The sequence below is a fragment of the Ursus arctos genome, unplaced genomic scaffold (assembly GCF_023065955.2).
Source record: "Ursus arctos isolate Adak ecotype North America unplaced genomic scaffold, UrsArc2.0 scaffold_6, whole genome shotgun sequence".
Taxonomy (NCBI): domain Eukaryota; kingdom Metazoa; phylum Chordata; class Mammalia; order Carnivora; family Ursidae; genus Ursus; species Ursus arctos.
This window is the reverse complement of record NW_026623078.1, coordinates 19,131,320-19,419,677: the sequence shown is the minus strand read 5'-3', so window position 1 is coordinate 19,419,677 and position 288,358 is coordinate 19,131,320. Positions and strand designations below refer to the sequence as shown.

Below are 288,358 nucleotides of genomic sequence, written 5' to 3'. Positions count from 1 at the left end.
TCTCCAGTAGAAACGAATGTGAACCCCACGTGTAATTTCACATTTATTCCTAGTCACATTTTAAAAAGAAAGAGCTGAAGGGTGCCTGGCCGGCTCAGTCAGTAGAGCATGTGACTCTTGATCTCAGGGTCGCGAGTTCGAGCCCCACACTGGGAGTAGAGTTTACGTAAATAAATAAATAAATAAATAAATAAATAAATAAATAAATAAGTTGAAATTCATTGATTAGTATCAATAATATATTTTATTTAACCCAATATATCTAAAATATTATTTCACCATAAAATCAATACAGGATTATTGAGATATTTTATATTCTTTATTCTCACTAATGCTTTGAGATCCAGTGTGTATTTTGCGTTTACAGCCCACTTCAATTTGCTCACTAAAATTCCTCAGAAGTACTTGATTTTTACCTGAATTTAGTTTTCATTAAATCTATAGCTGAGAAGGTTATTCACGTATCAAAGGTGTTCCAAACATATTTAAACTTTTTCCAAAAGCCATTGGTTACTAAATTCAGATGTAAAATTAAATAATATTAAAAATTAACTCCTTAGTTACACTAGTCACATTTCAAGTACTCAGTAGCCACATGGCGAGTGTATTGGAGTATTCCACGTATTGGCGAGTGTATTGGACAGCTGAGATCCAGAGAGATCAAAAAGTTATTTGGAAAGGGAAAAGTAATCATTGTCACTATATAGCTCAGCTTCGAATAACATACTCTGAATATTCATTTAATCAAAATTATAATATGAACCCCATTGGGAAGATGGAGACGGGAAACATTCATTGTGTCAAGGGAGGAAGAAGAAAGCAAGCTAATTCTTAAAACGTCTGAAACTGAAAAATTAAAAAGTAGCAATATAATCCTATTAAATAGAAACAGAAATAAGTAGAAAAGGCATCTATCAACATCACTCCAAGTGAATGGGTAAGGAGAACAGAGGGAAAATGGGCTTGGGACTTCTGTTTCTCTGAAACACCACAGTCTTTTTTGACTCTTTAAACTCATAGATGTATGATTTTGATTTTTGAAAAGATCTTGACAGATGATCAATGGACAGTCTGTCTACAAGTGTGTGGGTTAAGAATTTTCTATGCAATATTCTCGTTCTCTCACTCTCTCCTTCTGTCTATAAAATAAATAAATATTTTTTTAAAAAAACAGGGGGGCGGGGGGCGCCTGGATGGCTCAGTCCGTTGAGCATCCAACTCTTGATTTTGTCTCAGGTCGTGATCTCGGGGTCCTGGGATCGAGCCCCATGTTGGGCTCCACACTCAGTGAGGAGTCTGCTTCTTTCCCTGCCCCTTTCCTTCTGCTCCTCCCCCTGCTCACACATGCTCATTCTTTCTCTGAGATAAATAAATAAATCTTGGCGGGGGGAGTATTTTCCATGTAATATTTCCAATGTAGGATTGTCACTTTAAAACAAGACCCCTTCTCATCGTCCTCTGTGAGGAGGCAAAACTGGGAGGCAGCCCCACGTGTCAGAGGGAAAAGAAAGCTGACAGAGAACGCAGGGCAGCCCATGCATCCCGTGGCCAAAGCCCACATCCCACTCTCAAGGGCCCGGGTCCTGCGCCGGCTCAAGAGAGGCTTCGAGGAAGTCATACAAAATGGCCTCCTGAAGATCCCAAGGGGACAGAAGAGCCAGGGGAAGGGAAACACAATTCTCAAAAGGTGAATGCCACACAAGCGACAGGGTAAGTGGGCAGCACATGCCACCTTCTCCACACCTCAGACCTTCCCCTTTCTGTGGGGTCCACCTACCCCACTTGTGTTCCCATTGGCACTTCCTCGAAGCCAAGGCCTACCATCCTTCATGGCCCAGTGCAGAGCTTCTGCCTCCTTTCAATTTTCCCTGACGACTCCTGTCCTCGCTATCTCTTTTTTTTTAAACACACGTGGTAGTTCTCACACAGTTTGGGCCTTAATTATAAGCTGTGGAATTGCACACTATAATTTCATGCATAATTTCCAAGCTGCATGGTAAGAACAATGACAATACCGTATGCTTCTGCATGCCCCATCATACCGAGCATGGGATTAAACCCATAGTATAGGTTTGAAGAGTATTTGATGATTGATTGTTGACAGTGACATTGAAATGTGTTTATGCATTTCTGTAGTACCTCTTGTTTCAGAAGCTATGCTATTTTATAGGTAGGTAGATCATGGAGAGAGAGAATTTTTTATTTATTTTTTGTTTTATTTTATTTATTTATTTATTTATTTATTTATTTATTTATTTATTGGAGAGGGAATTTTTTAGACATAGGAACTCAAGTATAGAGCTGAGTTTATTTCCCCTTCAGTTCATGGCACAACATTGTTACTAGTCAATACAAAACCTCTTCCTTCTTTAATTTTATTGGGATTTTTCTCCTTTATCCTTGATCCCTTCATCTCTCCCCACCCAATAGATAGCCATCTAATGTATTAGGAACTTGCCCTTGGACATATACATATCTTATATATAGAATGTTTGCATCTGTGTGCTTTTCTTTACTTTGTCATTCAGCATTCTTTCTAAAACCCTATTTCCATTGCTTTGACTGCTGCGTAGTATTCCACCATCAGCTTCTGTCCTATTTCATCTCTCTGCTCCCCAAATGACGAACGCCTACACCACCTCCAACTCCCTGGGACCCACAATAATGCCGTGAGGAACATCCCTACACATCTGTTTCCGTATGGGCGTGTGCAAGAGTTTCTCTCGCATATACTGGGATAGCTGTGTTACAGAACCTAAAAATATAAAATTTGGCTAAGTATTTTGGAATTGCTCTCCACAATGGCTCCACCCATCTCACTTCTACCAGCTGTGGATGAGAATTCGCTGTTGCGTAATTTGAAAACAGCTGTCAAACAACAGCTGCGACAGAAATAGCTTTGGGAGCATAGTTGAGGACCTCAGCAGGTATGATTCTCATCACTTCCATGAAAAGGAGAAGACACACACACACACACACACACACACACACAAAGTGGCTGTTGCTTGCAGGTTCATTTACCTGGTGCACTTCCCTTTAAAGTGGGGGGACAGGACTAAGCTCTGGTGAAGGAGTGCCGCTTCCCTAATCTCCCCATTCCGTGCTTTGACTCTTGGCTGTAGTACTTCAGAAACCACTTCTTTCAGACAGCTCTTTTGATTCCTATCTCGAAAGCTTCTCTACTTGGGAAAAGAAAGAAAGAGGAGGGAGGAATAAGAAGGCATTAGTTAAGAATACCAAACCCACAGATTCTGAAATGGTAAACACACACGATTAACTAGAAGTGATAAGGCTCTGACGTTGACATTTATTCCCTATCACCAGGGGGACTGATGAACCCCTTTGCCAGTTGGGACTGAGTGAAACATCTCTGTCTTTTCCTGCCTGCATCCTCACGTTTCATCACCCAGGGCTGCATGGTCCCAGGGCATAAGCTCTCTTGTTTACCCTCTTCCTGCCCTGCATTGGGGGCCACCTAACCGTGGCTCTCTGAGGACTCCTCTGCCGTCATCTATCCTCCCCAAGTGTGTCCTGTGCCCTCCCCGCGCCCACGTTTGAGCCGGAAGATCAGACAATGTCAGGTCCCCTTTCCCCCCTTGGCCTCAGTTGCCAAACCTAGAGCGCTGGGCGTGGGGACAAGGGAAGACCAAGTCCCCAAGAAAGGGCAGACAGTCTTGTCCCGCCCAGAAGCCTGAACCCCTCCATGTGCCCCTCCACTTCCTCTGCCGGATTCCCACCACCTGGGGCCCACCTCTAACTTGACGGACTCCTGTTGGTCACATCTGGCTTCAGAGAAAGAAACAAGGAGTTAGAAGGCCTAAACTAACAGGCAGCACTTGGCACACACAATAGAAGCAGCTGCTGTTTATAGCCCTTTTTTAGGGTGGCCTCAAGCTGGACCTCACACTTCCCCTCCCTGGCTTTCCCCTGCGGGGCATTGTTTTACACAGAGCATCTGGAACCTCACAATCTCGCAGCTTGGGGGGAGAAAAAAAAATCCACGAATCCCATGAATCTGTGAAACCCTAAAGAACTCTCTTCCTGGGGAAACTTCTCAGACTCGCTCCTGGCTTACCTCTCAGGTAAGGCAGGTCCCTACCATTCCTGACTCTCACCTCTCTATCCATTACGTGTCCATACAAAGACCAGCCGGTCAGCTATCCAGTAAAAAAGCTATCCACCCCCCAGCCCCCGGCAAGTCTTTTTTTCTAAATAACAGCCTCGGAGGCCTGAAACACTTCCCATTTCTTAACTGCGAAAAAGCCAGCATGGATTCAGGTGGTCAGTTCGAGACCAGCATCGCGTTGCTCAAGAGGCCGGGAGCAAGGCCCTGCCCAGAGCCTTCCTGCTTGGTACTGTTATCCGTGTGCCTACCTCCTCTGACCCCAGGGCTTCTCTTCGCTGGCCCTGTCCCCATAGAAACCAGCGCCGAGCTGGCAGGCGCCGAGAAGGCTCTGCACGCACCATCTGACTGCGTCCGCGCCCCTCCAATACCCACGCCTGACTTCAGCCGCCTGAGCCGGCTCCGCTGGGCAAGGTGGCGCCTAATTACCTCCCTTTTGTTTTTTCCCTCCCCTTGTCCTCTCCCCTCCCCACCCCTCCGAGGACAGCCTTTCCAAGAAACAACACACAGCGCACACCTGGCACAGTGCGATAGGGAGGCTCACCATGGATACCGGGCTACCATTCCCACTCCGGCAGCGGCTCCTGGGAATAAGTAACTATCTCTAGAATGCTACAAACTCCAGATGTGCACCGACTAGTGCCTTGAGACCCGGCTTCCCTGTCTCATTATGCCTCGTTTTTTTCACAAGTTTCATATATGCATATCGAGCCTTCAGAAGGGGAAAAAATGGGAAATGGTAATCTTCCTTTTAATATGCTACCACATGCCAGCCCCGAACAGCTGTGCACACACAACACGATGGACTGGACATGAAATATAGCCCAGGACCATTTTTTAAGCATTCATTCCCAGGGCTTACAAAACACATTTACTTGGAGGGAGGTCACACAGTCTTCCTTCTGCATAAAAAGGTGGCTTTGAAATAGGTACGGCCATCTGGAAGCAGCGTCCTCTGCCATTGATATGTAAAAAGCACCTATTACACCATCTTGCTCGAACTCTACAGCGGGAAGCAAAGCCGCACAGAGGCCCATCATTGTTTAAACAGACAGCCTCCGCTTCTCCACAGCGCTTACCTTGCTCTGAAAAACCATTTGCCAGCCGTCGAGGGGACCCTGGACAGGCTGGGGAGGTGATTTGCTCATGGGGGCGTTCATCTGTGTGCAAGGGGAGTGTCCTGGAGTCCGGATTTGGGGGGAAATGATTCGAACACTCTCTGCCGCGGCTCCAGCCTTGCTAATAAGAAAGAATATGTCAAGTGCATGACTGGGAGTAAATAGCAAACACCCCATCGAAATAATGACCTCTGCTCTTTGGCTCATTATAACCAAGCATTTGCTTCCCTCCCTGGAAGACTTAGATCCCACCTTTAATAACTGGTTTTGTCAGGCATTTAAAGGAAAAGAGCAACGGGTCCTATTTCACTAATTGATCTCCATGTCGTCAGGGGGATGCTTCTGTATGTTTATTAACATTTGCTCCTTAAAATGAGTACACCCCCCCACCCCCAGCAAGACCTTCACTGTGCAGACGTTATCCAAATAAATTCTTGACCTCTCAAGCGATTGAACTTGTGTGTTGTTTCTTCCATTTGTATTTCCTGGGCTTGGTTTTCATCTCTGTTTATTTTTTTTTTAATATATACACGATATGGATAATATAAATCAGCTGCCTTAAAATTTAAAATGCCATCCCAAAGCTAAACGCTCTCCCTCCCAAAAAATCCCTGAAAGAACACAGCGCTCTGGAGTAGCTCAAAGGGTTAAGCTGTTAAATGCACAAATAGCAGCAGAGCTCCCGTTACTGAGAGGAGAGAGAGCCCACTGGAAGGAGGAGATCACTCTAGGTCAGCCTGTCCTTTACATTGTGAAGAGCTAGAAAGGGGCTAATAAACGCAGCCGCCTATGGCAAAGGTAATTTATTTTATATTCCTAGTCATCACATGCAATATTTTTTGGAGGGGGAGAGCAAATATAATTCGAAGAAAGTGATAAACAATAAAACACACACACACACAACGTCTAGTGAGACTTCCACCCCCAAGTTAAGAGAACACGTGCCTTTCTCTGCTTTTGTGGTACATTTCTCATCCTGTTTGTGTGTCAACATCTTCAAAATGCGTAAGCGGCTGGGGTGGGGGATGGTGGCTCTGCCTAAGCCTGGGGTCAGGGGTCCTTCCTGGCGAGGACAGGAATCCCCTGAGACAAGCAATTTCCAGGTGTGGGCGCCCACATGGCCGCACGGCCCCTCCCAGCGCCACTCCCGGGAAGATGCATCCACTTGACTTAAGAATCAGCTCCGGGCCGGGAGAAATTACCAAGTGGACAGCTCTCTGGCTGACTCCCTGAGCCAGCTCAGAGGGCAGCTTCTCTGGGGGGCTCCCTTTCTGCTCCCGTCTCGCACTTGCCACATTTTACGTGGATGAGGTCATTGGACTGCAGATGAGGTAACCGTGCAGCCTGCCCGGGAGCTGGGAGAGGTTACCATGTGACCGTGCATGTAAACACAGTGAGGTTCCCCAGAGGGCCAGCCGACAGCTGGGCTCTGCTGCTGGCTGCAGAGGGGTGGGAGCCTGGGAGCTTGGCTGGGCTCTTAAAGGAGCCAAATCGCTGCCTGAGCTGGGGCCACGGCCACCTTGGACGCTGGCCTCAGGACAGAGCCACATCCTCCAGGGAGGAGGGCTGGCTGGTCCCGTGACAGGTTTGGGTGTGGGGCATAGATAAATAAATAACACTGCCCTGGAAAGAGGAGCTTCCCAAGGCAGAGAGACACTGCAGACAGGGCTGTGTGGTGGTTCAGCTCTAAAGCCCGCTGCCCCCGGCTGGTAAAGGTGGTTCCACCATGTGAACATTCAGCCACATTTTCTAATAGTCTGTAAGTTAGAAATGTGGCCAAAAAAACAAGCATTTTTTAAAAAACCAATACAGAGGGGCGCCTGGGTGGCTCAGTTGGTGGAGTCTGCCTTCGGCTCAGGTCATGATCCCAGGATCCTGGGATCAAGCCCCATGTTGGGCTCCCCGCTCCGTGGGGAGCCTGCTTCTCCCTCTACCTCTGCCCCTCCCCCACCATGCACACATGAGCGATTTCTCTCTCTCTCTCTGTCAAATAAATAAATAAAATCTTTAAAAAAATCTATAGAAATACATTTTTTGAAGTTCTTCTGCACTATAGAATGACAGAGTACATTTCGAGATGTGGAGCTGTCTTGCTCAGGTGTTACACGGCCCCATGATTCTCAGGGGCAGAAAGTTCTTTCCAGGGTCAAGTCGGATGAACTGAATTCTGCATCTATCCCATGCGTTCCTCAGGTACTCCTTTTTTACTGGGCCCTATTATATACCAAGCTCTACTGTGTACTATATATATATACATTTACTATGTACTATACTGAACACGGAATTTTTAGGAAACAGGAGGTTGGTCTCCCACTCGCAGCACTCACACACCAGACAATTACTGTTACTACCTACTAGCAATCATCTATGAATGACTACAAGAAAGGAGATGCATGTGTGAAGGGGAAATGTGGGAGCCATGAAAACAGAGGGCATCTCAAGGATGACCTCCCTGAGAGCCTCATTAAGCTGGAACCAAAAGCATGAGAGTTGCCACAAAAGTGACAGCAGTAACAAAGATGCACTTTTGGGCATGTCACAAGTCTTGTAACAATCTATGAGGTAAGTTCGCTGCGTTCCCCATTTTACCGATGCTCACACAACTTAAGACAAGTGAAGTAACCTGCCCAAGGAAGTGGCAGAATCAGGATTTGAACCAACGGGTGGGACCCTGAGACCTGCATTCTATAGTCACTCTGCCCCAGACACAGCCAAGGGGACACCAAACCAAGCAGATGCTCATAGTCAAGTGTGAGCCCATAACCTTCCAGCAACACAGGCAGCTGAACTCACAGGAAGAATGGGAAGACCCCAGTAGAAGAGAGCCAGGTGATGGGGAGAACATTCTGGAAAGAGAAAGCAGCATATGTGTAGGTTCACGAGTGTGCATGCTCACGTGTGCATGTGCACACGCATACATGAGAGAGAGAGAAAAAGAGAGGGACTTCGTCAGCCTCACTAAAGAAGTTGAACTTTTTCCTAAGGGCCACGGGAAGTCGTGGACGGACTTCAGGCAGATGAGTGAGATGATTGGGTTTGTTCGTGTGAAATGTGGCTCTGGCGGCAGTGTGGAAAACGGATTGGAAAGCGGTGAAGGGTGTGTTGGAATAAGCCAAGTGAGAAGCAGTGGCCAGGACGGCAGAGCAACGGTGGGCGCGCTACCAATGTAGGGACTTGCACTCTGCATGGGAGGCACCAACCGCAGAGCTCGGTCACGGATTGGACGACGGCTGGCGTGTGGGTGGAAGAGGGAGGAAGATGTTTTCTGCCGGAGCTGCAGGATGTGGAAGATCAGGTTTAGATATGCTCGTTAGGCACTCAGGCACGCAGGTCTCAAGCTCGGGAACCAGATCTGCTCTGAAGATAAAGTTTTAGGAGTCACCAAGATACACAAAGCAACTGGACCTTGGTCATTGCTCAGCGTGACCAGGGTGTTACTAATACCCCATTTCTTTAACGTGGCTTTTTGATCCTTTTAGAAAAGGCACATTCTCCCCCACTGGAATATATGCTACGTGAGAACAGGGACATTTTTTTGTCTTGTTCTGCAATTGTTCCCCAGTACATGGCATATAGAATATACTAAATATTCCATAAATGCTGTGGAATAAAAGAACTGAAGGATAACTCTTCCTAAAATAGGTTATGAGGGGCACCTGCGTGGCTCAGTCGGTGAAGCATCTGCCTTTGGCTCGGGTAACAATCCCAGGGTCTTGGGATTGAGCCCCACGTATGGCTCACTGCTCAGCGGGGAGTCTGCTTCTCCCTCTGCCTCTGCTCCACACACGCCCCCCCCCCACCGCTCCTTTTCTCTCTCTCACTCACTCTCTCAAATAAATAAATAAAATCAAAAACTAAATTTAAAATAAATAAATACATACATACATACATACATAAAATTTCAGGTCCAAGAGAGCAGGGCTTTTTCTGTCTCATCCACTGGGAAACCTCCGCCGTAGAGCAGTGACGGGCATGTAGATGAAGCTCCATGAACATGGCTGAAAGAACTTCCGGAAAATCCACCTCCACATATAACACCCAAATTTCTTCTACTCTAGCCTCCGAGAGGACAGAAGAGAGGTCAGAATCTTAGTATAACTCTTCTAGAATCTTGCTGAGGCTGTAAGCTCTCAGAGGGAAGAGGAGCTATCAATCAGTGCAACAAGGAGCTAGAGGACGAGGGCAGATGCTTCAGGAAAAATAGATGACTGTCACTTGTCAACTTACTGGCTTTTGTTCAGGTGAGAGTGCATGTAAGCTGAAGGGGAGACATAAATTGTTGGGTTTTCTATCAGAAATACAAAGGCTAGGTATTGTGAAAATTCTTCCATTGCAAAACATTGGTGTGTTGGATAAACTGCAATATTAAATGAATTGATTAACTCTCAAGATAATAAGGAAAATATATACATTTAACATAAGTAAGATAAAACAAAATGAGCATGAACAAAAAGTAAGAAATTCAGGAGCTGGGGCTGCTCAGGAAACAAATGCCAATACCAGGATTCTAAAGCAGAGGTTGGCAACCCATAGTATGCAGGTGAACCACCTGTTTTTGTAAGTAGTTTTACTGGCAAATGGCCACGCCTATTTATGTATGTATCCAGCAGAGTTCAGTAGTTGCAACAGAGGCCATATGGCTCATAAGCCTAAAATATTTACTATCTGAACCTTTTAGAAAACCTCGAATGGGGGCGCCTGGGTGGCTCAGTTGGTTAAGTGTCTGCCTTCTGCTCAGGTCATGATCTTGGGGTCCTGGGATCGAGCCCCGTATCAGGCTCTCTGCTCAGCAGGGAGCCTGCTTCTCCCTCTCCCTCTGCCTGCTGCTCCCCCTACTTGTGATCTCTCTCTGTCTGTCAAATAAATAAATAAAATCTTGAAAAGAAAAGAAAAGGAAAGAAAGAAAAGGGAAAGAAAAGAAAAGAAAACCTTCAATGGTTGTGCAGGCAAATGGGATTTTTGGGCCTGCACAAAGTAGAGAGATAACCTGAGTCTCACATAAAGTTTGAGCCTTCTTTTTTTTTTTAATGATTTTTTATTATATTATGTTAGTCACCATACAGTACATCCCCGGTTTCCGATGTAAGGCTCGATGATTCATTAGTTGCGTATAACACCCAGTGCACCATGCAATACGTGCCCTCCTTACTACCCATTCCCCCACCCCCCTCCCCTCTGAGGCCCTCAGTTTGTTTCTCATAGTCCATAGTTTCTCATGTTTCATTCCCCCTTCTGATTACCCCCCCTTTATTTATCCCTTTCTTCCCCTACCGATCATCCTAGTTCTTATGTTCCATAGATGAGAGAAATCATATGATAGTTGTCTTTCTCTGCTTGACTTATTTCACTTAGCATTATCTCCTCCAGTGCCGTCCATGTTGTAGCAAATGTTGAGAACTCGTTCTTTCTGATAGCTGAGTAATATTAGATTGTATATATGGACCACAACTTCTTAATCCAGTCATCTGTTGAAGGGCATCTCGGCTCCTTCCATGATTTAGCTATTGTGGACATTGCTGCTATGAACATTGGGGTGCATATGGCCCTTCTCTTCACTACGTCTGTATCTTTGGGGTAAATACCCAGTAGTGTAATTGCTGGATCATAGGGTAGCTCAGTTTTTAACTTTTTAAGGGACCTCCACACTGTTTTCCAGAGTGGCTGTACCAACTTGCATTCCCACCAACAATGTAGGAGGGATCCCCTTTCTCCACATCCTCTCCAACAATTGTTGTTTCTGGCCTTGTCAATTTTTGCCATTCTAACTGGTGTAAGGTGGTATCTCAGTGTGGTTTTGATTTGAATTTCCTTGATGGCTAATGATTTTGAACATTTTTTCATGTGTCTGTTAGCCATTTGTATGTCTTCATTGGAAAAGTGTCTGTTCATATCTTCTGCCCATTTTTTTATTTGTTTATTTGTTTCTCGTGTATTGAGTTTGAGAAGTTCTTGTAGATCTTGGATACCAGTCCTTTATCTGTAGTGTCATTTGCAAATATATTCGCCCATTCCGTGGGCTGCCTCTTAGTTTTTCTGACTGTTTCCTTGGCTGTGCAGAAACTTTTAATCTTGATGAAGTCCCATAAATTCATTTTATCTTTTGTTTCTCTTGCCTTTGGGGATGTATCATGAAAAAGTTTGCTTAAGTTTGAGCCTTCTTGAAAGGAGCTTACGTTCTGGGAAAAGGATGGACTAGAAAAACATACTTGCTGGCAAAATAAGTCAGAGGGAAATCTGTTCCTGCCACAGCTCCAGGAAGAAAATATTATCAATAATAGTACTAATAATACAAATTAAAAATTATAATAATGATCTCCCCGGGAATTTGTAGCTACGAGCCTCCTGTCACATGAATCGCAGGTTCAATATCTCATTACCCACCTAATCTTGAAAACCCCAAACTAAGAAAACAAATTAAAGTGGTCCCAGTTTGGTAAACCTGTGTGCCTGGCAGATGAAAATGCAAATCCCCTCCAGAACAAGCCTTCTTAACTCGGTCATGTGAGGATCCCCACAGTTTAAGTTCTATGAAATACAAGTTTTTAAAAAGAGGAAAAAATTTATCATACCACAAAGTAACCAACCCCTGTAAGTGAAAGTCAGCAAAAACAACGAGCATGATTTAAACCCCCAAAACTTCAAATACTGGAGTATCAGATACAGAACATAAAATAACTATACATGAAATGTTGAAAGACATAAAGGATAGAAAAGGAACAAGGAAAAGGGGGGCCAGCAAAAGTGACCCCAAGAAAAGATTTGACAAAGAACCAAAGAGAACTTAATGAAATCCAGATAAAAATATATTTCACTAAAGCCAAATGTATTAAAATGTGTGTGTATGTGTCTACTAGTGGATAGGCGAACTGGCCAAATAAACATGGGCGAAGATAGAATTAGTAAACTGAAGCCAGATCAAAAGAAAATACTTGGAATGTGGTACAAAAAGATAAGAAAAAAGAGAAAGAGAAAGGGAGGAAAGAATAAGAATTGCTAACATACAACCAGAGTTACACAAGACAGAAGAGAATGAATGAAAGAGAGAGACCTTGTTTGAAGAGATAAGAGCTAAGAAAATGCCAGATCTGATGAAAGACAGGAGTCCTGAGAGATGGGAACTATAATATATCTCAAGCAGAGGACATTTTTGTTAAATGAGCACATATGCTAGACACATTGTGTGAAAATGCAAAACACCAAAGCGGAAGAGAAAATCTTGAAAGGAGCAAGAGAGGACAGCTCACCTACCACAGAATGACTGTGGTCTGACAGTGGACTTGTAATAGAAACAAGGAAACCAAAAGACAGTGGAGCCATGCTTTCAAAAGATGGAAAGAAAGGACTGTCAATTTAGAATTGTATTCTCAGAAATACTAACTTTCAAGAATGATAAGGAAACAAAAACATTTTGGCCAAACAAAAGCTGAGACAGTCTATGATTAACAGACTCTTATCAAGGGAACATCTAAAGGACAAACATGTTAGGGGCACCTGGGTGGCTCAGTCAGTTAAGTGTCTGACTCTTGATCTCAGCTCAGTCATGATCTCAGGGTCCTGGGATCGAGCCCCGGTGCTGGGCTCCACACTCAGCAGGGAGTCTGCTTCTCTCTCTCTATCTCTTATTCTCCCTCTGTCCCTCCTCCCCACTCACTCTATCTCTCAAAAAATAAATATTTTTTAAAAAATAAATAAATAAAGGATGAACGTCTAGAGGAATAAAATGATCTTACCAGGATGGCCTGGAATAGAGTAAGAAATGCTGAGTTCAATTGCTCCGGAAGATAGAGAGGATTTTGAGGCAAGAGAAGGAAGGGAGACAAGACAGCTGGCCAAAAAAAGAAACAATTTGTGGGAGTCGAAATTGTGTCTCATAGGATGTTGTATTGTGTTTTTGCAGTGTGGAATATATGATGAATTCCTCCTTTTGATTTTCTACAATATCTTCCCTAAACTACATATTTCTGTTAAGTAGAGCTGACTTCATGTCTCACGATAGGATGAAGAGCCTGCTATATGCTCAACGTGTGTGCAAGGCAGGAACAGGGTTACCCATGAAGTGTTGGTAGGGGGGAAGGCACTCTAGATGTGGTCCCCACCTCTAGTGACCTCGACCTCAGTATTTGCTGGAAGAATCTAGTGGTATTATTTCCACAGTGCACTAGCGTAGCTTTTTTTTTTTCCATACCACTCATCATAAGCACAAGGGATTGCTTACCGGGTTGCACTGGGAAGTGAAGACCGAGCCCTTCTTATCTCAAATGTTAGGGCAGCACTCCCATTTTCATGGCACTCAGGCCTCAGTGTTGTAAATGACAGGTTCCAAGCACAACCTTAAGGGAAAAGGGCAATCAGAAAAGGCACCTTTCCTGAGTACTCACATGACCAGGCACTGTACACCACTCTTTTCCCATGTTTTGTCATCGAGCCCTCAAATATAAAGCATACTCAGCCTACGAGATATGTGCGGCCATTACATGGTGGGCTGGGGGGCATGGAAAAGGGTGCAGCCACAGGAGAGAGGCCCTAGGAATTTGGAAATAACTTTGCACCTAATAATTACATTATAAAATCAACACATATTGGATGAGACCAATGATCTAAGAGCTTTTCTAAACTGTGGCAACCAGACCATTGCCTAAATCAGGGGTCAGCAAACTATACCCTACAGGCCAAATCCAGCTCCCTTACCGGATTGATTTCTACATATTTTTAATTTGGGGGGAATACAGAAAGAAAAATATTTTGTAACAAGTGAAGATTGTTTAAGACTCGCATTTCAGAATCCATACAATGTTCTTCGAATACAGCCATGCCATTCATTTACATGGAGTCTCTGGCTGCCTTCGTCCCACAATGGCAGAGTTGAGGCATTGCAACAGAGACAGCAGGCTGGGGACATGTAGGAAAGAGGATGGGACTGTTATTTCAGAGGAAATCGTGCCCACATAGCAAAGAAGGTTCCCCGACACCCACCTGTGATGTGGATGCCCCAAGGCCCCAACTTCCCTTGCTGCTTCTACCTAAAATATTTCCTATCAGATTCTTTACAGAAAGTGTTTGTCAACCTCTGTCCTACCTAACAGTACTAACATATTTAAAGGGGGAAAAAATGTAATAGTCAGGTCAGTGGATGTTTAAGAGAGAAAAAATCAAGAAAATTAAAGCCAGATGTACCCCTGCAAGTACTAACTGAGGAGGTTAGCTCGATGAAGACCCAGGGTCAGCCCATCCTGGTAGGACCTGTTGCAAAATGGATGCATTGTGCTAAAATAGTGTATCGATACTTGTCCTGGCATCAATGATGGAGCACTTGTATACGCCAAACATTGTGCTTAGCACTCTACATACATTATTTAATTTAATACTCAAAACAAGTCTATGAGTGAGGTGGGTACTCTCTCCATTTTAAAGATTCTATTTATTTACTTGAGAGAGAGAGAGAGAGAGCATGAGCAGGGGGAGGGGCAGAGGGAGAAGCAGACTCCTAGCTGAGCAGGGGGCCCAACTCAGGGCTCAATCCCAGATCATGACCTGAGCAAAAGGCAGACGCTTAGTCGATGGAGACACCCAGGTCCCCCCATCTCCATTTTAGAGGTGAGAAAATATGAGGTTCAGAAGGGTTAAAGTGACTTTTCCAAGTCTCTACAGTCAGTAGAAAATCTCGAGTCTCGGACCCTCTGCCCCCAAAGCTCCCAGCTACTATCCTATATAGTCATTAAGATTCTGTTATACCCAACAAAAAAATGTCAATTTGGTGAGCACTGCAACACCTAGCCCAAAGCCTAGCACATCTTAGGTGACCAGAAATCATTTGTTGAGTATGTGAAAGCTCCTATGCTCCCCCAGCAAGGGTTTTATTAGAGTTTGGCTTCTCATGTAGTTGCTTACAGGGAAAGCATGGATCAAAGGGAGAATTCAAGCCTTATGCCTCTTTCCAGCTCACGGTACCCCAATGTCAAGTAAAATAAAAATGGAATTTAATTGACGCGTGAGTCATTTATGAAGCTGGTTAGTGTAAGTCAACCCCTGATCCACTCTAGAATGATAAAAAAAAATCAAGATTTTTCACCCACACAGCTGTGGGGACCAAGCCCTGTCCACACATCAGCACCAGTTAAGACAGTCAGTCTCCTTGTGTGCCACCAGGAGCCCTCGACAGGGGGCCTAAGAAGCAAAATACCTGAGTGCCAAAGCCATCTCCCTAACAGGAGCAAAGCTGGGATGCAAAACCAGATCTTTCTGACTCTAGATCCAACCGTATTTCCTTCTGCCACGCCTTCTCTTTTGTATAACAAGATGTTTACCATCTTTCACTTTCTTTAACTACTCAAGAAATCTATATTCATTCTAGGAACAAAATCAACATAATAAATTAGAAAAAAGAAAAAAGTTACACATAATCCCTCTCCCAGAGACTATCTATTAATATTCTAGGTTACAGGGACGCTTGGGTGGCTCAGATGCCACCCAAGTGTCTGCCTTCAGCTCAGGTCACGATCCCAGGGTTCTGGGATCGAGCCCTGCCTCATGCTCCCTGCTCAGCAGGGAGTCTGCTTCTGCCTCTCCCTCAGCTGATGCTCTATCTCCCTCCCTCTCAAATAAATAAATAAATAAAATCTTAAAAAAATATATTCTAGGCTATATTTTTCCAGATTTTTTTCTTATGCATGCATGTTTAACCCAAAAATGCAATCGTACTGTCTTACAATCTGCTTTGGCCTCCATTAGAGTATGAATATTTTATGACAATCTAGACGTACATATAATCATTTTTAATGTTGCCATCTCTTATTGTATTGATATGCCCAATTTAGTTCATCAAAATCTCAGTGTCGGACACTGAGCTTGTCTTAGTTTTTAACCTATCATCTAATGTGTCTACCTTATACTCAGTAAGCAATTCCCCCAACTCCAACCCTCATCCTCACTTGACCTCTGCCTCCAGTGTTGGTATGAAATCCTATAGCGTCCGCATACTAGCAGTGATAATCGCAACGCCTCCATTTCTGAGCTCAGAATCAATTCAAAGTAGACACAGTTGTTCAAAACAGCAACTTTATTACTAGTAAGTCAAAACAGGATACCACAGTTTAGTTAAGGCCACAGATGGGTCTTCCTAACGGAAGATCAAGTCTAGACCTGAAGACAACCCAAAGCGCCGCCTCATAACCTCTGCCTTACAAGCACACAGCCAGCAGCAGGCCTGGTCTCTCGGGAGAGGGCAGAACAACACGGTATCTGCAGGCCGGCAGATCTTCAAGAGACGAGAAGAGCTGAGAGAGATACCTGTTAGAAGGCCATAACCGCAAAGCTACGCATTTGCTTTGGCCAAGGCCGTGGGTTCAGTGTGGCCGCCCCTGGCCCTGCTGTCTCACCCCTGGCCAATCTGCAGAAGGCACTTGGTTTTGCCTCGACGTGAGTCGTTCTTAGTAATTCTAAGAGCTGATGAACTCTGCAGGGGCCTGCTTCTCTCCTGTGGACTGATGCACAGAGGTCCTTGCCTCTGTCCCTTCTAGGTATATCGCCAAAGGTCCTCACCACCTCCAGAGCTCCGCAGCGCCTGCAGCTCATGGCCGTCTGCTCTCTCCAAGGGACCACAAATGTGCTCACCCTGAATGTGTACTTTGGCTGCCGTGTCTTCCTGAGACAGCGAGGCCAGCGGGTCCAAATCCTAGCTTGTGGCTTTGGACAAGGCACCTGGCTCCTCTGAACCATGCTGTCGTCATCTGCAAAAGGAGGCCAACGAGCCCCTTTCAGACACTGTCGAAGTTAGCACAGCAGGCAGGCCCACCCCTGCGGCCTCCCTGACCCCCCCACCACGCTCACACTGGCCTGCACCACTGCTTCTTTTCCACACTGCTCTCTGCCCTGGCCTGTTACCCCTGCCTCTTTTCCACATCCCCCTCCCTCCAGGCTTCTGGCCTTTTAAGTTCAGCTTCCCCTGGAAGTTTCCAACACCTGGCTTGCTCAGATGCCACTCCCCTGTGCTGTGGGCTTACCTCTCTCTCATACCCTTATCCCCACACCAGCCTGCCTCGCCTCTCCCTACGGTCCTCAAGCTGGAAGCTTGAGTACTCCCCCTTTCCGCGCTCAGTGCCTAGCATGCTGACCGGCCTCTACTGAACAGTACAGGGAATGGGCGAGGAGAATGGGTTCCAATTGCAGCATCCCTGAGTTCTGGAACTCTATGAGCTTCAACTCTGTTAGTGTCTATAACTCTCCAAATGCAAAATCTTACCTCTTGGACCGAAAGCTGCCCTTGGAGGGTACCGGGACACACACCATGGCAACTCAGCAGGAAGCTTTGCATGTGCGCGGCCCCTGCTAGGATCTGCAGCTCTGTGCCCAGGATTACCAGGAATCTGGAGTGGGAGCGACTGCCCTGGAGCCCCGGGTCATGCGTGTGCACAATTGGTAGCCTCTCCAACACAAACAACCCCGGAACCCGGAAAGACAATACCAGTTTTTCCAAAGAGAGAGGCATTCCGAGCAGTTGCCATTTCCCGGATGACTGAGTATTCTTTACCCTGGAAACACGAACGGTCTGAACAGAAGTGCTTCAAAAACAGCTCTCCCCCTTGTTTCACGTCCAGGGGGTCAGTGTTACCTCTGACCAGTTTGTGATAGTGATATTGGAAACAGGGAGGCTTCTGTTTGATACCTCAGTACCACCCCCTCCAAGGAGGATGCAAATTCCAGCCTAAAAACCCGCAAGGGGAGTACCCAGAAGGCCAAGTACATGCGCTGGTTTTCTGGGAGAACTGTAGGTATAATTACTACCTCTGATCAGTCTTGTTGTGCAAATGATTCTGCCTATAATACAAGGACTTTAAAAAAAAAAAAAAACACTTGAATATCGGGCGAAGGAGGAAAACCCTGTGGCCTTTTATAAGGGAAAGTGTGTCCCTAAGGAAATAATGAAGGCCCCAGTGGCTCACATCTTACAAAAGAGACTGTACAAAGCTCTCCCAAAACTACTGCGGGGAATAATTCTATGTTAGCTGGGGAATTGGCTAGGTGATCTAATAGGTCTTTGCCCTCACTCTAATTTCTATGATTCATGTGTGACTTATTTAATTGTTACCATCTATTGCAGATATATAAAAGAATGCTTTTATTCTAAAAAAAATCTAAATTCAAATCACCTTTAATATCACACTAAGTTCTCACTCCCGTCACCCTTCAGAACATTGACATATTAACTTTTTGACCTACCCTGAACCATCCCGCTACCTCCCAGGATACGAAAAGTACATCTGCTGTGCCTCGGGGTGTAGCATGGAGCCCCCACCCCACAGGCGCATTGAAAACAGGTTCGGGAGAAGTAAGGGTTAAGTGAAGTCCCCCAGGAATTCCAATCTGTTGCAGGCTGCTAATTCAGAAGCTGCCTGGGGCCTAGGTGTAACCACAGCTAGGAAAACAATGCCTAACTGCCTTGTCCTCTACAGCATTTAGCATTTATCATGGTCAGAAAACCACCTGTTACTTGGGAGAGATTCAAAAGAATTCTGAGCCATCATTAAAGCAATAATGAATACAAGCATATTGTGAATCGCTACCCAAACCCCAGGCAGATGTGTTCTTTAACTGTGGGCTTGATCTGTGCCATTAATTCGGAATTAAAAATAACAGACAACAGAACATATCCCAAACCTAGACCCTGCCTGCCCCTCAGTTTTGTTTTCTTTCAAGTCCTTGACAGTTCTGGTGAGTAGCCCAGAGCAAGTGGAGCTGACCATTCTTGCAAACTCGAACGGGGTCGGGCAGCTGGCAGCCAATCAGAATCAAAGAAACCACTGGATCGCTATGACTGCCCGTCAATGAGACTGAAGGAGATGGGCAAGTGGGGGGGGGGGCATCTCCCACACTGCTGAGGGCTCTCTTACTGGGGGGAGGGGGCTTTTAACCCCACCCAAGGCCACAGCAGATCTTGTACTCCAGAAGAAAATATACCTGACTGCCCAGATCCCACCAGGACATGCATCAGGAATTTCAGTGGGGAACATCTGAAAACACATTTCTCCAGCTGTCAGCAGAATTGCAATTAAACACAGAAACTCACATGGAGGGGTCAGTGGCAGGGAGGGGTCAGTATTGACTTGCAAGTTCTCTTTGGCAGCTATTGGTTTGTTTTTAAGACTTTGATTCCATCTCTTTAAGCTCCTGTGAAATCTTCCGAGAGAAATGTGCTCCAGAAAGGGTGACGGGAAGGGCAGTGGGGGTGGGAAGCAAAGAAGAGAGGGGCAAAGCAATTTTGTGGTACGCGGGTGTTCATAACTTTGTATTAAAGATTACCCTTAGAAGAATTCAAAATTCGGTTGACAGATCTATGCAAATGTATGAAAAGTGGAAAAAGACAAGCTGGCGTTCGTTTCAAAAGTTGAAAGCATCGCTTCGATTTGCAATGATCTTCAATCCACCTCTTTCACTGCAAAGAAACAGTGCAAAGAAAGGAGCCCCAAATGTCATGAAATAAAGCCTGCCAATGTTCTGTTGGCATATATTTTAATTCTTGAACAATTACCCTGCCATATACATTTATTCTTGAATTTTATATATTGACACACTAAACTTTGGAGCTGAAAGAGAAAATGACACTTGTAAATACCCCAAAATGGAAAACTGACTTACTTTAAAATATAGTCTACACCCGCATGCCTGTGTGCGCACGCGCTACACTAAATCCGTAAAAAGTGCAAGGTATTACTGGTTTATTGCAGTTGGCTTCATGTTACTCTCCAGCACTTTGAATATACATGTTCATGCCCTGAAAACGTTTTGAGTAAGTGTTTTCTGGGATAGACTGTCATCTATATTTAGGACATGATCTCTAAAAGAGCTACAATAAGTTGCATTAATGTGAATTTGTAGTTGAGCGTGGCCTTTATGTGGCTGCAATCATATTATTGCCCCTCAATGGCTCCCCTTTGCCTTTCAAATTAATTACATACTATCATTCAAAACTGCGCAAATATGGCCCCAAACTCCTTTTCTGGATTCATCCTCCTACAAACTTCATACCAGCCACAGACCGGACTCCTGGATGCTTTACACAGCCTGCTTCTCTTTTGTTTTAGCTCTATGCCTTTGCTCACCCAATTTCCTCCTCTTAAAATGTCCTTCCTACCTGATCCCAGTTGAAACCTCATCCCAAAGACCACGTCGTGGATGCCACAGTATATCTTTGTCATCGCTGTATCCCCAGCATCCCTCACGATGACTGCCAAAGGGTAGAGATTCAACATGCCTTGAATGCATGGATTTTCACATCCTTTTCAAAATTTAGTCCTTTAATTAAGCCTTTTCCAATCCCTTTTCCTACTGGGCCCCAGAATGCGGTCTTAGAATTCTTTTGTGCGACTTCCTTTATTCTATCCGTATCACAGTTACCAGGCATACCTTGTTTTATTACATTTCGCTTTACTGTGCTTCGTAAATATTGCGTTTTTTCACACACTGAAGGTTTGTGGCAGCCCTGGGTCCAGCATGTCTACCAGCATCATCTTTCCAACAGCATTTGCTCACTTCCTGTCTCTGTGTCATGTTTTGTTAATTCTTACAATATTTCAAATTTTTCCATTATTATGATATGATGCCGATCTGTGATCAGTGATTGCAACTCGCTGAAAGCTCAGATGATGGTTAGCGTTTTTAGCAATATTTTTACATTATGTACACTGTTTTTTTAGACATAATGGTATTACCTAATAACAAACCTAACAGACTGCAGTATAGCGTAAACATAACTTTTATAAGTACTGGGAAACCAAAATATTTATTTAACTTGCTTTATTGTGACACTTGTTGCCACATTTGCTTTATTGCAGTAGTCTGGAACCAGCCCAAGGTACCTCCAAGGTATGCCTGTACTTTTCTACTCCTCCTCTCCCTGGCCCCTCTCTCTAGCATCCCCACCCCACCCCCCCGCCCCTGCCAGGGTAGTCTCCTTGTCTTGCTGACTATATGCTAAAGCTATTAATCCACATCCCTTAATGTACCTTACACTCGATATTTAATAACAACAACACTATCAAACATTCGCCCAGTGCAGAAAATTCTACAAAGCACTTTCACGTGCATTATCTCCTTGTCCCTACAATAAGCATATAAAATGGAAAGGGCCACCATTTGATAGATAATAACAGGTAACACTTACTGAGAGCTTCCTTCAGACCAAACCTGTTAAATACATGAGGTTGTTTAACCCTCACGACCCCTTGAGGACAGCCCTGGTTTTGTGCTCCTTTCCAGAGGAAGAACCTGGAGTCCGGATGGACCTTGTGAACAACCAAGAGCACAGGCTGCAAAGCGGCCGGAGCCGGTGTGGGAGCCCAGCAGGGTCCAGTTCGGGCTTCCGCGCATTCTCTCACTGCCCCCAGCCCAAGCTTAGAGACGCTGTCTGGAGCTCGCAGAGCTTATAGAAGACAGAGCCAGGGGCAGCAGTCCGTTCTTTCCACGATACTGCCTCTTCTGTCATTTCTAGAAAGGCCATTGAAAAAATAACTGAATTCAGTTTGCAAGCTGAATCTCGATGGGTAGGACCACGGCGAAGAGCACTGACTCTGCACACAACTCCCCGGGGGCGGAGTCCAGCCCCACCCCCTACCAGTGGCGTGGTGCGGAGCCAGCCAGCTGACTTCTCTGAGCCTCCCGTCCCCATCTGTGCAATGGGGGCAGCAAGGGTATCCACCCCGTGAGGCCGTTGTGAAGACGAAATGCTAATACACGTCAACATATAAAGAGCATGAGGGAAGGCACCTCCTTTAGGCACACTTGGTACCCTGCCCATTCCATGGGGTTCACAGGCCAATGAGTGGTCCAAAAAGTCTTCGTTTGGGCTTCCAGCATCTCTGTGTGCTAGGGCCACCCCTAAAAATTCAAGAGAATGATTCTGCTCCAGGCAAAAGAGGCCCTCATATCTTAGCGGCGGTATCAGGACTTGGTGGGCCTCCTCCCATCTGCCCAGGCTCACGTGAGGACGGAGGAAGTGACCAGGGCCACGGGTGCAGCACCCTGCAGTGGAAACCCAGGCCTGCGCTGCCTCCTCCCTCCCACATTCACTCCCGGCCCATTAGCAATATCCCAACGCCCATACAGATGCTCCTTCTGCCGTTACTTCACACATGGCCCTCCAGATGGGACTGACATTCTACACTACCCCGTTTTCCATTTGTGTGCACTTAACCCAACTAAAAAGCCACCAATGGTGTCCCTCTGCACAGACTCCCAAGCCCTCTTATCTGTCCATCTCTCAACTCCCAGCTCTCTGCTCTCTCTTTGTCTCCTATTTCTCTGTCTCTTCCTCTCTCTGAGTCTCCCTCTTTCTCACTTTCCCTGAGTATTTTTTCTTTCTCTTTTTCTCTCTCTCTTTCTGCCACTCTCTCCCTCTCTCTCTCTCGCTCTCTCTCTCTCTCACACACACACACACACACGCATGCACACATACACATTCTCTCTCTCCACCCCACACCCATCCAACATGACATGCTAACTGGGCTCCCAAGTGAGTTTGCCTCATCGCTACAGGCAGGGGTGAATGGAGATGGGCTCCACACCTGTCAGTGAAGCTCAATCACTTGTTGTGTGAAAACAGAGCCGGTGCCCAGGAACAGACCGACCTGGCCGGATTGGGTCCTGCCTCAGCTGTCCTCCGAAGTGGGCTCCGGGAGCAAATGCTCCTTCTGTTCTCAGTGGACAAGGGCGTCTCCCGGAATGTCCCAGGAGCAGGTGTGGGCCCCTCCACAGGGTGGACGGAGGGGCCTGTTCCCAGCGCGTTTCTGGAATTATATGCACTGCAGTTGGTCAGCTATTTTTACAAAATTCCAATTACGCAGCAAAAGGACAAACATCACATAAAAAGGAAATAGGTGATGTCCCAGCACTCGTGTCACTGGAGTACATCAGTAGCAAGGAGATGTCTTGAGACCGGACTGGCCATAATAGGAAAGAAATATTACCCGAAACAAAGGTGCCTCTATTAATATACGACTTTCGATTTAAAATGTTCTGCCAACTGGAACAGAGCCCATCAAGAGTGAAAGCTAGATGTTGCCATGAGGGAAGGGTGGGAATATTTTTAAGGATGGGCTGCGATCCAAGTCTCCATCTATCATGTTACTCACTTGACAATTATTTCAAGACTTCCGGGGTGGAAAGCATGGTGGCTAGCCGCAGAGGACATCCCCAGCCACACAGAGCTTACAGTTTATTGGAGAATGAGGACATTCTCCATTCTGTGTGCTGAGCGCGGGGAACACGGCAGCCAGGGTGCTGAGCATGGAAAGTGAGGGGACGGGGCAGACTAACAAGTCAAGCAGTCAGGAAAGGCCTCCCAAAGGAAATGACGTGGAAGCTATTGACTGAGGCATAGGACTAGACTAGCAAGGGATGAGTGTTCCAGGCAAAAGGGACAGAAAGTACCCAGGCCAGAAGGGGGAGAAGTTAGAGAGGGGAGGGAAGCCGGATGGCAAAGGGTCTGATGGGCCCCACTAAGGAATCGGGGCCTCATCCTGAGGTCAATGGAAAGTTATTAGGGGTTTTCAGTGGGGTACGATGTAACCAGAATTGCACTTTAGAAATATCACTGGCTGCCATAGAGAGATGAGAGCAGGAGGCTAGGGGCGCCTGGGTGGCGCAGTCGTTAAGCGTCTGCCTTCGGCTCAGGGCGTGATCCTGGCGCTCTGGGATCGAGCCCCACATCAGGCTCCTCTGCTGGGAGCCTGCTTCTTCCTCTCCCACTCCCCATGCTTGTGTTCCCTCTCTCGCTGGCTGTCTCTGTCAAATAAATTAAATCTTTAAAAAAAGAAAGAAAGAAAGAAAGAAAGAAAGAAAGAAAGAAAGAAAGAAAGAAAGCAAGCAAGCAGGAGGCTAGTGTAGTTAAAATGGTAGAGAGAATGAAGGGATCAAGTAGGGTTTAGGAGGCAAATCCATAGGGCTTGGTGACTGGTGACTGGTTAAGAGGAGTAATCAAGGATGACTTGTTGAGCTCTGGTTTGGGGGTGTTGCCTCGCCTACTGCAGCAAAGACGGAAGAAGAGCCGGGTGGTCAGGAGGTGATGTGTCCCTCTTGGGGCATGTGGATGATGCTATGGACACTCCGACTCTAGACCCAACCTCCTGGTGCTCCTGCTTTTGTATAACCCCTTCCCTTGGGGAAGAGTTCCCCTTTTCTTGTGGACAGGACCCACGATTTCCTTCTAACCAAGAGAATATGGCAAAGGGGATAGATGTCACTCCTGTGGTTACATTATGTCCTACAAAACTCTCTCTTAGCCAATTGGACTAGAAACTCTCCTGGAGGTTTGATGGAGTGAGCAGCCATGTTGGGAAGGCCCACATGATGACGTACAGCCAGCAGCCTCTAGAATCCGAGGATGGCCTCCAGCCAACAGCCTGTAAAAAGACGGGACCTCAGTCATGTAGTCGCATGGAAGTTAATTTTGCCAACAACCCGAGTGAGCCTGGAAGTGGATTCTTCCCCCAGTCTAGCTGCCAGATGAGAACACAGCCTAACTGACACTTTGGTCTCAGTCTGGTGAGACCCTGAGCAGAGGACCCAGCTAAGCCAAAGCTGGACTCCTGGCCCATGAAAACCATGAGATAATAAATGTATATTAGTTTAAGACATGAAGCATATAGTACATAATTTGTTATGCCTCAATAGAAAAATAATACAGTATTTAATTAGAGATAGCAAACAAGCAATTGGCCATATGAGTCTGGACCACAGGACGGAGCTCAAGCCTGGATATACACATTTGGTAATTATTAACATACAGATAGTAGCCAAAGCTAAGGGGACTGTGTAGTGACAAGGAGACTGCCGAGGACAGAAACCTGAGAACCCACCAACATTTAGTTGATAAGTAGATGAGAAAGAGTCTCAAGGGATTCTGAAAAAGAGAGCCCAGCGAGGCAGGAGGAAAAACAAGAATACAGTTGTATTAATAACAGCCAACATTTATTAAGAACTTTCCAGATTCCGGGTACTATTTCAAGTGGATGACAAGTATTAGCCCCTCTTTGAGGTATTATCATGTTAGTATTCTTATATTACAAATGAGGCAACTGAGGCACAGAGAGAACAAGTAGCTTGCCCAAGGTCACACAGTCACACACCTAGTAAATGGAAGAGCAAGGATTCTAACTCAGGTGTTTGCCTCCAGAGTCTGGGTCCTCACCCATTTATGCCAAATTGACTCTGCTCTGAGGAACAGAAACCCAATGCAAACCAACATAACCATAAGTGGGGATTTATTAGTTCACCATAACCAAAACTATGAGGGGTAGAACACAGGACATATTTCAGGCACACTTGGGGACATTGAAGCAATGCCATCAATCTCTCTCCTCTCTCTCTCTCCCCCCCCAACCCCCGCTCAGCCTCCCTTATGTTGGCTTTATTCTCACACACACTCTGTTGACACGATGGCAAAGAGAACTGCCAACAGCTCCAGCCTGACGTTATCTCCATGGGACAGTTCCTCCCCCATCACTTGCCAAACCAAACCAATTACAGGACACAGGTGGATGAGTTTCCCCTCCTTTACCCCCAATATAGAAGCGACTGAGAGATGGGGGCAAGAGCCAGACAAACAGGGCTCACATGTCAGATTAAGGTGGGGGGTGGGGGGGAAGAGGGTGCCAGAGTGAAGACATGGTTTATGTGTATGACTACCCCATATTGCACCTAAGAATGAAAGTTACCCCCCGTCAGAGCCGGCACTGGACAACTGGCAGCAACCCAGCAGAGCACAGCTTGGGACACACAGCCTGCCCAGCTAAGCTGGCCATGTGGCAGCATAATGCACTTTCTCTGCAGGCAGAAGGAGAAAAGGGAGCTGAGTCACACAGGCCTTCTCCCAAACTCACCCATCAGATGAGTCACCTCCCTACCCACCTTCCCCTCCTCCACCGTCCCCCACAGAATAATGAAAAAGAAAAAAAAAAAAATCCCAGGCACACACCTATTAGAATGGCTAAAATTTTAAAAACCTGACAAGACCAAGTGCTGATGAGGAGGACATAGGGCCACTAGAAGTTTCATCTCTGGCCGACGGGAATGCAAAATAATAAAGCCACATTAGAAGACAGTTTCTTATGAAGTTAAATGTAGTTTTACCGTATGGCCCAGAACCCACCCCTAAGTATGGATCCATGAGAAATGAAAACACATGTCCGTACAAAGGTCTGTACATGAATGGTTACATGGTTCATAGTTGCCCCAAACTGGAAACCATCCAGATGTCCCATCAACCAGTAAATGATTGAACAAAATCTAGTAGCCACATGAAAGATACTACTTGGCAATAAAAAAGAACAGACCACTGATACAGCAATGTGGGTGAATCTCAAAAGCACTGTGTTATGTGAAAGAAGTTATCTCAAAGGGCTACATACTGTATGGTTCCACTTACACAATACTCTGGAAATGGCCAATCTACAGAAACAAAAACAAGATCAGTAGTTGCCAGGTGTTGGAATGAAGGGAGAGATTAAATACCAAGGGGGATAAGGGAACATTTGGGGTGACAGAAGTATTTCATATCATCTCAGTGATAGTGATTACAGAACTGTATACGGTTGTTAAATTTCTTAGAACTGTGCGTGTAACAAGAGTGAACATTGCTGTTTGTAAATTAAACTTCCATAAACTTAAAACAAAACAAATGACAAAAACCAGGGGTGTTATGCTCATCCTCAAACTTTAACATGTGTCAGAATCCCCTGGAGAACTGGTCAAACACAGATTGCGGGGGGTGGGGGAACACTGAGAACCTGCATTTCTTTTTTTTTTTTTTTTAAGATTTAATTTATTTATGTGAGAAAGAGAGAGCGCATGCACAGAAGCACGAGTGGGGGAGGGGGACAGAGGGAGAAGCAGACTCCCCACTGAGCAGGGCTCGATCCCAGGATCCTGAGATCATGATCTGAGCTGAAGGCAGATGCTTAACCGACTGAGCCACCCAGGGGCCCCTGAGAACCTGCATTTCTAACATGTTTTTTCTAACAAGAGATGCTGATACCTCTGGTCCAGGGAGTACATTTCAGGAACTGGTGAAAATCCGTCCACGTGGAAATGAGGGGCAGAACACTCGTATTTCTTCCCAGCTGGGTAGCCAAGCCAGCCCAGAGCTACCAGCAAGCTGTTGAGGGAAACTAGCTTTGCCACGGACAGCCCCACAAGCAGGGTAGGGGAGTTTCCAAAAGGACACGAGTCGTTCTTTTTCCAAAGGAGGAGGAACAGAAAGTAAGCAGCCCCAAACAACAGCTCTTGTGGAGGTGGGTCAGAACAGCCAGAAGGGGTACGTCTGTACGGAAGGAGTGGGGAGGACCATCACACAGCTCAAGAAGACACGTACTAAGGTGTGTTCGCTGGATCGAGCGGCACGGAGGCCACCGTGACATCGGAAAGCCCACACTCAAGGGGCTGCCCATTGCAGGGGAGAGATGCGGCAAGGGGGACGATAAATGTCGGCACTTCCGTCACATGTTCAGTAAGCATGGAGCACATATGTACGTATGTGACGAGGTGTGGTGGACGGCATCCCATTTCTTTGTCAACATGGGAGATACTTCAGGGAGGAAAGGAGTCAGCAAATGACAAGAGGTTGAAAATATAGGAGAGAGAGTATGGTCATCAAGGAAAGTCCTTAAGAAGGCAGGTAGGCATGGGACCCTGAGCACAGATGGAACCAGAAGCTGAGCAGCACAGGGCAGATAGGCACAAGGAAGGAAGACGGGGTGCACATGTAGGGGGGGTTGTAAGTTTAGTGGAGGGAGATTGAGTGTGTCCCCATCTGATGGCTTCCATTTGCTCTGAGGAGGAGATACCTGTCAATCAAGGGAGTCCTAACGCGTTGGGTTGAGAGCTCAGTGTCCAAAGTCAGAGTTCAAACTTGCTGTGTAATACTGGATGAATTACAAGCTTAACTAATGTCTATAAAATAAGAGCGGTAACAGGACCTTTCTCACCGTAAACGTGATGAGAATTGTGCCTGGGACATAGCGAAGGCTCAGTGTTTGCTTACGGCGAGTGCCCAGTTTGAGGAGTGAAAGAGAGTATCACAAGTAGACACTACTAACCATAGAACTGCTAACAGGTCGCAGCTATTAATGTTTAAGTCCAAAAAAAGTAGCAGCCCTGTCAATCCAGCCAGGCCCGGGTCCAAGCAATCTGCAGATAACTGTCAGAGATCCTCTTCAAACTCTCAACAAGATCCTCCCTGCTTGTGAAGCTCTGGGAGCCCAAGTGTCCTCTGGAGAGGGATTCAGAAGTCTCAGGTTCCTCTACCAGCTGTGGGAACATGGGCATCTTGAAGCAAGGCCACTATTAAGGTCACCTCTGAAGTTCCATCAAGACGTAACAAGTTGGTGTTTTCAAAGGCTCAGAAGTGAGTCACTCGCCTACAGTTGGCACCTTCAAATGGATCCATTGTGTAAGACGCCCGGAAGGGTAGAGGTAGCTGGACTTGGTTACCCTGGGGAGACCAAAGGTGCGTCTATTCCCCACTCAAACCACCAACCACCAGCCCAAGGCCATGCAGGAGTCAAGGGCACTGTTCCATTTCACATGATAAGTGAAAAGAACTTTTTTTTTTCCTCCAAAGCATTTCTTCCGCCATTCTGTATGCCAGAGTTGAGCTTGCATTTCCAACGAATTTTTTCTCCTTGAATTCACTGAACATGAGTTGGTAAGAGAGCTGTCCCAGGTGTGGATCCCAACTGAATCACAGGAGAAACAAAACTGCTCCAGTTCCTTCCTTCCTTTTCCAAAAAGGTTTTCCAAGCTTCCGTTTCTCTCCCTTATTGCCTTTTACTTGGGAACTCACCAAAAGGCAGTTACCATATTCCATCCATTCTAGGATGCGTACCTTCCTCGCATGTTAACATCTGGGAAACAGGGATGCATGTCACAGTCCCTGGCACGTTCGTTTTGTGCAATGGTTAACCTGCCCGACAGTCAGTCTCTGTTTCGATGAAGTACGGAGGTTGTCCTTTGGGGAGTGCCTCAGTGCTGGGACTTCACTCACGTGTTTTCCGGAAGTCTAACCACAGCCCTGTACCTTTGGTGTGGTGCTCCATACCAGACTATGGCAGAATACGAGGATTAGCCAGATCTAGTGACTCGCTCGAGGCCACGTGGTTAGTAGATAGCAGAGTAGGATGACGCAAAGTCTCACTGCTTCCTGAAATATTTTGGTAGGATCGGAATCATTAACCAACTATATCCATGAACATTCCAGAGGAGATGAACAAGGCTCACAGGAGGGTTTCAGCTTGAACTGTATCATAATATATGGACATATAAAGAGAGCCATGTACAGAGAAATTTAGGACCAGCTATGGGAAGAAGCTACCAGACTATGGTTGTCTTCTCTGGGCCTCAGGGTTTTGTAAATATGGTCACAGCAACAACATCCCGCTTTTTGAGGATCTGCCTGTAATTGGATCTAGGCCAAGAATTCTACCACATTGTCTTATTTATTTCTCACAAGAGCCCCCAAAAGTAGATAATGTCTCCATTAGAAGCTATTGCTTGGACTGTTTAAGTTACTCACCCAAGATTACAGATCTAGCAACAATCAGAACTGGAATGCACCTCTGCCTGGTTGGCTCCAGGAAGCGCTTACCCCTGTGCGATTCAGTCCCATCCATCAAAGGAAGTGGGTGGACCAGCTGGCCTCTGAAGTTCTGTTCCTAAGAGGCAATGGTTCTGCTTTCATACATAAGTACACAGTGGCACTCGGCGAGCATGCTCGATGATGACACGTTCAAAAGTGATCTGGGTTGGTGGTTCCTCAAAAAGTTAAACATAGAATGACCATATGATCCAGCAATTCTACCCCTAAGGATATCCCCAAAGAACTGAAAGCAGGAACTCGAACAAACATTGGTACACCGATGTTCATAGCAGCATCATTCACAACAGCCAAAAAGACAGAAACAAATCAAAAGTCCATCAACAGAGGAATGGATAAGCAAAATGTGGTACGTACATAAAATGGAATATCATTCCTCCTTGAAAAGGATTGAGATCCCGATCTACACTACAAGGTAGAGGAATCTTGAAGACATTCTACTAAGTGAAATAAGGCAGCTACAAAGGGACAAATACTAGAAGATTCCACCTTTAGGAGGCACCTAGAGTAGTCAAATTCATCAGTACGGAAAGTGGAACAGTGATGACCAGGGGCTGGAGGGAGGAGAGAATGGGAACTTGCTATCTAACAGGGACAGACCTTCCATTCGGGATGATGGAAAAATTCTGGCGGTGCTGGTTGCACAGCACTGTCAATGCATCTAATACCCCTGAACTGTACACTTTAAATGGTTAAAATGGCAAGTTTTCTGTTCTGTATACTTTATCACAACTTTTAAAGCCCCTAGGAAAATATTTGGAACTAGTGAATCATGCTACCCCAAATCAAGAGCAGGAAGCCGTTGGAGACCCACCCTGGGATGCAAGCGAGGAATCATGTTCCCGGAGTACGTCACGTGGGGCCAGGTGTGAAAGGGGGGAGCTGTGGTTCTGGGAAGAGGAAAGATGGGAACGGCAGTGGATGGGAGTTCTGCTGAACAATCCTGGGCACAGACCCAGAGTATCTCAGAGCAGATGGCAAGCTTGGTCATGACAGCAAGGAGTGGGCCAAGGGATTCCATGTCACTGAGAAATAGCCCATCTAGCTCAGGACTCTGGGGAATTCCTTGAAAAACAAAACACGCTAGCCCCTTCACATATCAAACAATACTGTATCCTTCCTCACACCTGTCAATAAACATCCAAACATCCTTGCTTCCTCATTTTCACGGCAATGGGGAAACAGTTGACTTAGGAAGTCACTGCTTGGCCTTCAGGAGCCGCTCAAGTATCCGAAATGTTTGCTCACATCAGATGCCGAATATCTGGATTATAGAGTGTTTTGCTGCTAGTGATAAATGTGTGCTGACGTGCAGTTCCTGCCTTTTGGGAAGGGCTTCCCATGTGGCTCCGGGGAGCTCTGTCCCCCCCGCAGTGAGGTTGAGGCACCAGCTCACGGCCTTACTGGGAGCCGCGCCTGCCTCCTGTTGAGGCCAGCAGCACCCCGATGGGATGCTTTCATACTGTTTTTACAGAGAAAGGAATAAAGTACTCTGTTCAGAAGAATCAGGAAGGCTTCTAGTACTCAACCCGTCTCCACTCTTGTTTGTGTGGGTGTTGTGGGTGGAGATGAGAAGGGAGGTGAGGCCGTGCATGTCTCATCTGGGTATCGTGGGGGCTGTGGAAGAGTCTGCACTGGTTTCAAGATTTATCAGAAAAACAAACAAAGGAAAGTATTCTCTGAAAATGTAGCAAAAGTCCCAACTCAGGATCAGAGGATGATCACATTAATGCCTCCAGTCTACTTCCGTCAGCCCGTGTAAATCTAAGAACCAACACAACTACTTCCGTGCGGTCAACGTTGTCTCTGCCCAGGGCGGCACAGTGGGGTCTGGGGGCGGTCGGGGGGGGGGGGGGCAAGCCGTGGGGGAGGCCCCGCACTTCATCTTCCATGTCTCAGCTCCCTTTCTCCCAAGCGAAGAGACTAGAATAGGCCGCTTCTAAGGGCAAGTTATGCGCGATGTCTCTATTCATTTTGCATTTATAATTTTTAATGATAAAGGCAATATAACAGCAATAAAATTCATGAAATAGAAACAAATCTAATCATCTCCAATCCCACTATCCTAACATAAGCGGCTTGGTTTGATACTTCAGTGTTTTAAATCTTGCAGGGTAACTGGTTCTGAAAGGCACACAAATGTTTCAGCTGTTTTTTCAGACCAAAAAAAAAAATCATATTAATTCATTTGATTATTTTTTTCGGAGTTAAACCCTTATACTTACTAAACTCCAAAACCCTGTTGGACGCTACGATGACTCTTTGGTGAGTGTTATGGCTGAACTGTGCCCCCACCAAATTCATACGCTGATTTAACTCCCAATACCCAGAAAGTGACTGTATTTGAGATAGGGTTTTTTAAAGAGGTAATTAAGTTACAATGAGGTCATTAGGTAGGGATCTAATATGACTGGTATCTTCATAAGAAGAGGGGATTAGGACACAGACACACGCAGGGGAAAGACCAGCTGCAAGTCGAGGAGAGAGGTCTCAGAAGAACCCTAGCCTCAGAATGCTGGCCTCCACAACTGTGAGAAAGTAAATTTCTGCTCTTTGAGTCCCCATTCTGTGGTCCTTTACTAAGGCAGCCCTAAGAAAGTAATACAATGAGACACGATTCTCTTTCTTGGTAAACTGTACTGGTCACACTAAAGGGCCACTGAGGACAAGGCCCTCCATATCTTAATACCCAGGAGAACACCTACACACCTACACACACACACATACACACACACACACACACACACACACTGTTTTAATGGCCACAAGTTTATTAAATTGTAACATGAGTGTGTTTTGCAACAATTTCTTTTTTTTGATCCTGTAACAGAGCAGGGTTTTGCAAAGTAACCACATCCTCTCCCTCAGCTGCTTCTCCCTTCCTGCCAGCCTGCTACCCTCACATAGTGGCTTTGAGAGTGAGCCCAGGAGCACGGGTTGGGTGGAATATCTCCCTCCAACCTGGCCCGCCTCTTGAATTCTTTCTGAGAAGTTCTGGTTAACAGTCTATCCACTTTCTAAAAAGGAGACGAGAAACATGCCCTTGCACACTGCACGTGCCCGGGGTTTCTGCAGAGTGCTTGTGAGCACGAGGCAATGTCTGGGGACCAGACCTTTGATGGCTCATTTCTACAGCTCGAACCTGATCAACCCTCCCGGGACTTGCCAGCAGCAGTGAAAGCAGCCCCATTCACCCTGGAAAGGGGAGGTTGGCTTTCCAACAGTACTATCGTTTGCTTTTGGATTTAAAGCACCAGCTTCCCCTGTCCAGACCCAGCCGTGCACAGGGAGTGGCAGCTACACAGAGACGCGTTTATGTTGTGACCCATCCAGCTTTAAACAACAACAACAAAGAGAACAGGGAGTCGGGTGCTCCTCAGGCGAGCAGGGCGCTGCGCCCCTCAGTTTTGAGTCAGCATAACCAGGAACCATCAAGGGGTGAAAAGGAAAATAATCCACCCGTCCACATTCCCTACAAGGCTCTAAAGAGAGTGGTGACTACAAGGGCCGTGGCGTCTCTAGACCAAACTGCAGCCCAGCCCCCAGGACGACCTCACAGGGGTAGGAAGTACGAAGAAGGATTCAACACAAAGGCATCCTGAGAACCACCTACTACGTGCAGAACAGGGTGGGGCCCAGCCGTCCCTGAGGATCTCTGGTCTCTCCAACAGCCAGGAACACAGCACCTGAGACAACTGGCACCAGGCACAGCGACGTCAGTGAGTGCCACTGACTGCTGTGGTTACAACCTCCTTTCAGCTCTCCCCTCAGCCAGGCCATTTTCTCATGGGGAACTCTCCCACGACCACTGTCCCCTCCCCTCATTAAACATCAGCCTGTGTCTGATTACTTCCTCTGCGTCATCACTGAGGGCCCGAAAATCTAAGGGAGAGCGTGCGGCCTGCATATCCCTGCCCCTGGGTGCTTCCTCCACGCTCCCCGGGACATCAGTTTTTGCAGGGACTGGCATTTCGGGAGGGGCTAGCCCAGCTTGCCAGGGGCGCACCCCCGGGCCAGGGCTGAGCTAAGGTGACAGGTGACAGGGACAACAGCGGCCAAAGCCATCAGAAGGGCCCCACCTCACTTGTTCACAGTAGATTTTAACGACAGCAAATTTCAAAGACGTGGACAAGACCAAGGCCAGAGGCTGTGTCTCTGTGGGCACGCCTGCCACAGACATCATCCCATTGACTGCTCAGGAATTTGTGAAATATTCAGACCCCTATTGTGCAGATGAAGCACTTTTGGTTTGGTTTGGTTCAGTTTGGTTTGGTTTGGTTTTGCCCTTTTAGAAGAAGGCAACCTGAAATCCCAGGGTGGAATCCAGCAACACAAGCTATCAAAAGGCAGAACCAGTGCTGGGACTCAAATCTTCTCGATCCCAAATGCTGCCCCAGCACCCTGTGGCCTCCCTTCCTGGTACTAGTGGGAAAACTGCTTACATCAGCTGGCGACATGGGAGCTGGATGGCCAAACAAAATTAGGTGCAGTAAGGACCCAAAGGGGAGCAAACACATGCTGTTTGCATTTTCTTTCAGGAAGGCTAGAAAAGCAAAGGCAAGTTGAAGGACCCAGGAGAAAATAGAAAAGTGACAGCTGATTCCAGGCTGACAAAAGAAGAAAAACATAGGAAGATGAGCCACAATGAAAATAGGAACAGAGCTCTGGGGTGGGGGAGCCTACTCCATCCCCAGGGCTTTCTTTAGCAGCAGATGGAGAAAGGAAAAATTCGTACAGCCTCCTGGAGAGTCAGGAAAAGAGAAAAAAGAAAGAACATATAAGAGAGTGAACTTTTGAACACCTAAGACAGCTCTGAGGGGGGTGGTGGGGATGGGACTTCAGGGGATATAGGAGGAGAAAGTGGGGGGGGATCCTAAAACTGGGGGAGGGAAGCTTCTCCCGGAGGGGCCTACAGGAGGGTTGAGCAGCCTAGATAGAGCCTTCACAGCGAAGACAAGCACCATCCCACCGCTGAGGCACATAGCTCAGTCCTAGGGTAAGATGCCTCCTTAGGAAAACACTTGGTAAGTGATGGTCGTGGGACTTCATGACAAGACAGGATAATGACCTGGAAGCTGAGAGCTGGGCTCCCCAAGCCAGGCCAACCTGCTGGAAAAGCCAGCAACGTTAAGGGAACCTGACAAGTTTTGCTTGGGGATGAACTCCTGAGGGGTTCTCTTAAAACCAAGAGAGGTTCTGAAGTTGGCCCTGGCATGACTAGAAGGGAGACTGAACTTCTTGGAAGCATATAAAGGCTTTTCCAGTATCTCTCACGGCGTTCAGCCCTCTTGGCTTAAGTAACTACTGAATTAAAAATCATCCATACGGGTGAATTGACATGATGTCTAGGGTTTGCCTTCAAAGCTTCCAGCAAACCAAAAAGCTGGGGGAAGGGACAGAAGAAACAGGAGGAGGAACATGTCCCAGGGATTGAAGCTGGGCGGGGGACGTAAGGGAATTTATACCAGCGGACCTCACAGCGCCCTTTCCGACCGGCAGCACCACCTGGGGCCTCTCACACGTTGCCAGTTCTCAGGCTGGAGCAGGAGACTTCAGATGTACCGAATAAAGACTCTGGGGCTCAGGCGCAGCAACCTGTCCTCTACCAGACCCTCCAGAGGACGCTGCTCTGTGATTCGGATGCTCGCTCAAATTTGAGACTCCCTGCGTTAAACCGTTTTCTCCCCTTCAGTGTTTGTGCCATTTCCATAATAAGGGGTTTTTTTAAATCCCTGTGGGCATTTTTGTTGTTGAGTTGTTTATTTCTTACATCACTTGTCTTCAATTGCTATTTAACCATTGTTTTGATCTTTTCCTGGAGCCAGAAAGAAAAGCCAGGAAGCAGATGCGACGGCGACTCTCTCCCCCTCTCTCCCGCCGCAGCTCGTGAGCGTAAACGTTCCTCAAATGACGCCCGAGCGGCGTGCACCCCACTCACACCCGAACAACGGGGTCCGCGCGGCGGCCCGCGAGCAGCCCCCGCGCCAGGCGCAGCGCGCACTTCGGGAAGGCCTTCCCGGCGTCTCCAAACAGCGCGCTCCGCGCCAGGCGGCTCCCGAGGGTCCCAGCCCCGACGGCACGGCCACCCGACGGTCCTGCAGGGTCACTGCAGCTCTCAAGCATGGGTTCCCTTGACCTTTTCCGTCCTCCCTTTTAGAGGATCTTTAGAAAGCCGCCCGGGAAGGGAGTGAGGCCAGCCCGAGGCCGGGTCACAGGGAGGCGCGGTCCGGCAGCGTCGCCTCCCCCTCGGAGTCCCGGCTCGTGGGTGCGAGGGCGAGGCTCGGGAAGCCCGGGCGGCCGCGGGAGGCTAAGGGTTAAGAAGCCAGGGGCCCCTCCCCCTTCCCCCGCCCCTCCCCGCTTGTGCTGTAAAACAATCCCTTTGTTTCCTCTTTAAGACGTTAGCCTCAGGGGCCATTATAGGAAAGAAAGGTAGCCCGGCTCTTTTATCTGCAAGAATCCATTAAGCGCGGCCTCCGTGCAGCGGGCGCTCGTTTATGGGCTGCCTCGCGAGGGCACCCTGGGGGACCCCTCCCAAGCGCGGACCCAGACGCACCTGTACCCCATCTCACTACCCGCCCCTAGGGAACTGGAACTGGGGGAGGGGGGAGGAGGAATGGAGAGTAAAGAGCCCCCACCCAAACAAGGGTTGAAGGACGTCGTGGAGCTCCGCCGTTTTGGGGGTGTCTCCAAAGTACCCAGTTTCTCATCTTCCTGCACCCGCGGCAGAGAGAAATAAACTTTCGACGGCTCTGCGGGAAATGACCCTCGCCTCTCCCTCCACCGCTGTCCACGCGGGGCCGCGCACGTTTCCCGGGCGGTCTCGGGGCGGCCCGGGGAACCGGACGCGGGAGGCGACGCGCGCAGCTGCGCCTCTGGGGCGCGGGAAGGAGCGCACGTGGGTCTGTCCGCAAGTCTGTGGACCCCGGGGGGGGGGCGCGTGGACGCGTCTGCCTGCGGCGCAGGGTCTCAGACGGCAGCTGGTCCCCGCCGCGCGCGCTGGGCTATGGCCCTGCGGGACCGCGCGAGTTTTTCCGCTGGGGACTGGAAGAGGACCCTTTACCTTTCTTAGGAAGCTGTGACGCAAAATGCCAGCCGGAAAGCACCGGAGAAGGCGCTAGAGGTTTCATGTGGCTCATCAGAAAGTAATCTAGCACCGATTAATTATTTATATCCTCCCCCGGAGAAGCAGTTGCCCCAAATGCCCACTTTGCCTGTGCGCTCGCTCGGTTACCCGGTCTCCAATCAAAACAGGGGAAGAAACGCCGACAGGCCCAAGGCACCAGCGACCAGAGAGAGCTGCTTTGAATTCTGGTCTTGGGGGGCAGAGGCAGAGGGAGGAAAGGCAAGGAGAGCCAGGCAGGGCCCTGGGAGGGTCCAGTGTGATACTTTCCTGGAGCTTAGGGGGAGGGATATTCCGTTTTTGAAACAGCCAACAATTCGGTTTGTTCAGAGGAGCACAGGTGGCGGGAATGCCACAAAACAAAACTCTTTAAATTCTCTGTTGTATCCAGGCCAAAGACAGAATATCAAGTCTGCGGGTCTCCTGCTTGAAATCTCTGTGGAATGACCTTCTTTGGATCTTCTCCTGCTCTTTCCCCATGAATATAAATATTTTCTCCACTTACCATATGTTACCCACGCACTTCCACAGACCCCACCGCCACTGCCCTGCTGGGCTGCTTGCAAAAGCAAAGTCTGCCCTCCTCTCAACCGGGAGGGCAGGGGGAGGAGGGAGCAGTGTTGTTTAAGGGACAATGTCACTTTCCTCTTCGTCAAGATTCTTTGTCAATTGCTGGGGAAATAATTGACCTCAAGCTACTTCAGTCACAACCAATAGAAAAATGGAATGGTGATGTGTCCAGCTGTTAAGGGAAGGCAGGCACGCAGGCTGGGAAACAAAGGTGGCAGGGAATAGAGCTGACATGAAAAATATGTAAAGCTTCATGTTGGAATTCTTGGGAAACAGAGGCATTTCACTTAAATATAGAGCAAACAAACAAAAACTAGTATTCTGTTCATTTGCCACACCTTCAAATTTACGGTCCTTAATTTATGCCTCTGGATGGCTTAAAAGGAAAATCCAGCACAGAAGCCCTTTAATGCAGCTGAATCTTTTCGGTTCTCTGACCCTTTCCTTAACTTACACAATGGTGCTTTTTCCCCCCACATCCTCCACTCAATCAGCAGCCAGAATGACTCAGTTCTGTCTGATTCAGGGGCCCAGGGAAGGATTTGAGAGTTCAGTGAGTATTGTTTGGGGGTTTTTGTTTGTAAGCAGTGGGAGAAAGTGCAGGAGGGAAAGGCGGCACCAGAAGGAGCGAGAAGGGCCACGGGAGGGAAAGCCAAGAAGAAACTCAGCAACTGCAGATCTTGGGTTCCATGGGAGAAATGATGGTTTAAGAGTAGTTTGTTAAAACATATCTCATTTCAGACCACAGGATGTCCCAGTTTTGAAGCTGATCCCGTTCCAGGTTGGACCAATCGGGAAAAAAATCAATGAGGACATTTGATGCCACCAGTGTGGTAACGAGCAGGAACAATATCAAAGAGCAGCTCAACTAGGCCTCAAACATGAGCTCCTGAATGTTGCGGTCTTACCAAGAGAACTTAGAACAAAATCCAGATGCTACAAAAGCAGCCTGAAAGCTTCAGTGGTGCACATCTTCTCCTCTAATGTCAGACTAAACTGGCACGGTGGGTGTGTGTTGACACACAAGCCACCATAGAGAAAAACTGAGGTCCCTGCCTTAGCATTGAAACACAAAGCATGAAGCTTAATGTCAATACGGCACAAACCTATCACCAGGACAGAAGAGTCATCAGAGCCCACAAACGTATTTCTCAACAGCTTATGTCTTCTCCAAGGACATGCAAGGAATGGTGGGTACATGAGCAAGTCATCTTGAAAAGAAGGAACAGGAGCGCGCAGAAAGTGCATCATGGTGGATATAAGGCTGATAACGCTCAATGCAGACCTTCAGAGACAAACTATTCAGTGTCGCGGTAGAAATGCCCCCCATGGCGTGATGCATTTTCTCAATCAGAAATTTTGAAATGTGTGTGCTTGCTCTAAGACAACCTCGGGTGAATGGGTTAATGGAGATTTTCCAAATCTCTCCAACCTCTCACAAGTGCTTTCCAGAATCTTCTCTGAGGTCCATTCAAAGCTTAGCACGCTTGCTAGCTACACTTCACTTCTCTCCGATCTGCTAACCCCAACCAGCGTGGTGGTATTAATTTGAAGAGAGCCTGCTGATGGAATTCTCCAGTTGCCATCATTGTTTGAAGCTGCTGACCCCTATTTCATTTGAAGTGAAGAGATTTTTTTTCACGCAGCAGACTTGAAAAGAACTGGATCTGGACTAGTGTTGTTCTAGACGGATCTAGAACTTTCATTCTAGGATCCAACAATTGCCGAACACAGATATTCTAATTGTGCCTATTAAGCATCCATCCCCCATGCAATTTCACCTAATGGTTCAAAGATGGAGCCTTTGAGTTGGCTGTCTACTAATGGTAATGGATTTGCATTGAACTCTTCATGTTCTCCCCGGTCTCCCTGGTGACTCCTGCCGTTCATCTGCAAGGTGGGAAACGAAGATTGGGGTGAAGTCTGTGGCTATAGTAGTTAGTAAGGCTAATTGGCTCAAGAGAGAATGAAACCTGTGGCTTGGCCTCATTAGCCGTGCATTAAATCTAACATACCAAAGTACAGTTGAATGGACATAACTCTTGCCCGGAATATATTTGTAATTTGGTAGAATTAAATAAGGTTCTAAGTGAACACTTCCCCATCTGCAAGATGTTCAGGACAAAATAGAGGAAATTAGGGGAAGATGCCAATCGATATTCTAGATTCATGAAAATTAAATGCTTTTAAAGTATATTGTTTTCACTCTGCAAATAATTTATGTTTAAACATCTTAAAACACTGCATTTTATTGTGTGTAAATTATGATCCTATTTATGTAAAAACAAAAGGCCAAGGAAGAAGCTGATAAGACATAAATCATAGTTTATGTGTTTTTATTTAGATAACATGATTATGAGCAAGTGATTTTTCCTCATCTCAGTTTTCCTAAAATGTTATAGAGTGGCTACAACTACTGCTTAATGGAATGAAGATATATGATCATTCTAGAAACATTGGTTAACAGTCATGCACAGAAGTCACTATAAAAGAGTGACATAAGTGCAATTCCTGTTTTCTAGGCAAATAGCGACTTACACAAGAACTACAGAGACGTAAAAGGAGGAAAGAAACAGTCAACTGAGGGGGAGCATTTCACAGGGTTTTCTCATGCAGTTCTCTCTCCTCGGGAAGTAGTCACCGACTCTACAGAGTAGGGGACCGAAGCTTGGAGAGGACAGTACATGCAAACTGCCCAAGATCTTCCTGGTAAAGGAAACATTCAGACAGTTTTGTGTGTCCACGCCCTTTCCTCCTGCTACACAGAACAAACAGAAGCAGATTTAATAGGTTAGACAGGTCAATAAATGATGTATCAATATTGTGTCTGATCAGAAGTGTTGTACTCAATGGTATAACCATCCTGACCACCCCCTCACCCAGAATCACCCCCCATATACATACACACACATGCACACACATACACACACATACATGCGCTCGTACCCACACAAAGGCATACACATAAGCGTGCACACATACGTGCACATATGTATACACGTACACGCATGTACACTCACACAGCCACACACATACACACATATACAGACACACACACATTACTGTCACTACTTGGACCAAGGATGATCACCTGACACAAAGCTGCTATACCATTAACTTCTAAGCGCCGATCAGATCCTCTCTTCTCAAGAATTTGAATAAAGTGATGTACATATTGTGGTGAAGTCCCTAGTAAGCTTTTCAATGCAACCGTGAAGTTTTTTGGCAGGTGAGAGCAGGAGTCCGCTCCATAGAGGGCAGATATGGAGGCTGGAGGTCCCATGGACGAGCAGGGAAGATGGTCTCCACAGAGGGGAATGCAACAGAGGGGAGGGTTCAAGTGGCAAGTGGCCACATTGCCCTGTGTAGGCCAGAAGGGCTATTCCCATCCTCAGAGTTTCCCTGCGGGCAACACACCCCATAAAGTTCTCTGTGCCCTAACAATTCCACATTTTAAGGTAGCTCAAGGGAATTTCTTTCCTTACAACCAAAAGATCTCAAGTTACAGCAGAAATAAACACACACCTTATCTGAACGATTTTCTGCTTTTCTCAAGTCTCTCCTGGCTTTCCCAACGACGACCAGTGTCCGCAAACTCACACCTACTTGCAAGTCTCTCAGGAAACTCAAACGTTAAATGCACAAAAGCAAAACCATCCACTTCCCTTCCACACTTGCCCAAGTATTCCCAAATTCGGCACGGTGACTAATGCCCTCCCAGCGGTTCAAGTCAGAAATCTGGGGGCTCTCCCTGACCTTCTCCTCTCTAGCGCCTCCTGCATCCAACCTATTGCAGTATGCTCTCAGACACTGCACAAATCCGCCTGTTTCTCTGGCCCGCCGCTGCCCTGTCCTGGTGCCGGCAGCACCGCCTTCTTCTTGTCTGGGGTGAGCAGCAGCCTCCTAACCAGACCCCTGAGTCTGGCTCCTCTCCCACTCCATTCCAATGCTAAGTCTGATCCTTACACACACACACACACACACACACACACACACACACACACACCAGCATCGAAACCCCTCCCAGGGCTTTTGGTTTCCCTTAGCCTTTTACGGTAAAATCAAAACTCACGCACACGGTCTACAATGCCCTGTGCATTGTACCCTCCTGGGCCCTATCCCTCAGCATCCTGGCCATGCTCTGCCCAAGCTGAAACTTTCCGTTCCTCAGAAATGTCACGCTTCTCTGCCCAAAGGACTTTTGGGTACCCTCTTCTCCTCCACGTGGAACTCTTCCTCTCCCCACTGACTCCTACTCTCCTCTTGTGTCTTAGCTTAGATTCCATGGCCACCATAAAGCCTCCTCTGATTCTCTAAGCTTAATGTGAAGCATCCCTAAGATGTGGTCCTGTGACCTTCTGTACCCGACTACCCGTAGCACATACTGACCTTCAAGGTCATTGCCTATTCGTATTATCTGCCTCCCCTGCTTGACCATGAACTCCGGGCAGGCATATCCCCAGAGCGGAGCCCACAGTACATGCTTGGGAAGCCATGGAGGAAGGAATATGTGAGTGCATCAAAGCAGTGCTCACGCTCGTGACAGCACGTGGACATTTTAGTGAACCGGCTCTTCTACTCATTTTGTCACAGCTTGAACTGTTTTAGAATCTGGTACAAGTCCCTGAAACAGGAGTTGGGAAACAGGGCCAGGGAACAACACTGTAGTAATATTTACTGTTACTGTTATTAGCACACCTGACATTTCCCCTCCCTTTCTACACGAGGCCAGTAGCTTATACTCCAATGAATCTGACTACACTTTGACTGGCCACGCCCTCACGGTGAGTCCTTACCCAGGACTCTCTTGGATCTTCATGCAAATCAATCTCAGAGGCCTTTCCAGAAGTCCCTCCTCCTAATATCAAACGTAAGGTGGACATAAGCCAAAAAAAATCCCCACTACATATGTGCAGGGCATCTCATTCAGCTGGGGAAACTGGATTCTGGTATACTGAGGCCAAGATAAGACACCGGGCCCTTCTCTCTCCACAGGCTGCCTGTGGGGCCCAAGCAGCCCATTACAGGACACATCACAGGGGAGAACTTGGAGCTTGGGGGGGCAGGTCGAGTAGCGACTAGAACACCACAGCGCGAAGTGCTCAGGAACTAGATGTATGTATGATGGTCTTGGAAAGAAAATAGTTACAAGAGGGACACTTTGTGAATGAAGATGCTTTGGACCCAGAGTGTCAGAAGATGGAGGCAGAAGCTGGAAGGAAGGGAATTCAGGAGAGGATGGAACCAACATGGCTCCGAGAATGGAGTATTACATTTGCAAGCTGGGACAGGGTTTCTGATTTCCAAGGAAGATGGTAATTTGGTTTTCGGACAGATTGGGTTTGTGATGGAATCTAAGAGGAAGTGAAAGTCATAAGATGTCAGCTGCAGAAAGGGATGACAATTTGGAGGTGTCCTATGTGGAGACAATGGTTACAGAATGGATGAGGGAGATTCTACAACGTGAGCCAAATACAGGGCCAACAGGAGCTCCCCTGTTCAATCAAGAAGATCTGGGGAGACGGGGAGAAGAACCTCAAGGAGACAGAGAAAGCCAAAATGTGAGGCCAGCCGGAACCTAGTGTGAGGTTACAAGGAAGGAGACAATAAGGAGTCGGTTTGCAGTATTCAATGCTGATTGTATTATCTGAGCCCTTATAGTGGGCGAGGCATGTTTCAAGGAACTCTTCATTAGTGATCCCATTTAATTCTTGTAGCAACTCTATGAGATAGGGGCTTATTTTACAAATGAGCTAGCAGAGGCCATATGGCCAGTAAGAGGCAGAGCTAGGAGTCTAACCCGTTGTCTTGGAACCCACAGCTGGCTGGAGCTTGGGAGATGAAGAGAAAAATGGAGTGGGGTTTTCTGTGGGTCTAGGTAGCTTGACAAGACAAAACCAAAGTCTGTTCTGGATGAGAACAGTTGGAGGTTGAAAAAGATCGAAGCCTAACTACTCCTCTGACTCAGTGAGTCAAGAACATGGAGTCAGATTGGTGAGGGAAGGAGCCCAGGCCGTGAGACTCAAGTGCCTGCTTCTCTTCAGTGGCTACTTCTGCCTGGGCAAGTGCAAAGGAGGCTCCTCCAGAGCCTTCTCCCCAGCCTGACTGGAATCCCAGCCCCAGGGTGGCCATTCGGGGTGCTTTCCCAGGGCCCAAGAGCCAGTGAGGGCTGGCTGTGCAGAGATGGAGACCAGCTCATCCACTTCCCAGAGGCCCTGTGGCAAAAGTCCCTGCCAGCCCAGAAGGAGGTAGAGGCCCTGAGAGGAGTGGGATGTAGGGCAGACCAATCAAAATCCAGACACCACAGTCAGGGGTGGGGGTGGGGGCTGGGGAAACACCAGCAAAGAGGAGGTGGGGAACCAAAGGACCAAATCTCTCAGCACTTGCCTCGGATGCTGGGACAGACCAGAGGAACCTAACAAGGGATGTCCTAGGCCTCCTTAAACTTGAAACAGATCTGGGGGGCTGGATATCAGGACCATCGGAGAAAGGAAGGCCACTCCAGGTCTTAGGGGACTGCTTCTGGTGGGCACAAACCTCCCCTGAGGGGAAATGTTGGTCTTCCTAGACACGTCTTGGGATCTCTCACCTCAGAACTATGTCACCCAAGCCTGTCCTCACTAGTTGGCCAACTCGACAGGACATACACCACTACACCTTCCCCTCCCCGACCTTGGAAACCAGTTTGTGCTCCACAATAGCTGTGTCTTCTAATTTCAGTCAATATTGCTGACTTTTAAGTCAAGGCAATGAAGCCTTGCAGATAAAAGGGACAGCATGGGACCACTCAGCTGTTTCGCTGGTTTGCATGTGGAAGTCAGTCAGGGCAGGTGCTGGCTGCAGCCAGGCTGTGAGGACAGCACCCCCTGGAGTTGTGCAGATTGCCAACTGGGGCAAGCACGGAAGAATCTGCAGGTGAAGGAACCCCAGGCCTCCTCTCCACCACATTTCTCTGCAGCCCTGCGACACCCGGGCCTTCACTCTATCTCCACGGCTTAAGCAACCCAACCCAGTCTCAGGCTTTCCCGAGTCTCTCTGCCTGCGCTATTTCTCCCAAGTGGCATCATGGCTGTCTTCTGTTTGTTCCTAGATCTTGACTCACGTGTCAACTCCTCAGAGAGGCTCTCTCTTTGACCTGTTTTATTATTTTTAAAGTGCTTACCCTTATTCAAAAGTTATTAACTCTACTCCCTCTACCACCACTCCAACACAAGCTCCAGGAGAGATGGCCTTGGAGTGTCCTGTGTCCTCCGCACCTAGGCAAGGACCTGGCTTTTACTGAGGCTTCTCAGTAAATGTGTGTCAAATGGAACCCATTTGAGGAGTGCCTGGATGGTGCAGTCAGCATCTGATGCTTGGTTTGGACTCAGGACATGATCTCAGAGTCATGGGATGGAGCCCCATGTTGGGCTCTGCGCTTAGCTGGGAGACTGCTTGAGACTCTGTCTCCCTCTGCCCCTCCCCACCACTCTCTCTCTCTCTCTTTCTCGAATAAATAAATCTTGAAAAAAAAATGGAGGTGACCAAATATTTAAAATGATGTGATTATAAGCAATTAAAATTTAGTTACAAATAATTATTTCTGCACATCCCCCAAAATGATTGTCCATTTTCTCCCTAATGGTGCCTCTTTCCTTTCATCCTGCCAGATACGACACTGGGAATGTCGGGAATATGCGTCAACCCCCAATGGTTTCAGGGAACCTATGACTTTAAAAAAAGACGGTCATCACTGAAGACTGTATAAAACACGCTGTAAAAGGAAAATCTCCAAAGGAGATAAAGGGCATCAGGAGTAGGGCGTCTCCTTTTTATGAACAGTTCCTAGGTGGTGCCCGGCCAGCTGCTCCACCCCAGTAAAATAGGCCAGCAGGGAAACCTGCCTGTGGCCTGGCTTAACCCTTCCTTGGTCCTCACCTCAATAAGATGCTGGGAAAGATCAGAAGAATTCAAGCACTACTTGCTGACTGGAAGAAAACAGCAAAAGGGGGGAAAAAAGACTGATTCCAATGTCACTCCCCACCCCCAAGCTTTCTTCTCCCAAAGAGCCTTCTGTTCGCAGAAATTAAAGGACTCTGATAGCAGATCACAAAATCAGGACAGAAAAGCTTCACTATGCAGCTAGAGACCGTATTGTCGGGAACCAGACGTTGGCTACTTTTTTTGCTTATGAACTTTTGGAGACCATTCGAATAAAAGACTGTTTGTTCCTGGACAAACACTCACCAGCAAAGAAGCCTTTAAGAGGAGGGGGAATTTTTGTTTTGCATTTTCTCTTTATAAAAAAGACCGAGAGAGAGACTTACTCTACTTGTTTTTCAGATAAAAGAAGCGAATTTGTTTACTCTTTGCTGGGGACTCATGTTTACAAGTTCCTATGCCATTGTGGTAAAAAGAAATGCTATTTTTAAAAAATAAAAAGCCACACAAGCCTTCCTATGTAGGGTTCTTCTTCCCCTTCCTGCCTCCCCACTTTCATTTTACAGACGGCTGTGAGTATACAAGCCAAGTCAAAGCTCAAGAGGTAATTCTCTTTTCTCTCTTTCCCAGACTCCTTTCAGAAAAAAGGCCATACCTGAACTTGAAAAGCAATCTCTCGGCAAAGTTCAGTGAAATCCTAGCCTCAAAAGTCACACCCCAGATTTCTCCTTTTCGGAAAACCAAACTCCTGGCAGATGCGAACACATAGCCTAGGGTTTCAATGCCCCCTTCCTTGCAGTATTCATTTTGCTTGTATCCATGGAACGTTTCTGAAATCAAGCTAGCAAGTTGTTGAATAATGTCCTTTTAAAAGAGGGTGTGCCATAACTGGGTCACTAACTGTGTGACTAATCACGGTTGCCTGTAACCACAGAGACTGTGGCTTCAACCTGACTTGATCATTTGTAAACCACAAAATGACCCAGCCATCTGCAAGGGGCTGCTGGCTCTGGAGCTTGCGGATCTTCCCAGGCCTGTTCCCTCCCCAGCCCAGGTGGAATGGGAGCCGCCCCGACTTGGCTTGGAGCCTCTGGGCATTTGCAGCAATCAGATCGGATCTGACCAGCTCCAACCTTTGCTCATTCAAGGCTTTACCGGCTCCAGCCTCAGCCGGCAATTGCAACAGTTGCTCTCTGCTCTGAATTCCATTTAGCAATTCTGAGTGCAGAAGAGAAAAAGAAGGGGCCTAGAAGAAATTTGTTTTCAAGAAAAAAACAAAAACAGAAAAGGAGAAGGGAACAAAGAAAACTTCCTCCAGCTTAATCTGGGGTTCTTGATTGTGTCTATCACATGCTCATGCCTTGCACTAAAACTTAATCAAATCCATAAATCTTTCCCCAAGCGGTATAGCAATGTAAGGAATATGGGGACAGGAGCTCTTTGCCAAGCGTCCCTCAACCTGTCCTAAGGAGCACTAAGGTGGCAGTGCTGGCCCCAGGCAGGGATCAATGGCCTCAGGCCAACAAAGGAGGAGCATTAACCCCTTCCCTTCCTGTCACCCAATTTTTGCAGGTCTGCTGTGCTAAAAAAATACCACTTAGGAGGAAGAAGTTTATAAATGAGGGAAACGATTGGTCTTAGTAGCAGGGGAAGATCTGTTCTCATTACCTGTCACCACAAAGCCCCCACCCCAACTGTCTGGAAATAAGGTTATTTTTTCCTAATAGTCAGGGCAAAGTTAGCGGAAGGTACACAGGGGACTAAGCAACGTCTCAGCCCCGCCCCCTTACCTGTGTTCCTTTCGGCCCTCCCTTCCCCCAGCCCGCCCCAGCAATCCCTCAAGTAGAAACCCACCTTTTTTTTTTTTTTTAATCACATTAATTCAATAGGGCAGGTGTTACTGTCTTGGGTTGAAGAAGACGAGGTTTTCTCCAAAAGGACGGGCGGGAGCAACAAATGGGAGGGAAACGGGCAACGCTTGTGAAATCCCAAACCGGACTGGTAAGAACAACATAATAAATTATGGATCCCTCGAGCCGCCTCTGGCCTGTCACGGCGTGATCTGTCTCCATGGACTTGCCCGGCGCGGGCGACACTGCGGTCCGCGAGCGCGGGTCGCCGGGGTCTGGGTCGCCCCCGCCCGGCCGGGTCCCAGCGCTTCCCCCTCCCCCCCCAACCGGGGGCGGCCTGACCTGGGGCCCGGGGGACAGCTCGGAGCTCCGCGCTGCGGGACGCGCCAGCTGCGGGGACGGGGCCCCCCGGCCGGCCGAGCACAGGCTCACCATTGTTCCCGGCCCCCCCCCCGCGGCAGCGCCCAGCGCCGGGCTCCGCAGTCCGAGCGGGGCCGAGGCAGGGGACACCAGGGGCGCGTGCGGACCGTGCGGGGTGCGCCTTCCCCGGCGACGTGGCGGGCCCCCCCCCGAGCAGCGTGCGACATCTGCGCGAGAGCGCGGGGGCGGGAGGGGAGTTGTCCTACTCAGGACGCCCATCTGGACCGGCTTTCCTCCCGTGCCAGATGCGAGGAGGGAGAAGTCAAGGTTAAATGCCGCGCAGGGGCTGCGGCCCCCGCGCCGCGCCCTGCGCCCAGCTCGGCCCGCAGGCCACTGCAGCCCCACCTTGCCCTTTGTCTTTTCTCAGGAGCAGATGTGCTGTGACCCCAGGTATCAGTCGTGCTGTCGAGATTAAAGGAGCCTCCGCCCAGTTTAGAAACTGCAACTCCTGTCCCCCCACCCTCAGCAACCCCACCTATTGTTTTGTTTTGTTTTGTTTTTTGGCAGCGAGCCAACCACTCATAGTAAGGTGGGCAAACCCCTCGGTTCACATTTAAATATGTTTGTGTGCTAAATTGGCCTGCTGTTCGCCCTTTTAGCTACTGTAACCGGCACCACAGAAACAATGAATTCCCAGATTAAAGTCACCGAAAACCGACTCATCTTGCAGATGTTGTCTGCTGAAGGCTGCCTATTGACAAATGTGTAAGGGTCTGTGTGTCTGTGTGTGTGTGCGCGCGCACGCGCACGTAAAGCCAAAGCCAACAGCCTCACATTTGTTCTTCGGTAATTTGTCTTCAGTATGCACCCCCCCCCCCCTTATTTAATGATGAAAGGTCAATTATGAGACTCAAAACCAAGCCACCTTCTCTGGCAAGCCGGCGCTCCCAGAAATGAATGGGATGGCTGGGGTTTCTCATGGGCGGAGACAAGGGAACTCCAAATCAAACCGAACTGTGTGTGAGTCAGGCCCTGGAGAAACTGTGGGCAGAGGAAATGTGAGTGGTGGTTTCCTGGATTTCTTCTGCAGGAAGAAACCACCAGTGGGAGGGAGGGCAGTGAAGGGAAGGGGCCAGGGAGGTGGAGGAGGGGACACAGGGCCAGGAGGAAGGGAGAAGGCCCTCCTCTGACCAAGGAGGAAGGGCAAGGGTGGATCTGCAGGAGGCTGGGCCTGCCTCTGTGTGGTCGGTGCGGGCCCCAGCCGGGCCTGGCAAGCGCCCTGAGTGTGCACTGGGCGGTCAGCTGCCCCTAAGGAAGCAGCTGGCACCTGTGGGCAAAAATGCAGCGCGCATTAGAGCATCATTATTTAGCATTAGAGCATCACGAAGATAATTACTGCCAGTTAGGAAAGCAGAGGACAGAGGGAATTGAAACCCCAGACCCCCCAGCTTATCAAACTGCCAGTGTTTAGGAGGGCCTCCTCTCACAGCGCTGTGCGGCTGGGAAGTCTGGGAAGACCGCTGGAGCCAGAGCCGCAGGCTTCTTTTCCGGGTCTCATCCTGGCTCCAGGGTCAAATTAGGGTCAGAGATAAAATGTCACAGGTCATCACACTAACATTTTCTGATATCCAAAGCAATTCTACCTGGAATCCAGAGCTCATCCTTTTTATTTGGAATTAAATGGGTCCCATAAAGGAGAGCAGGGATTTGGGTCTTCAAATAATAATGATAATAATAAGCTCAACAGTTAACAAAGGTTGAGCTCTTTTATGTGTCAGACACCATGGAAACACTTTAATGACTTCTCTCCCTTAATCTTCACAGCCTTAAAAGGAGGTCATGATTATTACAGCCATTTGACAGATGAGTAAACTGAGACTCGGAGAGGTCCAGGAGAGGGCACAAAGTTACTCAGCATTTTATGGCTCTCCCCTACTGCCTGTAGCTGCTAAAAGACTGACAGAGAGCAAGAAAAATGGAATACATGCAACTCTGGTTACTTGTGACCAATAGAGACCCTTTCGCAAAGCTTGAGATTTAGTATATAAATGCTAGTTTCCCAAACACACATATTGCTCTCTGCCTAGAAGTAAATCTCACAGAAGTAAATGTTATAGTTTCCGGAAAACAAGATATTTTTTTTTAAGTGCCTTCTTTTATAGATGGGTAATTTAACTAATGAAAAATGTTTCATAAATGTGCTCATTAAAAAGTTTGCACTCAACACACGCCACTAACTATATGGACAATAATAAAGTAAACAGTTGAGGAATCAAAACTGGCTTTACGATTGAGTCCCAGCTAGACCAATAAACTCACCTCCCAACTGCTGACCTAATTTTTTTTTTTTTTACATTGTAGTGACTGAAATCAATGTGGACATTTAATTTCAGGTATACATGTTGAAAATATATCATCAGATGATGATGCCAAACTGAAGCATTATTGTTAATAATATTGACAATAATAATAGCAATCACTAACATGAACTAGGCTATTATTATGTGTCAAATGTTGCAGCAGATGCTAAATGTTCATTAGCTTACAAAGAAAGCCCTGGCTTCCATTTCTTCTTCCCCAGTCTCCTCTTCACACTGTAGCCAGAGAGCTCTTTTTAAAATGTAAACAAGGTTAGGGGCGCCTGGGTGGCTCAGTCAGTAGAGCATGCAACTTCAGATCTCAGGATTGTGAGTTCAGGCCCCACGTTGGGCGTAGACCCTACTTAAAATAAATAATAAATGTAAACAAGGTCAAGTCCTGCCCTTGGTTAAAGTCTTCTAATGGCTTCCCAAAGTGCTCAGGAAAACTCCAATGGCTTTCTTTTGGCCAACAAGTCAACACCTGGACCTGCCTATTGCCTATTTACTCCAGTAGCCCACATCACTGTCTTCCAGCCATGAGTCAGGCCCTTCCAGTAAAGATCAAAGACATTCTCACCTCAGGCCTTTGCACATGTTTCTACCTCTGCCTGGAATATCCAGCCTTTGCCCGGCTAATATTTCTTCATTCTTCAGTTTCAATGTCTTCACATCATGGAGACCTTCCTTCAAACCAATCAAATCACCCTAGCACTCTCTTTTCCTGCAAAGCACTTTAAAGCATGTAAAATTACTTATTTTTCTGTTTGCTTATTTATTTCCCTCCCTGAGCCATAAGAGCCAGTATTTGTTAAATTAATAAGTAGAGAAGCGCTCAGAGAGGTAGATGCTGTTATTATCCTCACTTTATAAATGAAGAAACTGAGGTGCCAGGGTGTTAACTTCCCAAAAGTCATACAGCTGGATCGAGAATGGAGCAATAACTATTTCAGATCGCTAGCATTGACTGAATCCAAGACATACTGACAAACACATGATCATAAAGGAATGTTAAAATCAAATAGAATTCCATAAAAAAATGAACTTATCTTGGGGTTCCTGAGTGGTGCAGTCGGTTGAGTGACCGACTCTTGGTTTTGGCTCAGGTTGTAATCTCAGGGTTGTGGGACTGGGCTCCGCAGTCAGTGGGGAGACCCCTTGAGACTCTCTCTCCCTCTCCCTCTGCCCCACTTTGCTCATACTTTCTCTCTCTCTCAAATCAATCAATCAATCTTATTTTAGCAAATGAACTTATCTTGTGAACAATCTAAATTTTTAGAAGGGTAATGTTTCCAAATATACCAGAGATTAATATATCATCTTGCACATTTATTCTAGCCACGTGGGTTAAACATGAAAGTATTCTGTGACTTCAGAATACTATTTCTGATTTTTTTTTGAAGGTTTCAAAGTATTTGAGCATTTTAAACTATGTTTCTTCAAAGAGTACAAATGCTGATGGGCATTCCATCTAGGCATTTCTACTCTTACCTAAGGAAACCAGCAGAATGTGGTTTTATTGCACAATTGTAGGAGCCAAATGTAGCCACAAACCCAGTGACCTATTCTTCTAGTACTTCTAAACCTTGGAATAACTCATAAGCAGCTCTCCCCCAAGGGAAGGGTGAGATTCAAATAAGTGAAGAGGCCCCGTTTTCAACCTTAAATTGCTGGAGTCCCTTCCAAATCAAGGATTCACTGTTTCCAGACAGTAGGCAGACAGCTTTTTTGTAACAAGAAAAACGTCATTGGTCTTATCTTTGGGTTGCTTTCACAGCTTAGATAAACCCGATGTCCTACGGAGGAAATGCGGCAGGGCTTCCAGTAAAAGCTGCATGCTGCAGATGGAGTAGCTTCCCTTCAGAGAATTGAAGTTTTCTGTTTCCTTCCGGTGGGAACCATAGATGCTCTGTAAGAAAATCCAGGAATTTGATTCACACGGAACAAAACACAACAACCCCAGGGGGAGGGGGAGATTTTCCTGAAATATATGAGTTTCCCTGGTTTCACATGACACTGTGTATGGTCTATAATTCATGACCACAGGGGGCTGAAAGTTGTCATTTCCTGGCCCCTCCAATAGTGGTTTTCCAGTGAGGAGAACATTCTGACTAACCAATGCTACTTTTTTTTACTCTGAGTCCTCAGGCTGGTGGAAGAAAGCCTACTTGTACTTACCAGCGGAGGGGACGAGAGGTGGGCTGCAGAGAAACGACGTAGCCTTAGTCTTGTAATCAATCATCCCCGCCTATTGTGAAGCTTTTAACAACAAAACCTACCCACACAGACTGGCATTGATACACATCCTCACCATGGCACTTAGAGCATAAATGAGACAACATCTACCTACCTACCAGATGGGCTTTTTGAATATAAATACGCAGACCTAATTGAGATTTTGAGGAGAACCTTGTAACATCTGAACTTGAGTGTGAAAACAGAGGCAAGAGAGATTATATGCACTTTTGATGTTTTTTAGTACCCAATTATATTTCCACTGGTTCACTTAGTCTTTCATAAGTTGACATGGTGGGGGGCTGTGGGGGGGGAGAGTTTTCTCTCTTCTTTGAGACTTCTTTGTAACATTTATTCGCTGTTCTACTTAAATAAGGTTGAAGTTAACAGAGTAAGAAAAGTGAACCTTCAGTTTGCTCTGGTTTCAGGTACATTCGTCATTTCTTCTCTTGCACGTGGTTGTTGTAAAAATGATCTCTGCACAAAGGTATCAAGTCCCCCTCAGGAAGGCACAGCTTAGCCTATGGATGGGATCAGCTGTCTGTAGAAATGGTAACTCTCAGGGACAGTCAGTTAATGCATGGCTTACAGAAATTTAAGAACCCCAATCTCAGAGTGGTAAACCTACGTTCTCAGGTCACCAAATGGGAATTTGGGTGGACCACAGTGAGTGAATGAAGTGAACGAATCTCAAGGAGGACTCTTACAGAGCTGAAAAGATCGGCCTGGGGACTTCTAAAAAGAGAGTTGATCCAGAAATCACACTCCCTCCCCAATGTTGTTGGGGGTAAGGGGAGGAGAATGGAAACTCCAATGAATAACCATGAGTAAAATTATTATGTGCTCTGGGATACACCTCCCTAAAATAGAGATGGAAGCTGGAGGTTTTAATGAACAGAAGTCAGCAGCCACCGGTGTTGTAGGGAATTCTTGATCATTTGATTGATACGTTTTGCATTAAATATGAATTAACTGGACTTATGGTTAACATGTCGGTTTCTTGTAGGTTTTAAGGCAGAGGGTTCTAAGCCAAACATTTCCAGCTGCCCTAACTAATCATTTCTTATCCTGAAAAGCCCAGGACCAGACTGGGCACTCACCCCTTGGGAAACCAGCCTGTCTGGCCAACTAGCCCCCTCGAGGACATCTCCAGCTTCACTTCTCTCTAACAGAAACAAAGCATTGTGAGCCCATGAGAGGGAACAGCAACATCTGATTTTTTTTTTTTACATGATTCACAACTATTAAAAAGCTATTAGCTTTCAATATAGTCCTGAAAATAGGACAGTCAGTTAAGTGTCTGACTCTTGATTTCAGCTCAGGTCATGATCTAAGGGTGCTCAGAGACGTGGGATGAAGCCCCAAGTTGGACTCCGTGCTGAGCATGGAGCCCACTTGGGATTCTCTCTCTCCCTCACCCTCTTCCCCCTCCCCAGTCACATGCACCTGTATGCTCTCTCTCTAAAAAAAAAGAAGAAAGAAGAAAGAAAGAAAGAAAGAGAAAGAAAGAAAGAAAGAAAGAAAGAAAGAAAGAAAGAAAGGAAAGAAAAGAAAGAAAGAAAGAAAGAAAAAGGAAGGAAGGAAGGAAGGAAGGAAGGAAGGAAGGAAGAAAGAAAGAAAGAAAGAAAGAAAGAAAGAAAGAAAGAAAGAAAGAAAGAAAGAAAGAGGAAAAGAAAATAGACACCAAAGTCAGGGTTTCTAGGGATCTTCCCTTCAGAAATGTTTGAAGAAGGCTCTTCCTGAATGGCAGTAACTATTTCTAGTGGGGCGGGAAGCCCAGGATATTTTCCATGGAAATTAAAGGAAATGCCAAGCTGACTATTACAAGGTATCCTCATAAAGTAACTTCTCTTAGGAAGTGGAAGAATGAATGAACACGGTGCCACTCAGACAGCGAGAAATGAGGGATCCCTCTGTGTTCCAGGGAGAATACTTATTCTCAGGACTGTTTTCACTGTGGAGGAAAGCCATGCATGATGTGGTCATGCCAAGCAGCCTGGTGACAATTAAGCCAGGTTTTCAGAGAACATCCCGGCCCCATCCACGATGTGTTTGCCTCAAAGCTTTCCTCATCAGCATCGAGTTACTCAGCTGATCCTGCAATTTACCTGAAGGCATTAGAGGAGTAATGTAAAAATCTAGAAGAATTGAGCTCATAAAGTGATAAGTAACATAACTCTGCAAGCCTATTAGAGGGGAAAATTGAAAAGGTTGCAGCCAATTATTAATAAGACAGGTGAACATGAGCTGTCTAGGAGAAGCGTCTGGACTGGGAAACAGATTGCTGATATGAAAATGCTCAGGGCAGAAGTGGCCACCTGGCAGCCCTGGGGACTAATCCGGCCAGGAGAGGATAGGTTTTGATAGTGCACAGGGATTTAAAAAAAAAAAAAAAAAAAAGCAAGCTAACAGAAAACCAAGTTGTGGGGTTTTGGGTTTTTCTGTTTTGGTTGTTTTTTTTTTTTTAATTAGAAAAATCTGTATGTTTACCTTCTCGGTCTTACACTTGCAAACAAAATTCTTCATTTTTAGTTTATGTCCTCTAAACCGGGTCAGAAAGAGCAGGATTAAGTGATTGCTCTCATCGAAACCACCGAATGTTTTGCTTTTAGGAAAAAGAAACCACCATACTTCCTGGAAGAGAACCAGGCCTCAGGTGAGACAGGCAGGAGCCCAGGGCATAAAATTTAAGGAGGCACTCACTGTCCAGCTAGCAGGCCAGTGCAGGGGTGGCACTTGAGAGGAAGGGCCTCCTTAAATTTTGTACTTGCCTCTCCCTCTTTCTGACCCACAAGTAATCACTGGGCAGTTGGGAGGGAGACAGAAAGGTAGATAAAATGAAGGCTCTTTTGTTAAAATGAAATAAAAAAAGCGGTGGGCTTCCCATTTTTATTATATTTTAGAATTCAAATTATAAAACTCTAAATTGTAATCCCCCTGACTACCTGGCAGTCATTCACTCCATCACCTCATCACGCTCTTAGAAGCCTTTAGAAGCTTCTCTCAGTACTGCAATCTGTGGTTTAATAAGGTTGTTTCTTGCCACTGTTGAAACCAGTGTGCATGCTCTAGGCTCCCAGTACCTGTGGAATAGCTGAGCAATATCTTCTTTAACCTTTAGTTTTTAAAAAAACTTCTTGTGGTCACCGCTTAGCCTTTCTCAACCCCTTTCACCTTTTCTTATCAAACCCCTTTTCCTTGCGTCATTGAGATTACAGGTTTCTAGATTTTCCATCTGTCATACACCCAACAGTGGTCCCACCTGGAGTTTAAAAAAAAAAAATTGTCCTGGGCCGCCTGGGTGGCTCAGTCAGTTGAGCGTCTACCTTCGGTTGGGGTCATGGTCCCAGGGTCCTGGAATCGAGCCCCACGGGGAGTCTGCTTCTCCCTCTGCCCCTCTCCCCTGCTCATGTGCTCTCTTGCTTGCTCTCTCTCTCAAGTAAATACATAAAATCTTTAAAAAAAAAAAAAATTGTCCCTATTCCACACAGATCTTTCTTTTATCAAGTGTGGGTTTAGGTGTCTATAGCACATACTAGAAATAATGGAGGCTGGTCCTTTAGGAGAAACGCTATATACATTCTTCGGGCCAAGAAGCTCTGAGTGTTGTGATCTCTGGGCAAAAAAAGCAAAAAACTGTACCTTTTCCATAGGCCCCTTGCCTTATCCCCCAGCACATAGTTCTGTTACCCGGGCCGATCACCCCAGGGGAAGGGGTCTCACTGGAAGGAAACCTTCTGCAGGCTGCCCGGGGGCTATGACATGGCCTGACGAGAGCACACTGCTCAGCATGGACACTCTGTAGTCTGTCCTCGGTGCGAACAAACCCCATCAGACACCTCTGAGGGAACTGCAGCATGAGGAATAAAAAAGAAACAACAGAGCGGTAAACAGAGATGGAAAGAGGCCTGGAGAAGAAAGCAAAGAGAAGGCACGGAGGCCTGGAAGTTGGGAGGCAGGAAAAGCCTTGAGTTAATAGTCTGGAGGTGGAGGGAAGACGGAGGAGAGAAAGCATAGCCGGCGGTGACAGGAGAAAGGAGGACTACGAGGGTCTGAGGAGCTGCCCGGGGTGTGTTTGTGCGCATGCTGGGCCCTTGCTTCGGTTACCGGCAGCCATAGTGGGATTGTCCTTGGAGCACCTCCGCTCCCGCCATTCAGTGCTTCGCACGTGTGGGCGTGGCCTGAACCTGGCTCCGCCTCAGCGCCCAGGACTGGCCAATCAGAGCATCGCATATCCCAGGCTGCTGAGCCCTGGGCGGGGGCCAGCGTGGGCCTGAGACCCAAACCAGGTCAACCCAGAGCCGCAGGAATGGGCTTCCAGAACCGTTACTGTCACTCTTGGCAAAGAGAAGTTCTCTCTGCTGCAGTTGCGAAGCTCACCTCACCAGGAGCCCACCGTATGGAGAAGGTCAGCCCCAAAGTGAAGTCAGGCCTGAGAAAAGCAGAGCCAAGGGCTAGAGGGAGAGAGCCTGACTCATGAAAGTGAGGCCCACTTCTAGGCCTCAGTGATACAGTAGAAGGCATCATAATGGAGTGCCTGCAGAGCGTGTATCATAGGGCACTTGCTTCAGAGGACAATGGCATAATTGGGTACAGCTTGGAAAGATCAGCCCTCATTATTTCTAGTATCTACTATATAAACCTAACACAATACTCACCGCAAGAAAGAAGCTTGGAATACAATTGCTTCTTTGCAAGGGATAGTTACCATTATTAGGACAGGATACACTCATTATCATCCAGCAGAGTCCCAGCTCGGACTCTCAGGGCAAAGTCACACACTTTCAAAAGTACCCTTGAAAATCCCTTAGAAAATTGCCACCTTGGAAAGTCCAATACCTCCAGATTTTCCTCGTTTCTGGACGCATCATAGCTTCTTCAACAAAGTACCAACTGGGGCTGTGCGTTTACATGTGGGCAGTACAGAATTCATCTCTTTAAACGCCAGAGAGACAGATCCTATCACGAAGGCACATGGCAACTGAGATCCACAGAGAGAATGACAGACTTTTTTTTTTTTTTTAAGATTTTATTTATTTATTTGCCAGAGAGAGAGAGAGACAGCACAAGCAGGGGGAGTGGCAGCAGGCAGAGGGAGAAGCAGGCCCCCCACTCCGAGCAAGAATCCGACGCAGGACTCCAGCTCAGGACCCTAGGAGCTGATGTGAGCCGAAGGCAGATGCTTAGCCCACTGAGCCACCCAGGTGTCCAGAGAATGACACACTTCTGACCCCCATATCAGCCCGGTAGAGGTGTAGCTCATTGAGTGGTCCCGCAGACAGCACTATCTGAACTATTACATTGCTATTCTGCTGCCCCAAAATCTTTGCGGGGGGAGGGGGTGCTGACTTATTGCCAAACTCAGGCAAATACACGTATGACATTTATGCTGTAATATTACCGTCAATTCTGGCTAAGCAATCACTATCAATTCACATACAATGTGGATCAGCACCAGCTTATCAACTGCCAGGTCAATCTGTCTGGAAAATACTTTGACATTTGGACTGTCTTTTCCCCAGCAGATTAGGAAGGATAAAAGAAGTTTATTTTCAGAAAGTAAACTTTGTGGTAGTAATTTTAATATAGTCCTTGGATACTTCCCAGCATTTGAATCTAGCAAATCCAAAGTTCGGCTTTCCCAAGGAAACTGTAATAGTCAATGATAGGATCAGCACAAGTCTTATTTCCTCCCTGCCCACCACTGATCTGACCGAGTGAGCGCTTTTGTAGGAGCCCTGCCCCGGGGAAAAGTGTAGCAGAAATGCCCACCATCAAGATACACAGGAAGTGGAGGTACTGTGTCCTCACAGGGCCTACCATTCACCTTAAAGGAGAAAATCTGATTCAGTTAGCACCATTTTACTCACTGCACCCAGACAGGAGAGAAATATGGGTTGAGAGAGTGCAGGAGGTCCTGGAAAAACTGAAACCACAGAGTAGGGGTGGGGGATGGGGTGGGGTAGAAGGAAGGAGCATGGAAGAAGGAGCAAAAGTCACTGAAAGCCTTTATCCCAATCAACTTTCAGGAGCCACACCTGCCGCCTGGGGCAATGAGGGGAAGGGGCAGTGAGTGGAGCCAGGGAACATTCCTGGCAGATCAGAAATAATCTGCCCGAAGGCATGGGACCCTATTAACTCCTGGTTCTGGGTCTCTCAGAACACTCTTTCCTCCAAAACACGGCAGAATAATATCATGGTTGAGAGTTCAGGATCTGAGTCAGATAAATCTGGATTCAAATATGGACTGTCACCTGGTTGTTTGATGCCCAAGAGCAAGCTATTCCGCCGTGGTCTCCTCATCAGTGAAGGTGACAATAATACTGTCGATCTCAGGGGATTGTCCGACACAGGGGATGAAAAGTGTCTGGCAGATAGAAAATGTTCAGTAAATATTAGTTGCTGCTATGATGTCTTCTGTCCCATCCTTCATTATTTATGCGGGGCCTGTGCCTCGCTGATGTGTGTATAGATTATTGACAGAGTACCGTTCTCTGGGCGGCCAGGGACTGCACAGGGTGCTTAGGATGTCACTTTGATCTTGTGTGTTTATAGTCAGCAGAAGTTAATTCACACACTAGATTTGTCGTCAGTGACTGTAGGCTCCAAGGCCCCCCTGAGGAAAGACCTGGAACCAAAGAAGAAAGAAATACTCCATGTCAATACGTGAACTTGAATCTTCACCAAAGTGGGTAGCACAAGATGAGGAACTTCTTGGAACGGTCTCCCTTGACAATTAGGTGGAGCCTTTGGTTTTTACATTCCGGGGAAGAAGTTGTGAGAAACAGGCCTTTGCAAGGACCCCAAATTCACAGCAGGAAGAAAACATCTGGAATAACACTCCGTAACGGGCTCTGTCACACATGAACTTGTGAGAGGCGGTTACTTGTCTTTGCGATTTCCTTATTCCCATCCGAAGGTGGGTTTTCCCACTGTTTGCACCACGAGGGGACTTAAACTGTGCTGGTTGTTTTAGAAGAACAATGGGGCATCCTTTGGTGATGTGACCATCACCTATATTTTCTGCTGAATTACCCAATAAGGAGATTTAAATCCATGAAATCACCTCCTCATCTTTGGGAAGTAAACTGGTTAAGAAAGCAGCTCCGGTAATATTCATTACAGTTTAAAACAACGCTGTTTTTCCCCCCCATTTCATCGCCTCCGTAATTAATTTCGTGGCTCGGGTACAGGAAGAGATTTAAAGCCATGTTTATAAAATGAATTCGCCTCTCCCCCATCTTATTTAGAGTTCTCCGTTGTGAATATACTCAAATTGTAACGGAGAGGCAATTTATGAGGAGGCTCTCTGGTGTCCTTGATTCCGTATCCTCTAGAGGATTTATTATTTAGTTCTTCTCCTCCCTTGGGGCCAGAAGAAAGACCATATGGCTGAAAAGGCAGAGGCTTTGCCACTTTTTGTTAAAAAGGACTGTTCTTCAAACCTCACATTTGGGATATTTTGGTGAGGCTCAACAGCGGGGGCCAGGGAGAAATGAGGTGGCTGCGTAGGGTGGAGCGGGGTGCATGCGGAGCTCATCAGTATGCACGCAGGTGCTGCTGAATGGGCTGGCAGGTGCAATCTTTAGTTCTAAGTGTGTGAGGCCACACGCCGGCATGGGGCTGGAGAGTCCTCGTTCCAGACCTGCCTCCGCTCTTACCTTGCCCTCGATCCTGGGAAAATCCTACATTCCCCGCTTTCTCCTCAGTAAGATGAGGAGGTTGGAACAAACAAGTTTTAAGGTCTCTTTCAGTCTCTTCCAGCTATGAAATTCCATGATTTACCAATTTACCGATTTGCCAGTTGTAAAACTCTTCCTTATTTCAACATGTCTTTGCTGTTGGGTAGTCGATTACATACATACACACACATTTTTAAAATTGTAATTCTTTGCCTGTATTGAGCCATATCACCCTCAACAGAAAACAGGCATAAGCCAGTTATTAGAGCTGCGCTAACCAGTACAGCATTAGTCCCACGTGGCTACTGACATTAAACCTTGCTCTTCCATTACACCAGCCACATTTCTAGGGCTGCATGGCCACACGTGGCTAGTGGCAACAGTGTAGGACAGCACAGACATAGAGTGTTTCCAACATCACAGAACTCTCTATCAGACAGTGCTGTAATGAGAAGGAAAATCATTTCTTTAATTAAAAAAAAATTTTTAAAGATTTTATTTATTTTTTACAGAGAGAGCACAAGCAGAGGGAGTGGCAGACAGAGGGAGAGGGAGAAGCAGGCTCCCCACTGGGCAAGGAGCCCAAAGTGGGGCTGGATGCGGGACTCGATCCCAGGACCCCGGGATCGTGACCTGAGCCGAAGGCAGACGCTTGACTGCCTGAGACATTCGGGCATCCCTAATTTTTTATTTTTAAAAAATTTTTAGGGACGCCCGGGTGGCTCCTTCGGTTAAGCGTCTGCCTTTGGCTCAGGTCCTGATCCCAGGGTCCTGGGATCGAGTCCCACGTTGGGCTCTGCTCAGCGGGGAGCCTGCTTTTCCCTCTGCCTCTGCTGCTCCCCCTACTTGTGCTCTCTCTCTCTGTGACAAATAAATAAATAAAAATGTTTAAAAGAAATTTTTTTTAATGTAAGCTCTGTGCCCAATATGGGGTTCGAACTCACAACCCTGAGATCATTGACTGAGCCTGCTAGGCGCCCCAGAAAGAAAATCATTTCAAAGTAAGAGTCGAGCTCAGGTGCCCAAGACTGGCTGTTATTCTCTGGGGAATTCTTCCTCCTTACCCCAGATTGATCAATCATGACCTCCAAAGCCAGTCCCATAAGCAAAGAGTCATTGGGGGCGGAATTTAAGGCATCCCAAAGGCCTGCTTCAAAACACCTCCCCCACGAGCTTGTCATGGGGTTTCCCCACCCACTCTTACTTCTCTCCCCCCTCCCACCCTTGCCAACTTCCTCCTCTCTGCAGACCGCTGGTATCTAGTGTCCCTGATGTAACAACTCAGGGACGCAGCAGTCAGAGGAACAAAAATATAGCATTTCCCTCCATTCAAATGCGCCATTGCTTAGAGGGAGTAATATTGCTTATTTTGGGTTTGTAACTTTTTACTTTGAGATCATTTTAGATGTTCAGATGAGTTGCCAAAATAAGACAGAGTTCCTGTGGCCTCCTCATACAGCTTCCCCTGTGCTAACATCTTACGTAACCATCGTGCAGCCATCACAACGAAGTTAACGTTAGTAGAATTCTGTTTGCTAAATGGCAGACTCTGTTTGGATCTCACTAGTTTTTTCACTCATTCCTTTCTCTGTTCCAGACCCAGGCCAGCATGCCACATTACACTTGCTTGTCACGTCTCCTTGTTTCCTCCGGTCAGTGATGGTTCCTCAGGCCCTCCTGGTCCCTCCTGAGCTTGACATTTTTTTTTTAAGATTTTATTTATATTTTAGAGAGAGTGAGCGGGGGGAGGGGTGGAGGAAGAGGGAGAGAGAATCCCAAGCAGACTCTGCACTGAGCTTAAAGCCCGATGCAGGGCTGGATCTCATGACCCTGAGATCACAACCAGAGCCGAAATCAGGAGTTGGATGCTTAACCGACTCAGCCACCCAGGCACCCGCTAAGTTGGACACTTTTGAAGAGTGTCAGTAACGTTGTAGAATGCTCCTCAATTTGGCTTTGCCCAATGTTTTCTCATGATGAGACTGAAATCCTGCATTATTGGGAAGGCTACGTCAGGGGTAAGGTATCCTTCACAGTGTGTCCTATTAGGAGCTACAGAAGTTCTCTCTGGCACAGGGACGACTGCAGCAAGTCAAGCTCCCGAGAGAGCAAAGTCAACAGTCCTGGGGCTCGTGTCCCAGGACTCAGCGAATGCCATCGGGATGGGAGCCGAACTGGGAGACAAGAACCCCAGGATCTTCACTAGATAGTTTTGTGATAGAATCGGGGGGTGTTATTCCTTTTCCTCTCACCTTCCTAGAAATTCTCTGAGATTCCTATTATCTTTTTAAATGAGTTTCTTTTCTGCTTAAATCAACCCACCATGCTTACACCTAAGAATGCTCATGGATAGAGAAATTGGAACCAGAGGGGATTAGAGGAAAGAGACTTTGAGGTGATCGGGAAATCTGGGGTTGGTTATCAGGCTTAGCTGGGGAAGAGAGTGGGGGGCGGGGAAGAAAGTGCAGGTAAGAATGTGACTCTGTCAGGTGCTGCAGCATGGTGGCCAAAATGGTTCATTCATCGTGACCTGTAGTCCTCTGAATAAAGCCCCCATTCACAGCAGGCTTCAGGGGACCCTGTGATTGCTGCCCAACAATGGGATGGAAACCGTAAGGAATGCAAGACCCAAGAGTAGGGTGGGGTCGGTATTTCTACAGGGGATGGGCAATTTAAAAAAGCTCAAATATGTAAATCCTCGGCCCATTGCATAGTCAGAAAATGTGAAACTTACATGACTGTTAAAATAAACTCTCATTTCTTGCAGCCATATGTCTTGACAAAGCCAAAAGCCAAACTCAAAGTTGGATCCTGCAGGCCGATGAACTCCATTGCCAGTTGAATTCACAGCCTCACTACATCTTTTGTACAAAATTTAGAGCATTGATTAGGAGAGAGTAAAAGCCTAGGAGTTGGAATGTGGATCTGGGGACTATCCAACAGGCTCTCGGGACTAAGATCCCGTCGCTCCCCTTGAACCTGCCACAAAGGCCATGACGACCCATCTCCCCTTCTCTGACCATCGTTACTTTGTGGAAGAGCCCCAGTGCCTTCATCTGACCGAAAACTGTCCTCGTGCCCCTCAGTTACAACACTCTCAGACTTCTAGGTGGCTTCTTAACTAGAGAAAGTCTCAGGAGGTTCTGGAAGGTCAAGTCTAATACCAAACCTGAGCAGAAAAGACTTACATACCAAAATAAGTAATTTCTTTTAGCACAAACTTGGCGAATAGATATGGAGAGGTATTCTAAAGCGCCATACCAAGAAGAAAAGTACATATTTGTAGACTGAACTGAATTTGATTATAGGTCTGTTTTCCAGAGAGTCTGGATTCACTGAGTTAGCTCGGGCAGCTGGGAACAGTTTTAGCTGTTTGTTTGTTTAGCTGACTGAAGTCTGTAATCATTGATAGTCCCTGCTGCAAGAGACTGAGATGCCAAAAATGCGTTGATCAAATGTAGTCGAAGGAATCCAAAGACTTGGAGTTTGGGGAGAGAGGAATGTTGACAGATTTATCATCAGTGATGAAGTGAAACACATTCCCCCAAACCTTACCTCATCTCCAAAGAGGGCCCCAAGAAAACACCCCCTTCGTCAAAACTTGGACAAATGCACAGATGAAGTAAGGGGCCAATGTCTTTGTGTGACACCAGGGTTGCCATTCTCTATAGGCTGGGCTACTGGTGGTCTTTGAAACCACCTACTCCTCGAGAACACCCAGAACACCCTGGAAGCCTTCTAGTCACAGAGGCAGCTTTTGGGGAGGGAGGTAAGAAACAGAGTATGACCAAAACCTCTCCCAGGAGAGTCGGTGGCATCTTTAACCCTTCCACCATGGCTAAGGGTAGCATCTGGACAGTTAGTGGAATCCTCACTTTGGTTCTCCCTTAGAAGTGAAATAAAGGCTCCTAGGGTCAGGGAATCTGATGGGAGTCCCTGATGCATGCTGACAGTCCCTAGCAGACAGTAATCAAAAACTATGCTTTATCTCTGGGAGAATTGCAGAGGTAAGTTTTTTCACCAGAGACATCAGTGGTTGTATAGTACACCAATCAGCCTGAGTCCCTATTTGTTGCTTCTGACTAAAGATGCTCATTGATAAAGGAGTTGAAACCAGAACTGGTCATAGGCAGCAAACCTCAGAGTGATGCAGAGGATAGATGGGTTTTGGGGAACGAATGACGGTGGATTATCTTATGGTGAATAAGGTCGTGGTTCTAAGGTGCTCTTCCAGATGAGGTCTCTCCCCTGAAATAAATCAACACAGGCTCCTGGTACTTTCGATGCCGGCACTGACTTTAAAAAGTGTGCACTTTTTTCTCCACCGCCACAGAGAACAGCAGAAGTTTGTCTTTGCCTGGTTGGGCAGCGGTCTCTCGCACCTCTTCATCATCTTGCTTCAGGGCTGTGCCAAAGGGTCACTGGTCATCTCTCTTTCCCAAAAGATATCACACTGATCTACTGCATTGATACTATCATTAAAGCTTCTTTTTCCTTTTTTTTTTTTTTTTTAAGATTTTATTTGAGAGAGAGAGGGCACAAGCAGGGGGAAGAGGGAGAAGCAGGCTCCCCGCTGAGCAGGGAGCCCAATGTGGGGCTTGATCTCAGGACCCTAGGATCAGAACCTGAGCCAAAGACAGACACCCAACTGACTGAGCCACCCAGGCGTCCCATTGATAACATCATAACAGCAAAACTTGGAGAGCAGAAAATAGCAGGGGCCAAGGATGTCTTGGTAAGATATGTGTAAGCCAAAGGTAGCCGATATATCCCACAAAAATAAAGGCCACATCAGTGAAGTCTCTGGGAGGTCCATGAGGACATGAAGGGATACCTTCTCAAAAGTGGAGAACAAATTGTTGCCCTAAGTCCCTAAGAAGGAAGCACAATGAGCTTCTTTGGAGTGTGGAGGCAACATACCCGACATTTGGCAGTGCCACTCCCCCGCATAGAGGTGACTTGAAAGGCGACTCGCGGGAAGTAGGGGCCAGCTCGTCCCCAACTAGCTGGCCTGCAGCAGCCACAGCCCTTCCCTCGAGCCCTTATGATAGCAGATCTGGTGATTCCAAAGTGTCTGTCGCAGGGGAGGATGCTGTATGAAACCTCTGCGGGCTCCTTGTAAAATCACAGCAGGGGCCTCCGGGTTTTAGAAGCAAAGCCACAATTTCTTGGCAAGAATGATTTCTCTTTTGAGAAACAGGCATTGCTGCCGGACTCTGACGGATGTTGAAACTCTAAGCACAGGACACCAGGTAAACCAGAACTGCACATCATAGAGTGGGTTTTATCTCATGCTCCTGGCTGTAATTCAGCCATTCCCAGAAGCACCCATCATTCAGGCTCAACAGGTCCTGAAGGCACAAGAAAATTGTTTGAGCGGTTGGATGGCTCACACTCCCGGTCTGCATCCTCCTATTATATTGTGACCCTTCCCTAACCCGCACCTGGGCCTTGCGGACAGTTCTCCCGATCACTTGACTGAAAGTGAAAAAAATCGATCTGTGCGTCTATGGTTTTGCACAACATGCCAGTGCCAGCCGGAAATAGGCTACTGAAGAGTTACATCGAATCGGGGTGGCCTTGAAAGCCGGTTAAGAAAAGCAATCTTCCCAATCAATATAACCTTGGCTGTTTTTCATTCTCTATTTTACCTCAAAGGAGAGAGGAGCTGAGTCAGGCTCCATTGGTAGTGGTTAATTGTTGGGCTCTCTGGAAAGGAAATAGTAAAGCATAAGATTTACAGGCTGGTGACCAGATTAGGGAAAGAATAGGGGTTGGCCACTAAGAATAGGCATGGAGCGTGCCAAGTAAATACACACCCAAAGCCCCTCGTGGTGGAGGAGGCTTTCGTTAATAAGGTGGACCTGATGATTTATTTTCTGTGGTATCGGTCAGCCACTAGCCCCCGCAACTGGAGTGTTCACTCAGCAGCTTCATGAAATGAGGGGGGAAGGGCAGCTAAGCATGGGCTCCAACACACAGGCATGTCCTCAGCGGGCTGACAGTCCAGCTGTTCTGCAGCCGTGATTCACCCTGAGTGTCGGCGCGGTGCCGTACCCGCGAGGAGCAGCCAGCCTCCCTGTAGCTGGTCCATCACACTGGAGTCTCTGTCATTGAAGAGGCAGTAACCCATCCTCCCCGGAGTAAACAGGTGCTCTGGATGTGGACTACATTTGCTCTCCTTCCTCCGGCGCGTCCTCCCACATGGCCCACGCAGGCTTATTAATCGTCATGGTAAGTCCCGCTCCCGTAAAGTTACTTCTCCCCAACGTTACTCTCTCCCCTTTCTGGCTGAAAGAAGACAGCCAACAGGCTCCTGTCCATGAGAGTCCCCAATTTTACCAGGCAGCCCATTTCTCAGAAGCAGGTGCCCTTAAAGAACAGCAGAATAACCTATTGAAGACTGTCGTAGCAATGGTAAAAATAGAAAAAAATAACTTGCTCTTAAATTGAACCAAATGACACTGCCAATATACAACCATTTTTGACCTACAAAAATGATGAGTTCATGCCATTCAATCTCATGGTTTGGGGTACACAGGATGTGCTGAACTGGCAATCAATATGTGGTGTTCTTTCATGTGTGAGTAGGGTGGACATGAGAATGGTATGACCTCATGACCACTGGCAACCATTTTGTTTTCCGATCCCACAGCACTGGCCTTTGTCTAGAGGTCTTAATAAGCAAGGAAAGAATGCTTCCTCCTGGTGAGGTAGTAATGGTCCCATTGTATTTGAAGCTGAGACTCACACCTGCACATTTCATGACTCTCCTGCCATTGGGTGAAGAGGCAAAAAAAACCCCAAGTGCGTGTGTGTGTGTGTGTGTGTGTGTGTGGTGAGGAGGGTGTTATGGATTCTGAAGTAATTGATCTGCTTAGAAAGAGGAAGTGGAGTTGCTCTACCATGGGACAGAAAGGAGCACGGGTGGGACCCAGGAAGTCCCCTGGGGTACATCATAGGACTGCAAGGTTCTTGGAATCTGGAGTCCTGAGTCTCAATCGGTATTTACTATGAGCCCAAATCGGTTGCTCTAAATTGTAGCTAAGAACTCTGCCACGTTGGGCTGTACCTCAGGTCTGTAGCTGTAAAATGGAAGTAAGGAAACTGGCCACCTATAGGGTAATGGTTAAAGACACAGACCTACACAGGAGAGCGTTCTTAATTCAAGTCCTGTCTCTGGCCACTTTCTAGTGGTGACATCTTAGACAGGTTACTTGACATTTTTGGTCCCTTTCCTCGTCTGTAAAATAGACATGACAATAATAACACCCATATCAGGGCATTTATGGGAATTAGATGAGAGGATCCACAAATGCATATAGCTAGGATGAATGATGGTAGCTATCATTATCTATGCTTTTCGGAATTGATATGAGTCTTAAGGAAGACTATCTAAAATTATACAGTGCTAGCTATTATTTAGGACATAATAATATGTCCCTTCCTTTATTTGACGATTACTTCCACTGGATTTCACCTGTGTAAAGGTGGGAGGAGGGACCTTTGTGTGCTGGTGGAAGGAGTACGGGGTGAGAGTCAGTGCACCTGAGTGTTAATACCTTTCTTGTGTGGTCCGGGGATGGTCAGTTTCCTTGTCTGTGATTTAAGTGGGTTAGACTTGGTTTCCTCCACTTTTTTCCAGGTCCAACATGCTCAGTGTGTAGAGAGAGGAACTACAGGCTGCACTCCTTCTGGACACTCATATCTCGGGTACGTCCTGTAATGGAGTGGTTGGTAGGCATTGGATAAAATAGAAATTTATTCAGACCCCAATTTTTCCCAGCATGAGACCTAATGACAGTTCCCCTCGTACATTTCTGTGAAAAGGATCGGAACTGTCAAATGAGTTAAGACATAGCCAATGTTTAGAACAACTTTGGGACAACTACCCAAATATAAACTATGACATCACACTCTTCCTAGGTGTGTGGAGCTCAAAAGATGTTCCAAGGTATTTGTTTTTTAAAAAAATAGGATGTGAGGGGCGCCTGGGTGGTTCAGTGGGTTAAGCATCTGCCTTCGGCTCAGGTCATGGTCCCAGGGTCCTGGGATCAAGCCCTGCATAGAGCCCTGCCTCGGGCTCCCTTCTCAGTCGGGAACCTGCTTCTCCCTCTCTCTCTGCCACTCCCCCTGCTTGTGCTCTCTTGCTCTTTCTCTCTGTTAAGTAAGTAAATAAAATGTTTAAAAAATAGTAAAAAATAAAAAATAGGATGTGAAACTAACTTGGAAAAATTGACCCAGTCTTTACAGAATAGGCTAGATTTGAGTAGTTTACTGACTATATTAAACAAATAACTTGAGACGAAAGGAAAAGAGTAATCTCCAGAATGTTGAAAGAGGAATAATTACTGGGGACATGATGATATCATTATTGTAATGTTTTGTCTTTAATTCTGAAAGTTCTGTGAATTTCTTTCCTCTCATTATGTTTCCTAACTAAATTTCAAAGTGTTGACTAAACAAAAGATTCTAAAGAGAAAAGCCCAGCAAGGAGTGTATTTTTAATACTTTTATGTAATTACATCTCTGCAAATTAAAACTCTTCTTGTCTTTCTCTCAGGTATACTGACATGGCCGTAAGAGGGTATCATTAAGTGCATTGCACATGTTAGAGCTAATAAAAAAAGCAGAGATGTCTTGAATGAGGGACTCTCTAATTTAGACAATGAAACTTTCATAGAATTCAGGGTGGGGGGGAACATTTTCTAAAGCAATAAACTGGCATTGTTTGCAGATAATCACCTATGGGGTGGGGGTGTAGAATAAGAAACCATATCAAGAGTTCAGCAAGGTCATTTGTGTGATCAACCTACGAATGTAGCAGTTTTTTATAAATAACCAACTAGAAATTTTAATGAAAAATTAAATAAAATTTTTGTTCATAATAGTAAAAAAACCCTAGGAATTTGTCTACAAATTAACCAAAATCCTGAAGTCTCTTGTGGAGAAATCTGAATTTGATGAAGAACATAGTTGATGATCTGAAAAGTGGGGAGACAGTCCATTCTCTTAGGGGGACAACGTAATAGTTTAAGGGTGTCAGTGTTTCTAAATTAACCCATGAATGGATGCAATCATAATCATGATTAGACATTGAATTTTTGAGGAACGTAAACTTACATTAACATGCATATGGAAAAACAAAGCATCTAAATCCATCTCGAAAATACCAGAGAAAGGATTTTCCACACTAGAGAGTAAATATACCATAAGGCCACAGTAATAAAAGAAAAGTGTGATATTGGTACAAGAACAAAGAAGTTAATGGAATATTACACACACACACACACACACACAGGAACTTAATATTTGATAGTGATGGTACTACAAACCAATGGGAAAAGGATGGAATTTTTAGCAGTTAGTATTGGGATACTGGTTCACTCTGAAGAAAAATAACTTTGCATTTTTATGTATAGCACTTACAAAGGTGACATCCAGATGGATAAACACCTAAAAGTGGAAAGGTACAACTACAAAGTCAAGAAAATCTAGGATAAGACCTTTCTGCTACAGGCTTGAGAGCAGACTTTCTAAATAAAATCAAATTAAACAAAAAAGGCAACCCTAATAGAAAAATAAGAAAAGGAGCTGAACAGGTTTCACAAAATGAAACCAAAAAGGCCAATAAACATGAAGAGCTGCTCAAACTCATTGGTAATTAGAGAAATGCAAATAAAACCACAGGGCAGAAATTTACACCTGGCGACAATTAGAAAGACAATGGCAAGTGCTGGTGAGGACTGGAGACAGAGGGACATTCATTCGTGGTTGGTGGAGGGCGGACTGGTACAGCCTTCCTCGACAGCAACCAGTCACTGCTCAGCCATCGTCAGTGTATACACATCAGAGTCCCCAAAGTCTCATTCCCAAGACAAATCTTGAGGAAATGTGTCTGCAAGTCCAGAAGAAGACATAAAGGAGGATGATTCTCTGCAACATTCCTCGTAGTGGGGGAGGGGGGGAGGCACCGGTAGGGACCAACCTGGTGTCCATCACTGGGAAAGTGTGGACCTAAAATGTGGTGGATGCATTGGTCATGCAGACGACCCAAACGTGTCCCTGTCCTAATCCCTGGAACCTGTGACTGTTACTTTATCTGACAAAAGGGACTTTGCAGATGTGATAAAGTTAAGGATCTTGAAATGGGGAGATTTTCCTGAATTATCTAGGTGGGCTGGATGGGATCCCAACAGTCCTTATAAGAGGAAGGCAGAGGAGTCAGAGTGAGAGGGGAATGGGATGACAAAACCGAAGTCAGAGGAATAGGCTTTGGAAATGGGGAAGGGCCACAGCCAAAGAATACAAGCAGCCACCGGAAACTGAAAAAGGAAGGAAATAGAGTCTCATTTTAGAGCTTCCAGAAGGAACCAGTCTGGCTGACACCTTGACTTCAGCCCAGTGAAACTGACTTCAGATGCTGACCTCCAGAGCACTAAGAGAACACATTTGTGTTGTCGGAAGCCATTAAGTGTGTAGACCTTGTTACAGCAGTAATAGGAAACGAATACACACTGAAATTATGCCAGGGTCAGAAGCAACATAGTAAATACAAAGCAACATAAATTAATTAAAATTTCAATGTGAAGAGAAAAAAGTTTTTAAAAAAATATCACATTCGGTGTGCCTGGGTGCCTTGGTCAGTTACGTGTCCAACTCTTGGTTTCGGCTCAGGTCCTGACCTCAGGGCTCGTGAGATCGAGCCCCCCACATCGGACTCCGTGCTCGGTGGGAGTCGGCTTGGATATTCTCTCCCTCTGCCCCTTTCCCCGCTCCTGTGTGCTCTCACTCTCTCTCTCTGTCTCTAAAATAAATAAATAAAACTTTTTTAAAAATTTTAAAAAATCATGTTCAATGGCTTGGAAAACTCAATATTGGTAAGATGTCATTCTACTCAAATTGGTGTATAAATTCAATGCAGTCCCAATCGAATTCCCAGCAGGGATTTTTGTAGAAATCGACAGGTTGATTCCAAAATTTATATGGAAATACAAAGGAACTAGAATAACTAAAACAACTTGGAAAAAGAAGGATAAAGTTGGAGGACTATATTACTTGACTTCAAGATTTATTATAGAGCCATAGTAATCAAGACGGTCTGGTTCTGCCATCGAGGCAGACATAGAGATCAATGGAACAGAATACACAGTCCACAAACAACGCCAAAAGTATGATCCATAAAACAACAAATTGGTAAATCGAAATTCATCAAAACTAAAGACTTCTGCTCTTCAAAAGACTCTATTAAGAGAGTGGCGGAAAGGGCCACAGACTAGGAGAAAATATTTATGAACTATATATCTGACAAGGCACTTGTATTCAGATTATAAAAATAACTCAAACTCAATACAAGAAAACAAACACTCTCCCCCACAAATGGGCAGAAGATTTGAACAGACACTTCACCAAAGAAGATATACAGATGGCGAATAAGCATATAAAAAGGATGCTCAGCTTCATTAGTTATTAGGGAAATGCAAATTAAAGCCATAATGCGACACCACTATTAGAATGTCTACAATTAAAAGGACCATCTACACCAAGTGTTGGAGAGTATGTGGAGGAACGGGAGCATTCAGACACTTCCGGCCAGAAAGTAAAATAACACAACTACTTGGGAAGTAAGTCTGGCAGCTTCATAAAAAGTAAAACATACACCTTCCATATAATGCAGACATTTCATCCCTATGTATTTATCCAAAAGAAATGAAAACATATATCTATTTAAAAAGTAGTACGTGGCTGTTTGTAGCAGCTTTATTTCTAAGAGTCAGGAACTGAAAATAACCCAAATGTCCACCAGCAGGTGACGAGGGAAATAACTCGGTATATCCATACAGTGGAATACTACTCTCCCGCCAAAAAAAGAAAACGAAAACAAACAAAAAGCTACTGATACACACAACATGAATGAATCTCAAGAACAGTTTGCTGGGTGAAAGAAGTCAGACAACAGAGTACATGCCATCTGATTCCATTTACATAAAATTCTAGAAAATGCAAACTAATCTCTAGGGATAGAAAGCAGATCACCTGTCTCCTGGAGGTGAGGGGATGGCAAAGGGTGAGAGCAGCAGTTACAGAGAAGCCAGAGGAAACCCTTGGGGGTGATGGATATGTTCACTGTCTTGAGCGGGGTAGAGCACGGTTCACAGTTGTCCCCACTGATGCAACACGTTCAGTATAACACATGCCAATGAGACCTCAACAGGCTCTTAAAAATAAGAGAAACCCACAAAAGTTAAGAAGGTAAAACGAGATACATAACAAATGCCACGTGTGCAATTAAAGATGCACACAACACGACAGTCACCTTGAAAGAACGTAAGCAAAAATAAACACACCTGTATATACAATACACACATTAGAAAGCTGTCCTCTAGGTGGGAGGGAGCTGAGGAATCCGAGCCTGGTAAAAGAGAACGAAGAAAGAAAGAAAAGAAGAGAGAGGCTTATACAGGTCAACGAAGGTGAGCAAGGTACACAATGAACTCAACCCTCTGTATAAAAAGAATAGCTATTTTTCTTCCTTGATTATTTTAAAAGAAGTTTCTTAGGACAAGGGAAATTTCTATCTCAATTCAGAAAGGGAATATTACTGAGACTTTTATGAAATGGATACAATAATTTGTATCCTTTGTATCCTTTGCCTTCAAAGGGAGACAAGTTACATCTTAGAGTCTTTGGAGGTTGACTTGTGGCTTGTATATGCCACAGCTCTGAGAAGGCTTTAGAAATCCTGCTAGCAGGGAAATGCTGCCATTCAATAACGGCATAATTACCTTGAAGTTTATAAAATTCCAACACACCCAATACGCAGGCCCATTGCACAGACGTTTAAGTACCATCAAGCTGTGTTTCGTATGCACAGCAATAACTCTTAGCTGCGGTTCCCCTTTAAATAAAGCCAACAGTAACCAGGAGATATGCTTGGCAGAGGAGTTTCCCTGCATAAAACATCATTTATTTTTAGTTTATTGCAGAGAAATGTGGGGGGGGGGCGCTTTGAAAATAATTAAAAGTGTGTGCCTCCTTATAACATGCTATCTCTACTAACTGAACTTCTAACCTGACATAAATACATTGCATACTGTAACCTGTTTCTCCTGATTATTAACCTTGAGTGTGGCAACCTATAAATCATCCCAGAAACAGCTGGCGCTCAGCATTGCCCCAAAGGTATATGATTACGATCATTTTATATATATCTTGGTATGCAGACATGAAAAATTCATTGAAGAGGTTGGTATTGTAAGACTCATTGTAATGAATTTTCTCAAAAACATAGATCACGCTTAAAATAGGTGTCTGCTTATTATAATGCAGCCATTTATATCTTCGTGAATTACCTTGCCCATAGCTCAGCCATTTCCTTAAAGTCAAACACGATGATACCTAAACAGATTTACGGCAGTCACTTTGCACTGCTTAAAAGTAGAAGTTTGCTTTTTCCTCACTTTTGGTGTTAATGCTTACAGAATACAAGGGTACAGTGTGTGTGTGTGTGTGTGTGTTAAGGAAATCATTTGGAAGGTCATTCTTTAAGGGCATCCCCATTTACCTGGGTCTGCCAACCATGAACACACAGAGCACAGAAACCCCAGAAAGCGTTATGCTTCTCACAACTTATCAAGATGTTCCACTACTCTCTACAGAATGGTTCATATCACCATTTATTAGAATAATAAAATCTTAAAGCTGAAAAAGTCCTCACACATCACTGCTGTCTTCACTGTGCAAATAGAGCAAACCCAGGGAGTTGGTGACTTCCTCAAGGTCACACATCTGGAAAGGAGGGAGGTTGCAGATTTGGAGCCATGTCACGGGTTCATAATAGCAACAAAATAATCACTTGCATGGTGCTTTCTAGATGCGGTTACAATGCTAAGTGCTTGACACCTGTTATCCCATTGAATTCTCACTGCAGGCTTATGAAGTGGGCACTGTCATCACCATCACCATCATCTTCCCTCCTTTACATCTAGGAAAACAGGCCCAGAGAGGTGGCACAGCTTGCCTTGGGACACACAGCTTATAATTGGCTGAGTAGGATTCCACCAGATTCACTCCAGCCCAAATACATCTTTCTAACCGTGACAGTATACACTGTTTTACTTCTGTGAGATGGTTTCTTACTGTTTCCTTTTCTGATGTGGTTGGCCAGACTTGTAAACTGTTACTAGATGAATTCATAAAACAAACAAACCAGGGTATTCGTTCGCTAGTGCTGCTGTGAGGAAGTACCACAGACTGAGTGTCTTCAACAAATTTACTCTCCCACACTTCCAAAGGCTAGAAGTCCAAGACCAAGCTGCCATCTGGCTGGGTTCCCTCTGAGACCTCTCTCCTTGGCTCATGGAAGGCTGTCTTCACACGGTCTTCCCTCTGTGTCTGTCTCCTAATCTCCCCTTCTTATAAGGACACCAGTCATATCAGATTAGGGTCGCCCAGATGACCTCATTTTACCTTAATTGCCTTTCTAAAGACCCTATTTTTTTTTTTTTTAAGATTTTATTCATTTATTAGAGAGAGAGAGCACAAGCGGGGGGAGCGGCAGGCAGAGGGAGAAGAAGGCTCCCTGCCGAGCAAGGAGCCCGATGCAGGACTTGATCCTAGGACCCTGGGATCATGACCTGATCCGAAGGCAGACGCCTATTGACTGAGCCACCCAGGCGTCCCTAAAGACCCTATTTTTAAATATAGTCACATTCTGGCCTACTGAGGATTAGGGCTTCAATATATGAAGAGGGGCAGGACACAATTCAGCCTGTAACACACAGTGTTACAAAAAACACCCAATTAAAAACAAACGGGCTCAGTACTTACAGGCGTATAAATCATTCTTCACCAGGTGTAAGCTGTTAAAATCAGCAAAACCTTTGTCTCCATGTCTTTTTAAACTAATCTTTGGAAAACAAGAGCTGGTTCCTGGCAGAGGACCTGTTCCCTTGCATCTCGCCCGCTCCTCAGAGCCCAGGCCCTGGTCCCATCGCCGAATGGAGGCCAACACAGCTGAAATCTGCCGCATCCATGTGGTCACTGCCGCTCGGGGCCCGAGCATTCAGTACTGAGCAGCCTGGGGGCAACCGAGGTGCTGGATTTCAGTAAGAAGGCAGGAATTTGGACTCCCCCAAAGGCAAGCAACTTATGCAAAGAGGCCTTTTTCCTTGGACCTCAGCTTCTTCCTCGAAAGGACGGAAAACTGAGGGCAGCTCTCTGGGGACTTTTGGTTTTGTTTGGGTTTGATTTTTACCCCAAAGGGCAGGTGGGGACAGCAGTGGGTGTCGTGAGCGTACTGTGGCCGAGGCCATCCAGGAACCTGGGGTAGCTTGGCAAGGATGCCACTCGGGTGCCAGGGCCAGCCTCCAGAAGCCAGGCAGCAGTGCAAGGACTCATTTCTGCCTTCTAGCTTTGTGCGAGGACGGAGGGGAGAGGCCTAACGGTAGCTTAGACGGCCCTGAATTTCTTTTTCTTTCTTTTTTTTTTTAAGTAAGCTTTCTGCACAGAGTGGGGCTTAAACTCACGATCCCAAGACCAAGAGTCGTATGCTCTCCTGACGGAGCCAGCTTGGCGTCCCAGAGTGTCCCCAATTTCTATCGGCCTCCATGCTAATGACAGAGGGAAAGAATTCATTCCACTCAAACAAACACACAACTCACAACAGGAACTGGGCTGATACAATGGGGACAACCTTCTCCGTGGGCCCATCACCATGTAGGGACAGTGTGCACAATAGTTGACATTGTGGAAGTGTTTACTCTGCGCTACACCCATGATCTCACTCAGTCTTCAAAGCAGGCCCACATGGTGGGTGCTGTCACCGCCCACATGGTGGGTGCTGTCCCCATCCCCATGGCCCATGGGAGGCAGCCACCACAATGGAGAGAGAAGGGCCCATCCAGGCAGCGCGTGGAGGGATACTCCGCTTAAAATCCAGCCCCATTCATCTCAAAGCCAATTTTCAGTTTCTTTCACACTATCCTCTCAAAGAGGGAGTCACAGGGGTGCCTGGGTGGCTCGGTCAGTTAAGCGTCCAATTCTTGATTTTGGCTTGGGTCATGATCTCAGTGTTGTGAGATCGAGCCCTGGGTTGGGCTCCGCGCTCTGCGGGGAATTTGCTGGAGATTCTCTCTCCTCCTGTCTCTCCCTCTGCTTTACTGGCTCCTGCTCTCTCTCTCTCCAAAAAAAACAAAAAAAACAAAAAAAAGGGGGGAGGGAGTCACAGATGCTTTGAGGACCACATGAAACTGAGGGACACTCTTTCCAGAAAAATACACATATACCATCATGCAACAACTTTAGGAGATTTGAGGCCCCCCTTCACCTCCCTGCCACAAAGCCCATCCAGGGACCCAGGTTAAGAATTCTTGTTGAAAGCACAGTTTTTCAAGGAGCAGGCCCTCACCCCTTACTGAATCATGAAATCAATTTAGACAGGCATGACCATTTCTTTTTTACTGAAATAAAATACAAGAGAAAGGATTTGAGTATATGACAGGGAGTAAGACTATGATGTATTTTGTGAAGTTTTGGGGGGGGAGAATCATAGTCAAATATGAATGTGTGCAAAGTCCCAGGGCTAGTTGTAGCGTCTTCAGAGTTTGAGAGCCAGAGTCCTGCCAGAGTCACACCCAGCCCGACTCCCTCCTCCAGGCTCTCCACTGCTCTCTGCCTGCCTCCAACAGCCTCATTTCTGCAGATGTTTCCTACTGACCAGATCACCCCAGCCACTTTGTCAGTGCCTTTTTTTAAATTTATATTTTAAAGATTTTTATTTATTTGACAGAGAGAGCACAAGCAGGGGGAGCGGTAGGCAGAGAGAGAAGCACACTTCCCTGCAGAGCAGGGAGCCCAACCGGGGGCTCGATCCCAGGACGCTGAGATCACGACCCGAGTGGAACAGTCGCCTAACCAACTGAGCCACGCGGGTGCCCCTCGTCAGTGCTTTTAGACTGCACTCTCTGAAGCCGCTTTCGGAACTCATTAGATGATGACAGTTGTAAGGTCAACATTTATCAAGTGTCAGTTCAGCCCCAGACACTAAGAACTTTGCATATTCACTCTTGGTAACCCTCGCACAACACTGCAAGGAAGGCACAGTCATGACTGGTGTCATTATTATTATTCCAGATTTACAAATGAAGGTGAGGCTCAGAGAGACGTCCAAGCTCTCGCTGTGCAGGACTGCCAGCCCGCCTAGGGTGGGTGGTCCGTTTGGTGTCAGAGTGTGGTAGAAAGACCTCTGAGTTTAGAGTCCAAAGACCTACCTGTAAGACCCAACTAAGCCACTTGCTAACCTTGTCATTGCTGAGATTTAGTATCTTTCATCTCTGAAGTCACAACGAACTTGTGATTTCAAAGTTGTATCAGTTGAGATAATGCATGCATGCTTTGAAATCTGTAAATTGCAGCCAGCTATGTGTTATTTATATAAACTACGTCAGCGACATGCGAGGGCCCTTGAGAGCAAGGACCCTGACTACATTCTTTGTCCCTCACCCCCATCCCCCCGACACACCCTCCAGCTGCACATTAAATATTTGCCAATTGATTGCTGCTTAAGGACAAGAATGATGCCTATTATTCCCTTTCTCTAGCAAGCTTTAAAAAAAAGTGTCCTTAATACACAAAAAGACTCCCTGACATTTGTCCTTGAGAGAGAGGAGGCTTCGTGTAGGAAGCACAAAATGGCTGCCTTGAATCCATCAGGCGAGAGTGTCCAAGCCTCGAAGGCAGCAAGGATGCTATTCTCGACCCCAGCTGAAGCCATTTTAAGATTGCTGGTGGTGGCGCTTTCAAGAGAGGTGGCAGGCGTCAGGACCACGTTCATGCAGGAGAGGCTGATGTGCAAGGCGTTTAGCCTAAGTTTCTAAATTCTGTGGGGTATTTTCCCGGCAATAATTCAGAAGTCTGGATGGCTCGCCTTCAAATAAAATAAGATTAGTTTAAGCTGTTCGTGCCTGGGTGAGGTTGTCAGGTGCAGGGAGCTAAAATTACCTGGAGCTCAGGACAACCAATCATGTCACCTGCCCTCCCCCAGGATGTATGGGCTCGGGATCTTCGTGATGATTCAATCCATTTCGCCACAACTGACAACCGACTGGCTAGGAACGTGTGTAGCTCTAACAGCTACTCAAACTTGAGTCTGCCTGACCCCTCAAGTTCTGCGGGCTGTCTCAGCGTCTCCTTGAGGCCAGGGAGAGGCGCCACGCTCCGAACCCCCATGGGAATAAATGCGCCACATCCGCCGGCACGTGGGAGCTTCGGGCACGTATCCAAGAGCGCGGCCCGGCCACCGTCCTCTCCTCCGTGTCCGCTGCTCCTCCCCGCCTGCGGCCTACTACAAAATCGCGTCGGAAGCTACTGGGCTGAGGCTTTCCACATCCCGCAGTAGAGACTGCTGCAAAGATGAAAAGTGGGGAAGCCAGCTAGAGAGGAGATGCTAGCCGGCTGGTCACCGGGGCTCCACGCCCACAGAGCAACGACCCAGGACCTCCGAGGTGGCTTTTCTCCGGGCGTGCATTTTGCACCTCGGTGTCCTAGTTCGTTCCCCCCTCTCGCGGGTCAGCGTTGCTGTGCTCATTTGGCCTGCTCCCAAACCACATGAAGAACTCACAGAAACACAAAAGGCTTTTGTTTCCCTGACATCATAAACGGCCTTCGGGGGCATGGCGGAACTGTCCCCAACGAGAGGGGGCGCGTGGTAAGCAACAACGATACTTGCCCCTCACCGGTCCGTAGACAGCTTGTCGGTGGAGCCGAGCCGTAGCGGGGAATTTCGGCTGTAACCGTAGCCTCCGGCCACCGCCACGTGCTCTGGTGGCCAATGGCATTCTCTCCAGAGGGCTGGGGGCGGGGCGCCTGGAGGCGCAGGCGCAGGCGGTGAAGCCCCCCAGGCTCTCGGGTCCAGTCGGGCTTGAGTGTCTCTCCCTCTCCCTTTGCCCCTCCTCCTCCGCACGCACAGGTTCTCGCTAATAAATAAGTCTTTTAAAAAAATGACCTGCCTCTATTAAAAAAAAAAAAAAAAGAGTGGGCTGGGGGCTGAGGGGCAGAGCCAAGCATACTGCCATCGAGTCCTCATTGCCGTATCGCTCTGTTTTCTCGGAACACGCAGGTTCCGTACAAAACGGGACTCCACAGAAGTGGGGGTAGGGGGTTGGGTTGCAACTTGACATTCTGGAGAGTCAAGGAGAAAGGGAGATTTTTAGATGGTTTTTACATAACCCTGCAGGCTATTCCAAGGCAGGCCAGCTGCTCCGCAGAAGCTAGCAGTGGCTGAAGAAGCAGAAAGCGAGGAGCTGAGAAACAGGCCAGCTTCGTCCGGGGAAGAACAAAGCCTCCGCCGTCCGACACAATGGCTGCCTCTCATTTTCCAGGAACTCTCACAATAAGATGGAAAGGATCCTGGAGTTGCTTCGCAGGGCCCCCAGCTAGGGAGAGAACATTAGCTCCGCGGCTACAGAAATGCAAATCTGCTTTGAGTGCTCCAACAGCCGGGGGAAGCCTGGGGGGCTGGGGAGGCCAGGAAGCACTCCTGTTCTGCTGGGGGCCACTGCCCATCCTGGCGGGGACCTGAAGTTCCAGGCTCCGCTGGCCTGCCTTTTAGGGCCAGATACAACGTCCGCTATCCAAGCTTCAATAATGGTGCAAAAATATGCCGACTATCAATCAGTTGCATAGCTCACATCCTAAAATCAACATGGATGTAAAGCCTGCTCAGGATTAAACAATTTTTTTTAACTTAACCATCTTTCAGTCAGCCTTTACTAGTACTTTTGTCTTGCAGCATGAGATTCCAGAACCTTCCAGTTTGTTCTTTAGATCATAACATCAGGTGTTGCTAAAAGAGTGTGTAGCTTATTTTAGGTTTGGGGTTTTTAAGATTGTAGACCTAAGCTTACATGAATGGCCGGTGTTTACTTAAGACAGTTTGCCACTCCATGCAGCTTACTAAACTGGAGAAGCCTCAATTCTAGTTCCCTCCACACTTGTCTGTCCACGTGGCCTTAGGCAGTGACCCCACCTCACCAGCTAAATAGGGGAGGTAGCAAGAACATTGACCTACCTCACCGGGGTGTGGTGTGGATTAGCTCACAGGTGCCCTTTAGCAAACGAAAATGCGGAATTCTAAAATGTGAAGAGCTTCCTGACTCCTAAGGAAACATGGTGGAACATGTCGGACAGGGTGAATTTTCTATTCTAAAATGTGACACGTACTCTCCCAACTCTGACATTTACAGCCCACTGAAGGTTTCAGTCATCCAGCCAACACCCAAGTTGAAGTCTCTTGAACTGCGGCTGACAATGACGAAGTGGTTTGGGGCTGCAAAGGGCGGGAAGCCACCGCAGGACCTGAATCTTGTCACAAGACAATCAGGTTTCTCTCATTTATAATTTTGAAATCAAGCTTTTAGCTCAAAATGCAGGCGTGGGCAACGGACAACGGAGGGAGCCAGCTAAAGTGGAGCATGAAGTGATTCCTAAACCATATTTTGACTTCGTGCTGTCCTTCAGCTCTAACTCGAAGTTCCCCACGACGTTTAACCCAGAGCCTGGAAAGACCTCAGGAATAAGAAAGGTTCATGGGAAGGAACCAGGTGGGGAGACACCAATACACTCAAATAACTATCTGTAGGCATTTGGAGGTGGGTTCTGCCAGGTTTGTTCAGTTGATGAAAATTTCAACCAGCTTAGGAGCTAAACAAATTATACAAGTAAATGCTTCTGAAGATAAAGATGTCTGAGGAAAGAAGACTGTATTTGAAGTTTTAATTGTCATTACCCTAGTCTTCGACTTCATTTAAATTACATGGTAAACAATTCATTCATTAAGGAGATGGAAATTAAAATTCAACTCTACATTGGTAGATCCGAAAGATCTGCAGACCAACAGACCCATTGGAAGATTGGAGCTACATTGCCAACACATATACACAAGGAGTTGTTTTAGTTTTGGTTTAGAGACTCAAGAATAAGATGGGAGCAAGAGGAAAGTTAAGGAGAAACCTTAAAACATACAAATGACTTAAATAGTCCAAACTACTTTGTAAATCATCATCCTAACCCCCGCCAGAAAAATCTCCAAATTGGGTGACTCTCCCAACCAAAAATTCAATGATGAAATGCTTTTCACTGAAGGAGTCTTAAATATTCCAGAAGGTAATTTATTCATCTGTTTTGCCAAATGTAGCTTACTTTCCTATAAAATGTCTATAAAACTGTGGTAAATCTTATCTGTGCTAAGAAAATACATAAAATTGCTCATTAGAGAGCCCAGTTGAATGAATAAGATATATTCTAACTTTTAAGTGCTTGTTAGTAGAAGTCATTTACATTGTTTTGCTTCCTAATTTAAATTTATTGATGGCTCTAGACGCACAGTGATGTTCACCGCACGCACACATCACTTCAACAATGCACATGCGTTCTTACTGCCCCTACCTACCTGTTAGAAATAATGTCTAAGAACTCTTCCCAAAGATAATTAACAATTTTCATTTAACTGAAGAATTTCATAACAGACCATGGAAAGAAAATTTTCTGTTCCCAGTACCTTTTCTTGTTAACACTTATTGTTCAACTCCTTAAAAAACAAAAACAAAAACAAAACGCATAGCAAACATTGGTTTCACTTTGGGGTATATTTCTGAAGGAGTAATCCTGAAGTTAATTCAAATTATTCACATAATTTAAACTGGAGGCTCTATCTCTCTGAAATATATCCCAAATCCGCCCACGGCTTTCTGCCTCTATTAGCACCCACTTCCTCCATCCAAGGCTGCTACAGCAGCCTCCCAACTAGAATTCCCTGGCTCCTCTTTACAAGCCTTTTTTTTTGTTTTGTTTTCCACGCTGACGCCACCACGATTATTTATTTTACAAATATGAATTTGATCATACCACTTTCCTGCACAAAACCTCCCAAGTACTTTCTACAGCACCTAAAAGGAAATCCAAACCCTGCAACAGGGCCATCCTGGTCCCTGCCTCCCTCTTCTACGTAGAGAGGCTGCCCCAGAAACCCCTTCTTCCAAGCACACTCTCAAACTCAGGGTCTTCGCACCAGTCTCTTCCCTTTGCCTGGAACATCCTCCAACCAGATCTTCATCTGGCTCCTGCTTCTCATCACTCAGGCAGTAAGCAGAACAGCCCCCTCCACCGAGCGCCTCCCTGACCGCCCCATTACATTATTTAATAGTCTTCCTTGATCTATAAAAGCTTTATGTGTAATGTGCTTATCACCTGTCTCTTTCCACTCGAATGTAAGCTCCATGACAGCAGAGGACTAGTCTGTTTGTTTTGTTTTCGTTGTGATATTCTTGCTGCTAAAACCGCATCTAGCACACGGACCCCCACAAATGTTAATGAAAATTACACTAGTTTGGCACTTAAGTGCCTGGGCTTTGGAGTTGGATCAATCTGGGTTCAAATGCCAGCAATTTACTAACTCGGAAGCCTGAGTAAGGTTATCTTTTCCAAAGACTTGATTTCTTTATAAAATGGAAATATTCGTGGTGTGAGATAAACCCGAATTTAAACGAGGTAACTGGGACTCAAGTTTCCATAGCCAGAGTTCACAGTTCTACTTGACACAGGCTTTCTCTTAATTCCCAGCCTGAAACTTAAGATCCCTTATGGATGGGTGGGGTGGGAGGTGTAAAAATAGAGAAGCCCCAAACACTTCAAATCATTACTTTATAATAATTTTCTTTCAGAGACCCAACAGAGCCATATTTTTTGGAGACCCTAGAAGGTTCCAATGTCAGACTGCCTGAGTTCCGACCCTGCTCCGATATTTACTGCTGGCCAACTCCTAAACCTCTTTGAGGCGCAGTTTCCCCCTGGAACTAAAGCGCTTCCCTCCCAGAGAAGGGAGATGGGGCAGCGAGGCCATGGAAAGCACGCAGCACCTCAGTACTTCACGGGCACTAAGCACACAAGGAACACTAGCTATTAAGCATCAGACTGGATTTAAAGTATTTCTTAATTAGGTAAATTCAAGATCTAACATCAAGAACTGATACCATTAGAAGGAAAAAACAATGCATCTTCCAACATGGAAATCTGAATGACTTTAAAGCCGTGTTAACGAATAAATCTCAAATAATGCAGAGCCAGCTGGTGACCCATCTCTCAAGTCAGGGTTCCTTCTGGCCACAAGCAACTGATGCCTTTGCTCTTGGCATTTTCTTCTCTAACAGAGTGTCCCATCGCGTGTTCTATTTACACAAGGTCGTAAGAAAACTTCCAATACTATAAAGTATTTTAGAAAAAGCCCTTTCTTGGACTTATTTTATTAAACATACTCTCCCTACCTGTCTTATTTTAAGGTTTAAAAAAATCTTTGTTTTAAATATTTAAACTCCCTATACTTTGTGCAGATCTAGTCTTTTTTTTTTTTTTTTTTTTTCTTTCCACGTTCAAAGAGTTCCATTTCAGAAGGTATTCTCTTAAAGGCACTTTTCCCTCTGGTGCACACTACCCATTTGTTAACTTTCGAGAGAGAACAGTAACAATGGTGGATAAAAGCAACCATAGGGTCTCTAACATGGAGGCTTCGAGCTGTTCCTTTTCCAGAATCGTATGGGTAGATTTTCCATCTTGGGATATAAATTAACTGACTCTTAGTGTCTAAAAGGAATTCAGACAATCTGTCTTGTAACGAATCCGGTGGGGGCAAGGACTACGTGTGTGTATATAGGGCATGGACGGAGACAACACACACAGAACAACTCCATCCACATCCCTTCCTCTCTGTTTCCAGCTGCATGGAAAAAATGGCTTTGTGTTCGGTCAGGTGACATAAAAGGTGAAAACAGTAGCTCTCAAATTATATTTAACCTCAAATATCAGAGGTCACGAAGGGGTGCACACATCAGCAGCTCCCCAGACTGCGCGCGTGCGCACGCGATGGCTTAAGTGGGCCCCTTTTAATTCCACATGGGTTTTCCACACAGTTTCTGGCATCAAGCACCGGTCCGCAGGACACCAGAGCGCCTTTGTGTCCCTTGCTGACACTCCGGCATTGTGTTTTTCTACCCATTAACCAAGGATAAATGACCTAGATATTCTGCCTATTAAAGCCTCATTTTTCTTTTGCCCTTTTGTTCTTTAGTGTACCACATTATCAGACGCTGCACACATTTTAAAGTATTCTCAGTCTCAGATGCCCTTTTGAGGGAGTAATAGGAGGTTTTTGTGTGTGGTTCTGTGGAGATATCTGGAGTGGAATTATGTGAAGGTAATTTAAGGTTTTTCTTCCTGTCTAGTCGGAAGACAATCAGGTTAGCATATTACTAACAGCTAATCTAGCATAAGAGGATATATCAAGAAACTGTACAAAGGCCAGAATGCTGTATTTGCATCTATTGCGAATACAAAAAATAGAGTGAACACCAGTTCCCCTACATACTACATTCTATAATTACATCTCTGCATATCATGGGTCACTTTTATTAAAAGCATCATTACTACAGTTGGCAGCAATTTACATTTTATCTTACATGATAGCAGTTTTCAAAGAAAAAAATAAAAGGACATCACAACAAAGAAAAACAATACATTTACAAAGTCATGTCTGTAAACTTCAAGGCTAGTTTAGAGCTGAGGTAATGCTGTTTTAGCTTTGTGGCTAAAGTAACAAAGTCCTTTAATTTAAAAAAGGTACCTGATTCTCTCTTCTCTCACTCTTTATTTATTCATCTATTTATTTTGTTTATACCAGTGCATTACAAGACCACGAGACAATGGGACTGCAGTTCTGTCTGGCAAGAACCCTCCCAGCAGGTTAATTTCCAAAGGGACCCTTCACATTCAACAGCTGCCTTATTATTGCTGCGCCTCGGGACAGAGACGGTCACACTAACGTGGAGATTGTCAGAGTGTATGGATGTGTGTGGGTGCGCAAGTGTGGGAACCCCCATACAGTCAAAAGGGAAACAAATGAGCAAGTATGATATGTATGGTAAATTTCATCTTGACCTTCACAGCAAAAAAATTAAAATTAAAAAATTAAATATATAACTTCATACTTCCTTTGAGCAGCACTTCCTTCCATTAGTGCCACTCGGTTACAAATTGCTCTTTATTATAATACCAATGGTACCAAAAGGAAAAAAAAAAAAAAAAGAAGAAGAAGAAGCAGAGCATTATGTAAGTTTCCTTAAAAAGACATGATCACCTCTCAAATTTCATCTCTCCTAGGGATAATAAATAATGCACTGCACAATACTTAATGACCAAGATACCTTTTGACACACCTGTATAACATGACTTGGACTTTTTTTTTTCTTTTTTTGCTACACTATGTTACAGAACAGCTTATAAAACTAGGTATGAACATTAACTGTGAGTGTAAACAGTAGGACTACCACTTGTCAAAAGTTTTAAACACTTTCACTGGAACTGGTACTGGTTATTCATCATTTTCATTGTTTTCTAGTTCGTCCCCCCCATCGAGCGAGTCCAGCTCTTCACCCTGTGCTATTTCGTCTTCGAAGATGGAGGACTCCGCAGTCTTGTCCAGGTTCTCCTCGGCGTCGCTGCCCTCCAGGTTCTCCTCCTCCTGGAAGGCGGCCCCCTCGGCCTTGTCGGGGGCCTTTTCTTCGCTGGAGCCCACGGCGTTCTGGAGTCCTGCTAACGCGGGGAACCCAGGCAGTGTCAATCCCCCCAGTCCTGGAGGTAGAAACATGGATGGGTAGAAGAGGCCTGGCGCCATGGTGGACAGGAGGAACGGGTTGAAGGCGAGCGGGTTGGAGGGCAATCCGGCCGGGGCAGTAGCAGCACCAACAGATCCATTCGCAGAGTCAGTAGCCGACACAGCGTCTGTGCTTTTCTCGGAGTCTTTGTTCTCTTCTTCGTTCTCGTTGCCCTTCTCCTCCGCTTTCGAAGCGCCGTCTTCCGGGTCTCCGGGCCCGGGCGCCGCGGCGGCGGTGCCAGCAGCAGCGGAGAGCGGGCTGTTCAGCAGGCCGCCCAGGCCGAACACGTTGGGCAGACCGGCCATGCCCGGCAGCATCAGGGGCAGCACGGCCGCCGGGCTCTTCGCGTCGCCTCCGGCGGCGGCCGCCGTGGCCAGTCCCGGAGGGAAGCCCATGAGCCCTGCCAGCTGGAGAGACTGCAGGCTCTGGAGGTTCTGAAGGCTCGTGAGGTCCATTCCAGCGAACAGGCTGTTCACCAGCAGAGGGTTGATGCCTGACGTGGAGGCCGCCGCGGCCGCCGCCGCCGCCCTGGCGATCTCACTTTTGGGCCTTCGTCCTCGCCTGCTCGCCCCTTCCCCCCGCACCACGGGGCCGGTGAGAAGACGGTCAAACATGGACTCGGGAACAAAACCCTGAAGCAGACAGACAGGCAAACAGCGGCTATGAACGTGGCTGGCGAACACTGAATTTCCCGGTGGCGCCCCGGGATGCACTGAAAACCAACCTTCTGCATGGAAATTCGTCAGCAACGTTTTCTTTTCTAAAAGCGCTCTGGCCAAACTTAGGAAAGCAAAAATTCTTTTAGCACTATGTGAACTCATTGAATTATGCAGAATTGCAGACAAACTCTTAAAGGCTACTCTACCCGTGAGGGAAATGTCAAGTTACGAGCATCCGTAACTAACTGGAGAAATAATCCATCACGAGGAAGTTGAAAAGTATGGAACGTTAACTAAAATTACATTTTAGTATCTACCCTAGAGAAACAAAAATGATGATCACCCCAAAACAAATGTTTTTAGCAGCTGTACTCCTATTTGGCCAAGTCTGGAAACCACCCAGCTGTCCTTCTCTGGGTGACGGATAAGCACACGCAGGGCGAACACACGCACTGGAGGGACACTCGGCAGTAAGAAGGAACTAACTTCTGACACGTGCAACCCACTTGGATAAATCGCAATACGAAGTCATCTTAAAAAGGTTATAGAATTTATGCTTCTGCTTATAGGACGTCCTCAAAAAGACAAAATTGGGATGGAGACCAGATCAGCAGCGGCCAGGGGCCATGGGTAGGGGCGGGGGAGTAATACAAGGGAACTTGGGGTGGGGGAAGGTGATGGAACAATCTGTATTTTGGTTGTGGTGGTGGTTCAAGAAATTAAATGTGTTAAGACTAATAGATCTGTCCACAAAAGAAAAATTAGAAATTTTACTGTATACTTAAAAAAAATAAGAAATCAAGACATTGACAAATTAATTTTAAAAAGTTAAAGCAGAAAAAATTTGAGAAAAAATTGTTATATTCTTTATTTTAAAATTAAAAAAAAAAATCACAGTTAATCTTAATGATCTCAACCACCATGAATTCCATCCCACAGGTGGGCTTTTAACTAGGTTTACCTCCAAGAATATGAAGTATATTTCTATACGATCCTTTAAAATCAGAGCTGTTGAATGAATCCACTTTGGATTAATGATGTACTGATACAAGAAATGAGGATGTTGTGTCAATTCTTTTAAGCTAAGTTATAACTGAATAATTCATGGTCAAAAGAAAAGAAAGAAAAGCTCAGGACAACAGTTTTGTATAAATACCTCTCCTGACAGAAGTGCTGGGTATACTTACAGACTGCTTCACTATCTCGGTCCAGTCTGGAGCAACTGCAAATTCAGGGTTTTCTTCCAGCCACCTGGGCAGGTCCTTCATTGGAGGCGCCATTGCTCCACCCATCTGGGGAGAGGTATTTGGAAAATGACCTAAAAGCACATACATTCCCCCCTTCCCGCTGTCCCACCTATATATATATATATATATACACACACACACATATCATATATAGATATTCTGGAAGAAACATGATTGTTTTTCCTTAAAAAGATGTCAGGATAAAATGCTTCTTTCTGGGATAAGAAATCACATGGAGATCAATTCCCTTTCCCAAATGTTCACCTTCTTTCCATTTCGTTTATTGACAACAGGCACCCTTTCTTCTCCTGTCAAAGTGTTTATATCCAATTTATTAGGGTTTCGACATCTATGTCGTTTCTGTTTCGGTTTCTGAAATGAGGAAAACAGCACATCCGCATTCTTCTGCAAAAAAACCCCAAAATATGTATTTAGTAAAATTGTATTTAGTAATTACTCTTTCCTGCATAAATGACAAAAGAGAATATAGTCAAGCCATTTTCTTTCTTTTTCCCCCCAAGCAATCTCTACACCAGTGTGGGGTTTGCTCGACCCAGGGATCAAGAGTCACACGCTCTACCAACCGAGCCAGCCAGGCACCTTCAGTCAAGCCATTTTTAATTACTATAGAACTTTCAGCGATCATTTTAGTTATTAGAAACCATATTTTTCTTTAAAAGGAAAAATGCCTATTTTTCTCTTTGTACATTAAGGAACTAAACCAGTCATGTAAGCTGAGAATTTGCTTTTCCTTTTGTCTACCAATAACCCCACTTAAAGTCTTTTCTTCCAGTGTTTAATAAAGTCACAGTATTTTTATTTTTTATCTTTTTTAACCAAGTCGTGGGTATTTTTAAAGGAAACTTTCTCAAGTACCTTCGCTAATTTCTACTCAGTGATGTGGACAAATACAGAGATGACGTCTTGTCTACAACACAGACTGTACCTGAGACGTAACCCAAGGGGTAAAAAGACCTGTGGAGGAGGGGGCATTCTGAGCCGCAAGGACTCAACTCAGGCTAAACTCAACAAAATAAAATGTGAAATCCTATACTTAAGGTTTTGGGTTTTTTTTTTTCCCCGAAGATATTTATTTACTTATTCGACAGAGAGAAAGAGAGCAAGCACAAGCAGGGGGGAGTGGCAGGCAGGGGGAGGAGAAGCAGGCTCTCTGCTGAGCAGGGAGCCCTACTTAGGGCTTGATCCCAGGACTTGGGCATCATGACCCAAGCTGAAGGCAGACGCTTAACCAACCGAGGCATCCAGGCACCCCCTACACTTAAGTTTTTAAAAAAACCAGTCACTAAGTACATAGGGAGTAAAGGATTTGCATTGCCAGGTAGCAAGCAGTTTATGTGACAAATCATCTAGAGATATCGTTTAATGTGAGGCGTAAGTATTAGTTGTTTAAAAAAAAAAAAAGAAGCTAATGAAGTTTTGGGCTGTATTAGCTAGTCAAATTTCTGCAAGTAACAGCTTCATAATATTCTGTGCTGGTCAGACCTGGTCAGGAGACCAATTAAAGTGCATTCATGAGTGTCATCCCCATAATGAGACCACCTGAAAATCAGGCCATGTAAAGAATAACTGAAGAAATCATGTCTACTTGGTGGAAGGAAAAAATAAGAAAGTCCATACAGGCGTCTTCAAATAACTATGAGGTTGCCCTTCTGCCCTGAACCTGGTTTCTCCAAGGTACATACACAGTGACAGAAACTGGAAAACGGTCAAGATGAGGAGACACTCAAGGAAAAGGCGGGGGCACCAGGGATCTCTGTGTTGTCCAGGCGAACTGCGAGAGTTGTCCTCACAGGACACCTCCCGATGAAACTCTGTATACTTACTGGTACATAACTTGGCATATCAACAGTATAAGTAGGATGCAGCTTCAGCCATTCAACTAAATCCTTATTTTTAGGGGCGTCCTCCCCCACCAGCCTAGTCCCATCTTCAAGATTTATCACAGGGATCCGCGTGTCTGGGTCCAGCTGTCCTGGAGAAGGAATGTTTCTTGTAGGTGGGGTCTCTATATCTTCCTCAAAAGCTTTGGTCACCTCAGCATCCTCCTGCAGAAAGTTGACAGGGGTCTCAATTCTTCTCATATGAGGAGAAAGTCCAAAAATGTCTTATCTCGAGAAAACGCTATCCTAGCCTAACAGATCTTTGACCAAAAAGGGAAAAAAGTTACTTGAAACAATGTCAGTTTTGGAACAGCTATTAAATTAGAAGATGAAACTTTAATATCCTTCTCCACACTGTAGAATTAATAATTAGGTAGGAAATTCACAGTCCATCAACGCTCCATGTTTGAGATCTTAAGCAAGCCACTAGGGCATGGGCAGTGTCGTCTGAGCTCGACATGCATGAAAGGTAGCCTCTCAATCTCTCTTGGGGCTCTCGGGATAACATCATTAAAGAGATTGTAATTAAAGGAATGTTCCAATGGCCAACTTGTACACAGCACTCTCTGAACCATACAGTTTTATTGGGAGTACAACATTTTGCAGCAGGTACGTGTGGCCACCCTGAAAATACCACGTCTATCTGAAGTCCGGCCTCTACCATGGTGCAGCCGCTGGTCCTCAAACTGTTACTCCAGCCTCCAGACATCTTTTACGGCAGCCCACCTGTCCATTCCTACTGCTCCGACTTTGGTTCAGGTCTCATCACTGCCCTCGGCCCACGCCACTGCAGTGTTCCTAAATGGTCTCCTTGATTCTAGTTCACCCTTCTCGACTCTGACTTCCTCACTGCTATATCGGAGTCAGGTTTCTAAAATGCACACTTCCTAGGTCAAAACAAAATAAACTACTTAAACTCTTTTGATGATTGAATCCCCCTCACCTTCAGGATAAAATCCAAGTTCTTTAGATGGCAATCAAGGCCCTCCCCGATTTATACTGTACCCTTGTATCTGAGCCCACTTCTGTTGAACCTCACCTCCTCATCACATTCCCCTGCTGCCAATGACTTGCAGTTCACCAAACATGGGAAGCTCTCTCTGGCCTCAGTCCCCTTGCACACGTTCTCCCTGCGACCTCTTTTCAAATGACCAACTCCTACACAATCTTCAAAACTTAACCAAAGCATGGCCATGTCTAAGGAAACTTCTTCATCTGTGTCTCCCCATATCCTCTTCCTTCCATTCCCATTCTTCCTTTGGGCTCACAAAGTATTCCAGGCATGCCTCACAGTTATGATATCATTACTATTTATCTGTCACTCATCTTCAACACTGAGTTCTCCAGTGCAAGCACTTGTTAGGTCCTTATTCTTCACATCCCTGTACTTGGGGGGGGGGGGGGCAGCACACAAAAGGACGACTTCCACCATGTTGCTGAGTGTGTGATGACTGCGTCCTTACTTTTTCATGGCAACGCAAAACAGTCTCTAGTCTGAGTACTGACATAATGAAAGATTTTAGGATTTGTCTTGTTCTGTACAAGTAACACTGCTGACCTTTATACCTCTTCACTATTCCATCTATCTATAGATTAATCGGCATTTTCCTTATATTGTATATGTATGCACACGACTATCCACAATACCAACTGAGTGATCCCTAAATTCTAACATGAGAGTAAAACAAACAAAAACTTAAAAATATGTCCTCTAACATCTATTAGGAGTTTTGGGCTGGGCTGCTTATGTGACTTTAGATAAAGAGAAACATCAGTAAGTTCTTCAGGGTGACTTAAAACGTGTGAAATGAATGAAGTCAGCCTGAGTTTAATACAGGATATATAATTACAACAGGAAAATAGCACCTGGCTCACACTGTTGATTCCTGACGCCTGGACCACAGACAAACACATGCGGTGATTCAGATACGAAACCCAAGAGTAAATAAAGGCATGAGATGCAGAAACTCACAAACTTGTTGTTGCTTATGGAGGAAGGAATTTCAGGGAACAAAATCTATCAAGTGTCTTGATGTGTTTTGGTGGTTTCATGTGTGGAGGCTAATTGCTAGTGATACAACGCTGGGGACCACACACCTAGAAATGGCAATTTTTTACTTCTGGAATAAGCAGTCACAGCTGATCCATTACAAGGTGTATTTTTATAAGATTCTAAAAGTAATCATATGCTCAACAAAAATGACTGTTACTGTGATTGGTGCATGGCAACAAATTTTGAAAATTAACTTTTAATCACCCAGATGCTTCTCTTTCAATCAGACCCCACACCAAAGGGCAAATTCCAGTGAATGCCATTTTGTCATTTCTAAACTTTAACTCGACCCCGCCTTTTAGTACACTTACTTAAGTTATTAAACTTTCTGGAGGTTTCAAGAAATAGAAAATAAGAATAAGAATAGGAATGGAAAAAATAAAAAATATAGAAACAAATGCCTCCCCTCCTCTCGGTTTCAAATTTCACCATTTCCCAAACTGTGACCTGCAGGGAAAGGGCCCATCGTTTGGAGCGCTGGCTGCTGTGCACAGACAAGCTCCAGCACCAGTGTAACGATTCGGGTTCCTCGGGCTCCAAATCGATAAGTACTGTGTCCTTTAAAAAGGGACCACATGTAATCAGGTTCTTTGGGGGTAAAACCCTCGTCGTTGCGTAGGCAGCGCATTTTTTTAGGTGGGATGGTTGAAGAAGATTAGGGAAGGGAGTTATTTTGATTATACTGCACTCATGACATTTGAACCAAAAAAGAAAATGTCAAAATCCATTGGCACATACATTTCATACAAACCTAAACTATCACAGATCTTTATTCCGTTGAGATTTTGAAAACTGCTACAGTTACGGAGGTAGGAGAATTAGCAATCCCTAGCTGTGTAATGCACACAAATCTTAAGTCTGAAACGAAACATTTGTACTAATCTAATAAATGCCAGGCTCCAAACAACATTATTTTTAAGAGCAGAAGCTTTTTCCGCCTCAGGAATTCAGAGATAACAATTACAGGCTCAGAAGAACATGTTTTTGTTTTGGGCTAGTCTTCCGAGAGTAATCAATATATCAGGAGCTTGGGAGGAATAAATCCTCAAGCTACATTTGGTTCAGGCCGAGTGATCTGTATCAATGCTCCACACAATTTTTCAGCACAGAACCATGACTGTTCATTGTGATCCTGTTTCTTTAGTGGAAGAAGCCAGCTTTAATACCCCATCAGTGAGAGGAGCCCAGGCCAGCGTCGTCAGAATGGCAGGACTCTGGCTGCCACTGCGGGCACACACAAGGGAAGCGAGCTCCCGAACTTACTGCACTCAATGACGTCCGTTTGTGGCTCATGAAAAGCAGATCAAGACCCTCCACGTTTTTCCTCCTTCCCCGCCTCCTCTTCATGGGAGGCTCTCCATCCACTAGGGAGCCATTAAGCAGATGCCTCGTGGGTGTGCGCGACAGGCCTGCCTGGAGCAGCTCCATCTGAGTCTTAAAGGCATCGGACACCGGTGTCGAGACATTAGGCAAGATAAACTTTGAAGTAAGAGATGAAAAATTTGAGGTAGAGCTTGCTGCCTCTCTTGAGGCCTTTGATAAATCTACAACTTTTTCTTGTCCATTTTCTGAGACCACCTGAGACTCCCGCAGCTGGGCAACCATTTCCATGAGGTTCCGCCGCTTGGCAGCTCTTTCGGCCTCGATTTCAATTTTTCTCCTCCTCCTCCTCCGCTGGCGAGGGACAGAGAGATTTAGGGCGTCTTCCTATTGAAAAATTCCAACAAAATAATGAGCCCAAACCGCATCTGCTATACAGGCTGGATTTCAGAAAGAAAGAACAAGAAGCCTCAGGAACTGAACATTCGTAACTGCTGAAGAGAGCTGAGGAAATGGCAGCCACCTTAATTCCAAGGAGGACCAGTGAGCCGCGAGCTCCCAGACTGAGTGATGATTTAGAGTGCTCGCCTTTAAACAGCAAAACAAACTTACCTTTGACAACTGAGGAGAAGTCGTGAGGTCCTCGCTCCCACTGATGCTAGCCTGGCCGACCATGGAGAGCTCGGCAAAGCTCCTCTTCTGCAGGGGGCTGTCCATGGTGGGTGGCGTGTAACCAGGGATGAGGCCCTGGAAATCAAACATCTGGCGCCTGTTTACCGGCCATTTGCCTTTCAGCACTGCTTCACAGATGTTGTCTAATCGGTTTATCATTACTCGGTCCTGGAGGGAGAAGAAAAGTCACATGAAATTGTAATAAAGACATGGTGAAAATTACCAGATAAATATTTCCATCAAGATGCTAAACAGCATAAGAGGTTTAAAAGCCAATCCGTGGGCAGAAAGTAAAAAGAAAACAAAAGAACCAAGCGAGTAAATAAACACAAGCTGCAAAAACTGCTCTGCTCTGCTCTGCTCTGCTAGAAGGTCCTAAAGGTGGCCCCAACACAGAAAAGTTAATAATTTTTTTAATTTGAACACTGGATCACATAAACTAGGAAACATTCCATAGCCGCCTCTAAAATACTTCAAAGGTAACTTTTATCAGGTTAAAGAACTGTGGGTGGACACCAGCGGACAACAATGGAACCCCGCCTTTAGCTTCCGGGTGCTCGGTGCTTCAGATCCGTGGGCTGGATCGCAGTCTGTCCCAGGAAGTGGGACATCATTAGCGTCACTATTAATAAAGTTCAGCATTACGAAATGGGCACTAACCTAGGAACACCTAATGAATGTCAACTTGCATTCCCCACCTATTATCACTTCAAATTTCATTGAAGCGTGTACATTAAAAATTTCTAATTACAGCTCTTAGGCCCAGTTTCCATAGATTAAAAGAGTCTGCTACGATAGACCTTTTGACTGATCTGGGAACCTCCGTTCTATACTCAGTAAGGGAGATCAGCATAACAGGGTATATAGAGAAAAAAAATGTCTTTGAGAGTACACTCTGCAGCTAAAAATTTCCCACTGTTTCTTAAACAACTAATACTATGGAAGAGCAGCCTGGGGGTGAGTCAACTGAAGCTTGTTTTTGTGTTGTTTGTTTTAAACCAGACAGCCCTGTTATGGTGATTAGGATGATTAAGTCCCCACCCTGAAAAGCAGACCCAAATTACATACGGATTTATTACAAAATTACGCTAGTAGCCAAAAAAGTAATTTCCATTTTGCTTTTGGTTACAGATAACCACATTTGGAATTATCTCATAATGCATTGGAGCAAATGGGTCACTAGCCCACCCTCTCCCAAGTTAAGAAGAGTATTGGTTTCCAAACTTATGAAGATGTCTTAAATCTGGAAGTTTGTTTTAGATTCTAAAAAAACTAAAACACACATTTTAAAAAGTCCACACATTTTCTCTTGTGCACTGTTGGTGGGATTGTAAATGGTGTAACTGCTACAGAAAACAGTATGAAGGCTCCTCAAAAAATTAAAACTAGAATCACAATGTGACCCAGCAATCCGTCTTCTGGGTATATATCCAAAAGAATTGAAAGCAGGATCTCAAAGAGATGTTAGCACACTCATGTCCACAGTAGCACTATAATAAGCCAAGGCAGGGAAGGAACCCAAATGTCCCAAGGACAGATGAATGGATAAGGAAAATGTGATATATACATACAACGGAATATTATTCAGCCTTAAAAAGGAAGGAAATCCTGTCACATGCCACCATATGGATAAACCCTGAAGATAAGGTGAAAATAAGTGAAATAAATGAGCCCTCAAAGGGCAAATATTGCATGATTCCACGTATATGACAAGGTATCCACAGTAGTCAAATTCACAGAAACAGAAAGTAGAGTAGTGTTGCCAGAGGCTGAGGGGAAGGGAGAAGGAGTTGTTCAGTAGGTCTAGAGTTTCAGCCATGCTAGACAAAAAAGTTCTGGAGATCTGTTTTACAACAGTATGAATGTACTTATAACTACTGAACTATACACTTAAAATTGGTTAAGATCATAAATTTCACATTATGTGGTTTTTACAGCAGAAAAAAATTAGGAAGGAAGGAAGGAAGGAAGGAAGGAAGGAAGGAAGGAAGGAAGGAAGGAAGGAAGGAAGGAAGGAAGGGCAAGCTCCATGCATTTCATTTTGCTAAAAGGTGAGTCTATGGAAACAACAATCCATATACTCTCCTGGACAACGTGATTACCAAACTAAAAAACCTCAAGGAGCCGAAGATTCATACAAAGCGTTCTACTTATCTTTCCTTCATGTCACCTTTCCTATCTTATTGCAAAAGTACTGTACAGATTTTAAAACATGAGAAAAATCCACAGTCTTCATACACTGTCAAAGTTCACCTTAAAGTTATTTAAAAAAAAATCAATCTAGAATGATTTCCTGTACGCTACTTTTTTTTGGTCCACAAAACAAAATAACAAAAACCCACCAACCTTAGGCCAAAATGAGAAGGCAAATGTTCTTTCATGAAGGAGCTGAGCTACTGAAGGGTCTCCATCCTCCATGTAGAACCCATCTCGGGTTTCATCCCTAGCAGTGCTCATGGAAGCATTGCTTTCCTCATCAAAGTTCTTCCCTCTAGAGACAGCTCCTGCTGAGAAATGAGTTAACGTGCATTACTCACAACCAGAGTATCACCGAAAAAGTTTAGAGAGGACATGGTAAAAACGTGAATACCAATCAGCTCCATTTTACTGAGAACCTACTATACGGCTAGGATGGCATTAGGCATCTTACTATCTTGTTGTTTAAAGCTGGTGATGGCCCCTTCATACAGATGGTGTCATTCTCATTTTATGGATGAAGAAGCAGACGGGCTTGGGCAGGTGACATCACTAGTTATCTGACGTCGAGCACGTATGTCTCAGAGGAGGCGGAACGACAGCCAAGTCTCTGACCCAAGAGCCTCTCCACACAGGACAGAGGGCTGACAACTGGCCCGAGTACCAAGCCCCGGCCCCAGCCCACAGTACAATAGGAGGCTTTGTTTTTACTGCATGTCAGGAACAGCAAACTAACTGCAACTTAGAAAGAAAACTGGTTATTCTCAGATTCTACTTCTACCTTTACTTCTGATTTAAAACTAAAATTAAGCATCATTTGTTTTAACATAATTACCATATTTAGCCAGTGAATGACTCTTCTCCTTCATATTTAATTGTCCAAATTAAAATCATTTGGAATTCTTAATACACTGCTACTGTAAAGTTAACCCCTATTCTTTTTTTTTTTTTAAATATTTTATTTACTTATTTGTCGGGGTGGGGGGGAGCACAAGCAGGGGGAGCAGCAGGCAGAGGGAGAAACAGGCTCCCTGACTCGATCTCAGGACCTTGGGATCATGACCTGAGTGAAGGCAGACGCTTGACCGACGGGAGCCACCCAAGCGCCCCAAGTTAACCCCCAGAAATTGTTATGTGCCCATCATACTCAGATTCTGAGAGCTTAAGTTGTTCGAAATTCCGTGTTTACACGTGGCATGGGAGCAAAACACACACCTAAGCATAACCTGAAATCATCCATTCACAGAAGAAAATGTACACCAACTACCCTTAAAAAATAAACAAGAGCCCCTGTCATGGCCTGTCACAGCTGCCGCGGTGGAATGGGGAGAGAGGGCCGGATGGCACGGCGTTACCTTCAGGCTGGGAAGATTCCTCTGACTTATCATCATCCTCCAGCTTTTCTTCCTCGTCTTCTTCAGAACCCTTTTCTGAAATAGACTTGGGCCCTGTATCTGCACTGACCTCCATCCCCTTCAGTTCACTTTTTACAGAGCTGGCCTCGGCCTCACATCCCTGCTTACGGTCCTTCTCCCCGCCGTCAGTCTCTTCCTCCTCTTCCTTCCCCTCAGCTTTCTCTTGGACGGCTGTGCTTGCAGACTCCTCCGCTTTGCCTTCACTCTGTCCTGTCGCCTTCTCTTCCTGAACGTGAGCAGACGAGAGGACGGCAGGAGTCTGGCCAAATCCGATGGCCAGTGGGGTCAGGGAGGACATGTTCCCGGCCCCTCTGTTCTGAGCAAAGTTTTTGTGTGCATCCAAGAAAGATAACTCGGGGTCATTGAGGATGTGATAATCCGTCCGACTGACCCCGTGTTTAGCAGCACCAACCAGCAAGTCTCGGTCATGCCTCCCACATTCCCACCACTCTGGCAGATCCAAACTCGGCTGGCAGAGCTTCAGCCTCTCTCCCAGCTGAGGGTGATGAAGAACCTGTTCGCGTATTTTCCGCAGCAGCTCGATGCGGTAGAGAGTTCTAGAGGCACGCTCTTCCGTGATTGGCTCGATCATGGAGGAGCGGTCGGGTGGTTCTGTAACATGAAAACAATTATATTCACTTGGAAAAACCCTAAGTATGCTTTAAGTTGCTCACGCTCTATTTTTCACTGTATCTGGCCTTTTATTATAGAACTTTTGTTACAAAGAGAACCTACCATCATCTGGCTTAGCGGGCATTCGACACACTCGCCTACACATGGCCACAAAACAACTGAAGTATTTCTCCAAACTCTCATCAGACTTTTTGTCAAGTCTGGCAAAGGCTCGAAATTGGTTCCAGTCAAACTGCTGTTTCATGGGGTCAAAAATAACTCCAAAAGTAGATACCACACGGTAAAAATCAGCCTCCTCTCTTCTTGTCCACCTATGAGCAAGAAGACATTAGCTTGAACTGTACTTGAGTAAACAGGCTTAAAGCTTATTCATTCTTTTCCTCTTTTCCCCTAAACTTAACGCACGGTACTTATTCTGGGGTGGGGGGGGGACAGACTGCTTTGATGTACTGAGACTTTCTTTGATCACCGTCTGGGACGTGATTCCTGCCTCTTGCCAGCCAAGAAGGGCAGAGAAGAGAGGCCCGTCCCAGGAGCTGAGTAAAACCCTGAAGAAACTCACTTTTGCCGTTTCTCAGATATTATAGCTTCCCTTTCCGCTTCTAGCGCTCTCACTTCCTCCCGGGGCCGTCGCCTCCGCCGGTCAGTCTTCATTAGGGCCTCTTGCCTCATTTGTTGCCTTTTATAGCTGCGCTGATAGGCAGTAATGAGCCGGCGCAGACGGGTAGTCAGGGTTGAGGTGTTGGGCCAGTAGAGTTGGCCTAACTCAGCAGTACTCTCACTGGGCTTGCCTGGGGAAGTGGAAAAAAGATTTCTGAAATGTGTAGCTGCAATCTTGCAATACACAGGATTTTCCATCAAAACAAGATGACTCATTAACATTCAAATGACAGTGTGGGAAAGGGCATCTCAGCGCTCTCATTTTTAAAATATAAATAAAGGATAATATTAGTATGAAACTTACAAACTGTTTTCTTTTTTAACTCCTTGGGGCGGGGGAGAAGCAAGTTTACTTATCAGTTTTATGTAAAGAAACATACTTTATGCCATGAACTACAATATAAGGGTGCTCTCCTGTAATGTACTTATAATGATAATCTCGGACGTAAAGCATAATCACGTAATTGGTAGCTAATTATTTGACATTAGGGAAAAGGTCAACATTCTATAAACGTGCAATATTTCAGATACCTAGCAAATGCCCTACTCCCACGAGATATAGTTCTAAAGATGCTTAGAAGTTTCCCCTAACTGGTATATAAATATATATAAATTATCTTAATCCAAAAAGTAGTTATTCCATCAAAGAAATTTAATGTAATGAAAAACCCACAACAAACAAGAATTAAAATTATTCGCAAATGGGACGAGTCAGTACAGGAGAAATAACACGTTAAGATCCACCGTCATCAAGAAGCACAAGGGCAGGTACATGATAACGTCTGCACAGCACACGTTTGCTCTGCTCCGGGGGCTTTTATGGACCCTCACCTGCGGCGCGTATTTCCATGGAGTCCTCTTTATCTTCTGGAGGAGAATTTGCAAATTCCTTAAAAGCAAAGCAAGAAACAGAATTATTTTAATTTGGGGTTTCATTTTGCTTTATCTTTTAAAGAAATGGCCATTATCTATACAGTTTAACAAGTCTTATCTGGGCACATGATATTTTAGTGGTGCTGTAAAAGTCCATATACTCAAGTCCTTACATCTATTTCATCCTTGAATGGCGTCCTAGTTGGTTTATATTCTGGGTCTTCATCTTCTCTATCAAATTCTCCCCTATATTAAAATTGCAAAAAAAAAAAAAAAAAAAGTTTAAATTGTGCAGATAAGCAAGAGACTGGGGGTGGGGGTGCTTGGGAAGGACTAATCCTCTGCCTGATGCTACTTTTAATTCTGGGTTTGACATCAAAGGCAACCTGATCAGTGTTTAAATCGTGCAGCCATGGGGGAAGGGGCGGGCGGGGGGAAAGTGTCATCATTTGGAAAAAACAAACAGGTTTCAGATGATCTGGATAATATATTGTGTTTAAATCATCATTATGATACATAAACAGACCACACTGGCGAACATCACTGAAGTTCAAACCAGATGCAGTGCAGTGCACCGCGCAGGGTAAGGACTGAACCCTGCCAATAGATGTGACACTGACATAAAGTTTATTAAAATTTTTAAATGTCCTTCTTACCCGTCACCGCCATCTGCTAGCATGTCTGTTCCTCTTTGCTCGGCAGCTATGGCCTTGGCATCGGGCATACCAACTCGTTCCAGGAAGCACAGTGCGGGGTCAGCTCGCATGGAATTGTACTTCTCGTAGCCTGTGCCGTCCCCACCAGCCCACAGAGAACATGCACAAGAACAGCAAAAGGGCCGTCACTCACAAATCACAGCACTGCCATAATACACCACGTTAGGCTCTCAGTGGAGATGATCATTGATGAACCTTGTTTTAGGAAAGCGTTCCACAGAATGCTCACTACGGGGCAGATTTTGGGGGGTCAAGTTACAGTTCAGGGAGGGTATCCGAATGACCACAGACACGAACAGAGAAACAGGTTCAAGCTCACTGCGTGCAAGATGCCTGGGAAGATTTTTGACCCTATTTTCCCCAAGATCTAATTTTGCTTGACATTTAAAAGGCTTCCTAATGCTCCTTTACGACCTCTGCAGGGCACTCCGCGCCCACCCCGTCCTCCTGCGAAGGGCTCCAGTCCTGCAGGAACGCGCACCGCTGGCTGAAAATCCCTGTATACGTAAGGCCAGCGAACCTGTCTTATTAGGTTTAGGATGATGCATGTCAGTAAGATGACACTGTTCCCTCTATGCTTTTCAAACTGCAATTTGCTTTTTGACTGCCCAAGTTGACTAGATGGAAAATGGCAGATCCCAACAGTGCACTGCGGGAAAATGATTTTTAGGCTGAGCTCACCAAACACGGCTGCAGTACGTAGGCAGAACAGCACAATTCAATTAGGATGTGTACTACAACACACCGCTCCTAACTGCTGGAGAGCCGCAAGCCAAACTGTAATCATGAAAGGTTTTATAAGCCATCATTCTCCCCTTTAGTCAGGCTGGGCTGCTGAGAATACCTCCGCGACCTCCAGAGAATTGGGATTATAATCAGGAATCGCTCACTGTATATATCATGCCAGTTCTGCATCCCCAGCCTTTCAAAGTTAACAAGGCTGCATCCCACTCAGGGGAGCCGTGAGTTCTCAGCACTGACATTTGTGAAATATTGCTTGGAACAAAGCCCAGGAGGCACTTGTAGAGATTAATAGCAGAGGTTAAGCCCACCGTCCACTTTGACACGGGCTGGCAGAGCTAGCAAGGGGAGCCGTGCTAGAAGCAAAGTTTAGGGAGAGCTATAGGACAACTTGGCTATTATTAAAACAAATATGGTTTTGGTTTTATTTACAGCCAAGAAAGAAATGTTTTCTTCTCAAATACTCAACAAACATTCAAAAACAGCATCTGATATTTACAGTTCATATTAGATTTTTAGTACAGGAAAATGGTAGAAGCCAAGAGTCCTTTGGAACTATCCTCATTAATATTATGACTCTGGAAAAGAGTATGCAAAGAGCTCTAACAACAAAGCCACACAGTCAAGATGTGGTCAAACGGAAACACCACTTACCGTGTTTGAACACTCCAATTAGGAGGGACTTATCTGCTTCCTTATCCCACCAGTCTGTGGGGACCTCAGCATGGAAGGGTTCAGGTATCCACACATCAGCTTCACTATAAAGACACCGTCCACACAGTATTTAAACACACATGATATTAAAAAAGAATCCCCAGTAACTACAAACATAGATACACAGGCTCGCATGCCCCCTTCCCGCAACAAGCATCTGAGCATCGTGGGGGGCATTGAGCAAAGGTTGAAAGAAAGGGTGTGAGCCAGTCGCTTTCTACCATAGCCAGAAATGGACTTCATCGCACAGCGTCCCCTTTTAAAGGTCACGTCAGAACTCCAGTAACATAGTTCACACCTTTTCCTAGGGAACACGTACACATGAACACGCTTTCCCCGGTTCCCTCCGCATCCCCACGCTCGCAGGGTAAGAATCGCATTCCAGGTGCGAACAAGGAGATGAGCCACTAACGGTTTATGAGGGTTCCGAAACACAATCGGCGGTGTCTTCCGACCGCCCGGGTCATCACAGGGAGGTACGGAGCGGCGTGCACTTGCACTAACCTTGAGTCAGCACCCTCTAAAATCTTATCTGCCTGGTCTCCTATAACTTCTTGTCTTAGGTAGTACAGCATGCGGACACGCAGCAGGACCCTGGAGAGGAAGACAGAGGGGGGAAAAGTTCTTAACTTCAGGACTGTTTGCCAACAGTGGCTTTTGGCAGCTGCTGCTGTTCATCCATCATCCTGCCAAGGCTGATTAGCCATGCTGTATGGTAGGCTTGAAGCGTGACAGATGGTGGCACATAATCACCTCTGTGTGGTGCTTTCTGCTGGCTTCCAACAGGCCTGCCTGGCAACCGCTCACGCTGCACAGAGAGGGACCGAGCTCAGCCCAGCCCAGGCGCACTTCATTTAGTCCTACCTAGTGCAGCTTGTGAAGTTTAGACACGTACCCTACCATTGCCTCTGAAGTATTGAAGCAAGTTTGTAAACAACTGAGCAGATGGCTTTCAGTAACTGTTCTGCTTCATTATCTCATAAAATTTCCTCAGCTGCTGCCTTAATACCATTTTTGGAAGCACATCAGAAGTTGTAGGAATAAACGAGATATAAAATCTGGTTTTACTACCTTACAATAAACCCTCAATATGGAATGTCAGGTTTTTCAGATTATACAACTTTGCTTCCGAGAAAGGAAGATGGTGATGGGGGTGGGGTAAGGGGTGGGTCCTCACTCATCTCCCTTAAGGAGTGTTAAACATTATTTATTCCTTCTAGTTCATATTACCTGGAAGCCTAGGTTGTAGCTTAAAAAATAACAAAAATGACACAAAGGAGGTTAAAATGTGTCCAATTCATTGGACATTTCAATGTCCAATTCTTCATCATTTTCAAAAAATCAGCTTCTCAAAACCCATGGAATTCTAGGAACCAGATTTTCAATATCACTTGGATTTCCTCAATGGCTTAAACTTAATTCTTTCGGTAAAGCCCACCTGGTAAATCCCAAAGGCCCATGTCTACTCTGAGGCTGGCATCTCCTGCTGGACCGCCCCTGACGTGCTTTCAGGACTGGGATTTGCAGACTTACCTCCTTGGCCATGATCGGTGATAATACTAAATGCTGTTTCCCTAGCTGCATCATCCCATCACACACTTAGCGGATGTTTTACAGCTAACATCACTTTTGTGTATACTAGCTCATCTGATCTTCACAATCATCCTATGATGAAGTGGGGCATGTTATAATTTCCACTTCACAAATGAGAAAGCTGAGGGTAACAGAAGACCAGTGACCTATCCAAGGTCATAGAGTCACCTTGAGCATGGACCACTTGGGATTAGGCCTTCTGACCCCACCACCTCACAATGTCTCTTGGGACATGGCAGGGGTCCTTGAAAACGTCAAAATGACAACCAGGGGCAGCTTCATCAAAACAGACACTCCCGCATACATGAGTAGGTACCCCCTGCTATGCTGCCTCTCCAGCCGGTGTCTGCTTTTGAGCAACATGGGATCTAGATGGACAAAGTGTGAGGCTAGGTAAGCTCCAATATAAACAGTCATTTCAGGTATTTTGTTTTAATTTTTTAAGATTTTTCTTTTGATAAGATTAAAAATTGGTTGTGCCACACTGAACGGGCAAAAGAAAACTAACAGTATGGGCCTCCGTGGCTGGAACCTTGTTTCTTCTCTGCTTAGGGAAGAATTTACCAGCCAGGATCTCCTTATAGAGGGTGCTCGGAAAGGGTAGTTCCAAAGGGAATACCTCCACCTTTGGCAGAGTTCTTTTTTTTTTTAAGATTTTATTTATTTATGTGACAGAGAGACAGCCAGCGAGAGAGGGAACACAAGCAGGGGGAGTGGGAGAGGAAGAAGCAGGCTTCCAGTGGAGGAGCCTGATGTGGGGCTCGATCCCATAACAACGGGATCACTCCCTGAGCCGAAGGCAGACGCCTAACGACTGCACTACCCAAGTGCCCCAGGGTTCTCTTTTTTTAACCAAAACTCAGCACAGCACAGTGGCAAAGATCTGAATGGTTTTTCTCTCTTTTGACAGAAGACATAATTTTCTTCTTTGGGAGGAATTTCAGTTATGCAGAGACTTTTATGAGCTAACTGTGAATGTCACCTTTCTTCTAGAGCAAAAAATTCAAACTAGTGCAACTGGCAATCTCAGTGGTACCAGCCAGATAACAAAATAGAAGGAAGGTGGGCTCTGACCCTAAGGAGCTTGCACCTGATAAGTCCGACAGACCAGACTAACGAGTCTCCAGACCTCATCCACATTGGACTGGCTATCCCGCTAGTGACCATCTTCTGCCACTGCATCCAGCTCAGGGCCACACAGAGCAACAGAACTGTCCTGCCCCTTCATCTCCTTTAACCCAAGACAGTTCCTCTGTCTTTGTCTCTTTAAACTTTTGAAGAGAACTAGCTAGCTATTTTCTAGAAGGTCCCTTGATTTGGGTTTCATTTTCCTTTACCGGTCATCAACATTTCCCCACTTTAGGTACTGAGAAATCTCAGGGCATGATCCAATAGGAAGAAGAAACAGACCACCTGCTTGTCCCAGAGAGGAGTCTTCTCCTGAGACCACGCAGAAGAGCACACTAGCTCCACCTCACATACTCATTAGGGAGGGTACTCTATAAAAGTCTGCTACTGATATTGGAACGGGAAAGTAAAAACTCCTGCCCTCGCCACTCTGGGATCCAGGCACGGGAGCCATTGTTCCCACACCAAACCACTTCACTTCCGGTCTGTCTGAATCCAGAACTCAGAAGGCTACTGACCCAAAGTTCACATAAACCACAGGAAACAGAAGTTTTCTAATAGATGCAAGTGGGGCAGGATTTTAGGGAGAGCTATTATGCTACAGCAGTAACAACAACCAGTTTCTGAGGCACCAAATGGTTTGAGGTGATGATTTTAAAGACTCAAAAAGGAAAAAATTTGTCAGTCAAAAATCTAGCGATAGTGATCAAAGGTAGGCCCTGAAAGCACTTCCATGTTTAAAAAGGGATGAGAACCATTCATCACTGCCAGCCAGGAGTCCCTTCACGTGAGGCCTGGGAAGACCCTGTGGGGCAGGCAGGCTTCCCAGGAGGGCAGGGGTTGCTGGGAGCAAGGGCCCTGCCCTCATCCGTTCTGGACTTCCAACCTGGCTCTGCTCCCTAACTAGCTGAGACCGGATGTGCCAGAGTCTCCGTTTCCTTGTCAGGGAAACGGGGATACAGAGCACTGCTCATCTCAGACAAGTCACACAGATAACGCACGTGAAGTGCTTGGCACGCTGCCAGTTACTATGTGCTCAGACTTTTGCTACTTTTTAGGAGAGACACACATTTATTTATATCCTGCTTCATCCAGTGGAGGTCTTGCTGCAGAGCCCTAGGTGGTTATGAAGGCCAGTGAGTCTTAAAGAGGCGGAGGAACTTGCCCAAGGCCCCACGAAGCTACGAGTGGTGGAGCTGTTCGTGCTGGCGCGACTACGGATTCTCAAAAATGCGCGCTCACGGCAAGGGAAGAACAGCCACGCGCAGATGTTAGTTAAACACGCAGATAGTCGACAGAGCTCCCCGCACTGAAATAAACACAGATTTAATATTCTTCAATTACATATCATCAGGTTCTGGAAATATAGAGAAGGAACAGGATTCTAGGCTCACGGGTGAGAAAAAAGGACCCAGCCACTGAGGTACTCATTAAGCAAAAAAATTCCACGTAAACTCCCCAGTCCCTCCACTGGAAGCAGTCAGTTGAAGGTGGGGTCATACAAGACAACCAGTAATGCTCTAACACAACTTGGTTACGACTTAGTTACCGGCAACACTCATAGCAGCATTACTGAGGATAGCCAAAAAAGGTGTCCATCGACCCAGGTGCCCGTCGACGGATGCACGGATAAACAAAATGTGGTACACACATACAATGCGGTATTATTCGGCCTCGAAAAGGAATGACATTCTGGCACAAGCTACAAAACGGATAAACCCTGACAACATTCTGCTAGGTGAAGTAAGCCAGACATCACAGACAGACAAACATTCTATGATCCCATTGAGGACACACCTAGAAGAGGCAAATTCGTAGAGACAGAAAGTAGAATGGTGTCTGCCAGGGACTTGGGGCAGGGAGGGAGGAGGTGCAGAGCTTACACTGGGGTCATTGAAAAGGTTTGGGGTATAGATAGTGGTATACACAGCATTTTGAATGTAATCAATACCAATGAGTTGTATACCTAACAAATGGTTAAAATGGAAAGACTGTGTTATGTGCCTAGTACAATTAAAAAAAAAAAAAAAAGACGAAAGAATCCGTCATCTACAGGTGTGTATGAGTGGCCTGTGAGCCAGCACCATGGAGCCAGAAAACAGTAGAGCTGCACGTAACAGGAAGCCCAGTCTAACGGTCACTCGTACAGGCGCTTTGAAAACGTACTTGTTACAGTGGTGTTTCAGGTGTTTCTTGTAGCTGTCCTCCTGGAACAAGGCGTCCGGGTTGCAGCCCGCCAGCCAGTCGGCGTCCTGCACCACTGGATGTGTGCTCTGGGCTTTCACCTTCTTTCCTTTCCTTCCCCTTGGCACTGGGGCTGATAAGCCTAGAATCGGAGTAGTAATAATAATAATAGAAGCTTTTATAACCCCAATGACAATGTCGGACTCAGACATTCTGACATACGTGGCAGGGAGACAGGGGGTCTAGGTCGCGTCACAAGGGTCCCGGGAGGCTCTCTGCGAGCCTGCAATACCGACAGCATGAAGCGGACCTACCAGAGTGATTGACCAAGGCTCGCGTCTGGCCGTCCGCCGTGGGTGTGATCAAGTCCCAGATGAAGCTTTTGATATTCTCATCGCCCTTGTAATGATTGAGACAGTACACAAGGATGGTTCTGCAGATGGTTTCTACGTCTTGCTCGGTGAGCTGGCGCTTGTAGCGTCCGTGGGAAAGGATATCTGTCCACCGTCCCCAGCTGCAAAGCAAATATTCAGCATGTAGATGGTGCCTTTCAGTTTAGATTTGGGGCTTTCCTTTCACAGTCAGGTGGCAGTGTTAGGAAACCTTGGATCAGAACGAGCAATATTTACACCAGGGGACAGGAAAGCTCTTTGGGGCACAAGAGTCAAGAACACGCATTACAGAGCGGGCCCTGAGTTGAACCGTCACTGAGGTAACGCCCACGGGCCTGACACAGGCTTTTTCAGTCAGATCCGGCAGTGGCTGCAACTCTGGGGACAGGAAAGTGCGCGGGGACCTGGACACCTTAGGCTCTGTCTCACTCTGTCACGGCTGGCACGTTTCAATGGTGACCAGCTATCTGAGATGCACGGTGACCTGAGGTGGGTGTCGCTGCTCCCAAACCTATGCTGAGGAGGAATGGTCGTATCTCAATGTACCGCAAAGGGATGCCGTGACAACCAATGAAAGACTGTGGACAGGTGTGAGCTTGCTTTTGAAACAGGGAGTGCTAACTCCCAGGTACGAGAGCATTCACAGGCAGCGTGCTTCACGAACTCAGGCCCTCGTGTTAACTGGGTGGGAGGAAGAACTGTACACGGGAGGAAGTAGCACACCGCTGACCCTGAATAGTCTACTCGGGGTTATAATCCCGGAGAGACACAGCGCTGTGCTCTTTGGTCCGGGTGTTGTGGTGTGGTGTGGGAGCATACAACAGATGGGCAGATGCTATCTGCGCCGGGTCTCCCTCAAGGCCGCACGTCAGGACAGAAGCCAGCTCCTCCCCTGCCTTCTTTAGGGACCGAGGACTGTGCACAGCAGGGAGGCCTTGGCTGTGAGAGGCACAGGGCCCACCCCAGCAGGCCCGGACGTGCGTCCTGGCCTGGTCCTCTCTGGCTTCTATGAACTCTCAGCTCCTCAAACTGCAGGGCCAGTCCTCACCTCCAGGCCTTGGAACACACTGCTCCCTCTGCATGAACTCTCTCCCTGCCCAGTACCCAACTCTCTCTCCTACCCAGGCTAAGCCATGATGTCCACCCATCGAGTCATGTGGCTGTCTGTGGAGTCCCTTCTTGTACTTCCCCAGCCTCAGAAGTGGGGAGATGATACGGAGCTGTCTTACACAAGAGAGACACGCTTCTACACTCCATCTGCACAGTCTTCCTGGCTACACCACCACCATAGTTTCCTGCCATTTCTGCTTGTCCACCTGCCTTGAGGCAGGGGCCATGTCTGAGTATCCTGGCACAGTGCCCAGCCTCTGATAAGTGTTTCCTACATAGTGATGCCTAGGGGAGCAGGGAAGGCCTTTCCTCGAAGACACGGCACTCTACGCATACTTCTTAGCTTTGGGAGTTATTAAGATGTTCCATTTCTAAAGTCACCAGCACGATTCTCAACTTCGATCGTTAGGTTGAAACACCCAAGCAGGGGCAAGTAGCAGAGGGCTCAGGGGTCTGTCCAGACACAGGAACAGACAGGAAAGAATGTCTAGCTTGCTGCAGGTAATGAGCTGAGATACAGCACGGGCTTCAGATGGACTTCATTTATTCCATAAGAAATCACTGATTTGGCACTCACTGTGGGTCTGCTGGCATTGGACTCTTCCCTGAAGACAGAGAAAAGAGTCCTGGGCTTCAGGGAGCTCTAAGTGGGGCTCCAGCAGCAGAGGCCTGCTCCTCGGAGTCATGAACCAACGTGATGAGTGTGATGGAACGTGCGAGCCAGACTCTGGTGCAGAGTGCCGAGGGGGTGCCTGTGCTGGATGTCAACAACAGGAGCTGCCGGGCAGATCAAGTCTGCAGGCTGGGTGTGTGGCGTGCTGCTCTGGGCAGTGGAAGAACGTGTAGAAAGACAGAGATGCGGCACGAGACTGAGCACGGCACTCTGAGGGAGACGGCACACTCTGTCCCAACAGAAGCCCGGGCTACCCAGGGAAAGGACTGACAAGACAGACAAGAGCCAGGTCAGAGCCCTGTGTGCCATGTTAACAGAAGGTGTGTATTTACTCTGAAACTCATGAAAACCCACTGGAAAAAAATCATCAAAAGCAGGATATCATCAGACCTATAGAAATATCATTTTGCTGGTAGTTTTTTTTTTATTTGAATGGAACTTGACTACAGTTCCATAAAATGCCAGGGAATTCTTATTTGCAGATTCAGATATTTAGCGAGCACCCCGCCATCACTCAGAGCACTGTGTGGCGTTCCACACAGATTCAGAGATGAATCAGATGTGGCTCCCGCCGCTCAGAGACACGCTGTCCGGTAGGAAAAGTACGACACATTCAGAGTTGAAATAACCACCCGTTTATGTTCCAGATGAGCTGGAAGAGCTTTAAAACTGAGATGATTGCCTTTAACAAGTTTTTAGAGCAGAAAAATACTGGAAGACTACCATAGTCAAAAATTTTATGCGAAGTTAAAGTAGGAAAAGATTTTGTAACTTTGAGACTTCGTTCTGAGTTATTAGTCACCAAGAGGTAAATTTGGATCTGATATAATTGCTTAAGGGACAACCTTGTGCTCCTTCAAATCCATGAGGACATGGACAACTGTGAGCACGTGAACCAAACAACCCTGGGTCCTGGCACACTCGCTTCACATCAAGTGCCTGACTGCACCAGGGGGGTCGTGGGCATCCAAACACAGGTGCACTTTTCTACGCTCATTACAACTCTGTATTTAAAGTAAAATTCTGTTTTTCCCACGAGTCTGACTCACCCATAGACGAGCAGATTCTTCTCAACTCTGAAGCACTCACTCCGTGCGTAGCCCTGCGACCTGTCCTGGGGCCGCCGTGGCTTTGTGCAAGGCTTCTCTTCAGAATCACTCTCCAAGTCTGAAAATTCCATCAGCTCGTCTTCTTTCACTGCACTGTACAGCCTGGTTTGCTTCCTCACTCTCGGAGTGTCAATCACCAGGTTGTTCTAGAACAGACAGCGGATAAATCTGAAACTTCTAAAACAGCATCCCTTGGGTTAGATTAAATAGGGTTTGAATGGGACCTCTCACTCACCCTCCCATTTAAGGCATCAATATCCAATTCAGCCTTCTTAGCCCACTTTTGCCAGAAATTTGGATCATCCAAGGAAATATCTGTCCTATTTCCAGATGCAACAAAACTGGCCTAAAGGGGAAAAAAAATATGCATTACTTTGAGATGCTTTTCTCAGAGGCAGAATGCAAAGCAGCTTTCATTTACTCATTCAGCCAAACATGTATGCATTCTTGCACCATGTGCCAGATGCTGCAGTCGGTGGGCTGGGATGAAAGACCATCCCTCAGGCAGCTCTCTGTCCAGGGGCTTAAACAGATCAGGAAGCAAAGGATGACAGTACAGTGTAATCAACAACGGTGACAATGGTACATACAGGTACAGCCGATCCACAGAGGAGGGACCTAGCCAGGTTCATGAGGGGCTGCAGGAAGGGCATTGCTGGGAAGAAAGAATAGGCTCCCCAGAATATAATGCCTGGCCCGGACTGTTAAAAACTCCGAGAACAGGAAAGTATGTGGACATGTTCACGGCAGAGCATGTGCAAAGGCTCAGAAGAGAGGAAAGGCAATTGTGTCATGTGACTGGTGATAAGCATAGTCAGGGGAGAGCAGCTAAAGGTCAAGCTGGTGAGGCAGGCAGAAACCAGGTCACGCAGGGCCTTGCACGTCCTGTTAATAGGGTCGGAACTCTATCCTGAGGTAGCTATGAACTCTTTCAAAATGGAAATAATCTCAAGATGGACACACTCCTATCCAAAGCCACCTGTTAGAGACATCACACTGATGTCCTGGGACGTGGGAGGGTGGAACAGGCTACTGCAGTGGTTGAGAGAGCAAGCTGCAAAGACTGACAACGGCTCCAGCAGAAGTGGAGAAAAGCAGTCTAGAAATACATTCTTTAAAAAGTAAAATGGAAGGAGCTAGAATCTAGGTGGATGTGAAGCATAGAGGAGGAGGTGGAGGAGAGGGAAGCCAAGAAAAAACCTCAGCAGCCAACTCTGGCGTCTGCCCAGCATTAGTCAGGTGAAAAACCGGGGATGTGAGTGTGTGCACACAGAGAGTGGAGGGACAGGATGAGGAGTGTGGCTTTCCACACACTGGATGTGAAGTGCCTGTGAGGACAGAGAACAGAACCTGGAAAGGGGCTGAGAGATGTGAGAGAGAAGGTGCTGGGGCACAGAGCCCAGAGGAGGGAGCCTCCCAAGACTGAGTAGCTGGGACACCTGGATGTCTACAAGCAAAGGGAAGAAGACAGAGCCCTATCTCATACCGCACACAAAAATTCACTCAAAAGGGATCACAGACCTAAATGTAAGAGTGAAAACTATAAAACTCATAGAAGAAAACAGGAGCAAATTTTTGCGACCTTAGGTTAGACAACATATCAAAATCATGAACAATAAAAGGAAAAAAATGGGTAAACTGGACTTTACTGAAAATTTTTTATAAAGTTTTTATTTATTTATTAGAGCGAGAGAGAGAGAGCGCACGTGCACAAGCAGGGGGAGCGGCAGGCAGAGGCAGAGGAGAAGCAGACTCCCCGCTGAGCAGGGAGCCCAGACACAGGACTCAATCCCAGGACCCTGAGATTGTGACCTGAGCCAAAGGCAGATGCTTAACCAACTGAGCCACCCAGGCGCCCAGGACTTCACTGAAATTAAACACCACTAACAAAAGACTAGGAGAGAGACAAACCATAAGAGACTCTTAATCTCAGGAAACAAACTGAGGGTTGCTGGAGTGGAGGGGGCTGGGAGGGATGGGGTGGCTGGGTGATGGACACTGGAGAGTGTATGTGTTGTGGTAAGTGTGGTGTATTGTGTTAAGATTGATGAATCACAGACCCGTACCCCTGAAACAAATACTACATTATATGTTAATTAAAAAAAAAAAAAAAAGACTAGGAGAAAATACTTGCAAATCGTTTTATCTAATGAGAAACTTTTATCCAGAATATATAAAGAATTCTTAATATTCAATAATAAAAGCCAAGTAACTCAAAAGATGAACAAAAAGAAGTGAACAGACATTTTCCCCAAAATGATACACTTATTGGCCAAGAAGCACATGAAAAGATTCTCAGCAGCGCCAGAAACTGCAGCTCAAACCAGAGTGGGCTATTACTTCACATCACGGATATGGCTGCAATCAAGAAGTCAGAAAATAAAAAGTGTTGGTGAGGATATGGAGAAATGGAGCCCTCAAAGTCACTGCTGGTGTGAAGAAAAAAATGGTACGGTCACTAGACAGCAGTCTGTCAGTTCCTCAAAGGGTTAAACACGGGGTTAACATATGACCCAGCAATTCTATTTATGGTACATACATAAGAGAAAGGAAAAGATATGGCCACATAAAAACCTGTCCATAAATGTCTGTAACAACATTCATAATAACTCCAAAGTGGAGACAACCCAAATTTCATTATCAACTAGTGAATGGACAAACAACCCCGATGCCCATTATCAACTGCTAAAAGAGGTACACCTGTATAATAGGAACAACGTTCGGCAAAAAAGGGGAAGGGACTGCGGACACACGCTACGACGCCGATGAATCTCAAAACCACTATGCTAAGTGAAGGAAGCCAGAAACAAAAGACCACATGGTGTATGATTCCATTTTATGACATGTCCAGAGTAGACAAATCTAGAGACGGAAGTAGATTAGTGGCTGCCAAGGACTTGGCAGGGGAGGGGCAGGGGAGGGGGAGAGGGAGAGGCTGACTGCTAAGGGGCAAGAGGTTCTGGGATGATGGAAATGCTCTGAACTTAGATGCGGTGATGGCAGCACACGTCTGCAAATACGGTAAAGACATTGAACTGTACACTCAAAATTGGTGCATTTTATGGTAAGTAAATAACATTTCAATAAAGCTGTTAAAAATAAAGGTGTAATGTGGGCCTGGGTGTGGATGGGTGGAACCACTTGCAGGGGAAGCCTCAGAAGGCACTCTCAGTCAAGCGGTGGGAAGGAAGGCTCCATGGTGACCTTCATCAGATCTGGTCTCCTGGAGGGGTGGGGGGAGGGGTGCAGGCTGGAAGCTGAAAACTAAGCAGAAAAGGAGGCGGTGGGGACAGCTGGTACAAACAACACTCGGGTGGATTTCAGCTGTGAAAGAAGGGTTACGGAGTTGTAGCTGGAGGGCAAAACAGATGAGAGGCTTTTTTAAGATAGGAGTGACTCAACTGTTCTTACAGGCTCGGTCAGGAATCACAATCTCAGGAAGCAAGATGATGTCAGAGCAGGAGCTCCGGAAGTGGGGAGGGTGGGGTCAAGGACACGGGAAGCAGATAGGAGGCCAAGGTGAGGGTGACTACCAGGGCCACACACAGAGAAGGGAATCCAAAACACACACAAAGAATCTTCTATGCATTAGGGGCTCCACAGGGAGGTCATAATTACTTTCTTAATTCTCAATTGCAAAACCAACGTTACGTATGCACATTGTGGGCACTTTATAAGGTCCTGCTTTAAGCGAACTCTACTGCACGTCTATAGAAAACCTGCCTCTTCAGATCAATTCGCACCTTAGCAAATGTGGAACCTTTCCCTTCAGACTCAATGGTGATAGTGTGGGTTCGCCGCAGGAGAATCTGATCGATGTCTTCTTCGCAGAACTTAGACCCTTCATCTTCCTCATCCATGAGTGCACCGTAGGCCCCTTTTCGTAGCAGATCCTCTATTTCTTTCTTGGAAAGTTGTTGTACCTGTTTTAGTGAGATATTTAAAAATCATTTAGAATTGAAATGTTTGTAGACGATACAAATGCTTCACTGTACTCAAAGAGGATTTTTTTTTAAAGATTTTATTTATTTATTTGAGAGAGAGCGAGCAAGCACAGAGGGAGAATGAGAGGGAGAAGCAGACTCCCCCGCTGAGCAGGGATCCCGACGCGGGGCTCGATCCCAAGTGGAGCCAAAGGCAGACACTTAATCGACTGAGCCACCCAGGCGCCCCTCAAGGAGGATAAACTGGACTCATAAAAGAGACAATGTGACAAAATAGGCTGAAAACAGTGAGGGTGAGACGTGATTCGATGCTGGGTAATTTCTTCCTGTTAGCTAAGTCGCGTTACGGAGCCAGAACAAAGGCAGGCTGGGCGAGTGTGGATTACCCCATTGGTAGCGCTTTCTCTCCCACTCATGGACTGCAACACAGCTTTATCCAGGCCGAGCTTCAAACTCGCCTTGTCGAACATTTCCCTCTCGTAAGAATTCCTCGTAATCAGCCTGTAGATTTTCACAGATTTGCTCTGTCCTATTCTATGACAGCGAGCCTGAGCCTGGAAGAAAAAGGAAATGAATGGCTACCAAAGAAGAAAAGACTCACGTGCCAGTTCCAATATGTAGAGGTGCAGTACAGAAGTTAACATACTAAGAAATGACCTTGACATTATTAGTACATTGGTTACTAACTTGGTCCATTTGCCCGATCAGGGGACACCGCCTGAGTGACGACACAACTTTAATTTACTGGTTTGACTGGGGATTCTTCATCATAGTGGAATGACTTAAAAAAAAAAAAAAAAAAAAAGCATCGGGGCGATTTTCTTGTGTGTTTACCTGGAGATCGTTTTGGGGATTCCAGTCGGAATCGAAGATGATGCAGGTATCAGCAGCAGTAAGATTAATGCCTAAACCTCCCGCCCTTGTACACAGGAGGAAAACAAACCGGTCAGAATCAGGTTTGGAGAATCTGTCGATAGCTGCCTGGCGGAGATTCCCTCTCACTCTGCCGTCGATCCTTTCGTACGGGTACCTAGAAAACGGCAGGGTTAACAGGGAGGCCTGCCCCGTGGCTACGGCACGCTTGGTTCTTTTTGTAAAGCAAGTACTACAGCACGAGATATATATTACCTGAGTAATATTATTTATCAGAAATCACTTCAGAGCAAACAGGTTTTATTGCAGTTTGGGATGTAACTGGTGAAATGCTCAAAAACTAAATTTTATTTTACTTCCTAGCTAATATAAAATAACAAGACTTTTTAAAAAAGCTGACACCTCTAACAGTCAAATAAACAATTTTGATTTTAGGTAAGACCCATCTCCCCCAGTCAAATGAAAGAAATGGGAAATGAAATCGCCATCGAAAGTACACGGAGTCCTACTGCAGTTACCACATGGAGTAACGGCCGCATACGTCAGTAGTTTTTAAAGAAAGATGTGACACATTTCCCCCACTCCTTCCCCTCTATTATGAATGTCACTTTGAGGTGAGCCACTTGGAGCCCTCTGAAAGGTCATTTTTTATTTCCTTTTTACTCTTACGGCGCAGTGGCCTCACCGTCTTTGAATGAGGTAGTCTTCCAGTATGTCCAAGCAGCGCACCATCTGGGAAAAGATAAGCACCCTGTGGCCACCAGCCTTCAGTTTTGGCAGCAGCTTGTCAATCAGCACGAGCTTGCCAGCAGCCTGGATCATCGCCTGGAGCTGGAAATCTGGAGAGTCTGCATTGTGTGTTTCTTTAAACTCTTCCAAAATTTTCTCTTCAGCACCTGCAGAGATTGGACAGCATAACGTGAATACTGTAAAAGGTTTTTATTACTACAAACAATGAACTTGCTTTCAAAATCCACCGCTAACTACAGGAACCAGAGCGCCACATTCATGTTTATGAATATGAATCCGTCCACTTCCGGAAAGTCAGGTCTAACACAAAACCATGGAAGTATAAAAGGGATCAAAGTTTTAAGCACAACACATTTAAACATTTGGGGGGAAAAAAACCACATTTTCCAACAAACAAATGTTTGCTGTCTGTAGAAACTGAATTTCAACAACAGACTGTCAAGCCAGAAGTGGCAGAAACAAGCCAAGGGCCAGATACCTACAGAAAATTTGGAACCTAAATTGCTAAAGAAATGAAGAACTGTTTACTAGCTGAATATAAACACAAACAACAAAATCTGTTCTGAAGCTAAGAAACAAGGGAATAGAGTTCTAATAACCACAGTGTCAGGGCAGTAGTTTTCGTAGATAACTGCATGTAAATACAGCCCAAAGGAGGGCAACAAAAGGGAATTCTTTTCTCTGGATAATTTTTAGGGATTTTTAGGGGTTCTGAACGACATCTTCTGTTGCAATCTCTGTCTCCCTCCAATAATCATTCTCAACTAATAGCTTCATGAGGTACAACAACTCTATCTTGAAGTAGCCAAAGCTTTTCAAGCATTTAAAAAACAGCAGCAAACCACCTTATCTCACAAAAGGCTTCTACGCCCAGCCCTCTTTTTCTCCTAGTCTCGCGCAGATTTCCGCTTGCTCAAAGACTCGGGTGCATCAGAGAAGCCTCAAGAGAATGACGTCAGGAAAGAAGTGCTTACACCCCCGCCCCCCTCCCCGGCAACCTCCAAACACACACAGGCTAAGCTCCCTTCAACTGCTTAGGTGGCTTAGCTAGAATTAGCCGACACCAGTCTGGCCTCCTCCCATCTTCGGAGTTAATCAGGCCAGAGCTGCTATGCTCAGCGCCTCTCCCTAAGGATGGGGGGTAGGGTCACCTATTCTTGAGAAAATACAAACAAACAAATCCACCTAATGGGATTGGTTCCCAGCTTTCAGCTGTGCCAGAAAGTGTAAACTATTCTTCTTACCAACGGTTTCAAACAAGTGTGTGAACTAACAATAAACGGGATGAGTATGCATAAATCTCAAAGGGGCCTTAAAGGGTAGGTGAGTTAGACCCCAAAGCCTCTAGGACAGAACTTCCACAAGCAGCGGCGGAAGCAAGAAAAGTGCTGTCCTATTTCCACTCGAAGGGCACCTGTGCAAATTAAGTTATGGCATGGTCACATATGCAGAAATACGGCTTGTTAATTATTAATCAGCAAAGAATCTTACTGACAAAGGATTAAAGTCACTTAATGTCCTCACCCAGGCACTATGGCCTCTGCAAAGCACACTGTTACTTGTGAGGAAGGGGGCCCGGCCCTAAATGCCAGCTGGGACAGAATCGCTAGTCCCTCACTACCTTTTCCACAGGAGTAAGAGGCTAATGCTCAGGACTCTTCTCTAAGTGGGAAAAAGGGGAAAGGTTTTAACCAGGAAAAGGGAAAAACAAAATGCTGTTGAAGAGCATTAGCAGGAATGTTCTTGAATAAAGAATGTTCTTGAATAAACCCAAATAATATTTTTCAAAACATGAAATTTAGACATCTAGGTTCTGGATTCAGGACAAGAAGGCCCTCAGGAAATAGAGGAAACAGACTTAAGTCTATGTATTACATTAGGTCTTCTTAAAAAGTTTGTTCTTGTGCGATACAGTAAAAGTTTTTTTACAATTCAGAAATAGATTTTACTCCTGATATTTGGGTATTTTTTGTCTATATGAAAATTATAACTCAGAATCAAAATACAGTATATTAGTTTAAAACAAGCTAAGGGCCAATGAATGGTCTTCAAAAATGAAATAATGATTTTGACAAGATAAATATCCAACGTTTGAATAATTTCAGCAAAAAACTAAAAACACAAATAATTTCTCAAATTAGCAGAGAAATTTTTTCATTTTAAATTTATTCAGAGATGAGGAAAGTAACTTTGCTTTTTGATTGCTACTAATAATTTCTCATCGTATAAAGAATCGTCCAAATTAAAACACATTTGTTCTTACCTGACAAAAGCTACTGCTGAATTAATCAATCCAGCTCTGTTACAAATTCAAGGTTCTTAAAGTGGCAGCCAGTTTTAAAAAAAATCAGCAAACATATTTCCTATATGATTCTTCTAGCACTATACTTATTATGGCCAGATTGAAGGAAAGAAGTTCAGGGAAGGTGCTGGAGGAAAGCAATTTCTGCCTTCTGATGTCACAGCCAAAGTGTCCAAGTTTACCAATTATTTACCTTGATGTTAGATTTGTAAATATCAGTCTGAAAATTAACTGGAAATAGGTTATGATAAGCCAAAATACTTTGTTGACACTGCCCTAATTACTGTTCATGCTCCATTTCAAAATGTGTGTGTGTGGTGTCAAAGATAACTTGAAACGAGCGTGGAAGTCTTCTCCCTTAAACAGATGGTCACTGTGAGGACAGGAACTGCAATGTTAGCTAGCTATAACGAGAAGTTATTATCTAGCCAATGTCATCCAGCCACAAACAAGAAATTATTTTCTTTTGCAGATTACCAGAAAAAAAGTTAGTTTTGTATCTGAAATTCATTCCATCATGTAAGCTTCGGCTGATTTTCTTTCTGCCCACTTTTCTCTACACTCCTCCGACCCCCAACAATGACAACAAATGTCTCCTGGGTCACTCATAACCATTAGGGGACCCTGACCAAGTTTTCAACATCATTTGTACTCTCACACAGGGAACCTAACACTGGACATCCCATTCTATTGAAGCTTGGGCCAGTAACAGGAACTGCATTTACATTCCCCACTTACCCGCTTATCGGAGAGAGTAAAGCAACACTTACCAAGTGCTCACAGCGCACCCCAAACACTGTGCTAAGCCCTTAAGGCATTAACCCACATTTAAAGTATTACTTGGCTTGTGTTCCACCGTCATTCCTAATTTTCTTCCTTCTGCTTTGCTTCTATTACTGTATGTTACCAACTTACACGTACAGTTGCTTCTACTTCGCAGTTACAGAAGCGTCATGCTTTCCTGAATTGAACTTTAGCTTGACCAGGGCTGCTTGGCTTTGCCACCACCCATACAAATGTCAGTTTAAACGGCCACACTGAACACGTCCTTGCATCAGCTCCATGCACGTGTGCAGGGTTAGCAGCACTTCAGTATGCTTTCTGCTCAGACTGTGGATGAGAATGCGCGGTGCGGCCGTGGAGCAACCTCCGGGAGGCCCAACATCCACACTGAGTGATGGGCAGTTCTAATGCCTAATGTGCATGTGGGGGTGTGTGTGCAGGTATCTTTTTTAACTACAACTTCTCAACATGAAGGCATATAAAGACACCTGCTTAACAGATACCTCATGAACTGCAGGGACAGAAACGCCGACCCCAAGGTGTGCGCAATTAGGACAATGCCACAGACCCAACTCTTACAAGTCCCGAGAGACTCCTGGTGAACCATGAAGTATAGAAGATGACCCTGAAGAGCGATCAGCCAAGGAAGGGACCCACCAGCTGTGTTGGGGGTGGCGGGGGGGGGGGGGGGACGCGACGGGACACACGACTCCTCCCTCGAAATGTTCAGTGCATGTCACTGGCACGTAAGCAGACAAGGCAAACCTGACGGAGCTGCAAGCGGGTATGTGACAGCCACCCCTGAGGAAAACCCTCTCGCACGCATCCTGCTGGCAGCATTTCAGCTCTTTTGTGACTGCCCTCGCTTCCCCCTTGGAGGCTACTACTCCTCACTTTCTTTTGAGCAGATATTAAATGCAAGAGCGTGCGTGTGTCACACAAGCACCTGCACTTTACTCATACCACCAGTCACCCTAAGCCCCAACTCCAGCTCCCCAACTCCAGAACAGGCTGGTTGACACTCCCCGTATGGCCTTACAGGCTCTTCAACCCATGGTGATTAGTAGGCTGGCCGCAGTAAACTTATAATCATCATGCACAATACCCTCTTTGGAAGACAAAGCTAAAAAGCACGAAGTTGTAGAAGGAAACTCATCGATGTCGTGCCACAGCAATGATCTCAGGGGCTACAATGAGGCGGTCTTACAGGTGTGGACCCCTCTGTCATCTAATAATAGGAACTTGTGGGTCTGAGGTAGCTGAGAGGTGTGTCAGTCAGGAACGGGGGGGGGGGGGTGGGTGGGGGCAGGAATCAGGAATTCTTTAAATTAGCTGCCCTTGAACTTCGTGGGTTGTGATAAAGACAACACCAAGCTTTGTTCCTACTCCCCTGGAAAGAAACCTAACTGCATTGCTGGCCCATTAAATATAGTGCACAAACACCCCAACTTGGCCAGCCATCACCTTTCTTTTACCCATATGAACTCTGGCCAGGACAGCAGGCAGCAAGAGCATCCAAGCAGGACTTTCTGCTTATATGTCTTTCCTGCTTCCTCCCATCTGTTTTATACGATGTTGCCAGATCAATCATCCCGAATCATTTCTCAGCTCAAACACTAGCCATGGTTCTCCACTGTCTGCAGACGAAATCCAAAAATCCCATGGCCTGGCCTTTAAGGCTTCCCACAGCAAGGTCCTAGTATGTGCCTGACGTTCACTGCCCCACTGTTTCTGACAAGGACTTTACACTTTGGGTAAGTTCCCCTTTGTTTTCCTGTCTCTCTGTCTTTGCTCATGTTATGACATCAGCCTAAATGCCCTTCCTTTTTCTGACCCTGACTGGCAAACTCCGTCCTACCCCCGTATGCCTGTCTCAATGCCATCGCTCTCTCTGTGGCTTCTCTTGTCTCCAGCCCTGACAAGCCTGAAGGCTCCCGTACCCTCCAGAGTGTCCCACACAGCCCAGGCACGTGATACTTATCAATTTAATGATTTTCGGAAGTACATAATACAGGTTTTTACTCAAATCAGTTACATGACACTGTCAATTTAGTTAAGAAAACAGGAAGACCATAACAGTAACAGAAACAAACTGTTATCAAAGTTTTAAAATGATCTCCCCTTCTTAGGGAATAGGTCCTGGAGGTCTCTAGACTGAAATTCTCTTACCAAAGTCTCCAGACAGCTGCCAGCTGCCTTCTCTCACCAGTTCCTCTTTAACTTCTCTGATTTACACACACACACACACACACACACACACACACACACACACAGAGCAAGAAAGTCTCAATTGAAGCTAATCTCTCTTTAACTGTTAGCACTTTTGATGATTTTTAGGCATGAGCACCAACACCTCCTTCTGAGGGGTGGAAAACAGAGGCAGGGCAGTATGAGAACGGCGAGCTGAGGTCCGGTGGCAGGGATCAGCAGGGGCAATGTCGCTCGCCTGCAGCCAGCACGGATGGAGGCGTCACGAAGAACAGCAAGCTGGCGAAACCCACGTTAGGATGACAGGACCCAGTAATGACCACAAACCACCAAATCCTCCGTCGGGAGGGAGAAAAGAACTTCTGGAGTCATTTAAACATGCTGACTGGTGCACAGGCTTACCGTTAATAAGGTATGGATGATTGCAGCACTTCCGTAATTCCATCATAGTGTTTAAAAGGTTAGGTACGTTAGCTTGACCACCACCTTTGGAGAGAAATGTGAAATTCTTCTCAAGGATGGCTCGGTAATATTTCTTCTGAATGTTTGTTAGCTCAACTTCAATAATAGTTTCTTCTTTGGGGGCCAAGTTCTTTTCCACATCCTCCTTGAGACGTCGCAACATCATTGGCTTTAGAATCGCCTGGAGTTTTTGCACCTAAAAAAGGACCTTAAATAAATACTGGTATCGTGATTCGCTTGCACATTAAAACATATTCTAACGTGAAAAATCAGGATTATCGTATTCATTTACCATTGGTTTTCATTTGTCAAAGCCCAGTAGGGTATGAAGGCACTGACCTCTCAGCTTTCATGACAGAAGTGCATGAAGGTTGAATGAGTCTGCATTAAATGGCCTATTTCAGCTGCCCAGGAGCCCGAACAGCCAGAAGGCCTGACAAGCACACAGCAGAAAAGAACCCAACTTATTTTTTCAGCTTTCCCTTCTGTTTGTCTTAAGCCACAGGGATGATGAGGAAGAGGGAAGAGGTGATGTCACGGGAGAGCTATGCTTCAGTTCCCTTCCCTTCTGGAAAGAGCTAATAGAATGAGTAGGCCAGGAGTTACCTATTCCCTGCAGCAACAAGCAAGCAGAGACGTCACTCTCTGGTTCTCGTTTCTGTTGACTGGCAATAGGATATACAGCACACAAGATAGCTGTTATCTTAAGAAAGCAAAAACCAAAACAAAACAGACTTCACTCTGAACTAAACTAAGAGGTTAGACAGTAAAGTGTGGAGGGGCGGACATAACGACCAAGACTGCAAGCATAGCTCCATATCTGTTTCAAAAACAGTATAATAATAAATACCCACATAACTCTTGGTATTCAATAATCAACTGCTTTTCGCACACAATACCTCATTTATTTCTCACAGAAATCCTGTGCAGTAGTTTAAATGAAAGTATGCAGACTCAGAAAAGTAAGCAATGTGACCAAGTATACATAGCTAAAAAATAAGACTAGAATCCCAAAACTCTAGGTGGCAAATAACTACAAGTTCCCATGGCTTCTGACACTGTGCTTAGAAGTATACACAGCAGGGACGCCTGGGTGGCTCAGCCGGCTTGGCGTCTGCCTTCGGGTCAGGTCATGATCCCAGGGTCCTGGGATAGAGCCCCGAATCAGGCTTCCTGCTCAGCGGGGAGCCTGCTTCTCCCTCTCCTCTAATAAATAAAATCTTAAAAAAAAAAAAAAAAAAAAAAAGGTAGACAAAGCAAAATCATCGACCTGAACAGCACAGCAGTCTCTGAAAATTACACAAACAGGTTAAGTAACCTCTCCCAACAAATCTCAACAGCCTTCATGAGGGCAAACAGACCAAAAAAACAAGAAAACTTCCATAATGAAGACTCGGAATGCCCAAGGAAAGGAGATAAAAAGCTCACTTAAGTACTACGCGAGAAAAAAGATATAATTTACATTTTTAAATAGCTAAATAGCAATGCTTTGCGCCATTTCATGGGTTAATCTTCAATTACATGACTAAAGTACAGAGTAGACGTGATAAGTACCTGTTCTTCTGTTTTCAGATCACCAAATTCTTGCATAAAGGTGGTTTCTGAAGGGAAGCGACTTGGTTCCAAGAAATGAAGCAAGCTGAAGAGCTCTTCCACAGTGTTCTGTAGTGGGGTCCCCGTCAGCAGCACTTTGTGTTCCTATAGGACACAAGGAGAGCAACTGAGCAAGTCGTAACAGAAACAGTTTCCTAAAATTAAAGCCTCTCTCCTGGGGTGCCTGGGTAGCTCAGTGGGTCGAGTCTCCAACTCTTGGTTTCAGCTCGGGTCGTGTGCTCAGGGAACGTGGGACTGGGGCCCGGACGGACTCTGCGCTTAGTGCAGAGTCTGCTTGAAAGTCTCCCCATCTCCCTCCCCCTTTGTCGCATGTGTGCACGTCCATGCACACGCTAATAAATAAAATCTTAAATAAATAAATAAATAAATAAAACCAAAGCTGCTCTCTAGGTATCCATTTCCATATGTCTCATTAATGCTAACTCAGCACCCACCATACGTAAAGGTAGGGGGCAAAGGCAGAGACACAAGAAAAACATGGGCCCTGCTTCAGACAACACGTGGTGCGGGCCCTCTAGAACGTGGCAGACCCCGTAAACATGTCATGCCATTTCATTTCTTCCTGGGGTTCTTAGGTCAACATTTTTGTGCCATGGCTTTGCAAGTCTCCTGAGACCCAATGCTTTTTTCTCCACCGAAGTTTTTTTCCTAAAATCCCTAGACTCAGAGAAAGCTCACATGCTTCTTTCTGTTCTCTACAGGAACAGCGCTCTCTTCTCCCCATCTGCTTCCTGCATGACTCACTTTAGAGACAAAAGAAGTTCTTCTACATGCAACAGCATATGAAAAACTATTTTGTTCTGCAAAAATTTCAAACTAGCGAAGAGGTCAGCTTGGTTTTAAATACCACAATCACTTTTTTTTTTTTTTTTAAAGCAGATGCTATTTCTAACTTTGTTTCTTTGAACCAAGTTAGGTTGTTTCTTTAAACTAATTCTTCCTGTTTACGAGCTCTTGCTCCAGCCTTCCTTATGCATCTGTACCCTTGTCTTTGTATTTTACAGATCCAACATAGAGGGGCTACTTCTCAGTTTCAATGATGGTGAGTTTATTAATCTTAAGGGCCTTATGATTTAACATTTTGTTTGGCCATCTGAAATAGTACAGCGAATAAAACTACTTCAGAAAGTGACCCTACCTTCTAGTAGGTTCAAAAGCAATTATTCTGACTTAATGTGAAATCTGAAAAGAGTTGGTTGCCAAGCAGAGAGTATATGCTCAGTAAACACCAGATAAATGGTATAACTAGGGTTAAGGACATGCTAATTTTTGTAACATTCACCATGTCTTATATGTCAATGAAGCTCTTTGAAAGTAAGGTAAAGCAGTTCAATTTGCTTTTCTTCTTTTCTCCCTTTTGAATAAAGATGTCTCTCAGGAAGATACACAGATTACCATCATCTTCAGACTCATTAAATTCATAGAGTAAGGAGTTTGCAAATCAGTTCAAGATTTTCTAATATAGGGGAGCCTGGGTGGCTCAGCCTGACTCTTTTTTTTTTTTCTTTTTTAAAGATTTTATTTATTTATGTGACAGAGAGACAGCCAGCGAGAGAGGGAACACAAGCAGGGGGAGTGGGAGAGGAAGAAGCAGGCTCCCAGCGGAGGAGCCTGATGTGGGGGCTCGATCCCGGAATGCCGGGATCATGCCCTGAGCCGAAGGCAGACGCTTAACGACTGCGCTACCCAGGCGCCCCTCAGCCTGACTCTTGGTTTTGGCTCAGGTCATGATCTCAGAGTTGTGAGATCGAGGCCTGCGCTGGGCTCTACACTGGGTGTGGAGTCTGCTTGAGAGTCACCCTCTCCCCTACATGTCTCTCAAAAAAAAAAAAATATATATATCTAATATTTAACCATACTGGTGGGTAACATGGGCCACAGTCCCTGACATACTTCGGTTCTGAATTACCTTTATACAGGAATTTTTTAAACTGTCACAGACTCAGGAAAGAGCTATATTGATACTAAAGATTGTCTCCCAGTTTTCTTCTATCCCTTATGATTGAGCTAAATCCTTAACCTCTAAACAAATAATTCAGAAAAAGCCTTTCAACTTACTCATTTCAAAATAAATATATTTGAAAAAAGGAAAGGGACTCTTTTTTTTTTTTAAGTTGAACACGGGACTTAAACTCACAATTCTGAGATTAAGACCTGAGCAGAGATCAAGAGTCAGACACAACCAACTGAGCCACCCAGGCGCCCTGAGAGGGACTCCTTTTTTATGCTGCTTTCCCTCAAGGGCTGTTTAAAGCCAGTTATCCCAAACGGTTACACACATGACATTTTTGTAAGGTTACATATGAGCAGTGGAATCAAACCAGGTTTCCATTTGAAAGTAACTGTGAAATAACATGTGATTAATACACAGAGTGTCACAGAACGTCCTGTGAGAGACTAAGGCTAGCAGGCTTATCACCTCCAAGCTCAACTATGTCAGCAAATCTGCTTTTGGCTTGAAAACATTCCCGTTCTTTTTAGCTCTGCTGGAGCGATGACCATTTACTTTCATTTCAGCAGACTCTTTAATTTGCGTGAGGCCTCCTGACAATGAAAGACGAGATGACAGAATCAATGAAGAGCTACTACCACCCCCAGAGAATCCCCTCCTTGTCACCGAGGGACAAGGAGATGGCTTTGCTTTCCAGAGCTCCTGCGGAGGATGGTGAAGACCATGAATGTCCCTCTATGAATCATCTTCACAAGCATTTCCTTCGTGAGGGGAGAGCTGGAGACGCTCACTGGTCTTCTCTTTCTGCAAATGCACTTGGAACACGATCGTCAGCAAGTGCACCTTCGTCCTAACTGAGCCTAGTGCAGCATTCCCTCTGACCTGCTCTGCAGCTGGATTAATGTACTGATCGTTACTTTCACTGTGACCTATTCCAGGAAAGCAGCATAAAAACTGGCTAGTGTGTAAGTTCTCATGGTGTTTAGTGTCAGTAAGGATTTAAAGGCCAACCAATGAGTTGTTCAGAATTAGACAAATACAACTGCATTCTAATTCTAAACAATGGTACTGTGTTTCATCTTGAAAACATCTCTTCTAAGATTAAGATTCTTGAACATCAGAAAAACAATTCCTTTGTTCATCTGCTTCTCAGAGATTCCCAGTGGATGAGCCGAGAATGAGTTACAGGCATGCAAGTCCTTGAGGCAGCCAGCAGGGCTGGGAGTCAGGATCCCAGGGCTGGTCACCTATGGCAGTGGGCAGCATTCTCAGCCTGCCCCACTATGACATACTGTCGTGGTACACACAGAATACTACCCCTTTCCAGATGTGCCATTATGTGAAAAAAGGTTAGGGAACACTGCAGTATGTAACAGAAAAATTATCTGGATAAGAGATTCTAATCTATTAATGAAGTGTTACTATAAACAACAGAAAATCGTTTCACGTCTTCCGATGACAATTAGACCGCAGGATGTGGACAGCATTTAACTCATCCGAACGCACCAATGGAGGACTGTTTTGCAGTAAGAATTGACTGCCTGGGAGTACACAAACTAATAACAGGAAACAACTCAGATAAGCTCAGGTGACTAAGCCTTCAGAAAAATGGTAGTCTGTCTTTTCTGTGGACCATTGTGAAGATGGGTTCCCACTCAGTATCTCATGAACACTCACATTGCCTGCTCAAGTGCTACCTGCAGAGACCAGATACAGTTGTGGGGTTCCTCTCTTCTGCACACTCAGCTATGGCTTCACGACTAGTCACTGTTTCTACACGTTCTCCTTTCTTTTGTGGATTGGTCACCAAATAATATAAACTGATTTGAGAAAGGTCTTAGGATGGGAAATCCCATCCTTAAATAGGATAACTCAGTCAGACCTTTTCCCTTTAAACAAAACTAGATTTTGTTTGTTTTTAATTAAAAGAATCGCTGGCTAATGAATAAAAGAAATTGCTTCAAAGAACCAGCTGCAACAGAAAGCTTTTAAGTGTTCTTTTTGGTAGTACCAGTCTTCAGTAAAAAAAATTTATAGCCATGAACGTATAGAATGTCTTCCCATCTCAAACTCTCAATTAACAAGAGATCAAATTAATCTACAGAAGTCAAAATCAAAGAGATTTTAAAAATCTTTTGCACTTTTTAAAAACTCAGCAAAACATCCAAGACATACTGAATGACAGTAACATCGCTTTTAAAATGTACATTAAAAATGAAAACAAGTGATCAAAACCCACCTTGCAAACTACAGAGAACAAAGAGGTCTGAGGATGACTGAAGTCATGTAATAATTTCTGCTAGGAAACCAAACACACAGAAGCATGGAACAGAAAATCAATCAAATCCTACCACCTCTACATTATCCCATAACACTCCTAGTGAAAACAATCTAGAAAAACCTAATCAGAAAAACCTGACCACCTCTTAGGAAGCAGACAGTGTGGTGTAAAACTCCACATCAAATTCAAGGTCTTGTCCTGCTCCACACTTCTAAGTGTCTGTGTGAACTTGACCAATTCCAGGTATTAACCCATACAAAGAACTTGCATCTACAAGTCCTACTGGATCCAGTGTGCCAAAACCGTTGAGCCCTGGAATACAACTTCATTATCATCACTGGGCCAAAGCCTGGCCCACCAGTTTATGAAATGGCAGCATCAATTAACAAAAGGGAAAAGCAAATATCTGAAACTCATTTCAGTGAAAATATCCTGACTATACCCTACTGTCATAAAATCATGCCCAGACACCAGCCAACAATATGAGAATCAAGAACAGCAGCAACATTTGAGGCACTAAAAGCTCAGGAGGTTATAGCACCGTATTTGACAGGCTTTGCAAACACCCTACGTGGGCATCAGTCACATGCAGAGCAGCGGGAACACTGAGTCAGGACCGATTCTGTTCGGGTTCAATGGAATCATCAATATGATCACTGACCAAGTCCATCATCTTGAGCCCCTCCAGCAGCTTGCAGTTCCTATTCTTCAGCCTGTGGGCTTCATCAATGACTACACAGCGCCATGGAATATTCCGCAGCTCAGGACAATCCGTCAAAATCATCTCAAATGTAGTGATGATGGCATGAAACTTATAGGACCCCTTTATCACTCGACCCTATGAGAACAGTTCTAAATTATTATTTAGCATTAGAGATTACATTGACTTTGATTAATAAATAGCATAAAACAGATGTTTTTATCTTTTGGGGACATCTTTATTTTAGGCAACACTTGTATTTTGTTTTCCAGGGAAGATTTTAAAACCTTTTCCTTTTTAAAGAAATTTGAAAATCGTTAGTAAAATCTCCTATCCAATTTCCCTACAGATCAGACGAAGTAAAGTGCCACTGAGTGCGGTCATTCTAGGTACATCCTAGTGACCCCAAAAAGGTGAAAAGCCAAGGGGATTATGTACTAAGGTAGCTTTTAAGAACTTTTTTACTGTTTAAAACCATTCGGTTTTTTTTTTTTTACTTCTGTAACTTATTTTTTAGTCTTGAAGTGCTAAAATGAAAAAAAAAAACACATTCACTTAAGGTAGAACTTATAACCATCTCTCAAATCTAGAGATAAATACCAAAATAGATTTCAATATTTTTCTACTTGAAGTATTTAATTGTAGATCTTATACTTAAAGCAAACCTATAAAACGCAACTCTGTCCTATTTCCAGTAATAGGACGTCTACTTATCACCTACAACTTAAAATTATGTTAGCAGATACTACTCTTCCTTGTCATTTATAATGCTTCACTGTCAGTATCATAGAATAACTGTATACAGGTAACAAGAATAAGTAAAAAATTATACTAAGTGCTACTAAGAGTCAGAGCAGAAGTTCTTCCCTTTGGGTGTATTTTGCTCAACATTGCATGCCTAATTAATTTTTACTTCTAGTAATAGTTTAACAAAATACTTTTTCCACTTACATTTAATAACACCATTTTTTGTTTAGCTTTTTTTTAGGCTTGCAAAATAAAACCAATTAGTGTATCAAAATATTAAATGATTTTCCATAGTCACCCAAGGTAAAAAACATTTCATTTATTCTTATCAGATAATCAGAACAACCAAAGCTATACAAAATAGCTGTTATTTATAAGATTCGAAAATATAACACAAATGGGTAAGGAATCTAAAGCAAATTTCTCAATTTTATAAAATCCAGACCTTCCCCCAAAATGTCTGAGACCATTTTAACATCCAGTACCTTAAAACATACATAATAGGCATAAAGAATACTATTTGTGACGTTTTACCTGGGGATCTTTGAAGTACATTTCATACAACTGAATGGTCCGACGACTAGCTTGACTCCCATGATACACAACCACGTTCAACTCTGTCCAGGTACGGAATTCCCTTTCCCAGTTGGGGATTGTGGACAATGGGGCAATTACTAAAAAAGGGCCATGGATTCCTTTCAAATATATCTCATAGAGAAATGTAATGGACTGGATAGTTTTTCCCAAACCCATTTCATCTGCTAAAATGCAGTTTCGCCTTTAAGAAGGAAATAAAACATGAAAAGTTTAATAAGTACAGGTATTACACACTGCTTTCTTTTAGAACATATATTATTATAATCACAAATGCGGATCTCAAATGTTCTCTCTTCAACAAAATACATTTTCAAACAAAATCCTCTAAGGCATAAAAATTACTTCTACATACTTCTACCAGTATCTCTGTATTAATGTCTGTTGGATAAATATTAAGCATATTTCCAATCCTGGCTGTTTTTCATAGTTCTTATTAGAGATTAAAGCGTGACATTATTTGATTAATATTTTCAATGACTACAAAGCAAAACAGCCATAGGCTTCTTAAAAGTGAAGAAAAACATGCTTTACATACATGTTGTACCAATTGAAAAGTAGCCAGTTTACTCCCTCCAACTGGTATTCCCTGAGTTTGTTATTGTTTTTGTACTCCCTGGAACTCTCCGATTTCTTCCAATCATCAGCAGGAGGTCGCTCCTGTTTCAAATATAGTAAATCCCATTAGTGGTTTCTCCAAGACCACACCACCATGCTATTTTCAAATTAAATCCTTCACCATTAGCCAAGTCTTACCACACGCTCTGTTTCTGGCTCCCTGGACATGAGTTTCTCAAACTCTTCGATCTTCGCTTGATCTATGTCCTGCCGTAGCTCCCACGTGCTGTCTTCATAAGGCAGGGAGCACCATTTCACCAGGTAGTGAGTCACAGGCTGGGCCAGGTTTAAATAAATTAGAATTGGATTCATTTGATCAAAACACACACATACACATTACTTATTGATAGACACTACCCCAGCAACAGTAAGAATGAGTTGGTAGAAGCTTATTTAAAACTGCAACTGTTACACGGTCATTCCTAGTTAACAGTATCAAGCATAAACTGGAAATAATGTTACTGGGTATCAGCAGAACAAGCTAATTTTTATCTAATTCACTGCTGTGTTCAAAAGCCCAAAAATGTAAAGAAACAGTCTGTAAATAACACAGCTTAATTTAAGCCTTATTATCTGATCAAATCATTTATCAGGTGTCTGATTCAGACTTATATGGTAAATCACCATAGTATATTTACATTATCGGCTAGTTTCTTAAAGAACGAGAAACAAGCTTGAATTTATTAGTATTTCTGCCTTTTTCTTAAAGAGAGAGGTACTGTTTGTACCCAATCACGTTAAAATAAAGCGTTTGAGGGGCGCCTGGCTGGCTCAGTCGGAAGAGCATGCAACTCTTCATCTCAGGGTTGTAAATTTGGGGCCCACCATGTTGAGTGTAGAGATTATTTAATTAAAACTTTAAAAAAATAAAAAAATAAAAAATAAAGTGAGCTTTCATAGATGGGAGAACAAAATATTTTGAGTAATGCAGATCAATAGGATTTCCTTTGTCTTTCTTCTAGAAAAAACTTGGGTTGTCAACCTTCACTTTCAAGACTAAGGTACACTGACCTGGTTGTGATGTTAAAAACATTCACTGTACTACATAAATATGTGATAAAACAATTTTTTTCAAGTACAGCTAAGTAAAGCTAGAAAAGTGAACATCACATTACAGACGTGGTCCTTGAAACATCATGGACTTCATGATACAGCGTTTGGAAAAAAATGGGAGTTCACTGCAGACTCTCACTAGATAAGCAAGTCTAAACATTTTATATAAAACTTAATTTACACAAAGCAGCCAGGAATGAAAGAATTCATGGTGGGTGCATATATCATTACTGAGACAATATGCTCAGGAAGGCACTAGCCTTGTCTTCACTCTCACTGCCCTAATTGATTGGCCTTTACAACCTCACAGTGTTTTGCAAAGCAACATGAGAAATGCCAAGATCTCATAAAAAGAATTATTTTACATTGTCCTCTGTGCACTATATTAAATGAGGTTCATCAACTTCACTAAAGATGTACAATGTTAAGTAACATTAAATTCCATTCTGCTACAAGAGCACTCTTAATTATATACGGGAAATTTGTGCTTCATACTGGGTTTATACCAAACTGTATTGAATACTTCTTTATTGATCATATTCAGAAATTGTGTAAAATGCCAATGTATTTGTTTCATATTGAAAACTGACTTCTTTTTAAAAAGCTCTCACAATAAACAAAGAGCACATTTAGCGCTATTTTTAGGTCCTAAAACTAATAGTCAGTCAATAAGTTTCAGTTAAATTTAGACCAATCGTGTCACGATCCAAGGCTCTGACCAGGACCAGATCTAGGATTCCATAATCATTCTCTGTAAACACACATAAGCCGTCTGAGTCACTGCCCCATAATACAAATGATCTTCTGTTACCTCTCCCCGTTCATCTGTGCTACGTGCAAAGTCCATTATCCGGTCAACCTCCACATAATCTGGATTAAAAAGCTCATCTTCAATCTGTACCAAAGGAAAAAAAAGTTAAAATGTTTATTTAATTTCCGAGAGTAAACGTTATTTCACTTTTCACCAGGCAATAATATTTTGGGTCACAGCAAAATAAAATTTATATTTGGCAAATTCTATTATATTAATTGAAATGCTACAATTTAGCAAAATCATTCCCCATGAGGAAATCAGACTTCTCAGACTTTGTTAACTGGGTCTTTTAATTACTGTGTGAAACCTTTTTACTGTGAGAGAATGTTTAAGAATATTTTAAATGAAGTGTGAAATTACAATTCACTAATGAGCAATCCAAAAGGCTTATGGCATGCAATGCATTTAGCATTCTTGAAACTACAGCTTGCAATAAAGACTCAGAGCCACGCACAGTAAGTGCTACTGGAGTCTCATAACTACTGGAGCTGTCTGAGGCCTTACAGCAGCATTTACCGAATGCTATTCCAAAGCTAAAAACACTGAAACCAGTGAATTTCCTATTTTAGTAAGAATAGTTTAGGGTGTCTGGTCGTCTTCACCAATCAATATTAGTATCTCATTTGAATACAGTATTACCGTTAATCTAAGTGCTCTAATGATTTATTTGTACTGAATATAGAGCATCTGGCTAAAAATATTAAGGATAAAGAAATGAGGCTTAAATAATTGGGTTATTTAGCCAATCTATTAACAATCTTTATAAAAGTAAAATAATACTAGCTTGCTTGCAAAGTTATCTCCTATAAAAGAATAGAGTAATAGAACATGGCTCAAAGAGAAATTACAGATTATGCCACACTTTAAAGAAGTCAGAGTCAGGCAAGTCAGAAAACAGAAGACACATTCTTATGTGCTCCTAGAGATGAATTTATCAGTAATGTAACTGCATTAAAAGGCTTTTGCAAGACATATTAGAAGTCACTTAGACACCGTTCATATCCTCTAAATTGCAGGTTGAAAAGATAAGCTGTTTGGTCACAGTCAGCTCAAGGATAGCAGACATCCTCTGGGCTACTGTGTCCATTTAAAACGTCTGGTTTGGGTCCTTTGAACTCTGAATTACGAAAAAAAAAATCAGAAATACAAAAATGAGTTTTAAATGCCTCGGGCCCTAACACAGCGTTGATTAGTAAGGGAAAAACTCATTGAAATGTTTAGTTCATTTAAAATGTTAAAAAGCACTGGCTTTGTCAAAGCTTCTAGGTTTAGGTACACAATATGTATGCATTATTCATATACAGTTGGAACACTGAAAACTTTCCATAAGCTAGATTTTGATGATAGGAGCTCCTTTTAAGACACCTTGTTCTTAAACGGCAGCTTTCATTGAAGAATTAAAATCCTTAACCTTACTCCTAAACACTTCCATCCTTCTGGTGAGTAATCTGTGCCATCATGCATGTGATGCAATTTCCAATTTAAACAAAGATTTTAGTTGCAGTGGACATATAAGGGCGCCTAAGGTGAAACAAAGAATGCAAAAGCAGTCATAATTTAAAACCTCAGAGAAGCAGAACCGTGGAACACCTGAAACCAGGACCGTCTACGGAACAGGGCGTGTGTGCGTGTGTGCGTGACTGTGTATCTGTGTGCGTGACTGTGTATCTGTGTGCGTGTCTGTGTGTGTAAAAGAGAAAGAGAAAAAGGAAGTTGCTATCCTTTTGTGCTTGCCTTCAGATCATCTTTTCAGGCTGGAGCTTATGCTACTTCCACTTGGAACAAAATTTAAGATTTCTAGTTGCCAAGTTACCACTCAAGATAATGTATTTCAATTGTGATATATGTTATTCACATACATAGACCCAAATAGATAAGACTACATAGCTACGGCCAGGTACAAATCCCTAAATTGCACCTGACACCAGCAAACAGAGTCTAAATAAATTTCATAAACAGAACCAGAACTTAAGGATGGGAAGGGGGGGCTACCACTGCACTCCTTCCTTCTCCCTACACTGATCCACAGAGAAAAGGTCAACAGAACATATGGTGTCTCTTTCTAAAAGAAAGCTAATGATTTCAACTTGCCTAATGTCACTAACATTTAACTTCAGTTTCATTAAGAAGGGCACAAAAAATAGGATTTTATGGTATTTCTTAGAAACTGCCCTTTCAAAAAAAAAATCACTTAAATATTCTCTGAGAGGTGAGGTGAGTCACATGTGAGTAACTCCATTCCCCTCAGTGTTAATTACTGCACTGCAAAGAAGCTAAATACTCAGATCAGGAAAGGTGGTGATGCAGACATATGTCCAATAAAACCACCACCCCCCAATCACCCATCTAATACAAACTTTACAGTCTGCCCGTTGGGAGCATGGAAATGAGATTCTAGGAGAACACAGTTTTGTCACCTGAGATTATAAGGATTTTATGACATAAAGTACTGAAGACTCTTCCATCCCCACTACCCCATGTCCAAAAACAGGTAGGGGTGTGAAGTAGGTTGTTAAACAGCTATTATTTTGCATCAAATTTCACACTTCTTTGCAGTTTACATTCTGTTAACTCCTTTATGGAGAGGAAAACTAATAAATCAGCAAGTTTAATCTTTCAGTGTGAAGGTTTCTCTTTTATCTTCTTGAGGCTGTAAGTGAAACCAAATTGGTGAGCAAAAGTCCAGAGACCCCACTAAGCAGTCTGCAAAAGCATTTTTAATGCAATCAGGTACGTTGGAGGGGAACTTGGCATTTCTTTTAGAAAAATGCAGATTTCCTTCCCTGCCCTAGGTATGGTTACCTTTATCACCAATAACTTAGGATAAAGGGGCACAGGCAAAGACATTATACCAACCACTATACCACAGCACATCATTTGTAAAAATGAGTTTAGGAAACTCTGTAATCGGACATTAACTTGAACAAAAGAAATCTGCCACATACTTTCCTTAATACAAGTACCTTAGATTCTAGAAATTGTACTTAATACTTACTGTAGAGGCTTTACCACACTAAATCTTAATAGAACTTTTATTCACAAACTTTTTTCACCATCTGCTAATTGTACTTTCATTACAAGATTTTAATGATACCATCGTATTTCCACATAATATCATAAGGACCAGTATCTTCTAGACTAAGCAACAGGAAGAATGAGAAATTTCCTGTTTACAAATTTTGTTAGCAATAACCAGTTACCGATATGCAAGTAACAGCACCAAATGAGGGAAACTAGTTTTTCTTTGTAATTTGCTAAACTAAAATTCAAAACTCAGAACACTTTAACAAGGTTACTACTTAAGAAAATGAACTGGGTATTTCATACCTCTGAAAGGAATTTGTTCTGGCCCTGCTTTGCCTTAAACCGTTTGATCTTTTGCTGAATTCTCTTATCTTTTTCCAGATCTTCTACAGATGCCCATTGACAATGAAGATAAGAGCTAAAAGAATAAAATAATATATTTGAAACATGTAGAAAATAATCTTTTAATATTCCCTCCAAATCAACTAAATAATTAACGAAATAAGCAGTTTACCTACTGATAGAGGCTGCTGACCAACACTCGATACAATTATTCATGTTTGAGAATAAGAAAAAAAATCAATTGTGCCTGAAATTTGTCTTCCGTCCTGAGCCTCCAGCTCTCTTATTTACCTCCCATTAAAAAAAGAAAAGAACCTACTAACAAGCTGTTTTCATAAGTGAATGGATTACACTTCAATACAAAACAATTAGCACTACAGGGTGGCCTTAATTATGAATTTACATTTTGAGCCTTTTATCATTAATCGAGAAATAAAAGGTTTTCATCAAGTTAAGAGAATTCAGATTTAAAAACAGCAAAGGTAAACATGACTTAGTCCTTCTAGAGCAATCCGAGAGAAAAGAACCCTCACCTGCTCTCTGAACACCCATGCCCCAACCAGTCCCTGGTCAGTTTCTGCCCTTCCAGCCTCATTCCTCCAGGCGCTCTGAAATGACGTCTCTTGGATCCCTGTGAATTTGTCACTCCCCACTGTCTATCTGGTCCTCGCACTGGGCAAGTCCCCTCCTCTTCAGACTCACCATGCCTGCTCCAAGCACAGGTGTTCTCTTTAACCTCAACGTGAACACTCTCACCCTCCCTTTTACTTCCCTGAGACTCACAGGTATATGGTTAATATTTTACAGTAGCTTTGACATTCTTTGGTTTGCTATTTCAATATTCTTTTGTACCATCATTTTCTCCCTGCCCCAGATAGCCTGGACTGTCTCTTATTTCTCTTTCTGGTGATGACATTAAAAAGAAATGAGGTGCCTGAATACGTACCTATTTCAAAATCAAGGTACTACTACTCCTGGAAATTATGCAGCCATTCTAAAATCTGTCAAAAATGATTAATGACAGGGGAAAGGCTTATGATATTAAGTATCATATCATTTATATTTATGTAAAGTCTAATATGTAAAAGGTAGGACTGATTTAGTCCTTTTACAACTGACTGAGGGACATAAGGACTTTAAATACATATGCCTTGATAGGACAGGAATTGACATAAACCCTGTACACAGACGCACACAGAGAAAAGAGACTAGATGAAAATGCATCAATATGTTAATAATGATATTTTCTGGGTGGTAAGATTTTGCAAGTATTTTCTTTTCTACTTTCAAGTACCTTCCCAATTTCCAGTAAGTAATATGCAATACTGTTACTGCATATTATCGCAAAACAAAATTATAAAAATAACCTAGTCTAGTCTACTTATTGGACAAAAAAAGGCATGGGTGCAAGTCAACACTCTGTCTCTGCCGAGGTCCACATGCCTTTAAAGCACCACTGGCGTGGCTGTGAGGCAGACACCAGCATCAGTCTCACTGTTCTCGTTGTAAACTGGGCTGAAATTTTTGGATAGTGACTCTGCTTTACTAATTGGAGAAAAGCCACAGACTCTTCCACTAAGATCAGAAAGAAGGCAAGGATGCCCACTGCCTCCAGTATTATTCAATATTGTATTTGAGGCATTAGCCAATGTTATTAGACAAGAGAAAACAACAAGGGGAGCAATAATAAAGTAAGAAATAATAAATAATAATAAATAAATAATAAATAATAAAGTAAAAAATAAAACTGTATTTGTGAATGATATGATTGCATAACTGGAAAATCCTAGAGAATCAATTAGAAAACTAATTCAAATAATAAAATGAAATAATTTAGTAGTGTAGCAGGGTATAAAATTAACGTACAGAAGTCAATAGCTTCCATTTACACAAACAGTAACCAGTTAGAAGATACAACAATAGAGAAAACCTCTTTAATGTTATCAACAAAGATTAAATGTTTAGCAATAAATTTAACAAAAAAAATGTGTGAAATTTATATAAGGAAATATTTAAAACTCTTCTAAAAGACACAAAAATAGAGTTAAGCCAACCTGAAAGACATCCTTATTTTTAGATAGCATGACTCAATGTCATAAATCATAAATTCATAAATGTAACACAATATAAATATAAATAAAATATAAACAAGCATTTCAACAGTGCTAGGCAAGTTAATACTGACTTATATATAAAAATAAACATGCAAGAACATCCAAGAAAAGATTAAAAAGGGAAAGTTTTTAGGGGAAACTAGAGATACCAGAAATTAAAATACACTATAAAGCCTTTATAAAAGCAAAATAGTGTGCTATTGGCTCATGAACAGACAGGCAGACCAAAGGATTAAAATATGGTACAGGGGCGCCTGAGTGGAGCACCAACTCTTAATTTCAGCGTAGGTCAGGATCCCAGGGTCATGAGATCAAGCCCAGTGCGGAGCCTGCTTGAAATTCTCTCTCTCCCTCTGCCCCTCCCCTGCTCTCTCTCTCTTAAAAAAAAAAAAAAAAAGGTACAAATATATTTCCAAATAAATATGTAAATTTAGTACATGATAAGGGTTACATCTCAAATCACTGGGACAAAGATGGACTTTTTAATAATGGTACTAGAACAACAATATTTGCAAAAGTATAAAATTGGAACAACCAAATATTATTGTACTTTATACCATACCCAAGAATAAACACCAAGTGGATTAAGCACCTGTACACAGAAAATGAGACCATGCAGGTACTAGAGGAAAACATGGCAAATTCCTCTTTAACCTGGGGGTACAGAAAAGCTTTCTAACTATGGCTTAAAAGCCATATCCAATAAGAGAAAAGATTAATAAATCTAACTACATAAAAATTTAATTTACAGTGCAATAAAAATATAAAGCCAAAGGACAATTGAAACTGGGAAAACATACTTGCAACATAAAACACAGAAAAAGGACTAATATCCCACATGTAAAATTGTCTCACTCTTAAAAATTGAAGGAAGCACAACAGAAAAATGGGCGGAAGACATGAACACACAACTGACAAAAGAAAATATAAAAATGGTCATTAAATTTATGAAAAGATGTTCTAATTCACAAATTAAAAAAAAAAAAAACTAAAGCAAAATACAATTTCTCACAAAAAGTAAAACCACCACACTACTTTGGAAAGATTGTAGGGAAAGAGGTGGTCTCTTACATTGTTGGTAGGAATGCAAAGAACCATCCCCTTATGGAGGGGGATGTGGCGATACCTAACAGAACTACAAATATGTTTGCTGTTGAATACAGCAATCCCTCTCCTAGGAATTCACCCTCAAATTGTGCCTCCAACAATTTGAAAATATACAGGCTTGAGAATATATAGTGTCACACTGTCTGTAGCTATAAAATATCAGAAGCCATTTACATGCCCACATACATAGGAGACTGGTTGGATGAGTGACGGTACAGTCATGCAGTGGAGTACTACACAGCAGTAACAAAGAAAGAAGATGACCTTATGGATTGATATTGAATAACTTCCAAAATATAGTATTATTAAAAAGCAAAGTACAAATGTGTACCGACAGTTGCTATTTTTATATGTAAGAAAGAAGGGGAAAATAATATTTATATATATATAAAATATTTTTATGTATATACATTTACACAAGCTCACCAAAAATATACTTATGTATGTTATCTGCATGTTCATGCCAAAAATTACAGAAAGGATAAATCTGGGATTAATGAGAAGGTAAGTAGGAATGGGGTGGAAGGGAAGGGAAAAATGACGTGTCTTTGAGTACCCTTATGTAAAGTTCTGACTTTTGAACCATGTGAATATTTCATGAATTTGAAAAAAAAAGAAAATAAGTAAGATTAACAAGAATGGTGGGTAGCTGAGGTGCCTGGATGGCTCGGTCAGTTAAGTGTCTGACTTCAGCTCAGGTCATGATCTCAGGGTCCTAGAACGGAGCCCCGTGCCTGGCTCTCTGCTCAGCAGGGAGTCTGCTTGTCCCGTTCCCTCTGGCCCTCCCCCTCCTTGCGCTCTCTCTCTCTCACTTTCAAATAAACATATAAAATCTTAAAAAAAGAAAGAGAGAGAAAAGAAAAAGAAAGAAAGAAAGAAAGAAAGAGAGAAAGAAAGAAAGAAAGAACGAAAGAAAGAAAAGAAAAGAAAAGAAAAAAGAAAGGAGGGGAGGGAATGGGAAGGAAGAAAGAAAGAAAGAATGAATGGTGGGGTGCTAAAATGGAATACAATACAGACGGAAACTAAAGACCAAAGTGAGTATCAAATAAATAACAGAACTACCCTGAAAGGGGGCAGGGGGAGAAGAACTAACCTAAGGAAATTCTGAACCAAGTATTTAGCTTCTAAAAACCCTTTGGGTAAATACAAAAAATTCTACGTGCTGAATGAACTTTATGGTTGGTAGGTTTCTCTTTCACAAAAATATGGTCTAGTAAATTGGAAAACACTTCCTGTATATTCTAGGACTGACAAATAAGCAAATATATTAGGGATAATAAGAGCCACGTTTCTCATGGTTGAAAAAGGGAGTCATTACTATTGGAAGGGGAAAGGACTGAATGAACCCTGTGGTGCTGTTGAAATAAAACCCAAACTGCTGCTACAAAGGCACTGATTTTCATCACTGTTAAGTAGATAGGTAGGTACACAGAGGTATGTGTGTATGTGTAACATATGTGTGTACATGTAACATGTATCACGCACACGTGCATGCACATGCAGAGACATATGGAGGGGGTCCACCTAGAGAAGCCCCAGGAGCGCTGACTCCCCTGCAGCAATGAGCACACCTAGTATGCAAATCGTGGTTTCTAAATGCCATTCTCCAATAGAAACAATGAAGGCTCTTTGGAGAGAGAACCTATTCCAGGACTTAAAGAGGGAAATGACAAGGTATGTCTGGAATATCCTTTGGTTCCAGAAAGTAAGGAAGTGCTCAAAGAAGGATGGGGACAAGGCAAAAGTAGACAGGATCCAGCCTGAAGGGGCTTCCACTGGCCAAATCTTGGATAATGTGAGCAAAGTAAATAATGATATGATAAAGAATTATGGCCCATTGAATAAAATAAGACTCTGCAAGTCTACACAGCTACAAAGAAGCAAATTTAAGTCAAATTCTCCCTTACGATGGAAACTCAACTAATGCATTTAGAATGGGTGATGGAATTAGTAAATTACTACTTAGCAACCATTATCACATTTAATAGTCTCAAAAATATCTTTCCAGAAGATACTTTTTTAATTACAAAAAGGAAAACAGGAATTCTTTATATCATTTTGCGCTTTTTCTGTAAATCTGAAGTTATGTCAAAATTGAAGGTTAACAGAAACTATTAATTTTATGGAAATTTTAATTTCCCTTAGAACTCAATAATATCAGACAGAAAAGCTCTTTTGGAGAACTCCGTTTGCCTCATCTCACATGACCGACGAAGGATGACTGGCCTCCCCTGACCTGTCACGACTCAATCAAGCCCCTGACGCCCCACTTCCACATGCTGATCTGGACGGGTGTCTGCCTAGTGGTGCCGCTTTGTGGGAATCAATACTTAAACTTCTTTGCTCCATGTCTGACTGGATAAATCTACCAGAGAACTCTCTCTGGCTTACGTAGTTATCTCCTCCTTACCAATCCTGACACTTCCCTCAAACAACTGTATAAGAAACTACGTCCTATGTGTAACTGCCACATGGGCACACTCACCGTGCCCTAAGTACAAAACAATGACAACATCCAGCTAATCCAGACCAAGCGTTTTTTTCACTGTATTCTGTATTTCACTGAACTCCCACAATAACACTGACAAGAGACTTCTTCATCTTTTCACTTGGTAAGGGTCTTGCTCAATGAACTTTAGAACTTTATTAGTTTATTAACCCACTGCCAGTGGCAACAAGGGGGAATGACAGAAACCACGGGCCCGATGCTTTCACCTTCTAAGAGTAGGGTAAATTCTCTTAGGCTGTTTTGATAGCAACTCCCAAAAGTCTCTCTTTAAACTCTAGAACCTATTAACATGGTACTTGAGTTCCTTGTCTTGAACATTTTTAATTTTTACGTCATCCATGAAGATTTTTGTCCTTGTTCTGTGATTACTGCTTAGACTAGAAAGAGGCCGCAAACTTCCTTAGCAGGAGGACTACTGATCCTCACAACCACGCTGCCTTGTCAAAATGTACCTAGTCCTACATCTACAATAAGGAACAACGACTCGCTGTGTCCTTCAATTCAGGTTTCTAAAAGTTATGCAATTCAAATCTACTAAACAAAACAGACAAACAAAATCACAGCTGACTGCATTTCAAAATGTGAATGATGTCACGGTTTTCTAGAGCCTTCACCTGATAGTGATCTCATCTCAAGTGTCTGGCAGAGGAGGGAGAGAGGCCTCACAGAGTGAAACGCACTCGCAGAGGACAGGTAGATATTACTTTACTCACTTTTCTATTATTGTATGAGGTTTTATCCCTTCCAAAAAGAATTTCTTGGTTATACATGAAAGCTAGTCAACTTTTATACCAATTACACATTTTCCAGAAAAACTAAATTCATGGAATTTCAGATACAAAAATTAGTAGGCAATGGCCTCCAAAACGCTCAATAAACCATACCAAAATTTCCCAATTCCCACTTACTTTTTCATTTTTCCAATTACTTTTTAAATCCTTATTTAGGTAATTGGGGATCACGATTAAAACACACACAAAAAATCACAGTTTACTTACAAGTTTTTGTATTTCACATAGAATTCCTCAACTTCTACCTCCTCTCCAGAGTCCTTCTGCAACAAAAGAAAATTTCAGGCACATGCTTAAAACCAACTACTAGAATATTCCAAAAGTAATGATTTACTCCCACAGGAACACAAAACAGGAACGACAAAGGCAGCGCCGGACGTTGTTGTAAGGATGAGCACGTTGCGAGCGGTAAGAGGCCGGGGAGATGGAGACTAACATGCTCAGGCCCATGCACACTACTCGATGTGCTCCAGCTTCTAAGACATGAATCATTTTAACTCCTCCCTAACCACATGCAGCTTCATTCACAACAACCTGACCCCAAATTTGGCTCTCTGCCAAACCCACAGTGTTAAGTAGACGCCAAGTGTACCATTTTCTCAGGCAGCAGCCAATTAGCAACTGCTCTCCTGAATGCCATATGTATTATTTTTGGCTGCCTCGTGGCAACTTTACATTGTGGGTTTTGTAATGTTTTAAAATATTTAAAAGACATTTATTCCTCCATATAGTTAATAACTCTAAACAAGAAACCATATAAAACTAAACCTTGTTCTTATGCTGTAATATCAGTGCATCACAATTCACAGTTTTAGTTTTACTCAATGGTACAATTAAAATCTCTCAGACAAGATGTCTCACACACATAGCAGCCAAATAAAATTAACACTCCAACTACTACATTTAGGTAAGGTTAAAATCGGGATACGCATCAGCCAAATCAAGAGTTCGGTGGTAAGATTATCTACACCATCTCCCTTGATCCCACCTACTGCCGTGTGTGCAGAAGATACCGCTCAAATGACATTTTAAGTACCTCTTTCAATATTTTTTTCCTTCTGGTTTTAGACTGTTAAACAAGTCATAATATGTAATTTTCTCCTGGAACATTTGATCAGATAAATCAGGGATGTAAAACGTAAACACCACTTACAGATGTTTAGGGATTGCTTTTATACTCTTACAAGAGCACCCAAGCCTGCCGTGAGGGTCACACTTGGCTAAGCCGCCTCAGAGATGCTGCAGAGAAAATTAAGGCAAGTAGGAACATGGCAGAGGACAAACAAAGGAGCAAAGACTTCTAGACTGGATGACAGGCTGGCACAGGCTCTGCTCAAAGAGGCTACAATTTCCCTCGATCCCTAATCTTCAAGCTACTATCAAAGATTGTGAATTTAAACTTTCCTTTAAAACTCTCACATGTATCTGTTAAACCTAAATTTTAAACTGTTTTTTCTACCTGCATAGAGATCAGCAATTAGAAGACAGTATATTCAAGAGTGTAGTCAAAGCCCATTAAGAGCTGGTTCTAACCCAATGACCTATAAATGGTCATAACCATAAACAGCTTTTTAACCAATATATACAGAACACCACCAATATCCCAAACTTTCAGTTGTTCAAAATGAAAAGAAATGTTTGCCAGATACCCTCAAGAGCCAGCAACATAAACCCGGAATTAATTTAGAGATATATTCTAGTCAATTCAAGTGACAATCTATCCAGCCCCCACCTTACTTTTTTCAAGTCCCAATGTTACCCCTTCTACTCACACGTTTCAGCAGTCATTTTGAAATGCATTATCTCTGCACAGAACTGGATATTCCAGTAGAAAGGCCAAGACAAGACAGAATACAACCAGGGTAAAGGGAAAACCAAGATGAACTTAGATCTTCTGACACCTGTCATAGCATTACCATGAAATTCAATCCTAGAATGGAATTCAAATGTCTGGTCTACCGTTTTTACTCTTTTGATGCTAACTATATTTCTTTCAAATCAGAAACAGTGTTTCAAAATTACATTATCTTTGAGGTAGTAAAAACAAACGAACAAACAAGCTTTATCATTTCTATGCTCTATTATTTCCTGATTTCCTTCTTCCCAATCTTTCCTCCTATACTGTGTTTTCCATCTCATTCTAGTCTCACTGGGCCATTAATTTCTAAGTGGGCACCAAGGCACATAGGATCAACTCTGGAATAGGGATAGCTTTCATTCTATCTCAGTCTTGGTGCCAGAAAGCTCTAACTCACAGCCATCAACTGTCTGTCCTTGATTATCATCAATACCCATTTTCTTGTCACGATCAGCTATTTATCTAGGAACCTGCTGTGGAGATGCCTAACAAGAGGGTCTAGTACTGTCTGAAGGGAAGCAATTAGGTTCCAAGGCTTCCTATGGTAGCACTGGGAGCTGGTGTAGGATTCTACCAGGGCCTATTTCTTTTTGGATGTCCCAAATTATAAGCCTGTTCTTTGATTAAGTGCCCACACATACTGGATCACCTTCTTGCCCCTAGAACTATAAGTAGAGCTGTTTTATTATACCTTTTATTTCATACAAATACGATCCTGCTGACCTCTTCTGCTTTATTAACAGCAAAACAATTAACAAAAGTATGTGAATTCATAAGCCTTCAGGAACACCATTTTGATTATTCACGAAATGGCAGTTCGCCCAGCCTCTGTAATAGTGGGAAACAGCCCCAACAACTATACCCACGTCCCAACTTTCAGGCACCATTCTACAATGGGCATAACCAATGAATAACTGACTCAAAGCACTACTTCTGGACATGCATGCACACACACGCACGCATGTGCACGCACATGTATGAGCACACATACAGGAAGAACCAGCAAATTTATTTTCTGGACAACTACTATTAAGTTTGAGAGCCCTCTAAAGTAATTTTATGTGTTCAATAGAATATTTTAAAGAGACGTGTATATCTCTTCATTAGACTCTAAAGTTAGCCTATGAAAATCCTTATTATTCATATGAAATGTAAAGTTTCAAACATATTAAGCTGTACTTGTTCCCATCATTCACAGGAACCAGAAACCTCAACCAGACAATAAATCGGCTCCTTTGGCCACCTGGATGCTACAACGGCAATGCAGTAAATGATAATCCTGTAGCCTGATATAATGAATGACCTTTCCTAAGCATTCTCTTACTAAATTAAGCAGCCACACTGGAGAAACAAAGCTGAACTATAGTGCCAAAAGGGAAAATGTTGTTAAATAATGTACAACAGAAAGAGAAAGCACCTTGATAAAGGTATCACTAAAGCAAAGGTACAAATCACTTCCTACTTCTGATGCAGCCTACTCTATGCTCCAGCAGAGACACCAAACCACAGTTCACTCACGGAGAAAACAGGACATGATAAACACGGTGAAAAGTTGTGCCCGCTTCACATACTATTTGTTGTCGTTATTAGAGGGTTCAGCTGAAGAGGATTAAAACAAATACCCTGGAATTTAAAATTAGCTCTTAAGAAAATATATGGGATAACTTAGAGAAAAATAAAGAATTCCAGGAAATACAGTTAGAATTCACTTTTAAAACCATGTTTGACCTTCTGATACAAAAAGGATTTGAATTCTTATTCCCGAAGGACAGATGGCTCCAAGCAGAAAGGGCTACATGACCGGCTAAACGTGGAAAACAAAAGAATTAACCATTGTACAATCCTAAGTCCATTCTCAAATCTACCTCAAGTTCAAATACAAGCGTCATCTACATCCCATCCCTTCCCCGGGGTCTCACACACACGAACGTGAGTTTAGAACGACAAATGGGCCTGTGCCGTCCCTGTGTAACATGAGGCGCTGAATTACGGAGGCTCTGCCAGATGAGCTCTGTGTCTGCATGACTCCATCACACTGGGAAATGCTTCTCAGGCTACAGTGATGAGCTCAACAGACTCTGAAAGCCATTATCTGCGTCCCCACTATGTGTCAGCACCGCGTAGGGTAGGCTCTGAGAGCTCACAGCGAGTTTCTCTAGTGCTGCCAGAGGGAGATAAAGGCACCTTCTCACAGCTACTTCTTCAATTATTCATGGTAATAGGACGCAGACCAGCAGGCATAGCTAGAATCCACAGGAAAATCTCAAATTTCCTTTTGTTTCTATTTGCCACACTTTTCTCCAATGTTAATAAAGCTGATAACTAAAGTAACTATTTCAAGAACATTACCAGTTTAAAATGTTACTACCTGCTCATGTTTACAATGTTCTGATGGTTTTTTTTTAACTGTACTTTATGAAGTACCAGTAATGTACAAGCACTTCAATGAGCTCCACATCTTGCCCTTACTTTAAATCACACCTCAACACGTACCTCCCCTTCCAGAGCCATTTTTCCGTTCATCTTTTCCATCCGAAAATTCACTGCCAACCCCACAAATACTCCACCCTCATATAAAAATAGTGATTTTTAGTCTCCTATATTAAAAAAATCCGGGTTGGGGCGCCTGGGTGGCACAGCAGTTAAAGCATCTGCCTTCGGCTCAGGGCGTGATCCCAGCGTTATGGGATCGAGCCCCACATCAGGCTCCTCCGCTATGAGCCTGCTTCTTCCTCTCCCACTCCCCCTGCTTGTGTTCCCTCTCTAGATGGCTGTCTCTATCTCTGTCGAATAAATAAATAAAATCTTAAAAAAAGAAAAAGATTAAAATAAATAAGTAAATAAACAAACAAACAAACAAACAAACCCGGGTTGTCTGTAAATGGTAATAATACCTACTCTTAACTGTGGGTACCTACCTCTTAAGGGTCATGAGAAAAGAAAAAGAGTAAAGTGGGCAAAGCAGAGAGAAAAAGCAATGTCCTACATAATGCCTAGTCTAAGTCGCTCTGAATAACAGAGCTAATTGTAACGTGCACCCCCCAAACCTGCCGAGCATGCCTGCTGAAACACTATCAACTGGATGAAAATTAATACATCCCATCCAAACCACATGCTATTTACTCCAACAAGTCACTTCAATTCTGTGAAGGGGATTATTCTTTAAGGCATGTCAAGTATTTAAATTTACCATATATCTATAATTCACAAATTAACAGTTCCAGAGTCATTACAGGACAAAAATACAACCTTTCTAATGAGTTAAATAGTCCTCATTTCTGCTTGAACAGGTGGGAAATTTGGTTGACATCTTATCATTTAATTCATCAGAGAGGAAGTCATCGTGTTCAAAGAGTCAACAGATAGCCACTCCATTTCTCCCCCTCCATCCCCCATACTCAGTTTGAAAATATCTTGACATGTCATTCTTATTTTCATGTGAACCAGAGTTGTATATTCTGATAAAAATCCACACTCTGAATAACACAATAGAAAAGCAAACAGTACGGCAACAAAGGTAAAGAGAAGTGCCCTGCTGGTCTAATACCATTTTGAAGGGTCTCTAGGCGGTAGCATTTGAAGACCAAAGGTTCCCCTACTTGATAAGTCTGGGGTCTCACGGATTCCTCCGTGTCTCCACTCTCTCAATGGGAAGTTATACTTTGCATACATCTCACATTAAAAAAAAAAAAAAAGGCTGATTTTACATATCAAAACAATGAGGTTGTACTTCCACCTACCTGGAAAGCAAATACAAAGAAAGAACCGCATTTGACATTGATTCAAGCTGAAAGACAGACACCCCGTATCTAGAGGATGCCACTTTCTAGGGACACTGGAAACTGCATGCTGGAATACAGAGATGCATCTTGATGACTATGTAATTCTTCAAACAAAATACAGGATTTTCTCCAAATGGGCAAGAGGGAGATGGTTGCGATGAAATGGGGAATCTCGATCAGTAGGAGAAAATACGGTGTTACTGGACTGCTTTGTCACACAGGATATGTGTTCCTCAGTGACAAAGTTATCAGACTAGTGACAGGTACCTTTGCAGATCAATATAAATTTTGACTAATTTTGAAGAAATCATACTGAAGAAAGTCATATTATCTTCAAAAACTACACTGAAGGGGCACCTGGCTTGGCTCAGCTGGTGGAGCATGTGACTCTTGATCTCAGGGTTGTGAGTTCAAGCCCCACGTTGGGTGTAGAGATGACTTTAAAAAAAAAACCTTAAAAAAAATTACACTGGAAACAGTTTTGTATTTCACCTTTGCACTGACCAAAAAAAAAGATACTAATGAATATTTTAACTGGATATGAAGAATATTATGAAAAATATGAGAAAACACCTACTCACTAAAATGATAAACCTCCATCCTGGGGTGGGGGGCAGGGGCGGGGGCAGGCAGGGAACTTTCCTAGGGGAGATGAGAGGTAAATTCATGTTTATGATTTTTATGATAATATTTATGGAAGAGGCAGCCTATAACTCTAAGAGCCCTATACATTTCTTTGGCGACTTTTGAGTTTCTTGCCTACTCTAAATGGGGTAATAAAGCATTGATTGCTATATTTCAATTTCATCTGGGGCTAAATATCCCAAAGTTTTATATTTGGCTAATAAATCAGACAGGTTTAGAAATATCACCAGAAGTTTTGTTTTATAATAGTGAATTTTTTAAAGGAAATTATAAAGCAAAAAATAATTTAAGAGTCAGACACACACCGTGGGTTTGGATCACTCCAGATGGTGCTTACCTGTTTTTTTACTGAACGACTGCTCATGATTTTTTCTACCACTGGACCTTCTGCATCAACAGATTCCTAAAAAAAACAAAACAAAACAAAACCAAAACCAAACAAACAAAAAGTAGAATAAATTAGTCCAAATGGAAACCATTTCATTCCACGCTATAAAAATAAGAAATCATTCCCTTTGCACATCCATCTCCTTTAAATTCATACCCTTTAAATCACTGGGTACAAAGTCACCAGTGGGAAATGTGACTGAAAGGAAAAAGACTCTCCCTCTCCAGAAAGGCAAAAGGAAGATCTGTGTTTATTACTTCACGATTATGTGGTTTAATTACGTGGACTAGCATGGGTCCCTAAAGCCAGAGAACATTCAGAAACTCCAGCTGCCAAGAGAAAATAATCTCCGCATGATAGCAGTCAAAAATATAACTTTTCCTCATCTATACCCATGGGGTAAATATACTCATCATTCTGTTATTGTAGGCAGCTTATATCTATGTTGGTCACATAAAACGTTATATAACAACTTAACATAGCACAAATTACCAAATAAAGTAAAAAACCGCATTTAATATACTTTTCAATGGGTTACCAGTTTGTTAACTAAAGTACAGTAATGGTAACAAAAAGGCATTTAAAAAAAAAAAAGATCTTTACAATAATCAATCCTACATCACTACCCATATTTTATACAAACTATTTTATCCATCATTTACATTGCACAGAGAATGAAGTATGCCCTGCTGGGTACTACAAGGCAGTAATTTCATAAAGGGGTTCTGACGGTGCCTAACAGCAGGAGACAAGCTTGAGTGGTTTATTAAAGTCCCAGATGCTACAGCCCTGAACTCTTCAGAGGTAAATTCAGCCTCCTTGCATCCTAGCTCTGACTCTTCCTCAACACAGATCATTAATTCTCCAAAACTGTGTCACAGTACATATCATAGGCTTATATAAAAATAAATTTCAGCAACCAGGGCTTTCTGAAAGACACTGCTGAACAGCTACTATCCGATAGCACGTTAGCCGACAGTGGATGAATGTTCTCCGGCTCGGAGTCCAAGGCTTCCAGCTATGAACTCTCCAGCCCACCTTCTCCAAGGCACGTGAGGACCACACGGAAGGGCTGCTGACCTGCTGCTCCGACTGCGAGGTGTTGGAGGGGGAGTCTCGCCCAGCAGTGTCTGCATCATCTGCCTCCTCATCAGAAATCTTGAACTCCAAGTCTTCCGTGTATCGCTTTCTCTTCACCTGCCTGCTGGAACGTCGCTTCTAAAACAAAAACAAACAAACAAAAAAACCCAACAAAGCAAGTTTAAAAAGCCATCACTGATGCTCTTTGTAACTTTTCAGATGGTAAGATAATACGTATATGTATTTTTTTAATTAATCTTAAAGAAAAGCTGATGAGTTTAACCCTGTAGATCACCTAAGAAACCACAGTGGCAATGAACGTAATGGAGATGGGGGGAAGTCTGGAGTCAGCCGCCGGGGACTGCCGAGGCTCCGCGCTCCCAGCTACCAGACCTTCGGCTGGGGAACGGGAGGAACGACAGAACTGATTCCTTACTGAGCGGCGCATCGCTCAGAAGTGAAACCAACACAGAAGCTGGATGACAGGTATACAGGAGTCCGTTTTACTATTCTCTCTACTTTAGTATGTTTTAAAATTTTTCCTCTAATAAAAGGTCCAAAAAAGTGAAGGCATTAGAAGATAATCTACAAATTATAAAGTTCTATGTAAATACTGAAACAGTACTTCAGAGGGCCATTTAAATAAAAGGCTTGCATTTGAATCTCGGCGAGAGTCTGAAAATTTCTGAAGAGATGAAGGACTGAATGGCAGAATGTATAACGAATGACTACAAAAAGTAATTTTACTTTTTTTTGTTAAATTTTTTACCACACTGATTAAAATGTAAAATCCTGGTAATAGCTGGTATTAGTAAGATTATTGGCAAAATAGGTCCGCTCCCACCCCAGGGTCAAAAGAGAACCCAATCCACCTTTGCAGGACAGCGTGGTCATGTCTGTCAAACTTTAAAACATGCCCACCCTCTGACCTAGCAACTGTACTTCTAGTAAGAAGAGTATCCGCAAGATACCGCTATTGTTTTTTAGACCCACACTTTTGGATCTTCAGAATATCTGCAAGACAAACTGTAAAATACAAAGAAAAGCAAATCACACAGTAAGTAGCTTATAATTTTTTTTTTTTTAAAGATTTTATTTATTTATTCGACAGAGAGAGAGACAGCCAGCTAGAGAGGGAACACAGGCAGGGGGAGTGGGAGAGGAAGAAGCAGGCTCATAGCGGAGAAGCCTGATGTGGGGCTCGATCCCATAACGCCGGGATCACGCCCTGAGCTGAAGGCAGACGCTTAACCGCTGTGCCACCCAGGCGCCCCTGTAGCTTATAATTCTATTTAAGATAACAGAAACGCTTGTGCCTCTCTTTGTATGTGTGGTTCATCAACACATAAACTCAAGACAAGGACGCTGTTTTGTTTACTTCTCTAGGACTCAATGAGTATGTCCTAAAAAATGAACGTATACGTTTTCAATCATAAAAAAAACCTGAAAAGACACACAACAAATTGTAAATAGCTATTAATTCTAGGGAGTGAAGTGAATGGAGGAGGAGTTTTCCACTTTTTGTTCAAAATAGTTCTGTATTGGTAGACCTTTCTGATGAAGAGTTAGATTTGTCAGTTAATTAAAAATGAGGAGAAATAAACTTTCATCAGTAATATGTGTGTTCGACAAAACCTAACGTAACTATAAAATGACATGTGTAACTTTTAAATCACTGGTAAGTGTAAGATTAAAACTTGTGAGTTCATGAAGCACACAAATGAATAAAAATACTGAGAAAAGTAACACTAGTGAACTTTTTTCTAAGAATTACAAAATAAACCTTTTTAAAGAGACTCTGAATTTTAAAATTGGTCAACAAGGCAGAAAGGCCAGTCACCCCACCATGCAGAGCTGAGGAAGAACAAGCAAGGACATTTGTGGCTCAAGTCAAGACCAAGGAAGCCAGCACCTTGTCTCAGAGGGTAAGACGGGTTGAGTTTTGTTTTATGACATTTCTGCTCAGAGTCTCTGCTCTCAAGAGGGGATGTGAGGCAGCTCACAACACAAACTTGGTATAATATGACCATCAGATGAGATGCTGGAGACTGTGAGCTCTTAGTCCCACACCGTTGTGCCTGCAGAGGTGCAAAGCACCTTTCTAGCTCAAGGTATGTGGGATAGATAACATCTTATTAACAGGCTTCCTAGCAGCTTAGACCAGCCGGAGCAGCAGCGTGGACCTGAGGTTCCTCCTCTGACTCTCCTTGTCAGCCCTGCCCAGAACCAGCTCCAGGTCAGGGTAAGGCAGAAACCAGCAGGGGTTCTGCCACTGGTGACCCTTCCCCACGCCACTTCGGGCGGTTTGACCTTGTGGGCCCTGGAGTTGAGGGCTGACTGCTTAAATTAGCTCAGGTTCTCACTATGTGACCTTGGACATGCTATCTTGTGGACCTCAGCTTCCTGGTCTGCAGAATGGGTTTAATGACAGTTAGCTACCTCCTAAGTATACCGTGAAGATCACATAAGGGAATTAGATCACGAAACGGAATTCATTTAAAGCATTTAGAATGGTGCACGGTACATACGAGTGCCAAATGAAATTAGTAGGATTAAAGTCGTTATTAATTAGCTCCACCTTAACCCCCCCTCCAAAAAAATCAGAAAGCACTGAGGCTACAAGACCAGGCTACCTAGCACAGCTTCCCTTCTCTCTTCCTAAAGCTGATCTAGAATAACTCCTGCTCCTGTGCCCATTTAACCATCCCTCACTTCTCAACTGTCAATTTCTTTAAGATACAAAAGGCTGTTATCAGGAACAATATTTTAATTTTGTGAAATTCAGCATATTATCTGTATTTCATTTAATATATCAATTTAACCACACTGAAAGGGACTAATCTGTATTTTTTTTAAAAGATTTTATTTATTTAGTTGACACCGAGAGAGACAGCCAGCGAGAGAGCGAACACAAGCAGGGGGAGTGGGAGAGGAAGAAGCAGGCTCCCAGCGGGGGAGCCTGATGTGGGGCTCGATCCCTGAGCCAAAGGCAGACGCTTAATGACTGCACCACCCAGGCGCCCCGGGACTAATCTGTATTTTCATCTTCGCTGTCACTACCATTAGGAGGAATGTGCTCCCAGTGATGTATCTGTGATGTTCCCTCGGGTTTCCCTGGCTGGGGCCATGTCCCAGTATCTGTCCCAGCCCAGTAACTAAACACCCTCAGACATAGTCTAAGACAAACCCACTCTACACTAAATCTCACTACTGAAGAAATGTTACAGTACATAAAACAGGAAGCTTCTCTTTTTTTTGAACAGAAATTTATGATTGGTGGATATAACTTTTTAAATTATGGAGTATGGAAGTTTGTCCTCACATCAATTTGGCGTTACAAATCTATGCAACAGTGATGAGGTTAGTCAGCAGTGGGTACAAGGTCATTTCATAGGAGCAAAAAACCCCCAAAATACAATTAGAATTCAATTTTTCCTGAAAATTTAACATTATTATGGCTTTCTGCCTTCTAAATAATAACTGATCAAAGTTCATTTACTTGCGGTATTGAGATTCCTTTTACAATTTCCCTACATAAAATTTATTACATAATACACTTCTATCATGGTCTGTTAAACTATTATTATTTGAAAGATTTTTGTGAAACAGAACAAAGTGTAAGCATTCCACTTAAACCGTAACTCAAGGGGGGCCTGGGTGGCTCAGTCGGTTAAGTGTCTGCCTTCAGCTCAGGTCATGGTCTCAGAGGCTTTGGATGGAGTCCCCCATTAGGCTCCCTGCTCAATGGGGAGCCTGCTTCTCTCTTTCCCTCCGCCCCTCCCCCAGCTCATTCTCTCACTCTCTCTCAAATAAATAAAATCTCAAAATAAAATACAATAAAATAAACCATAACTCAAAACTTCTGAACTGATACTAAAATAACAGGTCAACTTGCTAAACTTGGATTGCTTTAGAAAAGTTGCATATAATTAACACGGCTATACCAAAGAGAAGATTTAAACATGTTTCCACTATCTCTCTGTTGTAATACTTTGAGATACAATTTCGAGTTTACATTATATGGCATTTACTAGTTTAAACAAATCAATCACAGAATTCAAGAACTGTAAGCCCTTTATGCATGTGCTACAGGAAGAAACAACAAACAGCAGTCAGCATCACTTCCTGTGTCAGGGACACAGAGAAGACCTGCCTGCAAAGTCAGATCTCCTTGCGTGGTTGTTTGTATGAGCTACTGAACCCATAACAGTTATGCACTAGCTAATTAGAAAGGATGCACTGATGTTCACTTGAATAGATTAGCCTCCTTCTATAACTGAAATGCAGAAGGAAAAAAAATAGTATTTCATAAAGTCCAAGTGAGTTTCTATTAATACAAATACTTTTAAGAAACAGCAGCATTATTTGTGAGGGAACAATGGAATTTTCTTGACCTGTGTGAAAAAATCTGTTTAATGTTGTCCAAATACTACTGCCATAAAGGCCCTAGTTTAAGCAAACACGATGCAGGAAAAACAGGGTTTGTGCATAAAATAAAATTTAAAATCATTTAAATACTTTAGTTTAAAAGTCCCTAAGCAATTAAAAAAAAGATGTCTACTTACCTTTCCTATCTTTTCAGTAACTTGTAAAAGGAAATAACAAAATTCACCTAACGGCCAGAGGCATCACAAGTTAGTTATGGAACCAAACCAAACCAAACCACATTCATTCACATGTACTCTATCTTTCCTCTCCCTTTCGGGCCCTCTTAGCTTAAGCCATTCCATGACATTATAGACATCAGGGAGTTCTACTAAAAAACAAACAAACGGGCACCTGGCTGGCTCAGCCGAAGAGCATGTGACTCTTGATCTCAGGATTGTGGGTTCGGGCTCCACGTTGGGTGCAGAGATCATTTAAAAATAAAATCTTTAAAACAAACAAACAAAACAAAAACCAAACCTATTTGAAATTCTTAAGACAGCTGCAAATGGCACTTTTTTTTCCCCCTGACTTTTAAGCAAATTGGTAGAGGTATAGGGAGCAAGTACTTAGTGTGGACCGAACACTCAGAAAAAGGTAAGCGGGCTGTTAGGGGCTGACTTCTGATTCAAGCAGGTCTCCCCAGTAACTGCTCCTTGATAACTCAGATGTCATTCACTGAAGTGACATTCTTAGCCATCCCAGTGGAACATATTGGCATGCTTCCAGAGACTGTAACAAGGAAATAATTTTTAACGGTCACGTGGAAGGGCCTCTTACCTTATAGTCCAATCAGTGAAGGCAGTGTGCTTTACACACAAGAATCTAAATTCCTAATGTTTATTTCAGTTCTTCAACTGCTTCCTACAAAATTCTCCAAAAGTCAGGAGAATCTAACACTGAAAAGTTCTGCACCACTGTCATCCAGAAACGTTATTATTACATGACTATACATCTCAACTCCGGCCATCAAATGTCAGAAACCTTAAGACAAGCTACAGATGACATGTTGGTTTTTTGTTCTGCAAAAGAATTGACAAGCAACCAAACTCCAGACAAAATCAGAAATGTGAAGGCAGCTTTACATGAACCAATACGTCAACAATATGTTGACACTAATATATACATCAATATCAAAAGACACATTTACAGAAGGAAATGAAGATTCTCAGTTTTATTTATCACAGGGTCAAAGATGACAAAACCAAGAAGTCAGGGGTTTAATTTCGTGCTGGTCCCCAGCTCTTACATTATGGATATAGTGTTCCAGGCAACAATAAAGCCACCTTTAAATCAGCTGTATAACAAAGACAGGGGAGGTCTAGTGTACTTGATAGGCGGCTAAAGTTACCCATGCTAAATAACCAAGGCTCGAGATCAGAATGACGGTATTACCTGAACACCTGGGTCCTCATCTTCTTCAGGAGGAGGAGACGGTGGGGGCGTTTTGTCTAAGTCTGAATTTTCAGAACCTTCTGTTTTTCCCTTGTTGACCTTTTTCTTCAAAGCACTTGCTTCTGAATCAGGTTTCTTATTACTAGAATTCAAAGTGGATCACTTAGTGTTCACTTTTTAATGAGGTTTTCCACATGCCCCATGCCTTATATTTCCCACATTAATATCCCGAAAGTATCAATGACAACTGATAAATCGATGCATGTTGGCCACTTATAGTTAAATGGCACTCTCGATTAAGTTTCTATGGCAAAACCCCACACTGATGACCTCTGGCAAATATCTGACCTAATTAAAAAGAAATTTCATGCAAAAACTCCTAACACCACGTGGAATACATTTGTTCTCCTAGACAATGCAAAATCCCTGCCAATACACCAAGCCATAATGAAAAATCAGATCAAGAAGTAGTTTTGCTATCAAGTTTTTAAGGTGCAGAATGGTTGTTTTTTTTTTTCAATGTCAAGGGAAACTAGACTATAATGATCATCTCTTTGTGTCCCTCGCAGAGAGTTTGAAATACTATTTAAGTTCTTTTCATAACCAACACTACTAGGTGTCCTCTATTATGTCATCCAGCTACATTATTATTCAATGACAGCATTTTAAAATATAACAGAATATACGGCAATTTCCTGTTCTACATAATTTTACTTAATGCTGTCTTCATTTAAAATAAGCTTTATTTTGGTGCTAGCCCTTTTTTTTTTTTTTTTTTGACGTAGTCACAATAGCCTCTCTTTCAAAAGCTAGGTCTCTGAAATACAAAAATATAGCAAAGCGACCCCAATAATTAAAGTGCACGTTCCATACTATGTTTCTGTCAAAAGTTAATAGGATTTGAATGTTACATAAGTCAAAAGACATGAATGAACTCTAAGAAAAAAAATTTTTTTAAATATAAGTTTACCATTACCTTTAGAACCTTTATTTGACATTCTTTTAGAATGTACATTTAATGCTACCTTCCATTCCAATTTCCAAACCAGTCCCAGGGTTTTCTAACATTATCATGTCATCCAACATTTAAATTCATCTAACCTCGGTAATGATTATATGTACTATTTCCAGAAAGCCTAAAATTCTAACGAATTTGAAAAAAAGATGTATTTCAAAAACCTTTAAAAAGTTTATTTATTGAAGTTTATAAATTCCAGAAAAGTATGCTGACAGGATGCATTAAACAGCATTTTTTTCAGCCTCAGCTACTACAAAAGACACCAAGGCATCTCTATGCTTTTATTTCAATAAAGCACGTCACGTAAAATACTTCGAAAGTATGTAGGTATAATAAAGGACCCATCACCCACCTAAAATGTATTTTTGTCATGAGTAAATAAAATATTTGGTAATCCTAAACTAGTTATTTCTAAATACTCAGAGCTGGTTTTTATTTTGTGAACATTTTACCATAGTAAATAGCCACATAAGGAAGTAACTTACAAGAATTCAAGATTATAGCAAACAGCAGCTAGGTTTAAAGAGTTCTTTTTAAAATTTTTTTAAAAGGCAATGTCCTAAAAACTTTAAGTCCCCAAAAGATCCATGGAAAGAATAATATTTTTTAAATTAAAAAAAAAAATCCATACAACAGTTCCTCATCCAACTGTCCTAGTGTTTATGCTACACATGGACAGAAGTCTCCCCTACTATGAGGCTCCATTTCCAGCATTTATTTCCGCTCTAACTGCCACAAATTATACAATACTACAGCTGAACGCTGGGCCCCTTTCCTTTCATCTGCACGCCAAGAGCAATCAGATTACCCTGGTAACCAGCGGTCACATGACCAGCACCTGCTCTTTTGGCTGGATGCCACTGACTAAAGCCATCTGCTTCCCTCAATCAGCTTTCAAACATTCTCAACACCTGCGCTGCAGTGTTTTGTGGTTTCTTTTATCAAATCAGTGCAAAACTGCTTCCAAAACTTTACATATTTCTCAAATTTGTTTAAATCAGAGGTAGGCCTGTCACAGAGTTGAACCACTGCCAGGTAAAGAAAGTCGGCAGCCAGTGCTTTTCACGGTGACCTCTCTGCACCAGAGCGAAGTCCACAATTTAATTTAGTGGGGTTACTGCACCCTGTGTGAACTATCCTATAGGAGTAAAAAGGCTTACTGTCTTAAAGCCACCAGAGCCCAGGTTTGATGAAATATCAATTTGCTGAAGGAGAGAAGTGCTAATGATTTTCCATCTGCCCTTCCCATGAATGAACTATGTGGAACGTCCAAGGCTGCTAGAAGTCAGACAAGACCTCTCCAAATGCTTAGGGAAAAAAAGCCTGTAGCCAAGGGAAGCACTCATCCCAGATCTGATTACTGAAAGATTTCTAAACTCATTAGACCTTGCACTATTAACGTTGCTCAGAGATAGCTAAGCATTTCCATGCTGACATCTTCTCATGACATCAATACACAAATCAAAAACACGTCAAGAAGTCAAAAAAGCTACAAAATCCTCGGTGTCCGCCCAAAGACATTACAATCAAGGACAAGATAAAGTTACTTTAATTATTAAATTGCCTTTGCTACTGTTTTGCAACAAGCTCATCTGCATTTTCAACTAAGTGTTATATTAAAACTGATTGTCCCAAAAAAGCCAAAGTGCCAAAGTCAGAATTTCTTTTTTTTTTTTTTTAAGATTTTATTTATTTATTTGACAGAGAGAGAGACAGCCAGCGAGAGAGGGAACACAAGCAGGGGGAGTGGGAGAGGAAGAAGCAGGCTCATAGCAGAGGAGCCTGATGTGGGGCTCGATCCCATAACGCCAGGATCACGCCCTGAGCCGAAGGCAGACGCTTAACCGCTGTGCCACCCAGGCGCCCCCAAAGTCAGAATGTCTAACAAATGAGGTGTAATACAGAATGGTGTGGTTAGAGCACTGATGTGGGTCAGACACATCTTAGTTCAAGTTCTGTCAAGTAGAACCTTGTCTATCTGGGAGCCTGGACAAGCCACTCCATTTCCCAGAGCCTCTGTTTCCTCATCTGTAAAATGAGGTTAGTAGTTCTATCTTCCTCCAAGATTCGTCAGGAGGTTTAACTGAGATAGTGGACAAAGACCTTGGCAGTGTATGACACGAGCAGCCAGGATGCACTCACACTGGAAGACAGCAGCTGGGAACGTATTCTTGAACGTCTGGGAACAAATCTTCAGGTGTGGCTCAGACCCGCTCGGGCCGAATCAACTGCAGACTCAGAGACAGAACCTCACAGATCATTTTCTCTAAGCAACACGAGGACAAGGAAGGTCCTTTATCCACAGTCCCCGACACATGCTGGAAGAACTAGCAGACAACCCCAAAGGCCACTCCTCTCCAAGCCCAGGACCACTGCTCTAGTCCAGGCAGGTGTCGTCTCCCACCTCACCCGTCACAACTGCTGCCTCGTCACCCTCGGGACCCAAAGGCAGGGTGACCCCCTGTCAGGCCACTGGGGAAAGGGCACACAGTTCACCTCCTTTGTCATGATTTAAACCTCTCCGGTTCAAAGCTAGTCTTTTCTAATGTCAGAGCCCAAACAGGGCAGCTCTTCCCATTGGGGGTAAGAGAATGTTACTAATAAGAAACATCCCTTGAGCTGACGGTACAGTGTTGAGAATGAGGCCTCGGAGAGGCCTGGCACAGATACGGAACCTCCACCAGCTGCCGTGGTGGCTGCTCCCGGGGGTAGGCGATGGGGCCCCGGCGCGGTGACCTGCCGGCCAGGATCCCGAGAGAGACCAGGAGTGTGCGGGGAAGGCCTTCTCACTCTGGCCCTGCATGGCCTCCACTCTGGAGAAATCGTGTCTGCCCCCACTGCTCTCCTGAGCCTGCTCAGCCTCCCACATTTCCTATTTCAGGGACATGGTGCAGCCACCAGAACCCAAACCCAAACCCAAACCCACCCACGCTCCCCACGTCACCGCAGTGACCAGCTAACGCGTAACGCCGACTGCGCTGTTCTGCCTGAAGTCCAAGCCCATGGGTAATAACGTCTGAGGGCTGCACTGGCATATAAGGCTTTCTGCCAACTTTTGCAACTGGCAACAGTGTTCTTCTACTTTTCTCACACCCCAAACCCTCCACCCACCCTTTACGCTGCAGACACACAGAGAACTACTCCCTAATGGGTCCACCTATCTCCTCCACCTCCATTCCTGTCCCCGTTCCATCTACTGCCGTCACGCATTGGGGGAAGCCTTTCCTGGCCAACACAGACTGGATCGCGCCACCTACATGTCACACGGTGGACCCCACACAAGGGATATTTAAAATACACCAAACATGGCGTCGCACTACCGCAAGGAACCAAAACCAAAGCTGTGCGTGTGTACCTGAGTGTGTGTGTGAGTGTACGTCTTTCCCCAACGATCCCTTAAGCTCAGAGGAGGAAGTGTGTCCTATTTTGTTTTCCTGGTGCCTGGTCAGGTATGTTCCTTATCAATTTTAGCAGATCGATTTAACTAAAGAGCGCAAGTAACAGGGACGACGACGACACACATATACAGCCCTTACAATGCGCCAGGCACTACTCTAAAGTGCTTTTCTCATTAACTCATTTAAGAAAACCCCACAGAGATTCTATCTTTATGATGAAAGACCTATGAAGCTCAGTAAAATAGGACCAACGTGCCACCAAAATAGAGACTTAGCAAGTTTTCAAAACTAGTACATCTCTATACTTCCCCTCCTCCCTCCTCACCAAGTTCTTTCATTTCCTCAGTCTTATCTCCCATCATTGCTGGTGTGACCGAGATACAAAGACACATTCTCCTGAAGCAAGACCAGCCCTTACAACCTTGGAAGCAGCACATTTTTCTGGGGACGGTACTATCAGTGTGAAGGGCCGCTGTCCCTCCACCAGCTCTAGTCCCACTTCACATTTTAGCATGACAGCGGAGTCACACTGGTGGGCAGCTGGACGTGCTCAGGGTCCATAGCTTAGTGACATGAGGTCACCACCGCTAGACCAGGCTCTGAAGTGCTGTAGTTGCCCCCAATGTGGTCAAAGCACAGGCCATCTTGATGAGAACTCCGAGAACTCAAACGCTGTCTTCAGAGCAGACATGTTATATGGAGGGACGTGCTAAGGACATTCCAATCCCTTTATGGAAGGGTTCGTAGTCAGCTTCTGACTCTGAGAGTCTACGACAAAGGGCTACATAGCAGTACCTAAAATGGAGGGGCACGAACTCATTCCACCTAAGACACAGCACAGAGATAACGAGTTCTTTTTGGCGAGAAAGAGTACAAGCTTTTTAAACAAGCCAAGGGCCAGAACTTATTAGAAATCCAGCTAGCTGTCCTGATTTATTGCAAAACAGAATGCAGTTAAACACTGATTAGCATCAGCCTAAGGGTCTAAGTCCTCAAAAGAAAGGCAGTTTGAAAAGGAACTACATGTGATGAGAATATGGTCAGTGAAGGTCTGGACCACGGGAGGGAGTCCTCAATCAGACAGACACTTCAGATGGGATAAGTTCGTGAAGATTCTCCTCACACTGGGGAAAATCGACCTTGAGGCTTAGGTCATGAAAATTAATCAGATTTGTTTTCAGGGACTCAAGCCAAAATGTCATACTATAATCTTTTAGAAGAAGAGTAAAAGGTATTGAAAGATATCCTTATATTTTATATGCTCAAAAGGTTTTTTTAATAAGGAATCAAAACTAATGGATGGGAAGCGAGAGAGACTGTCCTGGCACAGGACGTTTGTGATGTACTGCAATTCTAAAGATCCAGGCTGCCATTATAAAAACTATAAGAAGCTGTTAGGGTCAAGGGCCCAATGGTGGCAGAGAGAAAAGCATCAAGCCTCTCAACTTGAGTATAGGATTTTCCTCTAAGTTTTTAAACCATGAAAAAGAAACTTAAAAGAGAAAGAAGCAAAAGAAAAAAGAGACGAGATAAAGTACTAAGAGCTCAAAGTGTCAATTAAGGCAATATAAAATGTGATACATCAAGTAAAATTAACCCAACAAAACAAAATAAAACCTTTAAAGAAAGTCCTTAGACTAAAATATATGTAAAGGCTAAACTGGAATATAATAAAATGCCTGATGACAGAACTAACTAATGATGAAAGAGACAAACTGCACAGCAGACAGTAAACACAAAGGCCAACTCCTTCCCAAGAAGGCAATCAGAGCCGCCCAGGTGAAGGCGAGGGCCCGGGAGCACTCAGGAGACTGCCCCAACCCCGGAGATGCTCCACGGGGTGACCCTGGGCAGACGGCATCTGGGCGAGATGGCGGGATGGGAGCAAGAGCCTTGACCTGCCCCCTGTGCCCTCGGGCCCCAGGCCAGTCAGCCTGCAGATGCTGAGCCGCTGGCCTGGGGCCTCATGCTTCGCTCCAAGCGGCTGCCTTACCTCCCTGGCTCCTAACTCCACCCATAAATTCTTCACCCCACTCTTCTGGTTAAGAAAGAGAAAGAAGAATTGAGAAGAGAGAAAGACAGAGAAGAGGAGGGGATTCTATTTTATTTCTGAACAACACACATAGGATTTCAATGACCAATTAACAGGCTTTCTTTTTTTTAAGTTCTCTGAAAGTCACTGGATGGAACCTCTACGACATTTAATTTCATCTAAATTGTTACCTTAAATAGCTCTTCTAGCATCAAGTACTCCTTAAGTACATTAACTATGCTAAATTTTTAGGAAAGAACAAAGAAAGTTAGAAAAGATACAAAAACCTAATTTGCTTTCATTTAAAATGAAAGCATATTTCAACTCAACATGCCTCGCCTTTACATTTTACAATCAACTTCCCAAGGATGAAGAAACTGAGGGTCAGACAGGCTGCACGCTCAGCCGAAGCAGTGGCATTGCTAAGACTGGAGCCAATCTGTCCAGTTCCAGGGCCCACGCCTGAGTCCTGGACCTGGCCTGAAGGCATCTAACCTCCTCACAGAGATCTCCCTAAGAGTCCAGTGTGCTCCTGGCCTTTTGGGGTGCCCTTCAGGCCTCGGGGACCTGTCCTGGTGAATGTTTTCTGTTAACTGGGACCATCTCTGGGTAGCCTTCCAGTAACATCAGAACCTTGTCCTGAGGATAACTACAAGATTGCCCTTTATTTAAAGGAGAGGAAGGAACGGATGGAGGAAGAAGGAAGGAGAAGAAAGGAAGAGAGGGAGGGAAGGAGGGAGGGAGGAAGGGAGGAAGGGAGGGAGGGAGGGGATGGAGGGAGGGAGGGAGGGAAAGTATAATAGAAAGCCTCCTGAATGACCCAAATTCATTTTTAATATAGTAAATATATTCGGGGCGGGGGGACTCATCATGCAGTCAAGAATTACCAATGAAAATCTAAGGGTTACTGAGTTTTATGGACTGAATTAAGATCTGCCAGTAACACGGAAAAGAAATCCAGTTAGCTTACGCGTTCTCTCCTCACAGAAGCTCCACATAAACACTAGCCACTCTGGCTAAATGGCACCACCTGGCACTGTAATGCAGCATAAAGAATTGAAGAAATCAGACATTACAAAACTGATGCAAAAAGTACATCCTTTTCCTATAGCGTATTCTCCTAAGTGCTGAACAGTAGGGCACAGATGTGGCTGCTTGTGCCCAATTCTCAGATGCCACTCTTATTTTCAGGCACAGCATTCCCATGACCCCGGAAGGGGGACACGGGGCTAACTTTGGCAATTAGAACCCCACACCCTAGATTCATAATGATCTTCTCCGATCTGCCAGCATGGCCAATACAACAAATGAGACATGCTGCTCGTCCACATTTTAATCAGGTCCTACAGGTAGGTAGAGAATTAGGCAGAGCAAATGGTAAAACCCACAGGGAGAAAATATTATCACCCACCCTAACAGGAGAAGCCAAAGAACCAAGACATTAAACTGTTCATACAGATATCAGGGCTACAAATACAATTACTATGGAAGTTCAAGGATGTTATCTCTCTGGGCGCCTGGGTGGCTCAGTCGTTAAGAGTCTGCCTTCAGCTCAGGGCGTGATCCCAGAGTCCTGGTATCGAGCCCCACATCAGGCTCCTCTGCTGGGAGCCTGCTTCTTCCTCTCCCACTCCCCCTGCCTGTGTTCCCTCTCTCACTGGCTGTCTCTCTCTGTCAAATAAATAAATAAAATCTTAAAAAAAAAAAAAAAAGGATGTTATCTAACATCAAAATAAAGAAGAATGGTGTCTTTTTTCTTCACACTACTTTCCTAGTTAACTTTTTTTTTTTTTTTAATTGGTGGGGGAGAGGAGGAGGAAGACGGACAAGCAGATTCCCCACTGGGAAGGAGCCCAATGCAGGGCTCGATCCCAGGACCCTGAGATCATGACCTGAGCTGAAGGCAGATGCTTAACTGACCGAGCCACGCAGGCACCCCTTCCTAGTGAACATTTTAAAGCTGGGCCACACAGACTTCTCTGAGAAGCTGAAGAGAGGGCTGGTGTTTCAGATGGCTGATGATGCTCTCAGGGTGGCTTTGCACAGCACCTGGACTTGAAGAGGGGCCCTTACCTAGGCAGAAGACAACCAGCAGAAAGATCTTTGTACATCATGTGACAAATTTTGCATTCGTACAGATTTTTATACTTTTCAAAAGCATTTTCACATATAAACATTTTTAATCATTTTTAAAAATCAGCCTATGACTCTTTCTGCTCTTTATCTTCCGATTCTAACACCACCACCACATCTACAATGGCAACATGTGTTCCACCCTAAAATTCCACTTAAGAAAGTCTTCAAAGGAACGTGTCTCCAGAAAAATCCCCCATTAACATCCCACTGCCACCCACGGCTTCCTCCCCTCTCAACTTTCATCTGATGGGTGCAGTGAGAGTTGGAGGCGGGGTCTATGCCACCCTCTCCCACAGAAACCAAAGTGGCAGCAGGCCACCACTTTCAAGTCCACTCCAGCTCCCTGGACAGGCAGAAACAAACTTAAGCAGGGCCCAGTGTGGTCCATTCCTGCATCCTAGAGCAGGAGTCAGCAGAACCTGCTTTTTAGGGATCAGTGTTGTTGGGCACTCTCTTCCCCCAAGGACTATGAACCAAACCACAGGTTGCTAAAGCTAGCACAGTATGTACTAAAAAGTGGCTGACGACTACTCCCTCCCTGCTCAATCAGCTGATTGAAGACAAACTGGATAGAGGAAGGGTGATAATGTGGCCGGTCACTGGCAAGAGAAAGACTCTGACATGGTCATCCTGAAGGAAAAAAAGACCCAATTAAAAAGACCCAATGGTGGGGTGCCTGAGTGGCTCAGTCAGTTAGGCATCTGACTCTTGATTTTGGCTCAGGTCATGACCTGGGATGGAGCCCCGAGACGGGGCTCCACGCTCAGTGGGGAGTCTGCTTAAGATTCTCTCCCTCCCTCTCCCTCTGCCCCTCCCCCGGCTCGCATGCTCACTCGCGCTCGCTCTCTCTCTCTAATAAATAAATGAATCTTAAAAAAAAAAAAAAGACGTAATGGCCCCCTTTCAAAGAGAAGATAACCTTTGAGACCACCAGGGAAGGGGACACCTACCTGGTCCCATCCCTGACCTGGAGCTTGGATTTAATGAACCAGACACCTGGCAGGGCAGGCCTGGGGGGGGGGGGGCAGAGATGCACAACGCCCACAGGCACCTTCTCTCCCTTGTTCCTCTCCAATACTGAAAGGGCTCAAAAGTCCATTTTGTGACCATACGTTAAAAAAATCTGTACCCTCTTCTGCAGGCACACTGTCCAAAATACCGAGTTCAGTATTTCCAATTATCCAATGCTGTGAGTCAAAGCTAAATCATAGGATGTAAAAGAAAGAACAAGAAAACAGAAGAAAAGCTGTGGGTGTGATTCATCTTATTACCTACATACCTGTTGGAGAGGTATCTGACTCTCTGGGTTTTCTGTACTTACTAAGCAAAACTAGTTTAATGGTTTGCTTTCGTGTCTAATCTCTCCTGAGAAATTTTACATGTATAAGAGCACACTGTAAACTCCATATTGGGTTACCAAAATATACCACTGCTGTGCTTGTTGGCTGAATAAAAATATTCCTCAGGTGAAATGCTGCTACTTTCTTAGATCATAACTGAGAAAACAACATCTGAAAAGCAAAGTTCCTCCAGAAGAAAGTTGCCACATAAATATTAATGATAACGAATAGTGTGGTCTGCAAAAAATATACATATTTTTGGTACTTTGTGTTTTTGAAAAATAAGAGCAGTATGTTTACTGTCCATTTGAAAATAAAATATTTCATCTCTCTTCCCTGAGAAACAGCGTTTAGTGTCCTGCTAACTTTAATGCTGGGGGTGGGAAACAGCAAGGAAGCTGCACCAGAAGCAATCTCCAGGGCTCCATTTAACTGGCGCTTCACTAGTCAAGTCACAATCTTTGGCCAAGTTCCCTTCTTTATGTCCATTCAAAGAATCTTTATATAGCTAAATGGACCACTAAATCCTTCAAGAGTCATTCAAAGGGAGCGCTTCCTCCAAATTCTCTCTCATTTCACAAGGCCCGTGCATACACAACAGAAAACGCATTGAAGAGAAGAATGCAAATCCTCCTATTTCAGCTCCTTGAGTCCTTCCATATGCAAAATGGCACCCCCTCCAGCCCACAAATGTCTTAGCTTTTATTTTCAATATTTACTGCCCATATTTGAAGGCTATAAGGACACCTGGGGAGAGCACTAGGAAAAAAATGGGAAAGAGGAAAGGAAGATACATTTCTAATAGAAAAGTGGAATACGGCCCATTTTTCTCATTATTAAGATTTTAAATGTCTTTTCCTGAAATGAATACCTTTTTCCGTTTCCCTACCATTCTAGGGCACAGCTTCTGGGCAGATCCTTTGAGTTCTCCTGCACAGGCAAGACAGTATCATTATATTTTGGTTGCCAAAAGGGCCAGTTCGCTGGGAATGGCCACAGATTCAGCCACGTTCCAGAACGCAGAATGTCAGGTAGTGAGACGGACATCCTCGAGGCACACAAAATCAGCCCCCTGATGACAGTCACCCTTGCTAAATGTCCTGTAGTACCGAGAGTGTGTGAATGATGTAAAACGAGCTCTCTCCCTGCCACGGACATAATGCAGAGCCAGCCAGACCACCAGTGGTCACTTCCGTCACCTCCAGCTCAGAGGACAGTGCATTTGGTTGTGGGACGTCACCAACGATCCAGCATACGGGGCTGCACAGGAAAGATGTGAGTAGTTCTGCACTAAATTTTTCATTTCACTTCTGTTTATTCTCTTCTATTTCAGCCCTCTGTAGGAAAATTATTTTCTGTATAAACAAATTCATCAAGTTAACTTATTCAAGGATGGAAATAACTGGTATCACATAACATTTTGCAAAACAAAATTGCCACTGCTGTATTCCAGTGCTTAAAAGCAAACTGCTATGGCAATTCAACCCCAGTGCTAACATAACCCAAACCCCCTATTACCTTCATCACTGCATATTCAATTTACATAATTATTCTGCTATGCTATTCAGAATTTACATGTAGTTGTATGCATTCTACTTATCTGTGCTTCAGGGATGTGATTTCCTTCCTAGATTCAACAGAACACAAGACCACAACTTGACATACTCAATTCATCTGGCCAGTAGAAACTGTGGCTCAACAACATAGTGGATTGGTTTGTTAATTTACTGAAAATCTCTATTCCATTACCATTTTCTTGGACAGCCACCCCCATCTGACCAGCAACAACAGGAAAGCCCCCCAGCAATGTCCTCACCACACTCTGTTGTGACTCAGCAGGTGGCCCAACAAGTGGTCAAGTCACCAGGGCCAACAGAGGTACTCCAAACACTCCCAGCACCCCTCGGCATGGCCCGAGTCTCTGGGCCCCGTTATATCAGCCCCCATTCTGCATGCACATCCCTACGCTCAACGGAAATATTCCGTTCGATTATTTGCACACTACTTGGGGAAAAACAACTATCACCTCCAGGAGGCATCCACTGAGACTATTAGTCTAAAGCAACAGAGGGGGGAAAGTACCCAACCTTCTTCTTGGGAGAAAATAATCACATGCCCTCTCTCCTATCAAAAACATGTGACTCTAATGCAAAGCCATTACTCGGATTCAGCAATGCCAAAAGTTTCCTCTGCACAGACAATTCAAACTTGAGGATGAGCAACTGAGAGCATGCACTGGAATTTTCTCTCGTGGGTAAAGACAAGGCCTCTCTCTGTACCAAGGCAGCACGGATGCCCAGAACGGACTGGATCTGATGCTACGATCCTAACACTTGTTTACAGTTGTTAGGAAAATTTCAACGTTTCACTGTTAAATACAGCATTTTACTATGTGCCCTAACATATCCCACAAGAGACAAGGGTAAGCTAAAGTATGTTTCTGAAGACAGGCCTAGGTCAATGCAGACTCAGAACCTGAAGGCAACATACTTGGAAATTTATGATGAGATCCAAGACACAGTGGGGTGTTTTTTTTTTTTTTTTTTCTTTTTTTAACCAATGTTTATCATTAGGTGCTAGATTCAAAAAATTAAAGATACAAACTAAAGACAGCCCGACCTTGAGGCTAAAGCTAGCCTTGGTGATATACTTCCTGAGTTCTAGGAAGCTTCTTTAGAACACAGGCTCTTACATTTCAAGTTTTAAAAATAATAATAATACATTCTTTTAAAATTTTGCTGCAATTTCTCCTTGGGAAAAATCAGCACGTCTCCTCTTAGCAAAAGCACAATACTTAGTTTTTAGGCAACTATATTTCTAAAAAACTCTTGATCAGTCAGACTGAAATTCTAACCATATCCTCCTTGCTCACATCCTAACACTTAACATAGTACCTACAAAGAATAAGTACTTAATGAAATATTTCTTAAGTAAATGAAAACAAAATTTATAATGGATTGTGGGTTTAAAAGAGTGTTCATACGGAAAAAAAATAATGGTTTTCAATTCAGAAACTGCATACTGAGGCATCAAAGAAGGTTCCTAAGTAAATACCAATATTAAGTTACCTGTAAGATTGAGTTATTGAATAGAATTCCGTTATTTCGGCACCATAAAAAGTACCGGTGACAAAATTTTTTAAATGACTATGAAACAAAGTTTCAAAACACTACAGGATAACGTATTTGGGGCTGTATAGATATTTTTAGCAGAAGCTGAAAATCCAACTTTGCTCTTTTCCTTTGCTGGGACATCTCTGTAGTCACAGAAATTATCTCCGCTCTCTAACTGCACATGCACACACACAGGAAAGCCCACAAGTCAAAGGTTTACAGGCCAGAGAGCTCAAGAAGTTCTCGTCAAGCATGTCCGTCGCAGACCTGAGCGTGCATGTGTGCACACACGTGTGTGTGTACATATGCACACGGGGGTCGGCGGGGGACTGTGTTTTCTAATGAAGTTTGCAAACAGGTTCAGATTAACCAAGTCTGACCATACTTCCATCTGGAAACTATATTTTCTAACATGAGCCATATACTGAAAAATAGATTCAGATGTTTGGAATTGGTTCAGAACGGTTGTAAGAAATGTTCAGTACAAATGAAAAAAATTAGTCTTCAATGTCTTCTCCTCTCAGCTTTTCTTACTGAGTAAATATGCCTTCTGGGGGTCAGAGTTGGCAGGGGAAGTACAGAGGGAAGTATGGAGTGGAGCAGGGTATTTCCTAGAAGCTAAAGCGCATGCTATTCTTGCATGCATATCTAATGGATAACTGCTATTCGATTTCTCCCACGTTGCCCACTAGCATTTCAACCCTGCCCCTGGAAGGCTTACTCCGCCAAGTGGAGGGAATTAATTCTCCTGTTTCGACTTCTGGGAAACAGGGCTGAAACGCTTAGTGAAATATAGTGACCTATCTTGATTCTGTAATCCTTCTTTCCCTGTTTTGCATTGTCCTTGAAAATGAGGTTGCTGGTCTAGGCTTACAAATAATGAAGCTGGTAATTTGGTTCTATATGGTCAATGACGAACTTTCACAAAAGTAACAAGCGAATTATTTTAAAGTAACAAAGAATTTTTACCCAGTGAGGTCTAAAATGTACCATCCAAATAAACAGTTCATGGTAATCGAGTGCTAAATTTCAGAATGTATAAAACTCTTAACTTTTTAGTTTGGGTATCAGAGAAAGGAACCCGATGGTGAAAATCAAAGTGCTGCCCCTCCCCCATCCCCGGACCCCACCCCCTTCTCTCCAGGGCCGTCACTGTCGTGCTCATTTCTACACTGTGTTTGGTGGTGGTTGTTTCTGCCCACAGCCTACCTTGACTTTTTGCTGGATTTGGGTTTTGGCGTGGCAGTTTTTGCTTTCTTTTCCTTTGGCTCTTTGGGAATCTTAGGGGCTTTCGGGGTCTTGGGTTCCTTGGGCTCTTTTTTCTCCTTGGGTTCTTTCGGTTCCTTCGGATCTTTTTTTACCTTCGGCCTTTTCTTTTTCTTTTTCTCTTCTTGGGACCCATCTAGGGAGTTCCTATTTAGTTCCTGGTTATCAACCCCACCAGGGAAGTCATCTTTACCAAAACTTTTACTGGAATCCTCTGCAACAATGTGGTTGTTTTTCTTTTTCTTCTTCTTCTGCTGTGGCTGCTGCTCTACGGACGGCAGGTAATCATCACTCTTCACTAGCTGAGCGTTCGGTCCACTAACCTGAGTCATATCCGGCACTGGTTTCTCTAGAAAGGGCTCCGATGGAGAATGCTAAGAGACACAAATGGGAATTGAAATTAGTTTATCATTCTTCGTATTGAAGAAAGGAACTGAAAGTTAGTAGCTGATGCTTCTGAAACTTTACACTCAAAGAAGCAAATATTTTACCAACCATACACAGTTGTAAAATCTATCTTTTTCTCTCATCCAAAAAACAAGAAAGCTTTTACATAAACAGTTAAAAGAAAGAAAGGGTAACTTAGCAATACAGTAAAAATTTCAGTTCAGGAAGAAAAATAATTCTCATTCAGCTGAAGACACTGTCCATTTTCTTAGCAGCCCCTAAGTGTGTGGGACTTGGTGAATGACAAAAACAGTGGCAGAAGCTAAACCCAAAGAACGAATTTAAATGGAATTCTTTTCCCCCATGCGGGAATGAGAACTCATATTAAAGACCTATAATTAAGCCTCTTTTAACAAAAACAAGCATACTGAGCACTGCACGATTCAGGTACTGTGAAAGTTTGAAATCCAAGTATCACATACAAATCTTACATGGTACAGGCCATTTCTGACTGAACTGAAATGAAAATGCCACATTAAAAGCACACATCCAAACTTCGTGACTTCGGATTCGTTAAATTTCTTGTACTAATATGAAATGCAGAGTGTTTGTCCAAAGTTACTAAAGCTTTACATTTTCACATTTCACTGAGGAAGAGAAAATCCAAATAGTCGAGCTTTTAAGCCCTGCAGGAGATTTTTGACATTCGCAGGAGTGCGTCCAGAGATGGGCTTAATACAGTAGAGAATACCAACAATTAGGATGGGGTGCTGACTGGTCAGTCGAGATCACAGTCCACTCCAAACCAGGACGGGGGCAGAATATCATCTCCACTGTAAATTATGACATCTAATGAAGGTTTGTATTTCAGCGAAATACTTTAAAATGTTATATCTGCAAATGTCACTCGGGGTTGTTTTTTGTTTTGGGGATTTTTTGTGGGTTTTTTTTTTTTGCCTTTTTCATCTGCTTCTCCAGATACTTAACAGTAAGTATAACAGAAACAACAACAATAACGGCTGCTAGTGTTTATGAACAATCTTACTATGTGCCAGACACGTGCTAAGCACTTTACACCCATGACACCGTTCAAGCCCCACACCAGCCCTCGTTAGAAGCTGGTATGGACGCTGACATGCGAGGATGTGGTGCCGTGCCCACGGAGATACAGGACCACCCACCTGACCACACCACCTCCAAAAAAGGCGGAGGCAGGAGAGCCCAGGTCCAGGTCTGCAGAGGACACCCGAGTAACCCAAAAGCTATGGCTGACCGTCAGCAAGGAGCTATAAATTAGACTCCAGTACGACTAGACTCCATGTACCGAGCTGGGTGCTTTCAGGAGTTAGCTCTCCGGATTCTCACAACAAAAATGTGGTAATCTGCCCCCATCTTTCAGAAAGGAAGCAAAGCTTGAGGAGGTTATGTGATCACCAAGATCACACAGCAGGAGACAGAGAATCTAGGTTTTCTAAACCAGTGCTTCTCCTGAGATCTTACATATGGGCATCCTTCTGGGAAATACTCCATGGGTTTCATTTGATTTCCAAAGGGGTCAGTGACCACCCCCCCCAAAAAAATTTTTTTAAGACGTCACTGCCTGAAAAGAAAGTGGTCATGCTATCCCCACTAAACCTTACTATGGTCACTAAAGAAACCGCATTCAATTCTCTGTCTGCACTGGTGCAAGAGAATTACGAGGTAAGAGACCCAAATTCTAGTCTGGGTCCTGCTGTTAGTGATATTATCAGTGAAAAACCATTTCACTCATCCACAGTTCATTTTCTTCATCTGTAAAATGAAGGGGTTGGGTTAGATAATTTCCAAAGTGTCTTTCAAAATCCAATGGTATTAGAAAATCTTAAAATATTTATTGCCCTTTCCTCATCACCGCTGAAAAAGGATGAACCTGAAAAGGATTAAAGCTATACAGAAAGAGAAAGAAGCGAGAGCAGAAGTCTGAGGAAGAGCACATGGAAAGGAGTCCACATGAGCAGGTTTCCACACAGGAATAGCACAGCGAGCCGAACCCTGAAAAAAGCTACCTCTGCCCTGCAGTTCTCCCTCAAACACATGCTCAATAAACGTCAAGCGAGGTGCTGTCCACGTTATCATTACCTGAGAATTAACAGCGTCTGATTAACTGTGTGATGAAAATTCAGTTGCTGAAGTCGAGTTAATTGTTACCTATTATTTTGAATGTAAATAAAGAGGAAAAAGCCGTATCTTTTTTTTTTTTTTTAAGAGACTTAGAGATCAAACTTATTTGGGACAAACTATTTTTAGAAAAAGTATTTCCTGGAAAGGGAAGGAAAGAAAAAAGTCTACCAGTAAACAAAGCTTAAAGCTCAGGAAGGTGAATTAATCCCAGGTATGTTTGTGTACCTTGCTTTAATCTGCATGGCATTAACCCCAGTAACAAAGTGCCCCCTTCTTATAAGAAATACCTTGTACACATTTATGAACTAGAAAAAGCACAGAACATCTCATACAAAGAGACTGAAAATTTATCTACACATTTTAGCATACAAATGATTTTAGATGCTCCTTTCAGTAATAAATGAAGCCATAAATTAGTATCCCTTAAAATTTTTAATCTTCCATAAGAAGGAAAAAACATAAAGATTAAATACAAAAAAAGGTATTAATCCTGTTTGATATGCAGCAGAATTATGTTTTGGTACTATATGAAATAGGGTGAAAAAGGTGCTCAGAAATATTATAGTGTTTACCAGACCCACATCTCCTTAAATCTTTTAGAGAAAAAGCTGTTTTTGTAAACATTTAACAAAGAACAGATGGCCTGCCTTAATCATGTGGGGGAAAAAACCTGGAGCTCACAGTAATACCCTGACAAAGTCTCCCAGGCCCAGCCATGCCCCCCCCCCACCGCCATGGTACAGTCTTCTCTAATGCTATTTAATTTAACAGCGGACATTTTCCCATCAATTCCCACTGCCTGACAGGTAATCAATGCCATTAACATCTGATATTACCATATACGGCATTGCTAAAACCCCTCATTTATTAGAGCAAACGTGGAGAATGTTAGATACCAAAGGTATTTTTAAATACACACTCTCGGACCTTCCACTTGACACATTTGCTATCATAATTCCATGTGCCTGTCGGAATATTATGGAATATGTAAGGACGGTGCCATGGACTTTTGGAACCAGAACAAGAGGACTGATAATTAAACTAAACAAAAATGATCCAAGGTGTGTATGTGTGTCTTGTCAAGAAAAGTACCGTAAACTAAAGATAATCACTTTTATCCTTAATTCCATGGTTCAAAATGTATAAAGTCGACAAACACAAAAGCAAGTCACCTTATGTAAAACAGCAGAATAGATAGGATGCAAAGTGAACCAAAGGAGAGCAGAGATGAAGAAGTGAAGGCAATCCTTCTCTCACCTTTAAGCAAATGAAACCCAAAATGCTCAGGAGCATTCACAAGAAAAGGAAAAAGTGCATGAGAAGAAACTTTTCATTTACCTCAGGTATGCTTTTCATCCAACATTCATCAGCTTTGTCTGGCTTCAAAGCTATCTTATTTACTCATGTTTTGCCTTAATTATATTCTTAAAGCCTCAACCTGTTAGTGATGTCAAGTAACAGGAGTGAGCCAGGTGATATTAACACCGTGCAGTGTTTCCAACACACATAATCTCTGCAAACTAACAACACTCTGTAATGTAGGACACGTACGGACAAACATTTTATTTACTGAGAGATACAAACAAATCTAAAATCAAAATGCTACTTTATAATAAAGAAAAGATACTACCAACTGAGCAAGAGTAACACGGCACTCCTGGGAGACATATCCCTTTGCACAGCAAGCTAAAGGGAGGTACTTGTGCTCTCAGAAACTGAGATTCCAGCAGAGACTAGCAGGCCACATAAGGCTGAAGGAACAACAAATACAAGCTTAAAACACGCTAAACTATGATTCCAATGATTTGTAAAATTACAAACATTAAGTGCTCACTTAAGATTGCAAAGTACTGGGGCGCCTGGGTGGCACAGCGGTTAAGCGTCTGCCTTCGGCTCAGGGCATGATCCCGGCATTATGGGATCGAGCCCCACATCAGGCTCTTCCGCTAGGAGCCTGCTTCTTCCTCTCCCACTCCCCCTGCTTGTGTTCCCTCTCTCGCTGGCTGTCTCTATCTCTGTCGAATAAATAAATAAAATATTAAAAAAAAAAAAAAGATTGCAAAGTACTAGTTGCTTCTTCTTTTTTTTTTTTTTTTGGTGGCTTTGGAAACACATCTTATATTGATGCTCTTCACTTTTATTTTTCCAGTATTCCCCAGGTTCTTGATCCCTTGACATTCTTTTAAAAAGGAATTCCAGTATGGAAACTGACGCTCAATCTTCAGCCAAAAGAGCGTACAGGGTTCAGAAGTGCATTTAGCAAAGGCTCCGTAAGTCCTATTGAGGCTCTAACACCCTTTTCTTGTCAGTGACACTGATAAAAAGAAGACACACTCAATATTTGGTGCCCAATTCATTTATTCATTCAACAAATATTTGGGGATGTAACAGTAAACAAGCCAGCCACAGTACCTGCCGGCGGGAAAGCAGAGCACCTGACCTAGGCTGACACTAAGGAGGCTTCCCGAAACAAGTCAGCCTGGGGCTGGCCAGAGGTCACTTCCTCCATGGACCTGAACAATGACTCATGCCTGAGATCAGGTGACTGGAAGCATAAAAATGTATGACAAGCAAGCTTGTGAAGCCCTGCTTATGGAGGAACAGATATTAATTTCAATGGTCAAGTGATCTACTTCTTAACTATGACTATTTGATATAAAATAAGTATGGGGTGCCTGGGTGCCTCAGTCAGTTAAGCAGACGGTCTGCCTTCGGCTCAGGTCATGATCTCGGGGTCCTGGGACAGAGTCCCGTGTCGGGCTCTCTGCTCAGCGGGGACCCTGCTTCTCCCTCTGCCTCTGCTGCTCTCTCTCTCCTGCTCTCGCTCTCTCTCAAGTAAATAAGTAAAATCTTTAAAAAATAAAAACAAAAAATAAGTATAAAAATATTCCTCAGAAGACAATCAAAGGTTGGACTATTTTCTCCTTGGCTAAATTTGGTATTAGAGTCAGGGCTTCAAGTGTAAGCCTTTAAATGCCAGTTAGTTTTACTCAGCTCATTCTTAATTTCCAGGAACAATGATTTATTGAATGAGTACATTTATGAACAGAAACACCCAAATGAATAATTATCAAGCTCGGTAGTCATATGAATTGAGAAGGCAAAATGTGTAAAAGAACATTTTCTGAAGTTTTGGATATTAAAAAGTGTTACATGAAAAGATGACTCAGGTCACATGAGTTTAGAGAATTCTGGGCTAACCAAATAGTTTTCTTTACTACAAAACTCCAAAACCTTACTACGTTGAGTGGGGGATAATGCACAGTGTGTCCTAAATGTACTTAATCACTACATCCCTTTTTTCTAAGAATATCTTGAATAAAAATGTTCTTCAGGATATTACTTTGGATTATACCAATATAGCTAAAGTGGGGTAAATTCATCTGCGTCTCCGGGGTGGAGAAAGCATGTGTGTGCATGGGTCTGTCTATGCGTCTCAAAGAGTGGTTATCAAATGTTTTACAATACAGCATGCGACTCTATGAACAAACCTAATTTTACATAAAATGTGCTCAAGCGGCTCACTGAATTGGCAGTTTCTTTTATGCTCAATTTAAGTCACTGATAGGAATAAAATAGGAATACTGGTAAAATCATATAAGGATGACTTGTATAATTTTTGTTATATACAGTCAAGATAATTACCAAGTTAAATATAATGAATGTTGAAATATCATAATGCAATAAGTAATCTTTATGAGTGCCTCAGAACCATTAAATTTTAGAACTGAAAATTTTAATTACTGCTGAAATATCTCATTTAAAAATCATCCGAAGGCATTTCCGAAACTTTGGTTTTTCTGCTTGTGTTTTTAATCCACCCTTAGAATAGATGTGCCATACAAACAAAATCTTAAATCGCTACAAATTAACATGAACCACTTTAATGGCATCTAAATTCTAAACACATTTTGAATTTAAGTGGAGTCCAAAATAATGAAAATAATGAGCCAAGCAATCATGTTACATTTAATATTAAATAGTTTACACCGGATATTGAATACTGCCCATCTATGTATGAGTAAAACTATACCATAGAAAGAGTCAAACAGCGTTTTTAATGTGTAAAGCACTCTGCTGTGGTGTTTCTACAGTCACTTTAACTAGAATAACACAGCAGTGAAACTGCACTACCGCTAAACCCTTTCCAAGCGTCTGAGAGACCCTGAGTGCAGTAGACTCCCTCCCAGTGGAGAACAGGGCATCTGTCCACCATACCTCACTCCCGGCCACCCCATCGCTGCCCTTCTGGCCATCTCCCCTTCCCTGTCTCCATTCTGAGCAGGCAGTCACACTGGCCTGGGAGCTACCTGCAGATGCGGGAGGTGGCCTCAGGAAGACACAGGTGTGCAGGCTGGAACCGTGCTGGGTACCTGCAAGGCTGCTTCCAGCCGGCCCCGCTCAGAGTGATGGGGAAGAGCGTCGGGGAACAGCCCTGGAGTTAGGGGAGAGACAAGAGCAAGTTGTCCCCAGCAAGACAACTTCCCTGACAGGAAGTCCTGAAGCCATTCCAGGACACAATACGAATGAGGTTTTCAAACCACATACTGTACAGTTACATGTGCATTTCACAACCCTCTTCTCCTTCAGTGCCTGTAATAACCACATAAGGTTGCCAAGGTGGGTGACAGTCTTGCTCTTTTATAAATGAGGAAACTGAGGCTTTAGTGACACAGCTAGAAAAGGGCCAACCTTGGATCGTAATCCCGATGTGGCAGCTACAAGCCAGTGTGACGTGATCGGGCTCACCCAGCGGGTGAGGAGGGCTTCTCCACACCTGGGAAGCTGCTTGCTGTCTTTCTCCAAAACCACAAAGGCCTCAGTTTTAAGACCCTAACCCTAAGCTACAGGTTAAAATGGCTCTTAATTTACTATAAATTTGGGACTTCTGTCTTCAAAGGATTAGAGGAGAACTCTAGTTTAACTCCACACTAAAGCTGTGAAAAATCACTTTTCTCCCAAAGATAAAAACGTGGATAAGAACTGGCATTTAGATTGCTGCTCATAAACATTATCCTGTTTGAATACGAGAACCGCCCCGTCTGATAGAAGCTGAATTCAAGTCAATCAATTGGCTTGGTCCCAGGGAGTGAATGGAGTTTTCCAGAACTGGAAGCAAATAAGCCCACTTTCTGCCCTGCCCTGAAAATTATCCCAAAGCCACTTAAAAAGAACAGTTTATATGATTTTTAAAAATTCAATCTACTATATTTCAAGGAATCTAACATAGTCAGTTCTTTGGTAAACAACAGTTTGGTAAACATCATTCTACCTCTTGGGAAAAGCACCAGAGGAAACAGTAGGCTTGCATCTAAGGACCATGTACTTGAAACAGCGTGTTTATGCAGATGCATGCAGGCGCGTGCGTACACACTGGCACACCCCTAAGGCACAGAGTTGGACTGATGTAAACTGAACACACTTTTGATGTACCCCCACTGCTTCATAAATGCTTGGAAAAATTAGCCTAATTGTTTATACAAGACTTGAATTATGTTTTTACATGTGTTAGCTTTCCAAAAAGTATATACAGGTAATCAGACTGCATTCCTGACCATGAGACTCTCCTATCCCTGAAGTACTTCCGATAGAAGAGAAATGGAGAGGGGCCAACAGAACCTATTGTTACTCTGGGCAGGGGAGAAACAGAAACCACCACAAATTTAACACGATCCAAAGCCTAGCACAGAAATGGTGAATACTTCATAGGTCTCCCGAGCCACCAGCACAGGGTGGCCCGCCCACCCGTAAAGACTACATCCACTTTCCCCCAGTAGAAACCCCCAAGAAAAGCCAGGCATCAGCGTGCACCAACTTAAAACAAGTAAACTAAAATATGAACCCGTTAGAAGAGTGTGAGACACAGTCATACTTTCAGCTTCTTGTTCTGAATTTCTTAGTTCCTTACGGCGGTAAATCATCAAGTGTTATCTTTCACCAGACATTACTCTCTAGAAGTAAAAGTAGAAAAGATAACGAATATGCTCAGGGGCCTTAACGAGTCCATTTTATTGTCTCTGCCTTCCCTCTTTTTTCTCTCTCTTCTTCACCTCCTTGCACAGTGTTTTCCCTTAGTAGGCTCAACTCAATAAATACCAGTGAATGAGAATCTACAGAGCAAATCCCCAGTTCACAGACATTTGTCTTACTTATTTCAAGTTAGTTCTTGGGTCCCTACTATTCTCAAAGAGGTGTTTGGGGGCTGGAATTTGGCAGCAGACCTCCACATGTGAAGCGACTCAACTTACCAGGGATCAAGGTCAGCAAAACACAAACAGTGCTTCCGGAGTGGTCAACTGTTCTGCAGAAATCAATCCTATTCAAAGACACTTAGGATGAAGACCAAACTTACATACTAAAAAACAGTTCAGTTCACTTCAGTAATTTTTTTCTGCATTTTGCTAACACTGGTATACCCAACAGCAAGTGTGATCCTTAAACTGGAAAGGTGAAATGTATGCAGTTTGGCTCTGGAAAAGCAATTTATACCAAGTTCACATTTAGGTTTCTACTCTATAAATGTTAATATCATATGTCACTTACTGTGCTATTCCTATGAATTTAAAAAATCAAACTTCAGTAGACTGAAAGGAAGGTGTGTCTCCAACACTGGCCAATCCCAAGGGTTTGTGTAGAAATGGGAATAGAACAATCTTTGAGGGGAAGAAAATCAATTTATAAGGAGCTCAGTGATAAAGCTAATTTACACACTCCAGGCAGGCAAGTTCTCCAGAACTCAGAAACTGCAGGTGTAGCAAATTTAATTGGCAATAAATGCTTAATGATGAACTACTTTGGTCCTACAAAAAATTCCTTCACTTCTTATAGGAGACAGAACCCTAAGATGCCCACAGGATCTCCACCTCCTGACTGCAGAGGGGACATGTGTCTTCCAGGCAAAAGAACACAGCAAAGGTCACAGGACTTCGTAGGTGTGATTAAGGTCCCAAATCAATTGGTTTTAAGTTACTCAAAGGGTAGATTTTCCTGCATAAGCCTCGCTTAATTAGGGGAGGTTTGTAAAGAGGGTGTGGGCTCTTCGTGAGGGTCAGAGACTCTCTGCTGCTGGCACTGAGGAAGCAAGTGACTAGAATAAGGGGACCACGGTGGGGAACCCACCATGCTAAGAAACTGCAGGCAGCCTCTAGGAGTGGAGGGTAACCCCAAGGGACGGGCAGAAAGAACTGAAGCCCCTCATCATATAGCCTCAGGAAACGAACTCTGTCAGCAACCAGAACGGACTCGGAAATGGATTCTTCCCCAGTCAAGACTCCAGATGACGATGCAGTCCTTGTACCTGACTGTAGCCTTACTGAGACTCTGAGCAGAGGACCCAGCGAGGCTGTGCTCACACACTGACTGACAGAAACTAGGAGTTAAGAAAAGGGTATTGTCTTACCCATGAAATTTGTGGTAATCTGTTACACAGCAGTAAACAACAAACGATCCCTTTTCTCATGCTAAACATTGATCCTTCCACATAAGGACAGACAGCACCTAGCATTTCTTTATACCTATATGCTGCTGCTGCTAAGACTGAGAACTTCTGGGCCCAGCACTATTCGGGGAGCACAACCACCTTAGGAAGTTACCCCCATTTTACACATGGGAAAACTAAGGCACACAAAGAGATCCAATAAATATGCCAAAGGTCAAAAAAAAGGCTGGTTAGAAGAGGAGTCAGGGTTGAACCCAGGCAACCTCTCTGCAGAGCCCACATCTCAGCCATCATGCCTGCTGCCTAACCCCTGTACCTCCTGACTCCTGCTAAAGTCTCTCCGGGAAGCAAGAAGATGTGATGGCAGGAGAGCTGGGGGTCAGGTCGGACCGGACAGGGGTGGGACCCGCTCAGACAGGAAGAGCCCAAATGACACACAGAATGTGGCTGCTACAGGCACGCTGGAACCCGACACTGTTCCACAGTTAACCGCCACGGAGATCATCACAAGGAAAGGATTTTTATAAGAAAATCACTCTGTTTTCAAGTTAAAAAAAAAAATGTAAGAAACTGCACTATAAACAATATTAAAGGTTCCTGATATTTTAAAAGAAACTTTATTGCACATTAGAAACAGTCTCTTTAACACTTAAAGGGGATGGTGTCCCCATGACTCCTTCCAGCTGGAATTACACATGAAACAGAAGATACCAAAGCAATTAAGTATTTTATAAACACTGCTGAGGGGTCAAAAAGAGGGAGGTTCATTCACTGACTAATAACGCAGTAATAAACAAACAGCAATGTTATGCAACTGAGAAAATTATTATAATTGAATCTACACAGCTGGGCAAGAATAGAAGCCTGGTTATGTATATTAGCTCACAAAAGCTTTGTGTGGGTAGGTTTTAGTTTTAGAACTGTTTCAGATTTTAGTCCCTTTTACAAAGTCAGATTTTTTTTTCTTATCTGAACACAATTCCACAATTACGACTGCAGAACAGAAAATAACTTAATGAACTTCCCGACCAATTTTTGCTCTTCTGTTTTATACTACAGAGAAATAAGTGTGTTCACAATGATTGGGAACTTAAACTTTCTTGAGATGTACTCATTTTAGATGAATACATTTTACCTTATTTGTGCACAGCAATATGAATAATGAATGACTGTGACTCCCTAGCATACTGGAGGGAAAAGCCCAGAACAAAGTAGCTTTTCACATTTTAACATTTAGCTCCTGCTGTGTTCTTGGAGTTTCCTTCACACCTTGATATTTTCCCCTTTGCAGAAGATGGGCAGAGAAATACTGCCAATTACCATAGTTAAGTTTACACAGATGTGTCACAAGAGAGTGACTCCTATATTTCACTTGAATTGTTAAAGTCACAGCATTTGAATTAGAGAAACATTATTATTCTCTTGGGTTCAAGACTAAGCTTGGTAAAAGTCCACCATCCTTCCATCAATTAAATGTAGTTAAAATGCAAGCCAAAACAAAGTAAGTTTCTTTTGGGAAAACATTCTAGCTAGATATTATCCTTATTACTGCATGGCATTTTTTTCTTAATTAAATGACTAAATCTGAACAAATCAGTGATCTATGTCAAGTTCCCGTCTGCATAAAAACCTAACTAACTTCAAACACAAATGGATGATTAGCTAACCATCAGGGCAGAGGTACAAATGTATCTTCAACAGGCACACATTTTACATCAATGATATCTATTTTTATGAGATAAAAGTACTAAAGCTTTAATGGTGGCAATTAAAACAGCCAAGAGTTTGAGTAGCTCGATGGCTGAGTCACAGACCTTTTACCTATAATGGGATCCATTATATCCCTGAACTCAGTTTGAGGGAGTAAAAGAGGAACAGATTTTTAAATATGGTTATAAAACAGCAGTACCCTCTGAACTAAGCTGTTTTAGTTTAAACTGCTGTGTGATTTACTCTGTGTCTTAATGTCAACATCCATTCAGCAGCCTTCTTTATAGTTCTTAGATACTTGTATCTATTTGAAATTATTTGAACAATCTGAAAATGCTACAATGAAGTTATTATGTAATAATTTATATTTAGTAACTTCTTTCTGTTTTAAATTATTTATATTAAAAAATCCACCCGTTTTGAAAATGCTTAACTTGAGATGACTTATGACAAAATCCTCACTTGTGCCTACAATGTAAGTATATTTTGATATTCTCTTTTAAAGTACAATTTAGGGGGAACAAATAACTATTCGCAATTAGATGGTGTGTTTAAGCAACAGAGAACATCAGCAAACAAAGGAGTGGGGATTTGTCATGATAGTTTAACATTACTATCCAAAAGTATTAGGCTAGTAAGCTCTGCAGTTACAAAACATAATAATCATCTAATGTCTGGGTCAGCCCAACACTAACACTTCTCCAATTCAAGATCCTAAAGATGTTCTCTTTAAGCTTCTGTTATAGCAAATTCAGAAATGTCAACAGAAATGATCTTGAAAACAACCTCTCAAGTTTTTGTATCTGTTACCATCATCATCTCCAGGGACAGCTGGCAAACAGGAAACAACACGCAGAACGGCTTTACCTCCAACCAGGAAAGACCAAACTAACAGGGATGGCGGGGCAGCCGGAGTGGCCTTGGCCCAGATGGCCGAGGTCCTCAGGGCTGTGCGGGGCTGCAGCCCCCACTGAGTACGCCAGCATCAGATGAAGAGCGCCAGACGCGTACTCGGGGATATTCCTTTTTGTGCTGGCAGCTCTTTTTAGACAAGTTGTCACAAGGAAGAACAGCAGGATGGCCCTGAGGACTCACTATTAGGGTTGGTTTCTGACCATTTACTCTGTGGGGCTTTAACAACCAAGTGGGAAGACAATCATCTCAAGATCTGTAAGATGAAGAAGCTGGATGCGCTGACCTATAAAATCCCTTCTCACTCTGCAGCTCAGGTCTCTGCTGTTAAAAATCTGACTTCGGTCCTGCTCCAACCATAGCTACCCCAATCGTCTTTTAAAAAGAAATTAATATTTGTAAAGATGGAGTGGGAAAATGAAGATGATCTCAGAAGGAAATACTCAAAGTTTTTCAGATAAACACGAAAAAATAATACCGATGTGAAAACCTACATTAGACAGCACAAAATTAGATATACCAGAATGACTATACCAAAACGTTGAAGTGTACAATCTACTTCTCCCATAAAAAAGGGAAACTTTCAGAACAGTATTCCAATACTACGTAATCTCATTTCACAGACACGTAACATCTGCTAGGTTTTCCCGCAGTGGCTTCGCCTCTGCTCAATACACCATGTCATAAAATACTGTGGGTTAAGCATCTCCGTCTGCACATAATATGTATATAATACATATTATAATGTATATGTATGTATAATGTATAATAATATAATAATGCTTAGGAATACAAAGCGCATTCACGTTTGTACAGCTCTGAGGCCGAAGATCCACACCAAATAAACCACGGAGAGGCGACAGGAAGGGAAGAACAAGGTAAGGCAGAAAGAACAAAAACCAGGAGTTGTGCAGCATGAGCCCCGAGACCAGGAGAAATCATGGACGAAAGTGACACTCCCTCACCCGGAAACGGTGTGCGGACACCTCTTGGGGGGATAGTGTTGACCTGAGGGAAGCAAGGAAGGGAACTGACGGACACCTGAACTCCCGGGGGTGCAGGCCGCAGACGCGCAGACGCGCACTACGTGCAGGACTGAGCGCTGTGAGCCTCGCGAGCCAGGAGGCAGAAGTTCTAGCCGCCCCCCCACACCGCACCCCTGCACCAAGGCTCCATAGTAATTTCAAGGAAGTCTGCCCACCCCCTCCCAGAAGTCTGCCACCCAGAACTATGTAGCTCTAGCCTCCAAATTCATCTTCCAACTTACTTTTGGATTTGCCTCTTGCCTTTACACAGTTCTTTCCACCTATGGCATCCTTCCACCCCTCATTCAGTTTTTCAAATATTTACTGAGACTTCTTTCTTGACCCCACATCTTCCTCCGGCTCTTGCCATCTTTTCTGCTCCCCCTGAGAGCAGAATCCTCCCGAGAGTGACCATATTTGCTGTCTTCCTCCTCCTTCCATTCACTCTTGACTCTGCTCTAGCGAACCACTCTAATATTCTCAGCAAGCTCCAGTGGCCTCCTCTCCCTCTCAGTGCTCCTCACCTAACAGCAGGACCTGACACAGCTTCCCACACCCAGCTTCTTCACGCGACCTCCACCTGCAGGCCAGGCCTCTCCCTCCTACCTTGCAGGCTCTTTCTTGGCCGGTTTTTCAACTTCTCCACATACAACTTCTGAGATGCTCCAAGCCTCCATGTTTGGATCTCAGCTCTGCCCAGGCTTCCTCCTTCTTCAGGTACCACTGCTCTAAATACTACCTACAGACTGATGACACCCATAGTTCTTCCTGAGCCCAGGCCACTCTCTTGAACTCCATATTTCTCTATACAACTGTCTACTTGATATACTCACTTCAGTGTCCCAACAAGCGTCTCAAACATCACGCATTCTAAAACAAATTCTTAATTCTCTCCACCAAACTCCAATGCCATACATTATTACTCTACCAGCAGAAAAAGCCAAAAACATGGAGTCATCGCTGACTGTTAGTCTCCTTCAATTCAATCTGTTAAGTCCTATTGGCTGCCCCTTCCACATAGACAGGAAATACCCTTCAACGACCTCTCCCACTACTCTCCTCATCCAGGGACTGCAAGACCTTGCCTGGACTACTGCGACAGCTCTATAACTGACCCCCAATTTCTAGCTTTGTCCTCCGCCCCAGTCTATTTGCTGCACAGTCTGAGGGACCCTTTAGAAATGTAAATCAGACCATGTCACATCTCTACTCAAAACCTCTAAGATTTGCTTATTTCATTCACAGTGGAATCTAGAGTCCTCACCATGGCCTACAAGGCCTTAAAAGATGTGGACTCCTGTCACTTCCCTAATCTCATCTCCTATAATCCTCCTTTGTGCTCTTCCACTCCAGCCACACAGATTCCTTATTTACAGATAAGCAAAAGATGAAGGCCTTTCTACCTCAGGGCCTTTGCACAGGCTGCCTCTGCCCTCAGAGCTCTTTACCCAAAACCTCCAGGCTATCTCCCTTGGCTTCCTTCAGGATGGTTTAGGCAATAAGAGATTAACACAGATGTGACACAATGCTAATACCTGGTGATTTTAGGGAAAGGACAAACAGTGCTCATTGCATTATTCCTTCAACTTTTCTGTAGATTTAAAAAATTTCAAAAATCAAAGTTGGAGGGGGGAAACTTCTGTGTTATCACAACATTATTCTCTCTGATACCTCGTCTCTGACCATTCCTCCCTCATTTGCAGTAGGACCAGATACATACTTCCACCGGAGACTGGATATTTCCTTCTGCACCTTAAAATCAGCAGGCCAAAAACCAGAATCACTTTCCTCCACCAGCTTGCTCTCCTGTTGGTCACTATCAACTGTGATTCCCAGTCACCCAACCTTGTTTCTTCCACTCCTTCACCGGCCCCATTCACACTTCTCCAGCCCAGGCCTGCTGCAAAGGTCTTTCTTCCGAGTCTTCCTCCTGCTGGGCTCACCTTCTTCCGTGCTCTCTGTGTATCGGGGCAGAGAGATCATTCCAAAACACAAACCACCTGTGCTGCTTTCCTTGTACAATTTGGAAACGATCCCCATCAACTGCATGCAAAACTGAGACTCCCAGTGTGGCCAGCTGGGGTCCTCCCTGGGCCCATCTTTCCTATGTCCCGCCTCTCTCCACCAAACACCTCGGCCAGCACAGGCTTACAAATGCTGTCACATAACACACTTCGGTCTTTCCCAACTTAGCACCTGTGGATGTGTCACTCCTCCTGCCTGGAATGCCTGCTCCTACTCGCTCCTCCCAGTTAAATCCTACTCCATCTTCGAAATACAACTAAACATAACCTCTTCCTGCGGCCTTCCCTGATCTCTCCAGGTGGAGTCAAATACTCTTCCAAGGCCAAGTACTATTTATCCCATTGCTTGACTACTTATTATGAGATCCTTCTAGCCCTCTACACTATAGCCCCTGAAGGAAAGCAGCATGTTATGCTCCTGTTTTTACGTATACACAGTGTGTGCAAGCACACATGTACACATGTGTGTATCCCTAACACCTAAAGCAGGGACTGAAACATACCACGGGCTGAGTATCTACTGAGTGAATGTCAAAGTCTCCCCGAGCCTCACTCAGATGTTACACAGCCATCATCGCCCACCCTCCGTCCCGACCACACATGTGCCTCCACCTTTCCACCTCAGAGCAGCTGAACCTCCACGGTGCCCAGAAGAGTCCATTCGGTGGACCTAACAAATGCAGGCATAAGTAAGTGCACACTGGACTGACCGGTCCAAGGCAAGGCTGAAACACCTGCGGTCCTTCAACAGGGCCTGTGCTGTGTCTGCACAAACTTCTCCGGCACTCTTTTTCCCCCAACTCAGCCATCACTCTTCTTCCTGACCCTGAAATAATTACTCACCTGCTCCCATACAAGTCTGCGTTTCTCTTTTCAATGCAGTTACATTACTGTCTAACTGGGTTATTTTAAGGGGAGGAAAGTTCATTTTTATACCTCTACAACCTCACACAGTGACTGGCACATCGTGAATGCATAACAGTGTTCACTGAGGAATGAATGAATGGATGGGTGAGGTTATCACCTCATCTTTGAATATTCTATGTTAAGACCGAACAGACAACAAACACTGCCTCTCTACTGGGAACTAATTGCGATCACTCATCTCATTCCCAGAGACAGTGCCCAACAAAAGCACTCCCTGGAAAGAGACCTAGAAAAAGTTCTCAGAATTTGACCTCTAAAAATGAAAAAGGCACATTTTCTAGTAATTGTTGAACTACTATATTTTGTATCAAAAATGGTTTAGGACTTTAGTGTATGTAAATTTTAAAATAAGCTTTACCACTCTAATGGCTTATGAACTGCGAAATACTTCAGTCATTTTAGATGGAAGGTTAAAACATATCTGCAAATTTTGACACACGTATGCTTCTCCTTTTTGCTCTGACCACAACCCATATACCGGTGGGGGTGGGGGGATGGTTATCTATCTTCCTCCCGAAGCCCAAGAAGGGAGCCCTTGAGCCAGAGAGAGGACGAGGGCCAGAGAGGATGCCTGAGTGGGTGGTGGGTGGAGGGGAGATGACAGCCCTGAGGGCGGTGCTGGGTCTGCAGAGCTTCAGTCCACCTGCCAGGCCCCAAGATCACAGAGCCCCAGATGAAGCTCCCAAGCCACGGAGCCCAAGGTCCTACCCTAAACCTCCAACTCCAAAACCTAACTCACCATCTTAACCTCCTGTCCCTCGACTCCTGAAAACAAACACAAAAGCTCCTGTTCTTTTTCCTGAATTCTTCTACCTAGTGGTGAGGCCACCACTCACTTAGTCCCCAAGCGGGAAATGCGGTGGTCCTACTCCAGCTCCTCGACCTCTCCATGCACACTGCTGCTGTCTCAGTTCCAGACCCATTACCTGCCAGCTAGCTTCTCCCACGGCCCGTGCCGTCCGCTGCACTAGCTACCAGACATGCAGCCACCGAGCACCTGGAATGTGGCAGGTCTGCACTGAGAAATGCTGGAAGAGTAAAATGACACCAGGTCTCAAAGAGTTAGAACAGCAGCAGCAGCACAAGGGAACTACCTCTATCTCATGCATATTTTTATATTAAATACTATTTGTTGAAAGGATATACAAATATTACATGCTGAAAAAATATTTTGGAAATATTACAGTAAATAAAATATATTAAAATCAATCTCACTGTTTGTTTTTTTGCTTTTTTAATGTGACTAGACAATTTTACATGACACGTGTGGCTCACATCCTGTCCCCCTGGACAGCACTGCCCAAGGGCATCAATTTCTTTGCTGGCCTCACCTGTGCAGCCTCATCTCCACCCACCCTCCCCGGAGTCCTCCAAGCTGCTGCCCAGTGACCTTCAGTCCCGGCTGGCTTCCACCCATCAGACACGACTCAGCCCAGGAGGTGTCTCCTCCACAGGAGATCCTTGAATGTCATTCTCTCCATATCCCCCAGACACCTCTTCTCTCCCACACCTGAACAAACACCTACAGGATGTATGCGCCATGTGCTGAGGGTACAAAAGAAGATGACAGACAGAAACCCTGATCTCACTCAGCTCAGAATACAGAAGAGGTGGCAGAGTATTGTAGTAAAAATATTACAGTAGCACTAATAATATAATAATGTGGCATGGCTAGCAGTCAGAATTTACAGACAATATACGTAACCAGCTACAATTGCGAGCACACTAAATGCATTACCTCACTTAATCTTCCTAACAATAGTATTAAATAGGTTCTAGAATGAGTCTCATTTTAGAGGTGAGAAACTGAAGCCCAGAGAAGCTACGCAGTTCACCCAAGGTCACACAGCTTGTAAGTGACAGAACCAGGACTCCAAGGTCACACTGTTCAACACTGTGCTGTGGTGCCTTCCAAGATGAAGGATCACAACACAGGGAGGACATGACCTGCTGTGGGGGCACAGAGGAGCAGTCCAGAGCCCACGCTGGGGAGGTCAGAAAAGGCTTTCCAGAAGAAGCCGTTTCTAAACTGCAGGTGAATGTTCTGAGCCAAAAGCCCAGAGATGAGAAGGTCTGGAAGAACTGGCATCAGTTCACTATGCCTGGGGAGAAGAAAGAAAGGACTATATCTAGAGGAAGACAGGGCTTTGGTTATTTGTGGTTTAAGAAGGAAATTTTGAGGGGCACCCGGGTGGCTCCGTTGGTTAAGCATCTGCCTTTGGCTCAGGTCATGATTCCAGGGTCCTGGGATTGAGCCCCACATTGGGCTCTGCTTGCCTCCAACCCTGGCTCATGTTCTCTCTCTCTCTCTCAAGTAAATAAATAAAATCTTTATTTATTTTTTTTTAAAGATCTTATTTATTCATTTGACAGAGAGAGAGAGACAGCCAGCGAGAGAGGGAACACAAGCAGGGGGAGTGGGAGAGGAAGAAGCAGGCTCCCAGTGGAAGAGCCTGACGTGGGGCTCGATCCCAGAACGCCAGGATCACACCCTGAGCCGAAGGCAGATGCTTAACGACTGAGCCACCCAGGCGCCCCTAAATAAAATCTTTAAAAAAAATTAAAAAAAAAAAAAAAAAGGAAGAAGAAGAAGGAGGAGGAACTTTTTTTAAGAGAACCTGCAAAGAGAGTCCATGAAGATACAAGACCAGTGAAGACCTAGAGGTCTGGTGAAGAACTAACTAAAAAGGGGAGACAGGCTCCCGATCCCATGGTATCTGGAAGGTAAGAGAAGGGAATACTGCAGTCCTCATTCCTTATTCTGATGAGCTCAGCCAGAACCTCGCATCTCTTACCGAAGGGAAACCAGGGCATCCCCAGTCCTCGAGAAGGAATTCCCAGGCAGATGCTCTCCACCAGCACTGGCCAAGGGCTTCTGAAGATTTTACTAACTCCACGCAACTGAGACACACATCTAAACTTTAAAAAAATTTCTGATTACAAGGTTGTGAAGTAAAAATGTTATGAAACCACTGGCATAAGCACTTCCCCAAGACAACATGGCAAGTATACCAACAGGGATTCAAAGCAACCAAAAAGCACCTCCCAGAAGAGGTGGGAAGTGGGGGATGGGGGGCAGGGGGTGTTAAATAACCCAACAGCTAAGCAAGCATGATATACTTAAGTGGACTGCAAAATTTACATCCATTTTAAAGATGAAAGAAATGCTTTTAAAAGAATTTAAAAGATTTAAAAGAAATGCTTAGCTTGCCAATTCAAGCAATACCACAGACCCCCCCCCCCCCACCGCCGCCACAGACAAGAGGAAAGTGGGACAAGCAATGTACAAAAACTGACATGGTCCCTTATCCAAGAGCGTCATGGGAATCTGATTTCTTATCTTGACTGAAAGCTTTCTACTCATGTGTGGTACCTTGGAGGTGCAGTAATGTTTTTTAAGCAGACATACTCCCATAAATTTCTTCATAAGGTTTAAGATGGCTATTTTTCACATGTTTAAAGATGGTGTCCACTGGGGTGCCTGGGTGGTTCAGTCAGTTAGTGACTGACTCTTTGTTTCAGCACAGATCATGATCTCAAGGTCCTGGGATAGAGCCCAGCATCAGGCTTTGCGCTCAATGGGGAGTCTGCTTGAGATTCTCTCTCCCCCTCCCAAAATAAATAAATAAATAAATCTTTTTTAAAAAATGGTGTCCACTGGAAGAAAGAGAATAGAAACTGAAAGTCAATCTAATCCTAGTCTTGCCACCAACTAACTGCAACTATTTTATCATTAGCTTTTATATGCTATTCATTCAATATTCACATTTATTGTGCCAAGCATTGCACTAAAAAATGTACATACATTCTCTCCCAAGATTACAAGTCTGGGAAATTTAGAATGGTTTTTCTTATTCATCTTTGTGTCTCAGGAGCCAATACCACCTAGTACACGGTAGATGCTAAGTGCTATTATAATGACCTCTTGGTGAACTGCTACTCAAATGCAGAATTCTACTAAAATTCAACAACAAAAGAAGAGTTAATTTACTATGTTGTAAGGAAGCATATGAGAATATGAAGAAGGTGGGCCTTTAAACTGAGACAGGTAAGGGGCATCTGGTAGGCTCAGCTGATAGAGCATACAACTCTTGATCTCAGGGCTTTGGTTTGAGCCCCACGTTGGGTGCAGACTTTACTTAAAAGTAAAATCTTTAAAAAAAATAAATAAAAGGACTAAGACAGGTAAGATTCTGTCCTCATCTTATTCAACCTCACAGTAGCACTTGACACAATCAATGACTCACTCCCCCCTTGCAACCCTTTCCCCACTTGGTTCCAGGACATGCACCCTGGTGGTGTTCCACCTTCCCAACTACTCTTCTCGTCATACTGTCTGGGATCTCCTGGTCTAGAATATGAAATAAGGGACTGTACAAGGGCCCTATCCTCACATTTCTCTTCTACCCATCTACTCTAAACCACATCGTCCAGGCTTATGGCAGAAAACGCCATCTATATAATGATAACTCTAACTCCTCCCCTAAGTTCTAAATTCCCATATGCAACTGCCTATCTGAAACCTCTACTTGAGTCTTGTTAGTAAGCACCTCCAAATTAACAAGTCCAAATCAAATGTGAGTTTTCTGCCCTAACCTGCTTCTCCCAGTATTCCTGCTCTCCCAACTACTCAAGCTAAAACCCTGATGTCTCTCATTCTCTCAAACCCCACTTCTGATCCATCAGCAAATCCTGTCAGCACTACCCTGAAATCTGTTCTCACTTCCTACTACCACAACCCTAATTTAAGCCACCATTATATCTTGCCTGATCAACTGTCCCCCTACCACATTGGCCCTATCTAGTCCTCATAGAGAAGAGCAGAGTGAGCCTGTGAAAATACACAATATATCACATCATGCTCAAAACTCAGTAACTTTCCATCTCACAGTAAAATCTGAACTCCATACACTATGGTTCACAATACCCTACTTGATCCGACCCCCAGTTTCTCCTGTACCCGAAGCTCCTACTACTCTTTCACTCACTGTACCCCAAATATACTGGCCTCTTTGCTGCCCTTCAAACATACCAAGCACACTCATGCCTCAGGGACTTTGCACAGTCTACACTCAATTCCCTCAGACGTTTGTGTAACTTACTTGCTCCCTTTACTTTATTCAGGTTTTCTGTTCAGTGTTACCTCCCAAGGAGGCATACCTTAACCAACTTACCCACAATATCACTCTCTATAGTTCACTATCCCCTCATCCAGTTCTAGTTTTCTTCATAATGTCACTTAATATTACACACACACACATACACACATTCTGGTTAGTTGGCTGGTTGCCTCTCTCACTAGAATGCTAGCTTCATGCTCACTGCTATGTTCACTGCTATACCTAGGACAATCCTTGGTACAGAACAAGCAGTAATAAATATTTATTGAATGTTGTTCAACTGATAAAAATATATAGATGAGAGAAATATCTACTGAAGCAACATATCCTGAAGAATAGTGAAAAGGTACCTAAACGAATTTTGGAAACACTAACAGCCAGGCACTCAAGAAAAATAAAGTAGATGAAAAGTTGCATAATAATCAATTTTATCAAACCTAAGAAGAAGAAAGAAGGTATTAACAGGAAAGGTACATAGTCTGCTAGGGACCCAAAGGACATTTGTTTAGCCAGTTAGACAACAAGGTCCACAGGATACAAGGGATCAAGGAAAACTCAACCGAGAAGAGCAGCTCTGCTCTGTGGCAGAGATCCAGGTGAGCCTGGATGACTGTCCTAAATAAAGTCAACCTCAAGGAAATCAGTGCCCTTTGTTCCTACTGTATTCTCACCAAAGAAGGGCTCATTAGGAGTCCGGACTCCGGTGTACGCTGACAGCAAAAGGAGGTGACAGTGGAAACCGTAAATATTGTAAATAATGTAAAGTTGTGCGGCCTCCACAGTCTTCATACACCCAAGTACCATCTTGTCGATTTGGGTCAATCCCAAAGATTCTAATCAACTCAGAATGTCGGCATGTTCCAGATTTCCAAAGCTAGAAGCCTCTGGGAAGCCCTGTCTACACCAAACAAAACGGTTTCTCTTTGTGTCATAACCGTACCTAAAGAGTACTCACTCCTGACCAGCATTTACTACATGACGATACAGACACATGCTTAACCACTCAGCTCCAGCTACAAGTGAGCTCGGAGGCAAGGAAAAGGCATTGCCCATCTTTACATCCTCAGCGCTTACTGCATACTCGTCACTAAACATGTGATGCATGAATGAAGGAAAGAAGGAAAGAACCAATGACCCCACTAAGACCCAGCCATCCTCTAAGGCCCACCCGCGCAACCATGCTCCTTTCTCAACTAAACAGTCTCCTGCGTAAGTCAACTTGTTCAGTTACCGAATTCATCACCGTGGACGCACTGGCAGGCTACGCGACTCAACAATCTATGGAAGTTTCTCGGGATTTTCTACAGAGGGACAGTGGGTGGCAAAACCTGCTCTTGAGTTTTTTCAGGCCACGACTACCCCCCCTGTACATAGAAGCAGCCCTCCTCAGCCTCTGATGCACATCAGAGTCCCTACTGAGCTTCTGGGGAGTAGGGACCGTGAGGCCCACACCAGCAGCTTGGGCGTCTCTGATTAGATAACATTCGAAGACACTGGTGTGCAGAAGATACTAAGATGCACCACCAGCGTCATACTGACATTTTAGTGGTCTTCAAACCAGGATGAGTGCAAGTCTGGACAGCTCTGAAGAGTTTCTAAGGCCCAGGGAGAATTTGAGGGGTCACTTTCCAGTTTCCCAAGGAATACACACACTCTAGGAAAAACGACGGGCCTTTTACTGCTTCTCCTTTTCCATCTTCCTTTTTACAATCACTTCTTTTTACCAAAATGCCTTTCATTCATCCCAAACCTTATTAGAGTACATTGCCCTGGGGTATAAAAACCTCTGGGGCACCAATCAAATGGTGATTTGAGAAAGCCTTCCTCTGAAAGAGCTGTAAAGAAAGGATACAAATGCCCATTTAGTGAAATGATGGTGACATGGGAATTTTAATGCATTTATTCTAACAGAAAAAAAACAGAATTTTTTTTAATTTTTCAAAATTCTCTTAGGGGACAAAAAAGTTTTAAGTACTACTGCTCTACTAAATATGACTAGAACTGTGCTGTCCAATATGGTAAGCAGTAGCCAACTTGGTTCAGATTAAATAAAATTCAAAGTTTGGTTATTGGTCACACTAGACACATTTTAAGTCTTCACGACCACAAGTGCTAACACATCTTGTCATAATGGACAGTACAGAGAACATTCCCATCATACCAGAAAACTCCACTGGACAGAGCCAAGAGCTACTCTGGAATTCTGATCAACTGTTTAATAAAGCGCGGAATTCCTTTCTAGGGAAAATGCTGGATCTACCTACAATCATTTTTATGACCCCAAGCCCTTGAGAAGGTCACAGATTTCCACCCAGGTAACAACGCATGTTAGGAATTCAACTTTCAAAACAGAATGTTCGCCCTACAACCCTCTTATCTAGTTTCTAAAGAAGAGGGTTCTACTCTCCACCAATAAGAAAGAAAACTAGTACTTTAGCCTCTTTTTTAAAATTATTATTCAGTTGAGTTTCACATAACATAAAAAAGACATAAAATAAACCATTTTAAAGCAAACAGTTCAGTGACATTTAATACAATCACAATAATTTAGACTCTTGATGACCTGAAGAATCTGTCAGATCATTTTCTATCAGGGTTCTATTCATGACCTAATTAAAAGAACAAAAATCTAGGGGAGAATGCCTAAGGTATGCAACCCACCCATGTTAGGCATCTTATGTCCACCTGACTTACCAAGCAGGATCTCTGAGGTGCGCTGCCTAGGTCAGACCAATGTAACCCTCACAAGACAGCTGTCACCATGGAGTCCTGATTGTCACTCTCAGACGGGATTATTAAGGGGCATGATAGGAACTATCATGAAGGGAAAAAACTATTTCTATATTTGTTACAAAGCTACCCCTATCTAAGAAAAGTATCTGTAATGCCAGTCAATACCTCCTACATATATAAAATACACCACACAAAATTCTATTAGGATTTGATGCTAGGGAAAAAACATCCTTCTGAGAAGAAGAAAAAAAAATATTTCTTTCTTTTTGATGATGAGAATTACACATCTTGTCATGTTTCCCTTTGCACACTCATCAGGAAGCTCAGAATATAACATGGTGCTTGGTTCAGGCAACCAAGGCTATCATGAGCATATTTCCTTGTCCTTATATTTCCTGTCTCTATTTCTCTCTCACACACACACACTCCCCCCCCCCCCCGGCTCTCTCAATCTCCATTCACATCCCTCCTAATCGTTTTTGGAAAACTATCAACTAAGGAGTATAATATAGATTTGTATTATTCCATTTACCCTCTGCCACTAATCATATGTTATAAAATTTGGGGAACAAGATCAATCTTAGCACAGGACTAACTATTTTACCCTAAAGTAAACATCTTATAACAACTAATGTTTCTCTGCTTGTCTTCAATGCTAAATAGACACCAGCACCTTCTGCTCAAGAGAGATCCACACAGGGGTACCTGGCTGGCTCAGTCAGTACAGCATGCAACTCTTTAACTCAGGATCGTGAGTTCGAGCCCCACAGTGGGTGCAGAGATTACTTTAAAAAAAAATATATATATATATATATATAATATATATATATATATATAAATATATACACACACCCCCACCTCGAAATATGAAAAGTGTACTTTAGGGGACCAATAAGCAAGATATAGCTATCAGCCATAAGCACTTGAGAAAATATTTTGAAGTTTTTCTTCCAAGAATGAGGAGACTGAATTTAATATCAAATTGTGAGAAATCTTTTTCAAGGGAAAAAAAAATTTCATGAACTGTGACAGCTTTTAACTTATAAAACCAAATAATAACAAATGTTTCATATAAAACATTTATGGCTAGGACTTCTTTGGGAAAAAATTAAATAACTTTCTGAAATATTACTTATACTTTTAAACTAAGATACTCTATTCACGATACTTAAAATAGTATACTGTGTTTAGCAACAACTGGCTGATACACAGCAAAGATGTATTCCAAAAATAACAATGTGAATTGTGTCAGCATTACCATGTATGAATCACTATATTCTATCACCATCTGACAGGCCAAAAGATACAGAGTGCCCGTGGCTTTAAGGCTATCTGGTAAGAGGTGAGAGATGAAAAAAGTAGGGACACAGATGACAAAAAACTTTTCTAGTTCTAGTTGTGCCCTACACCTTGTTTTCTGGTAATCTAAATAATTTGTCTTGTTTGTTATGGCTAAGCTGTCCAATATGTATGTCACTAGCCACATACGACTAAATTTACATTAACTAAAATTAAACAAAACTAAAAGCTCAGTCCCTCAGTCTCACGAGCCTCACTTCAGGTGCCCGACAGCCACCTGCGGCGAGTGACTACTCTACTGGACAGAGCAAATACAGAACATTCTCATCATCACAGGAATGTTCACAGACAGTACGAGCTTACACATTTTCTACAAACACATTATTAGTGTGATATGAAAGAACAAATGGCAAACTTTCTTTGAAAAGTAACTTGCAAAGTACGAGATACTTACTGACAAACTTCAGTACACAGTTAAGTATATTTAAGAGGTGTTAAATCTTAAATTAAATGACAGTATACAACAGGGCTGGATTGCAACCACTCTATAGTATTTCCTTAAAATGAAGGGAGCATTTCATTTTATACATAGATTGTGTGTAGATTATAGTCCAATAAATATATACAAACATTATACATGATATTTGGTAAACACATATCTGATGGACATCTGATAACTAACAGGTTTTCCATTTACTTTTCTAATCCCATTCTTCTTCAATATTTTTATAAAAAGGAAAAAAACTGTACTGTATGAAGTTGGAAGATGAGAAGCAAAAAGATCCTTTCCCTTATATTCAAATGGAAGAAAGATATGTGATCTTTCCTAAATAATATGGCTCTCCTATCTAACTCTAAAATTCTATAGCTCTAAATAGTAAACTTTTGGGGTGCCTGGACGGCTCAGTCGGCCAACTCTTCGTTAAGAGGCCAAGTCTTGGCTTCAGCCCAGGTCATGATCTCAAGGTCGTGGTATAGAGGCCTGTGGGGGGGGCTCATGCTCAGCGGGGAGTCTGCTTATAGATTCTCTCTCTCCCTCTCCCCCGCCTCTCCCCCCACAGCTCGCACTCTCTCACCAAATAAAATAATAAAAATAAATCTTAAAAAAAAAAAGTGTCAACAGTATCAAGGTACACAACAAATATTTCCAAAACTGTAAACCCCACATACTAAAAAAACGCGAATCACCTTCTTCGGCCACTTTTAAAAAACATCACTACTGAATCGAACAAACTGCAACAATTCTTTTTATTTTCCTTCCGTGACGGTCTCACTTTGAAACACAAAGTTACAATTTAAAGAAAAAAAAACAGATTAGGATAAAGAAACATTAAAAATATCTTAAGTGGTACGGCCCTCACAAACCAATGGAGTTCAAAACGGCCACGGGCACTGTTGCACAGGAAGCTGTTCACCAAACAAAATCACAATGTCGTCCCAGGGTAATGAGAGAACACCATGAAAATACAGGAAGATGCTGGTAAAAACAACGGGGTGAAATGGATCGCCAAATTGTAGTTAACAGTTGTAAGTTTAAGTTTATATTGAATAAAGTCAAGACCTACTATATAAAGGCACATATAATTCTTGGATGCTAGAGGAAATACTAGAACCTTCCTAAGAACACAGAACAGGACGCCAACTTAACCACTGACACTTGAAGTTTCCAAATCTAAGAGATGATTTCACCTTGGTTAAAAGTGGGAAGAAATTAAACACTGAGAATGCTGATATTTTATATATCATACCCCACTTCCTAGAGAGTAAATTAAAAAGAAATATAGTAGTGTGATAGCGATTCCCCCCCCCCAACAAAAATAGTATGAATTCTTGTTAGCTTTATAGGGATTCTGATAAACTGATTTTTAAGCCATTGATATATAATGTTCTGTTTCACAAAATAAGGGAAAGCTTTTCTACTTTGAGGTGAAAAGTTGAAAGTGGGGGAGAAATTCCAAGAGCTCATTTCAACAAACCACATTAGCAATAGTTATAATAAAACACTTAACTTTCATCAGAGACTTACCACATGCCACACACTGTGCTAAAAACTTGACAGCCACTATCTCGTTTAACCCCCATAATGCTCTGGAGCAACTGGTACTCGTTATCCTCAGGAAACAAGTTTAGGGACACTAAGTACCCAATTTTCTGACTAGGCAAAAAACTGGAAGGGCAAGATTCAGATGTAGTCCCCATGCAGGTGAAGCCCGTGGTCTTCACAAGTCTGCGCTCCTGACTCGCGGGCACCCTCCCTGGCAGCAGTGACCGGCAGCGCCCTGGCCGAGCACCCAGTGTGGCCCACTGGACAGAACAGCAGAGGCGTGGGAAACATGAAATGAAGCAAGTAAACTGACACCTCCTCCCATTAACTCCCTCTTGAAGCCATATTAAATTTATATTTAATATGAAATATTACTCTAGCATCCAACATGGCATGGCATTAAAAGGATTCTCACTCAAGGGGCACCTGGGTGGTACAGTCAGCGGAGTTTCCGACTCTTGGTTTCCGCTGGGGTAGTGATCTTTGGGTCGTGGGATCAGATCCCGTGTCAAGCTCCACACTCGGCTGGGAGTCTGCTTGGGATTCTCTCTCCCTATCCGTTTACCCTTCAAATCACAAGGGCCCCCCCACACACACACACTCTCTCTCTCTCTCTCAAATAAATCTTTTTTTTTTTAAAAAAGGGATTTTCACCTAAGTCTTCACTGAGGGAAACTTATTAAAACTGATCTTACAATCTGGTGTATTTTTGCTCTATGACTGCACAGTCTCTTAGTTTTTTGTTTTGTTTTGCTTTTTCCCTTCACCAATGATACCCTAGCTTAGAGAACTTATTTATATGTAAATATTGGTTTTTAACTTTCTCGCAAACACTAAAACTGTAAGCTTTAAGCTCAGCTCCAAGGACAGACCTTCTCCAAAATCAAGCTCTGGAGTATTTCTGTCCTTCAGTTGTCTTCTACCACTGTTTCAAAGTAAGAGGAACACCTGATTGACTCAGAAGTCAAGATATATAAGACACGGAGCCCCAGCGCTGCTTTCGCATCTGACCCCGACATGGGGGGCATGTATGCTCCCTTAATAGTCCCCATTGTTAGGGGAATCCAGCTACCCTGAAAGGGGAAAGCATCCAGAAGAACAGCTGATAAAAATCAAATACTACTTAACTCCTTCTAAATCATCAACTTTTTCCCTAAAGAACTCTCACTTGTCTCCTTTAATCCACGGTACGCCTCCATGCATTTCAACAGCTCTCTCTGTGAAAATGTCTTTGCAATATTTGAGCAGCCAGAAATGGAGTTAGCTTAGTAATGGACCAATTCAAAGCAACGTCAGCACATCCTACTTGGTGACTGCCCCAGTTCCACTTCTGCCTGTGGTTACTGACAGATTATCTGTAGATTTACAGCTATGAATACAGAGAATGGAGAGTAACATTAAAATGTCAAGACTGAGGTAAATTCTCCATTAGTCCCCACTGTCCATTTCTGTCAGCCTCCACAGTGGTATTAAAGTTTAGCTGTCTCTTCATGCTGACATTCTGAGGTGGTTGTAACATTAACAGTGAAAACAAACACATCATAACTGACTAATCCCATGATTTTACATGATTGCTTTTTTAAGTTCAAGAGAACGTTCAAGCTATAAGGGTCCAAGAAGAGGCATGATCTAAAAACTGAACTTTACTTTCAAATACTCCTATACTCAATAAGAACTTCAAGTCCACGCATGGCCCCTTCATGAAAAAGTTTAGAAATATAACTTCGAAAAGCTTCGGAGAAAGGACGATCTAAAAGTCCTTGCCTATTCACTAGCTGAGAAATCCACCCTGCCGTGTTCACAGCCCCCTCTGATACACAGGAAGCAGGGACTCCAGAGCCCACCGAACAGCTGAGGGAGGGATTCCTCCCCCAGAGCTACAAACCTGCTCCAGCCTGCCCATGAAGAGACAGGAAGGGCACAGGCTAAGTTAGAACACCATTCCAGAAACTCTCAGCAAGGCTTCCAACATCACTACGGGCTCGATACCCGCCCACTCTCTGCCCATGCCCGAAACAAACCAACAACACAGCTCTCAAGATCAATACATCTTACTTCAAATTAAAACAATTTTTTTTTACCTTCACAGTTAGTGTTAAGGTCTAAGAATTCTCCTGAAATCGGTGGTAAGAATTACTTAGAATTATAAACATAGAAGACAGTGGAGAACAGGCTAAACGCACAATAAAGCAGAATACATAAGGTGAATCAAAATGGCATGTTTCCTTTAAATAACTAGCTCGGTGATGATTTTAATGCAATCATTAAAATAAGACATAGGGAGGGGCACCTAGGGGGCTTAGTTAAGTGTTCGACTCTAGGTTTTGGCTCAGGTCATGATCTCAAGGTTGTGAGACTGAGCCTGAGCCCCACAACCGGCTCTGCACTCAGCAAGAAGCCTGCTTGTCCCTCTCCCTCTGCCACGCCCCACCTCCACTTGGGCAAGCACGTGCTTTCTCTCCCTCCCTCTCAAATTAAGTAAGTAAGTAATTTTTTAAAATAAGACAAAGGAAATGCCTTCCGGCCTTACCTGGCCATCTCTCTCACCATCCAATCAGACCAGGAAAAAAGCAAGCAGAAAAATGAGTGTCTCTGTATCTATGTTGACTTTTGACTTTTTAAAATGATGCCAACTTCTTGGCATTTTTCCTTTAACTTCTCCACTGACACCACTCCTGGGGCCGTGCCACAGTCCCTAGAAGGCTCTCCTACATTTCTCACACCAAGCAAAAAAAAGTGAAACCTCAGTCATGGTGATGCACTACCACCTAGTAAAGTTTTGCAAGGCAAAAGCACAAGTTTGCTGCTGACTTCCTTCACTGATAAAGGAACCATATTCAGTAACAAAGGAAGAATGAGGGCCCTCTCTCCATGGTTACTTAGAGACTACAATAGATTGACAGCTGTAACTACAGCAAATGGAGAATAATATTAAGATGTCAAGATTAAGGTAAATTCTCCAAGTCAGGTCTAGCAATGCTTTTCCCCTAATTGTCCCCCTGACCCACTTTCCAATTTTCCTTCCCCAGCTAACTATTGCTCTGCAGAAATGGCCTTTCTGAGTGATTGTTAAGATGAAGAAGAAAAAAGCAGAGAAGAAAAAAGTGAGAGGAAAACGAAGGGAGGCATGCATAAGAGTAAAGACGAGGGCTTACTCCCTTATCCTTGGAGAACCAATTTCATAAATAAGCACTAGTGATGGAGAGGCAAAGGGAGATCCCGAGGAGGGGGCGGGGGCGAGTGGAATAACCACAAGTATCCAAAAACCACTTGAAACTACAATCTTGGAAATGGTTATAATCCACTTTCAGAGACACTCACAAGAAAGCACAATGAGGGTGCTAACACCAGTGCTGAAGTTTACTGTCATAATTTAACAGTTTAAAGTTTATTTATATGTGCATGGATTTACTTATACTCCGAGTTGTTTTCAAGAAGAATCTGAAGCAACTACTACTGAAACAGTCCAGCTCTGTACTCTTCAATATGGCAGCCACCAGCCGCACTGGGCTCCCGGTTTGCAATGAGAACCGCCTGGTAAAATACATACTAGATTTCAAGTACTTGCGTAAAATACCTAATTAGTAATTTCATACAGATTATGTGTTGGAATAATATCTTAGATATACTGGGTTAATTAAACATACTACTAAAATTAATTTTACTAGTCCTTTTTTTTTTAATGTGACTATTAGAAAATTTAAAATAACACATGTGGCTTACATTTGCAACTCCCACTACATTGCAATTGGACAGCACTGGTCTAGGAATACAGTTGGTACCTGAAGAAATGACAGCCAGAAGATTTTACGTAAATAACAAAATTCCCTGTCCATCTCAGTGAAGGCCTTTATCTCTTCCCTGCCTTCTCCCACATTGCCAATCTCTGTCCTTCATAGAGAGCTTAGCACATAACACTCAATAAGTATTTCTTTAATGGAGTTGAATGAAAACAACGAGATACCAGATTAAAATGCAGTACCTAAAAGTGGCTTCTTAAAGGTTAAGAAAATTCATAGGCGCTTAGGACACTTAGGCGATGGCTAATATCTAGGCTTCAAAAGTAATTTTAAAAAACTAACTCCTTGTTACCTACGATATTTTTGATACTCACAGAAAACTACAGCCTTTTACAAAATAAAAGCCACTAGGAGACAAGGCTACCGTTTAGTATGCGGCTCACTTCATGCTTTCAGACAGTGGGGTGAAAGGACAGATAGGGCAGAATTTTTTCCTTTGCTTTAACTCTCCACTTGGTATTTTCCATTTTAACCCACTGAATCTCTGACCTCTGGGATAAACGAGCTATGCTGAGGGAAGGCGCAGGGAGTTCTCACTAAGCTGCAGCATATACAAATTGCAACAGAAAAAATACCAACAGTCTTTGCCGAAAAACAACAGGCTGCTGAGAGCACCAGATCGACCAGTAAAGTCAAGGGCAGTCTAGGACAGGTGGCTCGCTGTAAACAAGGTATCACGAAGAAACAACCAGCAAGCCACCAGCACATGGGGAAAGCGGCAACTCCCTTGACTTCCCTCCCGTCTGAAGCAGGTGGGGCACCCTTCTCCACTGAGGTCTTCACTATGGCTGCCTGTTCTCCAAACGTGGCTATACTTAGCACAGACCCTGAATTCAGCCACTTAGGTCAAAGCTGGGTTTTCCTTAGATATATTTTGTTTTCCCCATCTCCGCTAGACTTCAATGGAAGTATGAAAGTATGTCAAGAGTAATATTCATAGAGATACATCTACTCTCTATTAAAAAGACCCCTTTCTCTACTTCCGATCACAATTTGCATAAGTGAGACTTGAGATGCATGGCCACATTTTCCATAAAATTTATTTAGTAGTTGCCAATTACTCTGCTCATGTCTGGAATTCTGTATTTACTGGGTGAACTGAGAGAATTTCAGTAGAATAGTCACTCTACTTGAAATTTACCAGGAAAAGGTTTTCCCAGAAAGGCTGTTTCTAAAAGATATTTATAAGATGTCATGTAAAGACAGAGAACTGGAAAAGTTACAACCACTGATTCTTCTAGGTGTTTTTCCTTTTTTTTTTTTTTAATCTCCTGGGGAAAAATTAGGCCACAGAAATTATTACCCATCACTTCAATCTTAGGAGGTCCTTTAAAAATTTTGTCTGCTTCCTGTTTCCTTATCAGGACAGTATTTCAGGCCCAAATTAATGAAAAGTGTACAAATATAATTATTCTAAGGATACAACATTGCAGATTCTAAATTCCACCAGAAGTCGCCTTCCCGTCCAGAGTCAAATCTGTGAACGAAGATACCTGTGTCTTGTGCAGTTACAGAACTTATTCAGAAACTCAGGGATTTGCCTGTAACTTGAAGGACAATCCACGTAACCAGTCTTTTTTAGATAAGCTCTTCAAATGAACAAAACAATATTCTGTACTCTCCTTCTAGGTGGTTCTCACCCACAGCCACCGCGCATTGATAAACATTCCATTCTCTGCTCTCTTCCCACCCGAGATGCTGCAAAGCACCCCAATGGTGCCGTGTCTGTCCCCGCCACAAACCTCCCAGGACCCCATGGACACAGAACATGCCCATAAGGAGACCACACAGCTTCCTCTCCCAGCCCCCAGCCCCCACATCTCAATAACACTGGGGCATTCGGGAGCCCATGGGGCTTTGCGCTCATTACTTCCTAAGCCTCAAACTCTTCTCCCTGCCCCTTTCACCCAGCCTCCTCTCAACCTGGACTGATCCCTCACATCTCAGTGAAGCCATCACTTCCCCAGCTCACCCTCCCAGACCCCCAACCTCATCCCCACCAGGAGTGGATTGGGAGCTATTTCCAAAGCACACAGCGCTTATCCTGTGGTGTGCTTTCCATAGCAGATGCTTGCCTACACCATCCACCCCCCGCCGCCCCAAACAAGCTGTTTCTCTCTTTCCCAAAGGGCAGTATGATCAGGTGCCTCAATATCTGGTAACTGTTCCCTAAAACCACGGAAACGAAGGCAAACAACGCTAACAATAGTTAACACTGAAATAAGTGCTTTAAGTTATTTTTTAAACTTTGCAACAAGCAATTCTGAGCATTGGCCCGATGATAATACAACATTTTTGAGTCCCCACCATGTATCTGACACCATGTTAAATACTGAAAGATATCATGCTATTCTCGCTTTGCCTCTAAGCAGGGAGGCAAATCTACCATCCTTTTACTTTTTTTAAAGATTTTGTTTGTTTATTTATTTTACAGAGAGTGAGAGTGAGAGAGCAAGCAGGGGGAGGAGGAGAGGGAGACAATCTCGAGCACAGTCCATGCTGCGCGCAGAGTCCAACACAGGGCTCGATCCCATGACCCTGAGATCATGACCTGAACCAAAATCAAGAGTTGGGTGCTCAACCTACTGAGCCACCCATGTCCCCCAGTCTACCCTCATTTCAGAGAGAAAAAAAATCAAGGCCCTGAGGTGAAGTCACCTGCCCAAGGTCACGGAGCCAGAGGTTGGTGGTGCTTTCACTCAAAAGCCTGCACACTTCTCTTCATGCTGGTGGCTCTGAGAGTGGGACTGGGGTTCTGGGCTATCTGCCTCTCACTCTCATTCTCTCTCCACAAACATAAGTGGACTTTTCCAAAGGCTCATAACGTGCATGCAGACTCTATGCAGTGGCAGATGTTAGAATCCAACAGTTGAGAAAATGTAAAACCATGCCTTTAATTTTGTTTCATTTTGTTTTGGAAAGCAGCTGTTTTTCATTTAAAAATGTTACTGATGTTAACACATAATGGTTTACTATTTTTAAAGTTTATTTATCTATTTATTTTTAAGTAATCTCTACATCCCACGTGGGATGCGAATTCATGACCCCGAAATCAAGACTCACACACTCTAGGCTTTCTTCTTCCCCTGTAAACTTTATCAAATAATCAGGATAGTCTGGAGCTAGTACCAAAAAATGTGTCCGCACTCCACAATGAACATTTTGGTCCAATGAACTCTGGCCTTTCTAACATTTTCCTTCGTTGACTCTTCAACATAAAGTTAAAATTATCTTTAAAGATACTTCTGTGTGTTATACAACTTAGAAAATATCTGTTCAGAGTTCACGAGACATTTAGAAAGCATAACTTACATTTTTAAAAAGTGAAAAATTCAAGGTAAAAAAGCCAATAAACCTATCTGAATGTGATAATTCAGCAAATCGTATCAATATTTCAACCCGATCTGGCAGTTTCCCTGTTACACAGCACGGTTTTGAACCACCATTCTATCATATATGAAATGCAAAATAATTTTAGTAGTTCTAAAAAAAAAACATAATTAGATAAGATATATTTGCTAGAGTAGAATGTGAGTCATTCACAGGGAGAGAGAGGTTTTTAGGATTACGTGATAGCATTTTGAATTACCCACATCATTATCCTCATCACACCTGTCAACATGGGCTAAAGGAGGGGAAATATTTGCACAAATCAAATTTAATGTTTCATAACTAAGGCTATATTTAATCACAGTTAACCTGTTCTTTAAAACTAAAAGTAATTTTACATTGTATTTACATGTGAAATGACATAATTATAAAATAAGGTGTGTACTGCAGGAGATCAGAACTAAAGCCCGGAGGAGAATTCACATGAGTATACACCACCGGCTGGCATTATACGAGGCACTGGGTACACATTAATTTCAACACCTTGTGCGATAGGTACTATCTCTCCTATTCTGCTGCTGAAGAATCTGAGGTTCAGAGAGGTTAACTTGTCTGAGGTCACCAAGCTAATAAGTAGCAGAGCTGAAATTCGAACAGTTTTCTGACTATAAAGTCTATGTTCTTCACAAGATTTTACACCTCCCTAGTATTATTTTCAGAATTGAGTGCTTCAAAATCTGAAGAGGATGAAATAAGAAGGCAAATACCACAAACAAAAAAATTTTACAGGTAACTGAACTTAAATAAAGATACCTCAAATGTACTTGTTGACATACATCCCTAAAACAGCTCTGAGTTTGTCCATGATGACGTACTCAAGCCTGGGGCGCTGGAGGAAAAGTGAACTACACCTTGTGTCCCCCAGAGGCTAGCACATACGAAGCCTTGCAGTGCTGAGTGACTCGAATGCCAGGTACTCGTTTCCATTATCAGAATGGCTACTGAGATGTTTTGTGCTCTTGAAACTAGGGAAAGCTGGGGGAGATCAACAATTCCCATCCAGAGATCACATTACAACCACAGGGCATCTCCTTCCAACTGTGCTTGTCCTCCAGCAGAGTGAGAAGATGCTGGAACAGGAGGTCAGAATCACTGCTCTAGAAACATCCCTTGTCCAGTAAGACACTTTCTGAGAAACCAGAAAAGCGTAATTCCTGGAAATTAAGTCACATTCATTTCTGCCCTAGAAAGCACCCAGGCTGGCTGGCCTCAGAGACAGCATTTTCAGTCAGTTCTGAAGAGGGCAGGGCCATCTTGCCTAGAGATTGATATAAGGGAAAACAAATTAGCAGGGTTTGATCTTCTCCACTGACTCCTTCACACTTGTTTTCCCCGAGGCCCTCTGTTCCCAGCCCCTGGTCAGACTGGCTTTCCCCTCCCTCCCCCTGCAGTTGGTCCGGGAACCACAGGGCTCACAAGCCCTTTCCCATGGGGAGACAGGGAGCAGCTCTCTCCCGGGCAGCTCCCACTGACCGCGGGGGTCCGGCTGAGAATATCCCAGTGTGCCAGACCTCTGAGGACAACTTTCCCCAAATCCCCCACGGATCCTTGTGTCCTGGGTCCCCAGGAGACTTTCCTGATCTCCACTTTCCCACTCACACCAGGGCTGAGGCTTCGGAGTCTCTGTTCTAAATGCCTCTCCACTTGGGCTATCCCACATGGATTTGTTTCCTGACCAAACCTTTCTACTTTCACATTGCTTTAATCCCTTCTGTTGCCACTCCCCAATCCCCGGTCCAAACTGTCCTTATGAGCCTGGACCACAGGCTCACAGTCTCCCACGCTTCTGTGGACTGTCTAATCAATATCTCAAGCTCCCCACTGAAGTCTGAATTCCTTAAAACAGAATGCAAGACCTCCACCATCTGGCGTGCCCTGTGGCAAGTTTGAGGTCCCAGGCCCCCATTTACTGAGTCATCCCCAAACCAGAATGCCCTCCTCAGCTCACTTTCCCTGGCTAAGTCCTAGCCAAATGCCAGGGTATTTCCTGTCTCTGGACACTTGTCACACAACCATGTGCAGTCTTTCAGTGGGCTTCTCTTTCTACACATTGGCCATGTTTTTCCACACCAACTCTAAGTTCATTAAGAACAGCTCTAAAATCACATCCTGTGCCATCCAAATTCCAGTAGCAATCATGGTGGATTTGAATAGCACTCAGAGTAATCTGTACATATATAGATCTTAATGTATTTTTCCTAGACCTAGGGCACAAACATCAACGTTTATAACGGAAAGACATCTTTGTGAATATCAAAGCTTGAAACTTAAATGTCTGCTTATGAACACGGTAGGATAACAAAAATCCCAGCTTACAAAAAGGAAGACTCCTGTTGTCATGCCGGGTACCCAAATCTCTTGGAGACCAAACATTTCTGCAGATTAATGTTGACTATGATTTTCTACCCTTTGCAATTTAAGTTCACACTAGCATCCAATAGCTGGTAAAATAAATATTACAGAAAAACACATTTTGAAACTTCCCAAGGGACAAAAAATCATAATTTTCTGAAAGAGGTGGGAGAGATTGCCACAAACACGGAAAACTTTGCTGGAAACCGAGTTTCAGTGTGTTTTTAAACCAGAGAGAGAACGAGAAAGAATAGGAGTCCAACGTCCCTGTCCCTGTCCCTGCTGGCAGTGAAAATCTTGCAGGCAGGGTCCCGGGATTAGTTATCCATGGCACATCCGCAGCACCTACCACAATGCCTGCGACAGAAGTATTCAAGACGTTTTGAATCCGTGTATAAATGCGTAAGCCAGTAAGTGAGAGACTCACAGAAAAAAATGAGGTTCTGGCGCAGCTTACAAGGTAAAAATTAAGGAACTCATAATGAAAAAACTTTTCGTGAAATGCAAAGGAAAAATCTATTAGAGAAGTTTACCGTGTTGCACTTTCTACCGCAAGGCAGGCAGGATCCGAGTTCCCTTACCTGAGGCACAGGCACTTTCTGCGGGGTGTTCTGGGGTGATGGGTGGAGCTGTGCCCAAGGCTGGTGATGCGGGTGTGGGGGCGAAGACTGGTGGTGCAAGCCCGGGTGGGGCTGCATCGGAGGGCAGGTTGGCAACTGCTGGAAAGACGGCTGCTGCCCAGGATGCTGTTGGCCAGGCAGCAGTCGTTCCTGGATTGCTTGGGGATCTGCAAGGCCAACACCAGGACAACCATTTGGTCTCATGTGCCCGGCCAAGTCCCTCGGTGCTGAGGACATGCCCATAAACGGACGAGACGGCTGCATGTTTCTGGGGCCCATATTCCTCTGTCCGATTCCCATGGCACCGGGGGGCTGGTGAGATGGCTGCGGGTGGGGCATATTTGGATAACTGCCAACTTCCATTGGTATCCCAGCACTTCCGGGCCTGACTTGTGGAGGAGGAGTACCTGCCGGATTGCTCATTGCTTTCATGGGTGACATGGGAGGTGGAGAGGCGTAAGTTCCCTGAGGCTGTGAAGGATGCATAGTTTGTGTGTTCATTTGGTTAAGTGAGCCGCTGGGGTGGATGGGCTGCTGGTGCATTAGTCCTTGACCACTGTTTGATGGGAATCCTACAGCATTGGGGTATCTTGGTACGGACTGATTCATTGGAGTATTATTTGTAAGGCCTAAATTTTGATTCATCCCTGTATTGTTAACTAATCCCTGATTTAGGTTACTGTAAGGATATCGAGAATACTGCCCTGAGTTGTTTATAGTAGGTGAGGGGACTGTCTGGCTCCGAGAACTAAAGTTAAGGGTCTGTGGCCTCACAGCCCCTTGCTGAGGAGGATTAGGGGAGAATCTGGGGCTGTGGGCAACGGATTCTCCGTGGAGAGCAGTAGGGGGGTGGTGGTGGAACTGCTGCACTGAATGGCGCAAGGAGGGCGCCATGCTGGGACTCTGCGGGGGCACGTGGGGCAAGTGGCCGGGGCCTGACGTGGCAATGAAAGGACTGCCCTGACTGAGGCCCTCCTGGCCTTGGGAAAACTGGCTCATCCTCTGCTGTGGCTGGCCGTGCTGCTGCATGGAAAAATCCCCACGTGCCAGATAGCTGCCCATCTGCTGCATGTGCTGAGGGAGGCCCTGTGTGGGGGGCCCCGACGGGGCGGGCTGGGGCGGCTGCGGCTGGGGCTGCTGCTGGTAGGGGGCCCGGATCTGGTCCGGCACCTGCACAGCCCGGGGGCCCCACATGGAGCCGCTGTCCACGAAAGACTGCCCGTGCCTTTCGTTCTGCAGGCCAGGGTAGACGCCCATCTGACTGCCGCCACTGCCACCGTGGGGGACCTGAGGGACGGGAGGGGCGTGATACTGCGAGTGAGGAGACGCGAGCCCGTTCCCAGGGGCGCTGCTCATCATCCTGTTTGGCTGATCCATCAGATGCATCTTTTGTTGTTCGTACTGATTATAGTGATCGAAATGGGTCAACTTTGTTTGATTTTGATTAGTCGAGGGATGATGAAGGGAGGGCTGCAAGGAGGCAAAGCCTTGGTCTATTGGCATTTGCTGACCCATGGGGTTCACTGGATTTTCAGGGTAACCACATTCTCCAAGGCCTTCAAGGCCTTCACTGAAAATATTCCCATCCTCGCCAAAAAGACTCATCATTCCCGGATCCGCCATCTTCTTCCAACACACCGCTCCTCCAAACCACAGCTCAGGGGCTTGTCTGTGCTTCACCTCACTGAGGTGTTTGTCCTCAAAGCCTATAATCCTTAACTAATCTTCTTCATGTCATTCCATATTTCTTTAATTCTCTTGGACCCTGCAGTGTCAGGCAAAGTCTGGATATAGGTCCTAGAAGAGAGTGGGGGATGGGGGGAGGGGGGAGGGAGGAAGAAAACAAAGAATTAGGAACAAATGATAAAAACTGGCAGTATTTTACGCATTTGAATTTGGTTTCCATTAACAATACTAATCTAGCCCCCTCGCTGAGCTGTATTTTATAAATCTAGTTCACTTTAAGAGAAACTCATTAGCTTCTACCAGAAGCATTATTATGATCGGTTACTTAGAAAGCAAGCAAAACACTAACCTTAACCTTAAATTAATCCATTCACTACACTTCCTAACGCTCCATTCTTGGATGGAACAGAACAAAAGAACACAACATGAAGCAGCAGCAGCTGCCACAGCAGGCAAGCAGATGTATGAATATAGCCAAGCAGCCCATCTGCTGAACTAAAGCCCTGGAAATGCTCTGGTTACCAACAGCCCGCCCTTAACCTTATTCCCCTGAGCAGTGTAATCAGATGAGCAGCCGTGGCACCGAGGGCTGTGAAAAGCTCAACTTAGTTAAATTGACTAGAGGATTATACAAATACCAAAATCAGTCATTTCGTACAAATTAGATATTTACGGCCCACATACAACTATGTCACAGCAACAGAGGTGTCAAAGGAGAACGTGTCCACGACGTTCCAACGAGGGAGCATCCGCAATGATGATGGAAAGCAAGCTCGCAAACAGTATGATAAATTCATAATTCCATTATGTTTAATGGCAGGAATATACAAGATTCAGAGGGAGATCAGCATAAAAGCTTTCATTCTCCAAGAAGGCTGATTTCACTCATGGCTCTGGGCCCGCCGCGTCCCCGGTCTGCGCTGCCGGCTCCGGAGTCCGATCACAGGTCCTGGTTCCCAGGCAGGTGCCCGACCCTGCGGATGGACCCAGAGCCCATGTGACCACTCGGAGAGACTCTAGCTGGATGGACGGTTGCTAGACGATGACTGTTCTCATCAGAAGAAACCGAAAACTTTCCCCCCAACCGGTCAAAACTGACAATTACTTTAACAGAACAAAGTTCAAACTACCCGTGCAGGCTTCAGCCCTGCCTTCCCCTCTTCTGGGACAAGGCAGGACGAGAGCCCGTAGGGAGAGAAGCACATCCGTCGGTGTCCTGTGTTTACGGCACCAGGTGTATACCACCTACTGCTGTGCGTTTTATTCGAACAGTTCCTAACAGATTTTGTGCATCCGCTTAAAGTAACCAGTTTAAAGAATGCTTCACCAATCAAAACAGGGAAGTGTTTTTGTCGAATGCTAATTAAATCAACAACCTAATAAAGAACTAATTCACATAGGAAAAATGTCCGAAATCTGAAACATCTTTGGAATTTAACTCATTTTTTCCCTCTTTCATGAGTACATGAAGCATTGTTTGATACTGCCCAACTTGAAAAAAGCAGTATCTTGTTGAAGAATTTCAAAAGTGATGTTAGAAACAGGCTCACTCATAAATTCTACTGACACGCTTCCACACGAGCATGGGAATGAACAATGGGCAACCAGCACTGCTGAGAACTTACCAGCAAGAGAGAGAGAAAACCCAGCTCCTGCTTGTCCTACTCTAACATATTCCTAACAAGGGGAGAATTTTGCTTACAGAAAATGTAAACAACATTCCTGTTCACTGTCAGAACTACAGACAGAACACCTGAGAAGGTCTCCAGGTCTGTAGTTTTCAGGTGACAGCTGTCAGCTAAAGTCAAAGGTCTCCTCACTCCGCCGCTAACTGCCATGAATTTTCTGATCGACTTTCTCCAAAACAGAGGTCAGAAGGGTGAAAATAAGGTGAGCGTGAAAGCCATTTTATTTACCGACATGCTGCTTTACTACACAACCACTTTCGAATCCAAAATAAAGAGAAGCAGAAATCTTCAGTGCCAAGTGCAACAAATATTTATAAACTGAATTACTTCTCGATAGCCTAAGCAGTCGGTCTTCATTTATTCAAGACTCATTCTAGCTTTCAAGGAAATACTAGAATGGACTTGATAATAGCTTAAACTAGCGGTGCAGACTAACCACTTACCAAAATAACCTTTCAAATTAGCTTAAGGAAGGTAATGTCTACTCATACGGTCGGATGGCCTTGTTTTTCACCCTCCAGGGTCCCCTGTGCGTCGCAGGAGGCAATGCTCCTACTGACTGCGTGGGGTTCCCAGCCAGCTCTGGGGGGCAAGCAGCCGAAGGGGAGGGGATGTCCTCTGAGCCCAGAGGCACAGCCCGCCTGGAGGAGCCGCTGTGGAGTGACGCTGACTTCGTATCAGCTTAAGGCTGAGCAGAAAGGGGGAAAAGAACTTGCCTACAGGCACAGGAAGGGACAAAACAGAACACTCACTAAGAGTAATCCTACCTGACACATTGGCTTCCAGTTAGCCAACCTTTTCGACTAAGACTCCATTTCCCAGTAGCAGGAAAAATGACATCATTACCTGATATCCAGTAAACGCACCACCCACCACAACTGAGACCACCGTCAGGTGAGCTCCGGGCACGGGAGTTCAGAAACTATGGCTTTAGCCTGTCATTAGTGACTGCTCCCGCTTGCCTAGACAGCCACCACCGCCCTCCTGCCCCTTTTCTGACCTCAAGACTTGGCTGGCGACTATGCTAGGAATCCATCTGGTAGCTGGATTTCATATTTCTGATCTGAGCTAATCTAATTAATTTATTTTGGTCTTTTTTAATTTGATCAAGTCCATTTGAATACCCACTTTCCCAAGTCACAGCTGCAACATGTAATTTTGTTTCTATCAAAGATATTCATTTAAAACTCCTTTTTGGAGGTTGGCCCCTTCTCTACGTTCAGTATTTACATTTTCTATGTCTAGATAGATCAGCTGTTCAATGAGCCATCAAATCAGAGCCGTGTCATTTTAAATTTTGTAGTAGTCACATTTTAAAAGTAACCAAAAAAGAGTGAAATTAATTTTAATAATAAATTTTATTTAACCCAATATATGCAAAAGATTATCACTTCAACATGCAATCAACATCCAAAAATGGATGAGATTGTTTACATTTTTTGGTACTGAGTCTGAACCCCAGTATGTATTTTACACTTGCCGCATATCTCAATTTCTACTGGCCACATTTCAAGGAAAAAATGTTCACGTGGGGGTAGCGGCTACCATGCTGGACAGCATAGTTACAGATTATTAAAAAGAAGTCTAGAAATTCAAGTTGTCAATGTTCTCAAATAATTCTCATAATTATCACTTGGGTAATAAATATTCAAGCTGTCTTTCTGTTTGATTTGGCTTTAAATAAAAATCAAGCTAAATCTCAAGTCACATTTACTTATTCAAAATACATGTACTGAGTACCTACAATGATCCAGGCACTGGTCTAGGTACTAGAGATGTACCAGCAAATGAAAACAAACAAAATTCCCTTTATCCTCATGAAGCTCATCTGTAAATGATGAACCTTAAAGAAGTTAGATTCGAAAGGTTACGGTAATGAAAATTTAGGATACCATTTTACAAAATATTTCTTGGGAATTTATGATGACAAGTGTTTTAACTATGTGTGATATTACACAGTAAACAGCACAGAAACACACAGTGAAGACATAATAATGTAAGTTTTCACTGGCCCTCCTGGGCACTTGGGTATGAGATGAGAATGACAGACGCCACAGAAGGTGCACACGTCTGGGGTGAGGAGGGGCCCGATGAGACAGCTCAACTAACACAATCACCTACATTGCAGAAGAGACTTCACCGTGAACGCAATTATGAAAATCTGAGAATCAGCAAGTACTTTGGAGACCCTCTAATCCAAGCCCCTCTTCCTTTAACAAATTCAAAAACCCTTTTATAGACTGAGAGAAGAAAACATCTTCTAAAAAACATTTTCACGACAATTTCCAAAGACGAAAGAGAAATGTATGGAAGAAACGGCACCTTACTAGTAAGAACAAATTATTAAAGGCCCAAATCAGGGTCTCTTTTGCTCAGAAATAGGTCCCTAAACTGCTGAAACCAACAAATAGAAGAGAGTTTCCTTTCAAACAAATGTTTTTAATTATACTATCTGTAACTTTTAGGAAGCAAACACCTATTAGCACCATATTGAGGCTCTTGGTTGATTTCGGGGGTAATAAGCAGGATGAAAACTGGCAGATCCAAAAAACAAGTAAACCACACACAAAGAATCAGAGATGAAAGGAACGGGCATACAGCAAACCAAGGTGAAAGAAATAAGTTGTGCAAAAATATATATTAATATCTTGAAGTGAATTTCTGACTTCCTCAAACTTACATAAACAATGCTTAACTCCGTCGCTCTTCCCAAAGTAATATGGCATTTCTGCAGCCAGGTTTCGATGTGGTATCACAGTGACCTGGGAAACCAGCAAGGAGGGACATGAATACAAAACACCCCCATGTGCAAAATGTTTTCCATAGTCCAGCCACATTTTATCCAATTGTGTAAGTAGAATGCCATCCAGACGAAACTTTTTTCATAAATATCCGACATAATGTGGGCAAGTGTGGAATCAAAGGATAACCGCCTTTTAGGTGATGAAGACCATTTTTTGTTCTATAGCTTGATTTGTAATTGTTCTCTTTAAGTTTCTCTCCTCTACCTCCAAAGAGCCTGAGGCACGTGACATGACTGTGACAGTGATTCTTGGGATTGGGTAAAGCATGTATCAGCATTTCCACAGCAGTGTCTAGCAGCTGGAAAAACACATGTCACCACCTGCAGTACAACCTGGGAAGACGCCGCTCCATCATCAAGGTTACAAATCATATCAAAAGAGGAGAGGATCCATGAGCCAATGGGTGAGCACACAAAAGATAAAGGACTCAAGCACCGCTGGATATTTGCATTCATAGATCTGCTAGACCATGAGATCTGTGGATACTGATCCCACCAATGGCCCCCAAGAGCCACTTGGGAAAGAGAAAAAGTCTACCCAAGCCAATACTCGCTGTGGGAGAAGGTATTATCCAATAGACAATGACCCAGATAAAGAATCGGGAAATGCCCCCAAGTCAGCAACATCAGTTGACCACAAGTCCCTTCCAGATTTGCCTCATGGACCAAATGGTTCCCTTCCTGAACCACCCACGCCAGGAAAGGCCACATTTTCTTCCACATTAGTATGTTCGGGCAGTGCCAATACGCTAGGGATGTGCTGTCCCACACAACAGCCATGAGCCACATGTTGCTATTTAAATTAATTAAAACTAAATAAAATTTAAAATTCAGGAGCTCAGTCACACAAGCTACATTTCAAGTGCTCGCTGTGCATATATGAATGGTGCATACGCGGAACATTTCTGTCATTGCAGAAACATCTTTGGACAGCACTACTACCTATTTCTTGTTAGAGGTAACGTTTTTAGACAAAGACCATATTAGATAATAGCAACTTTCTCTGATGAAAAATATTTTCTCCTGTTCAGAGCGTTCTTTCAAAGGTCCATACCTACCCCTTGTGAAATGTATAGTGTCTGTTCCATTTAACACATTTTATGTTAATTAACTGTATTTTCCACCTATAAAATTTCTCCTTTCTATAACATCTCCCCAAAACATTTCTATTTCTTAATGAATAATTTTTATTATGTTAAGAATGAGTCTCAACTCTACAAAATGTAACACTTAAGAATAATTAATTTCAAAATACTTTTCACTTGTAAGTGGCTTATTACCACTGCCCTTTAATAAAGTATTTGCAAGGTTAATTTTTACAACCAAGAATCTACATAACTATAAGACTAAGGCCACTATTTTTCTTAGTAGCTTTGTGTATTACTTTCGTTCACTATTTTATTGGAAGAAAAAAATATATAGAAAAATCAAAAAAGGATTTGAAGTCCTTCAGAAGATCTGTTAGTCCAAGCACCCTATGAAAAATAAAACCAAAAAATAAAAAGAGTAAGAATTGCATTTACAGTTAGCTTCCATTTATATCACTAGGTAACCCCAAATCTGCTGATATTAATTGGGGAGAGACATACCTTGAATAGGAAGAACTACGCTCAGAGTTGATGCTTTACCTCAGCACTCCCTGTGGCAGCTAACACTACCTCTATCCATCCCTCTGACCCAGCCAAACAATGGGAAACAACCCTCCATCCTTCCCAGCATTCATTCGTTTAAAAAATATTTAATGACTGCCTACTTTGCATAACACATTTACCAGACACCGGGGACACAGAGCTGAACAAAACAGACGCGGTCCCTGTCCTGTGCAGCCTGCTATTCTAATAAATGCTCCTTGGATAGCCTGCGTACTCCATCCACCAACCAACCTGCTAACCCAGCCTCCCAAATACCCCACGAGTCCACTTCTTCCTCAGTTCACACCACCTCGGTTGGACTCAGGCCTCCGTGTGTTAGTCAAGGACAAAACATTAAAGGCTGGCTGTTTCTCCCAGTCGGGTCTCAACAAGTTCACACAGCCGTCTGAATGATCTTCCAAAATACAAAACACATCATCTTTCTCCCCTGATTAAAATCCTTAAAGGAGTTTCCACAGCTTTCCATCAAGCCCAAATGCTCCAGCATGGGGGGAAGGCACTTCATAATCAGATCCCTGTCAACCTCCATTCTAACCCCCCCCCCGCCAAACTCCCCTCCCCCACCCCTGAAACAAGCACACAAATAGCCGGGCTAGGTCTGTCAAACCACGGGAAGTTTACCAACAACCATCCATTCACTTCCTCACACCTTCCTTGCCTCCCCCACCTGCCTCCTTCCCCCATCACCCTGCAGTCTGGTGTCTTTTTCCTCTCAGTTCCTTTGTTACCACCAGTCTGGGGAAACTTCCTGACCCTCAGCCCTTTTCCTCTTCAGGCTGATTTTGAAGCCCTCCCTAGGATTTAGCCGACTGGGGAAAGGGATACAAATACACCTAGCATTGTTGCTCTCCTCTGTGATCAGCCTTTAGCCTTGCTAAAGGGGGTCCTGGGACCCCGGGCACTTCCTGGGAGCTGGTGAGAGACGCAGAATCTTGGGGTCCTAACCCAGACCTCCTGACACAGAATCTGCATTTTATTAACAAGGGCCCCTGTTGATTCTTGTGCAGATGAAAATTTGGGAAGTCCTGCTCTCAGACTCCGAGGTCCTCCAGCTGCTATGACTCTCACTGCTCTTCAATTAAATGGAGAATGAATAACCAACAACAAATAACTCATCCCAAAGAATTACAAAGCAAGTAATACAAAGAGGTGCTACCTTAATCTTAAGGAAAGGTCGTCAGGCCATTCCTGACCAACAAAGAAACAATACTAATGCTAACCTCATCCAAAGACTTATGAGGACTCCTTATTGACAAATTTTAACTTGGGGTGGTTTACAAGGAGTGGACATCTAGAAGTGGTTTAATTTTCAAGATACATCCATCTGCTTGCCAATCATTTTACATGACCCCCCCAAGTGCAGTTAACATTGATATCTAATGCTATGTTACACAACACACTATTTCACAGGTTTCTTGCAGAATCTTTCAGTTATTTCTACATAACTTTGAGAGTCTGTACATTCTGAGCTGCCTTTCAGATAAAGATGATTTTTTTTTCTATATAATGTTTCTATATAATCCACGGGTGTCCTGTTGATCACAAACAACGGAGCCAATGTTTTCCTTCAAGGGAACTAATGCAACAGCACTCAGCTAACAGTTCATACCAAGTGCATGGCCACGACACTAATTTTTTTTTCTAGATTGGCCAAAAGGTACATACTGTCCTATACATAAGTTGTGCCACTAAACCACAAGAGTCCCAGAAATCAATGTCCTTTAGAGAACAACCTTTATACCCTGCAATGCTACAATGAAGTATCACCCTCTGAAATTAGCTCCTTCAAAGACTAAGCCCACTGCGAAGGCAGCCAGCAGACTCCCACCACAAGACGTAAGAAGGACGCGTCCAGGGTGACCTTCTTTCCATACACAACTTCGCATGGCCCAGCAACAGACCAGTATACATTCTACAAGTACTTAGAATACTCAATAATATGGCAAAAGAAATGAGGACAAACACCTATAAACACATCTGTACATACTATATCCATATACATAAACAAGATATGTATCTGTTAAATATGTGAATCTACCCCATCTTTTTAATGCTATCCTAAGTAATTTTATTATAGACAAGGAAGAAAGCAAACAGAGACAGGTCCAAAAATAGGTAAATGGAAATTTTTTTAGTGTAATTTATTTGGGACAGGGAAAATAAACTTCAGAAATGTATTTCAATCCACTTGGCAAGGATGTTTATTGGGCAGACTAATGGAAGAGTAATATAAATTTTACAAAATCTGGTGATTGCTGGTACATCTTGCTTAATATTGTACAATACCCTGGCATAGTTTAAAGAAACAAAACATGGTTGATCTATAAAAGCAAATGATGCCACATGTTTATTAGCCTATTTAAAAATCGCCATTTGAAAATATATTTCCCTATTCATTCTATCTAGACCTATTTCAAGCAACTGACTACACGCACGCACCCCCATCTGGTGATGTCAAGCCTACAGAAAGTGAGAAGAGAATAGAAGGAGGGAAGGAAGGAGCTGCCTAGGGCCCCCCTCTGTCTAGGGGTGCCCTGCTGATCACGAACCCCTCTGAAGCTGATCCTGATCCACTGAAAGATGCCACGGGGGACACAGGCAACAATGCTGAGGGGCTAAAAAAACAAAACAAAACAAAAAAACACAAAAAACCCAAAACGGCAAACAGCCAAGGCTCTTGTAAGAACTGTGTTTTCTGTATACTTACTACAGTTGTCACTGATTAACTGATCTGGCAATTTCCTACATTCTTTTGCATTTTCAAGGGTTCTAAAGAGTTGAAAAGGGGATCTTGTCTCATCTTCCAGGGGGAGTTTAAAACTCCCAACTCTGCCTGGTTTGAAATGCAGGGAGAGAAAGGTTGTAGTAAACAGCGTTCTTGGATACATACTACTAACATTCTTTTCCTTAGAGGAAGGGGTAAAGAACCTTTGGCAATACCACGGCTGAAAATAATTTATCATTTTCTCTGCTAGGAGAGCACATGTGATGAGAAGCGTTATCCATCACGAATAAACCTGAGCAGACACAGGAAAGTGTCACAGGACGAATGTAGAGGTCACACGGTAACCTGGAAGGTTCTTTAAAGATGCTGTATTTCATGCAAAAGAGGAATACACAGGACTTCGAAAAATCCAAATTTCTATCAGGGAAGCAAGCAATATCAAAGTGACGTAGGACTGTAACGAAAGGTGAGGGAGGTCCTTGGAAGAGTGTTATAGAAAGTTATTTTGGAAAATTGCACATGCTCTCAAAAACATAAATCTATGGGGAAAAGGATGAAAACAAATATCACTTACTCAGTAATTACATTAAATCCCTACTTCAATATAAATTATATTTGACAAAGGAAATGAAACAAAGACTGGAATACATAATAAACAACTTCGCATCCATTATATCATAATCACTCTGACTTATAACAAGGTTGGAAACATTTCTTCTATGCCTATGACACTTATAATGTGAGTAGGTTCTATGATGATGAATCAAAACTATCTGACAATCAGAACTATTATCAAACACTATTCTAGGGACGCCTGGGTGGCTCAGCCAGTTAAGCATCTGCCTCTGGCTCAGGTCATGATCCCAGGGTCCTGGGATGGAGTCCCACCTTGGGCACCTTGCTGAGCAGGGAGTCTACCTCTCCCTCTGCCTGCTGCTCCCCCTGCTTGTGCTCAATCTCTCTCTCTCTGACAAATTAAAACAAAACAAAACAAAATAAAATAAAATAAAATAAAACATTCTAAAATATAACACTGAAAATGAAAACTATCAATTTCATGCAGCTAAATAAGTCTGATACATCTTTTTTTTTAAGATTTTATTTATTTTTTTGAGAGAGAGAGAAAGCAAGAGACAGAACATGAGCAAGGGCGGAGGGGCAAAAGGAGAGGGAGAAGCAGACTCCCCGCTGAGCAGGGAGCCCCAATGCAGTGGGGCCGGATCCCAGGACCCTGAGATCATGATATGAGCCAAAGGCAGACACTTAACCAACTGAGCCACCCAGGTGCCTAAGTCTGATACATCTTTGAGCCAAGTTAAATGTCTTCATATTCACATGTAACAAAAGACAACAGTTTTCTCCATAACCTCCGTATATTTAACTTTACGTTTTCCTGCACCCACAGCAAAGGCTCAACCCTGAACCAGCCTTTCTCCCAGTTACCCAGAAATTTTTGGAGCTTCCTTCCCCAGTAGCTGAGCACTGTGGGCAAAATGAAATAACTTTTATACTATTCTAAGCAAATTAATTCATAACCCAAATCTGTACCCCCAAATTACAATACACTCTACAGCAACTTCCTTTATTATTTTCTGCAGCACCATACTAGTCTACGTTGCTGAAAGCTGACTGTAATGGCCACTTCTGCCTCAAACATTTCCCCCTGAAAGTCATTCAATTAACCAGTTCTCAGGTTAGGTAATTTTTACATGAGTGTACAAGATTCCTGATATTAGGATATTGTTCTAACTGGCAGGTAAACTTTACAGTATAGACGTAGTTGTAAGTTTCTACCTTGTGTTCGTTTTGATCAGAGATCGATACTAAGATCACCTCAAGTGAGCAGGTAAAAGAGATTGTAACGTTTAAAAAAAAAAAAGGCACAGTGAGAAGAGCTACCACCAGGTGAGACATTTATTTCGCATAATGAGGATGATGAAGATAATTTACGGCTTACCAATGAGATCTTATCATTGAAATTTGTACTTGGTTTAATCAAAAAAATACAAAAACAACAGACACTATCTACTCACCTTTTAAAATACAGAGCTTCCTAAGGCCTCAGACTGCTGCACCCATCCATTGGTAAGGTTTTTGCAAGTTTAACTAGTATACATCATTTGCCAATAAAATTATAGTGCAGGTAAGGAAATGAAAATAGTTAAGTTTCATCAGTGATACTATACATCATATTACACTTATCCACATTGTTCATGTTCTCACCCCCTTATTTATATCTCTAAACATACCAAAATCCCATGCCCATTTCACAATTTTTCCTCTAAAACATTCTGCAGAACATAAAGCTTTTATGCTGTCTAGAGTTCAGTGCCTTTAAAAACCAGTAGCTATGACAAACATATCTCTAATTTCTTAAAATAGGCTTAAAGATTCTGTATATAAATCGGAGTGTCCTATTAAATAGAATACTGCCCTACACTACATCTTCCAGATTGCAATGTATACAAGGAAAGAGGAAAAAGTGTTCTCGAAGACCACATATCTCACGTTTCTACTTCAGAAGTAAACTCACAAGCCCTCTGTGCCTGGGTTGGACAGCTGTCAAGACCAATGTTCCTTAGCACTAAAACTAATATAGGGAGATTAAAGATTGTTTCTCACCATGGTAAAGGGAATAGCTTTAAAATACCACTTGGTATTTCAAATTGTTTAGATAATCAGTATTCAAAGACTTTTTACTGGTTGCATACAAATTTGGTAGTTAGCAGCTTTTAACCTATCAGAATCGTTTATAACTTTTTTGTAGAACAAATTTAAGTTTTCTGTTACTTTCAATTTTTCAATTTTGCATATATCTTTTATTTGAATAAATGGTGTCCCGTTGAAAGGTTGACTTCCAAATATATACATTTCAATATTTCTTTCATCATGAACCATTTTAAGTTCCATCAATATTTGCTAACCCACAATTAACAAGTATCATGGAAAACTATAAAGTTATCTGGCATCCACAAACAATAAAATGTTCTAAATAAATTTTGGTTGTTAATTTCACCTGGCCCCTTGGTTCACAGCTTATATTTAAGCATTTCAGATGTAAATCCAGTATAAAATAAGTAACCATGTGAGTATGCTGAAAATAACTGGTTCCTGATGAATCAAAATCATGTTTTAATAAAATTATCTTTCTGCATTATAATATTCTTCTGTCTTCATATAAATATACTTTGAGTTATTGAGCTTGTTTTTTGTGAATTTTTTCTGACCCCTCCAATACTATCAGCTAGTACTTTGTTGTTCTTGGGGAAAGTGTTTTGGTGGAGATAAGACAGAACGTGGAGAAACATAGGGACCCTCCCATTAGCCCTGTGTAGCTATTTCAATTAAGTGAAATTATATGAAGTTTAAAATCCTCTTCTTCTATCACACCAGCCACACGCAAGTGCTCGACAGCCACACGTGGCTAGTGGCTACTGAACTGGATGCAGCAAATCTAGAGCTCCGTGGAATTGTCACCACACTAGAAAATACAGGCTGTTCTGCTCTAGAGGACTCAGCAGAGATCTAGAGGGCAGGCAGGAGAACAGCAGGCAAAGGGAAGCGGGAGGAGGGAAAAAAATCCATTCCTGAGGCTTAGGGAAGCGGGATATACTCAGATGTCTACAAATACCTCAATATGTCTTAAGTGGAGGCTAGATCTTGAAGGGCCTTATAATTCATTCTGAATTCATGGAGAAGTCAAGTCACTCTCAAGTTTTGAAGCCATACGGTTTAGAAACGCATACGTTTTGGAAAGAATCCCCCTTACCAACTTGTGGATCACAGACTGGGAGAGGTGGGAATGGTACGAGAGGAGGCCCAAGAAGCCCAGTTTGAAGGCTCTTGCAGGAATTCAGGTAAAAGATGATGGTGCAGGGAAAAAAGGAGAGGAACATACCAAAGATACAGAACTACCCAACCACCTGATTCAGTTTCTGATCGGATGTTGGAGGATGAAGAGTCTAGGATGACAGGACTCTGGCTTGGGTAACCGAGCAGATGGTTATACCATTCACCGAAACATGGGGAACAGAAGAAAAGTAGAATTTATACTGGGTGGGGGGGAGTGTAGAAATAATCCACACAGAGCCACCAAGGAAGCCGTACAATATAAAAGTGAAGAGCTCAAGAGAGAAAGCTGAGCTAAAGATATGGCTGTCTGGGTCACTGACAAACAGAAGGGAGGCAGTGCCAGGAGTAGATAAGATCACCCAGAAAGTATGTTTAGTGATAAGAGAAAAGAACAAGGAGAGAATCTTGAGGAATGCCAACACTTATAGGGCAGGCAGAAGCATCAGCCAGCATGACAAAAGCAAACATCAAAAAAAGGAAGGGGAAGAAAAAGCTTTAAGAAGGAGGTGTTCAACAGGTTCAAACGCTATACAGAAAGAACAGTGTCCACCAGACTCCACAGGCAGGATATCAGCAACTCTGTTAAGAGCAGTTTCTGTAAAGCAGCAGAGCCAGAAGCTCATGTGCTCGAGTTAAGGTGGTGATGGGAGGAGAGAAGAGCAGAGAAGGCTGCAGCCTCCAACAGAGAAGGTGAACAGACAACGGGCAGCAGCGGACTGGACTGATCAAGGACTGGTATCTGTAGACTCAGCAAGACAGAAATGGGATTTGTGCTCAAACACAACTCCCGCAACCCTGGGAAAATTCCTTAGTCTCTCTGTGCCACAATATAAAATGGGGATAACAACAGCATTTACTCCACAGGGTTATTAAAATTAAGTGCATTAATATTTCTAAAGTGCTTAGAACAGTGCCTGCCACATGGTAAGCAGTATATAAGCATCTGTTAGATAAGATATGTAACACTGACAGGAGGAGACATAAAAAGTGAGAGGTCCAAGGAGGAGCATAGAAAAAATAAGTCCCAGAGGAGGGGGCAGGGGTGGGAGAAGACCCACACATAGGGCATGGGATCTGCCTCTTTCATCGGGACAAGCAGAAGGATGGGGACAGATAGAGTTAACAAAAAGTGAATATGGTTTCATTCCCATGGCTTCAATTGGCTTGGTCAATTCCAAGGGAGGCAGTGGTCTTGACGTATAAGTTTTACAGAAAGAAACTGAAGACAAAAATAAGTGGAAAGATATACTGTGCTCATAGACTGAAGAATTAATGTTATTACAATGTCCACACATAGAGGCGCCTGCGTGGCTCAGTCGGTTAAGCGTCTGCCTCTGGCTCAGGTCAATGATCTCAGGGTCCTGGGATCGAGTCCCATATGGGGCTCCCTGCTCAGCAGGGAGTCTGCTTCTCTCTCTCTCTCTCTCTCTCTGGCCCCCACCACCGTGTGCTCTCACTCTCTCTTTCTCCAATAAATAAATAAAATCTTTAAAAAAATCAAACGTCCACACTACCCAAAGCAATCTATAGATTTAATACAATCCCTATCAAAATTCCAGTGGCATTTTTCACAATAATAGAACAAACAATTCTAAAATGTGTATGGAACCATAAAGGGCCCCACACATCAAAAGAGCAAAGTGGCATGGTCACTAAGGTCTGAGACCAACTCTGAAATGACATCTGGTTCTAGAAATAATTCCATCTATCTCTAATTCATGAGGACTAAATTAGAGTATATATATATAAAGCATTTAACACAGTCCCTGGCACATAATTAGTAGGCAATGCAGATGATCAAACAACTTTCTCCTTTAATGTGAGAAATTTAAATATGCAAAATATGTCAACCAGGCTACGTGGCCTTGATCCAGTTAGGTAGCCTCTCTGGTTCTTGCTTCTTCATCTGTGGAGAGGGGAAGTGGAAAGGTAGCTGAACAAAATGGCAAATATCTTACCACTCTAAGAAACTAAGTACTTCACAACTGGAAACAGGTGAAGTACAGCTGCCCTCTTCCGAAATTCACACTTCCAGTGATAGAAAAGTAATCAAAATTTCAAAAAGCACAGATAATGGGTAAAAAGTGACTATACAAACTGAACACACCTATATTATGTAAATAACTCAGTAACTCTAGAGTTACCACTCTACAGAATTCATTCTGAATTCATGGAGAAGTAAATCACTCTAAAGTTTTTACGCTATTTAGAAAGATATATATTTTAGAAGGAATCCCCCCTTACTAAAATGTGGGAACCGCCAGTAACTCAAGTAACCGCTCCCCCCTACAGGTAAATTAGCACCTGGTTTATGTGGTAAGATTAAGAAACTACCATTTCTCAGAACACATTCCCTTGCAATGCTATAAAGGGGCATCCTAGGAAATCCCTCTGCTTCAGACCACCTAGAGAAAGGGAGGTCAGGGCAGTGGACACCTGTAGGCACCCCTCTACAAACAAGGCCTCAGGCCTGCCAGGTCCTTTCCTAAATGTCTGAAGTGTTAGTCCAAAGACCAAGAAGTCACCTAAAAGCAAATTTCTCAGAAGAATGAAACCTCATGCTCTCTCTTTTCCTAAACAAGGCTGGCAGCATGCAATCTCTCCCTAATCACCAATAATATAAACTCTCAGTCACAGAACTGTAATCCTCCCATTAAATTAACAATTTAAGGGTTCAGAATGTAACTACAAGGCGCCCTATAAAGCACTGAAGAACCAGATGCTAAATGTAGTCTTCCCATTTCCCATTTATTTGCTGAGCAAACTTGAGAAGTGACCTCTTCAATTTCCTTTTCCAAAAGCAAAATAGGTTAATGTCAACCATCATCTGCAGGGATGCTGTAAGGATAACTCCTTCAAATTCTTACCACAAATATACGTACTATAAAAAATGGATTAAAAAATTTATTATCCATTATGATTAGTCTTGAAGGTCTAGCTTAGGACCCTTCTTTCCTCAGATTCCCTAACTATATAGATGGAAGAGCTCTCCAATATAAATCAACCAATCAATCAATCCCATACAAAAAAGCAAAACAAAACAAAACACACACACACAAAATTTCAGCTTCCACAACTTTAAAAACTTTCAGAAAAGATCACAGAACAGTTCTCTAAAACATCTCCCTCCCTAATAAGCCACCAGTAGATTTCCCTGTATCTGGAATCTAGAACAGTACACTTCTGTAGTTTGCAGGGCTTCAGCCAGCAAGCCCCACAGGTCCCCTCCCTAGAGCCCCCAGGGAGTGGGGAAACTTTGGTCAACGCCCAACAGGGCCCTGTGCCCACTGCCCCTGGACTGTGGGCTCCTGGAGTACTGCTCATGCCTCCTCATTTTATCCCCAGTACTTATCACCGTGGCTAGGATAAAGTGGGTGCAGGCACATGCTTGCAGAAGGAATAAAAAGTAAAAGTTTTTTCCAATAAATATGCCACAAAAATCTGAGTTTCTCCTTTTTTTTTTTATTAACATGTAATGTATTATTTGTTTCAGGGGTACAGGTCTGTGATTCACCAGTCTTACACAATTCACAGCGCTCCCCACAGCACATCCTCTCTCCAGTGTCCATCACCCAGCCACCCCATCCCTCCCACCCCTGTCCCCCAGCAACCTTTAGTTTGTTTCCTGAGGTTAAGAGTCTCTTATGGTTTGTCTCCCTCTCTGGTTTCACCTTGTTTCTTTTTTTTTTTTTTTTCTCTCTCTCTTCCCCTATGATCCTCTGCCTTGTTTCTCAAATTCTACGTATTAGTGAGATCATATGAGGTCTTTCTCTGACTATTTCTTGATATGGAAAGGCAAAATGGAAGACACCTGAGTGCTGTATTTGCAAATTCCATCATCTGCTTCTGAATTTGTCCCAAAGCTTATCTCCCCTCAATTTACATATTTCATAGACCTGGGCAGACCCCCCTGTCAACACAAGTTTATGATTTCACATCAGCATTTTCTCATCTTCATTTTTTATTGACCACTGTCAAAAATTAATCTTATAAATGTTAAGCTTATTTATAAAATCACCATATCTCATCAAAGATTAATGTTGCACAACTGTGATATCTCTTCAACACTTTAAAAAAGCTTAAAACAATCATCAGGAAACATAAGAAGAAAGGAATATTATGGCCAGGGAGAGTGTAGAAGAAAGCAACATCTAGAAATTTGGGGAACACCAGTTGTGAAGCCAGCCAGATCGGGCTCAAACACTTTTTCTACCTCAAGTAAATTAATGCAGCTCTCTGGGCTTCAGCTTCCTCATCTATGAAAACACGAAAATAAGTATTCCATCACTCCCTCAAAGGGCTGCTTAGAAATGATTTGTCACAAGTAGCCATTCGCAGAATGCCTTCCACACAACAGATGGTAAATGTTAGTTGCTCTCCCCACATTTTGCACCAACCTTAACCTAGTCATCTAGATTTCCCTACTCCCAGTTTCCCCGATAAATATACTGGTTATCTCCATGGGAGCTGACAGTACAAAACTCAAATGGTATTATACCAAGTTCTGAATTCTTCTGCCCTATTACGAATCATAAATGCCTTTCAAAAATCACAACCACAGAAGCCTGTCACCTTGCTAGGGCAGAGACAGGGCCAGCAGAAAGAGTCCAGAGGCTGCAGAGCGAGCCCCTGGATGGACACCTTCACAATGATGGAAACCCTGCTTTCACGCATCTAGAATCTGGGAATCACAGGACGGGAGTGCTAAAATACTCAAGACCTAATCCAGAGAAACAGTGAGAAGGTAAATGCTTTACTCAAGGTCATTCAGCTAGTCAGAGAGAGAGAGTGAAGACTCCAAGACTAGCACTGGTCCCCACTGTAATAAATACCCTACACTGTTACGAATGTATCCCCTTATTCGTAGGCAACAGCGTCCTCTCAGACTAGACAACTGTATATATCACTGGAAAAATGTTAACAGACATTTGAGGCAATGCAATTTTAAAACAGTACATCCAAACACCATCTATGGAGTAAGCTAAAGTCATAACTTGAAGCGATTCCAAATAAGGTGGCATTCTAAAAATGTTCTGTTCTAACCGCTGGCGTTATCACTGAACGTGGTGTTGTGTCTCCAAGGTCAGTACACTGAAGGAAACAACATTCATTTGCATAATTTCTGGGGTATTAAGTCAGCTACGTCATCAGAATTTTTTTATTTTAACCAGCAGAGGAGCCGCTTCCCCAAAATGTCTCCGAATGTTAAGCCCTTCTTTTTGTACACAAAGACATTTGCCCTCTATGTATCATTTCTATACACCTGCATCTTTCTAGATGGTGGCTAATGCCATAAGCCATTCGATTCAGGGTAGATGGAGAAACAGTTTATGTGACTCAGCGGCAAGCTTTTTTCAAACAACACCATTTTTTAAAACTTAAATTCAATTAGCCGACATATAGTATGTCATTAGTTTCAGATGTAGAGTTCGGTAATTCATCAGTTGCTCATCATATAACACCCAGTGCTCATCATATCACGTGCCCTCAATGCTCATCACCCAAAAACCATTTTTAATGGAAAAAAAAAACTTACAAACTATCGTTATTCAGACTTGAGTATGTGGCAGGCATTTTCTCAAAAATGAACAAAATAAGTCTGTCACTTAAGGAAAACAACTGACAGTTTGTTGCCAATGATAAAATTTGAGCTTTCAAGTAAAAATCAGAATTTTGGAAAATCTGTATCCACCATCATGAACTTGACAGCTTCCCAATACTTACAGAATTTTTTGATCAGATAGATAGTAAGAGGAACAAATAAGATTTTTTAAAATACTGTATAATGAAATGTGTCAACATCTGAAAGATTTATGTAACTCACTGAACCAATATTTTCCAAATTACCAATGCATGATGTTATAAAACTACACACACAGATAAAAGATCCATTCAAAGTGCAGGATACACCAATGCATTTTAATGAGACCAAATACTAAAATTTCACTGATACGATTTCAGATTCTACATTGCAGCTAACCTTTAAGAAACTACTCCTTATAGTTTTAGTACAGTAGCAAATTATCTAAAAAGGCTATTCAAATATTCCTCCCTTCTCAATTACAAATCTGCATGGCAGATTTTCTTCATGTTCTTCAACCAAAACAACATATTACAACAGATGGAATGCAGAAGCAGCTATCAAAATCGAACGGTCTTCTCTTGAGCCAGGCACTAAAGAGATTTATAAAAACATAAAGTAATACCCTTCATTCTCACTAAACTTTTGCTTTGGAAAACACTGATGTTTCATAAAAATTAAGTTGCTTGTATTAACATGTAATGTATTGTTGGTCAACAGCATTGCAGAGGAATGCAATGTATATACACTTAAAACTTAGATATCGTAAAACATTTAAACATGGCAAAACAAAAATTGAAACAAACAAAAAAGGCGTTTCAAATATGACACCCTGGACATGAACAGCATGGCCACAAGTTATTACCCATGGAGAACGAGAAACTCAGTAACTTCCACTGCCACAATCACCAAAAAAGCCACAGATATCCTTGACAAAGGAGAGCCAGAATGAGGAGCCACAGACTCTATTATGAAGGCTACTTGGCTAAAATGTCTGCCTTTCAAGAGACGCTGGGGTGGGGGAATGCAGAGAAAGTTCCAGAAACAGCAAATCAAATGACCAGGCTGAGTCCATCTAGCAGAAAAAGAAAGGGAATACTTTACTTTTGCTTTGTAAGCTTACTGTGAAAATACTCCAGCATCCATTCATTCATTTGTTCTTCTTTTTACAAGAATGAGAGATCCACACTTGCACTCTCTCTGCTTTGTATGCAGATCAGCTAAGGACCCAAAAGCTTTTTTTAATATGTATCTTAGCTTCAATAACCCTATGAGATAAGCAGTACAAATATTACGCCCATTTACAGATGGTAAAACTGAGTCTTGAGAGTTGGGTGGAAGAATGGATATCCCTATCCCCAGTCTTCTGGGCTCTTGTTTGAAATTTCCACCACTCACTACTCAGATACTGGTTCTCCTGGTATGGTCCTGCACTAGCAGCGACACCATGGGGAACTTGTTAGACATGTGACTTCTCAGGCCAACCCAGACCTACTAAATTTGAAATTCTTAGAGTAAGCCCCAGCAATCTGTGTTTTACAAAGCCTTCCAGGTCATTCTGATGTATGAACTGAGGGCCTAGAAACAATGACACCCCAGAGGCACCCCTCCGCCAGGACAATTATGAAGCACTTGATACCAATATAATACAGCCAGAGCTGCCATAACAAAACACCAAAGACTGAATGGTTTGAACAACAGAAATGTACTTCTCACAGCTCTGGAGGCTCAAAGTCCAAGATCAAGGAACCCGCAGGAGAGGCTTCCTTCTGAGCCCTCTTCTCCTGGCTTGTATGTGGCCACCATCTCATCTGTGCTCACACAACCTCTTCAGGCAAAGAGAGAGAAAAATCCTTCTCTTCCTCTTCTTTCAAGGCCATCAATCCTATCGGATTCAGGCCCCACCCATATGACCTCATTTAATTGTAACTATTTCCACAAGGGTCCTATTTCCAAATACAGTTATGTTGAGATTGGGGCTTCAACATATGAATTTGGGGGGACAAAATTCAGTCCGTAACCGACTGCAGAAGGAAAATGTCCAGGCCTCAAGCAAAGGCTGACGCTGCTGGCCCAGGACCTCACCTAGAGAACACGCATGGAGGGACAAAGACAAAGAAGTTTACTTGGGAAAGCAGCAACTATCGCGGGAATCCCAGACTGCTCCAAAGCAGCTGAGAAGGACTCACGGGGATTTCCACAGGACACAGGAAGGAGGGAAAGTCACTTTCCACACTGGTGCCTAATGCTAACTGATAGTGGTAAACACTGATCGAGCATTTGCTCACGTGCTGGCCACGTGGTAAGGCTTCAGAGGTACTAGTTCATTTATTCCGGGTTACCCCCATTATGGAAATGAAAATGGAGGATTTAAAGGTTAAGGAGCCTGCCAAGGAGCTACTGCTGGCAGGAGGCAGCCATGGGAATGATCCCCAAGGCAATCGTAACCTCTACACTTCACTAGAAGAGAGAAAAGCGTGCAGGCTCGTATCTGATCTTCAATCACAGACTGCGATCCCAGGCACTAGAAGCCATCCAGCACGATGGTGTAGAGGACAGCTGTGAAGGAAACACAAAAGACCAAGACACACATGGACTGATACTTGACGTCACTGAGAATGAAAGTGTGCCTATCAAACTGGCAAAGGACAATCTCCTGAATTGGCAAGTGCAGAAAAAAATGAGCGACTCCCACACCACCCAAAAGATTATGAAATGATGTGGCCTTTCGGGGCAATCCAGGAAAATGCACCATACAGAAAACAAACACCGCCTGTGACCCCATGACAATCCTTTCTAGGAATGTATCCTAAACGTGCATGGAGATGTTTGTGAAGAGCTAATCTGTATGGCAGCACTGTTTTCAACTATGAAACACTAGAAATGACTTAAATGTCCATTAAAGAGGGACAGGTAAGTGAAGTTCCATGGTATAGGACAGCATTGTTGAAGCCATCTGAAAAGATAAGGTACAGCTCTATGTACTGATATGAAAAGATCAGCCAGGGTATTCTGAAAAAAGGGAATTACATGTGTATAATGCATTTGCAGTGTGAAAACCTATCTCCCAGTAAAAGCCTCGAGGAATAATTAATGTACCAACGTTTATTGGGCATGGGGGCTTTCACCTTCTACTTTACACACACTTTGTGGTGTGAAACATTTTAGAATAAGCATCCTTACAATCAGCCAGATGTTAAAGAAAAATTTTTATTACAATTTTTTTTTTCTCCTCATGTCACATGGATCTAGCTTCCATCCAAGTTCTACTAGCTGGTATCCTTGCTGGGTTACTAATTCTCACAAAGCCTTGATTTTCTCAAAGGAACCACTTTGGGGACGAGAACGCCTGTTGTCTGCTCTCAGGATATCTCCTTGGTTTCCCAGGGCAGGCCACACAACCCTACATATTGTGACAAGGGTCTGCCGGGCAGAGAGCTCCTTGAGGGTGAGGTCTGTGTGGCCTGTGGTCTCTATGGTCTCAGGGTCCCCCGGAATGCCTAGTACAAAATGCTGGACAAGTGGTAATTCATGGACAAGACAATCTACAGCTAGAATATTTAGCCCATACTAATAACAACAGAACGTGCTGGTCTGAGGCCATTCCACTTTCAAAAGAATTTTGGAAAAAAAATATTTATGAATCCCTGAAACCCCACATGCACTCCAAATACTTTAAAGGTACAAAACTGATCTTCGGAAAAAAAAAAAAAAAAAAAGGACTGATCTACCGGGGCACCTTGGTGGCTCAGTTGGTTGAGCATCTAATTTCAGCTCAGGTCATGATCTCAGGGTCCTGGGATCGAGCCTCATGGCAGGCTCAGCGCTCAGCAGGGAATCAGCTTCTTCCTCTCCCTCTGTCTCTGCCCCTGACCCTGCCCCCACTCACGTGCACCCTCCCCCTTTCAAATAAATGACTAAAATCTTTAAAAATAAATAAATAAAACTGATCTGCCTACCTAAATGTCTTCATTGTAGAGTTTCAAAATGAAAGATGTCCACATTTTCCATATTCCTGCTTTGAAAGTTTAAAAAATATTTCCGTCCGCTCATCTGAAATTATAATTTAGACTTGTCTGAATAAAAAAAAAAAAAAGTCTGTCATCTCCAAAGTTCCCCTACCCCACAGGTGACAAATTCTTTCCCACATCCAAATAGTGCCAGGCATTGACTCGAGGGCAGAATGCAATCGAACTTAACCGTCAACTTTTACAGCAAGTTCCTCTGTACTTCCTCACCCCCTGCATAGCTGAGCTCTGATACAGAACCACTCGAGTGGCAGCGGGACCAAGAGCAAAGCGCTGGTGAGGAAGCTGGGACTTACTGTGCTACCTCAAAGGGCCCCTCTCTATCTAGACCACAGTAATGCCCTCTCTCGAGATGAACAAAATGTACAGTGTAATAACAAATGTCACATAATTCTGAGTTCTCAGAAAAGTCCTACACAAAGGTACCGCCAAGTCTAATAACTAACCAAAGTGTTTACATCATAACCAAAAGTAACTAAATGAAAACACTACGGTGACACATTTTCCTTCATTTTCAAGCCGGTACATCACCATACTTCTAATTTGACAATAAACTACGGTTATGAATGGAATTCTAATAACTTCCCTTTCAAGACAGAATGTAGCACCCTCACCAAATGACCCAACTAAACATCACCAGTAAACAGGACGAAGGGATGTCACGTGCCCCAGTGTGACACTCTGAGGAAAGACACACCATCGCCCATGCATTACTCTGGCCAAAAAAGGCTTAACCTAAGTCTAAAGAGGAGAGGGAAAAATCTAATTTGCTAATTAGGTTGCTATTTTGGCCACCTCAAAGAGATGTCTAATTTCTGAAAGCCACTACAGCATAACAATATTTGCTATCTTTCATAAAGTTTTGTCTGCTATACTCATGCCAAAAACTATGTGCTACAAAAAGCAAACCAATGACATTTTCCCTCCAATGATTAACTTCCATATACTTGCAAGCAACAAATATTTATTGAGCACCTGCCATAGGTCAAACACTGTTCTAGGCACTGGGGACGCATCAGTAAACATCACAGACAACAATCCTTCCCTTCATGGAGCCGAACTGCATTCTAGTGAGGACAGAGTCAAACAGAGTAAGCAAGTAAAATATAGGCAAATAAGTAAAAGGCAAAACAAGAAAAACCACAGCATGGAAGGAAGGGGGAGAGGTAGTCTGGAAGAAGGGTGTGATTTTAAAGTGGGCAGTACAGGGAAGCCTCCCAGGGCAAAGGACTCGGAGGATGTGGAAGGAGCTAAGGAGGAGAAGCTGGAGAGGACTGCTCCCCGGTGGGGAGCAGAGACCATGAGGTGGGCCTACTCCTGCAGATCCCGCAGATCCCGCGGACCCGCTGACCCGCTGGAGTGTCCCCAGGGGGAAGCCACTGCGCAGGGTGCAGCAAGGAAGAAGGCAAGGCACAGAAACATTTTTGGAGGAGGGGCCGTTCTGACCCAGGCTTGGGCACTTGCTCTGTCAGTAACAGTCTGCCAGAGCCAGGGGCGGACAGCGGACCAGTGAGGGAGCAGCCACGGTTGTGCCAGCAGGAAGAAATGGCCGCTGAGGCAGGGGGTAGGAGTGGAGATGCACAGACTTTGAAGGGAGAGCCAACAGGATCTGAGGATGAATCTGAGGCAGTATGTGAGAGAAGAGAGGAGTCAAAGCATATTCCAAGGTTCCCATCAAGCCCTGAGCGTGATAAAGGTTCGGAAGGCAAAGCTGGTGGAAAGCACCTCATCTCACTGTGCCCTCTCACTACACAGCACATGAAGGAGGCTGTGCAGGGTCAATGTTCCCACTTTTATAAATGCAGGAACAAGGCCTGAACGGGTGTTTTGTCCATATACAGGAGTACTGGAAACAAAACAGGAGCCTAGATTTCCTTCCCAAGTTTAGGGTTTTTTCCATTATATCATGTAGCTGGTTTTTTGTTTCCTTTTTTTTTTTTTTTTTTTTTTTTTAAGGTAGAATGTTACCATATACAGAATATACAGAAAATGGAGAAGCCTTGCTCTGGGACATTTCAATGGCTCACCTGTACCCAAGAACTCACGAACGTGAACTCTTCCGCAGCCAGAGGTCACAAAATGCCCTTTACCAAACCGTCAGGTATATGCAGGGCCATCTGTATGCTGAGAAGCTCAGTGATGTAGCTGGGCCCCAACTGGTTCTATAAGAAATATACACAACTAGAAGAACAGCAGTGGTTCACCCTGCCTGCAGTTTTAATCAAAACTTAATTGAAAATGCACCCCAAAGTTTAACCCCATGTGGTCAGCTATCTACCCTGATCTGTTTTAGGAGACAAATCATGTCAAGGTTACAAATCTTTCTTAACATCACCTCTAAAACCCTAATGTCTCTCTTCAGTCACATTTCTCAGGAATCATAGGAGCCCTGTATTTAGCTATCCTGTAAACTCAAAAAAACAAAGGTTTCTGACAGACTATTTCTTGCTTTTGTCACTGCCAGAATTCCTTTTCCCTGCCCATTTTCCTGCCACACACCCCCAATGCCCCACCACCACCCTTACCAGCTAAGTCCTCCCACTCATTCAGTCATTCCCCGAGCACATTCCCAGTGGGAGCCAAGCCTGTTCTAAGCACTCCGATTGCCGCTTCCCCACCGGCAGACATGGAACACTAATTACAAGTGGGATAAAGGTTATGAAAGCAGACTAGGGACAGGGATGGGGGCCTAACTAGGACTAGAGCCAGGCGAGGTCTCCCTGAGTGATGACCAGAGGGGAAGGCCGGTGGGCGGGGCTCCAAGCAGAAGGAGCGGCTGATACAGCAAGGGGCAGAGGGAGGACCGGGTATTTAAGGAGGGCAGTGCAGCTAACCAGAAAGGCCAGGGAGCAAGTCAGGAGAGCCGACGGGAAAGAGCGCCTTAGAAATCACATCAAAACCCCTGGCCTGTACGAAGGCAATGAGAAGCTGACACAGCACAGTAAGCAGAGAAGTGAAAAGATCAGGCTTTTGGGGGGAAAGGTCATTTTAATTACAAATGATGCTTTTTCCATGATTTCTTACAGAATCTCTGTTGGCTTACCCCACACGGCAACAGTTCTAGAAGAGCTCCTCATCAGCTCTGGTCACCTCCTCCAAAGCTTCTGGCCTCCAGACAGGCATAATACCAACACCCTGTAGAGAACGCTGCCTTTGCAAATAGAGCAGTGTTTTAATCCTGTTGTTCTCATTTCAGAATTGAGATTGCTCCTGAAATCAAATTAAGCCTACTGGACCTAACTGTACAGTAACCGTCCATCACCCACTACACTATGGCAAAGAAAACATGCTTTCAAGTCACTCCTCAAATATAGCATTGCTTTTATATTAAAACAAAAACTTCCTTAAAACATTCACACAAGCTTCTATAGCAATTTAATTTGGAAGGATTTCTTTCCTTTCAGTGATACAGACTGAAATATTTTCTCTTTTTAAAGAATTTATTTTGGGGCAGTTGAGTGTGTCAGTCAGTTGGGCATCGGCCTTTGGCTCAGGTCATGATCCCAGGGCCCTGGGATGGAGCCCCACATCAGGCTCCCTGCTAGGTGGGGAACCTGCTTCTCTCTCCTCCCCACTTATGCACTCTCTGTCTCTCTCTCTCAAACAAATTCTTTAAAAAATTAAAAAATAAAGACTTTATTTATTTACAGAGAGAGAGAGACCAAAAGCATGGGCGCAGAGGGGATCTCAAACAGACTTCCCGCTGAGCATGAAGTGCCTGATTTGGGGCTCGATCTCAGGACCCCGAAATCTCATGACCTGAGCCGAAATCAAGAGTCGGGTGCTTAACCAACAGAGCCACCCAGATGCCCCCATACTGAAATGTTAAAACAAAAAATAAAAAACAAAAAAAAACGCTGCCTAAGATTTCCTTCTAAGTTATGCAGAACGTGGGGGAGGCTGGGGAGTGTGTGAATGAAGTGCATCAGGCTGTGACGGCTGATTCTACTCTTCTGTCTCCTTCTGGGTGTTGGAAAGGGTCTACTACTTGGGCACCTGAAGCACCTCAAAGTACTCAGACTCAACATAAAGTCCTCTGCTTTTGTTATGTTGCTCTTCCCTACGAAAGATGATATTGCTTAGAAGGACACCAAACGTAACCCTCAAAGATCAAGCTATAGCAATCTGTCAACAAACATTTCAAAAGAGAAAACTGCAATTTTAGAGCAAATAGCTCAATGAAGCATTTGGATTTGTTTTTTAAAAACAGTCCTGCCTAAACACCTTCCTTCCACCAAAATTGTCTTCAGCCCACAATTCTTGGCATAATGGATTTATAAAGCTGCAAGTAATCTGTGTTAATAGATACTTACACTTCCAAATCACCTTCTTACATCAACTTATATGTCTTTTACTTCATTTGTAACTCCCAACTCTATATATGAAAAATGGTCACTAAACGTGAACTGGCTTATAGAATCACTGACTTTCAAGCCTGAAAAGGACATTCAAGGCTCCCTAGTGAACCAGCCGTTTGATGTTTTTTTCTTTAGATTAACATGCCATATGTAACCTGGTAAGCTTTCGTGGGTGATTTAATGCTGCACACTACATACACTACATACAGTGGGGTATGTGAAGGATCAGGAAAACTTGCTTGGTCCACAATGGTGGACCAATCACTCGTGTATTCCTAGTATCTCTAAATAATTATCAATCTAGGAGATAAAATAACACTAATATCTCCATGTTGTGTTGGAGTTTCTACTGCAGGAAATCATAGGCTACAAAACAATCTTGTGCTCAACACCTTCTGAAAGCGTACTTTACCATACTGTGCTCAGTTGTTGGAGCTTCCCCACAATTAGTGTAAGGGATGACACCACTTCCACTCTTTGCTCAACATTTAAAGTCAAAGTCATCAAATAACAGAAGATTTCATTACCACCCTGTACTGACAGAGACCGGTATTAATTATTATTTGAATTAACCTCTGAGCCATGGTTTTCATCAGTACTCAGAAAAGACAGGGACAATTTCTAATTACATGCCACCCTCATTATAAGTCATGAGGCCACAAAGCTGTATCTGATGAGGCTGCCACCCTTTGCCTCGAAACTGCTTTGGACTTCCATTACTGAGTGTTCTCATCTCATTCACACAGGAATGGAACTTGGCACTCAGAGATGCTTTCCCGGGAGCTGCCACATTTTTCCTTTAAAATTGCGGAGGACTATACATAAGTCTATTAGCAAAAGTCCTTACCGCAAGGTAAACACTATCCAGTGTTGACACTTAAATGAAACATGAGTTTTATTTCTCTTCCACCACCAACCCTAGTCTCATTCTCCAAAGATAATCAACTTAACTGTCTCTTTTGGGGCCTCTCCTGCCCATGCGTGCACATGCAGCTGTGTCTGCACCCATCAGGTATTGCAGGTGGGAATTTAGGAGGTGAACATGATAGCTATGCATCAACATCTCAGCAGAGGCACTCCTCAGTGAAGTTTCCATGCTGCCCTCTGCCAACCGCACTGCCCTCTGAGGTACACATTTCATTCTGTTCTTAGAAAAATACACCATTTTTAAATCCTAAAAGTTTCAGGTTAATCATCTGTGACACAAATATTCATATTTAAAATATCTCAAGATTAAGGATTTAGGTGTGGAACTATATGATTCTTTAAATGTCAAGAGGAATGGAGAGCAGATAAAAATGGATCTATGTTCTCAACAAAAGACACTGAGTTTCTGAATTTTGATTAGAACTTGATTTTAAACTTGACAAAATCACTGGTACAGCCACTATGAAAAACTGTATGAGGTTCCTCAAAAAACTGAAAAAAGAAATACCATGATCCATGATCCAGAAATTCCACTCCTATTTACCCAAAGAAAACGAACACTAATTCAAAAAGGCATGCAACCCTATGTTTAGTCCAGCATTATTTATAATGGCTGAGACAGAGAAACAACCCAAGTGTCCATCAAAAGACAAATGGATAAAGACGGGGAATGTGTGTATGTACGTACGTATACACAAACACACACACACACACACACACACACACACACACTGGAATATCACTTCACCATAAAAAATGATGAGATCTTGGGGTGCCTGGGTGGCTCAGTCAGTTAAGCATCCAACTCTTGATTTTGGCTCAGGGTTGTGAGATTGACCCCCACATCAACTCTGCGCTCAATGGGGAGTCTGCTTGGGATTCTTTCTCTCTCTGTCTCCCTGTGCCCCTCCCCACTCCACACGCAAATCTTTAAAAAAAAATGATGAGATCTTGCCATCTGTAACAACATGCATGGATCTAGACAAGCATGACAATGACAATACACATTTTACTTATGCTAAGTAAAATAAGTCAGAGAAAAACAAATACTATGATTTCATTTACATGTGAAATCTAAAAAACAAAACAAAAAGCAGAAACAGACCCATAAATATAGAGAATAAACTGATGGTTGCCAGAGGGGAGGGTGGTTGGGGATGGGCAAAGTGGGTGAAGGAGAGTGGGAAATAACATGGTTCCAGTTATAGAATGAGTAAGTTATGGAGCACCTGGATGGCTCAGCTGGTTAAGTGTCTGCCTTCGGCTCAGATCATGATCTCAGGGTCCTGGGATCGAGCCCCGTATGGGGCTCCCTACTCAGTGGGGAGTCTGTTTCTCCCTCTACCTCTGCCCCTCCCCCACTCATGTTCTCTCTCACATGCTCTCTCTCTCTCTCAAATAAATAAATAAAATCTTTTAAAAAGAAGGGGGGTGCCCGGGTGGCCCAGTCAGTTAAGTATCTGCCTTCGGCTTGGGTCATGATCCCAGGGTCTTGAGATCAAGTCCCACGTCGGACTCTCTGCTCGGCTGGGAGCCCGCTTCTCCCTCTCCCTCTGCCTGCCACCCTCCCACCCCGTGCACATGCTCGCTCTCTGTGTCAAATAAATAAAATCTTTTTTAAAAATTAAAAATAAATTTAAAAAAAGAATGACTAACTCAGGAATGAAAGGCAAGCACAGGGAATACACAGTCAATGGTACTGTAATAGTGTTACATGGTGACAGCAGCTACACTTGCGGTGAGCATAGCGTAATGTATAAACTTGTCAAATCACTATGTGGTACACCTGAAACTAACATAACATTACATGTCAACTATACTTCAATTTAAAAAAAATAAATAAAACTAAGATCAGGAAAAAAAATAAAACCTGGAGAAATCAACTGTATGTTAGAATGATAATTTACCAACTTTAGTACAGTTGGTACAGTGAAGAAAGACAAGATGTCATTTTCCACAAGACAGAGAGAAAGGGCTAACCCAGGGCATTTTGAGTACAACTGACCCATTTCCTGGCTATCCACAGGGCAGTCATGGCATCCATCCTCTACGGGATTAATGCTTCAAGGATGAATGTTATTTGTGTTACTGAAAAGAGCACTGCTGTGAGAACCAACATCATCAGAACGACAATGACAAGTTTTAAAAATTAAAATTCTACACAAGAGTTATAATGAATTAAGAACTGGTGTTCTGGGGCGCCTGGGTGGCACAGTCGTTAAGCGTCTGCCTTCGGCTCAGGGCGTGATCCCGGCGTTCTGGGATCGAGCCCCACATCAGGCTCCTCCGCTAAGAGCCTGCTTCTTCCTCTCCCACTCCCCCTGCCTGTGTTCCCTCTCGCTGGCTGTCTCTCTCTGTCGAATAAATAAAAATCAAATCTTTAAAAAAAAAAAAAAAAAAAAAAAGAACTGGTGTTCTGATAGGGGCGCCTGAGTGGCTCAGCCGTTACGCGTCTGCCTTCGGCTCAGGTCATGATCCCAGGGTCCTGGGATTGAGCGCCGCATCGGGCTCCCTGCTCCGTGGGAAGCCTGCTTCTCCCTCTCACACTCCCCTTGCTTGTGTTCCCTCTCTCTGTCTCTGTCAAATAAATAAATAAAATCTTAAAAGAAAAAAAAAAGAACAGGTATTTTGATATCTAAGATTTCTTTCGAGGATCCTACCCTCCCACTCCCCATGTTATCAACATAAGAGAACCTTTCATCTAAACAAGATATAAAGAAGAAACTGGTATTTGGAGAATTCTTTCCCAAAAACTAAGCATGAATTTTTGTAATCACTTCAAAAACAACTATCATAAACTAAGGAGATTAAAACCTGAGATTTAAAACAATCTCCAATTTATCCCTACCAACTTATATTTCTGACTCTCCGGTCTTAAATACCTCACTACTAATAACAAATTACAAATACTTGAATTTATACACATTATTACTATAACATACCTTTAAACACCTCCATGAGAAATCACTATCTTTAAATATCAATTTCTGTTACCATCTCTAATAAGAGATAAAAATTATAACTGAAGTTTCCTTTCACCCTTACAGTTTCAAGTTCTACTTGAAAACCTGTATAGGATGATCAGTGATACTGTACTAGGTCCTAGGAATAAAAAGTAAACAAGAAATTCTTGATGAACTCAGTCTAGTGAGAAGAGCAAAGAGAAAAGTAACAATGATACAATGTGATTTAGCACTATAATAATTTAGTTATAAGGTAACAGCTTCCACTTAAGAGTTTTTATTTAATCTTCAATTAAACCAAAACCCATAAACCCTACTCCTTTAGGCTGTTTGCTGGCTTCTACGGGGATGCAAAAATCACAACAATAAGCTTCAGTGCTTTTTATACTATATTTACCTTCCCTACTTCCTCTAACTTTACTAAATTCTAGTCAAGCAGACACAGGATTCCCTCCTTTAAGGGACTCCACCATTTTTTCAAGTTAATCAAAATATTTCAAGCAATACAAAAGCACCTTGGTTAGTTATTAGAGAATGTACAACTACCTACTTTAGAAATCAGAACTTAACCCATTAACAGGAATAATCAGGAAAATACTAGTAAAAAAAAAAAAATTACAGTAACCCTAGATGCCTTCAAAGAGCTGCTAACATAGGAGAAAACAGCACCGTAGAGCAATACAGTTTTAGAAAACTGGCAACAGAAGCATGCTCCAGGCAGAGAAGCACCACCACAGACAGAGTAATGAACGCCCCCCCACCACCACCACCAAGGGAAGGAAAAGGCAGGGAACACACCAGCAACATGCAAGTGACGCAAGGGCAAGATGTTGCCATCTTTACCTTTGCGCCTCACGTGTGTGTTTACTTGTTTACTGACTGAATCATCTACAAGGAGACATGTGCCCCAAATAACTAGAAAGAGAAGACAAGGTAAGATAGGGCGTTGCATTCAGTTGAAAATAATTACAAATATCTTTACAGAATCGGCAGGCAAGCAGGATTTTGACGGGCAAAGATGGGTCTGACTGGATGAAAAGGTACTCGAAACAGGGCCAGCAGGAGAAAAGGCACTGAAGAGGGGAACTACTGTGTGTTTAGGGACCATGAGTAATCCAGTTAAGCCTGACGATGGGACACATTTTAAAAAGAGGCGGTACTATGGCTAAAAAGTCAGACTGGCATTAAGAATGGAAGGCCTGAGTGCCAGGGACAGGCAGGCAATTTGGTGTTCAAGGGGGAAACACAAAGACGGGTGTGCAGAGTGTGACACGGGAGATGTGGGCATTGGGAGGCTTGTGTAACAGGCATGGGTGGAGAATTCACGTGAGAAGGCTTTGCAGGAGTCCAGCAGAGGCGGCCAATAGACACTGAAACGTGGGCAGGAGCTGAGAAGCCACATCAGGGAGATGAAATCTACGAACTTTGACAACATTCTGGATATGGAAAAAGAGAGAGTCAAAGCAGAAGAAAGTGAAATGGAGACAGGGCTTGTGGGTGACTGGAAAGCAGAAGGGCGGGGAAGCACGATGCGGTTTTAAAGGCGTGATACCCAAAACACGGGTCGGGTGTCCTCCATCCTTCCAAGGCTCCCTCTGACTACTAAATAAAACTAGCCTCATTCAAAAAGCCCTCTTCATGCTAATCTTCACACCTCCTCTATCTCACCAGATCAAATTCTTCCCAATTCCTAATACAAAGCTTTACTGCTTTCCCCACATGCCTTTCCTCCCCTTTCCATCACCCTTTCTTTTAAACCCTGCACAAGGGGCACCTGGGTGGCTCAGTCGATTAAGCGTCTGCCTTCAGCTTAGGTCATGATCCCAGCGTCCTGGGATGGAGCCCCACATCGGGCTCCCTGCTCAGTGGGGAGCCTGTTTCTCCCTCTCCCTCTGCTGCTCCCCCAGCTTGTATTCTCTGTCAAATTAATTAATTAAAAAATAAATAAAAAATAAACCCTGCACAAAAGCCAATTCCTCCAGGTATTCTCCATAACGCTTTCACTGGCCGAAGATTTCCAACATTTAAGGTCTGAACCCTTAGTGTCTGACTCAACTGTGAATTTGCCTGTACCTGGCCCTGCCATAGCAGACTGTCGATGCATGCTGGCTGAGTGATCAACAGCTACCCAATTCTAACAATCAATTCTTCATAATGACTGTTAAAATCCCTTAAACTCTTACAGAAGGGTAACTTATCAACTTTTGCCATTAAGCCAATCCATTAATCAGTAATTAAGACATCTGTTATAAGACATATCTAAGTTATACCATTTCACAGGGAACAAGTGTATGACGTAAGAGTAAGACAGTAAATTATAATCTTCAAGTTTAACCGCACTAGAGCAGAGTCACTCAGGAGGAAAGCAGTCAAATTCCCTTCCACAGAGACAGCTGCGGAGTCAGGGAAGACTCTGGGATGCACACACTCGCAATATTTTAACTGAAACCACTATCAATAAATCTAGTTTTGTCAATATTTGCATATTTCGACCTCTGTAGATGCAGAAATACACAGGTTCCAAGATATTAGCATCAAAAGGTGTTTTTGTTTTGTTTTGTTTTAAAGATTTTATTTATTTATTTATTTATTTTGACAGAGAGAGACAGCCAGCGAGAGAGGGAACACAAGCAGGGGGAGTGGGAGAGGAAGAAGCAGGCTCCCAGCAGAGGAGCCCGATGTGGGACTCGATCCTGGAACACCAGGATCACGCCCTGAGCCGAAGGCAGCCGCCCAACGACTGCTCTACCCAGGTGCCCCCAAAAGGTGTTTTTAATAATCCAATTTTATACCACAGATTCAGAGCTCCTATGCAAAATCCTGATACTAACAAGCATTTTTAAAGATCTTTGTAGATTAGCAAACAATGTTAAAAGACCTTCCCTCTTCTTGATGAAAATTAACAGCACAATGACATTTTTAAATGGCAAAATATTTTAACCAATAGGTTTAAACTTAAGTTATCAAATTATAGCTAAATTACAATACTTTTGTCCTCATAATTTGAAGATAAACGTGTTACTCTCTGATTTATCTTTCTATGTCTTACAACTCTAATTCTCACTTTTCATTATGACTACTCAACAACTGGCGCAAGATCCTCTATTAACAAGAAGTTCTGTAACATGCAATTATGTAACAAGTGGTCTAATGTCCTTTGTTTTTGCATCACCTACAACGTTCGGACATTGGTTTTTTGTTTTTAAGATTTTACTTACTTATTTGCGAGAGAGACAGAGATAATAAGAGAGCGCAAGGGGGGAGGAGAGGGAGAAGCAGGCCCCCCGCTGAGCAGGGAGCCAGACGCAGGACCGGATGCCAGGACCCTGGCTGGGATCATGACCTGAGCTGAAGGCAGGTACCTGACTGAGCCATCCATCCGGGTGCCCCATCCACTGTTTTAACATACGACCTATTCAGCATATTTTTCTATTTAATTATAGTGAAATTCTATCCAAGCACAAAAATATTCTCTGGTATCATAAAATTCACTGTTTTACCAAGGGTTTAAAAATATTAAATACTTAAAGTATGGACCATGCTAAATTGTTCCTGTTTCCCGAATGTTACCAACTTAAGCAATTCATAGGCTCAACCACCTCATACAAACTCAAATTTTCACCATTTTATCTTTTTTAAGATTTTATTTATTTATTATTTTTTTAAAAGATTTTATTTATTTATTTGACAGCCAGAGAGACAGCCAGAGAGAGAGGGAACACATGCAGGGGGAGTGGGAGAGGAAGAAGCAGGCTCATAGCAGAGGTGCCTGATGTGGGGCTCGATGCCATAACGCCAGGATCACGCCCTGAGCCGAAGGCAGACGCTTAATGACTGAGCCACCCAGGCGCCCCTATTTATTTATTTTAGAGAGAGAGAGGGAGACAGAGTGCACATGCAGGATGCAGGTGGGCGAGGGGCAGAAGGACAGACTCTCAAGCAGACTCCCCACTGAGTGTAAAGCCGGCCCCCACAACCCATGAGATCACAACCTGAGGTGAAATGACCAGTCGGATGCTTAACTGACTGAGCCACCTAGAAGCCTCAAATTTTCACCATTTTAAATAATTTTGCATAAGCGTGATTAGAAAACAAAATATTATTCAGAAAACTTGCTACATCACCCAACAGCAATTGGACTAAATGTACATAATTTTACTAGTGCATAAAAAGATCTGTGTGTATTAGATACATCTGAAATGTGGGACTGCACAGCCAGGGTCCATTAAAAAAAATGTTACTCACCCTTTCAGGATGCCCATGGTGGAAAGGCACTTGACTCTGTTTCGAAGCCATGAGGACTAGAATCAAGTATGTGGCTTTGAGTAAATCCTAGGTTTCTTGTCCTCTATAAAATGCCATATGGGTTATAATGCCAGTGTGTGTTAAAGTAAGCAATAAAACATGGCACAGATGTGATTTATTACAAAATGTTAACCAATGCATACAGGTTGAAGCAAAGAACCATTACTCCATGTAGCATTTCTCCCTCTGTTTTTTCTTCTGCACGTGTCACCATTAGCTTTGTACTTTATATCTAAATCTCAAAGAGTGGATGGTGTGCATTTCTCTAAAGTCCAGGCATCCAACTCTTAGCAAGAATCCTGCCATTTTTACCCTATGAAATTTACTTACAGATACTTTATCATAAGGTAAATTAGTAATATTCGGAATGTAGTTAGGAATAATGGAGCATGGCACATGTTTCCCACATTTAGTATTTTTGAAAACTGGATAAAATAGTGAGTTCTTTCACATGTAATTTCATCTTGAACCCCCAGTAATAAGTCTAAATCTTCAGTGAGTCCCACTTTTCAACGAAACCCAACAATTAAGTATCTATCAACCTATTATGAAAGAAACAAATAAACGTATTTATACATACACACCATTTTGTCCTCACTGAATTTATGCTCTGGTTGAAGGGGCAAGGCATAAATAAGTAACCTCACTTCCACTCTGCAGGGAAAGTAAGAGCCCTCCGAAGCTTAAATATGCTCCCTAACATCAGCACCCATCCATTGCTCCTGCCTTCCTGTTACCACAGAGCGGCCATGGTCCCTCTACCTTTGGGCTCTATCCCTTCTCTCTCTCTCTCTCTCTTTCTCCCCCCCGCTTGAAGAATCTTACTCCACCAACTATCCTCTGCTCTCCTATAAAGTCCTACATATCCATCTCCCTGGTGTATTCTTCCCACTTGCTTCTACATACGTTAGGTTCTGCCATTTGATTTAAAAAAGAAAAAACAGACAAATCTCACCTGCTTTGGAGGAGATGGGAGAAAAAGGCTGGTGAGCCTGCAGGTTGGTGACTGGCCAGGGGCTGCCACAGTCAGCTGTGTGACTGTACAGTCCTCTCACTACATCGGGGGCTGGGGGAAGCAAGAGGGCATGAAAATCCAGGCAATACTCCACTAGCCAAGCCATCTACCCTAGAGAAAGGGTATCTCTCATGAGTCTGCACTGGTGCCCTATGGGTGAGGGCTGGCCCCATGAATATAGTCACCCACCAAGCCATTTCATCAAACCAGAAACCCAGAGATTACCCAGGACACCTTCTTTCTCCTAGACCTCCCCGTATCCACCCTATCTCCAAACCACATTGATTTTACCTGCTAAATCATTCTCAGCCCCATCCGCCTCTGTCCACATCCCTCCACAACCACCGCACTAGATCAGACCACTGTTACCTCTCCCTAGACGAGGCCGCAGTCTTCCCCCACCATCTCCAGCCCCTCCATCTGTGTGCCGAGCACAACCACAGTACTTGTTCCCCACTGTTTCCCTGGTACAGACCAAGTTCTCCCCAGTTCAGCCACTGAGCCTACAGGCAGGAAGACCAGAGTTCAAGCTTGCTTTCCTCAGGTAAGTCAGTCCTTCCACATCTAAATTAAATGCCTGTTACCCACTCCATAGATCCTCTTTAAAAAAAAAAAAAAAAAAAAAGTTAATTGTTGCACTTTTACATGTCTGTGTGATTACCTGATTAACATCCATCTATTCCACTAGCCTTCGGTACCTGGTAGAGTTTTGCTCACCTCTGTATCCAACACTCAACATGGTACCCAGCCCACAAATGTTCATAATTACTTCTTTGGATCAGCACATGAACATGAAACAACTAATTCTACAGCCAATACTGTAGGGAGGGTGAGATAAACTCATGACCAAGTACATGTGCACTGAGGAAACTCAAGGGAGAAATTTTTCTATGAGTGGGTTTAATAAGTTAAAAAAAAGTGGGGGAGGGAGGAGTTAACAGGGCCCTAGGACAGGGCACAGTTCAAAGGGCGTGGCAGGGGGAGGGGAGGTCATGCTACAGAGGAGAGGGAGATCTGAGACACAAGAGACAATGGAAGCGGGGGGGGGGGGGGGGGGGTCGTCCGTCTCATCAAAGAGTCAGTGAACACTTGACATTATAGCTCTGGGAACTAAGACATGCTTAAACCAAGACTAAATTTGGCAGAATGAAGTCTGATACAGAAAGGAGTCATAAGCTGTTTCAGGGATGAGGCAGAAGAACAGATCAGACTCAATAACTGGGTGAATGCAGCGAAGGAGAGTGGTTTGGGACACTGAAATCTGAAGAAGCTGTCCAAGATGGCAGGCACCAGGACAGCAGGGCTGTTGATGGGACAGCCCTTCCAGGAAGGGTGGAACAACATGGTGTTCAGGTTACACTCAAACACAGGGATGTAATATTAATGTTATGATGAGAGCTGAAGCAGTGGTTCCAATTACTGCAGCATTAGGAATCTATCTTCTTCCTTATGGGGAAGGGGGGAGGTTAGGGTGAAGACCATAATTTCCACTGGTAGAGTTGAAACCAAATAGGATTTTAAGAATTAACCTAAAACAGCTTCTAAGACTTAAATACTATAATGGGGAAAATGAAAATACAATTGCCTTCTTCTCTTGTTTTGTTTTCTTGTGTTTCCCTACCTTGACCAATGAGAAGAAGAGAAAGCAATGAGATTCTAACACATCCTCCCCTAGTCCCTCCATTTCAGCACTATCACTGGTCAACTAGCCAAAGGTATTTTATGTAAGAATTAAGATTATGCACATTCACTGTGGAAGATGGTTGCACTGATGGCCCCAGTTTTTTCACACCTCCCTTGAGCAGTCCCTCCCACACGGCGTGGCCAAGTGAACAAATGACTGAGATTCACTAGGAGACTCTAGTATCTCAGACTATAGGCTAATTCCTTGTCACTTTTATATCCCTCTCACCAGCAACTGAAATGCTTGCATAGGAAATGCTTGCGTAGGAAAAGGATTAGTATAAAAGATTTTGTTTTTAAGTTTACAACGAAAACCACAGTCTCCACCTTCTCAGGAGCTTACTGCTAGGAGGTCTTAACATAAAAAGCTTTACTTAGAGGACTAAATCGATTCCAGTTGTTCTCTGAAGTTGGAATGGACAGTTAAGTTGAGGAAGAAACCTAAATAAGCGCTGCACGAGGCGAGATGTGATACAGACACAATAACTGTATTTACCGACGTAGAAATCAGGAGGGATACCTCAGCTAAAACAAGTGTAATATTTGTAAGAAGAAAATCCTGTATTTCCCCAATTATACACCACACTTGGAAAATTACCATTAAAGCAAGGCGGGGAGGTACTAACATTTAGTAAGTGCTCACTATAAACCAAGCATTGTGCTGGGTGCTTTACACAGCACACACACCCACGCACCCCCAAATAATCCTTGCAAATACCCCTCAAGTATTATCTCCCTCTACTCTCTATTTTGTAGATGAAGAAAATGAAATCAAAGCAATTAAGTAATTCTCCAAAACACAAAACTAGTGAGCAGAGGAGCTGGTTTTTCTTTATCTTGTCCTGCCTCCAAAACCAGCACTACAGGAGAGACAGCACAGGTCCTCGCTCCACACTGACCGAGCAGATCTACACCAGAGGCTTCAGGATTTGCACAAGAGGCAGAAAACAACCCTACAGCAAGGTAAACATCCTTTACAGAGAAATCAAACAAGCCACAGTGGTGATGGGTGCCTCCCTCCACAAAGAGCAGGGAGAGCTTGCTTTTAAACGTCCCCAGGAAGGTTAAAAATACCCCCTAAGTTCATCTGGAGCTGTCGCTGAAGCAAATACTTTTCAAATGAGCAGAGTTTCCTTCTCACCCAAACCCAGTTTTCCAAAAAAAATTCATTCTTTAAAACTTTTAATTCTCTGCCAAAAAGTTTTTCCAAGACAGAACCGTATTAAGAAATACTCCCATTATGCTGTATAGACAGCTACACCGCAGAAGGAACTACAATACGATGAAACCGTCCATACCGTAATGACTGCATGCGCGGCACAGCTGCCCTATCATCTTGGGGTAAGAAGCACCCTCCCCCTCATAACTAGGAAGTCCGTCTGTTCCCAAGCAAATGCCCAAATGTAATCATGCACAAAACAGGAGGAGGAAAAAGGGCCCACTTCACCTTAAGGGGGGGTGCTTATCTGGAACCGTAAAAGGTGGAGTCCTCAAACACACACAGACCATACGCCTTTCTCCAGGTTAACGGACCCATGTGACTGAGGGGACTGGCTCTCGGAGCCGCGTCCCGTCCACCATGACTGCCCTGCCCCGAGGACTGGATGGAGTACTCAGGTCTGCACGCCCTCCTGGGCACCGGACACCAGCGGTCCCACAGACACGGTGACGAAGCCATCGCTGCCGCTCGGAGAGACGTGTTAACCGCGACTCCTGGGTCAGTTAGCTCGTCTGCTGATCTGGGCAAGTTGCAGCTACGTGTCTGTTCCTAGCACGTGAGAGATCCTGAATCACCTCAAGTCTACGTCTGCTACATACGTGTGCTCACTTTCCATCAGATTATTTTCTAGCCCAAATACACGTCACTCACAAACCTCACTCAGCGCAAAATTCGATGAACATATTGTTCTCATCTGTGAAACCAGCCCTCCATTTCTGGAAAGTTTCACCTTCTGAGTCCATGACAAACTTGCTGGAGCTGCAGGTCTGTGGCCCGTCGTCATTGTGCCCGTGGTTCCGCTCAGGGGGCGCACACCAGGCACTGGTCTCGCTTCAGAAACTGAGCCTGGAGGATTTCAGTAGCTTTCCCAAGGTCACATGGTAGAGTGTGCCATCTAAATTACAACCAGGTTCCGGCTCCAGAACCCACGCTCTTAACTGTTAGGTTATACTGCCTCCGATGGCTAGCGACCGCAGCTAGGGCATCTGAAAACTCCTCATATTCACAGACCTTTTGATGGGTCTCAATGGCTCCCCAGCCAGCACCGAAGCTGGCAGTATTTTTAAATTTCTACAACTATTTAGTCACTTGTTGTGCCATCATCTCATCTTAGCCCAAACACTGTCAATTCCTAATTCTGTGGTCCTGATTCCTTTGGGTTTAGTGCTATCTTCATCTAGTTTGGGTTGAGAGAGATATATATGGAACCTTGGCTTTCATCAGGTCAGCATCCAGTCTCAGCACAGCAACTAAGAAAAAGACCTGTGAGATAGCGTGCACCTACACCAGGAGAGCCACTGGCTGTTACACTTACTCTAAGATAGTAATAAGCTTTTAGAAATGTCCTATACCTAATCCGTGAAGGTGAAAAACTGCCAGTATGGCTGGAAAGAGCCTAAGGCAAGCAATCACCAAGTATCAATTCAGTATTTAGTTTTATCCCTGATGATCTTCTGAAATTCGACTGTTTAGAATCTAAAATATTTCCATAGAAACAATCTCTAGCTATGAAACAACAACAAACAAGAAGGGAAGGAAAACAACAACAACAAAAAAAAACAAAAAAACAAAAAAACAAAAAAACACTTGACCTAACCCATGATGCAGCTGAGAGGGTGGAATGTGACAGGTGATGCTGGAAGTCAGCGGAGCATGAGGTTGAAGAGGAGATGAAAGTTAATTCAACTGTAAGCTCCTTAAAGTCTTGCCCCATTTCTTAACTCTAGTTTCCTATGCCTTCCCCACCCCAGTAGAGAAGGCTCATAGGAAGGAAACAGAGGGGCTGTGACATGTTCCATAGGAATAAGGGGAGACACAGGGCCGACTATGCAGAAGAGGCCATCTGAGGCTTTTTTAAAAAAAAGGAAAAAAAGATAGCATGTAATAAAATAGCCCCCATCCCACAGTCCTGGCTGACTTTACAAAACTAAAAACAAGGCTAAAATATTGGTACTTGGCAATTTTGAAATCATCTCAGTTCTTGATGGTCACATAATTTTTTGGTGACATTAAAATACTTGGTTATATCACTTAAGATATAGGAATCTATGGGATAAAACAGAGAAGCCCCTGTCATATTGTACAAAGCGTAGCTCCTACCAAAACCTGGCTACAACCTAAATCCACATGGCCATCTTAAAACCACCCCTTTTTTAACCACATAATGCAGGGAGAAGTCCAGAAAACCCTGACCAAGATATTACTAGCAAAATGTTCTAAAGGTTAACTGCTACAGGCATACTTTCAACGCTTTCTTTTAAAGATACTAATAACTAACTGTTCTCTAGTTGCGTTCATGCTCACCGTGATCCCAAGAATGCCGTTAACTACCATCTTTATTGGAAACCTTGTCATGCAAATAGATACCGGAGCTCTGAAATCTTTACACCCCTCACTTTCATCTTCTCTTTACAAAGAAACACAGCAAGCCATAACAGTATTAGTAACTGCTCCTTTTAATGAATGCCTAGTATGTGCAAGGCACTAAAGAAGGGACTATTATGAACCCCATTTTACAAGTGAGGAAACTGAAGCAGAGAGGTTAATTAACTTGCTCAAGGTCCTAAAGGTAGCTAAGTGTTGGAATTAGGTTTTAAACTCAGGTCATCTGATTCCTGAGCTCTTGGCTTTAACCTTTATGCCATGTGACCTTTCCGATCTCTAACTGTACATTTAGGGAATCTTTTTTTTTTTTTTAAGATTTTATTTATTTGTCAGAGAGAGAAAGTACGCGCAAGCACAAGCAGGGGGAGCAGCAGGCAGAGGGAGAAGGAGAAGCAGGCTCCCCGCCCAGCAAGGAGCCGAATGCGGAACTCGATCCCAGGACCCTGGGATCATGAGCTGAGCCAACGGCAGCGGCTTAACAGACTCAGCCACCCAGGCGTCCCCATTTACAGAATCTTTAAACTGCTACCATTTTATCTGCAGTTTTCTGTCTTATGGCTGGTGGAGGAGGAAGCTCTGATGTCCCTGTAATAGGTCCACATTTGGGTCTGGAGAAGTCTACCTGACTTGAATTCTTCACATACTAGCCTCACACTATCTGATGCAAAATCCTCTCAAATTATCCTAGACACAAAAATATTAAAGGGGGTCCTTCCTTTCATTTTATCACAGAGTAGTGAGATTTTAAACTTCTTCATAAACAAGAACCATTCGTTTTACTACTTTTGCATATGTAAAAATGCGGGCACTAGCCTAGTAAGCAGCTCAGAATCTATACTCAAATAGCTGATTGTTTGTCAAGTCAGGTTTTTCGTGATTAACAGTACATTTCTTGTTTTCCTATGAGTTTTAATTGATGTTGGCATCAGTCTTGTGGACTAGTCTCGGTGACACTGTGTTATGGTACCCAATGTGTGGACAGCAGTCTGGCAGATTAACACTACAGAAAGTTTTCCATTGTCTGCTTCTGTTCGGTCCAGGAGCCAGGCAGGGTCGTGCTGAAATACATGATTCATGAGTGCATCTCTGCTGTACTCTACGTGCACACAACACACGAAGCAAGGTGGGTTAGAGATGGCACCAGGTGTGATTAAAGTGACATTTAACTGTGAAATCTTTCTGCTCAAGATTAGAGGCTTAGGTTCCAATTTCAGATGCATTCAGGTGAATTTCCTTTTTGTTCAGTAAACAAAACTGAAACGTACAAGTAACTGCAAACTGAAGGTTTCTTGATTTTTTTAATCACCGTATTTCATCAATTCCAAGACATACTTTTTTTCCTCCACATTTCAATATATCACAAATAGGCCTTACAACTGATACCGTCTCAGATTTGATGAAATATGATAATAGAATGCAATTGCTTATATTCTGGATTCTATGGTTTTTAAGTTTTATATTACCATCAACTCGTTACTCATAATTAACTTAGGGGATGATGTTAACAACTTGTCTCCATTCTTCCTTTTCTTACCCTCCTCTGTTTGCCATAGAAGATATAATAAAGAATGTGTGAGATAAATGCAATGTAACATAACTTCAAGGAGACAAAAGCTTTGAAGCTATTTTATTCTAAGTGCAAAGCTGTTACCCTCCTGTGAAGAAAACAGAGCCTGTTTCTCTAGGCTGCATGCAGCCCAAATGTGTTTCTTCTACGAGAAAGACACAATTCCAAGGTGAAAGAGTTCCAGATGCTAAAGTCTTCCTACTAGCTTACATCAACTTGCTCCAAGACACAATAAGCCTTTTAACTCAAGCTCAAAAACCTCAAGGGCTTTCTCCTCCACCTCCCAAATATCAAAATCATGCTCACATATTTAAACAATTAGGTGAGACGTACAGAAGCTCGCACTAAATATGTCTGAAATTTGAGTGCTAAATGTGCAGTTAATATTAACCAAATTCAGATCTCATCTACAGAAATGTTTTTAAAGATGATTCTTGTTTTCGAGGGGAAAAAAAAGATTCTTGTTTCCTTTGACTTCAGAAAACTTAAAAAGTGTAGGGGGAGGCCTTTAAATTTAACTTACTGCAGAACAAAATTTCTTTGGGATAAAAAAAAAAAAATAAGCCAATTATTGCTAAGTGATCTAGAAAAAAGAAAAACCCCGAGAGGAAAAAGTTGGGAGTATCTGTTTCAAAAACATAACCAGCTAAGATTATTTTTTTCAGAACATTTTCCTGGCCATACCACAAAACACTGAAAAATTGTCAGACCATCCTTCCCTATAAGGTACCAGACAGCTTCTTGGTGGTGGTTAGTGTTTTTCCTGATTGTAAAAATACCTTTCAGTTCAAAATTTAAAAAATAAAAAGATTAAAATAAAAACCACCTGCAATCCAAATAACTAACATTTACTGAGTGCTAACGATACAAGAAGCACTGTGTGAAGTATTTTAAATGCACTGTTACATTCATCTAAATAAGCTCAGGAGATAAGCACTATCATCAACTCCTTCTTACAGCTCAAGAAACTGAGTCTTGGGGGTGCCTGGGTGGCTCAGTCGTTAAGCCTCTGCCTTCAGCTCAGGGCGTGATCCCAGGATCCTGGGATCGAGCCCCGCATTGGGCTCCCTGCTCCGCTGGGACCCTGCTTCCTCCTCTCCCACTCCCCCTGCTTGTGTTCCCTCTCTCACTGGCTGTCTCTCTGTCAAATAAATAAATAAAATCTTTAAAAAAAAAAGAAAGAAAGAAAGAAAGAAAGAAAGAAAGAAAGAAAGAAAGAAAGAAAGAAAGGAAGGAACTGAGTTTTAGGCAAATTAAATCAAAACTTGCCTATGGTCAAAGAGCTAATAAGTTACTTGTCCAAAAGTCACACAGCCAATAAGCTGTTAGAGATTCAAACCAGATCTATTTAACTCAGGAATCAGAGCTTTTAACTAAGTGAAACTGCCAATCCCTGAAACCACTCATTTTTTTAAATTGAGGTATTTTCCCCTAGTCTTTTCATATGCCTATAATTTGTATAAAATTGTGACCACGGTTAATATTATTTTGTACCCTACTCTTACAAGCTTTATATTTTTTAAAAACCATGATTTGTAATGCTTGCATAATATTCTAACATATGACTATAACACAAATTTAACCATTTGCAATTTTTCACTCAGAAAAAATGCTGCAACTTCTTATTCGTAATAGCTGATTGCATTTCAGATTTTTCCTTAGGATACATGGCTGATACTTCAATGGCTATTTATAAATGTCTTGAGACATATAATCTCCAGTTTCATTCCAAAATATTTGCGTTTATTGAACTTCAGACAGCACTGAGTATGCAAGTTTCACCAATATTCTGGCAGCATCAAGAATATTTTTTTAATTTTTACTAATTTGACAAGGAAGAAAGAAGTATCTCATTTTAATTTGAACTTCTTTTATTATTCCACAATATGAAAATGTTCATGTTTGCTGGCAATTAAATTTCCTTCTATGCATTACCTACTGATATCCTTTACCGCTTTTCCATTGGGCTGCAATGGTTTCTCTGCTGTATTTTCTCACAGAAAATGCTGATGCGTCTTTTTAACAGATCCACACACATACAGAGTAGATGAAGTATAAAACATGAGACTGTTCTGCCTACTGCTGGAACACATACATTTAAAAGAAAGTTGAACTGGAGTAAACTGGTGAACTTCAGTTAGTAGTAACTGTACAGTCTTCTTAGAGACTCCTGATCAAACTGCCGTTGTGACTCTGAAATAGTGTTAATGTTCTATAAGATGCTGTCATGTTATTCTGACAGTGCCATGCTGTAAATGACATTTACAAAAATAAAGTCAAGCTACATGTGAAAATAGTTCCAAAATCATCTTTATAAGATCCTTTTATTTAAAACACCAAACGAACAAAAACGGTTTAGTATTTTGCTGTTTCTTGACCCGCAAGTTGCACAACCTCTGTCAGTTAAGTCGCTTTACTTTGGAGCCTTTCTAACGTGATTGTTTTTTCTTTTTATACATCTTACCCTCCTCAAATGTTTTCTATTTTTCAGTCTAAGTTCAGAATGTCAAACCTGAGTTCTCATCGAAGCCATTCTCAGCCCCACACCAGGCCCCTTGGAGTGACCAGCTCCCACCCCATCCTCCCCTTCTGGCCCAGTCTCAACCTCTCCTCTTCGCCTTCCCCGTACTCAGGGTCTCACCACTACTGCCTGGCCAACTCCAACTGCTCTGACTTTTTGCCCCTAGTCCCTCTTCAACTGCAATCCATCACATGTTGCTAAACTAACCTTTCAACTCCATTCCATCACATAATGGAAGTCAGGATCTAACACTCTGAACTTCCAATTTCACCATAGCCCACACCCTCCTTGTCTATCCCAACCCTGCTCCTTTCTTCCTGGCCAACTCTGTTCCTCCCTGAGCCAGATGGCCTTGCTCAGCCACGCTGGACTGACCCAGGGGCGGAGAGGAGGAGGGGACAGGTGCACCGCAGCGGCTGTGTCATTCTCTCCCAGTTCCTATTCCCCTGAGGAGGGCACTGGGAATGAAAGTTCCCTGCAGGTTGCTCTGGGCTAGCCGTCTGCTCCCTGCCCGGACCCTTGGCAGACGGTGTCTCCATGCTTTTGTTCATATTATTTCTCAGCTACTTCAACCTACCAAAAGACAGGGCAAGTCAGACCTCCTGATTCCTTTCTCCATTACCAAGCCCTACACTGGCTGCTTCCAGTTGCTCCTAGACTGACAGCATCACACCTTTTTAGCACTTAATTACACACTGTGCTATCCTGTTCCACATTGTCACATGTGGATTAACACAGTTCCTAGCTGTGGATAACAATTTTAGTACCTCCCATGAAACTTATAATTTTACATGGGCACACCTTCACAAACATCAAAGTCATACTAAAAAGGCAGCAAACATATTCTAAAGATTTGGATACTCATAATTCTATTACCTTTGAAAGGAGTTAATGAAGTAACAGCTTTCACCAGGCACATCCAGATTGCCAAAAACCAAAAAGACTGTATTATAAACCTCACACAGAAATTGCCATCTTCTCCTTAGAGATGTAAATCTGAAAACATTATTGAATTTTTCCCTGCCGTTACTGGCCATGTCTTTGCATTCATTAAAGTCCTTCCTAGAACTGACATGGGTACGGACAGCCCTTTATGCAAAAGCTCACTCTAACAGGATTCGGACAGGTCCAGTTTTCTGTAACCCCATTGCTAAAAAGCCTGATGTACTCACAGCGAGCTGGGAAGTCAGGCATCTGCCTCAATTTCAGGGTCACCAAATGGTTCCGCATGCTACCACCACCCACTCCAGTAGTTACTTAGGTCACGCCCAATTCAGCCAGCAGTTCCCTCCGGAAAGGATTTCAGGAGCTAATTTAACAGTTTCCCTCCAACACAGTCTTAGAACATGGACATCATTGTGCTAGCCCACAAACACACTCGATGAACCCACAGCACATCTTACGAACCTAATCCAAACGACGCCACCGTGGAAAACCACGTTCGGGTCAAATGCCAGGACCGTGATGATGGGGTTTGAGGAGGCCGGAATAAGTCTCCCCGCCCCTTCCCCACCCACGTTCTGAACCACCTGGGAGACAGCCAAGCAAGGGGTGCTACCTGCCACTGAGAAGGCCAGCAGGGCCTCAGGCACAGGGCAACCTCGCACTGCCTGAGACCGAGCCTCAACAGTCAACCTGTCAGGCCCAGCCGCACGCAGCAGCCTCTGTCGTGGAGGCTGCCCCACGGGGAGCAGAGCTGGAGGGAGGGCCCACGCATCGCAGGAAGCCGCGCCCCACAGCCGACTCCTTCTAAAGGCCCAGTCCGGGTGGTGGGATGCAGGCGGCGGCAGCCCAGGCACAGAAGGAAGATGCGAAAGGACAGGAAGGAGGGGAGGGCTCCCCTAAACACTGGTTACTGCCCTGCTCGCCTCCAGTGCAACTAACAATGACGGCAATGGCCCAGCAGGCCCGGACCACGCTCTAATAGCCAAGCGGGCGTCAGGGAGAGTGCAACGTAGTGGAAGAAGCGAGGATGCCAGGACACAGGCATGGGGCACCCTCTGAAGAGAAGGAGCCTGCAACACAGCACCGGCGGCCAGGATCCAGGGGCCAGGGACTGCCCACGTCAGTGCAGGCTTGAGAACAGGAGCCGAAATTCGAGAGGAAGAAGTGGGTTTGGAGTTTCGGGCTTTTGTTATGCCTTGGCAGGAAGAAGGAGGTGTTAGGAAGACTTAGGTTTTAGACAGTTTGGGGACACTGAGGATAGAAGTATGGGAGAGATACTGGAAACAAAAATACAGATTTAGGAGTTCATCACACGGAAACAAGAACTGAGGCTGTGGGCCTGAACTAGGCTCAAGAGCAGACCAAGACAGAAACCCTGAGTGTAGGCTGTCCGCAGGGAGCAGGAAGGAGAGCAGGGAGGAACTGTGGGAACACCGGAGGCAAGGCCCCAGATGGAGCCTCTGTGCCAGGGTCCAGGGAGACCGGCATCGAGAGGACGGAGCTGTCTGTGAGTGCTAAACCAGAGAGGAAGGGAGGACAGTTGAGAAAAAGCCTCCATGTAGATGCTGTCTTTCGCCCTCTCAACAGGAGCATGGAGTCTCCTAGGGAGTATTATGCTAGCAAGTGCTCAACGACAGCACTAACCCACGCGCCAAATTGCGTAGAGAGCATGCTCATTTTAAAGTCAGCACATGTTCTTGCAAATGATACTCGACCCAAAATAGTACTTACTGCTGCACGTTAGCCTACTTGTTGGTCATACCCCTACCACGTAAACCAGAACGACACACAAAACAAAGTTTAATTCTTCCGTGGCAGGAAGGAAAATCGAATGTAAAAAATACGGAACAAGCCATTCTCCATCCCTTTTTGACACCACCTTTAAAGTGGACCATGCTTTTAAACTCTTAACCCATCTTCGCCTTCTCTATTAATCAGCACACCAAATAGCAGCTACATCTCGCTCATTTGCATGTAAGACAATAACTTACAATGCTGCAAAAAATATTGTAAGAATATATTGAGTTGGGTTTCCTTTTTTCTAAATTGTTTTATATTTCCCAGGTATACCCACTGTGTAACTACCACATTTGCCTAAATGTGTGGTTTTTTAGAGTACATCAGAGACACCAAGATAAAAAGTCAGATTTTGGATGGCCCACAGAGATTCCCAATCAGTAGGATGGGCGTGGAGAAATCTGTGTTTTTAGCATGCACCCCGGATGACTCTGCCAATTCTAAAGCATGACGAATATCTATTTCATTAGTTACTCTAATCTTACCATGTCAACTTTTAAAACAACTACATAAAATCCTGAAAATCACCTAAATGGACTCGTTTCATGGGTCCCTTGAAGAAAACAGATGAAAAAGCTAGCTCAGCCCAGCTCACCACTCCACTCTTACTTAAAGACCAACGGAAGCGTTATTTCTGCAAAGCAACCTCATAGACCTTCTGAATCCTGGTGAGGTGGAAGGTGGAAAGAAGGAGGAGATAAAAACATTGTTTAAAAAGCTACTTTTCTGTCCTAAGAATGATGGATGATCATTTTCTATGCAACTGCTTCAAAACAGTGAGAAAAGGGAAAGGTGGAGTTGCTTTCACAAAGGAGAACATTGGGAGAGCAAGAAAAACACAAGTAAATTTCACAGGGATAGGAATTAATGCTGTAGTGCTTCGAATCATTTGAATCACTGACCCATTTTCTCACCTCTAGCCTAGAAGGTGAAACAAGTCAATCTCTTCCTAGAGCCAACAGCTGGCCCAAGCAGTCATTCTTAGAGAAGGCAAAGGTAATGATCAGTCATTTTTCAGGTCTGCCAAGAGAAGACATTATTGTTATTATTGCCATTATTATTGCAGCAGTGACCCATCAAGGTAAACCCCAATGACGTGGGCATTTCCCGAGGTTCTGAAAAGCCTGAGCTGTAGAAGATGACAGCCGGTCCCAACATCAACCATTCTGCTCGCAAAAACCTGGGTTCCTGTGCAGCTCCCTGGACAGCACATTGCCTTTTGCACCCCACACAGAGACAGTCCAACAGCACCATGACACACACTTGCCAGCCAGCAATCCAGTTACAGCAGATTTCCCACCAGTGGGCTCACCCGTGTGGGGAAAGCACCCGACTATGTTACCACACCGTGTTCGTACAACTGTATCTGACAGCACGTAAGACAGACGCGTCCTTATCCTGCTGCACCCCAGCAGCTAAATGGAATGGCTCTCAGCAGCCCATACTAGCCACAAAGTTCCTTATAACACCAGGCCAGATGTTTATTTTTGTTTTTTAATGAGGGGGGAAACGGAAAACTTAAAATGCTAATTCTGGTGACAAACCAGCTCTGAAACTTAACACAATCAAGACTTAAAATTAAAATTTTATCGCACCAAAAAATGGCAAAATTTAAATTTCAACTAGAAGCTCACTGTATTCAAGCTAGTCAACAGTTTCTTCGGTTGTAAAGGGCGGGGCGGGGGGGGAACCTATAAACATGAAGAAAATGTAGAAACATATCGCCACAGAATATTTCTATGAGGCAAAGTAGTATCAGCATTTAGGGCCTTTTCTTTCTTTCTTTTCTTTTTTTAATCCTCTGGAAAAGGAACACACATCCACCCCATAACATACAAGTCTACTGATTTATACATTTGAATTTTATACTGATCTAAACCATGCATTGTATGGTTGGAGAAGATGGCCTGCTGTCTTGTGTGTTAGCAGAAGCAGTTTACAAGGAGGACGCATATTCCCCCAAGTTAATGCGTCTATGAAGGACAAGTGACTGCGAGCCTAAGTAGCATCCTGCCTGGGCAACTCAAGTCCTGTGTAATGAGGAAAAGATGTTAAGTGAATTACATCTTGGATAAACACTAGGAAGGAACGTTCGGGAATGCCAATTCTCTAGCAAGCTGAATACTCTGACGTTGGCTAGGTCTTGGACTGGTAAACAAAAATAGGGCTGGGACACCAGGAAGTCTTGCAATGAACATGTGTCTTTAAGGCTGAAAGCATTTGCAATTAATATGATACAACATCTGAGGAAAAGAAACTTCACTGATTATAATCCATTAATAGACACCTTTCTGCCTCTCACTTTCTTTCCAGGAGGTCCCCCTCCCAAGCACAGGTATATAAGACCTCGATAAGCTCATCCTACCCTTCTCCCTTCTAAGGCCTAAATCCGTTTGTTGATGGGACCATCGACTCCTGCAGAGAGGTTAATGCCACAGGCTACTAAATGAGCCTGTCCTCATTTGCATCCCAAATCCACCTTTAACAGCTGTGATTTGGGGCAAATTTATTACACAATCTCTAAAACTCCATTCCCTCGCCTATAAATGGCACGTATTGTTCCTACCTCAGCATTTTTTGTTGTTTTAAGATTTTGTTTATTTATTCGACATGGGGGGAGAAAGAGAGAGAGAGCGCGAGCACAAGCGGGAGAGGGGCAGAGGGAGCAGACTCTCTGTCTGTCGAGCAGGGCGCATCAGGGCCCTATCCCAGGACTCCGGGATCCTGACCCAAGCTGATGGCAAACGCAAGACTGAGCCACACAGGTGCCCCTCTACCTCAGCATTCTGATTAATCCTACTTCAAAATTCAGTGAAAACAGTTCATGTAAATAAGGAGTTTAGCAAACGTGAACTCACAAAAAAAATCCATGCTCTGTGTTAGCTACTGAGATCAAGCCCTTAGAGTCAGTCACTGTTACTTAAGAAACTTTGATTTTGATACAATTTCCCAAACTTGCAATAAAGATGCAAGAACAGTACGAGGAACTCCCATACATCCATATTTATCAACTGTTTACATTTTGCCCGACCATTTTACTTTGCCCTTAAAGTTACTTTTAAGTGAAAATAAAATGGAATAAAATAAAAGTTGTCTACACTCCATCTCTTCCATTGTCATGCCAGTCTGGATAGCAGTGGAATTCCAAGGAAACTATCCCAGAGCCTTACCCTTCCAGGGGAACGGAACCCTCCCACTCTTTTGTGGCTACTCCAAACCCTGGCCCCAAATCTTCTTTCATTTTAGATCCCATCTTGTTTTCTTCCTTAAGCAATAAAGAGAATTTGGAAAGGACAGGAATGAATCAAATGTTCAGCGACTTGAAGACCTGTGAGAGCGTGAGAACACTCTGTAGTATTCTCCAGTCTGAACTGGGAAGTTCTAATATTCCAGAACTGATCGCATATGCCCACACCACTGTCTAGGATCACATTATCCAGCATTCTGGGAGAAGTCTAAGTTTGGCGAAAAGAAGGAATGACTGGTTTGCTAGCAAGAAAGTCACCATTCAGGCTGCAGATGGGTATCTTATAGCTTGAAAGGAAGAACTAGTCCCTCAAATTTGTCATTTTTAGTAGCTGGAATATCTCAACTGCCTCTCAGTAACCAACAAGAAGTTAGCCAAACAACATCTGGACAAGGACACATATAATTTTATGTCTACTCCCCAGGAAAAGTGAAAATGGTATAGTCGATCACTACTGCAGGCCACTTATTCTTTCTAGTCATAATTCAGGGCTATGGGGACTTCTTAAATTAAAAATACAGTAGGCACAAACAGAGGAAGTGTGGACAGAAATAACCTGGACTGACTGGATACACTAACAGGGTATGATATAGGATGACAGGGTGTTCCCAGTATTTTTAACAGACCTCTGTCTACTAAGACAGAAATGATGGTCTCAGAGCTGGTCAAGGACACAAGATGGTTAGACATGCACATTCTGGACACTGGCCAATCTGGATTCAAATTCCTCCTCCATCACTTGCTAGCACTGTAAGTCCCTAGGCAATTTAACCCCTCAACCGACGTCTCCTCATTTATAAATGGAGATGGTAACTCTACTTATTTCCTAGGTTCTGATAGGTAAATGAAACAACCCGTTAAAACACTTAACATAATGCCTACTTGACCAGAAATGCTCCATAACTAACTGCTGGTTAGTAGCTATGGTTATTACTGTTATTTGCAATGCTGTTTTGCTATTTCTACACCATTTTAGCCGATTGCCCCAACACACACCTAATAGAAAAAATAAAGTTTCTTAATTTAATCAAGATTTTTAAATTCTCAAGATGAGTCTGCATGATTTTTCTGACAAGATCAATACACCTGCAATTGGCCAAAGCAAAATTCCAGGCACAAACAAGGTCAAGTATATAAGAATATAAAATACTGCAATAGAGAGGTTTCAAAAAAGTTCACCTTGAGGATGTAGGCTTAACAGTTTCAATATGTTAGTCTTGTCCATAAATAATTTCTAGACCCATACACATTAAAATACATCACCAACCAAGGCATATTTTTGATTGTACACCTGTGCAAATTGATTTTATTATTCACTTAGTGCAATGGCAGGAACTGCCTTGGAAACTAAAGCATGCTAATAATTCTATAAGGGACTTTCTCACTATTTGCCTCTTAGTATCAAGTTAAAGGTGATAGTTTTTAGGTGTGTTTAAATAATAGTACACCTACTAATTATGTTTTAAATATCAACAGATTCTGTTATGGGTATATTACAGAACAATAAAAAGAGAACAAAGTGGACTCTTTAAAAGATTAAAGTAGTCCCCCAACTTACCACAGGACTAGGGGAAAAAATTAATTACTGAGGTATCACATATCCTTTATCAGACCTACTGCAACTACAAAGTAAAAATCTCCGTTTTAAGTGGTGGATACCAGGGAGAGTATATAACACGTCAAAGCTAACACAGGTGTCTAATTCCCTGCCTTTCCCTCCACAAAGTCTCAATGTGGCAATCCAGGTCCCAACTGTCCCCATGCTGACAGTGGCTCTTTGCCTGACGTGCCCCGCCCCGCGCCCCATATATGAGATACATGGTGGAAAACTCAAACCTGCTATCTCACTGGCGTTGCAGAGTGGAGGTGGGAGGGAGCAGGACAAATAAACATCCTCTTTATTCTTCCACTAAAACCCACATCACAGGAACCTGCATGCAGCTTTCCATTTAGTGTCTACACCTCTGAGAAGGCAATGATTTCTTAAACTATAAGAATACACTGTTGATGAGACCAAACAAAAAAATATACCTTAAGAAGTTTTTGAAAACTTAAAACTGCCGACTTGAAGAAATAGTGCAACAAGTAAACTGCCGCAGAGCAGGTGACAACAGTCTGTCGGAAGGTAGAGTGAGCGTGCCCAGCTGCTCTACTACGCCACCACGGGAAACACACTACTCGAGTTTTGTTGTTTTTTTTTTAAGATTTTATTTATTTATGTGACAGAGAGACAGCCAGCGAGAGAGGGAACACAGCAGGGGGAGTGGGAGAGGAAGAAGCAGGCTCATAGCGGAGGAGCCTGATGCGGGACTCGATCCCGCAACGCCAGGATCACGCCCTGAGCCAAAGGCAGACGCTTTAACGACTGCGCTACCCAGGCGCCCCATCGAGTTTTTAAACTCCACATCATCGCTTGGAACAGCTAGAGGTAAAACCGTCACATGAAGCATGTCCCTACAGTCAATCTGCGTCCCTGAATCTGCCTTGTAAAGCCACACAACCTTGCCTATTCTGAAGGGGACAGGAAGAACTCAAGGAGACTTGACCACGTCACAGTGGCCACCAGAGAAGCCTATGACAAACAATGTCAGTGAAAGTGCCTTTGACACAGACCCCTACCCAAAGGCAAGGATTCCCGGGAAGGATATCTTTATGCACACCAAGATCAAAGTCAGATTTATAACAAAAATAAGTGGGTTATATCATTACCTACATAAACTAACAAACACAAAAATACAAACACTTCCTTCAAAAACCATTTCAAGATAAATGTTCAGGATTTTCGTAATCTATCTCACTAGAAGCTTTTCTGGATTTATCAGTTAGCATCTCTCATTTGCTACCAACCGTGCTGTATAATCCACTTTTTATAATAACTGAACAAAGTGGCTTTTAAGATAATTTACATAGGAAAGTTTTACATCCTCCTCTAAAAAACAGGTAAGGATTCTGACCTAGGATGGCATTTTCTCCACAACGATTTAAGTATCTTAAGTATCGTATTCATTTCTACCACACCCATTCTCAGTCTATGATGAGCAAACTCATACAAAGTGCTACATCTCAGGGGCGCCTGGGTGGCTCAGTCGTTAAGCGTCTGCCTTCAGCTCAGGGCGTGATCCCAGAGTTCTGGGATCGAGCCCCACATCGGGCTCCTCCGCTGGGAGACTGCTTCTTCCTCTCCCACTCCCCCTGCTTATGTTCCCTCTCTTGCTGGCTGTCTCTCTCTGTCAAATAAATAAAATCTAAAAAAAAAAAAAAAAGTGCTACATCTCAGGCCAGTAACAAAGTGACCTATATTAGGCAAATAACAAAGGTTTCTTCTCCCCCCGCCCCATTTCACTGACCTTCACCAGCACCCCTTGGTGGACTCACCATACACCATCTTTTGAGGAACCTAGCAGATGATTTGGGGAAAGTTTTGGATTGCCACTAGCAAGGGGAAGAAAGCGGAGCAACGGCATCATGGTCACTATCTGCTACCTCAGCGACATGTTACAAGAGCTGAGAAACACCCTTCTCAAATCTGGTCCTCATGAGTTGCTCCCTGCCTCAGTGAAGGGCAACACAGTCAGCTAGCCAAGCAGTGTATATGCCAGAAACCTACATTCCCTGACACCTTTTTCTCCCTGAGAGCAAATCTATCTTCAAGTCCTAGTCACCAAACCTCCTAAGTATTTTTCACACCAGGCCATTTTTCTCCATTTCCACAGCCACCAATTTGTCCAAACCACTATTATTTCCCCATCAAATGGACCACAACAACCAGCAGGCTGGATGCTGTCCCTAACCTATTCTACCTCTTCCGCCCCACCCAGCAATCCCATCTTCTTCAGAAAATAAATCTGTTCATGTCAAACACTGCTGAACACTCATCAGTGGCTCTGCAACTTCTTTTCAACTCCCAAATTCCGTATTCCATAGGCTCCACCCAAGCTGGCCTCTCCTGTCTCTTGAGTCTCCTGTAGCTGCTCTCCGTAGACCTCAAACACACTACCTCCCTCTAGGTTAGCTAATGCCACCCTCCTCTTCTAGCATCATTTAGATGGCAGTGCTACAGCCACTTCCTAAGGGCTGACACCCCATACAGTCAGATGGACCCCCAAGTCACTCTCATTCCTCCCAATACCACTGCGTAGCACCTAGGACACTGCAGTTGCTTTATTTATGTTTTGTGTGGGTCCACCATGTCTTCTTATGGCACCACTGTATTTCCAACACAGCACCTTTCAGGTGACAGGTACCCAATAAATACAAGAAAAAAGACAAACCAGGAAAACTGATTGTAGTCCAGGGTCATCTGCTGCTAGAGCCTAGCCTGACACCTACAGCACTTCAGGGGCTAAAAGGGCCACTAAGGAAAGTGTCACCGATTCTACTCTGGCAGAAGCAAACAAGCCCAAGGACCAATCAGCCTTTTACTACCAAGTTATGCTTCTATATTACTATTCTACATTATTTTTTAACAGAACCCGCTAAAAATATTTCACTGAGAAAACAATCATGTTTTCAGTCACCTAACATTAGTTAAAAGGTACAGAAATCTAGTTATGATAATGAATACAAGCTTCTAAAATGAAAACAGTAATCAAATCTTGGAATAATTATCTCTGCATTTTTCTAGATGGATAATCATAGTTTTTTACAAAACAAAAAACAAAAACCCTCCAAACCATTACACAGTACAAATAAATTATTATTGGCTTAAGAACACCTTTAAGAGCTGTGCTAAATTCTTAAGCCAAAGGTACTTTTGGTCAGAACCTAAGAGGGAGGTCTAGACTTCCACGACCAGCTCAGTCTTCCAACAAAAACAAACCCAGTACCTCCCCTACACCAGCACCAAGCTAGGCACCAAGAAGACAACCATGACCAAGACAGCTCTGCAATACTGGGTGACCAGCCAGAGGCAGCTCATTTAATTAATCTCTCTGGGCTTTAGTTTCTTAATCTGTAAAATGAGAAAGTTAGACTAGCTCTCTAAGGTCCTCATTCTCTAAATACCCAAAGATTCACTAATGATTGTAAGATAAATTTTTATTTGATGATATGATGATTTCCTACTTCTATTCATTATTTTTATCACAAAGGTGTGGTTTCATTTAAGAATTTTAATATATTGATAAAAGTAAAATATAAAAGAGCAGCAGTAGCATTTTTAATTACCTTCCTAGCTCCTAACTACCCCCATAATCAGCTATGGACTTCTGCCTGCCATAATTGCAAACCAACCTGAAATACAACATGACATCTTTTTATTTTTTGTAGAAAAATTAAGTGATCATTTGCTCCCAATTTCTTTTATAGTTTAACATCATTCATCAGCTTTGAATATCAAAGGGTTTTTTTTTTTAAGAAGTAATGCAAAATAATGAAGTTTCCTAGGAAAAAAAGGAAAATTTTGTCACCCAAATAAATCTATAATCGCTTTAGAAACCTGGTAAGATATAACACTAAACTCTGAACTCCTAGTGACATAAAAAAGAATAGCTTTTTTAAAAAAAATACACAAACATGTCCACATGAATGGACAAGACAATGAAAGAGTCATACAGGGCCAATGTGTTCCTGACATCATCTCAACATCATCCAAAATGTTCCTTCGCCATCTTTCTTTTTTTAGTGAATTTAGCTATGTGACCTATATCTACTTAAGTGCTTGTTTGTTTACATCTAGAAACCATCTGAATACTGAAAGTAAATCCCTTTATTACAAAGCTGAAGCTTTAAGGGCCATTTTTTTTGTAGTCACATACTTTACTCAGCCCTGACTAAGCATTTTTATTCTTGCAATGCCTTATTTATAGATGTTTATAAAGTGGCCCTGGTGTCTGCTATCAAATCTGAAAGGCCATATATGGATAATAAAGGATGAAAGATAACTACTTCCAAAGTTAACCTTAAAAGTTAAAACTTGAGTATTTGGTCACCCAGAGAACTCTCTCTCCCACTAGACAGTAAACTCTCTGAGGGAAAGCACCGCTTCCTATTTGGCATTTACACACTGAAAGGCTTACCAATGATCACTGAAACAAGAGTAAATAAATGGATGGTGACTTTACCGCAAGCAAACTCTCTTAAGCACAGGGAATAAAATGTTGTAAGCCTCGGTCTGAAATAACTACCCTACACTTGGCACTTAGATTGCTCTTATGGGTCACACAGCTCGTGCACGGAAGCACTCAAATTGTACTCTCTCACAGATGAAAACACTCTTTTTCTTTTGACCTAATTGCTTAAAAACCATACTACAAATTTTATATTATTGACTGTGTTTGTATAAGAAAAAAAGTTGTAATGTTTCTTTAATATGTTATTATAAATGTACTCCTCATGATATTCATTTTAATTCAATTAAAAAAAAGATTCTTATGAAAAAAAGTTTGGGAAATAGTCCTATAAGTCTCACTGATTAAAAACTAAACCAAGTGCAGCTGAATCTGTGAAAGTCCTATTTTAAAACTAAGTTACCAGATGCATTTTAAACTTCACTTCTCATATTTTAAACTTGGGGGAAAAGGCATTATCTTTTCCTCAAAAGAGGAAAATAATGTTTGAGTTTTTAAACCATCACCATTACGTATGATACAGAATCTGTATCATTCTTCTATCCTGACTTCCACGTCAAGACGTAGAAAAGGAAGTAATTTTTTAAATTAACTTAAAAATACACCTATTGATTAAACCAATATAGTATGGGAGTTTGGAATTCCCATTCCAGTCGATATTATTCTTATTCATTTCTTACCTAAAAATTCATGTGAATCTTGAAAAACCTAGACTAGAATTCCTCAGGCTTCAATGTACTGGCTTGCACAGAGGGAGAAAAAAAAAATAGAACGTTTCAAGAGAATATAAATTATAAAATACATAGCGCTGGAAAATAATTCTTAAGCGTCATGGTGAGGAAATTCACCTGTTACAAGCCTCACAAAAATCCACTACTCCCTTTATCAGGTCATCAAAAAGGGGAGAATGCCATATTCCCACTAGTGGCAAAATAAGAAAATTTGGTTCCTAAAATTTACTGCAAGTCCCTATCCATTTCCAAATTCTGTTTACTTTGTAACTTTTTTCTACAGCACAGATTTTTCCAGGGAAAATAAACTTTTTGTGAGCAAATCTGGAAGACATAAAATGTCTCCTACTTACTATCACCTAGAAAGGCAAACCGAGTACTGCTCCGTGCCCCAAGCATCTAGCTTTCAGCCTCTTTATTATCATTGTCAATGAATGGGCCCCAGTCAAATGAAAGCTGCCATTTTAGGGTAAAGACTGGAGGGCTTCTGTTGTGCAACAGCAAGACAAAAACACTCCGCGACAGATGTACTCTGGGGGCTGGGAGACGGATTCAACTTCATAAAATCACTGCTCAAGTTATTTCTGAAATAAGAATTACCCAGTACTCACACATTACTACAACCTAAATAGAATTATAACTGGGATAAATCAGGTTCCCATGCTGTTAAGGTCGTAGTCACTAAGATTTGTTTGTCATCGTTAGAATGGATCTGTGAGGAAATAAAGAGAACTATTTTTTTTCCTATTTGATTATTACGTATAGTGAGTACTCCCCCCTCTCGTTATTGGGAGAGAATTGGGGGGGAAATACACTCAACCTCTTTGAAAGGTATGGCCCGTTGCAAAGACGGCTTAAATTAATATTTTTAGAAAATAAAAATCAGGGCCTTCACATAAATCCTTTAAAAATAAATTAAAATATTCAACATACCCCAGAAATGGAGCCCAGAGGATGGACATATTTCAAGATAAGTTATTTAAATCGATTGCTAGATAATATACAATGGGAAACTAAAAAGTATACTTAGCGAGTGGAGAGCTGGATAGTGTATCTAATTCTAGCAATTCAAAAGGAAACTCTCCATGTGGGTTGCTACTTTTCTTTTGTCCATTGTCTGTTCAGAAGAGGGGGGAAAAAACTAGTTTAAAATCGAGGCGTGAACAGTCTCTAAAAGTGACCTCCGGGAAAACCGTCCGACCCATAGCAGGAGCACTCCCCGCGCCGCCCGCTCTACGGGGGCGCTCACAAAGCGGGCGGCTGGCCGGGAGTTTGGGGTGCGCTCCCACGGCGCGGGGCTCCTCGAGGCAGAGCCATCCGGAGAAAGGCGGCTCGGTAATGATGGCTGCTCGGGGCCGGCGGCTCCTTCCCCGGAGCCTCCCGACCCCCCCCACCCCCCGCCCGGGATCCGCCGCCTTCCCCACCCCCCCGGGCCGCGCTCGCCCCGCGCGGACGCGGCCGCACCGCAGCCCACCGGGTGCCCGCGCCCCCGCACCCCCGGTGAGCCCAGTCCCTGGTGCGAACCAAACAAACAACGCGTCCCCCGCCGCCCTCCTTCCTCTCCCCGCTGACCGCTTGGCCTCCAGCCACCTCGGCCGTTCACGCTCCGAACCGCGGATCTCTGCGGGGGCAGAGCGCACCCGAGCCACCTCGGGGGCCACCTGGTGACGCCCCCCCCCCCGCAGCGCTGACCCCCGGCGGGGTCGGGGGTGGGGGGAACCGAGTTGCCTCAGGGGGTTAAAGTCGCTATTATGCAGTCGCCGCCGCCGGCCCGGCCAGCTCGGCAAGGTGGGGTCCCCTCCTCGCCGCGCCTCCCCGCGCTCGCCCCGGCCCCGCTCCCTTTCTTCTCCTCCTCGCGCACTTGGGAGCCGCCGGGGAGCCCCGAGAGCCCCCGGCTCCGGGCTCGCAACTCCGCGCCCGCGACCGGCACGGGTTGGGGTCCGGACGCCCCCAGCGCCGCGTGTTCGCGCCGCCCCCGCCCCACGCGGCGCCCCGCGCACTTTCCCCGCCGCCGACCCACCTCGCTCGGTGGCCGTCCCCGCGCGGGCCGGCGCCGCCGCGCCAGGAGGGACGCACTTTGTTCGCGCCGGTGCGGCCGCCGCTCCCGGCGAGCGCGGCGTGGTCGGTCCGGAGCGGGGGGCGGGGGCGGGAGGCGGGGGTCGCCGCCGTCCCCGAGCCGCCGCCGCCGCCGCTCAGCCGCCCCGCGCCCGCGCGCCCATCGCCCACTCGCACTTGAGTTGGAGCCCAACTTTTCCTCCTTCCTTTTTCTTTCGAATGGAGCCGGCAACTCGTGCTCGGCGCCGGCGGGAGGAAACGCGCTCGCGCTCCCCCGCGCGCAGACACGCTCCCTCCTGTCCCCCGTCCCCCCCCCACACCGGCAGCACAACAAAAAGCCATTTACATGCGAGGAAGTGACCCTCGGCCGGACCGCGCGCCCCCGCCGCCGCCGGCCCCGCGGACGCAGGCAAAAGTTGGGGCGCCGGGCGGCGTTCGGGGCGCGGGTTCGGGCCCCGCGGGCGGCGACGCCGGCGACACGGCACGGGCGGCGCTGCGCTCCTGCGCCGGCCCCGGCCCCCGCCCGCCCTCGCCCCTCGCCCCGCACACGCCCAACTCCTCGCTCCCAACTCCTCGCGCGGCCCCGGCCCCGGCCCGGAGCGATTTCCTGCCGCCGCCCCTCCCGGAGGCGCCCGGCGAACTCTCGCGCTCACCGGGTCGGTCGGTAGGGCTCCTCCGCTGCCCTGTGCCGAGGGGAAAACAAAACGCAGAACGGGCTCCGGAGTTGGCTCGGCGGCCGCGGCCAAGGGGCTAATCCACGGGCGCGGAGTTGGCCGGGGGCGAACGGGGCTCTGGCGAGTTTCAGGGTCTCCGGTCCCCGGGCCGCCTCCTCAGCGGCGCTCCTTTGTGTAATTTCACTCGATTCAAGTTTAATCCGATAGTTCCCGAGCACGAGCGCGTCCGCACTACCACGGCTCAACCCCCGCGCCGCCGCCGCCGCCGCCGCCGCCACCGCTGCCGCCGCCGCCGCCGCCGCCGCCGCGGCCCCAGCACGCCAGCGCCTGCGCGCGCCCGGCACGCCGCGCGCGCCCGAGGCCGCGGGGCCGCGCGCGCCCGCCGGCGGCTCCCTCCGCGCCGCGCCCGCGCGCCGCCACCTGACGTCAGGCGCGCCTGGCATAATTTATGCAAGAATTCGGCCGGGGTGGCGGAGGCCGAGGGAGAGGCCGAGAGAAAAGGGGCGGCGCGGGACTGCGGGGCCGCGGGCTGCGGAGGGCGGGCCGGGCGCCACTTCCCGTCCCCGGGCGGGCGCCGGCGCTGCGGGCGGTTCTCCCCGCCGGCCGGTGCGCGGCCGCCGCGCAGCCTCTCTGGCAGGGCTCTTCCGAGCGCTTGGCCGCCGCGCGGCAGCGCCCCGGGCGCGGGCTGGAGAGGGTGCCACGTTTCCCCGCGCGGCACCTTCCCGGAGTCAGGGTGCGCCGCCCCGGGGCAGGAAGCGGCGGCTGGGAGCCAGCAGCGATCCTCCTGGCCACAGCGAGGGGTTTCCAACGCTACGCGGACTGCAGCGGCTCGAGGGGTTTGGATGTCTCTTCTGTAATTATCTTTCAACTTGAAATTATTTTCCCACATGAAATTATTTAGAATGGACACATACCATTTCAACTAGATTTATCCTGCCTCTCCACATTGCTTTTCCTACCTCCTCGTTGACAGGACAGCCGGATCCACTACTAAATCAAGAAGTTTAACTAGATGGCGTTGATTTTGTTGAATTTGTTACCATGCCAAAAAAGGGAGAGAGAGCGCAATCGTTATGAAACAAAGAAATAGGTTGTGTGCCCATTATTAAACGTGTCAGGACTAGAGTGTTTTAATCATTCTTTGGCAAAAATGGCACTTTTATATGATCTCCTAACCTTTAATGTCCACACCTCTTCATCTGCTTCTCCTCCCGGTACAAAAGGAATAGTAAACCTGGAGAAATTTTTCCTGTATTAGTTTTCCTTTTAGGAGATAAATCTACAAACATTTACCAAGCACTTTCTGTGTGCGAGTTACTGGGCAATTATAATTCTTTTAAACTGTCAACAATTGTACACTTTAAGATGATGTTATTAGGTTGAAGATTACATTTATTGTTAATCAAGGAAGGAATTTTATCAATCAAAGATAGTCCTAAAATAGATACAGAGTAAAGCAACTTGCTATTATTAGACTCCAAAATAAACTGAGAAAATTGCAAAACTATGCAAAACATACTTTCTCCTCATTCACCACCTGTAGTGCTAAGACTAATCACAATATTTCTGTTTGAACAAAAGATTAATCAAAACCATTTTGCTACATAACAACTAGAACTACTCACTAATTTTGATTATACTAGCCTTAACCACTAAAACATTTATTTTTCAATTATTGGTAGTAGTTTTCTAAAGATTTGTTACATTATACTGCCATTTATTAAAATGTATTGGTTTTGGGCTTTCTTTTGTCGTTTGAGTGGTGTTTTAAAAGAGGTAAATGTTTCATTCAAGGGATTTACAGATAAGGAGCAGAAAGAAGATTGACACTACAGAAAATTCTGACATTAAAAAACAGGAAAACACTAAAATCAACTTCTCCCTGTTTTATAGCCCCATATCATAAACGAAGAATCAGAATTCTGAGGTCAGGTTTACATTTCCATTACATTTCCATTCTATCTCTCAATGAAAGCATGTGGGGGATGCTTTGGTGTATGTGTGTGGGATAGAGAGAGGTTAAAGATAGGATACAATGTCTACAAAGAGATCACTAGTGCCTTGCTATATCAGAGGACATAAAAGTGACATAAAAGGAACTATTTCTTATCTTTTACAGTATACCCCAGCTCACTGTCAGATGTAAATATGTTTCAAGGCTAATTATGAGCAAAAAAAAAAATGACATCTGCTTATAATGAATGTGTATTAGTTAATCTTTAATCAACAAATAGTATTACATGACCATGAGTTAAATTACCCTTGTAATTTAGAAAGGCAGGACATTTTTCGTGAAAGTTGAGAAATGGTAAAGTACTGCAGCCGAAGCTCAAAGTGGAAACAAAACAGCTGTACTGCCCCTTCCCGATTTATTCTCTTTCCTTATCCCAACCACTGTCCTGACAGCCGTGATGGAGAAGACTCTGAGGTTTTAGAAGTTGCACTGGTGCAGAGTTTGAGGGGCTTTGAAAAGCAGGGAGCCTCAGGGGCAAACTCTAGGCAGCTCTGGCCTACTGAAGTTGTAACCCCACACCACCACCACCTCTACCCTTTAGCTTCAACTGTTTTCTCTCCATTTGCTGCACTATTGAAGTTTTCCCAATGGGAATCATTTGAATTCACAAGCTTTCCCTTTAAGTATGCAAATACCTTAAGGAGAGATAAGGGACTCCTGGTCTTTCACAGATGATTGTAAATTAGGTCAATGGGTCATTTTCCTCCCAACACCTAGCTGAGACTAACAAATTTAGAGATTTATTTATTTATTCATTCAACACAGAGTGCCTAAGAGGTTCCAGGCATTGTTCTAGGCACTGAAGATGCAGTAGGGAACAAAACAAACCAAAATTCCTGCCTTCTTGAAGTTTACAGTCTCATGATTGGTAGTTTTGATTCAGTGGTTAGAGAAAATGGTCATTCTGGAGTCTGAGCCCTTGTCGGATAGGGCAGGCCTTTGTTCCGTACAGCCAGAAGGCACTGGAAAGGTACTAAGGTCCTGGAAGATGGACATGAAAGTATGGATTGGGTGCCAGCAGAAAGCAGTTGAGAAAAACACCAAAGACAATTTAACTTGCTACAAAAAGGTTTTCTCAGCCCCATGAAATGAATGAAAAGTCTTCCAAGAACTGAAACTATTACTAAGTGACCAATAGTTCAGCTACATCACTGTTTAGACAAATGAATAGTTGTCTCTGTTTGAGAACATAGCGATAATGTATCAATATATAATACTTAATGGAGGCAGAGGGAGGAGAGGGGGGGATAACTTGCACATCCAAAGTAACTGAGGGATGCCTGGCTGGCTCAGTGGATAGAGCATACTACTCTTTTCTTCTTTTTTTTCCTAAAAGTTTTTTTTTTTAAGAGAGGGAGAGAGGTGGGGGAGGGGTAGAGGGAGAGAGACTAATCTTTTTCTTTTTTAAAGATTTTAATTATTTATTTGAGAGAGTGACAAAGAGCACAGGTGGGGAGAAGAGGGAGAAGCAGGCTCCCCACCAAGCAGGGAGCCCAACGCAGGGCTTGATCCCAGGACCCCGAGATCACAACCCCAAACCGAAGGCAGACGCTCAACCAACTGAGCCACCCAGGCATCCCAAAAGATTTTGTTCTTTTACGTAATCTCTACACCTAACGTGGGGCTCCAACTCAAATCCCAGCGATCAAGAGTTGTATGCTCTACCAACTAAGCCATCTAGACCCCCTGAGCATACTGCTCTTGATCTTGGTGTCATGAGTTCAAGCCCCAGTTGGATGTAGAGACTACTTACAAACAAACAAACAAAAAAACTGAAAATTACCCAAACTTTAGGAACACCTCCTATTTAAAACTAGAGCCCTATCTGTTCTTCCAAACGTTACGAATTTTTAAAAATTATAGATATTACACTAACTCCAGTGTTGAGGACATACTTCAATGCATTTTTGTAATCATCTTTTGAAAATGTGTTTGCAACCAATTTGCAAGTCATAGGAAACAACTCTCTTTAAGACCATTTCTCTTTTCCTCCACTAAACTGTATTAGTCTACTTCATCATTTGTCAAATTTACATCCAAGTGATCTTGGCAAGATCCAAACAATATATTTTGCCATTAAATGATGAAAATTTACTACCATTGAAAATATAAAGAAAAATAAAGGTGCAGGTATTTAAAGGGTTACAAATGCTGAAGGAAGCACCAAAAAGAAAACTATAAAAAACATTGTTAGTATCACTGGAATAACAGTATTGATGTTCCTCTGGAATTTTTTCATAAGGGAAAGAATCCAGTTGGATATTGTAAGCTCACCCTCCATGTTCTACTCATAATAGAACTACTTGCTATGAGCTTTGCTAGTCACTGCCAAGACTATTTAGGTCAAGAGATCAGGTGAAAAGAAAGCCAGTAGGGCTACAGTTAGGCCACTGTTGGCTCCCAAAGATAGCATGTTTAGCTAAGGTTTAGCAAACATTGTATTGAATGCCTACGTTCTTTCAGCTAACATTTGTTGCGTACCTAGCATGTGCCAGACTATTAGCCTTGGAGGACATGGCTACCTCCCCATCCTCAAGGAGCTCATGGTTTGCAGCAATGTAAAGAAAGAAGTGATTTTTGCTGCCTGAGACAGCAGAGCGGGTTTCCTAGAAGAAGGGAGGCTCGATCTGGGTCTCGAGTAAGCACAGGAGTTAATCTGAACAAGGAAGGTGGGAGGCATTCCCTACAGACAACAAAGTGGTCCGGTGGTTTTAAAGCCTGGTGAGCCCTTGTTACTGCAAGTGATTCCATACTGAGTGGAACATGGAGGGTGAGCCAGTCTTCCTCTTCTGTCTTCTCTGCTCCTTCCAGAATGGGTTGGCTGTCCTTTTGTTCTCCCAAAAGTGCCTCTCTGCATCAGTACTGGTTTACAGTGGATTCTAATTAATTGCTATCCAACTCTGTCATTGGGTTGTGGGCTAGTTGGGGGCAAGGACTATGCCTTGTCTTTTAGCATCCCTCGTTGGCCTAGAGCCTTCCATATAGAAGGTGCTCTGTAAATGCTTACATACTTGTATACATGGTGGGGGTGGGAGGAGGTAGCAGATTAGACTGGAGAAGTAGATATGGCCAAGGAGAGCTCTAGATGTCACCCCCAAAGGTTTTGGCATTACTGATGAGCCCAGCAAGAGAGTGACAAGTCAGACCTGTACTTAAAAAGATCTCTGTGCTAAGGTGCAGAATGTGGGGAACTAGACCCAAAGCAGGGAGAAAAGTGAGGTGGCCCCCATAAGACAAGAACAGCAAAGATATAAAAGCAATTATGAACTACTTCTTTGTACCCTTCAGACTCAAGAAGTTACTAGATGCTTGTCACCTGGGCCATCATCCCATAGGGAAGACAAGGCAGAACTGAAGAACCACTCCGCCCTGTGGTGGAGGAAGGCAGTGCTCTTTCTGGAAGGAGCACGAGTGGGGAGTGTGAAGGCCGTGGTTCCAGTGTGGCCCTGCTGCCATTCTGGAAAGAGCCACTTCATCTCGTCTCCCCTCAGTTACCAGCTCCAATATTGGGTGACTTGTCGTCACTGAACTTACCCTCAATAATATGGGGCCATATCTAAGTCTCCCGTCTCCATTTCTAGACTAACAAATGAAAATCCATAGTGCTAACTTAGCCAATTATAATTCAATTCTTTTACAAGACATTTAAAGTGGGAAAATATAGTGTTTAATTCAACAGCGATCGAACGCTTGCTTTGGGTGCTGCAAAAACAGAAATAAAGCAAACCCCTGCCCTAGAGGAGTTCTCTGAATGTATCAGGCATGACACATATTTAAGCATGTCGTTACAATTCAAATGCGTACAACAGTGGTATTACTGGGTATAATGGTAGCAGAAGAAGGGACAACTAATTTTGCTTCTGCGCAGAGAGGCAGGGGAGGCTTACAGAGGATGTGACATTTAAACTGGGTCTTCAAGGACTCTGCAGATGGCAGGGCTGGGGAGGTACACCAGGGAGGAAAACTGTCCGGGACATCTACTGGGCAGATGGCTAGTGTCAGCACTGCAAGTAATTTGGCACAAGCACAGCATAAACAGGGATAAGACAGGAAATGAGGTTGGACATATAGGTAGAGCCAGATTGGGGAGTATTGTAGCCTATTCAGAAATCTTTATTCCATAGGTGGTGAGAAGCCGCTGAAGGACTGTCAGCAGGAAAATGATCAGGACAAACATGATGTGTTGGCTGGGTGCGCCAATCCTCGGGGCAGGAGACAATGAAGAGACATTGCTGATGGTCAAAGTACAACACGGCAAAGGCCTTGACCAAGGCAGCTTTCAAGATGGAGATAAAGGAATAAATGCAAGAGATATTTAGGTGACATATTTGATAAGATTTGGTAAATGATTGATTATTGGTAAGTGAATGAAAACTAAGGGTGAAGATTCACTTCTAAGTGTCATCCTTGAGTAACTGGTAACTGGTTGCATCATTAACCAAGATAAAGAATAAGAGGTAGGAGCAGTCTGTAGAACATAGTGCTTTGGTGTGAGAATTTGAGGTGACCTGTGGAATATTCAAGTGGGGGTGCCCATTCAGTAAGAGATGAGAATGTAGAAGACTAATCTGGTCTAGAAATGTAGGTGTAAGAAACATGAAGTATGAATGGTACTTAAATCCTTTAGCATGGACAGCACTGTTCAGAAAGACAAGCAACATAGGACAAAGCAGGCTAACAGGAACACTTAAAACACCGTGTTTTCTCAGTTATTTATCACTGTGTATCAAACCACCCCAAAAAGTAGTGGCTTAAACCAAAAATTTATTATTCATCTGGTGGTTTGACTGGGGGTTGGGCTCAGTTGGAAAACCTGGGGTAGATCTTTCTGTCTCTCCACTTGGTCTTTATCTTAGTCATCCAGATGACATGGCAGTCTCTGAGGAGTGTTCTAAGAAGGCAAGCCCCAAAACACAAGCACCTATCAAGCCTCTGCTGGCTTTGCGCTTACTGATGTCCCACGGGCCAAAGCAAGTCATGGGGTCAAGCCCAGAATCAATGTGACAGGAGAAGGAAAGTGGGAAATTGCCTGGCCACCCTGAGGAGTAATTCACTGGGGAGCATTACTTATCCATGTGAAACACATGTTAGGAGACAGGCAGAAAAAAATAATAAAGGGAGCCATCCGAAAAGAAGCCACTGAAGACAACTCACAAAGATCAATCTGAAAGGAAAAACAAGACCTCAAGAGAGGAGAGTTTCTAGAAGGAAAGGAGCAACAAGTCAAATGTCACAGAGAGAGCATGTAGGAAAGGAAGGAAAAGCGTTCATTGGATTTGGTCTTTGTTAACCTTTTCAGTTTTGAGTGTTGAGGGCAAAAGCTAGATTGCAGAGGGGTGGGAAAGTTAATGGGAGGTGAGGAAGTGTAAGCAGTCCGTGTAGACTTCAAACTGTTAGTAGTAGTGTAGTCATGAAATGAAGAGCAATGGGATAGCAGCTAGAGGAGACCTCACATCAAAGAGAGGATAGCAGGCTTTAAAAAAACAAAACAAAACAAAAGCAACCATCGGGATGATAAGAGATTCCTGTAGAGTAGGAGAGAGGAGCTGACGGGAGTGGGCAACCACATCAGGGAGTGAGGCTCAAGGGGAGGAGGATGTCATCAAGCCCTGGGTGGACCACAGAAAAGACACCTGGCTTTCTGGAACCCAAGAAAGGCGGGCGAAAACGGCAATCAGTTCCTAGGTTGGGGCAGGGAGAGATGACAGAAAGTTAAGCAAATTCACTTATAGTAGCTTCTGTTTTTCTTATTAATTCAGTGGCTAATCATTTACTGAGACCGAAATGTTCAAGGAAGGTCAAGAGATTTGAGGAAAGAGGTCAAGTTTTGGAATAGTCCCTTACGGGGAAGAAAGAAGCTGCAAAAAGAAAGTAAAAGGACTCTTATTGAGTCCTGAGCTGAGATTGTAGTAGCACTAAGTTGTTACGAAACTTAAGTGATGCTCACCCCTGGAGAAAAGGAGTACAAATTGCCAGGTTCACCCAAGGGAGTCATGCTCTTCTATGGGGACCCTGAAGGATCACTGGCAGCGTAGTCAAAGTAGGATCCCCGGAGCCATGCCAGAACAGCTTGTGCTGTTACCTGGAGTCACGAAGTAGCCACAGTCTTGGGTCCTTTCTTTAAAGGTGGGACATGAGTTGTATATGAAATAATGTGATAGGTGGCGATTTCGGGCCATTGCAACTTCTTTTTTGGGGAATAGACATGTTCACGACAACAAAGAAATAACGAAGTATGTCTCCTCTTCCTTCTGTTTCCTTAAGGCTCTGGGTGGCTGGTTGGCCCATTTGGTTGGATTCCAGTGTTAACCAGGCCAAAGCCTGGAGTGTTGTTTCTGTTCTGGTGACCTCAGTGGTGTCAATGTCAGACAGTGGGACATAACTTTTGCTGCAAGTACTTAGACAGTTCTAGGCTAAACTATGTCAAACTCAGATGTACTTCGATATATAAAATGAGAACAGGTCATACTTTAAGGTCACCTAATTCTGTATCTCATGAGCCAGATCTCCTGATACTCCTACATTCAACTCTGATTTAGATACTTGCCAATAACTATCGCCAGCACACGGTCCTCCAGGCTTCTTCCTCCGTGGTCAAAATATTCACAGTAGATAGAATATAAGATATGGGTTTTGCGGGTCACGTACACACAAGCCTCTTTTACAGATGAAGAATCAGAGGCTTGAGAGATTGCCCTGTTGTGAAACACAAAGGTGGGATCCAAACCCAGGCCTCCTAAACCCCTGCTCAGTGTTTTTTCCCCAAACAGAAATCTGATAACTGCCCAAAGACTACTTGCCTTTCCCATGAGCCACTTCAGGCTGAACTCCTTTACAGCCGATTGCTTGCCCTTTCCTCTGCTTTCTTTTTTTTTTTTTTTTTTTTTTTTTAAGATTTTATTTATTTGACAGAGAGAGAGACAGCCAGCGAGCAGGGGGAGCGGGAGAGGAAGAAGCAGGCTCATAGCGGAGGAGCCTGATGTGGGGCTCGATCCCAGAACGCCGGGATCACGCCCTGAGCCGAAGGTAGACGCTTAACCGCTGTGCCACCCAGGCGCCCCTCCTCTGCTTTCTTAAAGCGGCAAAGTCACATTTGACAGACGAATCTGTACCCCGTCACAACATCTTGCCTTAGGCTGCAGCTCCGGATTGGACGCTCTTGAGAATTGGACAACCAATGACGGTTAATCCCTTCTCCTGGGTGGAATCACTACTACTTTCTGCCTCGCTGCTCCACGTTGAAATGTGGCGGTCGCAGGGACTCACGTATCCAGTCCACCCCTCGGATGCGGGAGAGGTCGGCTCAGTACCAGCACCTAGGACAGTGTCTGGCACGTAGGAGGCCAGCGACAAACGCTCATGGAAAGAGGGTGACAGTTAAGGGGCTGGGATGACTGGGTACACAAAGGCAAAGCTAATTTTTAAAAGAGAGTCTGTGTACTTGAATCTGAAAAGAGAAACATTCCTAATTTTATCTTAATTTGTATTTTAACATAGTTAACTTCCTCCAAAGTAATTACTTTTTAATATGTTTCTAATGCGTTTATAATATGATCGAGCTGCTATACTGGGGCTTTTCATTTAGAGAGCTAGCAAGAATTCGTATGAACCCATCTCCTAAGCTCCTCTGTGGAGTTTCTCCGCGGTGTAAGCTGCTGTAACTTCAGGCCACAAGGTAGAAGAGCTTCATGGGATCAACAGGACAGATGCCGACTGGATGCGCAGGCGCACACCATCCCATTCCTGTTCCCGTCCTCATGGTTCCGTGGTGGGGCCCTCACAAGCCACAGCCCTTGAGTCGCTCCGAAGTCACCCGGGTCTAAAGTCGCTTAAGTACAATTTCACACGTTTCACCACCAGCCTATTCGTTTATTACCTCTCTCAGGAAAAGAAAATGTATCATTACCAGACCTGACTCATCAAGGGTAAAATAGTACATGCGGGCTCAGAGATGGTGCAGATTGAGGCCGTAGCACAAGAATGAATGAATTCTGGGGTGCCTGGGTGCCTCAGTTGGTGAAGCATCTGGCTTTTGGTTTTAGCTCAGGTCCCCATCTCCAGTGTGTGAGATGGAGCTCTGCACCAGGCTCCATGCTGGCTGTGGAGCCTGATTGAGATTCTCTCTCTCCCTCTGCCCATCCCTCCTATCTCCCCATCTCTAAAAAATAAAAAAATAAAATAAAATAAAATAAAAAATAAGAAACCAGTTTTAAGTGTCCAAGCCAGTGGCATGAAGTTCATTCACAATGTTGTGCAAGTATTACTATTATCCATCTCTAGGACTTTTTTGTCACCCTAAATGGAAACTCTATACCCAGTAAACATTAACTCCCCATTCTGCCCTCCCTCCAGCCCCTGGCACTCTCTGTTCTGTCAATTTACCAAATCTAGGTACCCCAGGTAAAGGGAATCATGTAATACTTGTCCTTTTATATCTGGCTTATTTTACTTATCACATGTTTTCAAAGTTCATCCATGTCATGGCATGTGTTGAATATCCTTCCTTTTTAAGACTAAATAATATTCCATTGTAGTATGTGCCACGTTTTCCTTATCCATTCATCTGTTAATGGAAACGTGGACTGCTTCCACCTTGTAGCTACTGTGAATAACACTGCTATCAACGTGGGTGTGACCTCATCTTTTTTAAGACTAGGACCCATTCAACCAAGGTCCTGGCACTCTGTAACAACTCCTTCCCTGAGACCAGTTCCCACCAGCTCCCCTGTCCCTTTGCCTACTCCACGGTTAAGCCTCATCTCCTGTGAGCAGAACTGAGGCTGGCCTCCTCGTGTATGGCTGTGCTCTCTCCTTGGAGTGGTTCTCTTTCACTCGGCCGTGCAGATTCCCTGCTCCTGTCTCGGAACGTGGGAGTTTGGCTGGAAGCCTTCCCTGAAAGCCACTGCCACATAATCAGGCACACCCAGCCCTTCTCTTCAGGAGCTGAAGCTTAGTATGCCTCAAGGTCAGACCTTTCCAAAACATGCTGCAGATAACAGCAAAAGTCTACCACAACATGGAACATTTTAGTGGAAGGCAGAGATGGTTGATGGGATAATGCTATCAGACTCTTTCAAGTTAAATATTTTTGTAAAATAGGATTGCTTGCTACTTTACCATTTACTGATAAAAATTGACAATCAGTTATTGGTTAAGCTTTTCCTATGGTATTTGTGGAAGAATATATTAAATGTGGACATATCCCCTCCATTGCCTTCAGAGAGAGGACATTTAGTCAGAGATATGGGCCATGATGATCTCACTAATCAAATAAATTATGCTTTATCTTTACAGTGGAAGCCACTTAGGGATTAGAATAAGGTATATATTTTTGTACTACGTGCTATAATCTTCAAGCTATACTGTTATACGGGGAGAAAAAGGTCTAGATGGAGAAGAATGTAAATGGTATGTTCATAGTTGGGGGGGAAAGGACCAAAGAATTTGTAAGTGGGGGCACCTGGGTGGCTCAGTCGTTAAGCATCTGCCTTCGGCTCAGGGCGTGATCCCGGCGTTCTGGAATCAGCCCCACGTCAGGCTCCTCCGCTATGAGCCTGCTTCTTCCTCTCCCACTCCCCCTGCTTGTGTTCCCTCTGTCGCTGGCTGTCTCTGTCAAATAAATAAACAACATCTTTAAAAAAAAAGAATTTGTAAGTGCACACACACACGTATATGTGTATGTACATATGTATGTACATATACGTGTATTTGTGCATGTGTGTGTGTAAATGCATAGATGTGTCTGCAATGATAGCACAAAGAACTAACAGTCGTGGTTGCCTCTCAGGCAGCTGTGGAGGACAGAATACCTTTTTCCTGGGCAACCTCTCTGGTACAGTCTAAGTTTTTGACTGTGTGCACATATTACTTGCAATTAAAAAAATGTTTCTAAAACTAATAATAGAAGACAGAGTATGGGAAGCGGTAAATGAATAGTGTCTAAACAACATGAAAGGCTCTCAGAGGAAGGAAGGCTGGCTCTAGGCTGGGACAGTCAGGACGGTTCATGGAAGTGGAGTGGTCCTTCAAGGGAGATGGGCCGACGGGCAGGCTGTAGGTGAAGGGAGCAGTGGTGGGTGGGAGGGGGCGTTCCAAAGAGAAGGCAAACAATAAGCAAACTTAGAGTCTATGAAGTCAGTCAGTTGACCTTTGCCTGGGTGGAGGAATGTAGCAGTATTTTATTTACTTAACGTATACACACTGGCTCTTTTCAACATGCGTTTTAAGACATTTATAAGGTGAAAAACAACACAAAATTATTAAAGTGGAAATAGAAACTGAGATCAGGACCTAGTGGAAAATACCAAATTTTTAACCAAGAGAAGTAACCACATAGGAAGCTTTGCAATTGTATCTGTGCCTCTAGATGGCCAGGGTATAGAAGGAAAACCATAAATACATGGGTTTTGTTATGTAAAGAAGGAGGCATAGCAGCTTTCTGAGTACCAGAATTTTATAAGACAGTGGGGCGCCTGACGGCTTAGTTGGTTAAGCGGTTAAGCGTCTGACTTCGGCTCAGGTCATAAACTGAGGGTCCTGGGATCGAGCCCCACTTCAGGCTCAGTGTTCTACAGGGAGCCTGCTTCTCCCTCTCTCTCTCCCTCTGATCCTCCCTCTGCTCGCACATGCTCTCTCTCTCTCAAATAAATGAATACAATCATTAAAAAAATGGTAAGTAAGTGTCACATGAGAATTCACATAGGAGACAGTGAGTCATGGCCCCAAGCAGGATCCAGGGTAAGGACCAGGAGCATCTTGGTTGAAGGTCATCCAGGATGTAGGTGTTCAGTGGTCTACCTTAAGAAAGTTCTTGAAAGAGTGGATGACTATCATGTCTCCTGAGGAATTTTATCTGACTATCCTCTCAGCAGGGAGTTCTCTGTGGTGTGTGTGTGTGTGTGTGTGTGTGTGTGTGTAGGGGGGGTTGTGTGTTTGACTTTTAATTAGAGTCAGAGAACAGGTGACAGAGGACAGAGTCTAAGTGGCTGGCATTCTGTATTACTGGTCGATGGCCAGTCACATGTTTTAAGACCAGACAATAGGTAGAAGTGTGAACATCTTATTAGGAAGGCTGAGAAAGCTAGCAAGTGGTGTTTTGCTAGAGTGACAGGCAATTTCCCCTTCCCTTAGCATGGGATCACAGGTGTCCCTTGAGACAAATCCAGAATTATCCTCAGAGAGAAGCTTTGCCTTATTGCCATGCTTGGATAATTGTTCATTTGACTCTCTGATATTCAGCACTGAAAGAGGATGTCAGATATGACATTGGTCTACACATTTTCAAGTCACTTGGTTTTCATGGCTATAGAAAAACATGTATTGCTAAGCAAGATGAACTGTTGGTGGTAGGGGCTGGGGCTGGGAATATAGGTTGGGACCAAACTGTGTGAGAGTACTCTCAGTAGTTTAGACTTTACTCCTCAAGTAATGGGTAGCCATTGAAGGTTCGTAACTAGGAAGGACATGGTAAGGGGCAGCCGATGAGTAGGTGGTTAATTCAGTGGCAGTTTCGAGTGGAATTGAGGAAAAAGAGACCGGAAGGGAGAAGATATTGTAATATTTCTGAAGCCTGTAGTAGGGCAATCGGTGTGAGAATCGAAGGAAAAAGCTGTTCACATTCTATAGAGAGAGAACTGAGTATGAGAGCAGAGGAAAAGTGGCAGATGGCTCTGAGACCTGGAGCCCGAGTGATTAAAGAGGACCGTAGAAACTGCAGAAACAGACATGGTGTCAAGGGGGATAGTTTGTGTGGGGGAAGATATATTTGTTTTTAGAAATGTTGATTTTGAGATGATGGCAGAGTATCCCAGTGAAATGATCCAGCATTTAGTTGACGGTAAAAGAATGAAGCTATCTAAATGAATGAGATTCCTGATGGAAGTGCATCATTTCACCTAGGAAATCTTCTTGCCAAAAAATCAACTTGAATCAGATCACACCTCTACAGTTTACTGGAAACTTGGGTGGGTGGAGGGATGAATGTGTTAAACAACACCCTGGGGATGTGATCAGCAAACTCCAGAATGTGGGACATGGCACAGGACAAATGAGCTGGTGTTTTCTACAAATATATTGCAAGGGGGAAAAAAAGAGGAAAAGAGAATCTAAAGATTAAAAGAGACTTTAAAAAAAAGCCACATCAACCAAGTGCAATTTGTGGGCTTTATTTGGATCCTGATCTAAACAAACCAACTCTTCAAAAAATTTCTGAGACAGGGGCGCCTGGATGGCACAGCGGTTAAGCGTCTGCCTGCGGCTCAGGGCGTGATCCCGGCGTTCTGGGATCGAGCCCCGGATCAGGCTCCTCCGCTATGAGCCTGCTTCTTCCTCTCCCACTCCCCCTGCTTGTGTTCCCTCTCTAGCTGGCTGTCTCTATCTCTGTCAAATAAATAAATAAAATCTTTTAAAAAAATTTTCTGAGACAATTGAGGAAATTTGATCTGATTAGATATTTTTAGACATATTGGTATTTTTGTAGGTAAGCCCTTAAAAAAAAAGAGTCCTTAAATTTAAATATATATACTGGAATATTTACAAATGAACTGATATAGTCTCTGAGATTTGCTTCAAAAGAATACAGTGGGAGTAGGACATAGGGAATGGTGGGGTACAGATGAAATGGAAGTGGCCATAAATGGATGATTATTGGGTGTGGTTGATAATACCTGGGGGGGGGCATCATCACACAATTCTCTCTACCTTTGCATGCATTTAAGATGTTCCATAATAGGGGCCCCTGGGTGGCTCAGTTGGTTAAGCATCAGACTCTTGATTTGGCTCAGGTCATGATCTCAGGGTTACAAGATTGAGCCCCTCGTCAGGCTCTGTGCTGGGTGTGGAGCCTGCTTAAGATTCTCTCTCTCCCTCCTCCCCAACCCCCCCCCCCCGCCATGTGCATGCTCTCTTTCTCAAATAAATAAATAAATAAATAAATAAATAAATAAATCTTAAAAAATAAAATGTTCCATAATAAATAGGTAAAAATGAATGAATGAACGAACGAATGAATGAATGAATGAATGAATGAACAAACGAGAGAGTTCACCCCGTGAAAGTCAAGCACTTCCTTGGGAAAGTAAATGTCTATAGATTGAAGAGCAGGTAGTCCAAAGCGGAACCCTGGGGAAGGCTCATATTTAGGGTGTAATCAGGAAAAGAGAAACAACAGGTAAAGTAGAAGCACTGTGCTCTACTGGCATAAAGCACTGCTTTGAAATTCCACAAATCTGTGTTTGAGTCCAGCTCTCTGACCAGCTTCCTCATCCTGGGCACATCATTTTCCTCCATAATCCTACAAGCTTCAATTTCCTTATCCATAAAGTGGGGATAATAATTACATCTTCCTCAGAGAGTTAATACAGAGCTTAAATGAAATAAGGTGTATAAAGCATCCTCTATTCCACCTGACACAAAATAAACACTCATTAAGCATTCGCTATTAGCATTGCTGTTTGATTACCGATCGGAGTGATTGTCAAAGGTTAGAAAAGCACCAGAGTATGGAGTGTGACACAAGGCAAGAGAAAACCTTGATGAAAGGGCAATGACAATGGTGCCAGGTTACAATCAAGGAATCTGATGCCTTTATCTGACTGCATGGTTTGGGGGTCATGGATGATGTCAACATCCTAGTTTCACAAAGATGTGGCCAAGACCACCTGATGACTGGGACTTGAGCTGGAGCGCTGGGGAAGCAAGGGATGGGGGAGGGGCGAGGGATTTTTGTCTATCTCCCTATTTGGCCATGAAAGAAAGAAAAGGGATAGAGCAGCAAAGACAAGGGAGCCCTTTCTCAAAGTGAGGGGGCTCTGTCAAGTCTTTGGGAAGAAAGGAAGCCGACCACAGAGGGGGAGTGGCAGGAGGGCTGAGGCAAGAGCAGGGTCCTCAGCTCGGGGAGAGAGATGGAGTGCTGACCTTTGGGTGAAGTTATTCAGGGAAGCTGATTCACAGTGAGTGAGGTGTGGAGAATAACAACAGAATGAAGCCTCAAGAGGAAAAAGGGTTTCCAGGAGCACTGGAAGGGACTGTGAGGGAGGGAAAAAAGCTCAGACAGGCAAGGGAGAAGCACAGAGAAGCATGGCAAGGAGAATGAAAGAGAGCCTCACTGGATAGGGGGCTTGGTGTCTGGGTGAGGGGCTGATGATGACGAGGACAACCAGGCTGGGGATGAGTGAGAGCAGCTTTACGGAGTGCAGACTGGGGTCCCAAGCTCTGTCAGAAGCCCAAGCAGGCAGCCCATGCACCCTGTCCTGTTGCAGAGATTGCTCTGCTCGACCCCTCCACTGGGGCAATGGGAGAAGGGCGGCCACTGGCGCTCGGACTGAAGCAGCATCCATGGTGGCCTGTAGTGGAACAGAGACCTCCAGCTTCCCGGGGAGGAACTGCAGGGGCTTGAGGAAGGAAGGGATAGAACACTCCCCAGAGAGCCAGAGGGAAGACTCAGCACAAAACGAATCCAGCCAGTGAGATTCAGGGTCCCAGTAGGAGTGTTACACTGTGCAATTCCTTCTCTATTATTGCTGAGCCCTCTACTCTACTTACACCCTTCACTTCCAAACCCCATCACCTCATCCCTGAGCCTCATCCTAAGGACGAATTGGTAGCCCTTGTTTCTTACATTACCTGCCAAGAGGAAAAGCCCTGGAAATTTAATGACTTGCTTGCTGTAAAAACTCCTGAGTCTAAATGTCATGACCTTTCGACAAAGGAGATTAAGATTTGGGAAGAATACATTTTAAATCTAGATTCATCTGGATGATGATGTTGACATATCGGTATCTCTTTTCAAAACTCAGGGATGGCCCGTCCCTTTCTGGCCCCAATACTCACTGGTCCTCTTCTTCCACACCAATAGAATTTTTAGCTGGACACGTGGCAAAACAAAGACAGTGTATCTCAGCCTCCCTTGCAGCTAAGGGGGGTCAAATCAGCCCAACAGTGCGTGGGCAAAAATGTTAGATGTGAGCTTCAGAAGAACTTCCGGAAAGACACTTGGTGCACGCCCTTCACCCTTTCTTTGTTCTTCCCTCCCCTCTGCTGCCCAGAATTTGACTCTAGCCTCCATCTCGGACCACAGAGATAGGGACAAAGCCTCTGGAAGATCGATGCCTGAAGATTTGAAGTGAGACACACATCAGCCCAACACCACCTGTCCTTGAATTTGTACAGAACTGGGATAAAATTTCTATTTTGGTTATGCTAACATTATTTGAGGATTTTCTGTTGTGTGCAGCCAAACTTAATTCTAACTGATATACAAAGTATTAACATCAGCTAGTTGTTGGTAAACAACAACAGCAACAAAAAGCTAATGTAAGAGGTAATGATTTGCTGTTTATAAAAATATAATAAAATTACAGAAGTAAAATTGTAAGCCAGGTGATTGTCTATTAAATCAAAACTATAACTGTGTGTGTGTGTTTTTAAATGTGTTCTTAAAACTATATTCAGTGACCGATTTTCAACCAGTTTTCTTGTGTTGGGCCCTGTATCGGACTCAGAGGATGCCATACGAATAAGCCACAGTGTCTGCCCCAGGAAGCCCACATCTGGGGGAATTGTAATCCCATCACAATAGTGGGGATAAGCAGCAGGTGCTAGGGGCACACACACCCTCTTCCTGCGGACTGAGGTAGGGCCCAGTGAATGCTTTCTCCCAGATGAGGTCCCAGAAGAGACCTGAAGACCAAATAAGATCTAGCCAGACAAAGAAGAGGAAAGAATGGGCTTGTCAGGCAGCGGGAACTGCTGGGACAGAAACATGGAACAAGAGGGAGCTTAGCACTGTTGGAGGGCTGCAGGAAGGGCAAGGCCAAATGAGGTCCGTTCATGCAGAGCGATGCGGGAACATGACCAGGCAGTGCTCTGTCCCCCAGCATTAGGAGAGACCGAAAGTGACACGGAACGAGGCTTCGAGAGTGCAGTTTCAGAGCATAAGAGGTGCTCATTGATGGCCTTGGAGAGAAGTGCTGATAGACTTCACTTTGGGCTCTGTTGGGGCTGCGGCCAGTAAGCCCGTGTGTCGGGGTACCCATGTACCACCCCGAAGTACAGAGCAGTGCTGGGGGAAGGGCTGAGGGGATGGGGTCTCCGTGGGGTTGAAGAGCAGGTGTAATAAAATCAAAGCCATGGAGGAAGGGGGAAGGTCATGGGTATGAGCTACGTGGAGGCACTTCCGAAGGGCGGTGGTTGCAGACCATGCCCCGCGTGAACATGGGAGAACAAGGCTCAGGGTGGGGAGGACGGCTCTGGAGTGGTGGCAGAGCACTGTAAGAAGAGAGTTTGCTTGAGAGGAGCTGGGGGAGTCCAGGAGTGAGTGTGAGGGAGAATGAGGAGCGTTCCCTGCAGAGGGCTTTGGAGGGCGTCCTGTCACGCAGGGAGAGATTGAGGGTCAAAACTCAAACTGCCACGCAGAAAAGTCAGGGGCAAGGCATGAGGCGGATGGCACAAAACAGGTCTTCAAGCAGGGATCCCACTGTGGGCTTCCAAGTCTGTTTAAAATATTTTGTGTGGCAGGACGCCTGGGTGGCTCAGTGGTTAAGCATCTGCCTTCGGCTCAGGTCATGATCTCAGGATCTCAGGAGTCCTGCATCGGTTCCCTGCTCAGAGTCTGCTTCTCCCTCTGCCCCTCCCTCAGCTTGGGCTCTCTCTCGCTCTCTCTCTCTCAAATAAATAAATAAAACTTAAAAATCAAATAAAAATCTTCGTGGTAAAATATACATAATATGAAATACACCATTTTGACCATTTTTAAGCGTATAGTTCAGTGACACTAGTTACATTCACATTGTGGCACAACTGTCACCAT

At 43.8% G+C, this 288,358-nt stretch overlaps 1 protein-coding gene across 3 annotated transcripts; it reads right to left on the bottom strand.

Moving 5' to 3' along the window:
- Positions 1–80,732: 80,732 nt before the first annotated feature.
- Positions 80,733–269,828, bottom strand: CHD7 (chromodomain helicase DNA binding protein 7). 3 transcript variants are annotated; one of them, XM_026516429.4, is made up of 38 exons: positions 269,517–269,828; positions 207,024–208,859; positions 169,065–169,495; positions 154,819–154,960; positions 148,999–149,136; positions 147,868–147,933; positions 141,453–141,508; positions 134,686–134,800; positions 131,356–131,439; positions 129,630–129,767; positions 129,412–129,533; positions 128,814–129,057; positions 127,494–127,670; positions 122,541–122,684; positions 120,927–121,182; positions 115,167–115,377; positions 114,443–114,638; positions 113,995–114,162; positions 113,408–113,587; positions 109,900–110,010; positions 109,605–109,810; positions 106,695–106,894; positions 106,363–106,522; positions 101,980–102,069; positions 101,416–101,519; positions 99,961–100,090; positions 99,478–99,550; positions 99,263–99,320; positions 98,334–98,562; positions 97,874–98,082; positions 97,079–97,750; positions 95,874–96,034; positions 93,468–93,695; positions 92,799–93,242; positions 89,426–89,647; positions 87,846–87,986; positions 87,522–87,626; positions 80,733–86,307 (listed from the first exon to the last, which is right to left on the bottom strand). In XM_026516429.4, the coding sequence occupies exons 2-38, from the start codon at positions 208,683–208,685 to the stop codon at positions 85,393–85,395; spliced, it is 8,988 nt and encodes a 2,995-aa protein (XP_026372214.1). In that variant the 5' UTR covers positions 208,686–208,859; positions 269,517–269,828; the 3' UTR covers positions 80,733–85,392. The 3 variants fall into 3 exon arrangements, with proteins under 3 accessions (XP_026372214.1, XP_026372216.1, XP_057163672.1); XM_026516431.4 differs by having other exon boundaries at positions 95,874–96,031; XM_057307689.1 differs by lacking the exon at positions 207,024–208,859 and having other exon boundaries at positions 269,517–269,807.
- Between the last annotated feature and the right edge of the window lie 18,530 nt (positions 269,829–288,358).

Coding starts and splice junctions, on each gene's coding strand:
- CHD7 (XM_026516429.4), bottom strand. CDS start 208,685: ATGGCGGATCCGGGAATGATGAGTCTTTTTGGCGAGGATGGGAATATT. Junction 115,378..120,926: donor TCATCCATACCTTATTAACG/GTAAGCCTGTGC, acceptor CAATCTCTGCAG/GTGCTGAAGAGAAAATTTTG. Junction 87,987..89,425: donor ATATGCCAAGTTATGTACCA/GTAAGTATACAG, acceptor GTTTTTTTGCAG/AAGAATGCGGATGTGCTGTT.